General features: G+C 41.2%; 6 protein-coding genes and 2 long non-coding RNA genes across 12 annotated transcripts; 1 reads left to right on the top strand and 7 right to left on the bottom strand.

Moving 5' to 3' along the window:
* Window positions 1–59,523: 59,523 nt before the first annotated feature.
* sgk2a (serum/glucocorticoid regulated kinase 2a) lies at window positions 59,524–72,486 on the bottom strand. Its single transcript, XM_077515148.1, has 13 exons — window positions 72,384–72,486; window positions 71,238–71,303; window positions 69,705–69,760; window positions 69,251–69,308; window positions 68,060–68,143; window positions 63,096–63,227; window positions 62,904–63,016; window positions 62,769–62,805; window positions 62,581–62,667; window positions 60,990–61,085; window positions 60,758–60,913; window positions 60,564–60,653; window positions 59,524–60,490 (listed from the first exon to the last, which is right to left on the bottom strand). Exons 2-13 carry the CDS (start codon window positions 71,250–71,252, stop codon window positions 60,335–60,337), a joined length of 1,080 nt encoding a protein of 359 aa, XP_077371274.1. The 5' UTR covers window positions 71,253–71,303; window positions 72,384–72,486; the 3' UTR covers window positions 59,524–60,334.
* On the top strand, window positions 63,558–65,097 carry LOC144014850 (uncharacterized). 2 transcript variants are annotated; one of them, XR_013282599.1, is made up of 3 exons: window positions 63,558–63,886; window positions 64,585–64,828; window positions 64,929–65,097. It is a non-coding gene; the product is annotated as an uncharacterized LOC144014850 (long non-coding RNA). The 2 variants fall into 2 exon arrangements; XR_013282597.1 differs by lacking the exon at window positions 63,558–63,886 and having other exon boundaries at window positions 64,125–64,828.
* Window positions 72,487–74,842: 2,356 nt separating the features above from the next.
* Window positions 74,843–211,729, bottom strand: l3mbtl1 (L3MBTL histone methyl-lysine binding protein 1). Of its 3 annotated transcripts, XM_077515146.1 has the most exons (22): window positions 211,690–211,729; window positions 210,416–210,620; window positions 210,020–210,207; window positions 209,678–209,807; window positions 207,107–207,269; window positions 206,842–206,980; window positions 206,570–206,618; window positions 205,302–205,390; window positions 204,793–204,897; window positions 204,514–204,649; window positions 204,280–204,371; window positions 203,521–203,672; window positions 203,212–203,288; window positions 201,514–201,599; window positions 200,088–200,198; window positions 199,853–199,994; window positions 199,474–199,576; window positions 199,178–199,366; window positions 199,038–199,087; window positions 78,343–78,500; window positions 78,148–78,210; window positions 74,843–76,923 (listed from the first exon to the last, which is right to left on the bottom strand). In XM_077515146.1, the coding sequence occupies exons 2-22, from the start codon at window positions 210,588–210,590 to the stop codon at window positions 76,789–76,791; spliced, it is 2,532 nt and encodes an 843-aa protein (XP_077371272.1). In that variant the 5' UTR covers window positions 210,591–210,620; window positions 211,690–211,729; the 3' UTR covers window positions 74,843–76,788. The 3 variants fall into 3 exon arrangements, 2 of the variants coding, with proteins under 2 accessions (XP_077371272.1, XP_077371273.1); XR_013282596.1 differs by lacking the exons at window positions 74,843–76,923; window positions 78,148–78,210 and having other exon boundaries at window positions 78,411–78,500; window positions 199,172–199,366; XM_077515147.1 differs by lacking the exons at window positions 74,843–76,923; window positions 78,148–78,210; window positions 78,343–78,500 and adding an exon at window positions 198,196–198,282.
* A 209-nt stretch (window positions 211,730–211,938) lies between these two features.
* LOC144014847 (serine/arginine-rich splicing factor 6-like) lies at window positions 211,939–217,321 on the bottom strand. The gene is made up of 6 exons (XM_077515145.1): window positions 217,115–217,321; window positions 216,588–216,748; window positions 214,330–214,448; window positions 214,056–214,258; window positions 213,866–213,943; window positions 211,939–212,917 (listed from the first exon to the last, which is right to left on the bottom strand). The coding sequence occupies exons 1-6, from the start codon at window positions 217,219–217,221 to the stop codon at window positions 212,524–212,526; spliced, it is 1,062 nt and encodes a 353-aa protein (XP_077371271.1). The 5' UTR covers window positions 217,222–217,321; the 3' UTR covers window positions 211,939–212,523.
* A 585-nt stretch (window positions 217,322–217,906) lies between these two features.
* eif2s2 (eukaryotic translation initiation factor 2, subunit 2 beta) lies at window positions 217,907–227,213 on the bottom strand. The gene is made up of 9 exons (XM_077515138.1): window positions 227,060–227,213; window positions 225,498–225,678; window positions 225,278–225,378; window positions 225,036–225,165; window positions 224,377–224,477; window positions 220,010–220,158; window positions 219,869–219,925; window positions 219,669–219,754; window positions 217,907–218,364 (listed from the first exon to the last, which is right to left on the bottom strand). The coding sequence occupies exons 1-9, from the start codon at window positions 227,072–227,074 to the stop codon at window positions 218,189–218,191; spliced, it is 996 nt and encodes a 331-aa protein (XP_077371264.1). The 5' UTR covers window positions 227,075–227,213; the 3' UTR covers window positions 217,907–218,188.
* A 1,607-nt stretch (window positions 227,214–228,820) lies between these two features.
* On the bottom strand, window positions 228,821–251,949 carry LOC144014840 (charged multivesicular body protein 4c-like). The gene is made up of 5 exons (XM_077515142.1): window positions 251,617–251,949; window positions 249,045–249,222; window positions 243,252–243,366; window positions 242,888–243,011; window positions 228,821–229,893 (listed from the first exon to the last, which is right to left on the bottom strand). The coding sequence occupies exons 1-5, from the start codon at window positions 251,798–251,800 to the stop codon at window positions 229,826–229,828; spliced, it is 669 nt and encodes a 222-aa protein (XP_077371268.1). The 5' UTR covers window positions 251,801–251,949; the 3' UTR covers window positions 228,821–229,825.
* Window positions 251,950–253,812: 1,863 nt separating this feature from the next.
* Window positions 253,813–262,655, bottom strand: LOC144014838 (vesicle-associated membrane protein-associated protein B-like). 2 transcript variants are annotated; one of them, XM_077515140.1, is made up of 6 exons: window positions 262,286–262,655; window positions 261,297–261,449; window positions 259,065–259,168; window positions 258,054–258,134; window positions 254,831–254,962; window positions 253,813–254,704 (listed from the first exon to the last, which is right to left on the bottom strand). In XM_077515140.1, exons 1-6 carry the CDS (start codon window positions 262,341–262,343, stop codon window positions 254,534–254,536), a joined length of 699 nt encoding a protein of 232 aa, XP_077371266.1. In that variant the 5' UTR covers window positions 262,344–262,655; the 3' UTR covers window positions 253,813–254,533. The 2 variants fall into 2 exon arrangements, with proteins under 2 accessions (XP_077371266.1, XP_077371265.1); XM_077515139.1 differs by having other exon boundaries at window positions 254,831–255,007; window positions 262,286–262,654.
* A 9,185-nt stretch (window positions 262,656–271,840) lies between these two features.
* LOC144013188 (uncharacterized) lies at window positions 271,841–273,311 on the bottom strand. The gene is made up of 3 exons (XR_013282164.1): window positions 272,898–273,311; window positions 272,443–272,529; window positions 271,841–272,361 (listed from the first exon to the last, which is right to left on the bottom strand). It is a non-coding gene; the product is annotated as an uncharacterized LOC144013188 (long non-coding RNA).
* Between the last annotated feature and the right edge of the window lie 15,047 nt (window positions 273,312–288,358).

The following is a 288,358-nucleotide window of genomic DNA, read 5'->3' as shown; positions in this document are numbered from 1 at the left end:
CTTCATGTACGGCCTTAGTCACCTCACACACAAACTCATTTGGGACCACTTTTCCTCCTTTAGGAGTATTGTCCCATTTTTCTGCTCCTACAATTACCAATCTTCTCTCTTGGACGTATTTATCTATTTCATCATTTCCTCTCCAGTGAGCCCCCTCCTTGACGTGGGCTTTCTGGTGAACAACATCGATAGTCATATTCAACCTTAACTCGGCTATTTTCTTCCACAACTCAGCATGAGCAATTTCTTTACTCCTCGCTCCTTCAAACCCATTTTCTTCCCAAATGGATAAGTCCTCTTTGAGCGCCTGAGCACAATAGTGACTATCGGTTATAAGTCTTACTCGACTCACGTGTAATCTTACGGCCTCTAACAATCCTTCTAACACCGCTGTAGCCTCTCCTGCTTGGGCACTACCAGGAGTCTGACCTTTTCGGCGGCATACCTCTTTACCATTGTGTTTCAGGATGAAGCCCCAGTGGGCATTCTGGTCTTCACCCTTTTTAGAACCATCTGTGTATAAAACCCATTCATATGATTTCTCCTCACCATTTACAGTTTTCGCCTGTTTTTTAGATATGGATTTTGCTGGTCCTATCTCTAAATCGGGGTCTAGCAGGATATCTTCCCACCTCCCCCATCTCACATTAGTCGCTTTAGTACTTTCTAGTGTGTCTTTACGCAGGTAGCGATGTACTTGACTCTGCGTAACAACCTTTATGCCTTGTCCCTGGGCTAAGTCTTTTAATGTTCCCCAATATTTAGCAAGAACCGCTAATTCTCTCTCCTCCTGGGGAAACTTCTTCTCAACATTATTTATAGTATAAGTCCATAATGTTACCAAGCCGGCACCTTCATTACTAACACTTACCATTGCATTATCTTCATCACATTGAATCTCGGCAACTAACCTAACTTCCAAACTTCTCGGCTCAAGGCGTATAGCATTTTTTACTGCGTTTTTGAGCCCTTCTAAATTTTCTTGGTCTTTAGCCGACCACGGCCAATCTTTTGTTTTCTTTTCGTTAGGATTTTTACGCAATCGGGCGTAATGGGGTCTCGCAAATTTCTGATAATACGGAACATGATCTCGAACATAATTACACAATCCTAATACTTTCTGCAGCTCGTTCTCGGACGTTGGCGGCAAAATTTGTTCTATTTTTTCCCGATACGCTTGCGACAGCCCCAAGTCTTCAGACACTTGGAATCCCAGGTAATCTACCTGAAATCTGGCAAGCTGACACTTCTTAAGATTTAGCTTCAATCCTGCCGCCGTCACACGCTCGATTACGGCCTGCAGAGTTTCCAAATGTTCCTCCTCCGTGTCACTAGCAATGAACACATCATCAATGTATACTGTGACTGGGAGACCTTCCAAAACATGCAAGACAGCTGATTGAAATACGTTCGGAGAATTTTTATATCCCTGCGGCAAGCGCTGCCAAACGTATGCTTTTCCCTTATGCGTAAACGCTGTTTTCCCTTGTGATGCTTTGGCAATTCTCAGGGAAAAAAATCCATTTGCAAGGTCAATACATGATTTATACTTTTTTACTCTTAATGTTTTTAAAGACGCCTGGGGGTTTATGAGGCTCGCTCGGTTAGCCACCGTACGGCGGTTTAGAGCTTTAAAGTTAATGACCGGCCTCCAACCCCCTCCTACCGCTTCAGGTTTTTTAACAGCTTGAATTGGGCTATTGGTAATCGGGTTTAGCTCTTCACGAATAATACCAAGTGCTAATAATTCTTTTACAATTACCTCCATTTCGGCAACTGCTCCGGGGTTGAGGGGATATTGCCTTACGGGCGGATGTACTCCCCCACTTATAGTATGCATGTATTTTGCTCCTAAATCACCGCAATCATTTTTAAAATGTGCGATAGCGGCCTTGTCTAAAATTTCACCTAATTTCTTTTTCCCTTCCAATGTCAATACACTGTCTCGGATTTGTTGGGCTTTTACGGCTGGTACATCTACTGACTTATACCATTCTTGATCAGGTATTATTTTTGTAGGGCCTACTTTCACTAATTTTGATTTTAGTTTTTCCCATCTCTTTTTTGCAACTTGCTTTTGATTTTTGGGCTTTTCCATTTCCTCTGCATCTTTTAGTGTCAACAAATTGTGCGGTCCCAATACCCACACAATTCCCTTCCACATTCCTACCGGCATTTTGGCTATTGAACCATCAGCTACCATTACTTGCAGGTGTCCAATTTGTTTTAAGGCTCTACGGGTCATGGACACCTCAGCCCCTGTGTCTACTAAATAGGGTACTCCCTCCACCTTAGCATATAGGTTATCCCCTATTCTGTAAACCCCTTCCAGGGTGACCCGTGCCTTTGTCCCCATTATTTGCCAGGCCCCCCGGAGGCTGCAGCCTTGCGAGCCTCGAGGAAGGCCTTCCTTTCTTCTGGGTTCAGTTTGTCAAATTCTTCTTTGGGCATGTATGCCGGACCTGGTCTTCGCGCTGCTGGCTGTTGTCTTGGTTGGGGCCTCGTCTGCTGTCCTGGCTGAGTGGCCGGTCTCTGATTTCCACTCATTCTCTGTTGCTGAGGTCTCACATAGGGGACAGTCTGAACTGGTCGCTGAGCTCCCTGCTGGACTTGCTGTTCGTTCCCTCGGGTGCGACTAGCGATTGGTCCGGTTCTCCTCTTCTCAGCGTTATGCTTATTCAGGCGATCCCACTTCTTAACGGAGGCTTCAATTTTCAGCGTCGTGCTATTTGGAGCCATTTTCACAAAGACAGCTTCGTTCCCTTTGTCCTTAACAATCATCCGCAGCACTTTGATATACCTATTTGGCGATATAACTTCTTTAATTTTGTGCCACACGTTTAGCAGTGAAACGTCCCTTTTGAGTTGCTCCCTAGCTCTGTTAATATGGGCATCTTCATCTTCATCTTCGCCATCCACCCATCTTTCATAGACCTGTTGTGGTGTTTCGTTTGGTCCGACGGGGCTAGCGATGATGTATTGAAGCCATAGCTTCTTCGCTCCCTCTCCTCCTGGCGCGTCCCTAATCATGGGCCATGTCTCAACTAAATACTCTTTAGCTGTTTCTAACCTACCTTTTTGGCGAACCAACTCTTTTAAGGTCTTAAACTGTTGCACATCACCCTCTATGTCGTGTGGCTGATTTATTGGATTCGGTACTATTGTAGTTAATCCCAGTTGTGTCATATATTGGGACTGCTGGTTCAAGGAGGCTCTTGGGGCAGCTGGTACCGTTAAAGTAACCGCTGCTCCATCATTATCTGAATCTGAATTCAGGTCATCGTCGGCTCTCAGCTCACATTTTGCTTTATCATTTATTGCTTTTTTGAGCCGTCTCAACATAAAATCATGTGCCACCGCCACGTAACCATCCCTGAAATTCTTAGTCAGGTCTTGGTGAGCAAGTAACGTGGTGTATGGCGGGGCCTGTAAAATGTTAACAGCCTCGCGATAAGTTATTCGCATAGTTAGAGGCATTTTACTATCTAGCTTATTGAGCCAGGCCGGTGGGTAAGGGCGATTTACTTGCCCTGCCTCCGGTATATACGCTTTTCGCCCATCCTTTGTCTCGATCCATCCCAAACTAACATCCCTAGCTATCCTTTCTGAGGACCGGTACACATCAAACGTGGGTTGAGGATTTTTCTTTCTTCTATTCACTGGTCTTGTAACTATTTTTGGGTTCTGGCCGGGGTTGGCCGGGTCATCTTCTGACGAGGTTGAGTCTCGGTCTTCATCAGCGGGATTAGCGCCAATCGCGGTCGGAACAGGAGCTTGCTCTCCACCGTCTTCCTCTTCGCTCCCATCTTCTGGCAGGGGCACCGGCATCATGGGGGGTCGTCCCGGAAAGGGGTCCCGTGCTGTTCCAGGGGTAGACGTGACGGGGCTAAAGGTCACCGTTCCCCTTGGGGCTTTGCTTTTTCCCCTTCGGGGTTTGTCTGCTCGGTCCCGCTCGCTCTTCATCCTCTACCACCCGGGCAGCTCCTGACATCCCTCCACTTACCGGGGAAGGCACGGGAGTTGTTTTAACTGGGGATGGGGACTGGGGCGAGTCCCTGAGTTCTCCGGTTATCGATTGCTGGAGCTGGCGCCGTTCACGATCCATCTGCCTAGTACGGGTTAAAATTTCATCTGTCACTGATTTAACTCGCTCCTCTCTCTGCTTTTTTGATATTGCCACCACAAATTCTACTCCCGATGGTGTTGTCACGGGAGTCTTAGCTCTTAAGGTGAAGGCTGCCACAGCTATGGACTCAGCCTGTTGCCACTGCATTTTCCCAGTTTTAATCCAATTTACATCCATCACTATTCTCTCCGCTCCTTCGCCTAGCGCTTTGTCAACCCCTCTCTCCAATGCTTTTGCCATTTCGTCCGCATATTGTGACTGCTCGCTTTTAGGGTTCCACTCTGTCCCTGGCACGTGAATTATCATGCCATAGGGAGTGTTCCCGCCACTAGTTTTTGCCGCTATTATTGGCCGCTGATAATTTTTCTGTAATTCCTGTTTAACCTCTGATTCATATTCTTGTCCTGCTTCCTGCCTCAAAATGTGCCTAAGCGCTTTACTATGTGGTTTTAATGATCTATCTGTAATTATCACTATAGCATCCCCTTGTATTTGCCAGGGGCTCCCCACATAGTGACACAATACCACTCCATTCCCGATTGAAACCTTTTTGGTTTCCTCCGGCAGCCCCCCCAGGGGCGCCGTTCTTATCAGGAGAGTCATTCTTACAGTTATTCCTGAGCTTTCATTCTCCAATACTCCTGCGTCCTCCTCTACGGGGACACATGAGCCCGTATCGTAAAAGCCCTCTTCGCTAGCGGCTTCAGCAAACCGCTTCCTCGCCATCTGGAGCTCTTTCAACTCCGGTTGTTCCCAAAGGTTGAGGCTTAAAGCCTCAGTCCCCTTGGGATTTGCCAATTCCACCCTTATGTGCATTTTCTCGGCAAGGGATCTTATCGTCGGGTCCCACTGGACTCCGGTACTAACCACTTCCATCACATTATACACATCCAACAACACAGACCACCAGTGGACCCAAAGGCCCACCGTCCCAGAGGTGCATCCCTCTTGGGGGTGGTTTACCACTACTGTTGCTATGCCCATTATTTCGGGAAATTCGCTCACGAACATTCCCGTTTCCTTCACCGCCCTTTCCACCTCGACTGGGAGGTCTGTCGGACGGATCGAAGGGTTGTTTATCTCCAGGTGCCTTCTGGCTCCTGGTGGCCATCGATCTACACCTTCACCCAGTAGCATAACCACTACCGGTATATTCACTTGTTTTAGAGGACGGAATTCAGGCTTTAATCCTGCTCCCCTCTCCGTAGGGCTGGGGGGCTTTTCCCCTCCATTTTTCCCCGTCAATTTTTCCATTACTTCACTAGCGTGTTTTATAGCCCGCTTTGCTTTCTTAATGTAGGAGTGGAGCTATCTATTTCCGAAGCCTACCCGTGCGCTTTGGGTTTCAGGGACGTACTATAGCTCCTGGTTACTCAGCTCCGTACCCGTGTACGTTGCCTCTACTTCTATCGGGACTACCGCGTTCGGGTTTCCTACCTTAACTCGTAGGCGGATGTCCTCTCTTAAACGGTGGGGTGTACTGTCCTTCCAAATCGGTTGTAATCCTCTCCGCTTCCCTTTTCCGGGATCTGGCTATCTTCTTGTGCCAATGGACACTCCTGTCAAAACCGAAAAAGGCTCCTTCCACTAGAACATTAGTCTAGTGGAAACTCCTACCTTTTCTCCCTGGTTCTCGACGACTTTCTTCTTGTGCCAATGGACACTCCTGTCAGAACCGAAAAAGGCTGCCTCCACTAGAACATTAGTCTAGTGGAAACTCCTACCTTTTCTCCTTGGTTCTCGACGACTTTCTTCTTGTGCCAATGGACACTCCTGTCGGGAACCGAAAACTTAAAATTTCCGCAAAAATACAAGGAGGAAAGGCAGGGGATGGGGGATCAGGGTTATGCCTGTAGCAGCGGCAGCCTCGGTCAATGGGTCCGCTATCAAAGAAAAGGGACCATAAATATTCTCGGGCACCCCGCAATAACCAAGCAAAGAATATGGTAGATTTGCTATAAATGGGTATCTATAATGACAAGCCACTAACATGGGCAACCGCACCCAATATGGAAGGCCTAAATACCGTAGACCATAGTTTATCATCACACTACTAAAGGAGACTCCTTCTCCCCGAGCAGCTCTCCACCATTAACTCTAACTGTTCAAGCCCTCCTCCTCTTTGTGGGCGGGCTTGAACCACCCCTTGACTCAGCCCCTCCCTCAGGAATGCGCGGCGCAGCGCGCTCTACCAGGTACACTATCAGTACCTTCACAGCCGACCAAAGCAGCAGGTCGCTGTAAAAGCCCATTCACTTTAAATGGCTCTCTCACACTCAGCCTCTGTTTGAGTGTAAGTCTCCTGGGGGGGCCAGTCACCGTTCCTTTAACACAAAATAGTACAATCAACTTCAATTCAAAAATCACCCTAGATTTTCACAATTAAAGCAGTTCTTTTCCATGAAACATTTTCATCAAAGAGACTAATTTTGTGTTAGCTCAGGGTCGTCTGACATGACAATTTATCAGCGAGTTCGCCGTCAACTCCAAGCACGGTGCCCCCAGCTCAGAGTCGCGCTCACTCGGGTTCCTGTTCGGGCTTCGATCGACCCCGATTTTGACAAAAATGAGTCAATCGAGCCCCACGTATGGGCGCCACATGTCAACTTCCGCTTACCCGCAGGACTTAAATCGGGAAATATGTCCTGATCGACTCTCCAATCAAAGGGTCAGTAATTCCCCTTTTCCCTCACCGGCTCTAAGGCGTCAGCGTGAGGGGACGGGAATTAGTTAAGCCGATATATCAAAGTGGACTCACCTAGGTTTGTTCACTGTCTTCTTATCATGAGGCCAATCCGTTTTCATCCACCTATCAATCCTGAATGAGCAACCACACAGAACCCAGGAATAATAGACTGAACACCTCACTTACTTGGCAGCTCTACTTCTCTTAGTTGTTTGCATTTGTTATTGACCTAGTCATTTAATAATCCTTGTTAGGATCATACGGACTTGTTTCATATCAAGCAGGAGTATTTGACTTTATTAATACAAATGGAGACATTCATTAGATGTTATTAGAATGCACTTACCTCTTTCCAGACGTCCGTTGCTGCTGTCCGTCTCGAAGAAAAATAATAGGGTCTTATAAAACGACCTGGACTTATTAAACGTCCGAAATAAATAAAACAAAATGAAAATAAACAAATAAACAAATAAACCAATATTTATATTACAACGGTCTTATAAAACGACCTAGACTTATAAAATGTCCAAAAGAAATAAAACAAAAATAGAGATAAACAAATAAAACAAATAAACAAAATAATTCACAATCGGTTTTTAAATCCTTTTATTAGGTCTCATAAAAGGACCCCGGACTTATAAAATGTCCAAACAAAATAGAATAAAACCGAAAGAAACAAATAAAATAATTAAATCAAAAATTGTCTTTCAATTATTTTATTTCAAATAATAATATGAATATAAAACAGTTTTCAAATCCTTTAATAAACTCCCGCCAGACGCGGGACACAATTATAAATCACAAAAATCACAAATACAATAAACCTTAAAATTAATAAAATATAGAATAAAATAGGAAAAGGGAAATCAAACATAAATATTTAAACCTTTGATAAGAGCCTTCTAAGATTGATCACTTCTCAAAAGAGCTCAAGACCTGAATTTAAAATAAGACGTTTTTGGCTAAAAATTAAATTAAAGATATGGGAGTGTGTTAAATGGCTCCGTCCCTACACGCGATTAACCGTTCATAACTTCCTGCTAAACATCTTATTTAATAAAAGCATTTTACTTTACCCAATTTGGTGAGAAAAGTCCCGGTCGCGACTAACAGCCAAAGGTCCTTCGAATAAACCTAAGTCCTACCACGCCGCTGAACAGTCCTCCAGTGACACACTCCATACAGGTTCATCGCAGGGAGAAGTCGAAGAGCAGAGCCCCGATCCTCGCAATGGACGGATCTTTTATAACCTTGGTTGCGTGTCACTGTTTCCTCTTGGTGAACGTGTCCTTCCGCGCGTCTTGGGGGATTTCCAGTCTCTTGTAGTCTCTTCACATATCAATGCGCCGAGACGAGTTAGGACTTGTTCACAGTCTTCACACAGTTGAGTGACAGGCGCGCAACATTGGAGCTCAATCTTTGCATCAGTGCACACAGGAAACTGGTTGCTAAGCTACGCACACCACAGAGCGCAACCAGTTCCTGTTTTTCAAACAGGAAATTCGATGTGCTGCTAAAAGCCTCAGTTCTAACTCAACGGTCTTGGCTCTTATGTGATAGTTACAAACATCAAATCAATAACAATATATGATAATGTTTTAACATAACTAAGCAAGCATGAATAACATGTATATACATGACATGTTAATTCCCAAATTCTCTCAGGGAATCTCAACAGGTTAATTCTTTTTTATGTTACACATCTTGTATGACAATGCTGGGAGAAAACATTTGCATACAGGCAATCTTGACACTCAATGCAGTTACAGCAAACTTATCAGCGATAAAAGACAGTATCGCTTGTAATTAAAAGAAAAGAAAAGACAGCAAAGCTTCCTAGTGGCCTCAATGTGCTGTAAGCATTGATCCCTAATTCAGGCTAACAATTGTCGAATATAAATTGTGTGTGTGTATTATTACTAAATCAGGATACCTTTTATTTACTTTTAATTTAATTTGGCTTAAAGGACGACCGGTCCTTGCTAAGCAGGCGGCTCTGGTTGTACAGGTTTGGCGGCATCTGGTGGTTACTTTGAGGAACTACACCCAGAGGCCAAAGTTTGATTATCAGCCCTATAAACACCAATTCCTCGATCTTATGGACACCAATTGATCTCTAATTCTAGAATTGAGTTCAGTCCATAATTCGTTATCTAATATTACATGATATGGCACCACATCTGACCCACTCGATCCCACTCAATTCAACAAATGTCAACAAATTGTATGGTCCTAACACCCACACAATTCCCTTCCAAATCCCTACCGGCATTTTGGCAATCGAGCCATCAGCTACCATTACTTTTAGGTGTCCGATTCGTTTTAAGGCTCTACGGGTCATGGACACCTCGGCCCCTGTGTCTACTAAATAGGGCACTCCCTCCACCTTAGCATAAAGGTTATCCCCTATTCTGTAAACCCCTTCTAGGGTGACCCGTGCCTTTGTTTCCATTATTTCCCAGGCCCCCCGGAGGCTGCAGCCTTGCGAGCCTCGAGGAAGGCCTTCCTTTCTTCTGGGTTCAGTTTGTCAAATTCTTCTTTGGGCATATATGCTAGACCTGGTCTTCGCACTGCTGGCTGTTGTCTTGGTTGGGGCCTCGTCTGCTGTCCTGGCTGGGTGGCCTGTCTCTGATTCCAGTTCGTTCTCTGCTGCTGAGGTCTCACGTAGGGGACAGTCTGAACTGGTTGCTGAGCTCCCTGCTGGACCTGCTGTTCGCTCCCTCGGGTGCGACTAGCGACTGGTCCGGTTCTCCTTTTCTCAGCGTTATGCTTAGTTAGGCGATCCCACTTCTTAACGGAGGCTTCAATTTTCAGCGTCGTGCTATTTGGGGCCATTTTCACAAAGACAGCTTCGTTCCCTCTGTCCTTGACAATCATCCGCAGCACTTTGATATACCTATTTGGAGATATAACTTCCTTAATTTTGTGCCACACATTTAGCAGTGAAACGTCCCTTTTGAGTTGCTCTCTAGCCCTGCTAATATGGGCATCTTCATCCTCATCTTCGCCGTCCACCCATCTTTCGTAGACCTGTTGTGGTGTTTCGTTTGGTCCGACAGGGCTAGCGATGATGTACTGAAGCCATAGTTTCTTAGCACCATCTCCTCCTGGGGCGTCTCTAATCATAGGCCATGTCTCAACTAAATACTCTTTAGCTGTCTCTAGCCTACCTTTTTGGCGAACCAACTCCTTCAAGGTCTTAAATTGTTGCACCTCCCCCTCCATGTCATGTGGTTGGGGTACTGGGTTTGGTACTATTGTAGTTGATCCCAGCTGTGTCACATATTGGGACTGTTGGTTCAAAGAGGTTCTTGGGGCGGCTGGTACCGTTACAGTAACCGCTGCTCCATCGTTATCAGAACCTGAATTTAGGTCATCGTCGGCTCTCAGCTCACATTTTGCTTTATTATTTATTGCTTTTTTAAGCCTTCTCAACATAAAATCATGTGCCACCGCCACGTAGCCATCCCTGAAATTCTTAGTCAGGTCTTGGTGAATTAATAATGTGGTATATGGCGGAGCCTGTAAAATGTTAATAGCCTCGCGATAAATTATTCGCATAGTTAGAGGCATTTTACTATCTAGCTTATTGAGCCAGGCAGGTGGATAGGGGCGATCTACTTGCCCTGCCTCGGGTACGTAAGCTCTTCGCCCATCCTTTGTCTCGATCCATCCCAGGTTAAGATCTCTAGCTACCCTTGCTGAGGATTGGTACACGTCAAACGTAGGTTGAGGATTTTTCTTTCTTTTACTAACTGGTCTTGTAACTATTTTCGGGTTCTGGCCGGGGTTGCCCGGGTCATCTTCTGATGAGGTTGAGTCTTGGTCTTCGTCAGCGGGGTTAGCGCCAATCGCGGTCGAAACAGGAGCTTGCTCTTCATCGTCTTCCTCTTCGCTCCCATCTCCTGGCATCGCTAACGGTCCCATCGAGTTTACATTTCCCATATGCCTTTTTTGCGAAACCTGTGGCAGGGGCACCGGCGTTATGGGGGGTTGTCCCGGAAAGAGCTCCCGTGCTGTTCCAGGGGTAGACGTGACGGGGCTAAAGGTCACCGTTCCCCTTGGGGCCTTGTTTTTTCCCTTTGGGGTTTGTCTGCTCGGTCCCGCTTGCTCTTCGTCCTCCACCTCCCGGGCAGCTTCTGACTTCCTTCCACTTACCGGGAGAGGCACGGGAGATGTTTTAACTGGGGATGATGACTGGGGTGAGTCCCTGGGTTCTCCGTTTATTGATTGCTGGAGCTGGCGTCGTTCACGATCCATCTGTCTAGTACGGGTTAAAATCTCGTCTGTCACTGATTTAACTCGTTCCTCTCTCTGATTTTTTGATATTACTATCACAAATTCTACTCCCGATGGTGTTGTTACAGGAGTCTTAGCTCTTAGAGTGAACGCTGCTACTGCTATGGACTCAGCCTGTTGCCACTGCATCTTTCCAGTTTTAATCCAATTTACAGCCATCACTATTCTCTCCGCTCCTTCTCCTAACGCTTTGTCGACCCCCCTCTCCAATGCTTTTGCCATCTCGTCCGCATATTGTGACTGATCGATTTTGGGGTTCCACTCTGTCCCTGGCACGTGTATTATCATGCCGTAGGGAGTGTTCCCACCACTAGTTTTTGCCGCTATTATTGGCCGCTGATTATCTTTTTGTAATTCTTGTTTAACCTCTAATTCATATTCGTGTCCCGCTTCCTGCCTTAAAATGTTTCCAAGCGCTTTACTATGCGGTTTTAGTGATCTATCTGTTATTATCACTATAGCATCCCCCCGTATTTGCCAGGGGCTTCCCACATAGTGGCACAATATTACACCATTCCCGATTGAAACCTTTTTTGTTTCCTCCGGCAGCCCACCCAGGGGCGCCGTTCTTATCAGGGGAGTCATTTTTACAATTTTTCCTGGGCTTTCATTTTCTGATGCTCCTGCATCCTCCTCATGGACACATGAGCCCATATCAACAAAGCCCTCTTCACCAACGGCCTCAGCTGGCCTTTTCCGCATTTTTTGTAACTCTTTCTGCTTTTGATCAAATCCCGATTGCTCCCAGAGGTTGAAGCTTAATGCTTCAGCCCCCTTGGGATCTGCTAATTCCACCCTTATCTGCATTTTCTCAGCGATGGATTTAATCGTAGAGTCCCACTGGACTCCGGTGCTAGTTACTTCCACTACGTTATACACATCCAACAACACAGTCCACCAGTGGACCCAAAGGCCCACCGTCCCAGAGGTGCATCCCTCTTGGGGGTGGTTTACCACTACTGTTGCTATGCCCATTATTTCGGGAAATTCACTCACAAACACTCCTGTTTCCTTCACCGACCTTTCCACCTCAGCTGCGAGGTCGGTAGGACGGATTGAAGGGTTGTTTATTTCCAGGTGCCTTCTTGCTCCTGGTGGCCATCGATCTACACCTTCGCCCAGTAGCATAACCACTACTGGTATATCTGGTTGTTCTAGAGGATGGGGTGCAGGCATTAACCCTGCTACCCCCTCTGTAGGGCTGGGGGGCTTTCCCCTCCCATTTCTCCCTATTATTCTTTCCATTACTTCACTAGCGTGTTCTATAGCCCGCTTTGCTTTCTTATTGTAGGAGTGGAGCTATCTATTTCCGAAGCCTTCCCCGCGCGCTTTGGGTTCAGGGACGTACTTTAGCTCCTGGTTACTCAGCTCCGTACCTGTGTACGTTGCCTCTACTGCTATCGGGACTACCGCCTTCGGGTTTCCTACCTTTACTCGTCGGCGGATGTCCTCTCTCAAACGGTGGGGTGTGTTGTCCTTTCGGGTCGGTTGTAATCCTTCCCGCTTCTCTTCTCCGGGATCTGGATGTCTTCTTGTTCCAATGGACACGTCTGCTAAGAACCGAAAAAGGCTGCCTCCACTAGAACATTAGTCTAGTGGAAACACCTACCTTCTCTCCTTGGTTCTCGACAACTTTCTTCTTGTGCCAATGGACACTCCTGTCAGGAACCGAAAAAAGGCTGCTTCCACTAGAACATTAGTCTAGTGGAAACCCCTACCTTTTCTCCTTGGTTCTCGACAACTTTCTTCTTGTGCCAATGGACACTCCTGTCAGGAACCGAAAAAGGCTTCTTCCACTAGAACATTAGTCTAGTGGAAACCCCTACCTTTTCTCCTTGGTTCTCGACGACTTTCTTCTTGTGCCAATGGACACTCCTGTCGGGAACCGAAAAAGGCTGCTTCCACTAGAACATTAGTCTAGTGGAAACCCCTACCTTTTCTCCTTGGTACTCGACGACTTTCTTCTTGTGCCAATGGACACTCTTGTCGGGAACCGAAAACTTAAAATTTTTTCAAAAACTCCAGGAGAAAAGGCAAGAGACAGGGAATCAGGGTTAGGTTTGCAGCGTCAGCCTCTGACACTGAGTCCGCTATCCAAGAAAAGGGACTATAAATATTTTCAGGCACCCCGCAATAACTAAGCAAAGAGTATGGTAGTTTTGCTACAAATGGATACCTGAGATAACAAACCAATAAAATGGGCAACCGCACCCAATATGGAAAGCCTAAATAGCGCAAACCATAGTTTAACATCACAAGTCTAGAAGAGACTGCCTCTCTCCGAGCAGCCTCTCAACATGAACTCTAACTGTTCAAGCCCTCCTTCTTTTTGTGGACTGGCCTGAACCACCCCTTGACTCAGCCCCTCCCTCAGGAAAGCGCGGCGCAGCGCGCTCTGCCAAGTACACTATCAGTACCTTCACAGCTGACCAGAGCAGCAGGTTGCTGTTAAAGCCCATTCACTTTGAATGGCCTTCTCACACTCAACCTCTTTTAGAGTGCAAGTCTCCTGGGGGAGCCAGTCACCGTTTCTTTAACACAAAATAGTACAATCAACTTCAACTCAAAAATCACACTAGATTTTCACAATTAAAGAAGCTCTTTTCCATGAAACACTATTCATCAAAGAGACTATTTTGTGTTAGCTCAGGGTCGTATGACATGACAATTTATCAGCGAGTTCGCTATCAGCTCCAAGCACTGTGCCCTCCGCTCAGAGCCGCACTTACTCGGGTTCCGGTTTTGGGCCTCGATCGATCCCGATTTTGACAAAAATGAGTCAATCGAGCCCCACGTTGGGCGCCACATGTCAACTTCCGCTTACCCGCAGGACTTAAATCGGGAAATATGTCCTGATCGACTCTCCAACTAAAGGGTTAGAAATTCCCCTTTTTCCTCACCAGCTCTAAGGCGTCAGCGTGAGGAGACGGGAATTAAATAAGCCGATATATCAAAGTGGATTCACCTAGGTTTGTTCACTGTCTTCTTATCATGAGGCCAATCCGTTTTCATACACCTATCAATCCTGAGTGAGTAACCACACACACAGAGCCCAGGAATGCTAGCATGTACACCTCACTTATATTGGCAGCTCCACTTCTCTGAGTTGTTTGCATTTGTTATTGACCTAGTAATTTAATAATCCTTGTTAGAATCATACGGATTTGTTACATATCAAGCTGGAGTATTTGACTTTATTAATACAGATGGAAGCATTGGTTCGAGGTTATTCAAATGCACTTACCTTCTCCCAAACGTCCGTTACTGTTGTCCTCCTCGAAGAGGGGAAAAATTAATATTAATGCGGACTTATAAAATGTCCAAAATAAAATCAAAACAAATAATAAGGACTTATAAAACGTCCAAAATAAAAATAAAATAAAAAACAAATAAGGACTTATGAAACGTCCAAAATAAAAATAAAATCAAAAACAAATAACAAGGACTTATGAAACGTCCAAAATAAAAATAAAATCAAAAACAAATAAGGACTTATGAAACGTCCAAAATAAAAATAAAATCAAAAACAAATAAGGACTTATGAAACGTCCAAAATAAAAATAAAATCAAAAACAAATAATAAGGTCTTATAAAACGACCTCGGACTCATAAAACGTCCAAAAATAAATATAATAAAAATTAAAACAAACCAAACAAACTAATTAAATCACAATTAGTTTTTAAATCATTTTATTTGGACTTATAGAACGTCCAAAAAAATAAAATAAAACCAAAAATAAATAAAATAAAGATTAAAACAAAACAATAAAATGATTGATTCAAAAATTTTCTTTTAAACAATTTTATTGACAATAAAAGATAACCAATATAAATCATCAAAATCACATTTAATGATAAAACTTTAAATCAATCAAAATAAAATAAAATAAAAACAGAAAATTAAGAATAATATAACCCTTTTACAAGAGCTTTCTGAGATTGATCATTTCTCAAAAAAGCTTAAGACCTGATTGACAATAAGATGTTTTTGGCAAAAATAATTTTAAAGATATGAGAGTGTATTAAATGGCCCCTACCCTAACACGCGATTAGTCATTCATATCTTCCTATTATACATCATTATTGCTAAAAGATTTGTACATTACCAATCAGAGAAGAAGAATTCCAGTCACGGCTTAATCCCAGTCCTTCGTAAAAAATCCAAAGTCCCAGGCAGGCAGCTATAATCCTTCCTCGAGAATGCACTCTGTCCAGACCATCGCAGGGTGAAGAAAAAAGAGCCCCGATCGTAGCTGGTGACGGCTTTTTATCCCCTTCGGTCAGACCACCGACTTCTTCCGTGAATGTCCTTCCGCCTCCTCATATCAAGTCGTACTTGTTGGGACTCATTTCCAGTAATTTTCCACAGACGAGCCATGAAGATGAAGTCATACATTCTTTACAAATGTGTCATGGATACACAACGTTGAATGATGAGTCATGCATGAAAATATGTCAAGGTCTTCAGCTCTATTCGACAATGATGAACGTTAAAAAATAAATAAATAACATCATAGATATATTAATTAAGCAAGCATAAATAACATGTATATACATGACATGTTAAATCCCAAATTCTCTCACGGCACTTAACAGGTTAATTCTAGTTCTCTGTTGCACATCTTGTATATATCTTTGTTAAATCAAACAATACATACAGATAATCTTTTCAATGCAGTTCCAGCAATATTATCAGCGATAAAAGACAGTATCACTTATAAATAAAAGAAAAGAGAAAAAAAGAAAAGACAGCAAAACTTCATAGTTGGCTTTCAATGTGCTACAAACATTGATCCAAAAATCAGGTTAACAATTGTCGAATATAGATTGTGTTGTGTATTATCATTTAATTCAGGATATCATTTATTTACACTCAATTTGTATCTTATATGGAATTATCCGGGCAATGCTGAGTGGGTGGCTTAGTCGTACAGGTTTGGCGGCATCTGGTGGTTACTTTGAGGAACTACACCCAGAGGCCAAAGAATGATTTATCCCTACAGACACCAATTGGTCTCTAACTACGAATTGAGTCTAGTCCATAAATTTGTTATCTCATTTTACATGATATGGCTTTTCATCTGACCCTACTCAATCTACTCAATTCAACAGTTCACAACCCCCTTTCGTACGACGTTCGCATACCAAAAGCGACCCGTCTGGGCCTGCTCATCCGTTCCGACTTCCACGACTTCACTCTAACGGTGCCTGTGGTTGGACACATTCCATCTGACTTGTTCTTGACTGAAGACACCGGTGGCCGAAGACTCACCAGGCCATCTCAGCTTGTTACGGTCAACCCTGCCGGTCCCACCAACGATGAAGACATCGTCCGAGTGGACATGGGGACAGACCAACAACTGGTGATTTATGCCTTGAGCGCGTTGCCTCCAACGCCTTCTAGCATTCCCTCTGGAAACCCAGAGAAACCTCAACCAACCACGACTCCAAATGGGGACCTTCAACCGTACCCAGAGTTCGAGGAGCACCTCCAAGAAGTTCTGCACCGCGCCGACGCGCTCCGGTCCGAACAGGACCGCGAACGGTTGCGCACCGTGTTAATGAAATACACACCCTCTTTTGCCAAGGACTCCTTGGATTGCGGGTTGACGGCACTACATGTAGTCCGCATCCCGACTCAGTCCGGCGCTCCTCCAACTTTCGTGCGCCAGTACAAGATTCCGATAGCTTCTTACGAACCAGTACAGAAGACTATCGACGCCATGCTGGAAAAGGGCATCATTCGCCCCTGTAACAGCACCTATTCGGCTCCATTGTGGCCAGTCTTGAAGCCAAACGGCACATGGAGACCAACCATTGACTATCGCAAACTGAACCAACAGGTTCCTCTTTCGCGATGGCCCATGACACAACTTGAACAGGAACTTCCCAAGGTTCGAGATGCCAAATTCTTCACCACCATCGATGTGGCTTCGGGGTTCTGGACGATCCCAGTAGACCCCAGGGATCAATACAAGTTGGCATTCACCTTTGGCAACAAACAGTACACTTTCAACCGGTGTCCATTCGGCTACGCCAACTCGCCAGCCGAATTTAACATCTTCCTCAACAAGGCGTGCCATGACGCCGCCGCCAGGGGCAACCTCATTTATGTCGATGACATTATGATGAGGAGCTCCTCTTTGGATGACCACTTGATGGAAATCGACCACGTTCTTGGACAGCTGTTTTCTGCAGGCGCCAAACTGTCCCTCCTGAAAGGTCAGTGGTGTCGCACGAAGGTCAACTACGTGGGGATCTTGGTTGGGCCGAACGGGATTGAACCACAATCCAGCCGCATTCAAGGCCTTCTTGACATCAAAACCCCCACCGATGTGTCAAAATTGCGCAGCTTCCTTGGCGTGTGCAACTATTCGCGCCAGTTCATTGAACACTTTGCTGACATAGCACGCCCTCTTACTAACCTGCTGAAGAAAGACACGCCCTTCGATTGGGGTGACGAACAAAGCAACGCGATGAATATGCTAAAACAAAAGCTGGGCTCCGCCCCCTGTCTCGCGTACCCCGATAACAACAAGGAATTTTTCTTGGAAGCAGGATTCTCCGACCATTGTTTGAGTGCGGGTCTATACCAAATGTACGACCAGGTTAAACGCGTCGTGGCGTACGCCAGTAAAACGTTGAACGGCCCCGAGTTGAAATACTCCGACTGCGAAAAAGCCCTGCTTTCCACAGTATGGGCAATCAAACATTTCTCAAACTACATTGGATGCCAAAAAGTAACGATTGATACTAACCATCATCCGGTTACTTTTCTTAACAACCAACGCATTCGAGACGGCGTTGTAACGAACGCGCGCATTGCCGGCTGGCTTATGGCGTTACGATGTTCGAGTCCGGTACACGAAAAACTCAAAGTTACCGCTGGGTACCGATCTAGCGATTTGCCAGAACTGTGTGTCAACTTCCCCGACCCCGCCGACAGACGTCGCCGTGGCACCGATGCCGGAATTCACGCGTCACCGCTATTTTGAGGAACACGTCTGCAAAGACATGCCTACAGCTTACGTGGATGGCTGCTCTTACCACCACCAAACCCAGCTGCAGGCTGGGGTGGGCATCGCTTGGGTCGACGACACACCGTGCAAACCACTGCAATTCCAATTGGGCCCCCACTCTTCTCAATATGCGGAAATCGCTGGCATCCTGATTACACTCAAATTGGCAGTTGAACACGGTGTCACGGTGCTGGTTATCTGCACTGACTCAAACTATGCCCGCCTCGCCTTCACCTGTCATCGACCGGTGTGGCGTCGAAATGGTTTCCTTACGTCAGCGAAGAAACCCGTTAAACACCGCGACCTCATCTTGACATGCGACCATTTGGTTTCCTCCAATGATATGCATGTCTATTGGAAAAAGGTCCGGGGACACTCAAAAGTCCCAGGACCTGACAAACATTTTAACGACCTAACGGACACGTTAGCCAAACAAGGGGCCCTCAACGGGACTCCTTGGACATTTAATACAGCTTGGCTAACCACCCAGCCCACCCTGGAGGTCCACGTTCTCACGCACCGCCGCGCTGCGGCTGCCGCTGAGTCTCGCGACGCCCCCACACAAACCCCTACGGGGCCCGTGGCGTGCGTACCGCCCGTCCGAACCTCCGACTTGGTCGCCCAACAAGCCGGCGACCCCGCGCTTTTCAAAATAATTCAGCACCTTTCTGATCCTGTCGCCAACCCCGTGTCGCCTGACGCGTTGAGTGACGACAGCGACTTCAGAGACTTGCTCTCCGTGCTGCAAAGGCTGCGTCTCGTTAAGGGCCTTCTGGTTTATGACTCCGGGTCTCCACCTGCCCTGCGGTTGGTGGTTCCACGGAGCCAAAGGGGGGTCTTGCTAACATACGCCCACGACGCGCCTTATGCAGGCCACCGCGGATTCAAGGCCACTGTCACCGCACTACAACAGGTGGCATACTGGCCGCGCATGCATAATGATGTAGCAACCTACATCAAAGGATGCCTGGTTTGCTGCCAGTTTCAGCCAGCAAACCCAAGTCACCGAGCACCACTCCAACAGAAAGGAGTCAACTTCCCATGGTCTGATCTGCAAATTGATTGGGTGGGACCACTGGTCAGATCTCTGAGAGGGAACAAATACTTTCTTACAGTAGTTTGCGCGTTCACCAAGTGGGTAGAATGCCTGCCTGCTCCTAACGACACCGCACACACCACTGCATGCCTGCTGATGAACCACGTGTTCTCCCGCTTTGGGTTGCCCTCACGGGTTAACTCAGACAGGGGAACCCACTTCACAGCCGAGGTAATGCAACAACTTTGGCAAATGCTCGGAATCAAGGCCCAGTTGCATATTAGCCATCACCCGCAGTCATCAGGACAGGTGGAGCGGACTAATCGCACCGTGGTAAATTTGCTGAAAAGGTTTGTTGTTTCCAACCATCGGGACTGGGACACCCGACTCCCACTGATCCTCATGGCGATTCGAGCCACCCCTCACGAATCCACAGGGGTGGCCCCCTTTGAAATGATGACCGGACGGCGAATGACGCTCCCCCTGCACCTGATGTACCAGCCAGGAGAAACAAACCTAGCCACGGCATACACGGCCTCCCAGTACGTGGAGGACTTGCAAGCCCACCTCCGAGCCACGTTTGCATTTGCTCAACAACGGCTTAAGCAAAGTGCAGAAGGTCAGAAAACCTACTACGATAGGAAAGCCTCACGAACCGAGTTCGAAATAGGTGATCGAGTATGGTACTACTTGTTCGCGCAACCAAATGCTAATACTCCGCGTGCCCAGAGGGGCATCGCCCGGAAATTTCTTCCCCGGTGGTCAGGACCATACGAAATCGTCGACAAACTGTCACCCGTCGCCTATCAAATTAGGATGAATAAAGGACGTCAGGGGGACCAACTGAGGTGGGTCCACCGAAATCAGATCAAAAGTCACTGCGGTTTTGAACGTCTGGGAACGCGATCGAGCGAATCTCGGGACCAGCATACGCGCGAAACTGACAAAGGGGGGTCACCAGCTGACTCCGAGTCAGCGGCCCAACCGACACCCTCGACAGACGCGCCAAACTCCGTCGACCGACCTAGCTGAGTATCAGACGTGCAAAAGGGGGGTCAACACCCCGCTGCACCTACCGAACCCCTAAGTGATACCATACTGAGCGACGCTAATCCGCTTGTCTTTGTTGGTGACACGGAGCGAGAAGGTAGGACTCAGACGCAGAGTGTAAGTTGGCCAACAAGGCTGCAGCTTTAATCCAATTGAACCAAAAACACCTCTCAAGGAGGGAAAAAAGGCAGAACAGAAAGGGCTCCAAACTGGAGAAAAAACAAGGGCACTCAAAAACAGGGACAACTAAAGGCGCTCCGCTAGGGAGGAAAACAAGGGGCAAACTAAGGGCGCAAGACAAAGCAAGGCTAGACATCGAACAAGGACTGTGAAACAAGGACTGTGAGGACGCTTCCATGCACTGAGATGTGACACTTCGGCAACGGAGGGGAGAATGCAGGTGGCTTTTATGTCCGGGTTGATTGGGAGCAGGTGGAAACCATCATGGGCGTGGACCGGTGATTACTGTGCAGGGGAAAGGCAAGTGACCTGAGGTGAGAGGGTGGTTAATGACTTCAAAGTAAACCGGAAACCTGAGTGCAAAAATAAAAGCATGACCAGCGTGGCGGCGTGACAGTACCCCCCCCTCAACGGCCGGCTCCTGACGGCCCAGGCAAGTCAGGATGTTCCTCATGAAACTCATCTATGAGGGAGGGGTCCACGATGAAAAGGGAGGGCACCCACTGCCTCTCCTCCGGCCCGTATCCCTCCCAGTCCACCAGATACTGACGTCCCCGGCCCCGCTTTCTGACATCCAACAACTTCCTGACCTTGTAAACCGGGCCCCCCTCCACCATCTCCCGAGGGGGCGGTGCAGGCTCGGGCGGGACCAGGGAACTGTCCTGGACCGGCTTGACCTGGCTCACGTGGAAGGTGGGGTGGGTGCGGAGGGACCGAGGCAGGCGAAGGCGCACGGCGGCAGGACCTATGGACTTGGCAATGGGAAACGGACCCACAAATCTTGGGGCCAACTTTGGACATGGTACCTTGAGGTGTAGGTTCTTTGTGGACAGCCAGACTCTTTGACCTGGCTGGTACTGTGGCGCGGGCATCCTCTTCCGGTCAGCAGCTCTTTTCATTCTGTCGCCTTGACGTTGAAGGGCCAGTCGAGCTGCTGACCAGATTCGGCGACATCGGCGGGTCATGGCGAGGACCGAAGGAACTGAGGCTTCCTCCTCCAGGTCCGCGAAGTACGGCGGATCGTATCCGTGCACACATTTGAAAGGCGTGATTCCTGTGGCAGAAGTAGGTAAAGAGTTATGCGCCATTTCAACACAGACCAAGTTCTTGCTCCAGGAGGACGGATTTTGGGAGACCAAGCATCGTAGTCCGGTCTCCAGCTGTTGGTTGAGCCTCTCGGCCTGTCCATTGGCCTCTGGGTGGTAGCCTGAGGTCAAGTTCGCCTTAGCCCCTATGGCTCTGCAGAACTCCCTCCAAAAACGAGAAACAAACTGGGGACCGCGGTCCGACACTATGTGCCGCGGGAATCCATGGATCCTGAACACCTGGTCGATCATGACTTCGGCGGTTCTTTTGGCTGAGGGAAGCTTAGGTAATGGGATAAAGCGGGCCATCTTAGAAAAGCGGTCGACAACAGTGAGTATTGTGGTTTTACCATGCGAAGTGGGAAGTCCAGTCACAAAGTCCATAGAAATCTCCGCCCAGGGCCTTGAGGGGATCGGCAGTGGTTGGAGGAGACCCATCCGGGGTTGATTTGATGATTTATTCCGGGCGCAGACTGGGCAGGCCTTGACATAATCACGTACCGAGGTCTCCATTGAAGGCCACCAAAATCTCCGGGCGACGACGTACAGGGTCCTGCGAGTACCTGGGTGGCAAGAAAGACGAGAGGTGTGTGCCCAATTGATCACCTGTGCTCGTAGACCCTCCGGGACGTAGAGCCGTCGTGGTGGACACTCTTTTGGAGCGATCGTGTCTTGGAGAGCCTCCTTGACATCCTCTTCAACCTGCCAGGACATGGTTCCGACAATGCAGTCCCTAGGCAGGATGGGTTCAGGTTCGGCTGTTGTGGTTTCCGGGTCATGGATTCGGGACAGAGCATCTGCTTTGACGTTCTTGCTTCCGGGTCTGTAAGTTAGAGAAAACGAAAACCTGTTAAAAAACAATGACCTTCTGGCCTGTCGTGGGTTCAGTCTTTTGGCGTGACGTAGGTATTCCAGGTTGCGGTGGTCTGTCCAGATGATGAAGGGGTGTTCCGCGCCCTCCAGCCAGTGCCTCCATTCTTCCAAGGCGACCTTGACAGCCAGCAATTCTCGGTCTCCCACGCTGTAATTGCGCTCAGCCTTGGAGAGCTTTCTGGACAAAAATGCACAGGGGTGCACCTTCCCATCTTCCTGGCTCCTTTGGGATAGGACGGCCCCGATACCCAGATTGGAGGCATCCACCTCGACCACGAACTGGCGGGTAGGATCAGGAACTCTGAGTATCGGGGCCTCTGTGAATCTTTTCTTGAGTTCCTTGAAGGCAGTGTTGGCTTCCGGGGTCCAGGTGAAGCGTTGCTGTGGCGAGGTCAAGGCATGGAGTGGAGCAGCGATGGAGCTGAAGTTGCGGATGAAGCGACGGTAAAAGTTGGCGAAGCCTAGGAATTGTTGCACCTTTTTTCTGGATTCCGGTGTGGGCCAGTCCCGGACCGCGCTGACCTTCTCCAGCTCCATCTCGACTCTGCCCGGAGATACGATGAATCCCAGAAACGAGACGGTGTCCGCATGAAAAAGGCTCTTTTCAGCCTTTACAAAGAGCTTGTTTTCTAGCAAGCGTTTCAGGACCTGGGTGACATGGTGCTGGTGGGTTTTCAAATCCGGTGAGTAGATCAATATGTCGTCCAGATACACATACACGAACTGGTCGAGGAAGTCCTTGAGTACATCATTAATCATGGCCTGGAAAACCGCTGGTGCATTAGTGAGTCCAAAAGGCATTACTAAGTATTCGTAGTGACCTCGGGGAGTATTGAAGCCAGTCTTCCACTCATCCCCTGCACGAATACGGACAAGGTGATAAGCGTTGCGGAGATCCAGTTTGGTGAATATCTTGGCTTGCTGGAGCTGGTCGAATACTGAAGACATCAAGGGCAGGGGATAACGATTCTTGACTGTGATTTCATTCAGAGGACTGTAGTCAATGCAAGGGCGTAATGAGCCATCCTTCTTGCCCACAAAGAAAAATCCGGCTCCAGCTGGCGATGACGATGGCCGGATAAGTCCTGCTTTCAAGGAAGTGTCTATGTACTCGTTTAGGGCCTTGCGTTCGGGACCCGACACAGAGTACAATCTCCCCTTGGGGATGGTAGATCCAGGAATCAACTCGATCGCACAGTCATAGGATCGATGTGGGGGAAGTGACATGGCCTTGGTCTTGCTGAACACCTCCCTGAGCGGATGATAGCAGGAGGGAACGGTGTTCAGGTCCGGGTAATCCTGGTCATTCACGAGAGACACCTGTCGGATGGCAGCGGGAGGTGTCTCTGCCGCTGGCCGCTCCACCCCATGGTGGTCACAATCATCTCCCCAGTCCAGGACTCGCCCCGATCGCCAGTCGATGCGGGGGTTGTGCAACTGCAACCAGGGATGACCCAGGACCAGTGTGTGTGATGGGGACCGGAAGACATGGAAGCGAAGGAGTTCTCTGTGCTGCCCAATGTGGATCTCGAGTGGTTCTGTGACGTGCGTGATGAGGAATAGGTCTTTGCCATTGAGCGCCCTGGCCCTCATGTGGGTAGTAAGTGGTTCCGTGCCGGCCTGCAATTTCTTCACCAGACCCCAATCCATGAGGCTCTCGTCCGCTCCAGAGTCAATGAGAGCTAGTAGGTCTGTGGGAGTGGTATTGCAGGAAATCGTGACTTGCGTGAGTTTTCGGTTTTTGCCTTGCTGGTGAGTCGCGGTACTCACCGGAGAGCCTCTCTTGGTGGGACAAGCTACCACCAGATGGCCTTGTTCTCCACAGTAGTAGCATCGCCCCTCTTGACGACGTCGCTGGCGTTCGTGGTGAGACAATCGGGCGCGGTCCAGCTGCATCGGCTCCTCGACACTCTCGCTGGGCCTTCCCGCGGTGGGTGACTGGGGAAGAACACCTCGCGGAGGGCCTCTTGCTTCCGGATGCCGGAAGAATCCGGAACCGTGTCCTCGTTGATGTCTGCTGGTCTGCAAAAGATCTCGCCGTCGATGATCGGTGCGAATGGCCAATGAGATCAATGAGTCCAGATCGCCAGGTAAGTCTACGGGCAATAGGAGTTCTTGCATAGTTGTGGAAAGCCCCTTTAAAAAGTGGTCAAAAAGAGCTGTGTCATTCCAGCCACTCCTGGCCGCTAGAGATCGGAATCGGATTGCGTAGTCATTCACCGATTCTCTGCCCTGTCTGAGGTTACTAAGCTCTCGAGTCTTTTCCCGATCCATGTTAGTTGGATCGAACACGAGACGAAGTGCCCTGCTAAACCCGGCTGCGGTTGAGCAAGTCGGGGAGTGCCTTGCCCATTCCGTGGTGGCCCAGTCTCTGGCTCTTCCAGTCAGATGTGAAATCATGAAGGCCACACGGGAACGGTCAGTGGGGAAAGCCTGTGGCGAAAGTTCAAAATGTAAGTCGCATTCGGTTAGGAATGCCTGACATTGTCCTTGGTCTCCCGAGTATCGCTCCGGGGAAGCCAGTCTCAATCCAGCCCCGGTCAAGGCTGGAGTCGGGATCGGTGGTTCTGCTGTCTCTGGATTCGTGATGGCCGGCGTGGAGGGTCGCAGGTGGCTCATTAGCTCCTGCACCTGTCCAACGAGCTCTCCCATGCGGGTGGCCATCGCCTGCTGGACCTCCTCCGTCTGCGACAGGCGGACGGCCTGTCGTCGAAGTGCCGCCTCCAACTTCTCCGCTGGGTCCATGCTGGCCGAAGTGTACTGACACGGAGCGAGAAGGTAGGACTCAGACGCAGAGTGTAAGTTGGCCAACAAGGCTGCAGCTTTAATCCAATTGAACCAAAAACACCTCTCAAGGAGGGAAAAAAGGCAGAACAGAAAGGGCTCCAAACTGGAGAAAAAACAAGGGCACTCAAAAACAGGGACAACTAAAGGCGCTCCGCTAGGGAGGAAAACAAGGGGCAAACTAAGGGCGCAAGACAAAGCAAGGCTAGACATCGAACAAGGACTGTGAAACAAGGACTGTGAGGACGCTTCCATGCACTGAGATGTGACACTTCGGCAACGGAGGGGAGAATGCAGGTGGCTTTTATGTCCGGGTTGATTGGGAGCAGGTGGAAACCATCATGGGCGTGGACCGGTGATTACTGTGCAGGGAAAAGGCAAGTGACCTGAGGTGAGAGGGTGGTTAATGACTTCAAAGTAAACCGGAAACCTGAGTGCAAAAATAAAAGCATGACCAGCGTGGCGGCGTGACAGTTGGTTGCTAGAGGATGGTGTGATATGATGACGACCCTGATGTTGTGCATGACCGCTGTGGTGAGTTGGCCAGAAACGGTTGAACCCGGACTTGCAGCGAAATTGCCTTGATTGAATAACCAGGATTGCTTACGAATGATTGCGAGAAGTTAGCATACTGTGTTTTTCTACTTATTTGCAGACGCTTGGTGCAACACTTAAGGATACGGTCCTAGCTGTAACACCGGTAGCATTGTGCAGAACTAGACTAGACAACTATAAAACGATTTGCAACTTGAATTCAAAAGATTATGTACACTCAAGGTGTTATAATACTTATGAATGGTATGCTGCATGAAATCAGTTTTTGCTAGCTATAAAAAGCTCCCCCGTACTTAAGGCCTTCAAAAGCAGGTCAGAGTACTCTTTTTAAAGCGTTAGTGAGTCTAGCTAATCTAACTAAGCCCCTTTGCCTTCCTTCCCTTAGTCTAGCGCGACTGCCGAGGATACTCTGATTTTTTTTTTTTCATGACTTGTTCATGACTTCTTATCAATCACAAAAGGGTATTCTGGCGCCTCGCCCTTCCTGGAACGACTAGATGGAGCAACAACACCTCCAAGTGGTGAAACTTAGAACTATCCTTAGTGACAATTCACATAAGTAACCGCATTTTACACATTTATACCATGATAATTCTTGACAGACAACTGAACTACGAATGATTCATGTTATATCTTTGTGTAGGGGTGGGAATCTCTGACATGAGGCCGATTCGATATGTATCTCGATACACAGGTTGCGATTCGATTGAAAAACGATTATCTTTCAGAACAGAACGGTTCGATGCGGTTCGATTAAGTTTGGGAACGATACGATTTTCGATTCGATACGATTCATTTCAATATTCAAAACTTATAGTGACATTTGTTGCTTGTAAACATTAATCTTAAAACACCACAAATTTTTACCATATCTACAAATGTGTAAAAAAAACAACAACAACAAAAATGTCTTCTATATTTTTATATATTGAATCAATTGTTTAATTAGAGCGCAACAAAGGGCTGGGCGATATGACTGAAAAATGTATCAGGTTAAATACTTATTAGTCCTTATTGAGAGTTATAATTGTTTTTTGTTTTTTTTTAATTCAAAATAAGGATCAGGAAAAAAAGGCTGATAATTCAATTTGAAATATAAATATTTAACCTTTAAAAAGACACCAACACAATTAAACAGAATATGTGCACATTGTGAAGTATTTCAGAAACATAAATTTAAGACATGAAATAAACCTACCGTCCAGCCAAAAGAAATATGAAGCCACCTTATGGAACAATAAATCTATCAAACACATTTTAACCACTTAATATATCCAAAAATATTTCCAAAAGTGCCCTTCCCTTTTTATTAACAATTTTTGTTTTTAACAATATTTGTTTTTCTTTTGCCATCATATTCATTTTTGGTTCATGTATGACATCTTTTTGTTTTTTTAATCTGAGACAAGATGATGACCACGGAATCACTACTGTTTATGTTTTGTTTTTTTGGGCTGTCGTTCATTTTGCGTTTGATGACGTAATCACGGGCACGTCTCAGTTCTCCTATCTGCTGCTCATGCTAGTTGTAGACATTGACAGGGAGCCACAAACTGAGAAATGAGATACTTGCAGTGTGTTTTTAGCATAGCTGGTGTTTTGGCTGTGGGGCATACCTGTGTCGTTTGAATCCATGCATTGGATCGTCACGGGAGTTGTTCTTTTTGGCTCGCGCGCAGTACCAACGCCGGCCCGGGACATCCAAGTGCACCGAGAGGACTCGATAGCCATGGGAAATACCGAGATGTACGGCACCGGCTTCTGCTAACTGTTGCATGTTGTCACTCGCTGTGCGCGCGCGCGCGCCGTGTCGCGAGCACGGCGTTGACGGTAGGCTCCTCCCCAAGGTGCGTAACGTCTTTGCATTATGTTTACAACATCCGGGGAATGAAGCGTCTCTGAGCGCTACTTTGCTAGCTCTCTGTAAACAGGGAAGTAGCTTGAATAGTGATGCTACTGAAATGTAAACAAAACAAGTTGAGCACGGCGCAGAACTCTTGCTATTGTTATGAAAACCATAAAGCCTCACTCGCAACCGATTCACACCCACGCGATATCCGGTCCACAGCTTTACAAGCAATGTATCTAAGGATTCCCGGCGGATTTTGTATCGGTTGACAAGTCTGCAACCGATACGGTCGTTTAGCTCCCCTTGACGACCGATGGTTCGGTCGAATCGGTTTTTTGTCCCACCCCTATCTTTGTGTGTATGAACATCCTATTTCATTTGTACTCCATAAAGAATGAAAGGTAATCAATATCTCTCAGTTCAGTCAGATTAGACAAGTAGAAGTTACCTCACAAGTTAGTTTATGATGCATTAATTACGTTGTGTGTTAAACGGGTTGTGTGGGAAAACTGATTTGCCAGACTGACCAAATTTAATGCCAAATTATTAATCTCTTTAATAATTTTCCTCTTAAAGTCTGCTCGAGCGAACAGAAGGGTGTGCCATCACCTGCTGAAGCCCCACCCAGAGACTTTAAAAAGGACGAGCAGACCTCCGCTCCCTCTCTTGCCCTCTTCCTGCTCTCACAAGCCTCAACCAAAAAAAACTCCCTGGCACGACCCGCAAGTGTCCCAGGCTGCTCGAACTCTTTGTTCTAAGAAACTGGCCAACCACGTGGCTTTTTCTTTCCTGGCAGTAACCGCTGGCGAGAATCGGACCCTCGCTCCACGCCACGCCAAAGCAGGTTCAACTGCAACGCTGACTAAAGACTCTTTTGTTTTTTTGTGTTTTTTTTCCACCATCGGTGCTTGCCGCCCGGACTCCGCGGCCCCCGGGGTACATTTGCAACGTACCGCCGGACTCAAGGTTGCGCACCTCAGCCGCTCAGCACCTCACCTGCTATTCGGTGGCGCCCCGCCGCGGTGCTAGCTCACCTCCAACGGCTGGCCTTCCCCGTACGCAGGCGCGTAGCGGACCGAACTCCACCTGGAACCGGGCAGCCGTCCGGCAGAACCAACCTCGCCAAGTCGACCAACCAATCAAGGGACGAGCCGCGCAACTACGTCAGGCCCCTGGCGTGGCTCCCTTGCTCACCTGTGGAATAAACCCTTTTTTTTTCTTGCCTTTTTCAACGAACATTGACTATTTTTCCCCCTTGTCAAAAAGGCCGCCACTTCTGTTTGTTTCTACGCAACTCCAATTCTCGTAAGTGCGCTTGATTTCTACCTCGGCGTTTATCCACTATGTGCCACTTACGTTTGAAACATCACAAATCTGGCAGGTCAAATTTTCTCTTTTCCCTGTTTCTTTATTCATTCGCATTCCTTCCTTATTTTCATTCGCTTTATTTTATTTCTTTTCTTCTGACGGTAGAATAGTTAGATAGGCAGTATTTTGATTCTGTAGTGTAGCAATCGTGAATAAATGCATAAATGTTTTATGAACTGTATTCCGCCTAAGTCATCTGTGTTTCCGAGTGGATTATTATTCTTTTGTTAGTACAACGAACCACTGAATATCGAGTGTGGCGACTTTAGATTATCAATGACTGATGAAAGAAGGATTTTGGTCGTTGTTTGCTCCTGTTAACCCAAAGCAAAATCAACGTGGTGCCCCGGAGGTTATCGAGGTAAATACAATTTACCTCTGTAACGTCCAGATTATTAATTCGTCCAAAAGACGACCCAATTATCGCTACACTACTAATAATTTCAGAAAAGTGTTGTTGTCTAGCTATTACTAACTCTTGGTTAAAATGACAAAGACATTGTCTGTACAGGTCAAAATGAACTTGGAGTTTAGTTTTTCTCCACTTTCGCTCTGCTTTTCTGCATTTAGATTTCAAAGTCATTATGTTGGTAGTACACCTCCAAGGTGTTTTAGTTCGGGATGAAATGGTCTTAGTTTTAATAGGAGCAACAGCATCCAAAACATTTGAGATTTTTGAGGTGAATTCATCCAGAAGTTCATCAACGGTCTCTGCATTTACAGTTGGTGATGGAGCCATTAATTCCATAAACATGTTGCTTGTATTCTCATTTATGTACCTTTTTTTAATCGAGACAGTAGTTGTTTGAACTTCTGGGATTGTTTGTAATTCAAAAAACACACAGGAATGATCTGAAATAGCCAGATCTTTCACCTCAACAGATAAAATGTCAACACCTTTAGAGATGACGAGATCAAGAATGTGACCTTGATTGTGTGTTGGACCTTTTACATGTTGTGAGAGACCAAAAGTATCAAGTATATTCCAAAATTCTTTGGTATTTTTATCCAAGTTGTTGTCAACATGAATGTTAAAGTCTCCAGTTAAGATCAGATAATCATAGTCGGTACAAATTACTGACAGCATTTCTTCAAATTCCTCCATGAATCTGCCTTTTTGTTTTGGAGGTCTATAAATTATGACAATGACGATGTTTGGTTCACCTTTTACCAAAAGACTAAGATATTCAAATGAATTAAAGCTTCCCAATGAAATTTCTTTACACTGAAATAGAGATTTAAAAATGGCAGCAAGTCCACCACCTTTTTTGCCATTACGACATTTGTTCATGAAACTAAAATTTGTTGGTGTTGCCTCATTGAGAACCGTGTTGCAGGAACCTTCTGTTAGCCATGTTTCACTGAGGAGAAATAAGTCAAGATCATATGTCATAATAATGTCATGAATCAACAATGATTTGTTAACTAGTGATCTTGTATTTAGTAGCGCTAGTCTCACAGTGGCAATCGGAGACGCTGGTTTAGTCAGAGGTTCACAAGCTATACTGACTAGGTTTGTAGCTTCTGACTTATTTCTTCTCATTTCTTTTGCCAACTTTCTATTTCTTGTAATCACAGGAATGCTACAAGCTTCCTTGGGTCCTGACTTATTCTGGGAACACACGTTTTTTATATTGTATATGTAGTCTGGACCCAAAACATATCAGACCGAGCTGTAGTTGAGATTCTCCATAGCCAAAGATGGAGGTCGGCGGGTGGGGAGCTGTATGCTGAGGCTTAGTGGAGTCAGACGATTGGTGGATAGCTGAATGTGGCGTCTTGGGGGGAGCATGGGCGAACCGTCATCAGAAGGCAGCTGCCTGGAGAGACTTTTATTTAGCTGTATGGAGAGATTGACCAGATTGCTCAACCTGTTGGTGAGACTCGCTGGCGAGTCAGTCATCGGGTCATTCGGGGGCGGTGCACAGCGCGGGGGTGCATCTGGTAGTGAAACTGGTGGTGGTGGTCGTGGTGGTGTTTGGCAGGTGTCGTTCGGGAGCAGGGGAGCTGGATGTTCGGTGTTTGGAGTGTGGGCAGATGAGGACAAATCAATCTGTTCTGAAGGGCAGGGAGTGCAAGGTAGTGAGCCAGCCTCACCAGATCCTCTTCTTATCGGTTGTTGTGTTTCATGTCCTTTGTTTTGGGAACATAGCGTCCAGTGACGCACGCTATGGAAGATGTTGGCTGTCAGTAATCTGACGCCCTGCTTATTGAGATAAATCCCATTGCGTTGAAAAAGATGGCGACGTTCACAAAACATAGAAAAATTGTCAATAAAGTTCACTGAGTAAGAAGCACAGATGCTTTTCAGCCATCTCGAGAGTGACATAATCCGACTGAAACGCTCATCACCTGGTCGGACAGTAGGCAGAGGACCACTCAGAAAAACCTCTGCGTTTAGGCATATTATCTTGTGTAGAAGGGTAATAAAGTCTTGCTTCAGTATCTCCGACTGTTTTTTCAACACATCGAATGCTCCTGTGTGAATCACAATCGATCTCACAGTCGGGTAGTCAGTAGCAATCTTGTCGACTTTTTCAGAAATGTCCAGCACCATGTCATTAGCAAAACACAGAACTTTTGTGTTTTTTCTGCTGCACAGACGTTTAACACCAAACAAGGCTTTGTCGCCTATTATCAGTGTTTGTGTTTCAGTAGCTGAACGGATTTGCTGAGGAGGTCCGGTTTCATACATCTAAAGACATCTACGAACTTATATTTCATCTTACTGATAGCGCCACCTACTGGTGATTTTTTTTCTTACGATTTTTCTTCCAACGTTTTTTCCCAACCACGTTAACTGGACCAACCTCATATTTGCTCAGATGAGGCTTTCGGGCCTAATGATGTCACAACACGAAGTTTGTGAGTTTTCGCAAATCGCTGTGGGCGTGGCTAAGCGCTGTTCGCCAAGAAAACAACGCCAATTTTGAGGGTCTAATCATGCACAGAAACTCATGAACCTTGGCACACACGTCTGGCCTGGTAAAATGAGCAATATTTTATCATGTATTGTGCTATTTTTACAAAAATGACTCAATAGCGCCCCCTAGAAATTTTTAACGAAGCAGCCCCGGTTTTAGGTTTAAGCAAGATCTTTGGAAATTTTTAGGTGTATGAGGGAGCCCAAGACCTACAAAAATGTCTCTTGGACCCCTGTGCTAAAATGAACAGGAAGTGAGCGACGAATTTTTGAATGTCCCATTTTTGACGATTTTTGCACATTTACAGGGGGCATACTTTTGCCCACTTCTCCTACACGTTTCATCCAACTGAGTTAAGACTTGACCTGGACCATGTCAAGACCTGAGCCAACGACAGGGGGAAAAATCTTGACGTTTCGAAATACTATATGATGAGGGCGGGGCATCAAAATTTGTGTTTCACACTGAAAAAGGATATGCTTAATAACTCCCCGGTACATGCTCCAAAAAATCCCAAACTTGACATGTATGTTTATAGTCAAGGCCTGAAGCTGTCTATATGACAACATTCAGTTATATATGCAGCGCCACCTAGCCCTTGAGGCATGAAAAAAAATACCCCACATACGGTATCTTTACAAAAATTGTAAACTCATTCTCAGTTTGATAACTAAGTCATTTATGAATATTCTTTTACTTTCCACCACTCAAAATGTTCACTGGCATCAGACCGATCCAAACATATGTATTTTTTATTTAGTTTTATTTATTTTTGATAGCCTCTATGGACGTTAAAAGCAGTATCGTGAATGAAGGATATGCTTAATAACTCCCCGGTAGATGCTTCAAAAAAATCCCAAACTTGAAATGTATATTTATCGTCAAGGCCTGAAGGTATCTCTATGACAAATTTCAGTTATAAATACAGCGCCACCTAGTCCTTGAGGCATAAAAAAACAAAAAAACACTGACGGTATTTTGTACAAAATTTGTGAACTCATTGTAAGTATTATAACTAAGTCATTTATGAATATTCTTTTACTTTCCACTACTCAAGATGTTCAATGGTATCAGACCGATCCAAACATATGTACTTTTTTTATTTTGTTTTATTTATTTTTGATAGCCTCTATGGACAATAAAAGCAACCGTGCAATCAGTACGAGCGATGATGGGTATATATACTTTTGGAAAAAATACCAATCAGGTCAACTCATTCCCTAAAAACAAAAAAGGACGCTGATTTTTGCAGATCTTAACAATCTACCAAAACCCATTGAGCTTGACACACACATCAAACCTGGCAAAAAAAAATCCACATGTAAAGGTTTATCATGCCATGTTCAAAGAAATGTTGCTACTAATGTGCCAGTACCCCAATGTGCGAGTACCCCAACGTGCAAGTACCCAAACGTGCAAGTACCCCAACGTGGCCCGGGCTGCGAGGGCCCTTTATAGCTGCTCGCAGCTCTAGTTTGTTATTATTCTTTTCCGCAAACAATCACATTTTTGAGACACTAAACGTGAACAAAAACTCACTAAACTTTACACGCAGATCGGGCCTGGCGAAAAATTTTATATTTTAAAGTCGCCATACATGATAACAGAAAAATGGCTCTGTAGCGCCACCTACATAGCTTAAACGGATCCCTGTCCCGCTACGATTGTCCTACGGCGATAAAAATTGTGTGGCACCTGTAGCATATCCAGATGAACAAAAACCTCTTTGATATGTGTACCCTAAAATAGACAGGAAGTGAGATATGAGTATTTAAATGTCCAATTTTGGCCCATTTTTGCACATTTACAGGGGTCATACTTTTGCCCGCTTCTCCTACACGGTTAATCCGATTGACTTCAAACTTGGGATGTACCATCTCAAGACCTGGGACAACACCATGGTAAAAAAGCTAAAGTTTTTGACATACTATATGACGGCGGCAGGGCATCAAATTTAGAGTTTCAAAACTCTTACTAAACGTAGCATTGCCGGTTGTACGTTTAACCTAGAGCTACGAAAATTGGTACACATATGAAACAGACTATGACCTACAAAAAAGTCTCTTGGTGCCATATGCTAAACCCAACAGGAAGTCCGCCAGAGGCGGGGCATCAAATTCTGCGTTTGAAAATTCTTACTTAATGAAGCATTCCCGGCTGTACGTTTCACCTAGAATTACCAAAATTTGAAGACATATGTAACAGCCCTCAAGGTACAAAAAACTCTTTTTGAACCATATGCTACTAACAGGAAGTCCGCCATTTTGATTTAATTTGGAACGTGTTGCCATTTTTTTGGCCGTTTCATAGGGGTCTTATTTTAACGGACTCCTCCTACAGAGTTTCTCCAATCATATTCAAACTTGGTGTGATTCATCTTAAGATGTTGAAGATGAAAAGTTTTTGAAAGCTTTTTATTTCGTCGCACGCTGTTGTCGTGGCATGCACTTTTTGCAAAGGAAAAAAAATCCTTCTTAATGAATCATTCCCAGTTGGACGAAGCAGCTAGAGCTACGAAAATTTGTAGACATATGTAACAGCCCACGATGTACAAAAAAAGTCTCTTGGTGCCATGTGCTAAACCCAACAGGAAGTCCCGCAGGTGTCATGGTTTGGCTCTCAGGCCTCTGTTTGTTTTCTTTCCAGCACCCAAGTGATTGGTGGGCGTTTCCCTCCTTAATGACCGCACCTGTTCCTCGTGGACAATCAATGGACTTTAAAAGCCACTGCGCCACTACTGCCGACTGCCAGATTATTCATCTTGCTCACTGCTGTGCAGCCAAGTGTTTATTCTAGCGTTTTCATAGCCTTTCATAGTTTTTCACGTGTCTTGTATTACTACGTCGCCCTTTGTTGTACTTTGTAGAATGTTTGGATTTTAGTTTGCGTTCTCTCACCTAGACTTGTAGTGTTACCTTTTACGTGTGCGCTGTTGGCCACGTTTTCCTAAGTTGAACTTTCTATTTCGTGTTGTATGATGTTTGCTGTGAATGCTTGCTTTTTGTAAGCAAGTGTTTTTTGTTAATCACTATTTTTCTCCTTGCCTTTTGCAAGTGTTTTCAGTTGAGTTGTTTTTGTACTGGTTGTCTGACCAGCTTTTTCGGTTGTTTGTTTCCGCGCATCTCAGCGGAATAAATTCTTTATCATCCTTTCTCTGGTCTGCGTATTCTGGGATCCACTCTCGCCGGCCATCCCGGCCCCCCTTAACAGAATAATCAGGCCATGGATCCTGCAGGCCCGGAAGAGGTACGTCACCCTTTGGCCAGTCAAAGGAAGTTGGTGGGGCAGCATGACAAATCGCTGCGTGAGATGCAGGAGGCGATTTCCACGCTGGCCCGCCAATTTGGGGAGCTTTCGACCCGGGTCGGTCAAGCAGAAGCATACGCTTCTCCCCGAGCTAGCTCGACTCCTGACTTGGAGCAGGCGCTGCCTTCTAATGTTGCTATTAGCGAGCCTTCTCTGCCACATCCGTCACGTTACGGAGGGGAACCCGGTATGTGCAGTACCTTTTTGCACCACTGTTCCCTGATTTTTGACCAACAACCGCTTACGTATGCCCTTGATCGCTCCAAGGTAGCATTTGTTATGAGCCTTTTGACTGGCCAAGCAGCCTCTTGGAGTATGGCCGTGAGCAATAGGTCGCTTGCACATCGTAATGCATCATGGGAGTTTTTCCTTCGGGCGCCATATTGGGTGTCCGCCGGCTCACAAGGTACACTCGCGAGTTACACGGTAGAGCTTATCAACCTGATGTAATTTTCACGATTTACCGGAAGATCAAAAACAACGATACAGGCAGAAGGTGTCTCTGTGTGGCGGGATTGATCCTAATTACGTCCTGACCAAGGGTGATTTTTTTTTTGACGGAGAAAGCTTGCTGGCCAAATGTGACATCTCTGGACATCTTTCCCTACCTCGTGTTGACAACATGCTCCATAACACGCCAACAAATCCCTGGAGGCTTACAATTATTTTGTAAGCGGGTGGATACAGAGTGTAAACTTTAACATCGCATCAGAAGAAACGGTTGCTGTTGCACGTAAGTAAACCACATGGTGTTGGTAATTCTGCACACAAAAATGTTGATTTGTTCTCAGGCTTCCTGTTATTGTGTTTACATGCACAGCTGGCTTTACCTGATGTGGTTTTTCTAATAATTTTATAACAGGCAAATATGGCAGAGCGTATAAGAATAAAAAGTAACTGCACAGCCTCCCCGTGGCATAATTAAATTTAATGCTACCCTTTCACTAGTTACATGTTACTTAATCAACTTATTCTAAATGGTTAAGGTTAACCACTCTCGGAGGACGTATTTTTAGTTTCAGTTTCCAGTACAATAAAACGTGTTCATGGTAACTACTGAGCATACTGACAGATTTTCTTATGATCTCACGGTTAAGGAGGCTGTCACAACACCCAATTTCTGTCTGGTGCCAGATGGCAACAATTCCCATCACTTGTCACGACAACACCAATATTATTACCAGGTATGTATGGCTTTACTTTTTGTAGTTTCTTATTTAATTCTATGTTTCATATTTTCATTACAATGTTTGTAATATTTTCAGATTCAGGCACAGATGAGTTTAACTGGACGGACTTCTGCGACTTTGTGGTGTGGACAAAGTGTGATTGAGCGAGTCCACCCAGATCGCTCGTTTTGGCCAGTTGGAAAAGCCAAGAGTTTTTTTTTTCCCAAAATCCCCTCCTTACCTGAACTGCTCGGGAGAGCATTTACTAGATCAGCAGTGGACTTCCAGTGTTCCTGCTCAGCCGCTGTCACCTACCACTTGCTCATGTACTTCAAAGATACGGAATAAAGTAGTTTTTTGTGCTGCAGCAGATTGTAAAATCAAATGATATCACTTGAAGTGTGCCAATCTAGACTGCCAAAACGACAGTGGTTTTGTGACAAGTGTGAAACAAGGATTATTGGGAAAACTGTAACACAGTACTGGTACTTGTCTTACATTAAACAAATTTAAAAGAGAGCAACTTTTTCCTCTGTACATAGTATAATGAAAGTCATTGCGTACCCCATCAACATTACATCATACCGTCATCAGGATGGTAGGCACCTGTGCTAAAATAAATACATTAATTAACAGTTCGATTTTATCCCTGAAATTACTACATCTAATCATTATTCACTTCATTTTTTGAGCTTTTAGAAATAATAGAGATTTATGCCATTACTTTAAGAGGGACCATATTGCACATTGAGTCAAATCCTGTCATTTGTATTATGTATAGCTTTGTAAACAAACCCAACAATAGAATTTGTATAATCGCTGCCTTTATTAGCTCCAAACAAACAGTCGCATGTTGTCCTCCTCCAATGCTTTGATGCTCGGCTTCGTTTCCATCATGTCATTGGCAATCAAGTCGGTGTGGCATGAGATCCCTAAAGAAAAAAATAAAGAAAAAATCACAAAAAAATACGGTACCAGTAAAAGGTTTAATATAGTACAGTAGTATAGTTTTTTTGTCAGTGTAAAAGAAATGTACACATTTTGTTGCATTTTTTAATGTATGAACATTGCTACAGGCAAATACTTATTTCTATAAACACTTCCAAATGTCTCTAAAATATAAGGTGCGTGTACACACACAAACAAACACATACATTCACTCATGCATACAATATATCATGTAATGAATTCTGAGTGCCATACCAGAGTCAATGATGTCAGCAGTACTTGAGGGTACAGGTTACTGGAGCCATCTGGCTGCATAACTGCAACAAACTCTGCCACTTCCGAGTCGTCTTTTCTTTGCTTGTCTCTCCTGTGCACGTTCATATCTGAGACATAGATGTTGTAACTTGGGACCCAACTTTAATGTTGGAGCCCAGTCGGGATGATTGGACAGAAAAACGGGCGCAGGGCGACCTGTTAAAATAAACAAATATATAAACAAATAAAATATGGAAAGACTGGTTATTTTGCCGCAGTAGGGTGGCCGTGAATAAGTTCTTTAGCATGATGTGTAGGCTACCGGGGGTCTGTTTTCTTGCATCACCCCCGGGGGTCTGTTTTCTTGCATCAGCCCCTTCTGTCTCTTTTTTTTCCAAGTTTACATTTTGCCACCAAAAAACATGTTATCGGCATTAAAAGCCCAAGACTAATCAATCCAATTTCAGCAGTAAACACTTTGCACTGGCACTACTTGGGTGAAAATGTTCGATGTTAGCTTTCGGCTAACGTCCGCTAGCCAGCTTGTACTACCGAACTTGCTTGCTCATGAATCCAAAACATAAGCAACTTGCCCATATATGGGCGGTCGAAACGTTATTAATCCTCATGCATTAAATAAAGGTAAACAAGCTTACCGGAGGCCAGTTACTTGACTATGTGCAGGGGCGGCAATCAGGCGCAAATTATTCTATTGGATTTAGAATCCTGGCCGCAGAAAGCGGGTTTGACAATCGAGCGCTTTGTTGTATATTCCGGCGAGGACTTTCACCCATATTGAAGGACGAGTTGGCAGTTCGCGACGAAACCACAAACTTGGAAGAACTCATAGCCCTGAGTATTAGACTGGATAATCGTATCCGGGAAAGACGGCGAGAACGGGGCTGCGAGCAAAGCAGCCAACGCAGAGACATGTCTGGATCCGTGTGGGAGAGGACGTATGCAGGGGATTCCGACAACGAGCCCCGTGATTCCAGACCACATACCGTGACTGACGCCGTAGCGGACGAGCCCATGCAACTGGGGGGGTGGTCGACTTCACCCAGCAGAGCGGCTGCGCCGATCTCGGAGTGGGGCCTGCTACTACTGCGGTCAAGTGGGACACCCGCGTCGCCGGCTGTCCAGCCAGAGCTTCACGGGGGCAACAAGGAACAACGCTGCTCCGCTCTCTACAAGCCCCGGCTGATACCCCGGTCTCGTCATCTACACCACAGCGTGAGTGCATTCGGACGGGGGTAGAGAAGAGTATGGTGGGTTCTAGAACTGTCAGCCACACTAGGCTCGAACTTCCAGGGGAGGTAACGGGGCCAGGAAATGCTGTTACAGTTATAGAGCTTATTGACTCTGGGGCCGATGAGTGTTTCATGGATCCTGGTATTGTTGAACAGTTGGGTTGTCCCTTAGAACCCCTTAGGGAATGTAAAGAGGTGCTGCATCTTGACGAACGCCTCCTGGCCGCTATTGAAAGCGTTACGGCTCCGGTTGAGTTAAGGTTGTCAGGTAACCACGTGGAGCGTCTTCGTTTTTTTGTTATGCCGTCCCGTTCGGTACCCATTATTTTGGGACTTCCGTGGCTTAAGAAACATAATCCAGAGATCGACTGGTCCAAGCCGGCCTTGGAAAACTGGAGCGAATTCTGTCATGCTAACTGTCTAGTATCCGCCGACCGCGATAAACCTACCTCTCTGCCTATGCTTCCGGAGGCAATCTGCCTTGACAATGTACCGAGAGAATATCATGATCTTAGTAAGGTTTTCAGTAAGGACCGAGCCCAGTCGTTGCCACCCCATAGACCCTACGATTGCGCTATCGACTTGATTCCCAATGCGCCACTTCCTACCTCCAGATTGTACAGTGTTTCGCAACCGGAACAAGCGGCCTTGCATGACTATATATCTTCCTCCTTGGCCGCCGGCTTAATCCGTCCGTCGACTTCACCGGTAGGATCAGGGTTTTTCTTCGTCGAGAAGAAAGATAAGTCGTTACGGCCCTGTGTCGATTACAAGGGTCTCAATGACATTACTATAAAGAATAAATACCCCTTGCCCTTGGTTGATTCAGCGTTTGCGCCACTGCAAGCCGCCACAGTTTTTACAAAACTTGATCTTCGGAGTGCATACCACTTGGTTCGGATTCGGGAGGGGGATGAGTGGAAAACCGCTTTCAAGACCCAGCTGGGACATTTCGAATACTTAGTAATGCCGTTCGGACTAACTAACGCACCATCCGTGTTTCAGTGTTTAATTAACGACGTCTTACGAGATATGCTGGATCAGTTCTGTTTTGTTTATCTTGACGACATCCTGATTTTTTCACACGATCTCAAAGAGCATAGGTTTCACGTACGCAAAGTACTCCAGCGATTACTGGAGAACCGGTTGTATGTAAAAGCTGAGAAATGCAAATTTCACTTAGACTCGGTCCAGTTTCTGGGCTTCATAGTGGAGAGAGGACAACTTAGAGCAGACTCAGCTAAGATTCCAGCTGTGGTGGATTGGCCCTCTCCATCGTCTAGGAAACAGCTGCAAAGGTTCCTAGGGTTTGCTAATTTCTATAGGCGCTTTATCCGAAACTATAGTCAAAGGGCACAACCACTTACACGGCTTACATCTGATAAAGTCCCATTCCAGTGGACTCCGGAAGAGGAATTAGCTTTTTCTGAATTAAAACAATTGTTTTCTACTGCACCAGTGTTGAAGCATGCTAACCCAGAACTTCCTTTTGTGGTCGAGGTCGACGCATCCAGTTCAGGAGTGGGGGCGGTCCTTTCCCAACGCTCCCCGGATGACCAGAGGCTGCACCCCTGCGCGTTCTTCTCAAAGAGGCTTAGCCCTGCAGAGGTCAACTATGACGTTGGGAACCGCGAACTTCTGGCCATCGTACTGGCTCTACGGGAGTGGAGACACTGGCTGGAGGGAGCGAAGGAACAATTCATCATCTACACAGACCACAAGAACCTGGAATATATTCGTGCAGCCAAAAGAAAGAACCCACGGCAGGCAAGATGGGCTCTGTTTTTTACTCGTTTTGACTTTGTGCTGACTTATCGCAGAGGAACTCTGAATCAGAAGCCAGATGCCCTGTCACGCATCTATGACCACGCCACAGAAGCCATGGTTTCTGAACCTATTCTGCCCGAACGCTGCATCGTGGGAGCATTGCAATGGACTATCGAACGGAAAGTTACCGACGCACTGGCCGGTATCCAAGTACCGGAAGAGGTTCCTCCTGGGAAATTGTTTGTGCCCCCTCAGGTACGCCCGGATGTTCTACAATGGGGACATGAGTCCAACCTCGCGTGCCATCCTGGAGTCCACCGCACGCAATACCTGGTGGAACAACGGTTCTGGTGGCCAGAACTCAGTAAGGACGTCTCAGACTTTGTGAGGGCTTGTGTCGCATGTGCCTGTGGAAAGGCATCCCACCAAGCCCCTGCTGGGCTACTACGGCCCCTACCGGTACCCTCTCGCCCTTGGTCCCACATTGCCATGGACTTCATCACGGGGCTGCCGGTGTCAAAAGGTAACACTGTGATTCTGACCGTAACAGACAGATTTTCAAAGCTTGGCCATTTCGTGGCCTTATCAAAGTTGCCGTCTGCATTGGAGACGGCAAAACTGTTGATCAAGCACGTGGTTCGGCTCCATGGCATCCCCCTCGACTTGGTCTCTGACCGAGGACCACAGTTCGTGTCCCAAGTCTGGAAGCGGTTCTGCAGAGCATTGGGAGCCACCACGAGCCTGTCATCGGGCTACCACCCGCAAACCAACGGCCAAACGGAACGCCTGAACCAGGAACTGGAAGCGGCGCTTCGCTGTGTGTGCCTGCAGTCCCCCGCATCATGGTCATCACACCTAGCCTGGGTTGAGTACGCACACAACACGTTGGTCTCCTCAGCGACAGTTCGATCTCCATTCGAGGCTGCTTACGGTTACCAACCTCCGCTGTTTCCATCCCAAGAGGGACAAGTAAACCTCCCGTCCGTGCAAATGCACCTTCGCCGAGCCCACAGAGTCTGGCGGGAGACCAGAGCGGCCTTGTCCCGTACTGCTGCCATCTGGTACTGCGGGCCATCGCTGATCGGCGCCGCCGCCGAGCACCAACCTACGCCCCGGGAGACAAGGTATGGCTATCCACCCGAAACTTACGGCTAGCAGGCGGGGCCAAGAAGCTGGGGCAGCGGTACGTTGGCCCTTACGAGATTGTGACTGTGGTTAATCCCGTGGCCATGAAACTTCGTCTCCCGCCATCCATGAGGGTCCACCCAGTCTTCCATGTCTCCCAGCTCAAGCCTGCTGTCTCCAGTGACTTGGCTCCTGCTCCAGTGACTCCTCCGCCTCCACGACTGCTCGACGGTGACCCTATCTACACAGTCAGAGAAATCCTGGACTCCAGACCTCGCGACAGGGGTGTCCAGTATCTGGTCGACTGGGAGGGCTACGGGCCGGAGGAGCGGCAGTGGGTCCCCCGCTCCTGGATCTTGGATCCGTCCCTCCTGCGGGACTTCCACTCAGCTCACCCCTCGAAACCAGGTGGTCCGCCAGGGGGCGTCCGTTAAGGGGGGGGTACTGTCATGGTTTGGCTCTCAGGCCTCTGTTTGTTTTCTTTCCAGCACCCAAGTGATTGGTGGGCGTTTCCCTCCTTAATGACCGCACCTGTTCCTCGTGGACAATCAATGGACTTTAAAAGCCACTGCGCCACTACTGCTGACTGCCAGATTATTCATCTTGCTCACTGCTGTGCAGCCAAGTGTTTATTCTAGCGTTTTCATAGCCTTTCATAGTTTTTCACGTGTCTTGTATTACTACGTCGCCCTTTGTTGTACTTTGTCGAATGTTTGGATTTTAGTTTGCGTTCTCTCACCTAGACTTGTAGTGTTACCTTTTACGTGTGCGCTGTTGGCCACGTTTTCCTAAGTTGAACTTTCTATTTCGTGTTGTATGATGTTTGCTGTGAATCCTTGCTTTTTGTAAGCAAGTGTTTTTCGTTAATCACTATTTTTCTCCTTGCCTTTTGCAAGTGTTTTCGGTTGAGTTGTTTTTGTACTGGTTGTCTGACCAGCTTTTTCGGTTGTTTGTTTCCGCGCATCTCAGCGGAATAAATTCTTTATCATCCTTTCTCCGTCGCCGACCATTTCCCGCCGTGTCTCGCGTGACCGCGTGCGATCATGTGGCATTAAAAACAACGACAAACACACAGAAAGTCTGTGCTCAACAGAGAAGCAGAAAGAGAGGTGGACTTTTATTACCTTATTATTTTGTGGCTTTCTACCTCCAATATAAACCTCTCCTCGTCCATGTTCGCTGGTGTCTAAACCGTCAATGAGCACCTCGCACGTTAACTCCAGGCCCGTCTACGCCCACATCACGTTTTGCTAACATGCTTATGAAATAGGAGCTGGCGAGTGTTTTATCTTGAAAGGTAACCGGAAATTTATTTTGAAACTGCGTCGGTCTTCCTGTCCCGCTCGATGTGTTTTGTGCTAGCTTGCCATTTGACGGAGGCTTACCGCTGCGGCATCCGGCAAAAATAGAAAATAGGTCTATCCTTGCGGAAGGGCTGCGGCACGCCGCAGCTGAGACGCAGTCGACACGCAACGCACACGCAAGCGGTGGAAACGGCACCATTCGAATGAATGGAATCGAATTGCTTGCGTCGCCGGAACGCACCGCAACCGCACCGCAACCGCATCCGGTGTAAATCCCGGGAGAGATATTGGTACTCGTGGCGGCACCATTCTGGGCCATCCACCTGCAGCCATTTTATGATCAGGGACTAGAAATAGGAAATTATATGAATATAAAGATGCCATTAATTTTTTGCCATTTTTAAAATTACACTCATTAAAAATTAATCCAATAGTACATATTATATTGTTAATATAGTTCCTTTATATGCGTACGTGCGCGTTCCTAACGTGTCTGATCTCGCTTACCTGGCCAACTCTCCGTTACAAAGGGTTAAGGCCCCCCTTTTATCTCAAACCGTAGTAACACGGGATTTACAGAGATGACGGGGACGCTTCAAGCTGGCGTCGAAAAGGATTCGTTTAGGTTCTCACCGCCCCAGTTTTAGAGTGTCAGCCCCGGCTTCCATTAGACTACACCCTTAACGAGTAACCTTTGATGATTTAAGGATATAAAATCTAATCACACTCTTTTTACAGCGGCTCCTTTCCTTATGATCGGTTGCACTTAGAATGACCTAAATATGTTTTACTGTCCTTGTTAGAACCGTAAGGGCTTGTTTTATTTGTTTATGTAAGCCGAAATAACCTTTCAGGAATTTTTGGGAACGCAGCCGACATGTAGATGGAACTATTATCTATTCAATAAGGTATCTCTAAGTATGACTCAAATAGTGAGAGAAAAGTGTTAAAGCAGGAAGGTGAAGGTTGGGTTTAAAAAATCAATGATTAATGTGACCACACACATGAAAACCCTAAACCACATCTTGTCTTTCTTGATTTATTACTTGATCAGTGTTCAAACCAATAGCAAAGCAAAATTTGTACAATAATGAATATATGTTGATTAATGACAAAAATTAATGAGTCACATCATAAATTCAAACAGAACAGAATCACATGTACTCACAAATTTGTTGCTCCTTACTCCAGACCATCAATTGAAGAAACAAGAAAAAAGAAAAAGAAAAGAAAAATCAAAAACCAAAAAGAAGGGCAAAAGCTTTCAAAAAGAATTATTCCTTTCCTGGGTAGTCACGACAGGTAGCTATTCTGTGATGAACCACCTGGGCCTAATTATCTTTGAGCTAAACTAGTAGCTCAAAGAAAATAATTGAGGAAGTTTACCATTTTCTACCCCGGCTGTTTAATTTAATAAAACTGATCAAAACAAGGGGAACTATTATCTTCTAACAGCCAATCAAGACAATGTGTCTACCACAAATTACTCTTATTTTGATTGTTAGAATGACTTCCTCATTTAGCATATAGGGGTAAATGGGGCGCAGAGATGAAAATGCCCTTCTCGACAGAGAGAGAGCCTCGATCTTTTTTGCACGCGCAGTTTCGTTTCGTCCCCGCCAATTTATACCCTCGGGATGCTGAACATAGCATGACTAAGCACAGATGAGTGTGTTCCAGTCAGTCCGTACCAAAGTTTGAACTGCTGAGTTCTAAATGTCTGGTGCTTACTTCCTCTTCTCAGTTCCTCTTAAAACTGCGACCTTAACAGCTTTGCAAAACCCATTTGTTGACAAGGTCCAATTTTCTATGCAGACAAAACATTCATGACTTTAAAATAAACTGTACTTCCCATTTGTGAATAAAATCACTTCAAAGCTTTTTACTCATAATGCCCCACACCAATACTGATTAATATGCACATAAAACTCAAACCACACTCAAATAAAATACATGTTATGTCAAAACCACGTTTCTTGCAATCTCATGGCGACATGTCAAAAAGGCCTTTACTCCCGCACTCCATTTAAGTATGTGCTTTGACATGTGAGCGTGTTGTGTGTGCAAAGTGTGTGCAATTGTGTTACCGTAAATGGATATGTGTATATGTGTTTTATGCTGGCTGCTGGCTCACAAGTATATTTACCAATTATGGGGCATGTTTAAACGCTAATGAAGTTGACAACCACACCAAAGACATTTCAGACTAGTGTTGTGTGACATACCAGATTTGTGTGACATAGCGATTATCTCAAACAATCATTGCATCGTTGCATTCATTTGTTAATACATGGCACAGGTTCACATTATACATGTTAGTGACATCATCTATATTTTAACTTTTGGTGACATCCGCTCAGCCCTCAGCCCGTGTTACTCGTCACCCCCCACATGAGATATGAGATAGGGAACACACAACAGCTGAGAGACAGGTCCCGCACAGACATCAGGCATCACATTGAACCCCGGATGAACCGCTCACCGCACGCTCCTCATCAATCACCATGGGGCTGTGGTCAGCCCCCGAGATCCCCTCTCCCAGCTCGGAGAGATCGTAAACACGCACCAAGAGCCCGCTGCGACCATCAATACGGTAGCTGACAGGGCCGCCAGGCGAGGCGGGGGAGGAGGCGCAGAGATCAGAGTCAAAGAGGCGCCTCAACACCTCGGACGCCGAGGTATCCCCATCGAGCGGAAGGGGCGATGGCGTAGGGAGAAGTCCTAAGCCACTTAGTGTCTCAGGAGAAGGGGAGGATACGAGCAATTCTGTTGGAGCAGCACCCGCACCCCCAACCGGAGGCTCCCCAGCAGTTGGTTCGGGTGATGCAGGGGTGACCTCACCATCGTGAGGGTCGTCCGGAACGACCTGTTCCACCGCAACCGGCGGATCCCGTTGAACAGCCCTCGGCCGGGCTGCAGGCGCCAAGGGGAGAGGTCCACCTCTCCACGGATTCCAGTCAGCGCGTGAACGCCAAGACGAGATCAGCAGGCATGCGCCATCATCAAGGTGTGTTGTAATGCAACGGATGTCATCTCAGGATGCCGAGGCTCTCCTCGGGCCGACTGCAGTGTGCCGGAGGACTCAGAGACCACCGTATGGAAGTCGGATTGTGCCAAGTCACGTCGTATGTCAACTTCATTCTCGTTTTTAACAGCCCCTCGCAGAAGAACCAATTGGAGTGGGAAGAGAGGGGGAAACAGCCGTTTCCCATCATCACGTCCCCCACCAGCCAAGCATATTTCACGTGGATTGTTCCACACAGGATACATCGTGGAGTAGGGTTCTAAAACAAAAACCAAAATTACCACTCAAAATAAAATCATAACAGAACAAATGAGCAACAGCAGGTTAAATGTAGCCTTTTTTTTTTCTCTAGGCTATTTATTTAATCAACTTTCATCATCATTGTTTTCTGTACTGTTCAGTTGGTGAACCCCCGTTCTTCCAGATTGGTGGATCGTTACAGACACATCATGAGGGATTCTGGCTGGTTCAAGCGACCTCTCAGTTCTGGATGACAGTGAAGCAACAGAACGAGCCACCAGAATCGGCTCTCTGTTGACATTACTCTCTCCCTGGGGTGGAACGACAACAAAAAAAACAAAAAACGCTCCTATATAAGAAGGAGCAGCTTTTTGGCGCATGTTTTGGTCAGGAGGCAGGCTGTGGCCGCTGCTGTAAGCAAAAACAAACCAAGTAAAATCCACTTCCCTGATTTACATATAGCACGCCACAATCCTGAACCAATGGTTTCAAGACCTTGTTCCACAAAATCTAACGTGGAATCGATTACAACTCTTGTAGTTTGAACAAATACCAATTCAATTTTTTCATACCACGTGCAGTCATGAAGGTCGCTGCCGTGTCCACGTTGGAGCCAATGTTCAGCAGGGAAAAAACAAGTTCCGCTGTTATAAATTTTGTTTCCAATTCAATCAAAACCTAAAACTTGATTACCCTGGCAAAGCGACTTTCTAAATGCATGTCCCTCCCCAATTTGCAATAAAGCATCAGGTCGATCAGGCATGAATTTTGGATATTCAGTCTGGGTAAGCCCATAATCATTCACCCATTTAAGACAAGTTTGTTTGTCAGCTTGCATTCGTCTTTTCCATATTTTGGTATTCGATAATTTGACCCAAAGGCCTCCTTCAGGAGTACTAAAATTTGCATAAGGCCATTTATTTTTGCAAACCTCACCCCAATTTGGCACTGATCCACAATTTTCGCGGGCCAGCTGAATCAAACAGGATGTTTTTCTTTTTTTTTTTTTTTTTTTTTTTTCCCGGAATTGCAATTCATCATCCAAGGCCTGAGGCCAAAATATAAATATGGTGACCACAGCGACGTACCTGGATAAGTGTCCTGTTCTTTAGAATACACTGTGGCCAAATATTGACATTTAATCCAATAATTAAATGACACATTAAGGCAAGGCAGAACCCTTTTTTTTTTTTTTCCATTTCCCAGCTTCGAAAGCCCCACCAGGTCCTGGCAAGATCACGAGTGCGAAATTCTTTCCAAGCCTGCAAAACACCTTTTACAGTATTATTCACAAGTAACCCTGAACAATTATGCACCCATTTTGTTCCTATCAATTTGTGATTGATGATTCAGTGTGGCTGTGCTTCACTTACCTCTAAAAGAGGATTTCCCCAGCATTCCTCCACTGCTGTGGTTAAAAATCCACACCTTGCATTTTCCAAAATGCAATCTGCCAATCCGGCCATTATGCCTCTTGGCGAGCGGCGTGTAATTACCGCACCCTTGACTGAAGCTAGTTTGATAAAGGGCGGGATGTCGGCGATGTTTGTTGCCATTCTGATTCCCTGGTTATTTCCTGGCTTGAGCTGGATGTAGCTTTAAGCTGCTCCACGCCTTGAATTCCTTTTTTTTTTCAGTCGGACCGTGTTTCTGTCAGGAATCCAAAGTTCCAGCTTTTCCAGCTCTTTCCTTGTGGGGATGGGGCCAGAATGGCCTATAGCTTGGTGTACAGCCGCAGCCACCTCCCGCACGGACTCGTCTGGAACCACCTTTCCCTGTGGTGTTCTGCTCCAGTTTTCTGCTCCTACAACTATTAACCTTCTTTCTTAAACATATCGGTCCACTTCGTCATTTCCTTGCCAGTGGCTTCCTTCCCTAAGGTGTGCCTTTCGATGGACAACATCAATTTTTAATAAAAGTCTCATTTCAGCTATTTTCTTCCATAACTCACTGTGAGCTACCATTTTACCTTTCGCTCCCTCATAACCATTTTCTTCCCAGATGGCTAGATCTTTTTTTTGAGGGCTTGTGCATAATAAAAGCTATCGGTTATAACCTGCACATGACTTATGTGTCTTTTTATTACTTCCGACAGCCCTTCTAGCACTGCTGTTACTTCTCCTGCTTGTGCGCTTCCGGCAACTTTGCCGCGACTGCGACAAACCTCTCTCCCGTTCTGTTTGAGGATGAAGCCCCAGTGTGCTGCGGGCCAGCATACGCAGCTCTTCGAGGCTGCTGGCTATAAATGTCTCTTTGCTGGACAGGCTGGGGTGCCTTCGGGGTAGATTGACGCAGCTGGTCACCCTCACGCCGGTTGTCAGCCTCCTTTCTCCTTTCATTATAAGGCTTCGTCAGCCTGTCCCATTGTTTGATTGACCCTTCAATCTTAAGAACTGAACTTTCCGGTCCCATCTTAATAAACATGGCTTGGTTTGGTTTATCTGCTACAAGCATTCTCAGGACTTTAACGTACCTGTTTGGTGTTATAATTTGCTTCAATTTGTACCACACATTCATCAAGGTGACCCCTTTTTTGAGTTGTTCCTTGGCCCGGGTCACATAAGTCTCTTCATCTTCTTCGTCTTCATCAACCCATCGTTCATAAACTCCTTGTGCGGTTTCGTGGGACATCACTGGGTCGGAAATCACTAATTGCAACCACATCTTTTTGGCTATTTCTCCTCCCGGGGCATCCTTGATCATGGGCCAAGTAGCATACAAATACTCTTTCACTGTTTCTTTTGGGTCTTTATCTCGAACCATGGCCTTCAAAGCCTTGAAGGCTCGCATATTTCTTTCTTGATCATCTAACATTGCCAAATCATTTGGGGCCTGTGTTACTAACACAGGCTGTGCCGTGTTTTGCTGTTGCTGAGGAACAGTGACTGAGACAGGCAATGAGGAAGTTGCAGATCCTGCTTGAGCGCCAGCAGGCCCCACTCCGGCCCCGTCTTGATTTATGACATCATCCTGTTCTCTCAACTCTGTCTGAGCTTTGCAATAAGCCGCCTGTTTCACCAATTTAAGCAAAACATCATACAACACGGTCACAAAACCTTCTCTGAAATTTTTAGTCAACATTGTACAATTTATTAATGTACGATATGCAGGGCTCATCAACACATTAATTATCTCTCCATAACTCGTTTTCACAGTTAGGGATGCTTCTTCGCTGAGTTTGTCTAACCAAGCAGCAGGATAAGGATACTCTGTTTGACCTACTGACGGCACATACACACGCCTGTCATCCTTAGTCTGCAGGTAACCAAGCCGGATGTCCAGGGCTATCCTTTCTGAGGCCTTCAGAACACTTAGGACTGGCTGCTGTTTTTTGGTCCCCTTGCGGGTTGCTCCTCTTATTACTTTTGGCTGCTGAGCATGGTTAGGGCTGGTCGGGGGGCCAAATGACTCCAAGGACCCGAGGTCATCCCTCTCATCTTCAGGTGGCGCCCTCGGGCCGGTGTCACCTTCATCCTCACTCTCTTCTTCTCCGCTGGATGACGATGAGATCGGCGGAGCCATCACCTCAGCATCTCTGTTTGTTTTCTTCAACGCTTTCCTACCCATGACCTCTTTGGTAACAGGGGTCGGAGGAGGCAACTCCCTATATGAGTCATCCACTCCCTGCGGCGAGGAGGCCGCTAAGCCCGGGGCTGTCACAGCATCCTGCATGCTGTTTCTACCTGGTGATTTTTTTATCTCCGTTAATTTTTCCCTACCTTCTCCAGGTAGCGAGGGCCTCCAAGGCGTGGTGGGAAGGCCGCTGGGGCCGGGTTGTTCATCATCTGACACCATTTCCTTGGCCACATTCACTAATGAACCTGTGACAGAGGAAGGGTGGGGGCCAAAGGTTACATTATGCGTGCTCATACCTTGTTCCGTCGCCGGTGACCCGGCTCCTTCAGGAGATTTCATCAGGCGCCGCTTCTGACGCTGCGCTTCCTCCTTCAGTTGCAGCCTGGCCTCCTGCAAGGCTCGTGCGGTCCATCTCTCCATGGCCTCGGCCTCCCTCCTGTTATGCTGTTCTTGTGATATGGCCACCACAAACTCTGTATCTGGAAGCTGGGTGACAGGGGTCGCGATCTGCAGCCTAAAGGCCCCTAGGGCCACCGACTCGGCTATTGTCCACAACATTCTTCCTGATCTTATACCGTTTACATCAATCACGACTCGCGTAGCTTCCTGATCAATAGCTCCATTTATAGCCCTCTCCAAAAGTTTCATCACATTTTTTATATATACTCTTTGATCTAATTCCGGAGTCCATTTTTGCCCTGGGCAATGAACTATCATGTAAAAGTTAGAACTTCCTCCACTTGTTATTCTGTAATCCCTTGCATCAGATATTTCCTCAATTGGAGCTTGGCTCCGTATGTCTCTTCTCTCTCTTTCATAATCTATTCCAGCTGACGATTTTAAACTCGCCCTGAATCTACTATTGTACGGCCTGAGTTTTACATCAGTGAGAACAATAAGAGCGCTTCCACCAATCTCCCACACATTTCCATGGAATTGACATAGCATTATACCATTTCCCACATTCACTTTTTTGGTGGTTTCATCCGGCAAAGAAATTAGCGGAGGCTGCAGCCGAAGAGGACTCATTTTTTGAGTTAGTGCTTTATGTCTCACTTCCTCTCTAGCCTGCCACTCACTTTCTTTGTTGTCATATTCCGTGTCTGTATCTTCCATCGTAATTCCTTCAGGTGTGAGTTCATAATCTGAATCAATTTCACTTCCACTTTCCAGTATATTTCCCTGTTTTCGATATACTGCTATTTCGGTTATTTGATCCAATAGTGGTTGATACTCTTTTAAGCGGGGCATAGCTCTCGTTACACTAGGCTTTATCAACTTCCCTTCTATCTGGGCTGTTGCGGCGAGCATTTTTACCACCGGATCAAATTCTGGTTGGGTGCTGACCAATTGCACAACATTATATTCGCTGAATATTTCCACCCACCATCTTAGGCATATTTCACCTTTTTCTTTTGTCTGTCCAACACTTGGATGTTTAACTACAGCAGTTAGCAAATATCCCTGTCCTGTGAGTTCAGCATAAAAAATGCCTTTATCCTGAATAGTATCTTCTATCAACCCTCCGAGTTTATCTGGGGGGATAGACGGGTTTAGACAGTTAATTGCTTCTCTTCTTTCATGATGCCAATTTCCTATACCTTGCCCATGAAGAAAAAGCCGTGTTTGAATATGAGGTTGTCCATGAACTGACTGTTGCAGTGCCTCAGGCCCTTCTTGACCCGAGGGCACTAAATTTTCACTGGATTCGCTTGGCTTTTGCATTCTGCTGCCTTACGATTTTACAATAGTTGTAGGTCGAAGCTATTTTTTCAGTTGCCTCCCTCTTGCGCATAGAGGGTCAGGGACTTACTATAGCCTCTGGTTACTCAATGCCTCTGGTTACAGAGTCACTTCTTCTCTACTAACAAAAGGGCTATTACTTTAGCTAACTTTTATTAGTAACTACTAGTGGTGGGATATTTCAATTAGGTTTCATACCTATTTCAACATTCCCCTTGATCAGCCTTTTTGGCGTATTTCTGAGACCGCCTTGCCGTACTTTGGACCTGAGCAGTCAGCCCAAATAAACTGGTGTTATTTATATACCCTAAGGTTTTCAAACAACCAAACAAATTTTTATTTGTTACTTTAAGACTGATCTCCACTATTTTTAGACCTATTCCAGTTGTAGCCTACAGCACAATTTCCCTCTTGGATATTTATGTTGCAGGTGCTGTTCCAGGAAACTCTATTCCTCACAGCCACTGTTTATATGTCTAATTAAGCTTATCTGACACTAAATTTAGGTCCTTTCTGGGGTAGCGAGGTCCTGGGAAGTCAACCCCAGCTACTCCCCGTCCAGGTTCTTCCTACGGACATGAATCAATTAACTTTAATCAATCTCATGTCCCTGTTCGGGCGCCAAGTGTCTGATCTCGCTTACCTGGCCAACTCTCCGTTAAAAAGGGTTAAGGCCCCCCTTTTATCTCAAACCGTAGTAACACGGGATTTACAGAGATGACGGGGACGCTTCAAGCTGGCGTCGAAAAGGATTCGTTTAGGTTCTCACCGCCCCAGTTTTAGAGTGTCAGCCCCGGCTTCCATTAGACTACACCCTTAACGAGTAACCTTTGATGATTTAAGGATATAAAATCTAATCACACTCTTTTTACAGCGGCTCCTTTCCTTATGATCGGTTGCACTTAGAATGACCTAAATATGTTTTACTGTCCTTGTTAGAACCGTAAGGGCTTGTTTTATTTGTTTATGTAAGCCGAAATAACCTTTCAGGAATTTTTGGGAACGCAGCCGACATGTAGATGGAACTATTATCTATTCAATAAGGTATCTCTAAGTATGACTCAAATAGTGAGAGAAAAGTGTTAAAGCAGGAAGGTGAAGGTTGGGTTTAAAAAATCAATGATTAATGTGACCACACACATGAAAACCCTAAACCACATCTTGTCTTTCTTGATTTATTACTTGATCAGTGTTCAAACCAATAGCAAAGCAAAATTTGTACAATAATGAATATATGTTGATTAATGACAAAAATTAATGAGTCACATCATAAATTCAAACAGAACAGAATCACATGTACTCACAAATTTGTTGCTCCTTACTCCAGACCATCAATTGAAGAAACAAGAAAAAATAAAAAGAAAAGAAAAATCAAAAACCAAAAAGAAGGTCAAAATCTTTGAAAAAGAATTATTCCTTTGCTGGGTAGTCACGACAGGTAGCTATTCTGTGATGAACCACCTGGGCCTAATTATCTTTGAGCTAAACTAGTAGCTCAAAGAAAATAATTGAGGAAGTTTACCATTTACTACCCCGGCTGTTTAATTTAATAAAACTGATCAAAACAAGGGGAACTATTATCTTCTAACAGCCAATCAAGACAATGTGTCTACCACAAATTACTCTTATTTTGATTGTTAGAATTACTTCCTCATTTAGCATATAGGGGTAAATGGGGCGCAGAGACGAAAATGCCCTTCTCGACAGAGAGAGAGCCTCGATCTTTTTTGCACGCGCAGTTTCGTTTCGTCCCCGCCAATTTATACCCTCGGGATGCTGAACATAGCATGACTAAGCACAGATGAGTGTGTTCCAGTCAGTCCGTACCAAAGTTTGAACTGCTGAGTTCTAAATGTCTGGTGCTTACTTCCTCTTCTCAGTTCCTCTTAAAACTGCGACCTTAACAGCTTTGCAAAACCCATTTGTTGACAAGGTCCAATTTTCTATGCAGACAAAACATTCATGACTTTAAAATAAACTGTACTTCCCATTTGTGAATAAAATCCCTTCAAAGCTTTTTACTCATAATGCCCCACACCAATACTGATTAATATGCACATAAAACTCAAACCACACTCAAATAAAATACATGTTATGTCAAAACCACGTTTCTTGCAATCTCATGGCGACATGTCAAAAAGGCCTTTACTCCCGCACTCCATTTAAGTATGTGCTTTGACATGTGAGCGTGTTGTGTGTGCAAAGTGTGTGCAATTGTGTTACCGTAAATGGATATGTGTATATGTGTTTTATGCTGGCTGCTGGCTCACAAGTATATTTACCAATTATGGGGCATGTTTAAACGCTAATGAAGTTGACAACCACACCAAAGACATTTCAGACTAGTGTTGTGTGACATACCAGATTTGTGTGACATAGCGATTATCTCAAACAATCATTGCATCGTTGCATTCATTTGTTAATACATGGCACAGGTTCACATTATACATGTTAGTGACATCATCTATATTTTAACTTTTGGTGACATCCGCTCAGCCCTCAGCCCGTGTTACTCGTCACATGATACAATATTTAAAAAAAAAAAAACATATTATTGATGCATTTTTAAAGTAATTTATTGATGCATTTTAAAGTAACTAAGTAAATTTTAATCCTCTAAGATGAACATTTTACTTTTGACCTAATTAAATTATAGTGAGTCTGCATTGTTGCACTTAAGTAAGTCTGCGGTGTATGTGTTTTAAATGACCCCCCTGCCTCACCACCCTCAAAACCTATCCTATGATATTGGCCACACATTGTTCTAAAGACAATAAAAATACTGGAGACTAAACGAAAATTATAACAATGAGACTCACTAGGAATGTAATGGGGTCAAAAGTAAAACATTCGTCTTTAAAACCTGTAGAATTAAAATAGTTTCTTTATAATGCATCAAGAATCTAAGATTTTTTTTTCCAATGTTGTATCATGTTTTTACGAACGCGCACTATTGCGCAGACATATAAAGGTTCTTTTGTTTATTTTGTATTTTTTTCTAAAAATGCAACACGCACAACCACAGAAAACCTGAGTAAAACAGTACTGTCTTCCACTTTACGGAAACGTATTGCATTCACCTGGAGGAGAAAATTTCCGAGTGTTTTTTTTATTTTTTTTAGCCTTTTTTATTTTTTTTTTATTTTTTGCGGAATATACTACAATTATTCTGTTTTTCTGAATCATTTTCCGTTTTTCTGAATTATGTTTCCCCTCTTTTTAGGATCCCCCCCTCAAGTATTTCGATTTTTTTTTTCATTTCCTTAATATATATATTTTTTCTTGTTTTGTTTTTTTCCTTCTCCTCTGAGATTAGAGAATAGACCCATTAGTTTGTAAAGTTTAAACAAAGATGACATAATGATGACGCACGCGCATTGTTGGAACAGAAAGAATATTAACATGTACACAAGCCGACTAACTGTAAAGGATCGTGAGAATTACTTTAAAAAAATAACATTGTCAGATGGGAAGCAACTTTACAATTCTTATGGGATTACAGAGTGGGAGGAAAGTGTTACAAGGTTGGCCTTTCTTTATTGGAGTAACCTCGTGTCTACACTTCTACACCGTGAGCCTACCAGACTTTGGATGCTCGCAATATGTGATGTGTGGCCAATGTGTACAGATCTGGAGGAAATCATGGTGTTGTACCATGATTTCCTCCAGGAATTTCCATTTATCACGGATCCCATTGTAGTTATAATATATGGTTTATGACTTGCTTAATATACATGGTCATTTAACTCTTTGACTGCCAGGCGTTATAAAAACAAAATAAAAAAATCCACAGTGCCAGCCGCTTTTGAGCATTTTAACTCATCTTTCAAGGCAAAAAGAATATTGTTTGCCTTTACTACATATGCAATGTGGCTACGAAATGAAAGATCGCATTCCATTCATTGGAATTTTACTAATAATCATGAAACGTCTTTGGCAGTCAAAGAGTTTTAAAAGCAAATGGTGTAATACATTGGTAAACATTACTGTTACCAGTTTACACAAAATACACAAATAACTAGGGCTGGGTATTGCTGCCAACCTCACGATACGTATCACAATACAGGGGTCACGATACGTATCGCGATAAATATGTATCCCAATACTTGATCTTCAAGGCGATACGTATCGCGATATATTACATTAATTTACTTGCATTTTATAATAACAGTCATATATATACCTAAAGGATATGTTTGTTATGCTGACTGAAAAAAATATTTTTGTTGGCAGCTCTTCTGATTTACCACCAAGCGGCATGCCTGAGATCTAAATGTGCACGCACTACAGAGCAAGGAGCAGCTTTCACAGACACACTGGGAAAATTTATTAATAGGCATGAGCCGATATAAGCAAAACTATCAAAGTATTTAAATTACAGCTCTAAAATGTGCTTATTTGAAATATTTGGGGAAATAAAAACAGCATTTTTTCATGTAACACATTCTATTTCATTTTTTTTTTTTAAATATAGAAAAATTGGTACATTAAGACACATGCTATGTTCAGTTTATAGGTAAATAAATGTTGATATTCCTCCTCTGCTTTAATTTTTCTTAGCAAGACAGTGTCCAATCACTGGTGAGCTATTTTTGCATTAATTGAAGGCAATTAACTTCAAAGACGCTGTTGGTTTTTATTTTTTAGGTACAATGCAGCTGCAAAGGCAAACATTAACTGCCTATTTAAAGTAATGAGGCCCGCTTTCAAGTTTTTTCAAAGGAGACCCTTTCATGGCCTACGTCACGATGACGTCACGGTGTTTACTGGAGGCAAAAACAACTTGCCACTGGAGGCAACGGAAGTGCAGCTAGAAGTAAACAACGCTGGTTGTCTGTAGAAAATGTCGCCTTGTTGTGTTTTTGGTTGCCAAAACTGTAAAAGCACCAATAAAAACTTGAAATTCTATCGCATCCCAGCCTCTGCTAGTCAGAGTTATCGCAGACGGCTGTGGTTAAACGCGATTAGGCGAAAGGACTGGACTGAGGCTATCATCAACAATGCTTGTGTTTGCGGCGCACACATCATATCAAATTCAGCCTGGACAATGATATGAGCTAGACTTAGTTATGATTGAAATTACTTAAGTTAGTCATTATTTGTGGGATTCTTTTTACATGCACGGACTTACAAAAGGTCTGTGTTTACATGCTACATGCGCGAATGCTAACCGCTAGCTAACCAAACGTTAGCCGTATGTTTCAGTTTTGTCGAGGCGAAAGCCCCCACAATGTTTCCGATAACTTCTTGTAAAATTTTTGTCGGAGAGGTACATGCCTCGTATATCCTCGTCTTCTGTCCCTGTCGTTAACTTGACAGCACTTGCGACCGCACAACACAAAAGTCCTTGCTCAAGTTGTTATATTCTAAATTTTGAACATGTCCATTCAAGACGTAGTTAGTTGTACACATCTAATGAGTTATAGGCCTTCAGATTATTATTATTATTATTTATTTTTTTATTGAACATATAAACAGATGAACAGCAGAGATAAGAAAAAAAAACAAAAAAAACAACAACAATCAAAAGAGAAGAAAATCCCAATAAAACAATCATTCAATCAATCATAACTTACATGTTCAAAAGGGAGTAGGAAGAAGTTAGAAACTTATCTAGTCCTACCCCTTTTACTAAATATATTTAAACTTATTTCATTATTAATACAATTCTAATTTACTATTATTAAAATGAAATATATAAACCAAGTTATATATATACACAAGTGCACTTAAACATATTCACATTTGCCAAAAACATATATACATAAATTTCCTAAACATATACCATATACCTATCTAAATCATTTACACATACTCACATGTACAATTTTCATATTCTGGTCTGACATAGGTAATTTTTTTTAACTTTACTTTTAAACATTTTTTTAAACTCCAGCAGTGAGTCACAATTTTTCAGTTCAATTCCCAAATGATTCCACAAATTAACACCTTTTACAGATACACACCTTTGCTTAATATTTGTTCATGTTTTGGGTTTTTTGTACACACTTGTACCCCTTACATCATAAGGACTGTGTCTAATTTCAAATAAATTCTGAGTACTGTGGCAGAGTAAATTGTTATAAACTTTATACATTATTTGTGCTATTTTAAAATCCACCAAGTTATAAAATTTCATTGCATTTAATTTAATAAATATTGAATGTGTTGGTTCTGTATATTTTGATCGATTAATTATTAAAAAACGTCCATAGTTATCCCGACACACTAGTACCAGCCATTCTTAGCCGGTATCGGCAAAAGCTGGAGTTGGTTGGAGGGAAAGATCCATATCTACTTTCACCATCGGCCAAAGCAAAGCAAGTAACCCAAGTTCCCCCAAGTAACTTATCACAATATTTTAAATGATCTCATTGTGAAGAAGAGCGCCTACACATGGGAGGACTTTGATGCCATCAAGAGCCTGGATTCTTAGAACTATTTTGTGTCTGGATGGGTGAAGGATGTCGGCTGCGTTCAACACGACAATGTTTGTCTCGTAGCAGCAAAGGTATGTTCTATTTATCTTTTGGTTGACATGGGTTACTGGCGTAAAATGTTATTCATGAAATAGTTTGTGTCCGGATAAATTCGTCTTGCTGTATACAGTCCGTGGCGACTCCCGGAGGGGAAACATCCCATAAAAAAATGAATGTAGAGAGCTTGATTTTTCGGCGAGCGTTTTCGTTAAAAGGTGTGAAATATGTCAAGTGTCAATAAAAACGTCCCGAGTAGGACACTACATTACTGTAAATCATTGAAACCAGTCGTTTGGAGCCGCTAGCTACAAAAAATAAAAAAAGAAATAAATTTTAAAAAAAAAGAAGAAAAAAAAAGTTTGCTGGGGGAAAAGTGGAAATGGAATCCTAAGGTATGTTGTTTTTGGTTGAAACAGTAACATCTATCACTACTTTCATGATGGAAATTGTCATTCATTAAATCGTTTGTGTCCATTTGTGTCGTCTTGCTGTATCGAAGTCTTCGAGCTATCTTAGCTTGCTAGCTGCTAAAAAACAGACCACACGTCGTTTACTACACATTTCTCAGCAGAAATCAAGCCCGTTAAAGTGTTAATTGTAATAATCGTGTTAAATCGTTAACTTTTTGTTCAAAATGACTTGAGTACTTGTGCAAAAAAAAAAGGTATGATTGTTTCACTAAAGATAATATGGCTCATTCATCATGTCTACCTCGAATTTACAATCAGATGTTAATGTTATGACCAGCTGTATATGTAAGAGAAAAACTACTTTATTCTGAGCATATCCTTGTATTTTTTGTGGGTGCAAAGCAGTGCGTCGTAGTTTTGCTCACAGTTGCGCTGGCCAACGTGCTCGTCATTCACTCCTCACTGTCTTCCATCTGGTTTAGAATTGCTGCCAGCAGCCGAAAGCATGATCTCATCTCTGTTTGAGCTATTAGAGCATCCGTAGGCCGTGCACAAGCTCACCAAAGCATTGGTAGCTGATTTATCAACTGCTTGACCTATTTTCTAGCTCACACTGATTGTTTTCTAATTCACTCGCATTGACGCCCTGACCATCACCGCTAGGGGCGCACTTCAACGTGACGTCACACTGGAAGGGTCTATACGCTGTACGAGTTTCAACGGTTAACCGTCACTAATTGCCCTTGGTGCCAGTTGGCGCGGGTTCGCTCCTCCTCCTGGGAGACCCATGTGGCTTACATGAAGTAAGCTTGTGTGTGTGAGTGAGTGGTAATATAATTTAAAAAAGAAAGAAAGAAAAAAAACGAGTTTCAACGGTTTCAATAATAGCTAGCTAGTTGCAAGTGGTTATTTTGCCTTCCAGCTTCCCGAAAGCAAGGGGCGTTCCGAGGAGGGCTGTAACGTCACGTGCACAAGGTCTATTCAATTAAATATATGACATTCTTGGAAGATAAAAACAACATAATAACAACAACAACAACTTGTATGACAACAGTGGCAAAAGAAAATAATAACAAAATAATAATACCAATAATAAGAAAAGATGTATTTATTCCTTCCTGATAATATAAAGCACCACTAATCATGACAAGTGACATGAACATTATGTCAGGCTACTTGGCAGTACTGCAAAGCGCTAAATTACTGTGCAGTGTGCATGTCTCCAAGCTGTATCAATAAAACACATTCATCAACAACAATGTATCCTATAACACAAACCCACCTGTTCTTGCACTCTAAAGAAAATGGATTTTAAAAAAAATCTTTTGAGAAGCGAACCTTTTTTCCATTTAATTGTTGTAAGCAAATCTGAAAAGTGTTTTCTTCCTCTTGTGGCTTGACAACTACAGCTACATTCTGTTGTTCTCGTAGTAGTGCTTCAAAGTCAAAGGACAAATGACATGATGTAAGAGATGCTTAAAAAAAAAAAGTCACTGAAACTCTTTGTTGTCCCTGAATGTTATTTCCTCATACCAGAAAAACAACTGTATGCTTCTAACTATTTGGGAGTGCTCTTTATCTTTTCTCAATGTACAAACGTCCACAAAGGCAAGCATTGATGAGTGTGGTACAGACGAACAGTCCATGAAACACCCGCTGTTGAACTTATCACCATTGCACTTATTTGCTTAGTGTCCCACGAACAATAACAGCATTATCACGTTTAGATACGTTCACCACCTCTCCCTCATTGTATAAAATAAAACTGTATTCACTGTGGCTCTTTCAAGTACACTCGTTCTGTTACAAAATGGCCCCATTGTGAAATCCTAACGTTGCACAACGGTCAGCTACATTGTCCTATACCACATTGTTAGTTAGCCCTCCGACACATTGTGTTCGCTCAAAGAAAGCTGTCCTCGCTGGCCACGTAGGAGAAGCCGTTGAAGGCGTTGTTGGCGCTCGTGCTGGCATTGAATTCTGGCGTCCGACTCACCGAATTAGGAACCATTTCTCTGGTGAACTCTGGGTCGATATGCTGAGTGTCGGCAGGGCCTCTCTAAATGTGGGAAAGGACATTTGCGATGCTTCTTTTGAGTTAAAAAAGGGGAAAAAAAAGATCTTTCACTCACCACATTGGGGTTGTAAGGAGGAGTGATTCTCTTGTGGTAAATGTCATCCCAGTTGATTGACGAGAAAAAGGGGTGGTTCTTGATTTCTAACTATAGAACACCAAACATATAAATATCACATCAACTGTATTTAGAATTGCATGATTTCGGTCGGATATCTATTGTTTCCCCCATCCTAATTCAAAGATCCGTACAAAGTCGGCGATGGCCCCGAAGCGTCGATGCTGGTCCTTCTGCAGGAGACCCTCCAGTAGGGAGCACACGGCCTCAGACTTCCCTGGTGGAAGCAGCAGAGGCTTATGGAGAATCCCGTCGTACATTTCTCCAACGTCACGGCTGTAGAAAGGAGGCTACCGTGAAGGGAATGGGCAGATGTTATTATCTACGCCACAAGCACACACGTCGTGAACACACACATGCACTTACCAGACTGTAAATCATCTCATAGAGCACAGCTCCAAGACACCACCAGTCGACTGTCCTGTCATAAGGTTCCTTGCGAAGAACCTCTGGCGCTAAGTACTTTGGTGGCAAACATTCAAATTCAAACCAGACAAAAAAAAAGTAATTATGAAATACTTTTCAAAATCACCATCTTCATGGACAATTAATTAAAAACATCTATCAAAACTCTCAATTCTTGTAGGGCCTTGAAGACCTAGTTTTGTTATGTGTAGTTGCTTTGTGTAGGTAAACCACGTTTGATCTGGATCAAATCCAGATTGCACATTTGACACTAATTTGAATTTTACATGGAAAATCCAAACTAGGATACATCTGTAAAATGTTTTATCAGGTTTTGATACATTTTTACTTCTAGTTCTTCGGATAGTAAAGTGACAGTGTGTAATCTTTAATGCCATCTAGTGTTGAACTAATACATTCAATTAAAAAAAAAAAACTATTGACTTCAATAATATGCACAAAAAAAACAAACAAACATGTTCTATCACATTAACATACGTTTGTTTTTTAATACTATTTTAATAATCAAGTAATCGTTTGGAGCCATATTTTTTTATTTAAAAAATGTCCAAATCCTCTGATTTCAGCAAATCAAACGTAATTCTTCAATGATTTCTGTAGTCCTTCATGAAAAAGACTGATTATCTTCTGTGTTGAATCAAAATAAGACATTTGCAAACATCTGTTTTTATTTTGGAAAACAATGACCGAACTGGGAAAATAGTACATCAATCTCCGTTTGTTTTTTGTTTTTTTTAATCACAATACAATTACGAAGTACGAAATAAACACCAATGACTGGTTGTTAAACAGTAATCAGCGGGAAATGCTTTTGTAATACACTTTAATGCAAAATTAAAATGAATCCGATTACTCGATTGATTGAATAATCGATAGATTCTAAAAATATTCAATAGTGAAAGCACTACATTTTCACCGCATGTTTCATCATCTTTTTGACCTTTATTTGTTTTACTTCTTGTATTTCGTATTGAATTGTTTTTATCTGTGTGATTAATTTTCCCTGTGAAGCATTTTGTGACCTTTTTGACTGTGAAAGGTGCTATATAAATATAAGTAGTTGCTTACCGCCATCTTCCTGCTACAGCCCAAAGGACAACGTTGCAAACGTAGTTAGCCCTGGTGGTGCTTGTATCGAGTGTCGGACCTAATGGGTCGACCGCCGCTACCTTCCACAGCTGAGGCCTGCAGGTGGTCGTCCCGTGATTCGGGCTAGCGTTGCTCGTCACCTTCTGCTTTGGTTGCGCAAGCTTTTACTAGCTTTTTTTTTTTTTTTCCTTACTAGCTTCTACTAGCTGCGTTTATTAGCCACTCCAGCCTATGGCTCCGACTAACTCCTGCTAGCCGCTTTACTGGCTTCTCCCGCTAGCCGCTCTAGTTAGCTGCTCCGGCTAAATCTGGCTTCAAACCGGCTGCCAAGTCACGTCGCTCTGCGAGATGCTCATTCGCTTTGAGCCACCATGATATAGCGACATCTAGTGGTCAACTATTACACACGGTCACTTTAAGACTCTACATCTTTTCAACTCACTTCCGGTGTTCCACAGAAAGTTGAGGTGGTTCCTTCTGGCTCCAAACCTTCTTTGCACAAACCAAAATCTGTCAGGACCACATGGCCCTGCACAAAGCAAACGCAAACAGAGATCGTATACATACATATGTAGGACAACAATTGCCAGTCACAGACAGGAAGGAGAAAACGTGTTGATTGTTCTTCACCTGAGAATCTAACAGGATATTTTCTGGCTTCAGATCTCTGCCATGAACACACACAGACGATCACATTTGAAATGGATGATAGCAACAAGTAGGCAAAAGAACAACAACTAAACAGAGAGAGATAGAAAAACAGACCTGTAGACAATATTGAGGGAGTGCAGGTAGCCGATAGCGCTGGCCACCTCTGCGGTGTAGAACCTCGCTCTGGGCTCGGTGAAACATCTCTCACGCTGCAGGTGAAAGAAGAGCTGCACCAAGAGAGAGCAAGCACATCAGACGGCGCCGTTCAACACGCGATTTGTTTAGTTTTTGATTGCTTGCGCCTACTTCTCCACCATTCACATAGTCCAGGACGAAGTAGAGCTTCTCCGCCGTCTGGAAGGAGTAATGGAGCCGAACCAGGAACGGATGTTGCAGGCTTTTGAGCAGCACGTTTCGCTCTGCCATGATGTTTTTTTGCTGCGGAAGGAGATAAAAACAGGATATCCAAATTGAATATGACCTTCATTTTACCAAAATTGAACTGCTAAATCAGGAAACCGTGTGTGTTTGTTTCTGGAGTCATTCTGCAGATTAGATAAGACTGTTGTGTTTTTGTGCTGTTGCTTCCAAACAACGTTAAAGGTACACTCAGTATTATACAGTGGCATCTAGTGGTGAAACAATAAATCATTCGAAAAAAAAAAAAATTGTTTGTGTTAGTAGTATGTAAAAAGATATGTTGTATCGCATAAACGTACTTTTTTTTAAATATAACGGTTAGTCTTGAAATCGCAAATTATCTTACATGTCCGGGCCGCGGCTTCTAGTGTCCGCCATGTTTCGCCGCCATCTTTCTGCTACGGGTGCCGTCAAAGACAAATTTCAGCGCTCCATTTCTTAACGCGTTTTTGGAACGCACTTCCGGTTTGTATGGCGACCGCATGTCCACGAAGAAGAAGAGTTTCCGGTCCCCGAAGAGAGCATTATCAAGCATCACACTTACTTTGGGAATTTATTTTATTTCAGCGCGACAAAACAAGAGTTTATATTGTAGCCGCATTTGCCAGATGGAGAGAAATGAGGAACAGACTAGGTTTGGGACGTGCCGGTGCCTTCGACTGCTTTCTACTTGACCGGTAAGTAAGAGTACATTTGTGTTTACGTTTTGAGAGCGAGAGAAAAAGTATACACCGTACTAATTAATACGATGTTCGTACCTTTGTTTTACGATCACTGTAGCTGTTGATTAGCAACTCCGCACCACTCGAACGATTTTATGTAGCTACTTGCTTTGAAAAAAAAAAAAGATTTCCGCTGGCACGTTATATTTAGAGTAAATGCGCAAGTTATTGTGTAATATAATGTAACTGTGATTTCGGAGGTATATTTTCCCATAACTTCAATGGAGAATCTAAAGCATACTGTATTAGTGGAGGAGTTGAAAATTATTTTCGTTGTGGTTGGTGAAAATAGTGTTCTCGAAATTAATTTTCGGCAGGGAATAACTTTCTGGACTTAAATGCTGGCTGTACCGTAAGCACTGCTAGAGTCTGAACTCTCACTCAAGTGTGTACTGGTCCATTGTGTAATTGGGTGCACAAGAATTTACAGGCTGCCACGTTTTCCACGGAAATTCGACAAGCAAGCAGCCTTTGCATATTCTATGCAGTATGCAGTCAAGTTACTTTTATCTAGCTAATACAATGTTTTGGGCCCAAAAACTAAAGATCTTACCTCTATTTTGGGGGCTTTGTTGGAAAGTTGGTGACATATAGTAGTATCATCAATTATTCTATTTTATTTTATAATTTTGTTTTTGTTTGTGTCACACTAGATCAACAGCCAAACTTGAGGGGTTCCAGAACCATATTCTGATGTATACAAGCATTCATGCACCGTTTAAATACATCACCGACCTGCAAGAAAAAAAAATATCAAGGGGAGAGTCAGCAGCCAAATTGGAATGCCCCGAATGAGGACACTTGAATGGAGGACCCCAGAAGGCTTCGGTGTTGTACCACCAGTATCTCCACCTACCATATCTGAGCTGCAACAAACTGAAGTCAGCCGACGTCTTGGTATGTAATTTACATATGGACGGCATTGCACACTACATTAACTTTTTGTGTGAAGCAATACGGAATGGTCACATGTACAAGCACCACTTGTTTTACACAGGACCTGCTGACCAGGTGTCTGAAGCCATGGAGTGACTCCTCCCTCACTTTCCTCAGCAAGCCTTTGAAGAATATGATATCATCGTTGGTGGGAACATGCCCTCACTCCATAACATGTACTTGTGCAGTCAAGGAGCATGTAAAACTTAATAAAACCAGCAAACATTGAAGTGACTTCATTTTGACTGCAGTCTGTTCACACAATCAATGGACAAGCCTTCCTTAATTTTGCCCCAATAACATCATAGAGTAGGCGAAAAGTAGTGTTACAGATCATACTGTGTTCGGGAGAGTTTGAGGAATGTTGCAATGTTAATGGGGGGCAATGTCAGCACACACACAAAAAAAAAAACAACAACATCATGGTATTGAGTTAATCAGATATTTTAGCTGTGTACCACACATACCTGCTCTGTAACACGACTTTTGGCCCAAACCTGTATGTCTATTTTCCATATTTTGAAATGCACAGCGTATTGGTAAAATTCTGGAACAACTGCAATTCATGTAGCTCATTATATTCTAACAGCATTTTTTTTTTTTTTTTTAGTTAATATGTTCATTTCATGTAGACTTTTATTTTACTTTATTTTATTCATTCATTTTCATGTACTGTACCTTACATTCATTGGCCAATGAAGAATTCCTTGTCATTGCAAGCATTTATAATAATTCTCCAGGCTTTTGATGTTTTACATTTCTGGTCATGTAAAATAGTGTTAGGTTAGGTGTCGAATGAACACTGCATGTTGACGCCAAAGGAAATAGTATTTTCTTAGTTATTCAAAATGTACAAATTAACACACAACAACAATATACAAGTTATACAAACTACAACAACAAGTGTCAGACATGGACTAATTATATGCCAGGTAAAAAACCTTTGTATTGTCCTCAAGGATCTGGGAAAGTGTCACTTATTTGCTACAAGTCCACCAAGGTGCTGCAGTCTGGGATCCAGGTACAGGAAATCATGGTGGTGCTGATGTGTCAGCAATGTGTCAAAAAGTATTTCTTGGTGTCAGTCTATCAGCTGGACTTGGATATCTTCATGTTCCTCCATGGTCATTTCCTGTACGAGTCTCTGCAAGAAGGTAACAATTGTATGTCAGATGAGGTACCAAACAATGAACTGAAAGTCACTGAGCCAATGAAGTACATTATTACATGAGCAAGACTATTTGTGAAAGCCATGTAAATTCCTGCACATCGAAGTACAAGGAAGCTGTTGTATCTTCAATCAAAACTAATTAAGTTGCTTAGTGATATTTATTAGGTAAAATTGTTCAACATGGTGACAAATCGATATCTGAGTAAAGGGTTTCAAATGTTTTTGTAAGCAGCACTTTTCTGAGTGGTTAGTAGCAACAAGACACGGGGGGGTTACGAGTCTGAGTTGCAGATGTGTAGTTCAGTTAACACCATTATTTTTGCACGATATACTAAACATATCAGCAAACGATGTAATCTAAATACCACATATTCCAAGCAAAGGTATGTTTTGAGCCATTCACATGCATGCTCGAATGGAATTATTTTTCCATGATGACATAATTGTACGTTACGAGACACCGCGTTCTCTTCCCCGTTCTCTTCCTCGTCGTCTCCCTCGCCCCCTTTGAGATGGTCCACATGTCTATAAAACATAACATAACTGTGTGTTCTCTGTTGCATGGTTTAGTTGCACTAACAAATATGAACATAGATAGCCATTATCATTAGCTGACGTACAGTATTTCCAAACAATGCCGACAAAAATATTAATTCTGAAATTAAATGACTAAATCACAATTATTAGGGATCTGTACAGTATGTCTAACAAATGCAATTCACTTACGTCATCACTCGAGGGATACCAGAAGTTGTTTGCGTTCGGTTCCGGTGAAATTGGTGGTAGGCTGTTGAAGTAGGGTCTCTCTGGGACGCCGTAGTTCGTGTGCTTAAAATCATTGCATTATCTTGTTTGACCGATAGATGGCGGTCGTGAGCTACACACTGGGGCTTTAAGGACAAAACAGGAAGCTGTTCTGCTTCATTAGAGTTGGACTCCAGCATTTTTCGTCCTCTCTATTAGTTTGTACTGTGAGCTTCAGTACCCCATCAGACCCACCAGATGGCAGTGTTTTTCTCTCTTCAAATCTGAACTGTATGTTTAATGCAGAGTACATGGTCAATTTTGTAGAGTAAATTTGCCTCTAAACAGAGACTATTTGGTCCCACTCTAAACAGAATAAAATGTACACTTGGAAGAGAGTAAAATTTTCAGAGTAAATTTTACTCAAAGTATTTTTAGTGCATACGAGATAATTTGCCACCTATCTCATGAATAAAACGATTAAAGATTTTTCACTCAGAAATTCTAAGTGAATTTTGCAAGGAGAGATTTTGACCAGATTTTACTAGTTTATTTATTTAAAAAAAAAAAAAAAAAGTCACTCAAGGGTTGAGGAACCAACCTACAACTTAAGGTTGGAAGACAGCCAATCTACTCCCTGAAGCTTGTGAGTTTGTACCTCTACTCTTGTGTAACTTAAAAAATACATACATAAATAAATAAGTAAAATGTACTCAAAAAATGTCCTTCTAAAATTCACATAGAATTTCTAAGTGAAAAATCTTTACTAGGTTTGTGCCATGAAATAGGCCAATTCTCCACACAGTAAGAATACTTTGAGTAAAATTTACTCTGAATATTTTACTTCCTTCCAAGTGTTAATTTTACTCTATTTAGAGTGGGACCAAAAAGACTCTTTTTCGAGTAAAATTTACTCTACAAAATTTACCGTGTGTAGTTATTCACTTTGTGAAATGTATGATGAATATCTGATGTTTACTTTTCTGTTTGTTTTTTTTAATTCTCTGACTTGGGATTTCACAAAGGGCTAATAAAGATTTCAATCCAATTTTATATAGTAATACAAAAAAACAACAACAATACAAAGTACAGTATGACAAGCAATAATACGTTATTTTGGCGTCAGAATCAGACGCTGACTGAATTTCATAAAGGCCTTGTGAGTTTTTCACATCAAAATGATTCATACAATGGTATATCCAGCCCAGGCATTCCATGTTATCTGAGGAGGGCTCATTATTCTTTATGAATTCTTTATGTTTATAGTAGGCACTCACCTCCTTTTTCTTTAAGATTACTTTCTTCTGCAGCACTTTGACAGCATAGAACTGGTTGGTGGCTTTGAGCTTGGCGAGCAGGACCTGCATTGCAAGGTTTGTGTGTTATTTTTTTTGTTTAGTAAACACTTGACAGCGCCATGTGGACGCTCCGCGGCGACAGAAGCCCTCAGACATCTGGATGAACTGTGGAAACGCATGACACCAGCAAAATTCACTCACGTTCAGCCAGAAAGACAAGAAGGCAGTGTACAAGTGTGATCATTGCTGACAAATCCAAATAAAGTACACTTTATAAGCTAGTTTGGAGTTGTTACTAGTGACTTTAATTTTTGTATAGCCATCCATATAGCTATTTATTTATATAGACATGGTCTATTTCAGGTGATTTTTTAGGTGTAATAACAAACTAAACACTAAGAACTGGAAAAAAATAAAAATGAAATTAGTCACTAAGTGCATTTAGAGAGATGTAGTTTACTGTCACACCAAGTATTTGGTTTTATTTTCCCCAAAAAGGGAACAAATTAATAATCAAAACTGACTTCCTGCTCGAGGAACCATTTAAGGATACTTCATCTTTTAAATAATTGTCTGGTAACATTTCATGCGACTTTGCCAGTAGTGAGAGAGTCAAATGACCTTAAGTGGCGGCACAGTTAATGATTCATGAAAACATTGTATGCACAACGTCAAGCGCGACTTTTCCTTCTCTTACGTCACATTTGGGTACTGTACAACAACATGACCTCTGATAACTGCATCGGTGCAGCCATATCTAGTCCTCTACTGTACACGAATCATTGCAGGATTTGCAGTTATTATTAACAGAGACGTGGTACCGAAAGTATAGCAACTGTATTTGCAGTTGTGGGCACAGCTCTCACTGTAATGCAGTAGAAGCATGTGATTTGTCATACAGTAGTCAGTGACAAATGCGAATGAGAAAAATGAAAATATTTGAATATAAAAGAAGAAATAGTCAGCATGGTGATACACTGTAAGCACTGGTTTCACGTGATTACAAATGCTGTGATTAAAGTGTGAAAAGTTCTTGAATTTTGGGAAAAAAAAACAAAAAAACCCCAAGTATTTCTAAAGTAAAAGAAAGAAATCATGTTGAATGCACAAGTAGCTCCCAAGGGCAAAATGGGTTCATTTCTACACGAGGTAAATAAGTAATTATATCACCTTTCCAAAGGTCCCTTTGCCAATGACAGCCAAGAAGTCAAAGTCAGTGGGCTTGGCACTGCAACAAGACAAAGAGTTATCTATTAAAGGCTTGATAATGTTCTGTGCACTGAAAAAACAACTCGTAAGATTTACTTAAAAAAAGCGGAACAATTTTTACATTGTGTTTCATATTTCGTATATTTTGGGCAGGTTTATGTTGTACAGTTATGCTAGTGCGTTAATTGGCCCAAAGCTCAGTCAAGCTTAATTGGTTGAGTATTTTTGTTTTCTAGGTGTGTATACATTTTTAATATTAATTATTAAAAATATTTAATTTAAAATGTATTATAAGCTATTTGCAGTCCCACCGATTTACGTCTTGCAGATCCCATTTTGAGAGCCATTGCCCTTAAAGCATGCTAACAAATTAAATGAGAAGGATGACATGGACCAACCAGGCGGAGCGACTTACTGAGGGTTTGCTGAAGGACCCAAGTTGACTTCATCGTGGTGGGAGGAGGATGGCGACTGTAGTTGCAAGGCAACAATGGTCCAAGAATTAACAGGAAACAAAAAACAAAACAAAAACGAACAAAAAAAACAAAAAACTTAAAAGATGCTATATGAAAGCAAATGCTGAACTATTGAGCTTTTCTGTGCAATGTGGCTTGAATATATTTTTATTAATCACTTTGTAAGAATGAATTCCATTTTGTGAACTTACTATCACCGTCCTGAGAAAACTCACTCGAGTTGGAAGACGTGTCCTCTCCAGTGTTTTGTGGCCTAAATAGGATTCTAGCAAGTACCATAGTACCACCTCGCCGGTGTCCTAGCAAGCGTACTATCAGTGTTCTAGCTAATAGCCAGCACTTTAGCGAGCAGTCAATATATTAATCAATGTTCTCCTAACAAATGCCATAGCAGGTGTGCGACCCAGTGCCCAACCAGATTCTCCTGGGCTAGCCAGTGTCTTAAATAGCGTCCTTGTAATTATTTTAATCAATTTACTGCCCAATATTCTTGCCAATGCCACAGCTAGTGTTCTAGCCAATTTCCTAGCAACCAAACAACCCATTAGTTTCTTCGTCGGTGTTGTATGCAGTGTCCTTGCCAGTGTCCTAAGTAGGGTCCTTAATAAGGACTCCTTATGCTAGGGATCTGGCCCAGTTGCCTGAAAAGCACTCCCGTCGATGTACTAGCCAATCTATTAATCAATGTCCTAGCAAATGCCAAAGCAAGTGTGCTCGTCAGGGTCTAACCAGAGTCTCTTACTCCATTTCCTAGATAGCGTCCTTGCCTTTACCTTATTCAAAGTTGTAATTAATGCCTAAGTCCATGTCCTAGCTTGTGTCCTAAACAGAGTCTCCAAGTTAAATGTCATCGCCAACATCCAAGCAAGTATACTTGGCAGTGTCGCTGTCATTGTCCTGAAGGGTCTTGGTCATTATTTTTAAGATACACAGCCTAAAAACAGTCATAACCGAATAAGATTCATTTTCCCACTTAGTTTTAGGTGGCACACAAGAGTCCATCAGTTTGGACCTTGACCGAGCATGTACAGACGTTTTCTCATCCAGTTGTCCATGGGTCTATCTATGCATCGGTATAACCTCTGACCTCAATCACCAACCCAACACTGCATGGCATCCTGCTAAACCCGCTTGACCGCTTTTCCGTGGGCCTCCATTTGTAGATAATTCATTGAAGAGAACTACTGGTTTGTTTATTTGATTCGAATGACCCCTTGGAACTTGAGCTGCCAAGCAGATGAACGACTTGGAATTCAACCTCATATTTCAAGGAGTAAAAAGCCAGTGGCCAAATAAAATGGATTCATATTCTAAATCTCCTTTTTCTCTGTTACAGGCTCACATTGAAAACATTTTCTTTTTACAGTGTTTCCTGCTTTAACTATGCCAAAACATAAGTGAAGTGAAATAGCTGCATCAAGGTGAAAATAAAGTCATTTTCAACAAACACAAGGAGTAAAACTCAAACTCACATTACAGTGGGCCATGGCTCTTATCCATTCCACTCCCTGTGGGAACCCAACATCCGTTTGATCGACCTTACAAAAGAGACGAGATATGCATACTTCAAATCACGAATATGGTGATTCTCAACCACCAGTTTTACTTAATACTTGAACAATCTGTCACTGACAGTTACTTATAGTGACACGCAGAACAATTCAATTCCTTTTCATTTGTGGATCAGCCAGGTGTTGCCAATCATATTATTTCGGTACACATATTTTTTTTTTGTAACATTTTTGTTTTGTGAGACTGAAACACTACTCTAATGTTCTGTTGTGTGTTGTCAGCCGATGAAACGCTGAGCGCAGTGTGTGCCGAGCGGGTCCGGCTGGTTTGTAAGGTACAAGATGCTGGACCAGCAGAGACAAAATGAAGTATATATAGTGATACAGAGTGAGTGCGTGTGTGTTTACAAGCTAAATATTGGCTGATTCGTTTAGCGGTCACAACATACAGGAACAAAATTGCAAGTCACAGTCATCTTCCTATTGTAAAAGTGCCCTTACAAAATAAGACAGATAGAAAAGTCTACTTACCAAAGAATACATTACATATTACCATTAAAATAAGGAATTTGATATTTGTGATTTCCTCCTAGTCAACCAGCAAATAAAGTTAATGTGATAATGCTAATGATTTAAGATATTGCAAAAAAGTGAGTAAAAAATAAATATGATTAAATAAAAGTATCATACACTTATAAGATACAATGAGAATTATTCTTATTTTATGATTTGATCAAAAAACAAATGAAGACGAACAAAAACTGATTAACCACAATACAGTAATTATCTTATTATTATGGTCAATATTAATAATCATGGTGCTGAGGAATGCAGTATTAAAATAAGCAACACTTTAAGCCTGAAGGGTAGGTTTGTGACTTGTAATAAAAAAAAAAAAAAAAGACACTCTTTATAAAAAGGTTTGTTCGTTCTCCTAATCGCCAAGAAGCATAAATATCAGATCTGAAAAGCCAGCTATATATTATGTCTTCATCCCTACATCAATCAGCAATAATAGCTTAAAAGTTCAACAAACACACCTGAATAACAATGCATTGTCAATCAAAATGAACTATACTGTATGTGTAAGGTGTGCAGCATGCTCACCTCTGAGTGCAGGAAGATGATGACGGTATGAAAGGTGCTCACCAAAATACGTGCAGCGGCAGCTGCTTGCCCACGACTGACTGATCCCAAGTCTGTTGTACACCTCAAGAGAGTGAATGATTGATGGAAAGTTGTTCGCCATGGGAGGGGTGATTTGTGTGTCTCTGATTACATGGAGGCATTGCGGTCTAATTGTATTTTTCAAAGCACAGTATAGTGCTAGTTATGTGTTGTTGTTTTTTTCCTGTGTACTTCAGGTTCCCCCACATTCCAAAAACATGCATGTTAGGTTCTGTTGATTGAAGACTAGTCTAAATTGTCCATAGATATGAATGGTTTGGAAAAATTAGCGATTGGCTGGTGGTGACCTGCCCATGTATACAGTTACCAATCGGGGCTTACAATCGTAAATCAGACAGTTTCATTAGGTTTTAGACCTGGTTTATTTGTTTTTATTTTTATGCCCCCTACACCTAATAAAGTACGGAAGTGTTCACTTGAAAAAACAAAAACAAAAAAATCCTCCTGTGTTTCTGACAATTTTTTGTTTTGCTTTGTTTGAGTATTTTTTTTAGTGTTTTTCTGAATATTTTTTTTTCTGTTTTACAGAATATATTTTTCTGTCATAAAAAAAAAAAAAATCCGAAAAACAGGGAAAAAAATGATTCAGAAAAACAGAAAAAAAAATACTCAGAAAAACAGGGAGGGGGGAAATATTGTTCAGAAAAACAGAAAAAATAAATAAAAAAAACAGGAATTTTTTTTCCCAAAAAACAGAGCACCAACTTTTTTTTTTGTGCCGGGGTGGTCATATTTTATTTTTTTTTTAAACGGCACAAACCCCCACCTCTGCTCCGGCCTTACTGCCTACGAGCTGCATGTGTCTCATTTATAGTATACTGTATAGTTTATACAGTGGTCTGCTTGTGAGGTGGGAGTAACAAGATGGCCGCCTTGTGACTTCAATGGCTTGCACTGACGTGTATGGGCTATCCAGTCAAAAAAAATTACTCTGAAAAACAGAAGTTGGTGCTCTGTTTTTTGGAATATTTTTTTCTTCCTGTTTTTTGGATTTTTTTTTCTGTTTTTCTGAATAATTTTTTCCCTGTTTTTTGAAATATATATTTTTCAATGACAGAAAAAAAATATTCAGAAAAAAATACTCAAAAAACAAAGGTCCCCCCAAAAAATTGTCAGAAAAACAAGTTTGTTTTTTTTTCAAGTGAATGCAATACGCGTCCGTAAAAAAGCGCTTCATTTTAGTAGTTTTTTCAAATTAGTTTTAGTATTATAATTTTTAAAAATGTAGGCTAATCTCATACCGAAAACTGTAGACATGGTTCACCAGCAAGGTCATTTTAGTAAAAAAAAATAAAATAAAATTAAAAATTAAAAATAAAATCCAAAAAACAATTTGTTAACAAAATAAAATAAAAACGAAAATGCTTTTTAACAAAGGAAAACTAATTGAAACATTTTGTTTACAAAAGCCAAAAACGTCCTTTGTTTTAGTCTTTGGTAATTAATTTAATGCACCAGCCTTTGGGGATGAATTTAAATGTGATTTTAAGTAGATTTATTTTGATATTAACCGGAAAAGGACGTTTGAAAGTGTGTCACACAAAAGTGACATCATCTAACAGCAGCCAATAGAAAAGCATCTTCAGATGACGTCACTCCCATGGTGTCTTTTTTTTTTAAATGTTACGCAAAGTAATACATATAAAAACTAAAACTAATACTGAAACTAACTAAAACTACATTTAAAATGAAGCATTTGTTAAATACATAACTAAAACTAATAAAAACTAACAGAACAAACCTGAAAACTAAATAAAAGTAACTAAATTTAAAAAACAATACTCAAAATGAAATCAAAATGAACTAAAATGAAAAATTCCAAAACTATAATAATCCTGTTCACCAGACACTGAATCAAGCTTGAATTGTTGCATGGTTTAGGAAAGACTTGTCCATGGAGATATCACTATGTTTGTGTGTTGTGTGCAAAAACACTTCATAAAAATAGTAATAATAAAAAAAATCTAAAACTTCTCTTTCTCCGTAAAAAACTGATGAGTATAGAAAATGTGGAATTGTAGTATTATAGAAAGCTTTTTGTTGTTGTTGTAAAAATAACCCCCTAATCGCTAAAATCTACTTGACAACCTATTTTTAGTATGTCATACAATCAGTGATTGTAGACCATCTCACAACAGTCAAGGTTCGACCTACAAAAAAATTCTTGTATACTGCATGTTTACCATATGGCAGCTAAGCCTAATGGAGCGAGACGAGAGACGTACCACCACAATGTGTTGATGTCAATATGGTCAATAGGGGGATATGCTATAAGCAAAGCGCGTTTATAGTCAATATTGCAACAAACAGCAGTACATTTCACTCCATTATGTGAGTGTACATAGTAATTGTAAAAAAGAATTCACGAAAAAATAAAGTCAACTTCGGATATTTATTTGAATGACATTTGTGATTCAACATCATCTTAGCACACACGCACGCACACACATCAGAGAGAGACACACACAAAAGCCAAGAGCCCTTAAGACATTCCAGTGAAATTAACGCACAAAATCCAATCATGACAATGACACAAGTGTAAACCTGTCAAAGAACACATTATTAATGTAAACTTGTTCATAGTGATTTAAACACGCTAATCCCATTTGGGATTCACAGTTGTGCTCCAATGCCAATGCATTCACAAATAAAATTCCTTGCATCAAAAATAATGCAATAAAAGTTCTGTCATTTAGATTCAGAATATTCTCTTTTTTTTTTAAGCAGTATACTCAAGGTGGGACACATTTGAGCCACAAAACACAAAGGCAAAAAGAAAACCTGAAAAACACATCAGTCACAAACTTTCAGTTAGACCTCTTTCAACTATAAATACAGAAATAGTTTATTATTATTATTGCACAAAAAAGAAGCTTCCAGGAACTTCAATGGCCGGCCTAGTTTACTGCATTATATCTTAGTCACTTTTAATTTTTTACACTGCATTTAAACTTCACATGTTGCTCTTAACCAGAATTTCAATTCATTCTGAACAACAAAACTTATTTGCTACCCTGCCATGTAATTTTTGTTTTGAATTTGTGTTGCATCAGTATTGCTTTTCCCAATAATTCCTTTTTTTTAAATTTTATTTTATTTTTTTTTATATTTGCTATATCGGACAGAAAAGTTAGTAAATATATCCACGAGATTGCTAAAATGGCAACACTGATTGTGCTTTTGAAAATGGGGAACCCAAGACTTCACTAAATAATGATTGTGCGTTTTAGAAATTCAAGTTGTCTGCAGTTTTCCGCAGCTGAACAGTGGATGTCACGTTGCAATGAAATACATCTGGCAGAGGTTTTTTATTTAATAAAATTCCCACGCTGGACAAACTTTCAAGTGAAGAGATTTTTTTTTTAAATGGACGAATGTGAATCTTACAGCTGGAAATGAGTCCGAAAGAGTGCAAGTTGAAGAAAAGTATAATAAAGAAAATTTGAGAAAAAGGCATATCTGATGTAAACGTATTTAGTATTTTTTTAAAATAATATTTGTTTACCTGTGTAACGATTATTTTAATTGGACCGATTTCCCTTACACCTGGTTCAGTCAATGATATACAATTGTCCTAATTCTTTCTTTTCTTTTAACAATATAAAGACACTTTTTTTTCTGTAATGTCAACTATTAAAATTTTCCCAAATTATGTGTTCATCATTTTTGTTCACAAATTCTTCAGCAATTGCTACCAGATAAGAGGTTTATCATTTCTATCTTAGTACATGTGAAGAATTAAGACGTTGTACTTTTTCCAGTCATTGTACTTCTCAGATATGACATAAATGAATCGGCTAGCTGTTTTCACCAGATTGTATATGATAAAGGGTGTCAGCAGTTGCAGTAACGGATCAAACTGATTGGCTGTTACATAGCAAATCAGAAATGGCAGTGACAAAACGTCCATAATTAGCAGAGTGTAAATCTTGATATTATTTTCAAAATGTTAAAAAAAACAAAAACAAAATATCTAATAGAACTTGTTATAGCATTTTGTCACTTCTTTGAGTCATTTCCAGCGACATTACTGAGCAAGAACTCAATTTTTGGGAAAGTTAAGTTCAATGACGCAAGCCTTTCTTCAACTAAAATGTTATGATGTTCTCTCACTCACCCTGGTATCTATTTTGAATCCGTCACATTCTTCCTAAATTGTCCTTTACTTGTACGAACGGGTACGTCTCTCCACACCATCTGATGGGCACAGGACACGAAACACACAGAAAGGGCTCAGGCAAGGGGTCGTTGCCTTGCAGTATGAATTTGGCACGTGATGACTTGCACCCACGACCTCACTCTAACCCCGAGCGAGGAGGCCGAGTCATTTGAGAGCCTCGTCCGTGCTCTTGAACATGAGGATGGCATTGGAGATCTTGAGGGCGGGGCCGAGTTTGATGCTCATGATCTTCACGATGTCGGTCTGAGTCAGTAGTAGGAAGGCCTCGCCGTCAATCATCTGCCGTGGGAAGTGGCGCAAAACAAGTAGTTCAATGGGAAATCAACCCAAAACATTTGTTTCCTGTGATAACGTGAATGATCTCACACTAGTGTGAACACGGCATTCTGATTAATAGTGCGTTTGTGAAATATGAGTTAAGCAGCAAAATACACCGTTTTTTTTTGTTTTTTGTTTTTTAACCTATCTCAAGGAGCAGCCATTTTGCAACTTGCTGTCAACTGAAAACAAAATCACGGTTGCTCAGCTAATAACCAATGAAGGCTCAGCTTGGGAACGTCACATGACCAAACTCAGAAAACAGATAAGTTGGTCTATTTTAGTTGATGTACATGGTTAGTTTTAACTCATTCATGCGCAAAAATGTGTAAAAACGTTTTTAATATTTTGTCATTCACTCCCAAAAACGTGTTTACACGTTTTTTTGTTTTTTTTTGTTTTTTTATGCAAGAGTATACAGAAGGCTTTGATGCAGCTTCTGACATGAAGAGGTGGCTTAAAGCAATGGTAGTTATTAAAAACACGACCAACAGGTGGCAGCAGAGTATAAGAGATCAGCCAGGGCCATGTTGCAACAAACTCTGTTTGTCAGTGTTTTCACCAGGAATGTGAATATTGATTAAATTTGGCTATATTCTAATGTTAATGGCTGCAAAATGGAAACAGATACAAATATACTTTTTTCCTGATGAAAGAAGAGACTAATCTTTTTTTTTGTAGGTTCCATGTTTTGATACCAATAGAAAATATTCTGTGGACCTTGCAAAATCTGTCAAAAGGGGGTTTCTTCAATGAAAATGGCTGGGAGTAAATGAGTTAAAATAAATTGATCACAAGTTTCTTAATCACTCAGTACTTGAGTAGTTTTTCACTGAATACTTTCTGACTCTTAAGTGATTATTTGGAGGACTACTTTTTTATCTTTACTTCAATTTATATTACTCTGAAGTAACAGCACTCTTACATCAGAACAATTTTGTACTACTCTATCCACCCAAAAATCATTCACGAGCATCTTTTTTCACATTCCCTCTACGGGTGTGAAGTGTTCACTTACTTTGTGGTAATAGGGAGGGATGGACAGTGGCAAACATGCATTTGTTAAGTGACAAAAACAAAGTTAGATGCTACTTTTTGCACATTTTGGTATGAGTTCTGGGACATTCTGATTTAGAGGTTCCATTGTACTGTGATTCAGTCAGACACGTGATGTGGGCATCATACCTCTTCTTTAAAAAGACGGGCCTGATCCTCACAGCCAATTAAATTATGCACAAAGTTGAAGACCTGCAGTAGAAGACACCCAAAATATCACATTAGTTAGTTGAAATAGTAAATGGACTCAATTTATATAGAGCTTTCTACACCATATGGTACCGGTACGCAAAATAGACAAGAAATGAAAAATCACCAGCTCACCTCCTCCACACTCCAAGCCGCCACCTGACTAGCGGGAATGCCCAGGACACCAGGTAGCAGTTTACAGTGTTGCTCCCAGCACAGAGACAGAGTGCGGTCTGACTGACCGCTCAGAGCCGACACAAACAACGACGGATAGACGCACTCGGAAGACATGTCTGATGGCCAAAAAACAATATGTACTTTCATTATATGCTCCATATAGGTACAGATATCCAATTCATAATAATGAGCAATACTTCTTACATACCTTTCATGTATTGCAATATTGTAATGCAAAATGTATCTTACTGTAGTATATTGAATTTATGACCTGTGGTTATATTGAGTATATTGAGGTTATGACCGGTGACAAGACTGTCACAGTCCTTGTATGTTTTGTATAGTTAGGGCCCGAGCAGCTACTGCTGCGAGGTCCCTATTGTTTTCCGATCGGATTATTAGGGCCCGAGCAGCGGCGGCGGCAGTGCCGCTGCGAGGCCCTATTGTTTTTCAAGGAATTCTTATTAGGGCCCGAGCAGCGACCGCTGCGAGGTCCCTATTGTTCCTGAAGGAATTCTTATTATTAGGGCCCGAGCAGCGGCAGCGGCGGTGCCGCTGCGAGGCCCTATTGTTTTTGAAGGAATTCTTCTTATTAGGGCCCGAGCAGCGGTAGCGGCGGTGCCGCTGCGAGGCCCTATTGTTTTTGAAGGAATTCTTCTTATTAGGGCCCGAGCAGCGGCGGCACCGGCGGCGGTGCCGCTGCGAGGCCCTATTGTTTTTGAAGGAATTCTTCTTCTTATTATTCTTCCTTATTATTATTATTCTTATTAGGGCCCGAGCAGCGACAGCTGCGAGGTCCCTATTGTTCCTGAAGGTATTCTTATTATTATTAGGGCCCGAGCAGCGGCGGCGGCGGTGCCGCTTGCGAGGCCCTATTGTTTTTCAAGGAATTCTTATTAGGGCCCGAGCAGCGGCAGCGACGGTGCCGCTGCGAGGCCCTATTGTTTTTGAAGGAATTCTTATTATTAGGGCCTGAGCAGCTACCGCTGCAAGGTCCCTATTGTTTTTCGATCGGATTATTAGGGCCCGAGCAGCGACCGCTGCGAGGTCCCTATTGTTTTTGTAAAAATTATTAGGGCCCGAGCAGCGACCGCTGCGAGGTCCCTATTGTTTTTGTAAAAATTATTATTATTATTATTATTATTATTAGGGCCCGAGCAGCGACCGCTGCGAGGTCCCTATTGTTTTTGGAAAAATTATTATTATTATTAGGGCCCGAGCAGCTACAACTGCGAGGTCCCTATTGTTTTTCGATCGGATTATTATTATTATTATTATTATTATTCATCTTTTTCTCCGTAAACGATCACGATTTTGGGTACCTAAACATTTACGAAAACTCACCAAACTTTGCACACTCCTCAGGCCCGGCGAAAAATTTGATATTATGAAGTCGTCATAACAACACGACTCTATAGCGCCCCCTAGCATAGAAAAATAAAAACCAAGCCCGGCATGTTTGAGCTAGAGCAACGAAAATTGGCAGGCACGTGTAGCACCCCGAGACGCACAAAAAAGTCTATTGGGACCATGTAGCTAAAATGTACAGGAAGTGAGCTATGAATTTTTTAATGTCCAATTTTGGCCTATTTTGGCACATTCACTGTGGTCATGCTTTTTCCCCCTTTGCAAACATTTTTCATCCAATTGACTTCAAACTTGGCATTTATCATCTCAAGACCTGAGAGAACAACTGGGGAAAAAATCTTGCCTTTTCGAAATACTATATGACGGGGGCGGGGCATCAAATATTGCCTTTAAAATTTCATTTGTCCAGAAAGAGCAAATGCTTAATAACTCCCATGTTCAAGCTCCAAAAAATCTCAAACTTATCAGGCAACTTAATAGTCACGGCCTGAAAACATCTATATGATAAAATTCAGTTATCCATGTAGCGCCACCTAGTGGTAACAATAATTGTCATACTTTACGTTTTTAGCTACTGTGCTGAGCTCGTTGAAGGGATCCAGTTGAAAATTGGTCAGAAAAGCCTTAAGATGTTGATCATGCCCCACACCGAATATTGTAACTTTTCGCCAAAGGGCGTGGCCGCTACGGTGCCGCAAAGTCTGAAGATTTCTCGTGACAACAAAAGCTGCATTAACTTGACCGAGATGATGCTATCTTCTCAAAATTTTACACAATTGATGAGAGTCCAGCCCTAAAGACATCTACAAACTTATATTTCATCTTACTGATAGCGCCACCTACTGGCAATTTTTTTTCTCACGATTTTTCTTCAATGTTTTTCTCCAACCATGTTAACTGGACCTACCTCATATTTGCTCAGATGAGGGTGTCGGCCTTCATGCTGTCACAACATGAAGTTTGTGAGTTTTCGCGAATCGCTGTGGGCGTGGCTAAGCGCTGTTCGCCAAGAAAACAACGCCAATTTTGAGGGCCTAAACTGCCACAGAAACACACGAAACTTGGCACACACAGCTGGCCTGGCAAAATGAGCAATTTTTTATCGTCGATTGTGCTATTTTTACAAAAATGACTCAATAGCGCCCCCTAGAAATCTTTAACGAAACAGCCCCAGTTGTACGTTTAAGCAAGAGCTACAAATTTTTTTAGGTGTATTAGGAAGCCCAAGACCTACAAAAAAGTCACTTGGACCCATATGCTAAAATGAACAGGAAGTGAGCTACGAATTTTTGAATGTCCCATTTTTGACGATTTTTGCACATTTACAGGGGGCATACTTTTGCCCACTTCTCCTACACGTTTCATCCGACTGACTTCAGACTTGACCTGGACCATGTCAAGACCTGAGCCAACTACAGGCAGAAAAATCTTGACCTTTCGAAATACTATATGATGAAGGCGGGGCATCAAAATTTGTGTTTCGCACTGAAAAAGGATATGCTTAATAACTCCCCGGTACATGCTCCAAAAAATCCCAAACTTGACATGTATGTTTATCGTCAAGGCCTGAAGCTATCTCTATGACAACATTCAGTTATATATGCAGCGCCACCTAGCCCTTGAGGCATAAAAAAAAAAATACCCCACATACGGTATTTTGTACAAAAAATGTAAACTCATTCTAAGTGTGATAACTAAGTCATTTATGAATATTCTTTTAGTTTCCACCACTCAAAATGTTCACTGGCATCAGACTTATCCAAACATATATATATTTTTATTTATTTTTGATAGCCTCTGTGGACATTAAAAGCAATATCGTGAATGAAGGATATGCTTAATAACTCCCCGGTGCATGCTTCAAAAAATCCCAAACTTGACATGTATATTTATAGTCAAGGCGTGAAGGTATCTCTATGACAAAATTCAGTTATAAATACAGCGCCACCTAGCCCTTGAGGCATATATATATATATATATTAAAAAAATAATAATACCCCACATACGGTATTTTGTACAAAAAATGTACACTCATTCTAAGTGTGACAAATGTTGAGGGTTTCGGCCTTCATGATGTCACAACACGAAGTTTGTGAGTTTTCGCGAATTGCTGTGGGCGTGGCTAAGCGCTGTTCGCCAAGAAAACAACGCCAGTTTTGAGGGTCTAAACATGCACAGAAACTCATGAAACTTGGCACACACATCTGGCCTGGTAAAATGAGCAATATTTTATTGTTGATTGTGCTATTTTTACAAAAATTACTCAATAGCGCCCCCTAGAAATTTTTAACGAAGCAGCCCCGGTTGTACGTTTAAGCAAGAACGACGAATATTTTTAGGTGTATGAGGGAGCCCAAGACCTACAAAAAAGTCTCTTGGGCCTACATGCTAAAATGAACAGGAAGTGAGCTACGAATTTTTGAATGTCCCATTTTTGACGATATTTGCACATTTACAGGGGGCATACTTTTGCCCACTTCTACACGTTTCATCCGACTGACTTCAGACTTGACCTGGACCATGTCAAGACCTGAGCCAACGACAGGGGGGAAAATCTTGACTTTTCGAAATACTATATGATGAAGGCGGGGCATCAAACTTTGTGTTTCGAACTGAAAAAGGATATGCTTAATAACTTCCCAGTACATCCTCCAAAAATCCCAAACTTGACATGTATGCTCATAGTCAAGGCCTGAAGGTATCTCTATGACAACATTCAGTTATATATGCAGCGCCACCTAGCCCTTGAGGCAAAACAAAAAAATACCCCACATACGGTATTTTGTACAAAAAATGTAAACTCATTCTAAGTGTGATAACTAAGTCATTTATGAATATTCTTTTACTTTCCACCACTCAAAATTTTCACTAGCATCAGACCTATCCAAACATACGTATTTTTTATTTAGTTTTATTTATTTTTGATAGCCTCTATTGACGTTAAAAGCAGTAACGTGAATGAAGGATATGCTGAATAACTCCCCGGTACATGCTCCAAAAAATCCCACACTTAACATGTATATTTATAGTCAAGGCCTGAAGGTATCTCTATGACAAAATTCAGTGATAAATACTGCGCCACCTAGTCCTTGAGGCATTAAAAAAAAAAAAAAAAAAAAAAAAAAAAAAACGGTATTTTGAACAAAATTTGTGAACTCGTAAGTGTTATAACTAAGTCATTTATGAATATTCTTTTACTTTCCACTACTCAAGATGTTCACTGGTATCAGACCGATCCAAACAACAGTAGTTTTTTTATTCAGTTTCATTTTTTTTGATCGCCTCTATGGACAATAAAAGCAACATTGTGCAATGAGTACAAGCGATGATGGGTATACATACTTTTGCAAAAAAAAAACAGTCAGGTCAACTCATTCCCTAAAAATAAAAAATGAAGCTGATTTTTGCACATCTTGACAATCACCAAAACACATTGAGCTTGTCACACACATCACACCTGGCAAAAAAAAAATCACATGTAAAGGTTTGTCATGCCATGTTCAAAGAAATTTTGCTCATAATGTGCCAGTACCCCAACGTGCGAGTACCCCAACGTGCAAGTTCCCCAACGTGCAAGTACCCCAACGTGGCCCGGGCTGCGAGGGCCCTTTATAGCTGCTCGCAGCTCTAGTTATTATTATTATTATTATTATTATTATTCTTCTCCGTAAACGATCGCATTTTTGAGTACCTAAACATTCACGAAAACTCACCAAACTTTGCACACTCCTCAGGCCCGGCGAAAAATTTGATATTATGAAGTCGTCATAACAACGCGACTCTATAGCGCCCCCTAGCGTAGAAAAATAAAAACCAAGCCCGGCATGTTTGAGCTAAAGCAACGAAAATTGGCAGGCACCTGTAGCACCCCGAGACGCACAAAAAAGTCTATTGGGACCATGTAGCTAAAATGTACAGGAAGTGAGCTATGAATTTTTTAATGTCCAATTTTGGCCTATTTTGGCACATTCACTGTGGTCATGCTTTTTCCCCCTATGCAAACATTTTTCATCCCATTGACTTCAAACTTGGCATTTATCATCTCAAGACCTAAGAGAACAGCTGGGCAAAAAATCTTGCCTTTTCGAAATACTATATGACGGGGGCGGGGCATCAAATATTGCCTTTAAAATTTCATTTGTCCAGAAAGAGCAAATGCTGAATAACTCCCATGTACAAGCTCCAAAAAATCTCAAACTTCTCAGGCAACGTAATAGTCACGGCGTGAAAACATCTATATGACAAAATTCAGTTATACATATAGCGCCACCTAGTGGTTACAATAAATGTCATACTTTACATTTTTAGCTACTGTGCTGAGCTTGTTGAAGGGATCCATTTGAAAATTGGTCAGAAAAGCCTTAAGATGTTGATCATGCCCCACACCGAATATTATAACTTTTCGTCAAAGGGCGTGGCCGCTACGGTGACGCAAAATCTGAAGATTTTTCGTGAAAATAAAAGCTGCATTAACTTGACCGAGATGATCCTATCTTCTCAAAATTTCACACATTTGATGAGAGTCCAGCTCTAAAGACATCTACTAACTTACATTTCATCTAACTGATAGCGCCACCTAGTGGCAATTTTTTTTCTTACGAATTTTCTTCTACGTTTTTCTCCAAACACGTTAACTGGACCTACCTCATATTTGCTCAGAGGAGGGTTTCGGCCTTCATGATGTCACAACACGAAGTTTGTGAGTTTTCGCGAATTGCTGTAGGCGTGGCTAAGCGCTGTTCGCCAAGAAAACAACGCCAGTTTTGAGGGTCTAAACATGCACAGAAACTCCTGAAACTTGGCACACACATCTGGCCTGGTAAAATGAGCAATATTTTATTGTTGATTGTGCTATTTTTACAAAAATGACTCAATAGCGCCACCTTGAAATTTTTAACGAAGCAGCCCCGGTTGTACGTTTAAGCAAGAACGCCGAATATTTTTAAGTGTATGAGGGAGCCCAAGACCTACAAAAAAGTCTCTTGTACCCATATGCTAAAATGAACAGGAAGTGAGCTACGAATTTTTGAATGTCCCATTTTTGACGATTTTTGCACATTCACAGGGGGCAGACTTTTGCCCACTTCTCCTACACGTTTCATCCGACTGAGTTAAGACTTGGCCTGGACCATGTCAAGACCTGAGCCAACGACAGGGGGAAAAATTTTGACTTTTCGAAATACTATATGATGAGGGCGGGGCATCAAAATTTGTGTTTCACAATGAAAAAGGATATGCTTGATAACTCCCCGGTACATGCTCCAAAAAATCCCAAACTTGACATGTATGTTTATCGTCAAGGCCTGAAGTTATCTCTATGACAACATTCAGTTATAAATACAGCGCCACCTAGCCCTTGAGGCTTATATAAAAAAAAATAAAAATACCCCACATACGGTATTTTGTACAAAAAATGTACACTCATTCTAAGTGTGATAACTAAGTCATTTATGAATATTCTTTTAGTTTCCACCACTCAAATTGTTCACTGGCTTCACACCGATCCAAACGTATGTACGTTTCCATTTTGTTTTATTCATTTTTGATTGCCCCTTTGGACAATAAAAGTAACATTGTGCAATGAGTACAACGAGCGATGATGTGTATATACACTTTTACAAAAAAATACCAATCAGGGCAACTCATTGCCTAAAAATAAAAAAGGACGCTGATTTTTGCAGGTCTTAACAATCACCAAAACCCGTTGAGCTTGACACACACACTGGCAAAAAAATATTCTACATGTAAACGTTTATTATGCCATTTTCAAAGAAATTTTGCTTCCAATATGCCAGTACCCCAACGTGCCAGTACCCCAACGTGCAAGTACCCCAACGTGCAAGGACCCCAACGTGGCCCGGGCTGCGAGGGCCCTTTATAGCTGCTCGCAGCTCTAGTTATTAGGGCCCGAGCAGCGACCGCTGCGAGGTCCCTATTGTTTTTGTAAAAATTATTATTATTATTATTATTATTATTATTCTTTATTCTCCGCAAACGATCGCGATTTTGGGTACCTAAACATTCACGAAAACTCACTGAACTTTGCACACTCCTCAGGCCCGGCGAAAAATTTGATATTATGAAGTCGTCATAACAACGCGACTCTATAGTGCCCCCTAGCGTAGAAAAATAAAAACCAAGCCCGGCACGTTTGAGCTAGAGCAACGAAAATTGGCAGGCACGTGTAGCACCCCGAGATGCACAAAAAAGTCTATTGGGACCATGTAGCTAAAATGTACAGGAAGTGAGCTATGAATTTTTTAATGTCCAATTTTGGCCTATTTTGGCACATTCACTGTGGTCATGCTTTTTCCCCCTTTGCAAACATTTTTCATCCAATTGACTTCAAACTTGGCATTTATCATCTCAAGACCTGAGAGAACAGCTGGGCAAAACATCTTGCCTTTTCGAAATACTATATGACGGGGGCGGAGCATCAAATATTGCCTTTAAAATTTCATTTGTCCAGAAAGAGCAAATGCTTAATAACTCCCATGTTAAAGCTCCAAAAAATCTCAAACTTCTCAGGCAACGTAATAGTCACGGCCTGAAAACATCTAGATGATAAAATTCAGTTATACATATAGCGCCACCTAGTGGTTACAATAAATGTCATACTTTACGTTTTTAGCTACTGTGCTGAGCTTGTTGAAGGGATCCATTTGAAAATTGGTCAGAAAAGCCTTAAGATGTTGATCATGCCCCACACCGAATATTGTAACTTTTCGCCAAAGGGCGTGGCCGCTACGGTGCCGCAAAGTCGGAAGATTTTTCGTGAAAATAAAAGCTGCATTAACTTGACCGAGATGATCCTATCTTCTCAAAATTTCACACATTTGATGAGAGTCCAGCCCTAAAGACATCTACTGACTTATATTTCATCTAACTGATAGCGCCACCTAGTGGCAATTTTTTTTCTTACGAATTTTCTTCTACGTTTTTCTCCAAACACGTTAACTGGACCTACCTCATATTTGCTCAGATGAGGGTTTCGGCCTTCATGATGTCACAACACGAAGTTTGTGAGTTTTCGTGAATTGCTGTGGGTGTGGCTAAGCACTGTTCGCCAAGAAAACAACGCCAGTTTTGATGGTCTAAACATGCGCAGAAACTCATGAAACTTGGCACACACATCTGGCCTGGCAAAATGAGCAATATTTTATTGTTGATTGTGCTATTTTTACAAAAATGACTCAATAGCGCCCCCTAGGAATTTTTAATGAAGCAGCCCCGGTTGTACGTTTAAGCAAGATCTACGAAAATGTTTAGGTGTATGAGGGAGCCCAAGACCTACAAAAAAGTCTCTTGGACCCATATGCTAAAATGAACAGGAAGTGAGCTACGAATTTTTGAATGTCCCATTTTTGACGATTTTTGCACATTCACAGGGGCAGACTTTTGCCCACTTCTCCTACACATTTCATCTGACTGAGTTAAGACTTGACCTGGACCATGTCAAGACCTGAGCCAACGACAGGGGGAAAAATCTTGACTTTTCGAAATACTATATGATGAAGGCGGGGCATCAAAATTTGTGTTTCGCACTGAAAAAGGATATGCTTAATAACTCCCCGGTACATGCTCCAAAAAATCCCAAACTTGACATGTATGTTTATCGTCAAGGCCTGAAGCTATCTCTATGACAACATTCAGTTATATATGCAGCGTCACCTAGCCTTTGAGGCATAAAAAAAAAAATACCCCACATACGGTATTTTGTACAAAAAATGTAAACTCATTCTAAGTGTGATAACTAAGTCATTTATGAATATTCTTTTAGCTTCCACCACTCAAAATGTTCACTGGCATCAGACTTATCCAAACATATATATATTTTTATTTATTTTTGATAGCCTCTGTGGACATTAAAAGCAATATCGTGAATGAAGGATATGCATAATAACTCCACGGTACATGCTCCAAAAAAAATCCCACACTTGACATGTATGCTTATAATCAAGGCCTGAAGGTATCTCTATGACAACATTCAGTTATAAATACAGCGCCACCTAGCCCTTGAGGCATAATATATTTAAAAAAAAAAAAACACATACGGTATTTTGTACAAAAAATGTAAACTCATTCTAAGTGTGATAACTAAGTCATTTATGAATATTCTTTTAGTTTCCACCACTCAAATTGTTCACTGGCTTCACACCGATCCAAACGTATGTACGTTTCCATTTTGTTTTATTCATTTTTGATTGCCCCTTTGGACAATAAAAGTAACATTGTGCAATGAGTACAACGAGCGATGATGTATATATACACTTTTACAAAAAATACCAATCAGGGCAACTCATTGCCTAAAAATAAATAAGGACGCTGATTTTTGCAGGTCTTAACAATCACCAAAACCCGTTGAGCTTGACACACACTGGCAAAAAAAATATTCTACATGTAAACGTTTATTATGCCATTTTCAAAGAAATTTTGCTTCCAATATGCCAGTACCCCAACGTGCCAGTACCCTAACGTGCAAGTACCCCAACGTGCAAGGACCCCAACGTGGCCCGGGCTGCGAGGGCCCTTTATAGCTGCTCGCAGCTCTAGTTAGGGCCCGAGCAGCTACCGCTGCGAGGTCCCTATTGTTTTTCGATCGGATTATTATTATTATTAGGGCCCGAGCAGCGACCGCTGCGAGGTCCCTATTGTTTTTGTAAAAATTATTATTATTATTATTATTATTATTATTATTATTATTATTATTCTTTATTCTCCGCAAACAATCGCGATTTTGGGTACCTAAATATTCACGAAAACTCACCGAACTTTGCACACTCCTCAGGTCCGGCGAAAAATTTGATATTATGAAGTCGTTATAACAATGCGACTCTATAGCGCCCCCTAGCATAGAAAAATAAAAACCAAGCCCGGCACGTTTGAGCTAGAGCAACGAAAATTGGCAGGCACGTGTTGCACCCCGAGACGCACAAAAAAGTCTATTGAGACCATGTAGCTAAAATGTACAGGAAGTGAGCTATGAATTTTTTAATGTCCAATTTTGGCCTATTTTGGCACATTCACTGTGGTCATGCTTTTTCCCCCTATGCAAACATTTTTCATCCCATTGACTTCAAACTTGGTATTTATCATCTCAAGACCTAAGAGAACAGCTGGGCAAAAAGTCTTGCCTTTTCGAAATACTATATGACGGGGGCGGGGCATCAAATATTGCCTTTAAAATTTCATTTGTCCAGAAAGAGCAAATGCTGAATAACTCCCATGTACAAGCTCCAAAAAATCTCAAACTTCTCAGGCAACGTAATAGTCACGGCCTGAAAACATCTATATGACAAAATTCAGTTATACATATAGCGCCACCTCGTGGTTACAATAAATGTCATACTTTACGTTTTTAGCTACTGTGCTGAGCTCGTTGAAGGGATCCAGTTGAAAATTGGTCAGAAAAGCCTTAAGATGTTGATGATGCCCCACACCGAATATTGTAACTTTTCGCCAAAGGGCGTGGCCGCTACGGTGACGCAAAGTCTGAAGATTTTTCGTGACAATAAAAGCTGCATTAACTTGACCGAGATGATCCTATCTTCTCAAAATTTCACACATTTGATGAGAGTCCAGCTCTAAAGACATCTACTAACTTACATTTCATCTAACTGATAGCGCCACCGAGTGGCAATTTTTTTTCTTACGAATTTTCTTCTACGTTTTTCTCCAAACACGTTAACTGGACCTACCTCATATTTGCTCAGATGAGGGTTTCGGCCTTCATGATGTCACAACACGAAGTTTGTGAGTTTTCGCGAATTGCTGTGGGTGTGGCTAAGCGCTGTTCGCCAAGAAAACAACGCCAGTTTTGAGGGTCTAAACATGCACAGAAACTCATGAAACTTGGCACACACATCTGGCCTGGTAAAATGAGCCATATTTTATTGTTGATTGTGCTATTTTTACAAAAATGACTCAATAGCGCCCCCTAGAAGTTTTTAACGAAGCAGCCCCGGTTGTACGTTTAAGCAAGAACGACGAATATTTTTAGATGTATGAGGGAGCCCAAGTCCTACAAAAAAGTCTCTGGGACCCATATGCTAAAATGAACAGGAAGTGAGCTACGAATTTTTGAATGTCCCATTTTTGACAATTTTTGCACATTCACAGGGGGCAGACTTTTGCCCACTTCTCCTACACGTTTCATCTGACTGAGTTAAGACTTGACCTGGACCATGTCAAGACCTGAGCCAACGACAGGGGGAAAAATCTTGACCTTTCGAAATACTATATGATGAAGGCGGGGCATCAAAATTTGTGTTTCGCACTGAAAAAGGATATGCTTAATAACTCCCCGGTACATGCTCCAAAAAATCCCAAACTTGACATGTATGTTTATCGTCAAGGCCTGAAGCTATCTCTATGACAACATTCAGTTATATATGCAGCGCCACCTAGCCCTTGAGGCATAAAAAAAAATACCCCACATACGGTATTTTGTACAAAAAATGTAAACTCATTCTAAGTGTGATAACTAAGTCATTTATGAATATTCTTTTAGTTTCCACCACTCAAAATGTTCACTGGCATCAGACTTATCCAAACATATATATATTTTTATTTATTTTTGATAGCCTCTGTGGACATTAAAAGCAATATCGTGAATGAAGGATATGCTTAATAACTCCACGGTACATGCTCCAAAAAAAATCCCACACTTGACATGTATGCTTATAATCAAGGCCTGAAGGTATCTCGATGACAACATTCAGTTATAAATACAGCGCCACCTCGCCCTTGAGGCTTATATAAAAAAAAAAAAACCACATACGGTATTTTGTACAAAAAAATGTAAACTCATTCTAAGTGTGATGACTAAGTCATTTATGAATATTCTTTTAGTTTCCACCACTCAAATTGTTCACTGGCTTCACACCGATCCAAACGTATGTACGTTTCCATTTTGTTTTATTCATTTTTGATTGCCCCTTTGGACAATAAAAGTAACATTGTGCAATGAGTACAACGAGCGATGATGTATATATACACTTTTACAAAAAATACCAATCAGGGCAACTCATTGCCTAAAAATAAAAAAGGACGCTGATTTTTGCAGGTCTTAACAATCACCAAAACCCGTTGAGCTTGACACACACTGGCAAAAAAAATATTCTACATGTAAACGTTTATTCTGCCATTTTCAAAGAAATTTTACTTCCAATATGCCAGTACCCCAACGTGCCAGTACCCTAACGTGCAAGTACCCCAACGTGCAAGGACCCCAACGTGGCCCGGGCTGCGAGGGCCCTTTATAGCTGCTCGCAGCTCTAGTTATTAGGGCCCGAGCAGCTACCGCTGCGAGGTCCCTATTGTTTTTCGATCGGATTATTATTAGGGCCCGAGCAGCGACCGCTGCGAGGTCCCTATTGTTCCTGAAGGAATTCTTATTATTATTCTTCTTCTTCTTTTTCTTTGTTATTATTCTTTTCCGCAAACAACCACATTTTTGAGGCACTAAACATGAACGAAAACTCACCAAACTTTACACGGAGATCGGGCCTGGCGAAAAATTTGATATTTTAAAGTCGCCATACATGATACATGAAAAATGGCTCTGTAGCGCCACCTACATAGGTTTAACGGATCCCTGTCCCGCTACGATTGTCCTATGGCTACGAAAATTGTGTGGCACCTGTAGCACATCCAGATGAACAAAAACCTCTTTGATATGTGTACCCTAAAATAGACAGGAAGTGAGGTATGAGTATTTGAATGTCCAATTTTGGCCCATTTTTGCACATTTACAGGGGTCATACTTTTGCCCGCTTCTCCTACACGGTTAACCCGATTGACTTCAAACTTGGGCTGTACCATCTCAACACCTGGGACAACATCATGGTAAAAAATCTAAAGTTTTTGACATACTATATGACGGTGGCGGGGCATCAAATTTACAGTTTCAAAATTCTTACTTAACAAAGCATTGCCGTGGTACGTTTAATTGAGAGCCACGAAAATTGGTACACATATGTAACAGACTATGATCTACAAAAAACTCTTTTTGAACCATATGCTAAACCTAACAGGAAGTCCGCCAGAGGCGAGGCATCAAATTTTGTGTTTCAAAATTCTTATTTAATGAAGCATTCCCGGCTGTACATTTCACCTAGAGTTACCAACATTTGAAGACATATGTAACAGCCCTCAAGGTACAAAAAACTCTTTTTGAACCATATGCTAAACCGAACAGGAAGTCCGCCATTTTGATTTACTTTGGAACGTGTTGCCATTTTTTGGGCCATTTCATAGGGGTCTTATTTTAACGAACTCCTCCTACAGAGTTTATCCGATCATCTCCAAACTTGGTGTGATTCATCTTAAAATGTTGAAGATGAAAAGTTATTGAAAGCTTTTTATTTCGTCGCACGCTATTGCCGTGGCATGCACAGTTTGCAAAGGAAAAAATTCCCTCTTAATGAAGCATTCACAGTTGTACGAAGCAGCTCGAGCTACGAAAATTTGGAGACAAATTTAACAGCCCACAATGTACAAAAAAGTCTCTTGGTGCCATGTGCTAAACCCAACAGGAAGTCCCGTAAGGGCCGGTCATCACATTTTGAGGTAAAAAACTCCTCTTTAACGAAGCATTCCCGGTTGTACGTTTCACCTAGCGCTATGATAATTTAGAGGCATACATAAGAGCCCACGATGTACAAAATAGTCTCTTGGAACCATCTTCCAAAACAAACAGGAAGTCCGCCATTTTGATTTACGTTGGGATTTGTAGCCATTTTTTGTGGCCTTTTTTAGGGGTCATATTTTAACGAATTCCTCCTACAAAATTTATCCGACTGTCTTCAAACTTGGTGTGCTTCATCTTAAGATGTTTAAGATACAAAGTTATCGAAAGTTATTTATTTTGTCCCACACCGTTTCATGGCGATGCATTGTTTGCCAAGTAAAATGCTGCTTTTTTTTTGGGTCTAAACATGTGCAAAAACTCATGAAACTTTACACACACTTCAGGCTTGTCATAAGCATGAATATTTTAGAGATTTCTTATTAAATTTGCAATAAATGCTTCAATAGCGCCCTCTAGACATTTTTATGAAGTCTTTCCGATTATATGATTCAGCTAGATGTGTGAATATTGGCAGGCATGCCTAATATATTCAAAAAGTATTCTATATAGCCATGTGCCAATCCATTTTGATTTTATTTTGTTAATTGTGCATCATTTTTGGCCTTTCCATGAAACTTTACAAACACAAAGCATGGCAAAAACGTTTAAAATTTAGATGGTTTCCTATTTGACAGTACCCCAGCATGCCAGTACCCCGACGTGCAAATACCCCAACGTGGCCCGGGTTGCGAGGGCCCTTTATAGCTGCTCGCAGCTCTAGTTATTATTATTATTATTCTTCTTCTTTTTCTCCGTAAACGATCACGATTTTGGGTACCTAAACATTTACGAAAACTCACCAAACTTTGCACACTCCTCAGGCCCGGCGAAAAATTTGATATTATGAAGTCGTCATAACAACGCGACTCTATAGCGCCCCCTAGCATAGAAAAATAAAAACCAAGCCCGGCATGTTTGAGCTAGAGCAACGAAAATTGGCAGGCACGTGTAGCACCCCGAGACGCACAAAAAAGTCTATTGGGACCATGTAGCTAAAATGTACAGGAAGTGAGCTATGAATTTTTTTATGTCCAATTTTGGCCTATTTTGGCACATTCACTGTGGTCATGCTTTTTCCCCCTTTGCAAACATTTTTCATCCAATTGACTTCAAACTTGGCATTTATCATCTCAAGACCTGAGAGAACAACTGGGGAAAAAATCTTGCCTTTTCGAAATACTATATGACGGGGGCGGGGCATCAAATATTGCCTTTAAAATTTCATTTGTCCAGAAAGAGCAAATGCTTAATAACTCCCATGTTCAAGCTCCAAAAAATCTCAAACTTATCAGGCAACTTAATAGTCACGGCCTGAAAACATCTATATGATAAAATTCAGTTATCCATGTAGCGCCACCTAGTGGTAACAATAATTGTCAGACGTTACGTTTTTAGCTACTGTGCTGAGCTCGTTGAAGGGATCCAGTTGAAAATTGGTCAGAAAAGCCTTAAGATGTTGATCATGCCCCACACCGAATATTGTAACTTTTCGCCAAAGGGCGTGGCCGCTACGGTGACGCAAAGTCTGAAGATTTTTCGTGACAATAAAAGCTGCATGAACTTGACCGAGATGATCCTATCTTCTCAAAATTTCACACATTTGATGAGAGTCCAGCCCTAAAGACATCTACGAACTTATATTTCATCTAACTGATAGCGCCACCTAGTGGCAATTTTTTTTCTTACGAATTTTCTTGTACATTTTTCTCCAAACACGTTAACTGGACCAACCTCATATTTGCTCAGATGGGGGTTTCGGCCTTCATGATGTCACAACACGAAGTTTGTGAGTTTTCGCGAATCGCTGTGGGCGTGGCTAAGCACTGTTCGCCAAGAAAACAACGCTAGTTTTGATGGTCTAAACATGCGCAGAAACTCATGAAACTTGGCACACACATCTGGCCTGGCAAAATGAGCAATATTTTATCATGTATTGTCCTATTTTTACAAAAATGACTCAATAGCGCCCCCTAGAAATTTTTAACGAAGCAGCCCCGATTGTACGTTTAAGCAAGATCTACGAAAATTTTTAGGTGTATGAGGGAGTCCAAGACCTACAAAAAAGTCTCTTGGACCCATGTGCTAAAATGAACAGGAAGTGAGCTATGAATTTTTGAATGTCCCATTTTTGACGATTTTTGCACATTTTCAGGGGGCATACTTTTGCCCACTTCTCCTACACATTTCATCCGACTGACTTTAGACTAGACCTGGACCATGTCAAGACCTGAGCCAACTACAGGCAGAAAAATCTTGACTTTTGGAAATACTATATGATGAGGGCGGGGCATCAAATTTTGTGTTTCGCACTGAAAAAGGATATGCTTAATAACTCCCCGGTACATGCTCCAAAAAATCCCAAACTTGACATGTATGTTTATAGTCAAAGCCTGAAGGTATCTCTATGACAAAATTCAGTTATATATGCAGCGCCACCTAGCCCTTCAGGCGTGAAAAAAAAATACCCCACATACGGTATTTTGTACAAAAAATGTCAACTCATTCTAAGTGTGATAACTCCCATGTTCAAGCTCCAAAAAATCTCAAACTTCTCAGGCAACGTAATAGTCACGGCCTGAAAGCATCTATATGATAAAATTCAGTTATACATATAGCGCCACCTAGTGGTAACAATAAATGTCATACTTTACGTTTTTAGCTACTGTGCCGAGCTCGTTGAAGGGATCCAGTTGAAAATTGGTCAGAAAAGCCTTAAGATGTTGATCATGCCCCACACCGAATATTGTAACTTTTCGCCAAAGGGCGTGGCCGCTACGGTGACGCAAAGTCCGAAAATTTTTCGTGACAATAAAAGCTGCATGAACTTGACCGAGATGATCCTATCTTCTCAAAATTTCACACATTTGATGAGAGTCCAGCCCTTAAGACATCTACGAACTTATATTTCATCTTACTGATAGCGCCACCTAGTGGCAATTTTTTTTCTTACGAATTTTCTTGTACATTTTTCTCCAAACACGTTAACTGGACCAACCTCATATTTGCTCAGATGAGGGTTTCGGCCTTCATGATGTCACAACACGAAGTTTGTGAGTTTTCGCGAATCGCTGTGGGCGTGGCTAAGCACTGTTCGCCAAGAAAACAACGCCAGTTTTGAGGGTCTAAACATGCGCAGAAACTCATGAAACTTGGCACACACATCTGGCCTGGTAAAATGAACAATATTTTATTGTTGATTGTACTATTTTTACAAAAATGACTCAATAGCGCCCCCTAGAAATTTTTAACGAAGCAGCCCCGATTCTACGTTTAAGCAAGATCTACGAAAATTTTTACGTGTATGAGGGAGCCAAAGACCTACAAAAAAGTCTCTTGGACCCATATGCTAAAATGAACAGGAAGTGAGGTACGAATTTTTGAATGTCCCATTTTTGACGATTTTTGCACATTTTCAGGGGGCATACTTTTGCCCACTTCTCCTACATGTTTTATCCGACTGACTTATGACTTGACCTGGACCATGCCAAGACCTGAGCCAACAACAGACGGAAAAATCTTGACTTTTGGAAATACTATATGATGAGCGCGGGGCATCAAAATTTGTGTTTCGCACTGAAAAAGGATATGCTTAATAACTCCCCGATACATGCTCCAAAAAATCCCAAACTTGACATGTATGTTTATCGTCAAGGCCTGAAGGTATCTCTATGACAACATTCAGTTATATATGCAGCGCCACCTCGCCCTTGAGGCAAAACAAAAAAATACCCCACATACGGTATTTTGTACAAAAAATGTAAACTCATTCTAAGTGTGATAACTAAGTCATTTATGAATATTCTTTTACTTTCCACCACTCAAAATGTTCACTGGCATTAGACTTATCCAAACATGTACTTTTTTTTTATTTATTTTTGATAGCCTCTAATGGACATTAAAAGCAATATCGTGAATGAAGGATATGCTTAATAACTCCACGGTACATGCTCCAAAAAAATCCCACACTTGACATGTATGTTTAGAGTCAAGGCTTGAAGGTATCCCTATGACAACATTCCATTATATATACAGCGCCACCTAGCCCTAGAGGCATAAAAAAAAATACACCAACTTAACGGTATTTTTACAAAAAAAAAAAAAAATCCACATGTCAAGGTTTATCATGCCATTTTCAAAGAAATTCTGCTTCCAATGTGCCGTACCTAAACTTGCCAGTACCCCAACGTGCAAGTACCCCAACGTGGCCCGGGCTGCGAGGGCCCTTTATAGCTGCTCGCAGCTCTAGTTATTATTATTATTCTTCTTCTTCTTTATTCTCCGCAAACGATCGCATTTTTGACGACCTAAACATTCACGAAAACTCACCGAACTTTGCACACTCCTCAGGCCCGGCGAAAAATTTGATATTATTAAGTCGTCATAACAATGCGACTCGATAGCGCCCCCTAGCGTAGAAAAATAAAAACCAAGCCCGGCACGTTTGAGCTAGAGCAACAAAAATTGGCAGGCACGTGTAGCACCCCGAGACGCACAAAAAAGTCTATTGGGACCATGTAGCTAAAATGTACAGGAAGTGAGCTATGAATTTTTTTATGTCCAATTTTGGCCTATTTTGGCACATTCACTGTGGTCATGCTTTTTCCCCCTTTGCAAACATTTTTCATCCAATTGACTTCAAACTTGGCATTTATCATCTCAAGACCTGAGAGAACAACTGGGCAAAACATCTTGCCTTTTTGAAATACTATATGACGGGGGCGGGGCATCAAATATTGCCTTTAAAATTTCATTTGTCCAGAAAGAGCAAATGCTTAATAACTCCCATGTTCAAGCTCCAAAAAATCTCAAACTTCTCAGGCAACGTAATAGTCACGGCCTGAAAACATCTATATGATAAAATTCAGTTATACATATAGCGCCACCTAGTGGTTACAATAAATGTCATACTTTACGTTTTCAGCTACTGCGCTGAGCTTGTTGAAGGGATCCATTTGAAAATTGGTCAGAAAAGCCTTAAGATGTTGATCATGCCCCACACCGAATATTGTAACTTTTCGCCAAAGGGCGTGGCCGCTACGGTGACGCAAAGTCTGAAGATTTTTCGTGAAAATAAAAGCTGCATTAACTTGACCGAGATGATCCTATCTTCTCAAAATTTCACACATTTGATGAGAGTCCAGCCCTAAAGACATCTACTGACTTATATTTCATCTAACTGATAGCGCCACCTAGTGGCAATTTTTTTTCTTACGAATTTTCTTCTACGTTTTTCTCCAAACACGTTAACTGGACCTACCTCATATTTGCTCAGATGAGGGTTTCGGCCTTCATGATGTCACAACACGAAGTTTGTGAGTTTTCGCGAATTGCTGTGGGTGTGGCTAAGCGCTGTTCGCCAAGAAAATAACGCCAGTTTTGAGGGTCTAAACATGCACAGAAACTCATGAAACTTGGCACACACATCTGGCCTGGTAAAATTAGCAATATTTTATTGTTGATTGTGCTATTTTTACAAAAATGACTCAATAGCGCCCCCTAGAAGTTTTTAACGAAGCAGCCCCGGTTGTACGTTTAAGCAAGAACGACGAATATTTTTAGGTGTATGAGGGAGCCCAAGACCAACAAAAAAGTCTCTTGGACCCATATGCTAAAATGAACAGGAAGTGAGCTCCGAATTTTTGAATGTCCCATTTTTGACAATTTTTGCACATTCACAGGGGGCAGACTTTTGCCCACTTCTCCTACACGTTTCATCTGACTGAGTTAAGACTTGACCTGGACCATGTCAAGTCCTGAGCCAACGACAGGGGTAAAAATCTTGACCTTTCGAAATACTATATGATGAAGGCGGGGCATCAAAATTTGTGTTTCGCACTGAAAAAGGATATGCTTAATAACTCCCCGGTACATGCTCCAAAAAATCCCAAACTTGACATGTATGTTTATCGTCAAGGCCTGAAGCTATCTCTATGACAACATTCAGTTATATATGCAGCGCCACCTAGCCCTTGAGGCATAAAAAAAAAATACCCCACATACGGTATTTTGTACAAAAAATGTAAACTCATTCTGAGTGTGATAACTAAGTCATTTATGAATATTCTTTTAGTTTCCACCACTCAAAATGTTCACTGGCATCAGACTTATCCAAACATATATATTTTTTTATTTATTTTTGATAGCCTCTGTGGACATTAAAAGCAATATCGTGAATGAAGGATATGCTTAATAACTCCACGGTACATGCTCCAAAAAAAATCCCACACTTGACATGTATGCTTATAATCAAGGCCTGAAGGTATCTCGATGACAACATTCAGTTATAAATACAGCGCCACCTAGCCCTTGAGGCTTATATAAAAAAAAAACAACCCACATACGGTATTTTGTACAAAAAAATTTAAACTCATTCTAAGTGTGATGACTAAGTCATTTCTGAATATTCTTTTAGTTTCCACCACTCAAATTGTTCACTGGCTTCACACCGATCCAAACGTATGTACGTTTCCATTTTGTTTTATTCATTTTTGATTGCCCCTTTGGACAATAAAAGTAACATTGTGCAATGAGTACAACGAGCGATGATGTATATATACACTTTTACAAAAAATATCAATCAGGGCAACTCATTGCCTAAAAATAAAAAAGGACGCTGATTTTTGCAGGTCTTAACAATCACCAAAACCCGTTGAGCTTGACACACACTGGCAAAAAAAATATTCTACATGTAAACGTTTATTATGCCATTTTCAAAGAAATTTTGCTTCCAATATGCCAGTACCCCAACGTGCCAGTACCCCAACGTGCCAGTACCCTAACGTGCAAGTACCCCAACGTGCAAGGACTCCAACGTGGCCCGGGCTGCGAGGGCCCTTTATAGCTGCTCGCAGCTCTAGTTATTATTATTATTAGGGCCCGAGCAGCGACCGCTGCGAGGTCCCTATTGTTTTTGTAAAAATTATTATTATTATTATTATTATTATTATTATTATTATTATTATTATTATTATTCTTTATTCTCCGCAAACGATCGCGATTTTGGGTACCTAAACATTCACGAAAACTCACCGAACTTTGCACACTCCTCAGGCCCGGCGAAAAATTTGATATTATTAAGTCGTCATAACAATGCGACTCGATAGCGCCCCCTAGCGTAGAAAAATAAAAACCAAGCCCGGCACGTTTGAGCTAGAGCAACAAAAATTGGCAGGCACGTGTAGCACCCCGAGACGCACAAAAAAGTCTATTGGGACCATGTAGTTAAAATGTACAGGAAGTGAGCTATGAATTTTTTTATGTCCAATTTTGGCCTATTTTGGCACATTCACTGTGGTCATGCTTTTTCCCCCTTTGCAAACATTTTTCATCCAATTGACTTCAAACTTGGCATTTATCATCTCAAGACCTGAGAGAACAACTGTGCAAAACATCATGCCTTTTTGAAATACTATATGACGGGGACGGGGCATCAAATATTGCCTTTAAAATTTCATTTGTCCAGAAAGAGCAAATGCTTGATAACTCCCATGTTCAAGCTCCAAAAAATCTCAAACTTCTCAGGCAACGTAATAGTCACGGCCTGAAAACATCTATATGATAAAATTCAGTTATACATATAGCGCCACCTAGTGGTTACAATAAATGTCATACTTTACGTTTTTAGCTACTGTGCTGAGCTTGTTGAAGGGATCCATTTGAAAATTGGTCAGAAAAGCCTTAAGATGTTGATCATGCCCCACACCGAATATTGTAACTTTTCGCCAAAGGGCGTGGCCGCTACGGTGACGCAAAGTCTGAAGATTTTTCGTGAAAATAAAAGCTGCATTAACTTGACCGAGATGATCCTATCTTCTCAAAATTTCACACATTTGATGAGAGTCCAGCCCTAAAGACATCTACTGACTTATATTTCATCTAACTGATAGCGCCACCTAGTGGCAATTTTTTTTCTTACGAATTTTCTTCTACGTTTTTCTCCAAACACGTTAACTGGACCTACCTCATATTTGCTCAGATGAGGGTTTCGGCCTTCATGATGTCACAACACGAAGTTTGTGAGTTTTCGCGAATTGCTGTGGGTGTGGCTAAGCGCTGTTCGCCAAGAAAACAACGCCAGTTTTGAGGGTCTAAACATGCACAGAAACTCATGAAACTTGGCACACACATCTGGCCTGGTAAAATGAGCAATATTTTATTGTTGATTGTGCTATTTTTACAAAAATGACTCAATAGCGCCCCCTCGAAATCTTTAACGAAGCAGCCCCGGTTGTACGTTTAAGCAAGAACGACGAATATTTTTAGGTGTATGAGGGAGCCCAAGACCTACAAAAAAGTCTCTTGTACCCATATGCTAAAATGAACAGGAAGTGAGCTACGAATTTTTGAATGTCCCATTTTTGACGATTTTTGCACATTCACTGGGGGCAGACTTTTGCCCACTTCTCCTACACGTTTCATCCGACTGAGTTAAGACTTGGCCTGGACCATGTCAAGACCTGAGCCAAAGGCAAGGGGAAAAATTTTTACTTTTCGAAATACTATATGATGAGGGCGGGGCATCAAAATTTGTGTTTCGCAATGAAAAAGGATATGCTTGATAACTCCCCGGTACATGCTCCAAAAAATCCCAAACTTGACATGTATGTTTATCGTCAAGGCCTGAAGTTATCTCTATGACAACATTCAGTTATATATGCAGCGCCACGTAGCCCTTGAGGCATGAAAAAAAAATACCCCACATACGGTATTTTGTACAAAAAATGTACACTCATTCTAAGTGTGATAACTAAGTCATTTATGAATATTCTTTTAGTTTCCACCACTCAAATTGTTCACTGGCTTCACACCGATCCAAACGTATGTACGTTTCCATTTTGTTTTATTCATTTTTGATTGCCCCTTTGGACAATAAAAGTAACATTGTGCAATGAGTACAACGAGCGATGATGTGTATATACACTTTTACAAAAAAATACCAATCAGGGCAACTCATTGCCTAAAAATAAAAAAGGACGCTGATTTTTGCAGGTCTTAACAATCACCAAAACCCGTTGAGCTTGACACACACACTGGCAAAAAAATATTCTACATGTAAACGTTTATTATGCCATTTTCAAAGAAATTTTGCTTCCAATATGCCAGTACCCCAATGTGCCAGTACCCCAACGTGCAAGTACCCCAACGTGCAAGTACCCCAACGTGCAAGGACCCCAACGTGGCCCGGGCTGCGAGGGCCCTTTATAGCTGCTCGCAGCTCTAGTTATTAGGGCCCGAGCAGCGACCGCTGCGAGGTCCCTCTTGTTTTTGTAAGAATTATTATTATTCTTCTTCTTCTTCTTCTCCGTAAACGATCGCATTTTTGAGGGCCTAAATATTTACGAAAACTCACCAAACTTTGCAGTCTCTTCGGGCCCGGCGAAAAATTTGTTATTATGTAGTTGTCATAACAACGCGACTCTATAGCGCCACCTAGCGTAGAAAAATAAAAACCAATCCCGGCCCGTTTGAGCTAGAGCTACGAAAATTGGCAGGCACGTGTAGCACTACGAGACGCACAAAAAAGTCAGTGGAAGCCATTTCCTAAAATGTACAGGAAGTGAGCTATGAATTTTTTAATGTCCAATTTTGGCCTATTTTGGCACATTCACTGTGGTCATGCTTTTTCCCCCTATGCAAACATTTTTCATCCCATTGACTTTAAACTTGGCATTTATCATCTCAAGACTTAAGAGAAAAACTAGGCAAAAAATCTTGCGTTTTCGAAATACTATATGACGGGGGCGGGGCATCAAATATTGCCTTTAAAATTTCATTTGTCCAGAAAGAGCAAATGCTGAATAACTCCCATGTACAAGCTCCAAAAAATCTCAAACTTCTCAGGCAACGTAATAGTCACGGCCTGAAAACACCTATATGAAAAAATTCAGTTATACATATAGCGCCACCTAGTGGTTACAATAAATGTCATACTTTATGTTTTTAGCTACTGTGCTGAGCTCGTTGAAGGGATCCAGTTGAAAATTGGTCAGAAAAGCCTTAAGATGTTGATGATGCCCCACACCGAATATTGTAACTTTTCGCCAAAGGGCGTGGCCGCTACGGTGACGCAAAGTCTGAAGATTTTTCGTGACAATAAAAGCTGCATGAACTTGACCGAGATGATCCTATCTTCTCAAAATTTCACACATTTGATGAGAGTCCAGCCCTAAAGACATCTACGAACTTATATTTCATCTAACTGATAGCGCCACCTAGTGGCAATTTTTTTTCTTACGAATTTTCTTGTACATTTTTCTCCAAACACGTTAACTGGACCAACCTCATATTTGCTCAGATGGGGGTTTCGGCCTTCATGATGTCACAACACGAAGTTTGTGAGTTTTCGCGAATCGCTGTGGGCGTGGCTAAGCACTGTTCGCCAAGAAAACAACGCTAGTTTTGATGGTCTAAACATGCGCAGAAACTCATGAAACTTGGCACACACATCTGGCCTGGCAAAATGAGCAATATTTTATCATGTATTGTCCTATTTTTACAAAAATGACTCAATAGCGCCCCCTAGAAATCTTTAACGAAGCAGCCCCGATTGTACGTTTAAGCAAGATCTACGAAAATTTTTAGGTGTATGAGGGAGTCCAAGACCTACAAAAAAGTCTCTTGGACCCATGTGCTAAAATGAACAGGAAGTGAGCTATGAATTTTTGAATGTCCCATTTTTGACGATTTTTGCACATTTTCAGGGGGCATACTTTTGCCCACTTCTCCTACACATTTCATCCGACTGACTTTAGACTTGACCTGGACCATGTCAAGATCTGAGCCAACTACAGGCAGAAAAATCTTGACTTTTGGAAATACTATATGATGAGGGCGGGGCATCAAATTTTGTGTTTCGCACTGAAAAAGGATATGCTTAATAACTCCCCGTTACATGCTCCAAAAAATCCCAAACTTGACATGTATGTTTATAGTCAAAGCCTGAAGGTATCTCTATGACAAAATTCAGTTATATATGCAGCGCCACCTAGCCCTTCAGGCGTGAAAAAAAAATACCCCACATACGGTATTTTGTACAAAAAATGTCAACTCATTCTAAGTGTGATAACTCCCATGTTCAAGCTCCAAAAAATCTCAAACTTCTCAGGCAACGTAATAGTCACGGCCTGAAAGCATCTATATGATAAAATTCAGTTATACATATAGCGCCACCTAGTGGTAACAATAAATGTCATACTTTACGTTTTTAGCTACTGTGCCGAGCTCGTTGAAGGGATCCAGTTGAAAATTGGTCAGAAAAGCCTTAAGATGTTGATCATGCCCCACACCGAATATTGTAACTTTTCGCCAAAGGGCGTGGCCGCTACGGTGACGCAAAGTCCGAAAATTTTTCGTGACAATAAAAGCTGCATGAACTTGACCGAGATGATCCTATCTTCTCAAAATTTCACACATTTGATGAGAGTCCAGCCCTTAAGACATCTACGAACTTATATTTCATCTTACTGATAGCGCCACCTAGTGGCAATTTTTTTTCTTACGAATTTTCTTGTACATTTTTCTCCAAACACGTTAACTGGACCAACCTCATATTTGCTCAGATGAGGGTTTCGGCCTTCATGATGTCACAACACGAAGTTTGTGAGTTTTCGCGAATCGCTGTGGGCGTGGCTAAGCACTGTTCGCCAAGAAAACGCCAGTTTTGAGGGTCTAAACATGCGCAGAAACTCATGAAACTTGGCACACACATCTGGCCTGGTAAAATGAACAATATTTTATTGTTGATTGTACTATTTTTACAAAAATGACTCAATAGCGCCCCCTAGAAATTTTTAACGAAGCAGCCCCGATTCTACGTTTAAGCAAGATCTACGAAAATTTTTACGTGTATGAGGGAGCCAAAGACCTACAAAAAAGTCTCTTGGACCCATATGCTAAAATGAACAGGAAGTGAGGTACGAATTTTTGAATGTCCCATTTTTGACGATTTTTGCACATTTTCAGGGGGCATACTTTTGCCCACTTCTCCTACATGTTTTATCCGACTGACTTATGACTTGACCTGGACCATGTCAAGACCTGAGCCAACAACAGACGGAAAAATCTTGACTTTTGGAAATACTATATGATGAGCGCGGGGCATCAAAATTTGTGTTTCGCACTGAAAAAGGATATGCTTAATAACTCCCCGATACATGCTCCAAAAAATCCCAAACTTGACATGTATGTTTATCGTCAAGGCCTGAAGGTATCTCTATGACAACATTCAGTTATATATGCAGCGCCACCTCGCCCTTGAGGCAAAACAAAAAAATACCCCACATACGGTATTTTGTACAAAAAATGTAAACTCATTCTAAGTGTGATAACTAAGTCATTTATGAATATTCTTTTACTTTCCACCACTCAAAATGTTCACTGGCATTAGACTTATCCAAACATGTACTTTTTTATTTATTTTTGATAGCCTCTAATGGACATTAAAAGCAATATCGTGAATGAAGGATATGCTTAATAACTCCACGGTACATGCTCCAAAAAAATCCCACACTTGACATGTATGTTTAGAGTCAAGGCTTGAAGGTATCCCTATGACAACATTCCATTATATATACAGCGCCACCTAGCCCTAGAGGCATAAAAAAAAATACACCAACTTAACGGTATTTTTACAAAAAAAAAAAAAATCCACATGTCAAGGTTTATCATGCCATTTTCAAAGAAATTCTGCTTCCAATGTGCCGTACCTAAACTTGCCAGTACCCCAACGTGCCAGTACCCCAACGTGCAAGTACCCCAACGTGCAAGTACCCCAACGTGGCCCGGGCTGCGAGGGCCCTTTATAGCTGCTCGCAGCTCTAGTTATTATTATTCTTCTTCTTCTTTATTCTCCGCAAACAATCGCGATTTTGGGTACCTAAATATTCACGAAAACTCACCAAACTTTGCACACTCCTCAGGTCCGGCGAAAAATTTGATATTATGAAGTCGTTATAACAACGCGACTCTATAGCGCCCCCTAGCGTAGAAAAATACAAACCAAGCCCGACACGTTTGAGCTAGAGCAACGAAAATTGGCAGGCACGTGTAGCACCCCGAGACGCACAAAAAAGTCTATTGGGACCATGTAGCTAAAATGTACAGGAAGTGAGCTATGAATTTTTTAATGTCCAATTTTGGCCTATTTTGGCACATTCACTGTGGTCATGCTTTTTCCCCCTTTGCAAACATTTTTCATCCAATTGACTTCAAACTTGGCATTTATCATCTCAAGACCTAAGAGAACAGCTGGGCAAAACATCTTGCCTTTTCGAAATACTATACGACGGGGGCGGAGCATCAAATATTGCCTTTAAAATTTCATTTGTCCAGAAAGAGCAAATGCTTAATAACTCCCATGTTCAAGCTCCAAAAAATCTCAAACTTCTCAGGCAACGTAATAGTCACAGCCTGAAAACATCTATATGACAAAATTCAGTTATACATATAGCGCCACCTAGTGGTTACAATAAATGTCATACTTTACATTTTTAGCTACTGTGCTGAACTTGTTGAAGGGATCCATTTGAAAATTGGTCAGAAAAGCCTTAAGATGTTGATCATGCCCCACACCGAATATTGTAACTTTTCGTCAAAGGGCGTGGCCGCTACGGTGACGCAAAATCTGAAGATTTTTCGTGAAAATAAAAGCTGCATTAACTTGACCGAGATCATCCTATCTTCTCAAAATTTCACACATTTGATGAGAGTCCAGCTCTAAAGACATCTACTAACTTACATTTCATCTAACTGATAGCGCCACCTAGTGGCAATTTTTTTTCTTACGAATTTTCTTCTACGTTTTTCTCCAAACACGTTAACTGGACCTACCTCATATTTGCTCAGAGGAGGGTTTCGGCCTTCATGATGTCACAACACGAAGTTTGTGAGTTTTCGCGAATTGCTGTAGGCGTGGCTAAGCGCTGTTCGCCAAGAAAACAACGCCAGTTTTGAGGGTCTAAACATGCACAGAAACTCCTGAAACTTGGCACACACATCTGGCCTGGTAAAATGAGCAATATTTTATTGTTGATTGTGCTATTTTTACAAAAATGACTCAATAGCGCCCCCTTGAAATTTTTAACGAAGCAGCCCCGGTTGTACGTTTAAGCAAGAACGCCGAATATTTTTAAGTGTATGAGGGAGCCCAAGACCTACAAAAAAGTCTCTTGTACCCATATGCTAAAATGAACAGGAAGTGAGCTACGAATTTTTGAATGTCCCATTTTTGACGATTTTTGCACATTCACAGGGGGCAGACTTTTGCCCACTTCTCCTACACGTTTCATCCGACTGAGTTAAGACTTGGCCTGGACCATGTCAAGACCTGAGCCAACGACAGGGGGAAAAATTTTGACTTTTCGAAATACTATATGATGAGGGCGGGGCATCAAAATTTGTGTTTCACAATGAAAAAGGATATGCTTGATAACTCCCCGGTACATGCTCCAAAAAATCCCAAACTTGACATGTATGTTTATCGTCAAGGCCTGAAGTTATCTCTATGACAACATTCAGTTATATATGCAGCGCCACCTAGCCCTTGAGGCATGAAAAAAAAATACCCCACATACGGTATTTTGTACAAAAAATGTACACTCATTCTAAGTGTGATAACTAAGTCATTTATGAATATTTTTTTAGTTTCCACCACTCAAAATGTTCACTGGCATCAGACTTATCCAAACATATATATATTTGTATTTATTTTTGATAGCCTCTATGGACATTAAAAGCAATATCGTGAATGAAGGATATGCTTAATAACTCCACGGTACATGCTCCAAAAAAAAATCCCACACTTGACATGTATGCTTATAATCAAGGCCTGAAGGTATCTCTATGACAACATTCAGTTATAAATACAGCGCCACCTAGCCCTTGAGGCTTATATAAAAAAAAAAAAAAATACCCCACATACGGTATTTTGTACAAAAAATGTACACTCATTCTAAGTGTGATAACTAAGTCATTTATGAATATTCTTTTAGTTTCCACCACTCAAATTGTTCACTGGCTTCACACAATTCCAAACGTATGTACGTTTCCATTTTGTTTTATTCATTTTTGATTGCCCCTTTGGACAATAAAAGTAACATTGTGCAATGAGTACAACGAGCGATGATGTGTATATACACTTTTACAAAAAAATACCAATCAGGGCAACTCATTGCCTAAAAATAAAAAAGGACGCTGATTTTTGCAGGTCTTAACAATCACCAAAACCCGTTGAGCTTGACACACACACTGGCAAAAAAATATTCTACATGTAAACGTTTATTATGCCATTTTCAAAGAAATTTTGCTTCCAATATGCCAGTACCCCAACGTGCCAGTACCCCAACGTGCAAGTACCCCAACGTGCAAGGACCCCAACGTGGCCCGGGCTGCGAGGGCCCTTTATAGCTGCTCGCAGCTCTAGTTATTATTATTCTTCTTCTTCTTTATTCTCCGCAAACAATCGCGATTTTGGGTACCTAAACATTCACGAAAAATCACCGAACTTTGTACACTCCTCGGGCCCGGCGAAAAATTTGATATTATTAAGTCGTCATAACAATGCGACTCGATAGCGCCCCCTAGCGTAGAAAAATAAAAACCAAGCCCGGCACGTTTGAGCTAGAGCCACAAAAATTGGCAGGCACGTGTAGCACCCCGAGACGCACAAAAAAGTCTATTGGGACCATGTAGCTAAAATGTACAGGAAGTGAGCTATGAATTTTTTAATGTCCAATTTTGGCCTATTTTGGCACATTCACTGTGGTCATGCTTTTTCCCCCTTTGCAAACATTTTTCATCCAATTGACTTCAAACTTGGCATTTATCATCTCAAGACCTGAGAGAACAACTGGGCAAAACATCTTGCCTTTTTGAAATACTATATGACGGGGGCGGGGCATCAAATATTGCCTTTAAAATTTCATTTGTCCAGAAAGAGCAAATGCTTAATAACTCCCATGTTCAAGCTCCAAAAAATCTCAAACTTCTCAGGCAACGTAATAGTCACGGCCTGAAAACATCTATATGATAAAATTCAGTTATACATATAGCGCCACCTAGTGGTTACAATAAATGTCATACTTTACGTTTTTAGCTACTGTGCTGAGCTTGTTGAAGGGATCCATTTGAAAATTGGTCAGAAAAGCCTTAAGATGTTGATCATGCCCCACACCGAATATTGTAACTTTTCGCCAAAGGGCGTGGCCGCTACGGTGACGCAAAATCTGAAGATTTTTCGTGAAAATAAAAGCTGCATTAACTTGACCGAGATGATCCTATCTTCTCAAAATTTCACACATTTGATGAGAGTCCAGCCCAAAAGACATCTATGAACTTATATTTCATCTTACTGATAGCGCCACCTAGTGGCAATTTTTTTTCTTACGAATTTTCTTCTACGTTTTTCTCCAAACACGTTAACTGGACCAACCTCATATTTGCTCAGATGAGGGTTTCGGCCTTCATGATGTCACAACACGAAGTTTGTGAGTTTTCGCGAATTGCTGTGGGCGTGGCTAAGCGCTGTTCGCCAAGAAAACAACGCCAGTTTTGAGGGTCTAAACATGCACAGAAACTCCTGAAACTTGGCACACACATCTGGCCTGGTAAAATGAGCAATATTTTATTGTTGATTGTGCTATTTTTACAAAAATGACTCAATAGCGCCCCCTCGAAATTTTTAACGAAGCAGCCCCGGTTGTACGTTTAAGCAAGAACGACGAATATTTTTAGGTGTATGAGGGAGCCCAAGACCTACAAAAAAGACTTGTACCCATATGCTAAAATGAACAGGAAGTGAGCTACGAATTTTTGAATGTCCCATTTTTGACGATTTTTGCACATTCACAGGGGGCAGACTTTTGCCCACTTCTCCTACACGTTTCATCCGACTGAGTTAAGACTTGGCCTGGACCATGTCAAGACCTGAGCCAACGACAGGGGGAAAAATTTTGACTTTTCGAAATACTATATGATGAGGGCGGGGCATCAAAATTTGTGTTTCGCAATGAAAAAAGGATATGCTTGATAACTCCCCGGTACATGCTCCAAAAAATCCCAAACTTGACATGTATGTTTATCGTCAAGGCCTGAAGTTATCTCTATGACAACATTCAGTTATATATGCAGCGCCACCTAGCCCTTGAGGCATGAAAAAAAATACCCCACATACGGTATTTTGTACAAAAAATGTAAACTCATTCTAAGTGTGATAACGAAGTCATTTATGAATATTCTTTTAGTTTCCACCACTCAAAATGTTCACTGGCATCAGACTTATCCAAACATATATATATTTAGGGCCCGAGCAGCGACCGCTGCGAGGTCCCTATTGTTTTTGTAAAAATTATTATTATTATTAGGGCCCGAGCAGCGACCGCTGCGAGGTCCCTATTGTTTTTGTAAAAATTATTATTATTATTATTATTATTATTATTATTATTAGGGCCCGAGCAGCGACCGCTGCGAGGTCCCTATTGTTTTTGTAAAAATTATTGTTATTAGGGCCCGAGCAGCGACCGCTGCGAGGTCCCTATTGTTTTTCGTTCGAATTATTATTATTATTATTATTATTATTATTATTATTATTATTATTCTTCTCCGTAAACGATCGCATTTTTGAGTACCTAAACATTCACGAAAACTCACCAAACTTTGCACACTCCTCAGGCCCGGCGAAAAATTTTATATTATGAAGTCGTCATAACAACGCGACTCTATAGCGCCCCCTAGCGTAGAAAAATAAAAACCAAGCCTGGCACGTTTGAGCTAGAGCAACGAAAATTGGCAGGCACGTGTAGCACCCCGAGACGCACAAAAAAGTCTATTGGGACCATGTAGCTAAAATATACAGGAAATGAGCTATGAATTTTTTTATGTCCAATTTTGGCCTATTTTGGCACATTCACTGTGGTCATGCTTTTTCCCCCTCTGCAAACATTTTTCATCCAATTCACATCAAACTTGGCATTTATCATCTCAAGACCTGAGAGAACAACTGGGCAAAAAGTCTTGCCTTTTCGAAATACTATATGATGGGGGCGGGGCATCAAATATTGTCTTTAAAATTTCATTTGTCCAGAAAGAGCAAATGCTTAATAACTCCCATGTTCAAGCTCCAAAAAATCTCAAACTTCTCAGGCAACGTAATAGTCACGGACTGAAAACATCTATATGATAAAATTCAGTTATACATTTAGCGCCACCTAGTGGTAACAATAAATGTCATACTTTACGTTTTTAGCTACTGCGCTGAGCTCGTTGAAGGGATCCAGTTGAAAGTTGGTCAGAAAAGCCTTAAGATGTTGATCATGCCCCACACCGAATATTGTAACTTTTCACCAAAGGGCGTGGCCGCTACGGTGACGCAAAGTCTGAAGATTTTTCGTGACAATAAAAGCTGCATGAACTTGACCGAGATGATCCTATCTTCTCAAAATTTCACACATTTGATGAGAGTCCAGCCCTAAAGACATCTACAAACTTATATTTCATCTTACTGATAGCGCCACCTAGTGGCATATTTTTTTTCTTACGAATTTTCTTGTACATTTTTCTTTAAACACGTTAACTGGACCTACCTCATATTTGCTCAGGTGAGGGTTTCGGCCTTCATGATGTCACAACACGAAGTTTGTGAGTTTTCGCGAATTGCTGTGGGCGTGGCTAAGCACTGTTCGCCAAGAAAACAACGCCAGTTTTGAGGGTCTAAACATGCTCAGAAACTCCTGAAACTTGGCACACACATCTGGCCTGGTAAAATGAGTAATATTTTATTGTTGATTGTGCTATTTTTACAAAAATGACTCAATAGCGCCCCCTCGAAATTTTTAACGAAGCAGCCCCGGTTGTACGTTTAAGCAAGAACGACGAATATTTTTAGGTGTATGAGGGAGCCCAAGACCTACAAAAAAGTCTCTTGTAACCATATGCTAAAATGAACAGGAAGTGAGCTACGAATTTTTGAATGTCCCATTTTTGACGATTTTTGCACATTCACAGGGGGCAGACTTTTGCCCACTTCTCCTACACGTTTCATCTGACTGAGTTAAGACTTGACCTGGACCATGTCAAGACCTGAGCCAACGACAGGGGGAAAAATCTTGACCTTTCGAAATACTATATGATGAAGGCGGGGCATCAAAATTTGTGTTTCGCACTGAAAAAGGATATGCTTAACTCCCCGGTACATGCTCCAAAAAATCCCAAACTTGACATGTATGTTTATCGTCAAGGCCTGAAGCTATCTCTATGACAACATTCAGTTATATATGCAGCGCCACCTAGCCCTTGAGGCATAAAAAAAAAATACCCCACATACGGTATTTTGTTCAAAAAATGTAAACTCATTCTAAGTGTGATAACTAAGTCATTTATGAATATTCTTTTAGTTTCCACCACTCAAAATGTTCACTGGCATCAGACTTATCCAAACATATATATATTTTTATTTATTTTTGATAGCCTCTGTGGACATTAAAAGCAATATCGTGAATGAAGGATATGCTTAATAACTCCACGGTACATGCTCCAAAAAAAATCCCACACTTGACATGTATGCTTATAATCAAGGCCTGAAGGTATCTCTATGACAACATTCAGTTATAAATACAGCGCCACCTAGCCCTTGAGGCTTATATATATAAAAAAATAAAAATACCCCACATACGGTATTTTGTACAAAAAATGTACACTCATTCTAAGTGTGATGACTAAGTCATTTCTGAATATTCTTTTAGTTTCCACCACTCAAATTGTTCACTGGCTTCACACCGATCCAAACGTATGTACGTTTCCATTTTGTTTTATTCATTTTTGATTGCCCCTTTGGACAATAAAAGTAACATTGTGCAATGAGTACAACGAGCGATGATGTATATATACACTTTTACAAAAAATACCAATCAGGGCAACTCATTGCCTAAAAATAAAAAAGGACGCTGATTTTTGCAGGTCTTAACAATCACCAAAACCCGTTGAGCTTGACACACACTGGCAAAAAAAATATTCTACATGTAAACGTTTATTATGCCATTTTCAAAGAAATTTTGCTTCCAATATGCCAGTACCCCAACGTGCCAGTACCCTAACGTGCAAGTACCCCAACGTGCAAGGACTCCAACTTGGCCCGGGCTGCGAGGGCCCTTTATAGCTGCTCGCAGCTCTAGTTATTATTATTAGGGCCCGAGCAGCGACCGCTGCGAGGTCCCTATTGTTCCTGAAGGAATTCTTATTCTTCTTCTTCTTCTTCTTCTTTTTCTTTGTTATTATTCTTTTCCGCAAACAACCACATTTTTGAGGCACTAAACATGAACGAAAACTCACCAAACTTTACACGCAGATCGGGCCTGGCGAAAAATTTTATATTTTAAAGTCGCCATACATGATAACAGAAAAATGGCTCTGTAGCGCCACCTACATAGGTTTAACGGATCCCTGTCCCGCTACGATTGTCCTATAGCTACGAAAATTGTGTGGCACCTGTAGCACATCCAGATGAACAAAAACCTCTTTGATATGTGTACCCTAAAATAGACAGGAAGTGAGGTATGAGTATTTGAATGTCCAATTTTGGCCCATTTTTGCACATTTATAGGGGTCATACTTTTGCCCGCTTCTCCTACACGGTTAACCCGATTGACTTCAAACTTGGGCAGTACCATCTCAACACCTGGGACAACATCATGGTAAAAACTCTAAAGTTTTTGACATACTATATGACGGTGGCGGGGCATCAAATTTACAGTTTCAAAATTCTTACTTAACAAAGCATTGCCGGTGGTACGTTTAATTGAGAGCCACGAAAATTGGTACACATATGTAACAGACTATGATCTACAAAAAAGCCTGTTGGTGCCATATGCTAAACCTAACAGGAAGTCTGCCAGAGGCGAGGCATCAAATTTTGTGTTTCAAAATTATTATTTAATGAAGCATTCCCGGCTGTACATTTCACCTAGAGTTACCAACATTTGAAGACATATGTAACAGCCCTCAAGGTACAAAAAAGTATTTTTGAACCATATGCTAAACCGAACAGGAAGTCCGCCATTTTGATTTACTTTGGAACGTGTTGCCATTTTTTGGGCCATTTCATAGGGGTCTTATTTTAACGAACTCCTCCTACAGAGTTTATCCGATCATCTCCAAACTTGGTGTGATTCATCTTAAAATGTTGAAAATGAAAAGTTATTGAAAGCTTTTTATTTCGTAGCACGCTGTTGCCGTGGCATGCACAGTTTGCAAAGGGAAAAATTCCCTCTTAATGAAGCATTCCCAGTTGTACGAAGCAGCTAGAGCTACGAAAATTTGGAGACAAATTTAACAGCCCACGATGTACAAAAAAGTCTCTTGGTGCCATGTGCTAAACCCAACAGGAAGTCCCGTAGGGGCCGGTCATCACATTTTGAGCTAAAAAACTCCTCTTTAACAAAGCATTCCCGGTTGTACGTTTCACCTAGCGCTATGATAATTTAGAGGCATACATAAGAGCCCACGATGTACAAAAAAGTCTCTTGGAACCATCTGCTAAACCAAACAGGAAGTCCGCCATTTTGATTTACGTTGGGATTTGTGGCCATTTTTTGTAGCCATTTTTTGTAGCCATTTTTTGTGGCCTTTTTTAGGGGTCATATTTTAACGAACTCCTCCTACAAAATTTATCCGACTGTCTTCAAACTTGGTGTGCTTCATCTTAAGATGTTTAAGATACAAAGTTATCGAAAGTTATTTATTTTGTCGCACGCCGTTTCATGGCGATGCATTGTTTGCCAAGTAAAATGCTGCTTTTTTTTTTTTGGTCTAAACATGTGCAAAAACTCATGAAACTTTACACACACATCAGGCTTGTCATAAGCATGAATATTTTAGAGATTTCTTATTAAATTTGCAATAAATGCTTCAATAGCGCCCTCTATACATTTTTATGAAGTCTTTCCGATTATATGATTCAGCTAGATGTGTGAATATTGGCAGGCATGCCTAATATATTCAAAAAGTATTCTATATAGCCATGTGCCAATCCATTTTGATTTTATTTTGTTAATTGTGCATCATTTTTGGCCTTTCCATGAAACTTTACAAACACAAAGCATGGCAAAAACGTTTAAAATTTAGATGGTTTCCTATTTGACAGTACCCCAACATGCCAGTACCATCCATCCATCCATTTTCTTGACCGCTTATTCCTCACAAGGGTCGCGGGGGCTGCTGGCGCCTATCTCAGCTGGCTCTGGGCAGTAGGCAGGGGACACCCTGGACTGGTTGCCAACCAATACATGCCAGTACCCCGACGTGCAAATAACCCAACGTGGCCCGGGTTGCGAGGGCCCTTTATAGCTGCTCGCAGCTCTAGTTCTTCTTCTTCTTCTTCTTCTTCTTTATTCTCCGCAAACGATCCCGATTTTGGGTACCTAAACATTCACGAAAACTCACCGAACTTTGCACACTCCTCAGGCCCGGCGAAAAATTTTATATTATGAAGTCGTCATAACAACGCGACTCTATAGCGCCCCCTAGCGTAGAAAAATAAAAACCAAGCCCGGCACGTTTGAGCTAGAGCAACGAAAATTGGCAGGCACGTGTAGCACCCCGAGACGCACAAAAAAGTCTATTGGGACCATGTAGCTAAAATGTACAGGAAGTGAGCTATGAATTTTTTAATGTCCAATTTTGGCCTATTTTGGCACATTCACTGTGATCATGCTTTTTCCCCCTTTGCAAACATTTTTCATCCAATTGACTTCAAACTTGGCATTTATCATCTCAAGACCTGAGAGAACAACTGGGCAAAACATCTTGCCTTTTTTAAATACTATATGACGGGGGCGGGGCATCAAATATTTCCTTTAAAATTTCATTTGTCCAGAAAGAGCAAATGCTTAATAACTCCCATTTTCAAGCTCCAAAAAATCTCAAACTTCTCAGGCAACGTAATAGTCACGGCCTGAAAACATCTATATGATAAAATTCAGTTATACATATAGCGCCACCTAGTGGTTACAATAAATGTCATACTTTACGTTTTTAGCTACTGTGCTGAGGTTGTTGAAGGGATCCATTTGAAAATTGGTCAGAAAAGCCTTAAGATGTTGATCATGCCCCACACCGAATATTGTAACTTTTCGCCAAAGGGCGTGGCCGCTACGGTGACGCAAAGTCTGAAGATTTTTCGTGAAAATAAAACCTGCATTAACTTGACCGAGATGATCCTATCTTCTCAAAATTTCACACATTTGATGAGAGTCCAGCCCTAAAGACATCTACTGACTTATATTTCATCTAACTGATAGCGCCACCTAGTGGCAATTTTTTTTCTTACGAATTTTCTTCTACGTTTTTCTCCAAACACGTTAACTGGACCTACCTCATATTTGCTCAGATGAGGGTTTCGGCCTTCATGATGTCACAACACGAAGTTTGTGAGTTTTCGCGAATTGCTGTGGGTGTGGCTAAGCGCTGTTCGCCAAGAAAACAACGCCAGTTTTGAGGGTCTAAACATGCACAGAAACTCATGAAACTTGGCACACACATCTGGCCTGGTAAAATGAGCAATATTTTATTGTTGATTGTGCTATTTTTACAAAAATGACTCAATAGCGCCCCCTAGAAGTTTTTAACGAAGCAGCCCCGGTTGTACGTTTAAGCAAGAACGACGAATATTTTTAGGTGTATGAGGGAGCCCAAGACCTACAAAAAAGTCTCTTGGACCCATATGCTAAAATGAACAGGAAGTGAGCTACGAATTTTTGAATGTCCCATTTTTGACAATTTTTGCACATTCACAGGGGGCAGACTTTTGCCCACTTCTCCTACACGTTTCATCTGACTGAGTTAAGACTTGACCTGGACCATGTCAAGACCTGAGCCAACGACAGGGGGAAAAATCTTGACTTTTCGAAATACTATATGATGAAGGCGGGGCATCAAAATTTGTGTTTCGCACTGAAAAAGGATATGCTTAATAACTCCCCGGTACATGCTCCAAAAAATCCCAAACTTGACATGTATGTTTATCGTCAAGGCCTGAAGCTATCTCTATGACAACATTCAGTTATATATGCAGCGCCACCTAGCCCTTGAGGCTTATAAAAAAAAAATACCCCACATACGGTATTTTGTACAAAAAATGTAAACTCATTATAAGTGTGATAACTAAGTCATTTATGAATATTCTTTTAGTTTCCACCACTCAAAATGTTCACTGGCATCAGACTTATCCAAACATATATATATTTTTATTTATTTTTGATAGCCTCTGTGGACATTAAAAGCAATATCGTGAATGAAGGATATGCATAATAACTCCACGGTACATGCTCCAAAAAAAATCCCACACTTGACATGTATGCTTATAATCAAGGCCTGAAGGTATCTCTATGACAACATTCAGTTATAAATACAGCGCCACCTAGCCCTTGAGGCATAATATATAAAAAAAAAAACACATACGTTATTTTGTACAAAAAATGTAAACTCATTCTAAGTGTGATAACTAAGTCATTTATGAATATTCTTTTAGTTTCCACCACTCAAATTGTTAACTGGCTTCACACCGATCCAAACGTATGTACGTTTCCATTTTGTTTTATTCATTTTTGATTGCCCCTTTGGACAATAAAAGTAACATTGTGCAATGAGTACAACGAGCGATGATGTATATATACACTTTTACAAAAAATACCAATCAGGGCAACTCGTTGCCTAAAAATAAATAAGGACGCTGATTTTTGCAGGTCTTAACAATCACCAAAACCCGTTGAGCTTGACACACACTGGCAAAAAAAATATTCTACATGTAAACGTTTATTATGCCATTTTCAAAGAAATTTTGCTTCCAATATGCCAGTACCCCAACGTGCCAGTACCCTAACGTGCAAGTACCCCAACGTGCAAGGACCCCAACGTGCAAGGACCCCAACGTGGCCCGGGCTGCGAGGGCCCTTTATAGCTGCTCGCAGCTCTAGTTAGGGCCCGAGCAGCGACCGCTGCGAGGTCCCTATTGTTTTTCGTTCGAATTATTAGGGCCCGAGCAGCGGCGGCGGCGGTGCCGCTGCGAGGCCCTATTGTTTTTGTAGGAATTCTTCTTATTAGGGCCCGAGCAGCGACCGCTGCGAGGTCCCTATTGTTCCTGAAGGAATTCTTATTATTAGGGCCCGAGCAGCGGCGGCGGCGGTGCCGCTGCGAGGCCCTATTGTTTTTGTAGGAATTCTTCTTATTATTATTCTTATTATTATTATTCTTATTATTATTCTTCTCCGCAAACAATCGCATTTTTGAGACGCTAAACGTGAACGAAAACTCACCAAACTTTACACGCACATCAGGCCTGGCGAAAAATTTGATATTTTAAAGTCGCCATACATGATAACAGAAAAATGGCTCCATAGCGCCACCTACATAGGTTAAACGGATCCCTGTCCCGCTACGATTGTCCTATGGCGACGAAAATTGTGTGGCACCCGTAGCACATCCAGATGAACAAAAACCTCTTTGATGTGTGTACCCTAAAATAGACAGAAAGTGAGGTATGATCATCTGACTGTCCAATTTTGGCCCAGTTTTGCACATTTACAGGGGTCATACTTTTGCCCGCTTCTCCTACACAGTTAACCCGATTAACTTCAAACTTGGGATGGACCATCTCAACACCTGGGACAACATCATTGTAAAAAATCTAAAGTTTTTGATATACTATATGACGTCGGCGACGCATCAAATTTAGAGTTTAAAAATTCTTACTTCATGAAGCATTGCCGGTTGTACGTTTAATCTAGAGCTACGAAAATTTGTACACATATGTAACAGGCTATGACCTACAAAAAACTCTTTTTGAACCATATGCTAAACCTCACAGGAAGTCCGCCATTTTGATTTATTTTGGAACGTGTTGCCATTTTTTTGGCCATTTCATTGGGGTCTTATTTTAACGAACTCCTCCTACAGTGTTTATCTGATCATCTTCAAACTTGGTGTGATTCATCTTAAGATGTTGAAGATGAAAAGTTATTGAAAGCTTTGTATTTCGTCGCACGCTGTTGTCATGGCATGCACTGTTTGCAAAGGAAAAAAAATATCCTTAAAGAAGCATTGCCAGTTGTACGAAGCAGCTAGAGCTACGAAAATTTGTAGACATATGTAACAGCCCAAGATGTACAAAAAAGTCTCTTGGTGCCCTGTGCTAAACCCAACAGGAAGTCCCCCAGGGGCCGGGCATCACATTTTAAGCTAAAAAACTCCTCTTTAACAAAGCATACCCGGCTGTACGTTTCACCTAGAGTTACCAAAATTTGTAGAGGTATATAACAGCCCTCGAGGTACAAAAAACTCTTTTTGAACCATATGCTAAACCTAACAGGATGTCCGCCATTTTTATTTACTTTGGAATGTGTTGCCATTTTTTGGGCCATTTCATAGGGGTCATATTTTAACGAACTCCTCCTACAGAGTTTATCCGATCATCTTCAAACTTGGTGTGACTCATCTTAAGATGTTGAGGATGAAAAGTTATTGAAAGCTCTTTATTTCGTCGCACGCTGTTGTCGTGGCATGCACTTTTTGCAAAGGAAAAAAATCCCTCTTAATGAAGCATTCCCAGTTGTACGAAGTAGCTAGAGCTACAAAAAATTGTAGACATATGTAACAGCCCACAGTGTACAAAAAAGTCTCTTGGTGCCATGTGCTAAACCCAACAGGAAGTCCCCCAGGGGCCGGGCATCACATTTTGAGCTAGAAAACTCCTCTTTAACGAAGCATTCCCGGTTGTACGTTTCACCTAGCGCGATGATAATTTGCAGGCATACATAAGAGCCCACGATGTACAAAAAAGTCTCTTGGAACCATGTGATAAACCAAACAGGAAGTCTGCCATTTTGATTTACGATGGGATTTGTTGCCATTTTTTGTGGCCTTTTTCAGTTGTCATATTTTAACGAACTCCTCGTACAAAGTTCATCCGACCGTCTTCAAACTTGGTGTGTTTCATCTTAAGATGTTTAAGATGCAAAGTTATCAAAAGTTTTTTATTTTGTCGCACGCTGCTGCTATAGCGATGCAGTTTGCCAAGTGAAGTGCTGCTTTGTTTTTTTATCTATACATGTGTGAAAACTTATGAAACTTTGCAAACACATCAGACTTGTCATGAACATGAATTTTTAGAGATTTATTGTGCAATTTGCAATAAATAGCGCCCTCTAGACATTTTTATGAAGTATTTCCGATTGTATGATTCTGCTAGATTTGTGAAAATTAGGACAGACCCCTATCAGCCTAATACCTATAAAAAAGTATTATGTAGCCATTTGCCAAACCAAAGAGGAAGTCCGCTATTTTGATTTTATTTTGGGAATTATACATCATTTTTGGCCTCTTTCATTAAACTTTGCACAGACAAGGCATGGAAAAAACTAACATTTTAAATGGTCCTTGTTCCATGTAACAGTACCCCAACGTGCCAGTACCCTGACGTGCAAGTAACCCAATGTTGTGCTCAATAGCGCCCTCTATGCATTTTTATGGAGCATTTCCAATTGTATGATTCAAGCGATACACAACTAAAGATGACTTGACCTAGATTTGTGAAAACTGGGAGGCATACCTATTAGCTTAAGACCTACAAAAAGTATTCTGTAGCCGTATGCTAAACCTAAAAGGAAGTCCGCCATTTTGAATTTATTTTGGGAATTGCACACCATATTTTGCGTTTTGATTAAACTTTGCACATACAAGGCTTGTCAAAAACATTTTAGATGGTCCTTGTCCTATTTGACAGTACCCCAACGTGCCAGTACCCCGACGTGCAAGTACCCCAACGTGGTCCGGGTTGCGAGGGCCCTTTATAGCTGCTCGCAGCTCTAGTTCTTCTTCTTCTTCTTCTTCTTTTTCTTTGTTATTATTCTTTTCCGCAAACAACCACATTTTTGAGGCACTAAACATGAACGAAAACTCACCAAACTTTACACGCAGATCGGGTCTGGCGAAAAATTTGATATTTTAAAGTCGCCATACATGATAACAGAAAAATGGCTCTGTAGCGCCACCTACATAGGTTAAACGGATCCCTGTCCCGCTACGATTGTCCTATGGCTACGAAAATTGTGTGGCACCTGTAGCACATCCAGATGAACAAAAACCTCTTTGATATGTGTACCCTAAAATAGACAGGAAGTGAGGTATGAGTATTTGAATGTCCAATTTTGGCCCATTTTTGCACATTTACAGGGGTCATACTTTTGCCCGCTTCTCCTACACGGTTAACCCGATTGACTTCAAACTTGGGCTGTACCATCTCAACACCTGGGACAACATCATGGTAAAAAATCTAAAGTTTTTGACATACTATATGACGGTGGCGGGGCATCAAATTTACAGTTTCAAAATTCTTACTTAACGAAGCATTGCCGGTGGTACGTTTAATCTAGAGCTACGAAAATTGGTACACATATGTAACAGACTATGATCTACAAAAAAGCCTGTTGGTGCCATATGCTAAACCTAACAGGAAGTCCGCCAGAGGCGAGGCATCAAATTTTGTGTTTCAAAATTCTTACTTAATGAAGCATTCCCGGCTGTACATTTCACCTAGAGTTACCAAAATTTTAAGACATATGTAACAGCCCTCAAGGTACAAAAAACTCTTTTTGAACCATATGCTAAACCGAACAGGAAGTCCGCCATTTTGATTTACTTTGGAACGTGTTGCCATTTTTTGGGCCATTTCATAGGGGTCTTATTTTAACGAACTCCTCCTACAGAGTTTATCCGATCATCTCCAAACTTTGTGTGATTCATCTTAAGATGTTGAAGATGAAAAGTTATTGAAAGCTTTTTATTTCGTCGCACGCTGTTGCCGTAGCATGCACAGTTTGCAAAGGAAAAAATTCCTTCTTAATGAAGCATTCCCAGTTGTACGAAGCAGCTAGAGCTACGAAAATTTGGAGACACATGTAACAGCCCACGATGTACAAAAAAGTCTCTTGGTGCCATGTGCTAAACCCAACAGGAAGTCCCGTAGGGGCCGGGCATCACATTTTGAGCTAAAAAAAATCTTTAACGAAGCATTCCCGGTTGTACGTTTCACCTAGCGCTATGATAATTTAGAGGCATACATAAGAGCCCACGATGTACAAAAAAGTCTCTTGGAACCATCTGCTAAACCAAACAGGAAGTCCGCCATTTTGATTTACGTTGGGATTTGTAGCCATTTTTTGTGGCCTTTTTTCGGGGTCATATTTTAACGGACTCCTCCTACAAAATTTATCCGACTGTCTTTAAACTTGGTGTGCTTCATCTTAAGATGTTTAAGATGCAAAGTTATCGAAAGTTATTTATTTTGTCGCACGCCATTGTCATGGTGATGCATTGTTTGCCAAGTAAAATAATGCTTTTTTTTTGGGTCTAAACATGTGCAAAAACTCATGAAACTTTACACAAACATCAGGCTTGTCATAAGCATGAATATTTTAGAGATTTCTTATTCAATTTGCAATACATGGTTCAATAGCGTCCGGTCTCCTCCCACATTCCAAAGACATGCATGGCAGGTTAATTGGGCGCTCCGAATTGTCCCTAGGTGTGCGTGTGAGTGTGGATGGTTGTTCGTCTCTGTGTGCCCTGCGATTGGTTGGCAACCAGTCCAGGGTGTCCCCCGCCTACTGCCCAGAGCCCGCTGAGATAGGCGCCAGCAGCCCCCGCGACCCTTGTGAGGAATAAGCGGTCAAGAAAATGGATGGATGGATGGATGGTTCAATAGCGCCCTCTAGACATTTTTATGAAGCTTTTGCAAATGTTTTGTATTTTATGATTCAGCTAGATTTGTAAAAATTGGGATACCTATCAGCCTAAGACTTACAAAAAGGTTTCTAAAGCCATATGCTGAATCAAACAGGAAGTCTGCCATTTGGATTTACTTTGGTATTTGTAGCCATTTTTTGGGGCCTTTTATAGGGGTCATATTTTCAACAGAACTTATCAGATCGTCTTCATTCTTTGGCGTGTTTCATCTTAAGATATTTAAGATGAAAAGTTATTGAATCTTTTTATTTTGTCACACGCCTTTGCTCTAGCCATGCATTGTTTGTGAAGAAAAATGCTTCTTTGAGAGTCTAAATATGGGCGAAAACACACAAAACTTTGCACACACACCAGACCTGTCTGGAACATGAATATTTTATTTAGATATTTGTTGTGCAATTGTAATAAATGGCTCAATAGCGCCCTTTAGACATTTTTATGAAGTCTTTCCGTTTATATGATTCAGCTAGATGTGTGAATATTGGCAGGCATGCCGAATATATTCAAAAAGTATTCTATATAGCCATGTGCCAATCCATTTTGATTTTTGTTTTTTTGTTTTTTTTTTTGTTTTTTTTTGTTAATTGTGCATCATTTTTGGCCTTTCCATGAACCTTTACAAACACAAAGCATGGCAAAAACGTTTACAATTTAGATAGTTTCCTATTTGACAGTACCCCAACATGCCAGTACCCCGACGTGCAAATACCCCAACGTGGCCCGGGTTGCGAGGGCCCTTTATAGCTGCTCGCAGCTCTAGTTATTCTTCTTTTTCTTCTCCGCAAACAATCGCATTTTTGAGACACTAAACGTGAACGAAAACTCACCAAACTTTACACGCACATCAGGCCTGGCGAAAAATTTGATATTTTAAAGTCGCCATACATGATAACAGAAAAATGGCTCTGTAGCGCCACCTACATAGGTTTAACGGATCCCTGTCCCGCTACGATTGTCCTATGGCTACGAAAATTGTGTGGCACCTGTAGCACATCCAGATGAACAAAAACCTCTTTGATATGTGTACCCTAAAATAGACAGGAAGTGAGGTATGAGTATTTGAATGTCCAATTTTGGCCCATTTTTGCACATTTACAGGGGTCATACTTTTGCCCGCTTCTCCTACACGGTTAACCCGATTGACTTCAAACTTGGGCTGTACCATCTCAACACCTGGGACAACATCATGGTAAAAAATCTAAAGTTTTTGACATACTATATGACGGTGGCGGGGCATCAAATTTACAGTTTCAAAATTCTTACTTAACTAAGCATTGCCGGTGGTACGTTTAATTGAGAGCCACGAAAATTGGTACACATATGTAACAGACTATGATCTACAAAAAAGCCTGTTGGTGCCATATGCTAAACCTAACAGGAAGTCCGCCAGAGGCGAGGCATCAAATTTTGTGTTTCAAAATTCTTATTTAATGAAGCATTCCCGGCTGTACATTTCACCTAGAGTTACCAACATTTGAAGACATATGTAACAGCCCTCAAGGTACAAAAAACTCTTTTTGAACCATATGCTAAACCGAACAGGAAGTCCGCCATTTTGATTTACTTTGGAACGTGTTGCCATTTTTTGGGCCATTTCATAGGGGTCTTATTTTAACGAACTCCTCCTACAGAGTTTATCCGATCATCTCCAAACTTGGTGTGATTCATCTTAAAATGTTGAAGATGAAAAGTTATTGAAAGCTTTTTATTTCGTCGCACGCTGTTGCCGTGGCATGCACAGATTGCGAAGGAAAAAATTCCCTCTTAATGAAGCATTCCCAGTTGTACGAAGCAGCTAGAGCTACGAAAATTTGGAGACAAATTTAACAGCCCACGTTGTACAAAAAAGTCTCTTGGTGCCATGTGCTAAACCCAACAGGAAGTCCCGTAGGGGCCGGTCATCACATTTTGAGGTAAAAAACTCCTCTTTAACGAAGCATTCCCGGTTGTACGTTTCACCTAGCGCTATGATAATTTAGAGGCATACATAAGAGCCCACGATGTACAAAAAAGTCTCTTGGAACCATCTGCTAAACCAAACAGGAAGTCCGCCATTTTGATTTACGTTGGGATTTGTAGCCATTTTTTGTGGCCTTTTTTAGGGGTCATATTTTAACGAACTCCTCCTACAAAATTTATCCGACTGTCTTCAAACTTGGTGTTCTTCATCTTAAGATGTTTAAGATACAAAGTTATCGGAAGTTATTTATTTTGTCGCACGCCGTTTCATGGCGATGGATTGTTTGCCAAGTAAAATGCTGCTTTTTTTTTTTGGTCTAAACATGTGCAAAAACTCATGAAACTTTACACACACATCAGGCTTGTCATAAGCATGAATATTTTAGAGATTTCTTATTAAATTTGCAATAAATGCTTCAATAGCGCCCTCTAGACATTTTTATGAAGTCTTTCCGATTATATGATTCAGCTAGATGTGTGAATATTGGCAGGCATGCCTAATATATTCAAAAAGTATTCTATATAGCCATGTGCCAATCCATTTTGATTTTATTTGTTAATTGTGCATCATTTTTGGCCTTTCCATGAAACTTTACAAACACAAAGCATGGCAAAAATGTTTAAAATTTAGATGGTTTCCTATTTGACAGTACCCCAACATGCCAGTACCCCGACGTGCAAATACCCCAACGTGGCCCGGGTTGCGAGGGCCCTTTATAGCTGCTCGCAGCTCTAGTTATTATTATTAGGGCCCGAGCAGCGACCGCTGCGAGGTCCCTATTGTTTTTGTAAAAATTATTATTATTATTATTATTATTATTATTATTATTATTAGGGCCCGAGCAGCTACCGCTGCGAGGTCCCTATTGTTTTTCGATCGGATTATTATTATTATTATTATTCTTCTTCTTCTTCTTCTTCTTCTTCTTCTCCGTAAACGATCACGATTTTGGGTACCTAAACATTTCCGAAAACTCACCAAACTTTGCACACTCCTCAGGCCCGGCGAAAAATTTGATATTATGAAGTCGTCATAACAACGCGACTCTATAGCGCCCCCTAGCATAGAAAAATAAAAACCAAGCCCGGCATGTTTGAACTAGAGCAACGAAAATTGGCAGGCACGTGTAGCACCCCGAGACGCACAAAAAAGTCTATTGGGACCATGTAGCTAAAATGTACAGGAAGTGAGCTATGAATTTTTTAATGTCCAATTTTGGCCTATTTTGGCACATTCACTGTGGTCATGCTTTTGACCCCTTTGCAAACATTTTTCATCCAATTGACTTCAAACTTGGCATTTATCATCTCAAGACCTGAGAGAACAACTGGGGAAAAAATCTTGCCTTTTCGAAATACTATATGACGGGGGCGGGGCATCAAATATTGCCTTTAAAATTTCATTTGTCCAGAAAGAGCAAATGCTTAATAACTCCCATGTTCAAGCTCCAAAAAATCTCAAACTTATCAGGCAACTTAATAGTCACGGCCTGAAAACATCTATATGATAAAATTCAGTTATCCATGTAGCGCCACCTAGTGGTAACAATAATTGTCATACTTTACGTTTTTAGCTACTGTGCTGAGCTCGTTGAAGGGATCCAGTTGAAAATTGGTCAGAAAAGCCTTAAGATGTTGATCATGCCCCACACCGAATATTGTAACTTTTCGCCAAAGGGCGTGGCCGCTACGGTGCCGCAAAGTCTGAAGATTTCTCGTGACAACAAAAGCTGCATTAACTTGACCGAGATGATGCTATCTTCTCAAAATTTTACACAATTGATGAGAGTCCAGCCCTAAAGACATCTACAAACTTATATTTCATCTTACTGATAGCGCCACCTACTGGCAATTTTTTTTCTCACGATTTTTCTTCAATGTTTTTCTCCAACCATGTTAACTGGACCTACCTCATATTTGCTCAGATGAGGGTGTCGGCCTTCATGCTGTCACAACATGAAGTTTGTGAGTTTTCGCGAATCGCTGTGGGCGTGGCTAAGCGCTGTTCGCCAAGAAAACAACGCCAATTTTGAGGGCCTAAACTGCCACAGAAACACACGAAACTTGGCACACACAGCTGGCCTGGCAAAATGAGCAATTTTTTATCGTCGATTGTGCTATTTTTACAAAAATGACTCAATAGCGCCCCCTAGAAATCTTTAACGAAACAGCCCCAGTTGTACGTTTAAGCAAGAGCTACAAAATTTTTTAGGTGTATTAGGAAGCCCAAGACCTACAAAAAAGTCACTTGGACCCATATGCTAAAATGAACAGGAAGTGAGCTACGAATTTTTGAATGTCCCATTTTTGACGATTTTTGCACATTTACAGGGGGCATACTTTTGCCCACTTCTCCTACACGTTTCATCCGACTGACTTCAGACTTGACCTGGACCATGTCAAGACCTGAGCCAACGACAGGGGGAAAAATCTTGACTTTTCGAAATACTATATGATGAAGGCGGGGCATCAAAATTTGTGTTTCGCACTGAAAAAGGATATGCTTAATAACTCCCCGGTACATGCTCCAAAAAATCCCAAACTTGACATGTATGTTTATCATCAAGGCCTGAAAGTATCTCTATGACAACATTCAGTTATATATGCAGCGCCACCTAGCCCTTGAGGCATAAAAAAAAAATACCCCACATACGGTATTTTGTACAAAAAATGTAAACTCATTCTAAGTGTGATAACTAAGTCATTTATGAATATTCTTTTAGTTTCCACCACTCAAAATGTTCACTGGCATCAGACTTATCCAAACATATATATATTTTTATTTATTTTTGATAGCCTCTGTGGACATTAAAAGCAATATCGTGAATGAAGGATATGCTTAATAACTCCACGGTACATGCTCCAAAAAAAAATCCCACACTTGACATGTATGCTTATAATCAAGGCTTGAAGGTATCTCGATGACAACATTCAGTTATAAATACAGCGCCACCTAGCCCTTGAGGCTTATATAAAAAAAAAAACCCACATACGGTATTTTGTACAAAAAAATGTAAACTCATTCTAAGTGTGATGACTAAGTCATTTATGAATATTCTTTTAGTTTCCACCACTCAAATTGTTCACTGGCTTCACACCGATCCAAACGTATGTACGTTTCCATTTTGTTTTATTCATTTTTGATTGCCCCTTTGGACAATAAAAGTAACATTGTGCAATGAGTACAACGAGCGATGATGTATATATACACTTTTACAAAAAATACCAATCAGGGCAACTCATTGCCTAAAAATAAAAAAGGACGCTGATTTTTGCAGGTCTTAACAATCACCAAAACCCGTTGAGCTTGACACACACTGGCAAAAAAAATATTCTACATGTAAACGTTTATTATGCCATTTTCAAAGAAATTTTGCTTCCAATATGCCAGTACCCCAACGTGCCAGTACCCCAACGTGCCAGTACCCCAACGTGCCAGTACCCTAACGTGCAAGTACCCCAACGTGCAAGGACTCCAACGTGGCCCGGGCTGCGAGGGCCCTTTATAGCTGCTCGCAGCTCTAGTTGAGCAGCTACCGCTGCGAGGTCCCTATTGTTTTTCGATCGGATTATTATTATTATTATTCTTCTTCTTCTTCTTCTTCTTCTTCTTCTTCTTCTCCGTAAACGATCACGATTTTGGGTACCTAAACATTTACGAAAACTCACCAAACTTTGCACACTCCTCAGGCCCGGCGAAAAATTTGATATTATGAAGTCGTCATAACAACGCGACTCTATAGCGCCCCCTAGCATAGAAAAATAAAAACCAAGCCCGGCACGTTTGAGCTAGAGCAACGAAAATTGGCAGGCACGTGTAGCACCCCGAGACGCACAAAAAAGTCTATTGGGACCATGTAGCTAAAATGTACAGGAAGTGAGCTATGAATTTTTTAATGTCCAATTTTGGCCTATTTTGGCACATTCACTGTGGTCATGCTTTTTCCCCCTTTGCAAACATTTTTCATCCAATTGACTTCAAACTTGGCATTTATCATCTCAAGACCTGAGAGAACAACTGGGGAAAAAATCTTGCCTTTTCGAAATACTATATGACGGGGGCGGGGCATCAAATATTGCCTTTAAAATTTCATTTGTCCAGAAAGAGCAAATGCTTAATAACTCCCATGTTCAAGCTCCAAAAAATCTCAAACTTATCAGGCAACTTAATAGTCACGGCCTGAAAACATCTATATGATAAAATTCAGTTATCCATGTAGCGCCACCTAGTGGTAACAATAATTGTCATACTTTACGTTTTTAGCTACTGTGCTGAGCTCGTTGAAGGGATCCAGTTGAAAATTGGTCAGAAAAGCCTTAAGATGTTGATCATGCCCCACACCGAATATTGTAACTTTTCGCCAAAGGGCGTGGCCGCTACGGTGCCGCAAAGTCTGAAGATTTCTCGTGACAACAAAAGCTGCATTAACTTGACCGAGATGATGCTATCTTCTCAAAATTTTACACAATTGATGAGAGTCCAGCCCTAAAGACATCTACAAACTTATATTTCATCTTACTGATAGCGCCACCTACTGGCAATTTTTTTTCTTACGATTTTTCTTCAATGTTTTTCTCCAACCATGTTAACTGGACCTACCTCATATTTGCTCAGATGAGGGTGTCGGCCTTCATGCTGTCACAACACGAAGTTTGTGAGTTTTCGCGAGTCGCTGTGGGCGTGGCTAAGCACTGTTCGCCAAGAAAACAACGCCAGTTTTGAGGGTCTAAACATGCGCAGAAACTCATGAAACTTGGCACACACATCTGGCCTGGTAAAATGAACAATATTTTATTGTTGATTGTGCTATTTTTACAAAAATGACTCAATAGCGCCCCCTAGAAATTTTTAACGAAGCAGCCCCGATTGTACGTTTAAGCAAGATCTACGAAAATTTTTACGTGTATGAGGGAGCCAAAGACCTACAAAAAAGACTCTTGGACCCATATGCTAAAATGAACAGGAAGTGAGCTACGAATTTTTGAATGTCCCATTTTTTACGATTTTTGCACATTTTCAGAGGGCATACTTTTGCCCACTTCTCCTACACGTTTTATCCGACTGACTTATGACTTGACCTGGACCATGCCAAGACCTGAGCCAACAACAGACGGAAAAATCTTGACTTTTGGAAATACTATATGATGAGGGCGGGGCATCAAAATTTGTGTTTCGCACTGAAAAAGGATATGCTTAATAACTCCCCGATACATGCTCCAAAAAATCCCAAACTTGACATGTATGTTTATCGTCAAGGCCTGAAGGTATCTCTATGACAACATTCAGTTATATATGCAGCGCCACCTAGCCCTTGAGGCATGAAAAAAAAATACCCCACTTACGGTATTTTGTACAAAAAATGTAAACTCATTCTAAGTGTGATAACTAAGTCATTTAGGAATATTCTTTTACCTTCCACCACTCAAAATATTCACTGGCATCAGACCTAACCAAACATACATATTTTTGTTATTTAGTTTTATGTATTTTTGATAGCCTCTATGGACATTAAAAGCAATATGGTGAATGAAGGCTATGCTTAATAACTCCCAGGTACATGCTCCAAAAAATCCCATATTTGAAATGTATATTTAGAGTCAAGGCCTGAAGGTATCTCTATGACAAAATTCAGTTATAAATACAGCGCCACCTAGTCCTTGAGGCATAAAAAAAAATGCCTCACTTACGGTATTTTTGCAAAAATTGTAAACTCATTGTAAGTGTGATAACTAAGTCATTTATGAATATTCTTTTACTTTCCACCACTCAATATGTTCACTGGTATCAGACCGATCCAAACATACGTATTTTTTATTTAGTTTTATTTATTTTTTTATCGCCTCTATGGACAATAAAAGCAACATTGTGCAATGAGTACGAGCGATGATGTGTGTATATATACTTTTACGAAAAATACCAATCAGAGCAACTCATTGCCTAAAAATAAAAAAAAGACGCTGATTTTTGCAGATCTTAACAATCACCAAAACCCATTGAGCTTGACACACTCATCACACCTGGCAAAAAAAAAAAAAAAAAAGTCCACATGTTTATCATGCCATTTTCAAAGAAATTCTGCTTCCAATGTGCCAGTACCCCAATGTGCAAGTTCCCCAACGTGGCCCGGGCTGCGAGGGCCCTTTATAGCTGCTCGCAGCTCTAGTTATTATTATTCTTCTTCTTCTTCTTCTTTATTCTCCGCAAACAATCGCGATTTTGGGGACCTAAATATTCACGAAAACTCACCGAACTTTGCACACTCCTCAGGTCCGGCGAAAAATTTGATATTATGAAGTCGTTATAACAACGCGACTCTATAGCGCCCCCTAGCATAGAAAAATAAAAACCAAGCCCGGCACGTTTGAGCTAGAGCAACGAAAATTGGCAGGCACGTGTAGCACCCCGAGACGCACAAAAAAGTCTATTGGGACCATGTAGCTAAAATGTACAGGAAGTGAGCTATGAATTTTTTAATGTCCAATTTTGGCCTATTTTGGCACATTCACTGTGTTCATGCTTTTTCCCCCTAAGCAAACATTTTTCATCCCATTGACTTCAAACTTGGTATTTATCATCTCAAGACCTAATAGAACAGCTGGGCAAAAAGTCTTGCCTTTTCGAAATACTATATGACGGGGGCGGGGCATCAAATATTGCCTTTAAAATTTCATTTGTCCAGAAAGAGCAAATGCTGAATAACTCCCATGTACAAGCTCCAAAAAATCTCAAACTTCTCAGGCAACGTAATAGTCACGGCCTGAAAACATCTATATGACAAAATTCAGTTATACATATAGCGCCACCTAGTGGTTACAATAAATGTCATACTTTACGTTTTTAGCTACTGTGCTGAGCTCGTTGAAGGGATCCAGTTGAAAATTGGTCAGAAAAGCCTTAAGATGTTGATGATGCCCCACACCGAATATTGTAACTTTTCGCCAAAGGGCGTGGCCGCTACGGTGACGCAAAGTCTGAAGATTTTTCGTGACAATAAAAGCTGCATTAACTTGACCGAGATGATCCTATCTTCTCAAAATTTCACACATTTGATGAGAGTCCAGCTCTAAAGACATCTACTAACTTACATTTCATCTAACTGATAGCGCCACCTAGTGGCAATTTTTTTTCTTACGAATTTTCTTCTACATTTTTCCCCAAACATGTTAACGGGACCTACCTCATATTTGCTCAGATGAGGGTTTCGGCCTTCATGATGTCACAACACGAAGTTTGTGAGTTTTCGCGAATTGCTGTGGGCGTGGCTAAGCGCTGTTCGCCAAGAAAACAACGCCAGTTTTGAGGGTCTAAACATGCACAGAAACTCCTGAAACTTGGCACACACATCTGGCCTGGTAAAATGAGCAATATTTTATTGTTGATTGTGCTATTTTTACAAAAATGACTCAATAGCGCCCCCTCGTAATTTTTAACGAAGCAGCCCCGGTTGTACGTTTAAGCAAGAACGACGAATATTTTCAGGTGTATGAGGGAGCCCAAGACCTACAAAAAAGTCTCTTGTACCCATATGCTAAAATGAACAGGAAGTGAGCTACGAATTTTTGAATGTCCCATTTTTGACGATTTTTGCACATTCACAGGGGGCAGACTTTTGCCCACCTCTCCTACACGTTTCATCCGACTGAGTTAAGACTTGGCCTGGACCATGTCAAGACCTGAGCCAACGACAGGTGGAAAAATTTTGACTTTTTGAAATACTATATGATGAGGGCGGGGCATCAAAATTTGTGTTTCGCAATGAAAAAGGATATGCTTGATAACTCCCCGGTACATGCTCCAAAAAATCCCAAACTTGACATGTATGTTTATCGTCAAGGCCTGAAGTTATCTCTATGACAACATTCAGTTATATATGCAGCGCCACCTAGCCCTTGAGGCATGAAAAAAAAATACCCCACATACGGTATTTTGTACAAAAAATGTAAACTCATTCTAAGTGTGATAACGAAGTCATTTATGAATATTCTTTTAGTTTCCACCACTCAAAATGTTCACTGGCATCAGACTTATCCAAACATATATATATTTTTATTTATTTTTGATAGCCTCTATGGACATTAAAAGCAATATCGTGAATGAAGGATATGCTTAATAACTCCACGGTACATGCTCCAAAAAAAATCCCACACTTGACATGTATGCTTATAATCAAGGCCTGAAGGTATCTCTATGACAACATTCAGTTATAAATACAGCGCCACCTAGCCGTTGAGGCTTATATAAAAAAAATTAAAAAAATACCCCACATACGGTATTTTGTACAAAAAATGTACACTCATTCTAAGTGTGATAACTAAGTCATTTATGAATATTCTTTTAGTTTCCACCACTCAAATTGTTCACTGGCTTCACACCGATCCAAACGTATGTACGTTTCCATTTTGTTTTATTCATTTTTGATTGCCCCTTTGGACAATAAAAGTAAACATTGTGCAATGAGTACAACGAGAAATTGATGTGTATATACACTTTTACAAAAAAATACCAATCAGGGCAACTCATTGCCTAAAAATAAATAAGGACGCTGATTTTTGCAGGTCTTAACAATCACCAAAATCCGTTGAGCTTGACAGACACTGGCAAAAAAAATATTCTACATGTAAACGTTTATTATGCCATTTTCAAAGAAATTTTGCTTCCAATATGCCAGTACCCCAACGTGCCAGTACCCCAATGTGCAAGTACCCCAACGTGCAAGGACCCCAACGTGGCCCGGGCTGCGAGGGCCCTTTATAGCTGCTCGCAGCTCTAGTTCTTCTTCTTCTTCTTCTTCTTCTTCTCCGTAAACGATCGCATTTTTGAGTACCTAAACATTCACGAAAACTCACCAAACTTTGCACACTCCTCAGGCCCGGCGAAAAATTTGATATTATGAAGTCGTCATAACAACGCGACTCTATATCGCCCCCTAGCGTAGAAAAATAAAAACCAAGCCTGGCACGTTTGAGCTAGAGCAACGAAAATTGGCAGGCACGTGTAGCACCCCGAGACGCACAAAAAAGTCTATTGGGACCATGTAGCTAAAATGTACAGGAAATGAGCTATGAATTTTTTTATGTCCAATTTTGGCCTATTTTGGCACATTCACTGTGGTCATGCTTTTTCCCCCTCTGCAAACATTTTTCATCCAATTCACATCAAACTTGGCATTTATCATCTCAAGACCTGAGAGAACAACTGGGTAAAAAGTCTTGCCTTTTCGAAATACTATATGATGGGGGCGGGGCATCAAATATTGTCTTTAAAATTTCATTTGTCCAGAAAGAGCAAATGCTTAATAACTCCCATGTTCAAGCTCCAAAAAATCTCAAACTTCTCAGGCAACGTAATAGTCACGGCCTGAAAACATCTATATGATAAAATTCAGTTATACATATAGCGCCACCTAGTGGTGACAATAAATGTCATACTTTACGTTTTTAGCTACTGCGCTGAGCTCGTTGAAGGGATCCAGTTGAAAGTTGGTCAGAAAAGCCTTAAGATGTTGATCATGCCCAACACCGAATATTGTAACTTTTCGCCAAAGGGCGTGGCCGCTACGGTGCCGCAAAGTCTGAAGATTTTTCGTGACAATAAAAGCTGCATGAACTTGACCGAGATGATCCTATCTTCTCAAAATTTCACACATTTGATGAGAGTCCAGCCCTAAAGACATCTACGAACTTATATTTCATCTTACTGATAGCGCCACCTAGTGGCAATTTTTTTTCTTACGAATTTTCTTGTACATTTTTTCTCCAAACACGTTAACTGGACCTACCTCATATTTGCTCAGATGAGGGTTTCGGCCTTCATGATGTCACAACACGAAGTTTGTGAGTTTTCGCGAATCGCTGTGGGCGTGGCTAAGCACTGTTCGCCAAGAAAACAACGCCAGTTTTGAGGGTCTAAACATGCGCAGAAACTCATGAAACTTGGCACACACATCTGGCCTGGTAAAATGAACAATATTTTATTGTTGATTGTGCTATTTTTACAAAAATGACTCAATAGCGCCCCCTAGAAATTTTTAACGAAGCAGCCCCGATTGTACGTTTAAGCAAGATCTACGAAAATTTTTACGTGTATGAGGGAGCCAAAGACCTACAAAAAAGACTCTTGGACCCATATGCTAAAATGAACAGGAAGTGAGCTACGAATTTTTGAATGTCCCATTTTTTACGATTTTTTCACATTTTCAGAGGGCATACTTTTGCCCACTTCTCCTACACGTTTTATCCGACTGACTTATGACTTGACCTGGACCATGCCAAGACCTGAGCCAACAACAGACGGAAAAATCTTGACTTTTGGAAATACTATATGATGAGGGCGGGGCATCAAAATTTGTGTTTCGCACTGAAAAAGGATATGCTTAATAACTCCCCGATACATGCTCCAAAAAATCCCAAACTTGACATGTATGTTTATCGTCAAGGCCTGAAGGTATCTCTATGACAACATTCAGTTATATATGCAGCGCCACCTAGCCCTTGAGGCATGAAAAAAAAATACCCCACATACGGTATTTTGTACAAAAAATGTAAACTCATTCTAAGTGTGATAACTAAGTCATTTAGGAATATTCTTTTACTTTCCACCACTCAAAATGTTCACTGGCATTAGACTTATCCAAACATGTACTTTTTTATTTATTTTTGATAGCCTCTATGGACATTAAAAGCAATATCGTGAATGAAGGCTATGCTTAATAACTCCCAGGTACATGCTCCAAAAAATCCCATATTTGAAATGTATATTTAGAGTCAAGGCCTGAAGGTATCTCTATGACAAAATTCAGTTATAAATACAGCGCCACCTAGTCCTTGAGGCATAAAAAAAAATGCCTCACTTACGGTATTTTTGCAAAAATTGTAAACTCATTGTAAGTGTGATAACTAAGTCATTTATGAATATTCTTTTACTTTCCACCACTCAATATGTTCACTGGTATCAGACCGATCCAAACATACGTATTTTTTATTTAGTTTTATTTATTTTTTTTATCGCCTCTATGGACAATAAAAGCAACATTGTGCAATGAGTACGAGCGATGATGTGTGTATATATACTTTTACGAAAAATACCAATCAGAGCAACTCATTGCCTAAAAATAAAAAAAAGACGCTGATTTTTGCAGATCTTAACAATCACCAAAACCCATTGAGCTTGACACACTCATCACACCTGGCAAAAAAAAAAAAAAAGTCCACATGTTTATCATGCCATTTTCAAAGAAATTCTGCTTCCAATGTGCCAGTACCCCAATGTGCAAGTTCCCCAACGTGCAAGTACCCCAACGTGGCCCGGGCTGCGAGGGCCCTTTATAGCTGCTCGCAGCTCTAGTTATTATTATTCTTCTTCTTCTTCTTTATTCTCCGCAAACGATCGCGATTTTGGGTACCTAAACATTCACGAAAACTCACCGAACTTTGCACACTCCTCAGGCCCGGCGAAAAATTTGATATTATGAAGTCGTCATAACAACGCAACTCTATAGCGCCCCCTAGCGTAGAAAAATAAAAACCAAGCCCGGCACGTTTGAGCTAGAGCAACGAAAATTGGCAGGCACGTGTAGCACCCCGAGATGCACAAAAAGGTCTATTGGGACCATGTAGCTAAAATGTACAGGAAGTGAGCTATGAATTTTTTAATGTCCAATTTTGGCCTATTTTGGCACATTCACTGTGGTCATGCTTTTTCCCCCTCTGCAAACATTTTTCATCCAATTAACTTCAAACTTGGCATTTATCATCTCAAGATGTGAGAGAACAACTGGGCAAAAAGTCTTGCCTTTTCGAAATACTATATGATGGGGGCGGGGCATCAAATATTGCCTTTAAAATTTCATTTGTCCAGAAAGAGCAAATGCTTAATAACTCCCATGTTCAAGCTCCCAAAAATCTCAAACTTCTCAGGCAATGTAATAGTCACGGCCTGAAAACATCTATATGATAAAATTCAGTTATACATATAGCGCCACCTAGTGGTAACAATAAATGTCATACTTTACGTTTTTAGCTACTGCGCTGAGCTCGTTGAAGGGATCCAGTTGAAAATTGGTCAGAAAAGCCTTAAGATGTTGATCATGCCCCACACCGAATATCGTAACTTTTCGCCAAAGGGTGTGGCCGCTATGGTGCCGCAAAATCTAAAGATTTTTCGTGACAATAAAAGCTGCATTAACTTGACCGAGATGATCCTATCTTCTCAAAATTTCACACATTTGATGAGAGTCCAGCCCTTAAGACATCTACGTACTTATATTTCATCTTACTGATAGCGCCACCTACTGGCAATTTTTTTTCTTACGATTTTTCTTCAATGTTTTTCTCCAACCCCATTAACTGCACCTACCTCATATTTGCTCAGATGAGGGTTTCGGTCTTCATGATGTCACAATACGAAGTTTGTGAGTTTTCGCGAATCGCTGTGGGCGTGGCTAAGCGCTGTTCGCCAAGAAAACAACACCAATTTTGAGGGCCTAAACTGGCACAAAAACTCCTGAAACTTGGCACACACATCTGGCCTGGTAAAATGAGCAATATTTTATTGTTGATTGTGCTATTTTTACAAAAATGACTCAATAGCGCCCCCTCGAAATCTTTAACGAAGCAGCCCCGGTTGTACGTTTAAGCAAGAACGACGAATATTTTTAGGTGTATGAGGGAGCCCAAGACCTACAAAAAACTCTCTTGTACCCATATGCTAAAATGAACAGGAAGTGAGCTACGAATTTTTGAATGTCCCATTTTTGACGATTTTTGCACATTCACAGGGGGCAGACTTTTGCCCACTTCTCCTACACGTTTCATCCGACTGAGTTAAGACTTGGCCTGGACCATGTCAAGATCTGAGCCAACGACAGGGGGAAAAATTTGGACTTTTCGAAATACTATATGATGAGGGCGGGGCATCAAAATTTGTGTTTCGCAATGTAAAAGGATATGCTTGATAACTCCCCGGGACATGCTCCAAAAAATCCCAAACTTGACATGTATGTTTATCGTCAAGGCCTGAAGTTATCTCTATGACAACATTCAGTTATATATGCAGCGCCACCTAGCCCTTGAGGCATGAAAAAAAAATACCCCACATACGGTATTTTGTACAAAAAATGTACACTCATTCTAAGTGTGATAACTAAGTCATTTATGAATATTCTTTTAGTTTCCACGACTCAAACTGTTCACTGGCTTCACACCGATCCAAACGCATGTACGTTTCAATTTTGTTTTATTCATTTTTGATTGCCCCTTTGGACAATAAAAGTAACATTGTGCAATGAGTACAACGAGCGATGATGTGTATATACACTTTTACAAAAAAATACCAATCAGGGCAACTCATTGCCTAAAAATAAAAAAGGACGCTGATTTTTGCAGGTCTTAACAATCACCAAAACCCGTTGAGCTTGACACACACACTGGCAAAAAAATATTCTACATGTAAACGTTTATTATGCCATTTTCAAAGAAATTTTGCTTCCAATATGCCAGTACCCCAATGTGCCAGTACCCCAACGTGCAAGTACCCCAACGTGCAAGGAGCCCAATGTGGCCCGGGCTGCGAGGGCCCTTTATAGCTGCTCGCAGCTCTAGTTATTATTATTCTTCTTTTTCTCCGTAAACGATCACGATTTTGGGTACCTAAACATTTACGAAAACTCACCAAACTTTGCACACTCCTCAGGCCCGGCGAAAAATGTGATATTATGAAGTCGTCATAACAACGCGACTCTATAGCGCCCCCTAGCATAGAAAAATAAAAACCAAGCCCGGCATGTTTGAGCTAGAGCAACGAAAATTGGCAGGCACGTGTAGCACCCCGAGACGCACAAAAAAGTCTATTGGGACCATGTAGCTAAAATGTACAGGAAGTGAGCTATGAATTTTTTAATGTCCAATTTTGGCCTATTTTGGCACATTCACTGTGGTCATGCTTTTTCCCCCTTTGCAAACATTTTTCATCCAATTGACTTCAAACTTGGCATTTATCATCTCAAGACCTGAGAGAACAGCTGGGGAAAAAATCTTGCCTTTTCGAAATACTATATGACGGGGGCGGGGCATCAAATATTGCCTTTAAAATTTCATTTGTCCAGAAAGAGCAAATGCTTAATAACTCCCATGTTCAAGCTCCAAAAAATCTCAAACTTATCAGGCAACTTAATAGTCACGGCCTGAAAACATCTATATGATAAAATTCAGTTATCCATGTAGCGCCACCTAGTGGTAACAATAATTGTCATACTTTACGTTTTTAGCTACTGTGCTGAGCTCGTTGAAGGGATCCAGTTGGAAATTGGTCAGAAAAGCCTTAAGATGTTGATCATGCCTCACACCGAATATTGTAACTTTTCGCCAAAGGGCGTGGCCGCTACGGTGCCGCAAAGTCTGAAGATTTCTCGTGACAACAAAAGCTGCATTAACTTGACCGAGATGATGCTATCTTCTCAAAATTGTACACAATTGATGAGAGTCCAGCCCTAAAGACATCTACAAACTTATATTTCATCTTACTGATAGCGCCACCTACTGGCAATTTTTTTTCTTACGATTTTTCTTCAATGTTTTTCTCCAACCATGTTAACTGGACCTACCTCATATTTGCTCAGATGAGGGTGTCGGCCTTCATGCTGTCACAACACGAAGTTTGTGAGTTTTCGCGAGTCGCTGTGGGCGTGGCTCAGCGCTGTTCGCCAAGAAAACAACGGCAATTTTGAGGGCCTAAACTGGCACAGAAACACACGAAACTTGGCACACACAGCTGGCCTGGCAAAATGAGCAATTTTTTATCGGCGATTGTGCTATTTTTACAAAAATGACTCAATAGCGCCCCCTAGAAATCTTTAATGAAACAGCCCCAGTTGTACGTTTAAGCAAGAACGACAAATATTTTTAGGTGTATGAGGGAGCCCAAGACCTACAAAAAAGTCTCTTGTACCCATATGCTAAAATGAACAGGAAGTGAGCTACGAATTTTTGAATGTCCCATTTTTGACGATTTTTGCACATTCACAGGGGGCAGACTTTTGCCCACTTCTCCTACACGTTTCATCCGACTGAGTTAAGACTTGGCCTGGACCATGTCAAGACCTGAGCCAACGACAGGGGGAAAAATTTTGACTTTTCAAAATACTATATGATGAGGGCGGGGCATCAAAATTTGTGTTTCGCAATGAAAAAGGATATGCTTGATAACTCCCCGGTACATGCTCCAAAAAATCCCAAACTTGACATGTATGTTTATCGTCAAGGCCTGAAGTTATCTCTATGACAACATTCAGTTATATATGCAGCGCCACCTAGCCCTTGAGGCATAAAAAAAAAATACCCCACATACGGTATTTTGTACAAAAAATGTAAACTCATTCTAAGTGTGATAACTAAGTCATTTATGAATATTCTTTTAGTTTCCACCACTCAAAATGTTCACTGGCATCAGACTTATCCAAACATATATATATTTTTATTTATTTTTGATAGCCTTTATGGACATTAAAAGCAATATCGTGAATGAAGGATATGCTTAATAACTCCACGGTACATGCTCCAAAAAAAATCCCACACTTGACATGTATGCTTATAATCAAGGCCTGAAGGTATCTCTATGACAACATTCAGTTATAAATACAGCGCCACCTAGCCCTTGAGGCTTATATAAAAAAAAAAAAATACCCCACATACGGTATTTTGTACAAAAAATGTACACTCATTCTAAGTGTGATAACTAAGTCATTTATGAATATTCTTTTAGTTTCCACCACTCAAATTGTTCACTGGCTTCACACCGATCCAAACGTATGTACGTTTCCATTTTGTTTTATTCATTTTTGATTGCCCCGTTGGACAATAAAAGTAACATTGTGCAATGAGTACAACGAGCGATGATGTGTATATACACTTTTACAAAAAAATACCAATCAGGGCAACTCATTGCCTAAAAATAAAAAAGGACGCTGATATTTGCAGGTCTTAACAATCACCAAAACCCGTTGAGCTTGACACACACACTGGCAAAAAAATATTCTACATGTAAACGTTTATTATGCCATTTTCAAAGAAATTTTGCTTCCAATATGCCAGTACCCCAACGTGCAAGTACCCCAACGTGCAAGTACCCCAACGTGGCCCGGGCTGCGAGGGCCCTTTATAGCTGCTCGCAGCTCTAGTTAGGGCCCGAGCAGCTACCGCTGCGAGGTCCCTATTGTTTTTCGATCGGATTATTATTATTATTAGGGCCCGAGCAGCGACCGCTGCGAGGTCCCTATTGTTTTTGTAAAAATTAGTATTATTATTCTTCTTCTTCTTCTTCTTCTTCTTCTTCTTCTTCTTCTTTATTCTCCGCAAACAATCGCGATTTTGGGTACCTAAACATTCACGAAAACTCACCAAACTTTGCACACTCCTCAGGCCCGGCGAAAAATTTGATATTATTAAGTCGTCATAACAATGCGACTCGATAGCGCCCCCTAGCGTAGAAAAATAAAAACCAAGCCCGGCACGTTTGAGCTAGAGCAACAAAAATTGGCAGGCACGTGTAGCACCCCGAGACGCACAAAAAAGTCTATTGGGACCATGTAGCTAAAATGTACAGGAAGTGAGCTATGAATTTTTTTATGTCCAATTTTGGCCTATTTTGGCACATTCACTGTGGTCATGCTTTTTCCCCCTTTGCAAACATTTTTCATCCAATTGACTTCAAACTTGGCATTTATCATCTCAAGACCTGAGAGAACAACTGGGCAAAACATCTTGCCTTTTTGAAATACTATATGACGGGGGCGGGGCATCAAATATTGCCTTTAAAATTTCATTTGTCCAGAAAGAGCAAATGCTTAATAACTCCCATGTTCAAGCTCCAAAAAATCTCAAACTTCTCAGGCAACGTAATAGTCACGGCCTGAAAACATCTATATGATAAAATTCAGTTATACATATAGCGCCACCTAGTGGTTACAATAAATGTCATACTTTACGTTTTTAGCTACTGTGCTGAGCTTGTTGAAGGGATCCATTTGAAAATTGGTCAGAAAAGCCTTAAGATGTTGATCATGCCCCACACCGAATATTGTAACTTTTCGCAAAAGGGCGTAGCCGCTACGGTGACGCAAAGTCTGAAGATTTTTCGTGAAAATAAAAGCTGCATTAACTTGACCGAGATGATCCTATCTTCTCAAAATTTCACACATTTGATGAGAGTCCAGCCCTAAAGACATCTACTGACTTATATTTCATCTAACTGATAGCGCCACCTAGTGGCAATTTTTTTTCTTACGAATTTTCTTCTACGTTTTTCTCCAAACATGTTAACTGGACCTACCTCATATTTGCTCAGATGAGGGTTTCGGCCTTCATGATGTCACAACACGAAGTTTGTGAGTTTTCGCGAATTGCTGTGGGTGTGGCTAAGCGCTGTTCGCCAAGAAAATAACGCCAGTTTTGAGGGTCTAAACATGCACAGAAACTCATGAAACTTGGCACACACATCTGGCCTGGTAAAATGAGCAATATTTTATTGTTGATTGTGCTATTTTTACAAAAATGACTCAATAGCGCCCCCTAGAAGTTTTTAACGAAGCAGCCCCGGTTGTACGTTTAAGCAAGAACGACGAATATTTTTAGGTGTATGAGGGAGCCCAAGACCTACAAAAAAGTCTCTTGTACCCATATGCTAAAATGAACAGGAAGTGAGCTACGAATTTTTGAATGTCCCATTTTTGACGATTTTTGCACATTCACAGGGGGCAGACTTTTGCCCACTTCTCCTACACATTTCATCCGACTGAGTTAAGACTTGGCCTGGACCATGTCAAATCCTGAGCCAACGACAGGGGGAAAATTTTTGACTTTTCGAAATACTATATGATGAGGGCGGGGCATCAAAATTTGTGTTAAGCAATGTAAAAGGATATGCTTGATAACTCCCCGGGACATGCTCCAAAAAATCCCAAACTTGACATGTATGTTTATCGTCAAGGCCTGAAGCTATCTCTATGACAACATTCAGTTATATATGCAGCGCTACCTAGCCCTTGAGGCATGAAAAAAAAATACCCCACATACGGTATTTTGTACAAAAAATGTAAACTCATTCTAAGTGTGATAACGAAGTCATTTATGAATATTCTTTTAGTTTCCACCACTCAAAATGTTCACTGGCATCAGACTTATCCAAACATATATATATTTTTTTTTATTTTTGATAGCCTCTATGGACATTAAAAGCAATATCGTGAATGAAGGATATGCTTAATAACTCCACGGTACATGCTCCAAAAAAAATCCCACACTTGACATGTATGCTTATAATCAAGGCCTGAAGGTATCTCTATGACAACATTCAGTTATAAATACAGCGCCACCTAGCCCTTGAGGCTTATATATAAAAAAATAAAAATACCCCACATACGGTATTTTGTACAAAAAATGTACACTCATTCTAAGTGTGATAACTAAGTCATTTATGAATATTCTTTTAGTTTCCACCACTCAAATTGTTCACTGGCTTCACACCGATCCAAACGTATGTACGTTTCCATTTTGTTTTATTCATTTTTGATTGCCCCTTTGGACAATAAAAGTAACATTGTGCAATGAGTACAACGAGTGATGATGTGTATATACACTTTTACAAAAAATACCAATCAGGGCAACTCATTGCCTAAAAATAAAAAAGGACGCTGATTTTTGCAGGTCTTAACAATGACTAAAACCCGTTGAGCTTGACACACACACTGGCAAAAAAATATTCTACATGTAAACGTTTATTATGCCATTTTCAAAGAAATTTTGCTTCCAATATGCCAGTACCCCAACGTGCCAGTACCCCAACGTGCAAGTACCCCAACGTGGCCCGGGCTGCGAGGGCCCTTTATAGCTGCTCGCAGCTCTAGTTATTATTAGGGCCCGAGCAGCGACCGCTGCGAGGTCCCTATTGTTTTTGTAAAAATTATTATTATTATTAGGGCCCGAGCAGCGACCGCTGCGAGGTCCCTATTGTTTTTCGTTCGAATTATTATTATTATTATTATTCTTCTTCTTCTTCTTCTTCTTCTCCGTAAACGATCGCATTTTTGAGTACCTAAACATTCACGAAAACTCACCAAACTTTGCACACTCCTCAGGCCCGGCGAAAAATTTGATATTATGAAGTCGTCATAACAACGCGACTCTATAGCGCCCCCTAGCGTAGAAAAATAAAAACCAAGCCTGGCACGTTTGAGCTAGAGCAACGAAAATTGGCAGGCACGTGTAACACCCCGAGACGCACAAAAAAGTCTATTGGGACCATGTAGCTAAAATGTACAGGAAATGAGCTATGAATTTTTTTATGTCCAATTTTGGCCTATTTTGGCACATTCACTGTGGTCATGCTTTTTCCCCCTCTGCAAACATTTTTCATCCAATTCACATCAAACTTGGCATTTATCATCTCAAGACCTGAGAGAACAACTGGGCAAAAAGTCTTGCCTTTTCGAAATACTATATGATGGGGGCGGGGCATCAAATATTGCCTTTAAAATTTCATTTGTCCAGAAAGAGCAAATGCTTAATAACTCCCATGTTCAAGCTCCAAAAAATCTCAAACTTCTCAGGCAACGTAATAGTCACGGCCTGAAAACATCTATATGATAAAATTCAGTTATACATATAGCGCCACCTAGTGGTGACAATAAATGTCATACTTTACGTTTTTAGCTACTGCGCTGAGCTCGTTGAAGGGATCCAGTTGAAAGTTGGTCAGAAAAGCCTTAAGATGTTGATCATGCCCAACACCGAATATTGTAACTTTTCGCCAAAGGGCGTGGCCGCTACGGTGCCGCAAAGTCTGAAGATTTTTCGTGACAATAAAAGCTGCATGAACTTGACCGAGATGATCCTATCTTCTCAAAATTTCACACATTTGATGAGAGTCCAGCCCTAAAGACATCTACGAACTTATATTTCATCTTACTGATAGCGCCACCTAGTGGCAATTTTTTTTCTTACGAATTTTCTTGTACATCTTTTCTCCAAACACGTTAACTGGACCAACCTCATATTTGCTCAGATGAGGGTTTCGGCCTTCATGATGTCACAACACGAAGTTTGTGAGTTTTCGCGAATCGCTGTGGGCGTGGCTAAGCACTGTTCGCCAAGAAAACAATGCCAGTTTTGAGGGTCTAAACATGCGCAGAAACTCATGAAACTTGGCACACACATCTGGCCTGGTAAAATGAACAATATTTTATTGTTGATTGTGCTATTTTTACAAAAATGACTCAATAGCGCCCCCTAGAAATTTTTAACGAAGCAGCCCCGATTGTACGTTTAAGCAAGATCTACGAAAATTTTTAGGTGTATGAGGGAGCCAAAGACCTACAAAAAAGTCTCTTGGACCCATATGCTAAAATGAACAGGAAGTGAGCTACGAATTTTTGAATGTCCCATTTTTTACGATTTTTGCACATTTTCAGAGGGCATACTTTTGCCCACTTCTCCTACACGTTTTATCCGACTGACTTATGACTTGACCTGGACCATGCCAAGACCTGAGCCAACAACAGACGGAAAAATCTTGACTTTTGAAAATACTATATGATGAGGGCGGGGCATCAAAATTTGTGTTTCGCACTGAAAAAGGATATGCTTAATAACTCCCCGATACATGCTCCAAAAAATCCCACACTTGACATGTATGCTTATAATCAAGGCCTGAAGGTATCTCTATGACAACATTCAGTTATAAATACAGCGCCACCTAGCCGTTGAGGCTTATATAAAAAAAATTAAAAAAATACCCCACATACGGTATTTTGTACAAAAAATGTACACTCATTCTAAGTGTGATAACTAAGTCATTTATGAATATTCTTTTAGTTTCCACCACTCAAATTGTTCACTGGCTTCACACCGATCCAAACGTATGTACGTTTCCATTTTGTTTTATTCATTTTTGATTGCCCCTTTGGACAATAAAAGTAAACATTGTGCAATGAGTACAACGAGCGATGATGTGTATATACACTTTTACAAAAAAATACCAATCAGGGCAACTCATTGCCTAAAAATAAATAAGGACGCTGATTTTTGCAGGTCTTAACAATCACCAAAATCCGTTGAGCTTGACAGATACTGGAAAAAAAAATATTCTACATGTAAACGTTTATTATGCCATTTTCAAAGAAATTTTGCTTCCAATATGCCAGTACCCCAACGTGCCAGTACCCCAACGTGCAAGTACCCCAACGTGCAAGGACCCCAACGTGGCCCGGGCTGCGAGGGCCCTTTATAGCTGCTCGCAGCTCTAGTTAGGGCCCGAGCAGCGACCGCTGCGAGGTCCCTATTGTTTTTCGTTCGAATTATTATTATTATTATTATTATTATTCTTCTTCTTCTTCTTCTTCTTCTTCTCCGTAAACGATCGCGATTTTGGGTACCTAAACATTTACGAAAACTCACCAAACTTTGCACACTCCTCAGGCCCGGCGAAAAATTTGATATTATGAAGTCGTCATAACAACGTGACTCTATAGCGCCCCCTAGCATAGAAAAATATAAACCAAGCCCGGTATGTTTGAGCTAGAGCAACGAAAATTGGCAGGCACGTGTAGCACCCCGAGACGCACAAAAAAGTCTATTGGGACCATGTAGCTAAAATGTACAGGAAGTGAGCTATGAATTTTTTAATGTCCAATTTTGGCCTATTTTGGCACATTCACTGTGGTCATGCTTTTTCCCCCTTTTTGATACATTTTTCATCCAATTGACTTCAAACTTGGCATTTATCATCTCAAGACCTGAGAGAAGAGCTGGGCAAAACATCTTGCCTTTTCGAAATACTATATGACGGGGGCGGAGCATCAAATCTTGCCTTTAAAATTTCATTTGTCCAGAAAGAGCAAATGCTTAATAACTCCCATGTTCAAGCTCCAAAAAATCTCAAACTTATCAGGCAACGTAATAGTCACGGCCTGAAAACATCTTTATGATAAAATTCAGTTATACATATAGCGCCACCTAGTGGTTACAATAAATGTCATACTTTACGTTTTTAGCTACTGCGCTGAGCTCGTTGAAGGGATCCAGTTGAAAATTGGTCAGAAAAGCCTTAAGATGTTGATCATGCCCCACACTGAATATTGTAACTTTTCGCCAAAGGGCGTGGCCGCTACGGTGACGCAAAGTCTGAAGATTTTTCTTGAAAATAAAAGCTGCATTAACTTGACCGAGATGATCCTATCTTCTCAAAATTTCACACATTTGATGAGAGTCCAGCCCTAAAGACATCTACTGACTTATATTTCATCTAACTGATAGCGCCACCTTGTGGCAATTTTTTTTCTTACGAATTTTCTTCTACGTTTTTCTCCAAACACGTTAACTGGACCTACCTCATATTTGCTCAGATGAGGGATTCGACCTTCATGATGTCACAACACGAAGTTTGTGAGTTTTCGCGAATTGTTGTGGGTGTGGCTCAGCGCTGTTCGCCAAGAAAACAACGCCAGTTTTGAGGGTCTAAACATGCACAGAAACTCATGAAACTTGGCACACACATCTGGCCTGGTAAAATAAGCAATATTTTATTGTTGATTGTGCTATTTTTACAAAAATGACTCAATAGCGCCCCCTCGAAATTTTTAACGAAGCAGCCCCGGTTGTACGTTTAAGCAAGAACGACGAATATTTTTAGGTGTATGAGGGAGCCCAAGACCTACAAAAAAGTCTCTTGGACCCATATGCTAAAATGAACAGGAAGTGAGCTACAAATTTTTGAATGTCCCATTTTTGACGATTTTTGCACATTCACAGGGGGCAGACTTTTGCCCACTTCTCCTACACGTTTCATCTGACTGAGTTAAGACTTGACCTGGACCATGTCAAGACCTGAGCCAACGACAGGGGGAAAAATCTTGACCTTTCGAAATACTATATGATGAAGGCGGGGCATCAAAATTTGTGTTTCGCACTGAAAAAGGATATGCTTAATAACTCCCCGGTACATGCTCCAAAAAATCCCAAACTTGACATGTATGTTTATCGTCAAGGCCTGAAGCTATCTCTATGACAACATTCAGTTATATATGCAGCGCCACCTAGCCCTTGAGGCATGAAAAAAAAATACCCCACATACGGTATTTTGTACAAAAAATGTAAACTCATTCTAAGTGTGATAACTAAGTCATTTATGAATATTCTTTTAGTTTCCACCACTCAAAATGTTCATTGGCATCAGACTTATCCAAACATATATATATTTTTGTTTATTTTTGATAGCCTCTATGGACATTAAAAGCAATATCGTGAATGAAGGATATGCTTAATAACTCCACGGTACATGCTCCAAAAAAAATCCCACACTTGACATGTATGCTTATAATCAAGGCTTGAAGGTATCTCTATGACAACATTCAGTTATAAATACAGCGCCACCTAGCCCTTGAGGCTTATATTAAAAAAAAGACAAATACCCCACATACGGTATTTTGTACAAAAAATGTACACTCATTCTAAGTGTGATAACTAAGTCATTTATGAATATTCTTTTAGTTTCCACCACTCAAATTGTTCACTGGCTTCACACCGATCCAAACGTATGTACGTTTACATTTAGTTTTATTCATTTTTGATTGCCCCTTTGGACAATAAAAGTAACATTGTGCAATGAGTACAATGAGCGATGATGTGTATATACACTTTTACAAAAAATACCAATCAGGGCAACTCATTGCCTAAAAATAAAAAAGGACGCTGATTTTTGCAGGTCTTAAGAATCACCAAAACCCGTTGAGCTTGACACACACACTGGCAAAAAAATATTCTACATGTAAACGTTTATTATGCCATTTTCAAAGAAATTTTGCTTCCAATATGCCAGTACCCCAACGTGCCAGTACCCCAACGTGCAAGTACCCCAACGTGCAAGGACCCCAACGTGGCCCGGGCTGCGAGGGCCCTTTATAGCTGCTCGCAGCTCTAGTTATTATTATTCTTTATTCTCCGCAAACGATCGCGATTTTGGGTACCTAAACATTCACGAAAACTCACCGAACTTTGCACACTCCTCAGGCCCGGCGAAAAATTTGATATTATTAAGTCGTCCTAACAATGCGACTCGATAGCGCCCCCTAGCGTAGAAAAATAAAAACCAAGCCCGGCACGTTTGAGCTAGAGCAACAAAAATTGGCAGGCACGTGTAGCACCCCGAGACGCACAAAAAAGTCTATTGGGACCATGTAGTTAAAATGTACAGGAAGTGAGCTATGAATTTTTTTATGTCCAATTTTGGCCTATTTTGGCACATTCACTGTGGTCATGCTTTTTCCCCCTTTGCAAACATTTTTCATCCAATTGACTTCAAACTTGGCATTTATCATCTCAAGACCTGAGAGAACAACTGGGCAAAACATCTTGCCTTTTTGAAATACTATATGACGGGGGCGGGGCATCAAATATTGCCTTTAAAATTTCATTTGTCCAGAAAGAGCAAATGCTTAATAACTCCCATGTTCAAGCTCCAAAAAATCTCAAACTTCTCAGGCAACGTAATAGTCACGGCCTGAAAACATCTATATGATAAAATTCAGTTATACATATAGCGCCACCTAGTGGTTACAATAAATGTCATACTTTACGTTTTTAGCTACTGTGCTGAGCTTGTTGAAGGGATCCATTTGAAAATTGGTCAGAAAAGCCTTAAGATGTTGATCATGCCCCACACCGAATATTGTAACTTTTCGCCAAAGGGCGTGGCCGCTACGGTGACGCAAAGTCTGAAGATTTTTCGTGAAAATAAAAGCTGCATTAACTTGACCGAGATGATCCTATCTTCTCAAAATTTCACACATTTGATGAGAGTCCAGCCCTAAAGACATCTACTGACTTATATTTCATCTAACTGATAGCGCCACCTAGTGGCAATTTTTTTTCTTACGAATTTTCTTCTACGTTTTTCTCCAAACACGTTAACTGGACCTACCTCATATTTGCTCAGATGAGGGTTTCGGCCTTCATGATGTCACAACACGAAGTTTGTGAGTTTTCGCGAATTGCTGTGGGTGTGGCTAAGCGCTGTTCACCAAGAAAACAACGCCAGTTTTGAGGGTCTAAACATGCACAGAAACTCATGAAACTTGGCACACACATCTGGCCTGGTAAAATGAGCAATATTTTATTGTTGATTGTGCTATTTTTACAAAAATGACTCAATAGCGCCCCCTCGAAATCTTTAACGAAGCAGCCCCGGTTGTACGTTTAAGCAAGAACGACGAATATTTTTAGGTGTATGAGGGAGCCCAAGACCTACAAAAAAGTCTCTTGTACCCATATGCTAAAATGAACAGGAAGTGAGCTACGAATTTTTGAATGTCCCATTTTTGACGATTTTTGCACATTCACAGGGGGCAGACTTTTGCCCACTTCTCCTACACGTTTCATCCGACTGAGTTAAGACTTGGCCTGGACCATGTCAAGACCTGAGCCAACGACAAGGGGAAAAATTTTGACTTTTCGAAATACTATATGATGAGGGCGGGGCATCAAAATTTGTGTTTCGCAATGAAAAAGGATATGCTTGATAACTCCCCGGTACATGCTCCAAAAAATCCCAAACTTGACATGTATGTTTATCGTCAAGGCCTGAAGTTATCTCTATGACAACATTCAGTTATATATGCAGCGCCACGTAGCCCTTGAGGCATGAAAAAAAAATACCCCACATACGGTATTTTGTACAAAAAATGTACACTCATTCTAAGTGTGATAACTAAGTCATTTATGAATATTCTTTTAGTTTCCACCACTCAAATTGTTCACTGGCTTCACACCGATCCAAACGTATGTACGTTTCCATTTTGTTTTATTCATTTTTGATTGCCCCTTTGGACAATAAAAGTAACATTGTGCAATGAGTACAACGAGCGATGATGTGTATATACACTTTTACAAAAAAATACCAATCAGGGCAACTCATTGCCTAAAAATAAAAAAGGACGCTGATTTTTGCAGGTCTTAACAATCACCAAAACCCGTTGAGCTTGACACACACACTGGCAAAAAAATATTCTACATGTAAACGTTTATTATGCCATTTTCAAAGAAATTTTGCTTCCAATATGCCAGTACCCCAATGTGCCAGTACCCCAACGTGCAAGTACCCCAACGTGCAAGGACCCCAACGTGGCCCGGGCTGCGAGGGCCCTTTATAGCTGCTCGCAGCTCTAGTTAGGGCCCGAGCAGCTACCGCTGCGAGGTCCCTATTGTTTTTCGATCGGATTATTATTATTATTCTTCTTCTTCTTCTCCGTAAACGATCACGATTTTGGGTACCTAAACATTTACGAAAACTCACCAAACTTTGCACACTCCTCAGGCCCGGCGAAAAATTTGATATTATGAAGTCGTCATAACAACGCGACTCTATAGCGCCCCCTAGCATAGAAAAATAAAAACCAAGCCCGGCATGTTTGAGCTAGAGCAACGAAAATTGGCAGGCACGTGTAGCACCCCGAGACGCACAAAAAAGTCTATTGGGACCATGTAGCTAAAATGTACAGGAAATGAGCTATGAATTTTTTAATGTCCAATTTTGGCCTATTTTGGCACATTCACTGTGGTCATGCTTTTTCCCCCTTTGCAAACATTTTTCATCCAATTGACTTCAAACTTGGCATTTATCATCTCAAGACCTGAGAGAACAACTGGGCAAAACATCTTGCCTTTTTGAAATACTATATGACGGGGGCGGGGCATCAAATATTGCCTTTAAAATTTCATTTGTCCAGAAAGAGCAAATGCTTAATAACTCCCATGTTCAAGCTCCAAAAAATCTCAAACTTCTCAGGCAACGTAATAGTCACGGCCTGAAAACATCTATATGATAAAATTCAGTTATACATATAGCGCCACCTAGTGGTTACAATAAATGTCATACTTTACGTTTTTAGCTACTGTGCTGAGCTCGTTGAAGGGATCCAGTTGAAAATTGGTCAGAAAAGCCTTAAGATGTTGATCATGCCCCACACCGAATATTGTAACTTTTCGCCAAAGGGCGTGGCCGCTACGGTGCCGCAAAGTCTGAAGATTTCTCGTGACAACAAAAGCTGCATTAACTTGACCGAGATGATGCTATCTTCTCAAAATTTTACACAATTGATGAGAGTCCAGCCCTAAAGACATCTACAAACTTATATTTCATCTTACTGATAGCGCCACCTACTGGCAATTTTTTTTCTTACGATTTTTCTTCAATGTTTTTCTCCAACCATGTTAACTGGACCTACCTCATATTTGCTCAGATGAGGGTGTCGGCCTTCATGCTGTCACAACACGAAGTTTGTGAGTTTTCGCGAGTCGCTGTGGGCGTGGCTAAGCGCTGTTCGCCAAGAAAACAACGCCAATTTTGAGGGCCTAAACTGGCACAGAAACACACGAAACTTGGCACACACAGCTGGCCTGGCAAAATGAGCAATTTTTTATCGGCGATTGTGCTATTTTTACAAAAATGACTCAATAGCGCCCCCTAGAAATCTTTAACGAAACAGCCCCAGTTGTACGTTTAAGCAAGAACGACGAATATTTTTAGGTGTATGAGGGAGCCCAAGACCTACAAAAAAGTCTCTTGTACCCATATGCTAAAATGAACAGGAAGTGAGCTACGAATTTTTGAATGTCCCATTTTTGACGATTTTTGCACATTCACAGGGGGCAGACTTTTGCCCACTTCTCCTACACGTTTCATCCGACTGAGTTAAGACTTGGCCTGGACCATGTCAAGACCTGAGCCAACGACAGGGGGAAAAATTTTGACTTTTCAAAATACTATATGATGAGGGCGGGGCATCAAAATTTGTGTTTCGCAATGAAAAAGGATATGCTTGATAACTCCCCGGTACATGCTCCAAAAAATCCCAAACTTGACATGTATGTTTATCGTCAAGGCCTGAAGTTATCTCTATGACAACATTCAGTTATATATGCAGCGCCACCTAGCCCTTGAGGCATAAAAAAAAATACCCCACATACGGTATTTTGTACAAAAAATGTAAACTCATTCTAAGTGTGATAACTAAGTCATTTATGAATATTCTTTTAGTTTCCACCACTCAAAATGTTCACTGGCATCAGACTTATCCAAACATATATATATTTTTATTTATTTTTGATAGCCTCTGTGGACATTAAAAGCAATATCGTGAATGAAGGATATGCTTAATAACTCCACGGTACATGCTCCAAAAAAAATCCCACACTTGACATGTATGCTTATAATCAAGGCCTGAAGGTATCTCTATGACAACATTCAGTTATAAATACAGCGCCACCTAGCCGTTGAGGCTTATATAAAAAAAATTAAAAAAATACCCCACATACGGTATTTTGTACAAAAAATGTACACTCATTCTAAGTGTGATAACTAAGTCATTTATGAATATTCTTTTAGTTTCCACCACTCAAATTGTTCACTGGCTTCACACCGATCCAAACGTATGTACGTTTCCATTTTGTTTTATTCATTTTTGATTGCCCCTTTGGACAATAAAAGTAAACATTGTGCAATGAGTACAACGAGAGATGATGTGTATATACACTTTTACAAAAAAATACCAATCAGGGCAACTCATTGCCTAAAAATAAATAAGGACGCTGATTTTTGCAGGTCTTAACAATCACCAAAATCCGTTGAGCTTGACAGACACTGGCAAAAAAAATATTCTACATGTAAACGTTTATTATGCCATTTTCAAAGAAATTTTGCTTCCAATATGCCAGTACCCCAACGTGCCAGTACCCCAACGTGCAAGTACCCCAACGTGCAAGGACCCCAACGTGGCCCGGGCTGCGAGGGCCCTTTATAGCTGCTCGCAGCTCTAGTTATTATTATTATTCTTTATTCTCCGCAAACGATCACGATTTTGGGTACCTAAACATTCACGAAAACTCACCAAACTTTGCACACTCCTCAGGCCTGGCGAAAAATTTGATATTATGAAGTCGTCATAACAACGCGACTCTATAGCGCCCCCTAGCATAGAAAAATAAAAACCAAGCCCGGCACGTTTGAGCTAGAGCAACAAAAATTGGCAGGCACGTGTAGCACCCCGAGACGCACAAAAAAGTCTATTGGGACCATGTAGCTAGAATGTACAGGAAATGAGCTATGAATTTTTTTATGTCCAATTTTGGCCTATTTTGGCACATTCACTGTGGTCATGCTTTTTCCCCCTTTGCAAACATTTTTCATCCAATTGACTTCAAACTTGGCATTTATCATCTCAAGACCTGAGAGAACAACTGGGCAAAAAGTCTTGCCTTTTCGAAATACTATATGATGGGGGCGGGGCATCAAATATTGCCTTTAAAATTTCATTTGTCCAGAAAGAGCAAATGCTTAATAACTCCCATGTTCAAGCTCCAAAAAATCTCAAACTTCTCAGGCAATGTAATAGTCACGGCCTGAAAACATCTATATGATAAAATTCAGTTATACATATAGCGCCACCTAGTGGTTACAATAAATGTCATACTTTACGTTTTTAGCTACTGTGCTGAGCTCGTTGAAGGGATCCAGTTGAAAATTGGTCAGAAAAGCCTTAAGATGTTGATGATGCCCCACACCGAATATTGTAACTTTTCGCCAAAGGGCGTGGCCGCTACGGTGACGCAAAGTCTGAAGATTTTTCGTGAAAATAAAAGCTGCATTAACTTGACCGAGATGATCCTATCTTCTCAAAATTTCACACATTTGATGAGAGTCCAGCCCTAAAGACATCTATGAACTTATATTTCATCTTACTGTAGCGCCACCTAGTGGCAATTTTTTTTCTTACGAATTTTCTTCTACGTTTTTCTCCAAACACGTTAACTGGACCTACCTCATATTTGCTCAGATGAGGGTTTCGGCCTTCATGATGTCACAACATGAAGTTTGTGAGTTTTCGCGAATTGCTGTGGGCGTGGCTAAGCGCTGTTCGCCAAGAAAACGCCAGTTTTGAGGGTCTAAACATGCACAGAAACTCCTGAAACTTGGCACACACATCTGGCCTGGTAAAATGAGCAATATTTTATTGTTGATTGTGCTATTTTTACAAAAATGACTCAATAGCGCCCCCTCGAAATTTTTAACGAAGCAGCCCCGGTTGTACGTTTAAGCAAGAATGACGAATATTTTTAGGTGTATGAGGGAGCCCAAGACCTACAAAAAAGTCTCTTGTACCCATATGCTAAAATGAACAGGAAGTGAGCTACGAATTTTTGAATGTCCCATTTTTGACGATTTTTGCACATTCACAGGGGGCAGACTTTTGCCCACTTCTCCTACACGTTTCATCCGACTGAGTTAAGACTTGGCCTGGACCATGTCAAGACCTGAGCCAACGACAGGGGGAAAAATTTTGACTTTTCGAAATACTATATGATGAGGGCGGGGCATCAAAATTTGTGTTTCGCAATGAAAAAGGATATGCTTGATAACTCCCCGGTACATGCTCCAAAAAATCCCAAACTTGACATGTATGTTTATCGTCAAGGCCTGAAGTTATCTCTATGACAACATTCAGTTATATATGCAGCGCCACCTAGCCCTTGAGGCATGAAAAAAAAATACCCCACATACGGTATTTTGTACAAAAAATGTAAACTCATTCTAAGTGTGATAACGAAGTCAATTCTGAATATTCTTTTAGTTTCCACCACTCAAAATGTTCACTGGCATCAGACTTATCCAAACATATATATATTTTTATTTATTTTTGACAGCCTCTATGGACATTAAAAGCAATATCGTGAATGAAGGATATGCTTAATAACTCCACGGTACATGCTCCAAAAAAAATCCCACACTTGACATGTATGCTTATAACCAAGGCCTGAAGGTATCTCTATGACAACATTCAGTTATAAATACAGCGCCACCTAGCCCTTGAGGCTTATATAAAAAAAATAAAAAATACCCCACATACGGTATTTTGTACAAAAAATGTACACTCATTCTAAGTGTGATAACTAAGTCATTTATGAATATTCTTTTAGTTTCCACCACTCAAATTGTTCACTGGCTTGACACCGATCCAAACGTATGTAAGTTTCCATTTAGTTTTATTCATTTTTGATTGCCCCTTTGGACAATAAAAGTAACATTGTGCAATGATTACAATGAGCGATGATGTGTATATACACTTTTACAAAAAAATACCAATCAGGGCAACTCATTGCCTAAAAATAAAAAAGGACGCTGATTTTTGCAGGTCTTAACAATCACCAAAACCCGTTGAGCTTGACACACACACTGGCAAAAAAATATTCTACATGTAAACGTTTATTATGCCATTTTCAAAGAAATTTTGCTTCCAATATGCCAGTACCTCAATGTGCCAGTACCCCAACATGCAAGTACCACAACGTGCAAGGACCCCAACGTGGCCCGGGCTGCGAGGGCCCTTTATAGCTGCTCGCAGCTCTAGTTATTCTTCTTCTTCTTCTTCTTCTTCTTCTCCGTAAACGATCACGATTTTGGGTACCTAAACATTTACGAAAACTCACCAAACTTTGCACACTCCTCAGGCCCGGCGAAAAATTTGATATTATGAAGTCGTCATAACAACGCGACTCTATAGCGCCCCCTAGCATAGAAAAATAAAAACCAAGCCCGGCACGTTTGAGCTAGAGCAACGAAAATTGGCAGGCACGTGTAGCACCCCGAGACGCACAAAAAGGTCTATTGGGACCATGTAGCTAAAATGTACAGGAAGTGAGCTATGAATTTTTTAATGTCCAATTTTGGCCTATTTTGGCACATTCACTGTGGTCATGCTTTTTCCCCCTTTGCAAACATTTTTCATCCAATTGACTTCAAACTTGGCATTTATCATCTCAAGACCTGAGAGAACAACTGGGGAAAAAATCTTGCCTTTTCGAAATACTATATGACGGGGGCGGGGCATCAAATATTGCCTTTAAAATTTCATTTGTCCAGAAAGAGCAAATGCTTAATAACTCCCATGTTCAAGCTCCAAAAAATCTCAAACTTATCAGGCAACTTAATAGTCACGGCCTGAAAACATCTATATGATAAAATTCAGTTATCCATGTAGCGCCACCTAGTGGTAACAATAATTGTCATACTTTACGTTTTTAGCTACTGTGCTGAGCTCGTTGAAGGGATCCAGTTGAAAATTGGTCAGAAAAGCCTTAAGATGTTGATCATGCCCCACACCGAATATTGTAACTTTTCGCCAAAGGGCGTGGCCGCTACGGTGCCGCAAAGTCTGAAGATTTCTCGTGACAACAAAAGCTGCATTAACTTGACCGAGATGATGCTATCTTCTCAAAATTTTACACAATTGATGAGAGTCCAGCCCTAAAGACATCTACAAATTTATATTTCATCTTACTGATAGCGCCACCTACTGGCAATTTTTTTTCTTACGATTTTTCTTCAATGTTTTTCTCCAACCATGTTAACTGGACCTACCTCATATTTGCTCAGATGAGGGTGTCGGCCTTCATGCTGTCACAACACGAAGTTTGTGAGTTTTCGCGAGTCGCTGTGGGCGTGGCTAAGCACTGTTCGCCAAGAAAACAACGCCAGTTTTGAGGGTCTAAACATGCGCAGAAACTCATGAAACTTGGCACACACATCTGGCCTGGTAAAATGAACAATATTTTATTGTTGATTGTGCTATTTTTACAAAAATGACTCAATAGCGCACCCTAGAAATTTTTAACGAAGCAGCCCCGATTGTACGTTTAAGCAAGATCTACGAAAATTTTTACGTGTATGAGGGAGCCAAAGACCTACAAAAAAGACTCTTGGACCCATATGCTAAAATGAACAGGAAGTGAGCTACGAATTTTTGAATGTCCCATTTTTTACGATTTTTGCACATTTTCAGAGGGCATACTTTTGCCCACTTCTCCTACACGTTTTATCCGACTGACTTATGACTTGACCTGGACCATGCCAAGACCTGAGCCAACAACAGACGGAAAAATCTTGACTTTTGGAAATACTATATGATGAGGGCGGGGCATCAAAATTTGTGTTTCGCACTGAAAAAGGATATGCTTAATAACTCCCCGATACATGCTCCAAAAAATCCCAAACTTGACATGTATGTTTATCGTCAAGGCCTGAAGGTATCTCTATGACAACATTCAGTTATATATGCAGCGCCACCTCGCCCTTGAGGCATGAAAAAAAAATACCCCACTTACGGTATTTTGTACAAAAAATGTAAACTCATTCTAAGTGTGATAACTAAGTCATTTAGGAATATTCTTTTACCTTCCACCACTCAAAATATTCACTGGCATCAGACCTAACCAAACATACATATTTTTGTTATTTAGTTTTATGTATTTTTGATAGCCTCTATGGACATTAAAAGCAATATGGTGAATGAAGGCTATGCTTAATAACTCCCAGGTACATGCTCCAAAACATCCCATATTTGAAATGTATATTTAGAGTCAAGGCCTGAAGGTATCTCTATGACAAAATTCAGTTATAAATACAGCGCCACCTAGTCCTTGAGGCATAAAAAAAAATGCCTCACTTACGGTATTTTTGCAAAAATTGTAAACTCATTGTAAGTGTGATAACTAAGTCATTTATGAATATTCTTTTACTTTCCACCACTCAATATGTTCACTGGTATCAGACCGATCCAAACATACGTATTTTTTATTTAGTTTTATTTATTTTTTTTATCGCCTCTATGGACAATAAAAGCAACATTGTGCAATGAGTACGAGCGATGATGTGTGTATATATACTTTTACGAAAAATACCAATCAGAGCAACTCATTGCCTAAAAATAAAAAAAAGACGCTGATTTTTGCAGATCTTAACAATCACCAAAACCCATTGAGCTTGACACACTCATCACACCTGGCAAAAAAAAAAAAAAAGTCCACATGTTTATCATGCCATTTTCAAAGAAATTCTGCTTCCAATGTGCCAGTACCCCAATGTGCAAGTTCCCCAACGTGCAAGTACCCCAACGTGGCCCGGGCTGCGAGGGCCCTTTATAGCTGCTCGCAGCTCTAGTTCTTCTTCTTCTTCTTCTTTATTCTCCGCAAACGATCGCGATTTTGGGTACCTAAACATTCACGAAAACTCACCGAACTTTGCACACTCCTCAGGCCCGCCGAAAAATTTGATATTATTAAGTCGTCATAACAATGCGACTCGATAGCGCCACCTAGCGTAGAAAAATAAAAACCAAGCCCGGCACGTTTGAGCTGGAGCAACAAAAATTGGCAGGCACGTGTAGCACCCCGAGACGCACAAAAAAGTCTATTGGGACCATGTAGCTAAAATGTACAGGAAGTGAGCTATGAATTTTTTTATGTCCAATTTTGGCCTATTTTGGCACATTCACTGTGGTCATGCTTTTTCCCCCTTTGCAAACATTTTTCATCCAATTGACTTCAAACTTGGCATTTATCATCTCAAGACCTGAGAGAACAACTGGGCAAAACATCTTGCCTTTTTGAAATACTATATGACGGGGGCGGGGCATCAAATATTGCCTTTAAAATTTCATTTGTCCAGAAAGAGCAAATGCTTAATAACTCCCATGTTCAAGCTCCAAAAAATCTCAAACTTCTCAGGCAACGTAATAGTCACGGCCTGAAAACATCTATATGATAAAATTCAGTTATACATATAGCGCCACCTAGTGGTTACAATAAATGTCATACTTTACGTTTTTAGCTACTGTGCTGAGCTCGTTGAAGGGATCCAGTTGAAAATTGGTCAGAAAAGCCTTAAGATGTTGATCATGCCCCACACCGAATATTGTAACTTTTCGCCAAAGGGCGTGGCCGCTACGGTGACGCAAAGTCTGAAGATTTTTTGTGAAAATAAAAGCTGCATTAACTTGACCGAGATGATCCTATCTTCTCAAAATTTCACACATTTGATGAGAGTCCAGCCCTAAAGACATCTACTGACTTATATTTCATCTAACTGATAGCGCCACCTAGTGGCAATTTTTTTTCTTACGAATTTTCTTCTACGTTTTTCTCCAAACACGTTAACTGGACCTACCTCATATTTGCTCAGATGAGGGTTTCGGCCTTCATGATGTCACAACACGAAGTTTGTGAGTTTTCGCGAATTGCTGTAGGTGTGGCTAAGCGCTGTTCGCCAAGAAAACAACGCCAGTTTTGAGGGTCTAAACATGCACAGAAACTCATGAAACTTGGCACACACATCTGGCCTGGTAAAATGAGCCATATTTTATTGTTGATTGTGCTATTTTTACAAAAATGACTCAATAGCGCCCCCTAGAAGTTTTTAACAAAGCAGCCCCGGTTGTACGTTGAAGCAAGAACGACGAATATTTTTAGGTGTATGAGGGAGCCCAAGTCCTACAAAAAAAGTCTCTTGGACCCATATGCTAAAATGAACAGGAAGTGAGCTACGAATTTTTGAATGTCCCATTTTTGACAATTTTTGCACATTCACAGGGGGCAGACTTTTGCCCACTTCTCCTACACGTTTCATCTGACTGAGTTAAGACTTGACCTGGACCATGTCAAGACCTGAGCCAACGACAGGGGGAAAAATCTTGACCTTTCGAAATACTATATGATGAAGGCGGGGCATCAAAATTTGTGTTTCGCACTGAAAAAGGATATGCTTAATAACTCCCCGGTACATGCTCCAAAAAATCCCAAACTTGACATGTATGTTTATCGTCAAGGCCTGAAGCTATCTCTATGACAACATTCAGTTATATATGCAGCGCCACCTAGCCCTTGAGGCATAAAATAAAAATACCCCACATACGGTATTTTGTACAAAAAATGTAAACTCATTCTAAGTGTGATAACTAAGTCATTTATGAATATTCTTTTAGTTTCCACCACTCAAAATGTTCACTGGCATCAGACTTATCCAAACATATATATATTTTTATTTATTTTTGATAGCCTCTGTGGACATTAAAAGCAATATCGTGAATGAAGGATATGCTTAATAACTCCACGGTACATGCTCCAAAAAAAATCCCACACTTGACATGTATGCTTATAATCAAGGCCTGAAGGTATCTCGATGACAACATTCAGTTATAAATACAGCGCCACCTAGCCCTTGAGGCTTATATAAAAAAAAAAACCCACATACGGTATTTTGTACAAAAAAATGTAAACTCATTCTAAGTGTGATGACTAAGTCATTTATGAATATTCTTTTAGTTTCCACCACTCAAATTATTCACTGGCTTCACACCGATCCAAACGTATGACGTTTCCATTTTGTTTTATTCATTTTTGATTGCCCCTTTGGACAATAAAAGTAACATTGTGCAATGAGTACAACAAGCGATGATGTATATATACACTTTTACAAAAAATACCAATCAGGGCAACTCATTGCCTAAAAATAAAAAAGGACGCTGATTTTTGCAGGTCTTAACAATCACCAAAACCCGTTGAGCTTGACACACACTGGCAAAAAAAATATTCTACATGTAAACGTTTATTATGCCATTTTCAAAGAAATTTTGCTTCCAATATGCCAGTACCCCAACGTGCCAGTACCCCAACGTGCCAGTACCCTAACGTGCAAGTACCCCAACGTGCAAGGACTCCAACGTGGCCCGGGCTGCGAGGGCCCTTTATAGCTGCTCGCAGCTCTAGTTGTGTGAAGGCTGGAGGCCTTCACACATATGTTATTCTACACCATTCCCGTTATTGTGTGAAGGCTGGAGGCCTTCACACATATGTTATTCTACACCATTCCCGTTATTCTTATTATTATTATTCTTATTATTCTTATATTTTATTCCTCGCACTTTTTTGTCCAGCTTCTACTTCCACATTTTTCACCCGATTCACTCCGTTCCAATTTCAAACGATTCCAAATATTCGCGCCTAGAGCGCTTCCATTTTTCTTATTCCCACGATTCACGTGTTACCCGCAATTCCCGATTTCGTACCCGATTTTTCCCCATGTATTCTTAATGGGAGATTCAAAATTTCACATTTCCTTCCACAGTTTTCATCCGATTCACTTCGTTCCAACTTCAATATGTTCCATCATGAGCTTTTCAGTTCCAAAATTCACGCCTTACCCACAATTCACGATTTCGTACCCGAATATTTCCTACATTCTACATTTTTCATTTACTTCCACATTATTCATCCGATTGACTTCGTTCCAACTTCAATATATTCCAGCAATTCAAGCAATGAGCTCTTCCAGCTTTTCAGTTCCAAAATTCACGCCTTACCCACAATTCCCGATTTCGTACCCGCATATTACCCACATTCTACATTTTCCATTTACTTCCACATTATTCATCCAATTGACGTTGTTCCAGCTTCAATATATTCCACAATTTCAAGCCATTAGCTCTTCCAGGTTTTCAGTTCCAAAATTCACGCCTTGCCCACAATTCCCGATTTCGTACCCGAATATTTCCCACATTCTACATTTTCCATTTACTTACACATTATTCATCCGATTGACGTCGTTCCAGCTTCAATATAGTCCAGCAATTCAAGCCATGAGTTCTTCCAGCTTTTCAGTTCCAAAATTCACACCTTGCCCACAATTCCGGAATTCGTACCCGAATATTTCCCACATTCTATATTTCACATTTACTTCCACATTATCCATCCGACTGACTTCGTTCCAACTTCAATATATTCCAGCAATTCAAGCCATGAGCTCTTCCAGCTTTTCAGTTCCAAAATTCATGCCTTACCCACAATTCACGATTTCGTACCCGAATTTTTCCCAAATTCTACATTTCACATTTACTTCCACATTTTTCATCCGATTGACGTCGTTTCAACTTCAATATATTCCACCAATTCAAGCCATGAGCTCTTCCACTTTTCAGTTCCAAAATTCACGCCTTACCCACAATTCCCAATTTCGTACCCAAATATTTCCCACATTCTACATTTTCCATTTATTTCCACATTATTTATCCGATTGACTTTGTTCCAACTTCAATATATTCCACCATTTCACGTCATGAGCTCTTCCATCTTACCACCTAACTTACCACGTATGGCGGCCATTTTCCAACTTACCATGCACGGCGGCCATTTTAGACAAATGATATGCCCAGGTTTCTCGCCAACCTGGCCTCCCAAGGCGGTGGCCATTTTGGCCAATTGATTAGGTATGCGTGTGATTCTTGCCAGGATATTCCCCGACCTGAACAGGAAGTGACCAATATCAACAGGAAGTGACCTCATATCAACAGGAAGTGACTTAATTTCAACAGGAAGTGACTTAATTTCAACAGGAAGTGACCTAAAATCAACAGGAAGTGACCTGATTTTAACAGGAAATGACCCGATTTCAACAGGAAGTGACCTGATTTTAACAGGAAGTGACTTCATGTCAACAGGAAGTGACTTAAAATCAACAGGAAGTGACCCGATTTCAACAGGAAGTGACTTAATTTCAACAGGAAGTGACCTAAAATCAACAGGAAGTGACCTGTTTTTAACAGGAAGTGACCCGATATCAACAGGAAGTGACCCAATTTTGACAGGAAGTGACCTGATATCAACAGGAAGTGACCCAATTTCAACAGGAAGTGACCCAATTTCAACAGGAAGTGACCCAATTTTGACAAGAAGTGACCTGATATCAACAGGAAGTGACCCAATTTCAACAGGAAGTGACCCGATTTCAACAGGAAGTGACCCGATTTCAACAGGAAGTGGCCTGAAATCAACAGGAAGTGAGCCTGCTAGTGCTAAGTTAGCATGCTAATGCTAGCTAATGCTAATTCTAGCTGAACATGCTAATGCTATTGCTAGCTTAGCATGCTAATGCTAATGTTAGCTCAGCATGCTAATGCTAATGTTAGCTTAGCATGTGAATGCTAATGTTAGCTTAGCATGCTAATGCTAATGTTAGCTTAGCATGTTAATGCTAAGTTAGCATGCTAATGCTAATGTTAGCTTAGCATGTTAATGCTAAGTTAGCATGCTAATGCTAATGTTAGCTTAGCATGCTAGTGCTAATGCTAAGTTAGCATGCTAATGCTAATGTTAGCATGCTAATGCTAATGTTAGCTTAGCATGCTAATGCTAATGTTAGCTTAGCATGCTAATGCTAATGTTAGCATGTTAATGCTAATGTTAGCTTAGCATGCCAATACTAATGTTAGCTTAGAATGCTAATGCTAAGTTAGCATGCTAATGCTAATGTTAGCTTAGCATGTTAATGCTAAGTTAGCATATTAATGCTAATGTTAACTTAGCATGCTAATGCTAGCTTAGTATACTAATGCAAATGTGACCTGATTTCAACAGAGTGACTATTACTCCATTGCTTAAGTTTGCCACTCCTTACACCATTGCGACTCGATTCTACCCTCCTTACTTCATTGCTTACTTAATTCTTCTCACTTTACTCCATTGCTTACCCGATTACTTGCTACTTCGTCCATTTCTTACTTGATTTCTTCCTTGTTTTCTTGTTTCTTGCTGATTTATTTTTACTTTTGTGGTATTTGTCTTCCTTCAACTGCTTCTAGATTTCTGGATGAATTTAAACCATTCCAACTTCAGCATGTTAAGCTCATTCCATGTCATTCAGTATCATTCAACATCATTCAATATCATTCAATATCATTCAATATCTTTCAATATCTTTCAATATCATTCATCATCATTCAACATTATTCCAAATCATTCCACAGGTATTCATTCAGCTCTCCAGCCTTCACACGCCATTTCCCCAGAAATGGCATTTCTAGTTATTATTATATTTTATTCCTCGCACTTTTTTGTCCGGTTTCTTCTTCCACATTTTTCACCCGATTCACTCCGTTCCAATTTCAAACGATTCCAAATATTCGCGCCTAGATTCCTAGATAGCGCTTCCATTTTTCTTATTCCCACGATTCACGTGTTACCCGCAATTCCCGATTCCGTACCCGATTTTTCCCCATGTATTCTTAATGGGAGATTCAAAATTTCACATTTCCTTCCACATTTTTCATCCGATTCACTTCGTTCCAACTTCAATATGTTCCATAATGAGCTTTTCAGTTCCAAAATTCACGCCTTGCCCACAATTCCCGATTTCGTACCCGAATATTTCCCACATTCTACATTTTCCATTTACTTCCACATTATTCATCCAATTGACGTCGTTCCAGCTTCAATATATTCCAGCATTTCAAGCCATTAGCTCTTCCAGCTTTTCAGTTCCAAAATTCACGCCTTGCCCACAATTCCTGATTTCGTACCCGAATATTTCCCACATTCTACATTTTCCATTTACTTCCACATTATTCATCCGATTGACGTCGTTTCAACTTCAATATATTCCACCACTTCAAGCCATGAGCTCTTCCAGCTTTTCAGTTCCAAAATTTACGCCTGACCCACAATTCCCGATTTCGTACCCGAATATTTCCCACATTCTACATTTTCCATTTACTTACACATTATTCATCCGATTGACGTCGTTCCAGCTTCAATATATTCCAGCATTTCAAGCCATTAGCTCTTCCAGCTTTTCAGTTCCAAAATTCACGCCTTGCCCACAATTCCCGATTTCGTACCCGAATATTTCCCACATTCTACATTTTCCATTTACTTACACATTATTCATCCGATTGACGTCGTTCCAGCTTCAATATATTCCAGCAATTCAAGCCATGAGCTCTTCCAGCTTTTCAGTTCCAAAATTCACACCTTGCCCACAATTCCGGATTTCGTACCCGAATATTTCCCACATTCTATATTTCACATTTACTTCCACATTAGTCATCCGATTGACTTCGTTCCAACTTCAATATATTCCAGCAATTCAAGCCATGAGCTCTTCCAGCTTTTCAGTTCCAAAATTCATGCCTTACCCACAATTCCCGATTGCGTACCCGAATATTTCCCACATTCTACATTTCACATTTACTTCGACATTTTTCAACCGATTGACGTGGTTTCAACTTCAATATATTCCACCAATTCAAGCCATGAGCTCTTCCAGCTTTTCAGTTCCAAAATTCACGCCTTACCCACAATTCCCAATTTCGTACCCAAATATTTCCCACATTCTAAATTTTCCATTTACTTCCACATTATTTATCCGATTGACTTCGTGCCAACTTCAATATATTCCACCATTTCACGTCATGAGCTCTTCCATCTTACCACCTACCACGTATGGCGGCCATTTTCCAACTTACCATGCACGGCGGCCATTTTAGACAAATGATATGCCCAGGTTTCTCGCCAACCTGGCCTCCCAAGGCGGTGGCCATTTTGGCCAATTGATTAGGTATGCGTGTGATTCTTGCCAGGATATTCCCCGACCTGAACAGGAAGTGACCAATATCAACAGGAAGTGACCTCATATCAACAGGAAGTGACTTAATTTCAACAGGAAGTGACTTAATTTCAACAGGAAGTGACCTAAAATCAACAGGAAGTGACCTGATTTTAACAGGAAATGACCCGATTTCAACAGGAAGTGACCTGATTTTAACAGGAAGTGACCTCATATCAACAGGAAGTGACCTAAAATCAACAGGAAGTGACCTGATTTTAACAGGAAATGACCCGATTTCAACAGGAAGTGACCTGATTTTAACAGGAAGTGACTTAATTTCAACAGGAAGTGACCTAAAATCAACAGGAAGTGACCTGATTTTAACAGGAAGTTACCCGATTTCAACAGGAAGTGACCCGATTTTAACAGGAAGTGACCTGATATCAACAGGAAGTGACCTAAAATCAACAGGAAGTGACCCGATTTCAACAGGAAGTGAGCCGATTTCAACAGGAAGTGACCCGATTTCAACAGGAAGTGGCCTGAAATCAACAGGAAGTGAGCATGCTAGTGCTAAGTTAGCATGCTAATGCTAGCTAATGCTAACGCTAGCTGAACATGGTAATGCTATTGCTAGCTTAGCATGTTAATGCTAATGTTAGCTCAGCATGCTAATGCTAAGTTAGCATGCTAATGCTAATGTTAGCTTAGCATGCTAATGCTAATGTTAGCTGAGCATGTTAATGCTAATGTTAGCTTAGCATGCTAACGCTAAGCTAGCATGCTAATGCTGATGTTAGCTTAGCATGCTAATGCTAATGTTAGCTTAGCATGCTAATGCTAATATTAGCTTAGCATGCTAATGCTAAGCTAGCATGCTAATGTAAATGTTAGCTTAGCATGCCAATGCTAATGCTAATGTTAGCATGTTAATGCTAATGTTAGCTTAGCATGCTAATGCTAAGTTAGCATATTAATGCTAATGTTAGCTTAGCATGCTAATGTTAGCTTCACATGCTCATGCTAATGTTAACTTAGCATGCTAATGTTAATGTTAGCATGCTAATGCTAATGTTAGCTTAGCATGCTAATGTTAATGTTAGCTTAGAATGCTAATGCTCATGTTATCTTAGCATGCGAATGCTAATATTAGCTGAGCATGTTAATGCTAATGTTAGCTTAGCATGCTAATGCTAATGTTAGCTTAACATACTAATGCTAATGCTACGTTAGCATGCTAATAATAATGTTAGCTTAGCATGCTAATGCTAACTTAACATGCTAATGATAATATTAGCTTAGCATGCTAATGCTAAGTTTGCATGCTAATGCTAATGTTAGCATGCTAATGCTAATGTTAGTTTAGCATGCTCATGCTAATGTTAGCTTAGCATGCTAATGCTAATGTGAGCATGCTAACTTGATTTCTTCCTTGTTTTCTTGTTTCTTGCTGATTTATTTGTACTTTTGTGGTATTTATCTTCCTTCAACTGCTTCTAGATTTCTGGATGATTTTAAACCATTCCAACTTCAGCATGTTAAGCTCATTCCATGTCATTCAGTATCATTCAACATCATTCAACACCATTCAATATCATTCAATATATTTCAATATCATTCATCATCATTCAACATTATTCCAAATCATTCCACAGGTATTCATTCAGCTCTCCAGCCTTCACACGCCATTTCCCCAGAAATGGCATTTCTAGTTCTTATTAGGGCCCGAGCAGCGACCGCTGCGAGGTCCCTATTGTTTTTGTAAAAATTATTATTATTAGGGCCCGAGCAGCGACCGCTGCGAGGTCCCTATTGTTTTTGTAAAAATTATTATTATTAGGGCCCGAGCAGCGACCGCTGCGAGGTCCCTATTGTTTTTGTAAAAATTATTATTATTATTATTATTATTATTATTATTATTCTTCTTTATTCTCCGCAAACGATCGCGATTTTGGGTACCTAAACATTCACGAAAACTCACCGAACTTTGCAGACTCCTCAGGCCCGGCGAAAAATTTGATATTATTAAGTCGTCATAACAATGCGACTCGATAGCGCCCCCTAGCGTAGAAAAATAAAAACCAAGCCCGGCACGTTTGAGCTAGAGCAACAAAAATTGGCAGGCACGTGTAGCACCCCGAGACGCACAAAAAAGTCTATTGGGACCATGTAGCTAAAATGTACAGGAAGTGAGCTATGAATTTTTTTATGTCCAATTTTGGCCTATTTTGGCACATTCACTGTGGTCATGCTTTTTCCCCCTTTGCAAACATTTTTCATCCAATTGACTTCAAACTTGGCATTTATCATCTCAAGACCTGAGAGAACAACTGGGCAAAATATCTTGCTTTTTTGAAATACTATATGACGGGGGCGGGGCATCAAATATTGCCTTTAAAATTTCATTTGTCCAGAAAGAGCAAATGCTTAATAACTCCCATGTTCAAGCTCCAAAAAATCTCAAACTTCTCAGGCAATGTAATAGTCACGGCCTGAAAACATCTATATGATAAAATTCAGTTATACATATAGCGCCACCTAGTGGTAACAATAAATGTCATACTTTACGTTTTTAGCTACTGTGCTGAGCTCGTTGAAGGGATCCATTTGAAAATTGGTCAGAAAAGCCTTAAGATGTTGATCATGCCCCACACCGAATATTGTAACTTTTCGCCAAAGGGCGTGGCCGCTACGGTGACGCAAAGTCTGAAGATCTTTCGTGAAAATAAAAGCTGCATTAACTTGACCGAGATGATCCTATCTTCTCAAAATTTCACACATTTGATGAGAGTCCAGCCCTAAAGACATCTACTGACTTATATTTCATCTAACTGATAGCGCCACCTAGTGGCAATTTTTTTTCTTACGAATTTTCTTCTACGTTTTTCTCCAAACACGTTAACTGGACCTACCTCATATTTGCTCAGATGAGGGTTTCGGCCTTCATGATGTCACAACACGAAGTTTGTGAGTTTTCGCGAATTGCTGTGGGTGTGGCTAAGCGCTGTTCGCCAAGAAAACAACGCCAGTTTTGAGGGTCTAAACATGCACAGAAACTCCTGAAACTTGGCACACACATCTGGCCTGGTAAAATGAGCAATATTTTATTGTTGATTGTGCTATTTTTACAAAAATGACTCAATAGCGCCCCCTAGAAATTTTTAACGAAGCAGCCCCGGTTGTACGTTTAAGCAAGAACGACGAATATTTTTAGGTGTATGAGGGAGCCCAAGACCTACAAAAAAGTCTCTCGGACCCTTATGCTAAAATGAACAGGAAATGAGCTACGAATTTTTGAATGTCCCATTTTTGACAATTTTTGCACATTCACAGGGGGCAGACTTTTGCCCACTTCTCCTACACGTTTCATCTGACTGAGTTAAGACTTGACCTGGACCATGTCAAGACCTGAGCCAACGACAGGGGGAAAAATCTTGACCTTTCGAAATACTATATGATGAAGGCGGTGCATCAAAATTTGTGTTTCGCAATGAAAAAGGATATGCTTGATAACTCCCCGGTACATGCTCCAAAAAATCCCAAACTTGACATGTATGTTTATCGTCAAGGCCTGAAGTTATCTCTATGACAACATTCAGTTATATATGCAGCGCCACCTAGCCCTTGAGGCATGAAAAAAAAATACCCCACATACGGTATTTTGTACAAAAAATGTACACTCATTCTAAGTGTGATAACGAAGTCATTTATGAATATTCTTTTAGTTTCCACCACTCAAAATGTTCACTGGCATCAGACTTATCCAAACATATATATATTTTTATTTATTTTTGATAGCCTCTATGGACATTAAAAGCAATATCGTGAATGAAGGATATGCTTAATAACTCCACGGTACATGCTCCAAAAAAAATCCCACACTTGACATGTATGCTTATAATCAAGGCCTGAAGGTATCTCTATGACAACATTCAGTTATAAATACAGCGCCACCTAGCCGTTGAGGCCTATATAAAAAAAATTAAAAAATACCCCACATACGGTATTTTGTACAAAAAATGTACACTCATTCTAAGTGTGATAACTAAGTCATTTATGAATATTCTTTTAGTTTCCACCACTCAAATTGTTCACTGGCTTCACACGATCCAAACGTATGTACGTTTCCATTTTGTTTTATTCATTTTTGATTGCCCCTTTGGACAATAAAAGTAAACATTGTGCAATGAGTACAACGAGCGATGATGTGTATATACACTTTTACAAAAAAATACCAATCAGGGCAACTCATTGCCTAAAAATAAATAAGAACGCTGATTTTTGCAGGTCTTAACAATCACCAAAATCCGTTGAGCTTGACAGACACTGGCAAAAAAAATATTCTACATGTAAACGTTTATTATGCCATTTTCAAAGAAATTTTGCTTCCAATATGCCAGTACCCCAACGTGCCAGTACCCCAACGTGCAAGTACCCCAACGTGCAAGGACCCCAACGTGGCCCGGGCTGCGAGGGCCCTTTATAGCTGCTCGCAGCTCTAGTTATTATTATTAGGGCCCGAGCAGCTACCGCTGCGAGGTCCCTATTGTTTTTCGATCGGATTATTATTATTATTATTATTATTCTTCTTCTTCTTCTTCTTCTTCTTCTTCTCCGTAAACGATCACGATTTTGGGTACCTAAACATTTACGAAAACTCACCAAACTTTGCACACTCCTCAGGCCCGGCGAAAAATTTGATATTATGAAGTCGTCATAACAACGCGACTCTATAGCGCCCCCTAGCATAGAAAAATAAAAACCAAGCCCGGCATGTTTGAGCTAGAGCAACGAAAATTGGCAGGCACGTGTAGCACCCCGAGACGCACAAAAAAGTCTATTGGGACCATGTAGCTAAAATGTACAGGAAGTGAGCTATGAATTTTTTAATGTCCAATTTTGGCCTATTTTGGCACATTCACTGTGGTCATGCTTTTTCCCCCTTTGCAAACATTTTTCATCCAATTGACTTCAAACTTGGCATTTATCATCTCAAGACCTGAGAGAACAACTGGGCAAAACATCTTGCCTTTTCGAAATACTATATGACGGGGGCGGGGCATCAAATATTGCCTTTAAAATTTCATTTGTCCAGAAAGAGCAAATGCTTAATAACTCCCATGTTCAAGCTCCAAAAAATCTCAAACTTATCAGGCAACTTAATAGTCACGGCCTGAAAACATCTATATGATAAAATTCAGTTATCCATGTAGCGCCACCTAGTGGTAACAATAATTGTCATACTTTACGTTTTTAGCTACTGTGCTGAGCTCGTTGAAGGGATCCATTTGAAAATTGGTCAGAAAAGCCTTAAGATGTTGATCATGCCCCACACCGAATATTGTAACTTTTCGCCAAAGGGCGTGGCCGCTACGGTGACGCAAAGTCTGAAGATTTTTCGTGAAAATAAAAGCTGCATTAACTTGACCGAGATGATCCTATCTTCTCAAAATTTCACACATTTGATGAGAGTCCAGCCCTAAAGACATCTACTGACTTATATTTCATCTAACTGATAGCGCCACCTAGTGGCAATTTTTTTTCTTACGAATTTTCTTCTACGTTTTTCTCCAAACACGTTAACTGGACCTACCTCATATTTGCTCAGATGAGGGTTTCGGCCTTCATGATGTCACAACACGAAGTTTGTGAGTTTTCGCGAATTGCTGTGGGTGTGGCTAAGCGCTGTTCGCCAAGAAAATAACGCCAGTTTTGAGGGTCTAAACATGCACAGAAACTCATGAAACTTGGCACACACATCTGGCCTGGTAAAATGAGCAATATTTTATTGTTGATTGTGCTATTTTTACAAAAATGACTCAATAGCGCCCCCTAGAAGTTTTTAACGAAGCAGCCCCGGTTGTACGTTTAAGCAAGAACGACGAATATTTTTAGGTGTATGAGGGAGCCCAAGACCTACAAAAAAGTCTCTTGGACCCATATGCTAAAATGAACAGGAAGTGAGCTACGAATTTTTGAATGTCCCATTTTTGACAATTTTTGCACATTCACAGGGGGCAGACTTTTGCCCACTTCTCCTACACGTTTCATCTGACTGAGTTAAGACTTGACCTGGACCATGTCAAGTCCTGAGCCAACGACAGGGGGAAAAATCTTGACCTTTCGAAATACTATATGATGAAGGCGGGGCATCAAAATTTGTGTTTCGCACTGAAAAAGGATATGCTTAATAACTTCCCGGTACATGCTCCAAAAAATCCCAAACTTGACATGTATGTTTATCGTCAAGGCCTGAAGCTATCTCTATGACAACATTCAGTTATATATGCAGCGCCACCTAGCCCTTGAGGCATAAAAAAAAAATACCCCACATACGGTATTTTGTACAAAAAATGTCAACTCATTCTGAGTGTGATAACTAAGTCATTTATGAATATTCTTTTAGTTTCCACCACTCAAAATGTTCACTGGCATCAGACTTATCCAAACATATATATATTTTTATTTATTTTTGATAGCCTCTGTGGACATTAAAAGCAATATCGTGAATGAAGGATATGCTTAATAACTCCACGGTACATGCTCCAAAAAAAATCCCACACTTGACATGTATGCTTATAATCAAGGCCTGAAGGTATCTCGATGACAACATTCAGTTATAAATACAGCGCCACCTAGCCCTTGAGGCTTATATAAAAAAAACAACAACCCATATACGGTATTTTGTACAAAAAATGTAAACTCATTCTAAGTGTGATGACTAAGTCATTTATGAATATTCTTTTAGTTTCCACCACTCAAATTGTTCACTGGCTTCACACCGATCCAAACGTATGTACGTTTCCATTTTGTTTTATTCATTTTTGATTGCCCCTTTGGACAATAAAAGTAACATTGTGCAATGAGTACAACGAGCGATGATGTATATATACACTTTTACAAAAAATACCAATCAGGGCAACTCATTGCCTAAAAATAAAAAAGGACGCTGATTTTTGCAGGTCTTAACAATCCCCAAAACCCGTTGAGCTTGACACACACTGGCAAAAAAAATATTCTACATGTAAACGTTTATTATGCCATTTTCAAAGAAATTTTGCTTCCAATATGCCAGTACCCCAACGTGCCAGTACCCTAACGTGCAAGTACCCCAACGTGCAAGGACTCCAACGTGGCCCGGGCTGCGAGGGCCCTTTATAGCTGCTCGCAGCTCTAGTTATTATTATTCTTCTTCTTCTTCTTTATTCTCCGCAAACGATCGCGATTTTGGGTACCTAAGCATTCACGAAAACTCACCGAACTTTGCACACTCTTCAGGCCCGGCGAAAAATTTGATATTATTAAGTCGTCATAACAATGCGACTCGATAGCGCCCCCTAGCGTAGAAAAATAAAAACCAAGCCCGGCACGTTTGAGCTAGAGCAACAAAAATTGGCAGGCACGTGTAGCACCCCGAGACGCACAAAAAAGTCTATTGGGACCATGTAGCTAAAATGTACAGGAAATGAGCTATGAATTTTTTAATGTCCAATTTTGGCCTATTTTGGCACATTCACTGTGGTCATGCTTTTTCCCCCTTTGCAAACATTTTTCATCCAATTGACTTCAAACTTGGCATTTATCATCTCAAGACCTGAGAGAACAACTGGGCAAAACATCTTGCCTTTTTGAAATACTATATGACGGGGGCGGGGCATCAAATATTGCCTTTAAAATTTCATTTGTCGAGAAAGAGCAAATGCTTAATAACTCCCATGTTCAAGCTCCAAAAAATCTCAAACTTCTCAGGCAACGTAATAGTCACGGCCTGAAAACATCTATATGATAAAATTCAGTTATACATATAGCGCCACCTAGTGGTTACAATAAATGTCATACTTTACGTTTTTAGCTACTGTGCTGAGCTTGTTGAAAGGATCCATTTGAAAATTGGTCAGAAAAGCCTTAAGATGTTGATCATGCCCCACACCGAATATTGTAACTTTTCGCCAAAGGGCGTGGCCGCTACGGTGACGCAAAGTCTGAAGATTTTTCGTGAAAATAAAAGCTGCATTAACTTGACCGAGATGATCCTATCTTCTCAAAATTTCACACATTTGATGAGAGTCCAGCCCTAAAGACATCTACTGACCTATATTTCATCTAACTGATAGCGCCACCTAGTGGCAATTTTTTTTCTTACGAATTTTCTTCTACGTTTTTCTCCAAACACGTTAACTGGACCTACCTCATATTTGCTCAGATGAGGGTTTCGGCCTTCATGATGTCACAACACGAAGTTTGTGAGTTTTCGCGAATTGCTGTGGGTGTGGCTAAGCGCTGTTCGCCAAGAAAACAACGCCAGTTTTGAGGGTCTAAACATGCACAGAAACTCATGAAACTTGGCACACACATCTGGCCTGGTAAAATGAGCCATATTTTATTGTTGATTGTGCTACTTTTTACAAAAATGACTCAATAGCGCCCCCTAGAAGTTTTTAACAAAGCAGCCCCGGTTGTACGTTTAAGCAAGAACGACAAATATTTTTAGGTGTATGAGGGAGCCCAAGTCCTACAAAAAAGTCTCTTGGACCCATATGCTAAAATGAACAGGAAGTGAGCTATGAATTTTTGAATGTCCCATTTTTTACGATTTTTGCACATTCACAGGGGGCAGACATTTGCCCACTTCTCCTACACGTTTCATCCGACTGAGTTAAGACTTGGCCTGGACCATGTCAAGACCTGAGCCAACGACAGGGGGAAAAATTTTGACTTTTCGAAATACTATATGATGAGGGCGGGGCATCAAATTTTGTGTTTCGCAATGAAAAAGGATATGCTTGATAACTCCCCGGTACATGCTCCAAAAAATCCCAAACTTGACATGTATGTTTATCGTCAAGGCCTGAAGTTATCTCTGTGACAACATTCAGTTATATATGCAGCGCCACCTAGCCCTTGAGGAATAAAAAAAAAATACCCCACATACGGTATTTTGTACAAAAAATGTACACTCATTCTAAGTGTGATAACAAAGTCATTTCTGAATATTCTTTTAGTTTCCACCACTCAAAATGTTCACTGGCATCAGACTTATCCAAACATATATATATATTTATTTATTTTTGATAGCCTCTATGTACATTAAAAGCAATATCGTGAATGAAGGATATGCTTAATAACTCCACGGTACATGCTCCAAAAAAAATCCCACACTTGACATGTATGCTTATAATCAAGGCCTGAAGGTATCTCTATGACAACATTCAGTTATAAATACAGCGCCACCTAGCCCTAGAGGCTTATATAAAAAAAAAATAAAAATACCCCACATACGGTATTTTGTACAAAAAATGTACACTCATTCTAAGTGTGATAACTAAGTCATTTATGAATATTCTTTTAGTTTCCACCACTCAAATTGTTCACTGGCTTGACACCGATCCAAACGTATGTACGTTTCCATTTTGTTTTATTCATTTTTGATTGCCCCTTTGGACAATAAAAGTAACATTGTGCAATGAGTACAACGAGCGATGATGTGTATATACACTTTTACAAAAAAAATACCAATCAGGGCAACTCATTGCCTAAAAATAAAAAAGGACGCAGATTTTTGCAGGTCTTAACAATCACCAAAACCCGTTGAGCTTGACACACACACTGGCAAAAAAATATTCTACATGTAAACGTTTATTATGCCATTTTCAAAGAAATTTTGCTTCCAATATGCCAGTACCCCAATGTGCCAGTACCCCAACATGCAAGTACCACAACGTGCAAGGACCCCAACGTGGCCCGGGCTGCGAGGGCCCTTTATAGCTGCTCGCAGCTCTAGTTAGGGCCCGAGCAGCTACCGCTGCGAGGTCCCTATTGTTTTTCGATCGGATTATTATTATTATTATTATTATTATTATTATTCTTCTTCTTCTTCTTCTCCGTAAACGATCACGATTTTGGGTACCTAAACATTCACGAAAACTCACCGAACTTTGCACACTCCTCAGGTCCGGCGAAAAATTTGATATTATGAAGTCGTCATAACAACGCGACTCTATAGCGCCCCCTAGCATAGAAAAATAAAAACCAAGCCCGGCACGTTTGAGCTAGAGCAACGAAAATTGGTAGGCACGTGTAGCACCCCGAGACGCACAAAAAAGTCTATTGGGACCATGTAGCTAAAATGTACAGGAAGTGAGCTATGAATTTTTTAATGTCCAATTTTGGCCTATTTTGGCACATTCACTGTGGTCATGCTTTTTCCCCCTATGCAAACATTTTTCATCCCATTGACTTCAAACTTGGCATTTATCATCTCAAGACCTAAGAGAACAGCTGGGCAAAAAGTCTTGCCTTTTTGAAATACTATATGACGGGGGCGGGGCATCAAATATTGCCTTTAAAATTTCATTTGTCCGGAAAGAGCAAATGCTTAATAACTCCCATGTACAAGCTCCAAAAAATCTCAAACTTCTCAGGCAACGTAATAGTCACGGCCTGAAAACATCTATATGACAAAATTCAGTTCTACATATAGCGCCACCTAGTGGTTACAATAAATGTCATACTTTACGTTTTTAGCTACTGTGCTGAGCTCGTTGAAGGGATCCAGTTGAAAATTGGTCAGAAAAGCCTTAAGATGTTGATGATGCCCCACACCGAATATTGTAACTTTTCGCCAAAGGGCGTGGCCGCTACGGTGACGCAAAGTCTGAAGATTTTTCGTGACAATAAAAGCTGCATTAACTTGACCGAGATGATCCTATCTTCTCAAAATTTCACACATTTGATGAGAGTCCAGCCCTAAAGACATCTACTAACTTACATTTCATCTTACTGATAGCGCCACCTAGTGGCAATTTTTTTTCTTACGAATTTTCTTCTACGTTTTTCTCCAAACACGTTAACTGGACCTACCTCATATTTGCTCAGATGAGGGTTTCGGCCTTCATGATGTCACAACACGAAGTTTGTGAGTTTTCGCGAATTGCTGTGGGCGTGGCTAAGCGCTGTTCGCCAAGAAAACAACGCCAGTTTTGAGGGTCTAAACATGCACAGAAACTCCTGAAACTTGGCACACACATCTGGCCTGGTAAAATGAGCAATTTTTTATCGGCGATTGTGCTATTTTTAAAAAAATGACTCAATAGCGCCCCCTCGAAATTTTTAACGAAGCAGCCCCGGTTGTACGTTTAAGAAAGAACGACGAATATTTTTAGGTGTATAAGGGAGCCCAAGACCTACAAAAAAGTCTCTTGTACCCATATGCTAAAATGAACAGGAAGTGAGCTACGAATTTTTGAATGTCCCATTTTTGACGATTTTTGCACATTCACAGGGGGCAGACTTTTGCCCACTTCTCCTATACGTTTCAGCCGACTGAGTTAAGACTTAGCCTGGACCATGTCAAGACCTGAGCCAACGACAGGGGGAAAAATTTTGACTTTTCGAAATACTATATGATGAGGGCGGGGCATCAAAATTTGTGTTTCGCAATGAAAAATGATATGCTTGATAACTCCCCGGTACATGCTCCAAAAAATCCCAAACTTGACATGTATGTTTATCGTCAAGGCCTGAAGTTATCTCTATGACAACATTCAGTTATATATGCAGCGCCACCTAGCCCTTGAGGCATGAAAAAAAAATACCACACATACGGTATTTTGTACAAAAAATGGAAACTCATTCTAAGTGTGATAACTAAGTCATTTATGAATATTCTTTTAGTTTCCACCACTCAAAATGTTCACTGGCATCAGACTTATCCAAACATATATATAGTTTTATTTATTTTTGATAGCCTCTATGGACATTAAAAGCAATATCGTGAATGAAGGATATGCTTAATAACTCCACGGTACATGCTCCAAAAAAAATCCCACACTTGACATGTATGCTTATAATCAAGGCCTGAAGGTATCTCTATGACAACATTCAGTTATAAATACAGCGCCACCTAGCCCTTGAGGCTTATATAAAAAAAAATAAAAAATACCCCACATACGGTATTTTGTACAAAAAATGTACAATCATTCTAAGTGTGATAACTAAGTCATTTATGAATATTCTTTTAGTTTCCACCACTCAAATTGTTCACTGGCTTCACACCGATCCAAACGTATGTACGTTTCCATTTTGTTTTATTCATTTTTGATTGCCCCTTTGGACAATAAAAGTAACATTGTGCAATGAGTACAACGAGCGATGATGTGTATATACACTTTTACAAAAAAATACCAATCAGGGCAACTCATTGCCTAAAAATAAAAAAGGACGCTGATTTTTGCAGGTCTTAACAATCACCAAAACCCGTTGAGCTTGACACACACACTGACAAAAAAATATTCTACATGTAAACGTTTATTATGCCATTTTCAAAGAAATTTTGCTTCCAATATGCCAGTACCCCAACGTGCCAGTACCCCAACGTGCAAGTACCCCAACGTGCAAGGACCCCAATGTGGCCCGGGCTGCGAGGGCCCTTTATAGCTGCTCGCAGCTCTAGTTCTTCTTCTTCTTCTTCTTCTTCTTCTTCTTTATTCTCCGCAAACGATCGCGATTTTGGGTACCTAAACATTCACGAAAACTCACCGAACTTTGCACACTCCTCAGGCCCGGCGAAAAATTTGATATTATGAAGTCGTCATAACAACGCAACTCTATAGCGCCCCCTAGCGTAGAAAAATAAAAACCAAGCCCGGCACGTTTGAGCTAGAGCAACGAAAATTGGCAGGCACGTGGAGCACCCCTAGATGCACAAAAAAGTCTATTGGGACCATGTAGCTAAAATGTACAGGAAGTGAGCTATGAATTTTTTAATGTCCAATTTTGGCCTATTTTGGCACATTCACTGTGGTCATGCTTTTTCCCCCTTTGCAAACATTTTTCATCCAATTGACTTCAAACTTGGCATTTATCATCTCAAGACCTGAGAGAACAACTGGGCAAAACATCTTGCCTTTTTGAAATACTATATGACGGGGGCGGGGCATCAAATATTGCCTTTAAAATTTCATTTGTCCAGAAAGAGCAAATGCTTAATAACTCCCATGTTCAAGCTCCAAAAAATCTCAAACTTCTCAGGCAACGTAATAGTCACGGCCTGAAAACATCTATATGATAAAATTCAGTTATACATATATCGCCACCTAGTGGTTACAATAAATGTCATACTTTACGTTTTTAGCTACTGTGCTGAGCTTGTTGAAGGGATCCATTTGAAAATTGGTCAGAAAAGCCTTAAGATGTTGATCATGCCCCACACCGAATATTGTAACTTTTCGCCAAAGGGCGTGGCCGCTACGGTGACGCAAAGTCTGAAGATTTTTCGTGAAAATAAAAGCTGCATTAACTTGACCGAGATGATCCTATCTTCTCAAAATTTCACACATTTGATGAGAGTCCAGCCCTAAAGACATCTACTGACTTATATTTCATCTAACTGATAGCGCCACCTAGTGGCAATTTTTTTTCTTACGAATTTTCTTCTACGTTTTTCTCCAAACACGTTAACTGGACCTACCTCATATTTGCTCAGATGAGGGTTTCGGCCTTCATGATGTCACAACACGAAGTTTGTGAGTTTTCGCGAATTGCTGTGGGTGTGGCTAAGCGCTGTTCGCCAAGAAAACAACGCCAGTTTTGAGGGTCTAAACATGCACAGAAACTCATGAAACTTGGCACACACATCTGGCCTGGTAAAATGAGCAATATTTTATTGTTGATTGTGCTATTTTTACAAAAATGACTCAATAGCGCCCCCGAGAAGTTTTTAACGAAGCAGCCCCGGTTGTACGTTTAAGCAAGAACGACGAATATTTTTAGGTGTATGAGGGAGCCCAAGACCTACAAAAAAGTCTCTTGGACCCATATGCTAAAATGAACAGGAAGTTAGCTACGAATTTTTGAATGTCCCATTTTTGACTATTTTTGCACATTCACAGGGGGCAGACTTTTGCCCACTTCTCCTACACGTTTCATCTGACTGAGTTAAGACTTGACCTGGACCATGTCAAGACCTGAGCCAACGACAGGGGGAAAAATCTTGACCTTTCGAAATACTATATGATGAAGGCGGGGCATCAAAATTTGTGTTTCGCACTGAAAAAGGATATGCTTAATAACTCCCCGGTACATGCACCAAAAAATCCCAAACTTGACATGTATGTTTATCGTCAAGGCCTGAAGCTATCTCTATGACAACATTCAGTTATATATGCAGCGCCACCTAGCCCTTGAGGCTTATATAAAAAAAAAATACCCCACATACGGTATTTTGTACAAAAAATGTAAACTCATTCTAAGTGTGATAACTAAGTCATTTATGAATATTCTTTTAGTTTCCACCACTCAAAATGTTCACTGGCATCAGACTTATCCAAACATATATATATATATTTTTTATTTTTGATAGCCTCTGTGGACATTAAAAGCAATATCGTGAATGAAGGATATGCTTAATAACTCCACGGTACATGCTCCAAAAAAAATCCCACACTTGACATGTATGCTTATAATCAAGGCCTGAAGGTATCTCGATGACAACATTCAGTTATAAATACAGCGCCACCTAGCCCTTGAGGCTTATATAAAAAAAAAGAAACCCACATACGGTATTTTGTACAAAAAATGTAAACTCATTCTAAGTGTGATGACTAAGTCATTTATGAATATTCTTTTAGTTTCCACCACTCAAATTGTTCACTGGCTTCACACCGATCCAAACGTATGTACGTTTCCATTTTGTTTTATTCATTTTTGATTGCCCCTTTGGACAATAAAAGTAACATTGTGCAATGAGTACAACGAGCGATGATGTATATATACACTTTTACAAAAAATACCAATCAGGGCAACTCATTGCCTAAAAATAGAAAAGGCCGCAGATTTTTGCAGGTCTTAACAATCCCCAAAACCCGTTGAGCTTGACACACACTGGCAAAAAAAATATTCTACATGTAAACGTTTATTATGCCATTTTCAAAGAAATTTTGCTTCCAATATGCCAGTACCCCAACGTGCCAGTACCCTAACGTGCAAGTACCCCAACGTGCAAGGACTCCAACGTGGCCCGGGCTGCGAGGGCCCTTTATAGCTGCTCGCAGCTCTAGTTATTATTATTATTATTATTATTATTATTATTAGGGCCCGAGCAGCTACCGCTGCGAGGTCCCTATTGTTTTTCGATCGGATTATTATTATTATTATTATTATTATTATTAGGGCCCGAGCAGCGACCGCTGCGAGGTCCCTATTGTTTTTGTAAAAATTATTATTATTATTATTATTATTATTATTATTATTATTATTATTATTCTTCTTCTTCTTCTTTATTCTCCGCAAACAATCGCGATTTTGGGTACCTAAATATTCACGAAAACTCACCAAACTTTGCACACTCCTCAGGTCCGGCGAAAAATTTGATATTATGAAGTCGTTATAACAACGCGGCTCTATAGCGCCCCCTAGCGTAGAAAAATAAAAACCAAGCCCGACACGTTTGAGCTAGAGCAACGAAAATTGGCAGGCACGTGGAGCACCCCGAGACGCACAAAAAAGTCTATTGGGACCATGTAGCTAAAATGTACAGGAAGTGAGCTATGAATTTTTTAATGTCCAATTTTGGCCTATTTTGGCACATTCACTGTGGTCATGCTTTTTCCCCCTTTGCAAACATTTTTCATCCAATTGACTTCAAACTTGGCATTTATCATCTCAAGACCTAAGAGAACAGCTGGGCAAAACATCTTGCCTTTTCGAAATACTATACGACGGGGGCGGAGCATCAAATATTGCCTTTAAAATTTCATTTGTCCAGAAAGAGCAAATGCTTAATAACTCCCATGTTGAAGCTCCAAAAAATCTCAAACTTCTCAGGCAACGTAATAGTCACAGCCTGAAAACATCTATATGACAAAATTCAGTTATACATATAGCGCCACCTAGTGGTTACAATAAATGTCATACTTTACGTTTTTAGCTACTGTGCTGAGCTTGTTGAAGGGATCCATTTGAAAATTGGTCAGAAAAGCCTTAAGATGTTGATCATGCCCCACACCGAATATTGTAACTTTTCATCAAAGGGCGTGGCCGCTACGGTGACGCAAAATCTGAAGATTTTTCGTGAAAATAAAAGCTGCATTAACTTGACCGAGATGATCCTATCTTCTCAAAATTTCACACATTTGATGAGAGTCCAGCTCTAAAGACATCTACTAACTTACATTTCATCTAACTGATAGCGCCACCTAGTGGCAATTTTTCTTCTTACGAATTTTCTTCTACGTTTTTCTCCAAACACGTTAACTGGACCTACCTCATATTTGCTCAGAGGAGGGTTTCGGCCTTCATGATGTCACAACACGAAGTTTGTGAGTTTTCGCGAATTGCTGTAGGCGTGGCTAAGCGCTGTTCGCCAAGAAAACAACGCCAGTTTTGAGGGTCTAAACATGCACAGAAACTCCTGAAACTTGGCACACACATCTGGCCTGGTAAAATGAGCAATATTTTATTGTTGATTGTGCTATTTTTACAAAAATGACTCAATAGCGCCCCCTCGAAATTTTTAACGAAGCAGCCCCGGTTGTACGTTTAAGCAAAAACGCCGAATATTTTTAGGTGTATGAGGGAGCCCAAGACCTACAAAAACGTCTCTTGTACCCATATGCTAAAATGAACAGGAAGTGAGCTACGAATTTTTGAATGTCCCACTTTTGACGATTTTTGCACATTCACAGGGGGCAGACTTTTGCCCACTTCTCCTACACGTTTCATCCGACTGAGTTAAGACTTGGCCTGGACCATGTCAAGACCTGAGCCAACGACAGGGGGAAAAATTTTGACTTTTCGAAATACTATATGATGAGGGCGGGGCATCAAAATTTGTGTTTCACAATGAAAAAGGATATGCTTGATAACTCCCCGGTACATGCTCCAAAAAATCCCAAACTTGACATGTATGTTTATCGTCAAGGCCTGAAGTTATCTCTATGACAACATTCAGTTATATATGCAGCGCCACCTAGCCCTTGAGGCATGAAAAAAAAATACCCCACATACGGTATTTTGTACAAAAAATGTACACTCATTCTAAGTGTGATAACTAAGTCATTTATGAATATTTTTTTAGTTTCCACCACTCAAAATGTTCACTGGCATCAGACTTATCCAAACATATATATATTTTTATTTATTTTTGATAGCCTCTATGGACATTAAAAGCAATATCGTGAATGAAGGATATGCTTAATAACTCCACGGTACATGCTCCAAAAAAAAATCCCACACTTGACATGTATGCTTATAATCAAGGCCTGAAGGTATCTCTATGACAACATTCAGTTATAAATACAGCGCCACCTAGCCCTTGAGGCTTATATAAAAAAAAATAAAAATACCCCACATACGGTATTTTGTACAAAAAATGTACACTCATTCTAAGTGTGATAACTAAGTCATTTATGAATATTCTTTTAGTTTCCACCACTCAAAATGTTCACTGGCATCAGACTTATCCAAACATACATATTTTTGTTATTTAGTTTTATGTATTTTTGATAGCCTCTATGGACATTAAAAGCAATATCGTGAATGAAGGCTATGCTTAATAAATCCACGGTACATGCTCAAAAAAAAAATCCCACACTTGACATGTATGCTTATAATCAAGGCCTGAAGGTATCTCTATGACAACATTCAGTTATAAATACAGCGCCACCTAGCCCTTGAGGCTTATATAAAAAAAAAAAAAAAATACCCCACATACGGTATTTTGTACAAAAAATGTACACTCATTCTAAGTGTGATAACTAAGTCATTTATGAATATTCTTTTAGTTTCCACCACTCAAATTGTTCACTGGCTTCACACCGATCCAAACGTATGTACGTTTCCATTTCGTTTTATTCATTTTTGATTGCCCCTTTGGACAATAAAAGTAACATTGTGCAATGAGTACAACGAGCGATGATGTGTATATACACTTTTACAAAAAAATACCAATCAGGGCAACTCATTGCCTAATAATAAAAAAGGACGCTGATTTTTGCAGGTCTTAACAATCACCAAAACCCGTTGAGCTTGATACACACACTGGCAAAAAAATATTCTACATGTAAACGTTTATTATGCCATTTTCAAAGAAATTTTGCTTCCAATATGCCAGTACCCGAATGTGCCAGTACCCCAACGTGCAAGTACCCCAACGTGCAAGGACCCCAACGTGGCCCGGGCTGCGAGGGCCCTTTATAGCTGCTCGCAGCTCTAGTTCTTCTTCTTCTTCTTCTTCTCCGTAAACGATCACGATTTTGGGTACCTAAACATTTACGAAAACTCACCAAACTTTGCACACTCCTCAGGCCCGGCGAAAAATTTGATATTATGAAGTCGTCATAACAACGCGACTCTATAGCGCCCCCTAGCATAGAAAAATAAAAACCAAGCCCGGCACGTTTGAGCTAGAGCAACGAAAATTGGCAGGCACGTGTAGCACCCCGAGACGCACAAAAAAGTCTATTGGGACCATGTAGCTAAAATGTACAGGAAGTGAGCTATGAATTTTTTAATGTCCAATTTTGGCCTATTTTGGCACATTCACTGTGGTCATGCTTTTTCCCCCTTTGCAAACATTTTTCATCCAATTGACTTCAAACTTGGCATTTATCATCTCAAGACCTGAGAGAACAACTGGGGAAAAAATCTTGCCTTTTCGAAATACTATATGACGGGGGCGGGGCATCAAATATTGCCTTTAAAATTTCATTTGTCCAGAAAGAGCAAATGCTGAATAACTCCCATGTACAAGCTCCAAAAAATCTCAAACTTCTCAGGCAACGTAATAGTCACGGCCTGAAAACATCTATATGACAAAATTCAGTTATACATATAGCGCCACCTAGTGGTTACAATAAATGTCATACTTTACGTTTTTAGCTACTGTGCTGAGCTCGTTGAAGGGATCCAGTTGAAATTTGGTCAGAAAAGCCTTAAGATGTTGATGATGCCCCACACCGAATATTGTAACTTTTCGCCAAAGGGCGTGGCCGCTACGGTGACGCAAAGTCTGAAGATTTTTCGTGACAATAAAAGCTGCATTAACTTGACCGAGATGATCCTATCTTCTCAAAATTTCACACATTTGATGAGAGTCCAGCTCTAAAGACATCTACTAACTTACATTTCATCTAACTGATAGCACCACCTAGTGGCAATTTTTTTTCTTACGAATTTTCTTGTACATTTTTCTCCAAACACGTTAACTGGACCAACCTCATATTTGCTCAGATGGGGGTTTCGGCCTTCATGATGTCACAACACGAAGTTTGTGAGTTTTCGCGAATCGCTGTGGGCGTGGCTAAGCACTGTTCGCCAAGAAAACAACGCTAGTTTTGATGGTCTAAACATGCGCAGAAACTCATGAAACTTGGCACACACATCTGGCCTGGCAAAATGAGCAATATTTTATCATGTATTGTCCTATTTTTACAAAAATGACTCAATAGCGCCCCCTAGAAATTTTTAACGAAGCAGCCCCGATTGTACGTTTAAGCAAGATCTACGAAAATTTTTAGGTGTATGAGGGAGTCCAAGACCTACAAAAAAGTCTCTTGGACCCATGTGCTAAAATGAACAGGAAGTGAGCTATGAATTTTTGAATGTCCCATTTTTGACGATTTTTGCATATTTTCAGGGGGCATACTTTTGCCCACTTCTCCTACACATTTCATCCGACTGACTTTAGACTTGACCTGGACCATGTCAAGACCTGAGCCAACTACAGGCAGAAAAATCTTGACTTTTGGAAATACTATATGATGAGGGCGGGGCATCAAATTTTGTGTTTCGCACTGAAAAAGGATATGCTTAATAACTCCCCGGTACATGCTCCAAAAAATCCCAAACTTGACATGTATGTTTATAGTCAAAGCCTGAAGGTATCTCTATGACAAAATTCAGTTATATATGCAGCGCCACCTAGCCCTTCAGGCGTGAAAAAAAAATACCCCACATACGGTATTTTGTACAAAAAATGTCAACTCATTCTAAGTGTGATAACTCCCATGTTCAAGCTCCAAAAAATCTCAAACTTCTCAGGCAACGTAATAGTCACGGCCTGAAAGCATCTATATGATAAAATTCAGTTATACATATAGCGCCACCTAGTGGTAACAATAAATGTCATACTTTACGTTTTTAGCTACTGTGCCGAGCTCGTTGAAGGGATCCAGTTGAAAATTGGTCAGAAAAGCCTTAAGATGTTGATCATGCCCCACACCGAATTTTGTAACTTTTCGCCAAAGGGCGTGGCCGCTACGGTGACGCAAAGTCCGAAAATTTTTCGTGACAATAAAAGCTGCATGAACTTGACCGAGATGATCCTATCTTCTCAAAATTTCACACATTTGATGAGAGTCCAGCCCTTAAGACATCTACGAACTTATATTTCATCTTACTGATAGCGCCACCTAGTGGCAATTTTTTTTCTTACGAATTTTCTTGTACATTTTTCTCCAAACACGTTAACTGGACCAACCTCATATTTGCTCAGATGAGGGTTTCGGCCTTCATGATGTCACAACACGAAGTTTGTGAGTTTTCGCGAATCGCTGTGGGCGTGGCTAAGCACTGTTCGCCAAGAAAACAACGCCAGTTTTGAGGGTCTAAACATGCGCAGAAACTCATGAAACTTGGCACACACATCTGGCCTGGTAAAATGAACAATATTTTATTGTTGATTGTACTATTTTTACAAAAATGACTCAATAGCGCCCCCTAGAAATTTTTAACGAAGCAGCCCCGATTCTACGTTTAAGCAAGATCTACGAAAATTTTTACGTGTATGACGGAGCCAAAGACCTACAAAAAAGTCTCTTGGACCCATATGCTAAAATGAACAGGAAGTGAGGTACGAATTTTTGAATGTCCCATTTTTGACGATTTTTGCACATTTTCAGGGGGCATACTTTTGCCCACTTCTCCTACATGTTTATCCAATGACTTGACCTGGACCATGCCAAGACCTGAGCCAACAACAGACGGAAAAATCTTGACTTTTGGAAATACTATATGATGAGCGCGGGGCATCAAAATTTGTGTTTCGCACTGAAAAAGGATATGCTTAATAACTCCCCGATACATGCTCCAAAAAATCCCAAACTTGACATGTATGTTTATCGTCAAGGCCTGAAGGTATCTCTATGACAACATTCAGTTATATATGCAGCGCCACCTCGCCCTTGAGGCATGAAAAAAAAATACCCCACATACGGTATTTTGTACAAAAAATGTAAACTCATTCTAAGTGTGATAACTAAGTCATTTATGAATATTCTTTTACTTTCCACCACTCAAAATGTTCACTGGCATTAGACTTATCCAAACATGTACTTTTTTATTTATTTTTGATAGCCTCTAATGGACATTAAAAGCAATATCGTGAATGAAGGATATGCTTAATAACTCCACGGTACATGCTCCAAAAAAATCCCACACTTGACATGTATGTTTAGAGTCAAGGCTTGAAGGTATCCCTATGACAACATTCCATTATATATACAGCGCCACCTAGCCCTAGAGGCATAAAAAAAAATACACCAACTTAACGGTATTTTTACAAAAAAAAAAAAAATCCACATGTCAAGGTTTATCATGCCATTTTCAAAGAAATTCTGCTTCCAATGTGCCTTACCTAAACTTGCCAGTACCCCAACGTGCCAGTACCCCAACGTGCAAGTACCCCAACGTGCAAGTACCCCAACGTGGCCCGGGCTGCGAGGGCCCTTTATAGCTGCTCGCAGCTCTAGTTATTATTATTCTTCTTCTTTATTCTCCGCAAACAATCGCGATTTTGGGTACCTAAATATTCACGAAAACTCACCGAACTTTGCACACTCCTCAGGTCCGGCGAAAAATTTGATATTATGAAGTCGTTATAACAATGCGACTCGATAGCGCCCCCTAGCGTAGAAAAATAAAAACCAAGCCCGGCACGTTTGAGCTAGAGCAACAAAAATTGGCAGGCACGTGTAGTACCCCGAGACGCACAAAAAAGTCTCTTGGGACCATGTAGCTAAAATGTACAGGAAGTGAGCTATGAATTTTTTTATGTCCAATTTTGGCCTATTTTGGCACATTCACTGTGGTCATGCTTTTTCCCCCTTTGCAAACATTTTTCATCCAATTAACTTCAAACTTGGCATTTATCATCTCAAGACCTGAGAGAACAACTGGGCAAAACATCTTGCCTTTTTGAAATACTATATGACGGGGGCGGGGCATCAAATATTGCCTTTAAAATTTCATTTGTCGAGAAAGAGCAAATGCTTAATAACTCCCATGTTCAAGCTCCAAAAAATCTCAAACTTCTCAGGCAACGTAATAGTCACGGCCTGAAAACATCTATATGATAAAATTCAGTTATACATATAGCGCCACCTAGTGGTTACAATAAATGTCATACTTTACGTTTTTAGCTACTGTGCTGAGCTTGTTGAAGGGATCCATTTGAAAATTGGTCAGAAAAGCCTTAAGATGTTGATCATGCCCCACACCGAATATTGTAACTTTTCGCCAAAGGGCGTGGCCGCTACGGTGACGCAAAGTCTGAAGATTTTTCGTGAAAATAAAAGCTGCATTAACTTGACCGAGATGATCCTATTTTCTCAAAATTTCACACATTTGATGAGAGTCCAGCCCTAAAGACATCTACTGACTTATATTTCATCTAACTGATAGCGCCACCTCGTGGCAATTTTTTTTCTTACGAATTTTCTTCTACGTTTTTCTCCAAACACGTTAACTGGACCTACCTCATATTTGCTCAGATGAGGGTTTCGGCCTTCATGATGTCACAACACGAAGTTTGTGAGTTTTCGCGAATTGCTGTGGGTGTGGCTAAGCGCTGTTCGCCAAGAAAACAACGCCAGTTTTGAGGGTCTAAACATGCACAGAAACTCATGAAACTTGGCACACACATCTGGCCTGGTAAAATGAGCCATATTTTATTGTTGATTGTGCAATTTTTTTACAAAAATGACTCAATAGCGCCCCCTAGAAGTTTTTAACAAAGCAGCCCCGGTTGTACGTTTAAGCAAGAACGACGAATATTTTTAGGTGTATGAGGGAGCCCAAGACCTACAAAAAAGTCTCTTGGACCCATATGCTAAAATGAACAGGAAGTGAGCTACGAATTTTTGAATGTCCCATTTTTGACAATTTTTGCACATTCACAGGGGGCAGAATTTTGCCCACTTCTCCTACACGTTTCATCTGACTGAGTTAAGACTTGACCTGGACCATGTCAAGTCCTGAGCCAACGACAGGGGGAAAAATCTTGACCTTTCGAAATACTATATGATGAAGGCGGGGCATCAAAATTTGTGTTTCGCACTGAAAAAGGATATGCTTAATAACTCCCCGGTACATGCTCCAAAAAATCCCAAACTTGACATGTATGTTTATCGTCAAGGCCTGAAGCTATCTCTATGACAACATTCAGTTATATATGCAGCGCCACCTAGCCCTTAAGGCATAAAAAAAAAAATACCCCACATACGGTATTTTGTACAAAAAATGTAAACTCATTCTGAGTGTGATAACTAAGTCATTTATGAATATTCTTTTAGTTTCCACCACTCAAAATGTTCACTGGCATCAGACTTATCCAAACATATATATATTTTTATTTATTTTTGATAGCCTCTGTGGACATTAAAAGCAATATCGTGAATGAAGGATATGCTTAATAACTCCACGGTACATGCTCCCAAAAAAAATCCCACACTTGACATGTATGCTTATAATCAAGGCCTGAAGGTATCTCGATGACAACATTCAGTTATAAATACAGCGCCACCTAGCCCTTGAGGCTTATATAAAAAAAAAAACCCACATACGGTATTTTGTACAAAAAAATTTAAACTCATTCTAAGTGTGATGACTAAGTCATTTCTGAATATTCTTTTAGTTTCCACCACTCAAATTGTTCACTGGCTTCACACCGATCCAAACGTATGTACGTTTCCATTTTGTTTTATTCATTTTTGATTGCCCCTTTGGACAATAAAAGTAACATTGTGCAATGAGTACAACGAGCGATGATGTATATATACACTTTTACAAAAAATATCAATCAGGGCAACTCATTGCCTAAAAATAAAAAAGGACGCTGATTTTTGCAGGTCTTAACAATCACCAAAACCCGTTGAGCTTGACACACACTGGCAAAAAAAATATTCTACATGTAAACGTTTATTATGCCATTTTCAAAGAAATTTTGCTTCCAATATGCCAGTACCCCAACGTGCCAGTACCCCAACGTGCCAGTACCCTAACGTGCAAGTACCCCAACGTGCAAGGACTCCAACGTGGCCCGGGCTGCGAGGGCCCTTTATAGCTGCTCGCAGCTCTAGTTATTATTATATTTTATTCCTCGCACTTTTTTGTCCAGTTTCTTCTTCCACATTCTTCACCCGATTCACTCCGTTCCAATTTCAAACGATTCCAAATATTCGCGCCTAGAGCGCTTCCATTTTTCTTATTCCCACGATTCACGTGTTACCCGCAATTCCCGATTTCGTACCCGATTTTTCCCCATGTATTCTTAATGGGAGATTCAAAATTTCACATTTCCTTCCACATTTTTCATCCGATTCACTTCGTTCCAACTTCAATATGTTCCATCATGAGCTTTTCAGTTCCAAAATTCACGCCTTACCCACAATTCACGATTTCGTACCCGAATATTTCCCACATTCTACATTTTTCATTTACTTCCACATTATTCATCCGATTGACTTCGTTCCAACTTCAATATATTCCAGCAATTCAAGCCATGAGTTATTCCAGCTTTTCAGTTCCAAAATTCACGCCTTGCCCACAATTCCCGATTTCGTACCCGAATATTTCCCACATTCTACATTTTCCATTTACTTCCACATTATTCATCCAATTGACGTCGTTCCAGCTTCAATATATTCCAGCATTTCAAGCCATTAGCTCTTCCAGCTTTTCAGTTCCAAAATTCACGCCTTGCCCACAATTCCTGATTTCGTACCCGAATATTTCCCACATTCTACATTTTCCATTTACTTACACATTATTCATCCGATTGACATCGTTTCAACTTCAATATATTCCACCACTTCAAGCCATGAGCTCTTCCAGCTTTTCAGTTCCAAAATTCACGCCTTGCCCACAATTCCCGATTTCGTACCCGAATATTTCCCACATTCTACATTTTCCATTTACTTACACATTATTCATCCGATTGACGTCGTTCCAGCTTCAATATATTCCAGCAATTCAAGCCATGAGCTCTTCCAGCTTTTCAGTTCCAAAATTCACACCTTGCCCACAATTCCGGATTTCGTACCCGAATATTTCCCACATTCTATATTTCACATTTACTTCCACATTAGTCATCCGATTGACTTCGTTCCAACTTCAATATATTCCAGCAATTCAAGCCATGAGCTCTTCCAGCTTTTCAGTTCCAAAATTCACGCCTTGCCCACAATTCCCGATTTCGTACCCGAATATTTCCCACATTCTACATTTTCCATTTACTTACACATTATTCATCCGATTGACGTCGTTCCAGCTTCAATATATTCCAGCAATTCAAGCCATGAGCTCTTCCAGCTTTTCAGTTCCAAAATTCACACCTTGCCCACAATTCCGGATTTCGTACCCGAATATTTCCCACATTCTATATTTCACATTTACTTCCACATTAGTCATCCGATTGACTTCGTTCCAACTTCAATATATTCCAGCAATTCAAGCCATGAGCTCTTCCAGCTTTTCAGTTCCAAAATTCATGCCTTACCCACAATTCCCGATTGCGTACCCGAATATTTCCCACATTCTACATTTCACATTTACTTCGACATTTTTCATCCGATTGACTTCGTTCCAACTTCAATATATTCCAGCAATTCAAGCCATGAGCTCTTCCAGCTTTTCAGTTCCAAAATTCACGCCTTACCCACAATTCCCGATTTTGTACCCGCACATTACCCACATTCTACATTTTCTTCCACATTATTCATCCGATTGACGTTGTTCGGGCTTCAATATATTCCAGCAATTCAAGCCATGAGCTCTTCCAGCTTTTCAGTTCCAAAATTCACACCTTGCCCACAATTCCGGATTTCGTACCCGAATATTTCCCACATTCTATATTTCACATTTCCTTCCACATTATTCATCCGATTGACTTCGTTCCAACTTCAATATATTCCAGCAATTCAAGCCATGAGCTCTTCCAGCTTTTCAGTTCCAAAATTCATGCCTTACCCACAATTCCCGATTGCGTACCCGAATATTTCCCACATTCTACATTTCACATTTACTTCGACATTTTTCATCCGATTGACGTTGTTTCAACTTCAATATATTCCACCAATTCAAGCCATGAGCTCTTCCAGCTTTTCAGTTCCAAAATTCCCGCCTTACCCACAATTCCCAATTTCGTACCCAAATATTTCCCACATTCTACATTTTCCATTTACTTCCACATTATTTATCCGATTGACTTCGTTCCAACTTCAATATATTCCACCATTTCACGTCATGAGCTCTTCCATCTTACCACCTAACTTACCACGTATGGCGGCCATTTTCCAACTTACCATGCACGGCGGCCATTTTAGACAAATGATATGCCCAGGTTTCTCGCCAACCTGGCCTCCCAAGGCGGTGGCCATTTTGGCCAATTGATTAGGTATGCGTGTGATTCTTGCCAGGATATTCCCCGACCTGAACAGGAAGTGACCAATATCAACAGGAAGTGACCTCATATCAACAGGAAGTGACCTCATATCAACAGGAAGTGACTTAATCTCAACAGGAAGTGACTTAATTTCAACAGGAAGTGACTTAATTTCAACAGGAAGTGACCTAAAATCAACAGGAAGTGACCTGATTTTAACAGGAAATGACCCGATTTCAACAGGAAGTGACCTGATTTTAACAGGAAGTGACCTCATATCAACAGGAAGTGACTTAAAATCAACAGGAAGTGACCCGATTTCAACAGGAAGTGACTTAATTTCAACAGGAAGTGGCCTAAAATCAACAGGAAGTGACCCGATTTCAACAGGAAGTGACCCAATTTTGACAGGAAGTGACCTGATATCAACAGGAAGTGACCCAATTTCAATAGGAAGTGACCCAATTTTGACAGGAAGTGACCTGATATCAACAGGAAGTGACCCAATTTCAACAGGAAGTGACCCGATTTCAACAGGAAGTGACCCAATTTTGACAGGAAGTGACCTGATATCAACAGGAAGTGACCCAATTCCAACAGGAAGTGACCCAATTTTGACAGGAAGTGACCTGATATCAACAGGAAGTGACCCGATTTCAACAGGAAGTGACCCGATTTCAACAGGAAGTGACCCAATTTTGACAGGAAGTGACCTGATATCAACAGGAAGTGACCCAATTTCAACAGGAAGTGACCCAATTTTGACAGGAAGTGACCTGATATCAACAGGAAGTGACCCAATTTCAACAGGAAGTGACCCGATTTCAACAGGAAGTGACCCAATTTTGACAGGAAGTGACCTGATATCAACAGGAAGTGACCCAATTCCAACAGGAAGTGACCCAATTCCAACAGGAAGTGACCCAATTTTGACAGGAAGTGACCTGATATCAACAGGAAGTGACCCGATTTCAACAGGAAGTGACCCAATTTCAACAGGAAGTGACCCGATTTCAACAGGAAGTGACCCAATTTTGACAGGAAGTGACCTGATATCAACAGGAAGTGACCCAATTTCAACAGGAAGTGACCCAATTTTGATAGGAAGTGACCTGATATCAACAGGAAGTGACCCAATTTCAACAGGAAGTGACCCGATTTCAACAGGAAGTGACCCGATTTCAACAGGAAGTGGCCTGAAATCAACAGGAAGTGAGCATGCTAGTGCTAAGTTAGCATGCTAATGTTAGCTAATGCTAATTCTAGCTGAACATGCTAATGCTATTGCTAGCTTAGCATGCTAATGCTAATGTTAGCTCAGCATGCTAATGCTAATGTTAGCTTAGCATGTGAATGCTAATGTTAGCTTAGCATGCTAATGCTAATGTTAGCTTAGCATGCTAATGCTAAGTTAGCATGCTAATGCTAATGTTAGCTTAGCATGCTAATGCTAATGTTAGCTTAGCATGCTAATGCTAAGTTAGCATGCTAATGCTAATGTTAGCTTGCTAATGCTAATGTTAGCTTAGCATGCTAATGCTAATGTTAGCATGCTAATGCTAATGTTAGCATGCTAATGCTAAGTTAGCATATTAATGCTAATGTTAACTTAGCATGCTAATGCTAGCTTAGTATACTAATGCAAATGTGACCTGATTTCAACAGAGTGACTATTACTCCATTGCTTAAGTTTGCCACTCCTTACACCATTGCGACTCGATTCTACCCTCCTTACTTCATTGCTTACTTAATTCTTCTCACTTTACTCCATTGCTTACCCGATTACTTGCTACTTCGTCCATTTCTTACTTGATTTCTTCCTTGTTTTCTTGTTTCTTGCTGATTTATTTTTACTTTTGTGGTATTTGTATTCCTTCAACTGCTTCTAGATTTTTGGATGAATTTAAACCATTCCAACTTCAGCATGTTAAGCTCATTCCATGTCATTCAGTATCATTCAACATCATTCAATATCATTCAATATCATTCAATATCTTTCAATATCTTTTAATATCATTCATCATCATTCAACATTATTCCAAATCATTCCACAGGTATTCATTCAGCTCTCCAGCCTTCACACGCCATTTCCCCAGAAATGGCATTTCTAGTTATTATTATATTTTATTCCTCGCACTTTTTTGTCCAGTTTCTACTTCCACATTTTTCACCCGATTCACTCCATTCCAATTTCAAACGATTCCAAATATTCGCGCCTACAGCGCTTCCATTTTTCTTATTCCCACGATTCACGTGTTACCCGCAATTCCCGATTTCGTACCCGATTTTTCCCCATGTATTCTTAATGGGAGATTCAAAATTTCACATTTCCTTCCACATTTTTGATCCGATTCACTTCGTTCCAACTTCAATATGTTCCATCATGAGCTCTTCCAGCTTTTCAGTTCCAGAATTCACGCCTTACCCACAATTCACGATTTCGTACCCGAATATTTCCCACATTCTACATTTTTCATTTACTTCCACATTATTCATCCGATGTTCCAACTTCAAGATATTCCAGCAATTCAAGCCATGAGCTCTTCCAGCTTTTCAGTTCCAAAATTCACGCCTTACCCACAATTCCCGATTTCGTACCCGAATATTTCCCACATTCTACATTTTCCATTTACTTACACATTATTCATCCGATTGACGTCGTTCCAGCTTCAATATATTCCAGCAATTCAAGCCATGAGCTCTTCCAGCTTTTCAGTTCCAAAATTCACACCTTGCCCACAATTCCGGATTTCGTACCCGAATATTTCCCACATTCTACATTTCACATTTACTTCCACATTATTCATCCGATTGACTTCGTTCCAACTTCAATATATTCCAGCAATTCAAGCCATGAGCTCTTCCAGCTTTTCAGTTCCAAAATTCATGCCTTACCCACAATTCCCGATTTCGTACCCGAATATTTCCCACATTCTACATTTCACATTTACTTCGACATTTTTCATCCGATTGACGTCATTTCAACTTCAATCTATTCCACCAATTCAAGCCATGAGCTCTTCCAGCTTTTCAGTTCCAAAATTCACACCTTGCCCACAATTCTCGATTTCGTACCCGAATATTTCCCACATTCTACATTTTCCATTTACTTCCACATTATTTATCCGATTGACTTCGTTCCAACTTCAATATATTCCACCATTTCACGTCATGAGCTCTTCCATCTTACCACCGAACTTACCACGCATGGCGGCCATTTTCCAAATTACCATGAATGGCGGCCATTTTGGATAAATGATTAGATATGCCCAGGATTCTCGCCAACCTGGACCCACAGGCCGGCGGCCATCTTGGCCAATGGATTAGGGACGCCTTGGATTTCCGCCACGTCGTCCACCGGTGGCGGCGGCCATCTTGGCCAATTGATTAGGGACGCCTAGGATTTCCGCCACGTCGTCCACCGAGGGCGGCGGCCATCTTGGCCAATTGATTAGGGACGCCTAGGATTTCCGCCATTTCGACCAAATTTCAATAGGAAGTGACCTAAAATCAACAGGAAGTGACCTGATTTTAACAGGAAGTGACCCGATTTCAACAGGAAGTGACCTGATTTTAACAGGAAGTGACCTCATATCAACAGGAAGTTACCTTAAATCAACAGGAAGTGACCTCATATCAACAGGAAGTGACCTAAAATCAACAGGAAGTGACCCCATATCAACAGGAAGTGACCTAAAATCAACAGGAAGTGACCCGATTTCAACAGGAAGTGACCCGATTTCAACAGGAAGTGGCCTGAAATCAACAGGAAGTGACCTGATTTTAACAGGAAGTGACCTCATATCAACAGGAAGTGACCCGATTTCAACAGGAAGTGACCCAATTTCAACAGGAAGTGGCCTGAAATCAACAGGAAGTGACCTGATTTTAACAGGAAGTGATCCGATTTCAACAGGAAGTGACCTGATTTTAACAGGAAGTGACCTCATATAAACAGGAAGTGACCTCATATCAACAGGAAGTGACCTAAAATCAACAGGAAGCTTAGCATGCTAATGCTAGCTTAGTATACTAATGCAAATGTGACCTGATTTCAACAGAGTGACTATTACTCCATTGCTTAAGTTTGCCACTCCTTACACTATTGCGACTCGATTCTACCCTCATTACTTCATTGCTTACTTAATTCTTCTCACTTTACTCCATTGCTTACCCGATTACTTGCTACTTCCTCCATTTCTTACTTGATTTCTTCCTTGTTTTCTTGTTTCTTGCTGATTTATTTTTACTTTTGTGGTATTTATCTTCCTTCAACTGCTTCTAGATTGAATTTAAACCATTCCAACTTCAGCATGTTAAGCTCATTCCATGTCATTCAGTATCATTCAACATCATTCAACACCATTCAATATCATTCAATATCTTTCAATATCATTCATCATCATTCAACATTATTCCAAATCATTCCACAGGTATTCATTCAGCTCTCCAGCCTTCACACGCCATTTCCCCAGAAATGGCATTTCTAGTTGTGTTTGAAATTCAGAAATTATTACCCATTTTATATAAATTCTACTACTACTACTACTACTACTACTACTACTACTACTACTACCACTAATTGTGTGAAGGCTACATATGCTACATATGCTATTCTACACCATTCCCGTTATTCTTATTATTATATTTTATTCCTCGCACTTTTTTGTCCAGTTTCTTCTTCTACACATGGCCGGCGGCCATCTTGGCCAATGGATTAGGGACGCCTAGGATTTCCGCCACGTCGTCCACCGGGGCGGCGGCCATCTTGGCCAATCGATTCGGGAAGCCTAGGATTTCCGCCACGTCGTCCGCCGGTGGCGGCGGCCATCTTGGCCAATTGATTAGGGACGCCGAGGATTTCCTCCATTTCGACCTAATTTCAATAGGAAGTGACCTAAAATCAACAGGAAGTGACCTGATTTTAACAGGAAGTGACCCGATTTCAACAGGGTGACCTGATTTTAACAGGAAGTGACCTGATTTTAACAGGAAGTGACTTCATATCAACAGAAAGTGACCTCATATCAACAGGAAGTGACCTAAAATCAACAGGAAGTGACCCGATTTCAACAGGAAGTGACCCGATTTCAATAGGAAGTGGCCTGAAATCAACAGGAAGTGAGCATGCTAATGCTAGCTAATGCTAACGCTAGCTGAACATGCTAATGCTATTGCTAGCTTAGCATGCTAATGCTAATGTTAGCTTAGCATGCTAATGTTAAGTTAGCATGCTAATGCTAATGTTAGCTTAGCATGTGAATACTAATGTTAGCTTAGCATGCTAATGCTAATGTTAGCTTAACATGCTAATGCTGTTAGCTGAGCATGTTAATGCTAATGTTAGCTTAGCATGCTAATGCTAAGCTAGCATGCTAATGCTAATGTTAGCTTAGCATGTTAATGCTAATGTTAGCTTAGAATGCTAATGCTAGGCTAGCATGCTAATGCTAATGTTAGCTTAGCATGCTAATGCTAGCTTCGCATGCTCATGCTAAGTTAGCATGCTAATGCTAATGTTAGCTTAGCATGCTAATGCTAAGTTAGCATGTTACTGCTAATGTTAGCTTAGCATGCTAATGCTAATGCTAAGTTTGCATGCTAATGCTAATGTTAGCATACAAATGCTAATGCTAAGTTAGCATGCTAATGCTAATGCTAAGTTAGCATGCTAATGTTAGCATGCTAATGCTAATGTAAGCTTAACATGCGTATTCTAATGTTAGCTTGCTAATGCTAATGTTAGCTTAGCATGCTAATGTTAGCTTAAAATGCTAATGCTAATGCTAAGTTAGCATTCTAATGCTAATGCTAGCTTAGCATGCTTATGCTAAGTTAGCCTATTAATGCTAGCATGCTAACATAATTGATAATGTTAACTTAGCATGCTAACGCTAGCTTAGCAAGCCAATGCTCATGCTAGATTAGAACGCTAATACTATTTTAGCATGCTATTGCTAATGTTAGCTTAGCATGCTAATGCTAGCTTAGTATACTAATGCAAATGTTACCAGATTTCAATAGAGTTACTATTACTCCATTGCTTAAGTTTGCCACTCCTTACACCATTGCGACTCGATTCTACCCTCCTTACTTCATTGCTTACTTAATTCTTCTCACTTTACTCCATTGCTTACCCGATTACTTGCTACTTCCTCCATTTCTTACTTGATTTCTTCCTTGTTTTCTTGTTTCTTGCTGATTTATTTTTACTTTTGTGGTATTTGTCTTCCTTCAACTGCTTCTAGATTTCTGGATGAATTCAAACCATTCCAACTTCAGCATGTTAAGTTCATTCCATGTCATTCAGTATCATTCAACATCAGTCAACACCATTCAATATCATTCAATATCTTTCAATATCATTCATCATCATTCAAAATTATTCCAAATCATTTCACAGGTATTCATTCAGCTCTCCAGCCTTCACACGCCATTTCCCCAGAAATGGCATTTCTAGTTAAGTATAAAAATTATCCAGATGTAAGACTGGCTAATACACACTACTGTATTCAAACTTGGGATGTAACGATAAGGGCAATATCGTGATATTAAAACTGCCACAATATCATCGTCGTCATGTTTACATTATTAGTGCAATTTAATTTTCATTAGGGCTGTTTTGGCCTTCTATGTTTAAAATCGATGCTAATTGTCAAATGAAGGGGAACGTAATATGCTTGTGAAGCAATAAATGTGTGCTTGTATTAGCAAATAAGTGCCTCAATATTGTTATTAGAGATTGCAGGTTGTCTATAGGCATTGCTGTTGTGTACAAAAGCACAATATTGTGCTTTTTTTAGTATGAGTTTGTTTTTTGTTTTTCCAATATTGTGATCTTTTTAAAATATCGCCAACCCCCAGCAATCCCCCTCACCCCCCACCCCCAACCCCACATACACACACCCAATATCGTGATAATAATCGTATCATGACCTTCATATTGTGATAATATCGTATCATTATGTTTGGATATCGTTCCATCCCTAATATAAACTATAACTTACTCTGATAGTCTCTCTGCTGATTCTTCCTATATTTGGGTGGACGGCCAATCCTGGGGGAAAAAAAAGTAAAAAAAACAAACAAACAAACTAAAAACAATAGTAAAAGTTCACACAAAACTCCCACACACACGCACCTTTACCTGCCACGATAATGTGTCTTCTTGGTTCTCTGGCCAAAAAAGACGCTCCTCTTACTCTCAGAGTCCGACAGTTCCATCTTGAGCCTGCCTTGGTTGCGCTCAGCTAATGGGCAGCCCGAAACACAGTGATGAGCCGTGAAGCGACCGGTCACGTGACCTGAACCGTCACAACCTGGAGTTGGACACTTCCTGTTTCAAAGCGAGGCCTCCGTTTGGTGAAAGTCTCGTTTTCGACATTATAAACTGTACATTATGAATACCTGCATCTTTAAAATGAATCCAGAGAGTGAACTCACCTGTTGTGGAAGTTGTACTTGTTGGTTCTGGTGTGGCTGATGGGCTTACAGGGAACAGAATGAGGGTAAGTGGACTGGGCCAGAGTGGGAGGCTCCCTCTGACCTAAGTGGATAGATATGATACACAGACATGCAGTATACACAACAAGACTGTGACTGACTTTTTTAATGTATATTTAAAACATCTTTCTGGCTCATCTTTTAGGCATCATGACACAACTGCATGTTATTATCACAAACAGATAAACTAGCATGTGATTCCTCAAATATCGTGGCATTTCTACTCACAACCACTAGAGGGGATATTTGCATGGTATCTACTGTACTCAAGCCTGTGACGTATTAACCTTATTTAATTTCTTCCAACATGCAGAGTTACCGTGCGTCTGCTGTGTTTTGACGTCCTGCGGTGGGGGTTTGAGTGGGTGACCGGTGGCCTCACACCAGCCTGCTGGGTGTATGTCAGGGTGGTCCGAGTCCATCCACTCGTCATAGACGTGACTCCATCCATCATAGTGGATCTGATGGAAGGAGAAACATGGGAGCGACTACCATGCCACAATGCCTTGCAAAGCTCTCAAATGCGGACACACACAAACACACAAACAAAATACCTTGATACGGTGGGTCTCAACTTCTTCCACCGTTGCCACTCTGATGAGACCAGGACTCCTCTTGTCCACAGCCTCCAATTTCATTTGAGGCTGGAAGTTGTGGGCTGGGCGCTGCATGTTTACAAGAAGATAGCACTGTTGATCATCTGCTTCAGTCTCACAGTTGATTCTGACTACATTAGGACATGAAAAAACTCGAAAGCATCGGACTTTTCTGACAGTGGATGTGCATACAATTGTTGCTACCCCTCTGTTCATGAAAAATAAATAAATCAATTTTTATATATATATATATATATATATATATATATATATATATATATATATATATATATATATATATATATACATATTATATATATATATATATATATATATATATATATATATATATATATATATATATATATATATATATATATATACATATATATATATATATATATATATATATATATATATATATATATATATATATATATATATATACATATATATAAACCATAAATAAAATTAAAAATCAATCATATAAAAACCCTCTGCATTCACAATTATTTATTTCATGCTGCAGATGCTCTGTTAGGTCGAAATGTTATTCAAATGAGGGGGTGGTCCTGAGCTCGTCGTAGGTTGGGCTCTATTATATAGTTGTTTTTATTTCCTTTTATATTTATTTTTTTTGTATTTAATTTTTGAATTGAAATTTTTTTAGATCAGTTTTTAATTTCACTTTTATTCATTTATTTATTTGTTTAGTCATTTATTTATTTTTAATTTTGGCAGTTTTTGAAGGTATCTTCAAACATGTAATCAGTCCGACCCATTCAAAGGGTGACAAGGATGTTTGGTGGCATGGTGTGTACCACACTAGACATGGACCAGAGATTTTGGAGGAGCGAGTTGTCTCTGAAGAAGAACATTATCGACAAGCTCTGATCGTTGCTCCTCTCTCTCTATCTTTATATAATGTACAAAGACACACTATTTACTGCATACTAAATACAGTGGAAAAAAAACAACAACAGAGAATCTGTTGCGGGACGGCTGATTACCCAGAACATTATCATGACAACAATTAACTTGGCTTAACTTTGTTACATATAAACATATAATAATAATAATAATAATAATAATAATAATAATAATAATAATAATAATAATAATAATAATAATAATAATAATTCATTCATTCCTAGCATCCATCAATCCATTTTCTAGATCGTGGTACTTTTTAATTGTTGCAGGTGATTTTGTGTGAGAGGCTGGACTGTTTGCCAGTAATTTGTACTGTACTGTAATTTGGACAACATTAATACAACAAACAAAAAAATACTAAAACAACCGGGGTGGGGGAGGAGGGCAATATATCAGCTGTACGCTATCTTGAAGATGAGTTTTAAGGAATTTGAACGTGACATATTCTCACCATTTTAAATGAGTCGGCTGTAACTGCCTTAGAGCAGGTCTCATGCAGGTAGCTGGACCAAGAGAACGCTCCTTGGGCAGGATAATCTGAAACAAAAAATATGCACATTCCAATTTCCTTTGATATCACATGAAAAAAAAAAAAAAAAAACTCACTTAAGTTCTATATGTGGGTCTGTGTCTACTTTAAATGCATAGATCACCAGACAAGTGTTGTGTTAATGTTCTATTTTTTATTGAATTAAAATAGTAAAGTGTACATTAAAGCAGCTATATGGAAGATTTAAAATTTCAAATCGCTACTGCCACCTGTGGCCGAAAACAAACTGCACGCTCATACACGCTGCACGCACTCGTACGTGCACGACCTCAATACTGAAGACTGGGCTCTTCATATCCAATTAAAATATGTTTTCAGAGGTAAGAAGTTTTATAATGTTATACAAAGCTGGCTACTTCACGGAATGAGACTCTCGATCCCCACTAAACAATTGATGTCCACGGGACGTGCAGATCATATTGCTTTAGTCGGTCAAAGTCCAGTCCTGTGCTGTACTCCAAAATGATGTGCAAATTACGTTAATTGGACCTCATTCCGATGTTAATATGCAGTTACATATTGTAGTCACCCCGCTCGACGGACGTCAACCTGATTCTAGTCATTATTAGTGTATGTCGCCCCCAGGCTAGCGTCATTGTGCATTAGCCGAAAGGTGGGCTGTCATTTATGGAAATTGACGATTGTGAAAAACATATAGACCCATTCACTACTTAGTGTGATACAGCCGTGAATGTTATCGCCATTCAGTAGTACCGTTCACATTCCGTTAGCATAATGTAGCTACAATAGGCTGTTTTCACGGAGGAATATAAGGCAACATTTAGCCTGATTGAAACGCCGCGGAATGGAACGTCTGTTCTTCATAAAGTCATTCTGTTCTATTACATTCAACTTTGCCGCCCCTTTCACGCTAAATGTTGCCGTCCACCTCACTTTCACCCCAATAGTTACGGCCGAGAAGTGATCGATCTTGAGGTTACTGCTATTTGAAAACAACACATTTTCTTCTAAATGTCAAGACACTCGCTTCTTACCTTTTGGAGTAGAAAGAAAGCCAGCTGTGAATCACTTTTCTAATCCAAGTCCGATCTCAACTCTCTCCACCGCTGAAATGTCAAACCAATGTTCACTCTCGTTCTTGCCCGGCATTGGTCACTATCAAGTTTAGATTATTTTTTTTTCCGTGGCACTTGACATTGTTTTCATTTTTTTTTTTTTTTAAGCAGCCTTCCGCGGAGTAACAGCGGGTGTCTGGGGCAGCGAAAATCTGTACTAGTTCCGTCTTCGCGACTACAGGAAACAACTAACGAGAACGTGCATTACGTCACATCCCGCAGACAGAGGGCGGGAAATTCGAAGGATTCGGACCGGACACTTCGTAAATAATATTGGCCAGAGGCTTGTAGGAGTACCCATTGTGAACAGCTAAGATGTTGATCTACTAATTAGAATATGTTTCAGTCATAAATGGTCAAATAAAAAGGCTATTGTTAAGATATTTTTGGGGGAAATCCTCCATATAGTAGCTTTAATGCCTGTATGTGGTATGCTTAATACATTGCACGCCATGTTGTTAGCTGTTTTCAGAAAACAACAACACAGAGCAGATACATACAATTAGTGAAATGATGTTCTCACCTTGTGGTGGTGTTAAGCTCAGATTTCTCTCCTGGCACCAACCAATAGGATGGATGTATGGACTGGTGGCATCACACCTGCATAATGTAACAACATAGTTAACAACCAGTGTGACAAAACTGCAAATGAAAGGAAAACCTAGGGGAGGCACACAGGATAATATCAATCATCATCAAGATGGCAACAAGACTCACTTAAAGTGATGCCTTGCAAATTGCAATAATTGAGTATCTAACCGTGTTCGGTGAAAGTGTAAACACAAGTGAAAACATTGCACTTAGGCACTGTATGTGGATTTTTGAGTCTCACCAGTAGTCGTATGTGTCGTCCCAATTGTCAAAGTGCACCAGGAAGCGGTCGTCCACCGCGTCGGTGATGGTTGCTACGCAGATGAGGGAAGGGTTCATGCGATCAACAGCCTCAAGTTTCATCCCTATCTCGAAGTCACACTTTTTGTCAATCTATTAAATGGCAGGCATGAAAGAATATTAACAGTAAGTCGAAGAAACAAAACAATTTCTAAATGTGTTTTCTAATTATTAAACTGCTGCACACGAATTGCTACATAAGTTGTCATGTAATCAATACAGGGAGTCCTCGAGTTATGTAGGAGTTCCGTTCCTACGCTAGCGATGTAACCCAAATTTCGACTTGTCAAATTTCCCCATTAAAGTTAATATTTACATCAAATACATTTAAATTAAAAAAATATGATGCTGTCCGACTGTCTGACTGAAGCCCAAGTCTTTGCCGATGTTCATCTGTGTCTCTCGTTTCTGTGATCTTTTTATGATGTCTAGCTTCGTTTCCATGGTAATTGCTTTTCTTTTGGCTGGACCAACATTGATAGAATATGTAGCTTTCTTCTTTGGGGGCATGATGTGAAAAAAGGAGGGCGAAAAAAGCCAAAGATACTCCCACAAGTGCACAAGCGCTAGCACTGGCCAAGGGCTAAATAGCGGACGAGGGGAAAACACTGCAGGCGCCAAAATGGCGGACCCGTTGTAAAGCAAACGAAACTTGAGTCGAGTGTGCCTTAACTCGAGTACTCCCCGTAGTAGAAATTACCCTTCCAGGGCTGGCAAACAGTTCTTTGGGGGCCACTTGTGCTTTAGTCATTCTTAAGTAGTTGGTCCATGTAAACTCTTCTTCTTTGCAACCTGAGGAAGTGTTGATGACAGACATTAACGGAATAGAACTGTGGGAGTGCTGTCTGAATAAAAGCTCATTAAGCCTGCTGTTCTAATAGTCGATAATTCTATTTGTCTCTTTGGTTGTGGTTCGAGTATCGTTACCGCTTACCTTTGGGAGTGTGCAGTTTGTGTCCTGTGCTCTCGCACCAGCCCGCAGGGTGCACATCGGGTGAGTTGGCATTCACCCAGAAGTCATGGCAGTCGGAATAGCCATCAAAATGGAGGCGCAGACGGTAACCACACACCTGCATGATGACATAGTCAAAAAGCCCCATTGACCACCAAGCACTACGGGGCATTTGCACGGGTTTCACAACATACTCAACTTTACTTGACCTAACATGGCAATGTTGGCCATGAAGATTGGTGTTGTCAAAATGTGTCTTACCTCGGCCACAGTAAGAACAAAGTACATGGATGGGTGTTGCGGATCGATGCCCTCCAGCTTCATCCCCTGTTTGAAGCCATTCTTTACTGCGGGTGCTCTCTGAGTCTGGAGAAAGAGAAAATGTTGCTCAGAGATGAATATACAAAGGTGCTTTATTAGTCACATGCACATCTATGTATGTATTTAAACCATCTCTGTGGAGCAGTGACAAGCAGCCATATAGCACCTGGTGACACAAAACCAGATGTCATGACATTACAATGACTCAGGAAACTGGAAAACCCACGCTGGCATAGGGAGAACATTCACCTCCACTTAGAAAGATCTGAAAGTCAGCCCATACCACTTTCAATGGCATGCTACCATACAAACAAACAATTAAGATGAATCCCTGAAGGTGATTAATGATTGCAATGATGAAATTCACCTGCAGCATTAGTGTTTGTTTTTTTGTTTTTTTTTATTCAAAGTAAAAATATGATGTTAATATGAACAACGTGTAAAGGTACCTCTTGGAAAAGCTTGTCTGGTGCAGCGATAGTTTTGGTTTCTTCTAGATACTGAGTCCACGTCCACTGCTCCATCTTCATGTCTCCCCCTTCAAATCACAGTGGCCAAATTATGGAATGTTCAATGCAGGACACCATGATAAATCATGCGATACTTGAATTATGTAAAGGACTGATTAAGAGCAAATTTTTGTTACCTAAGGTCTACATTACATCATGTTTGAGCTAATTGTGGCATGCTTGCCAAATGAATATTATGTAGCAATAAACCTTGTGACTTCATTGGTAGCTTTGAAGTTTTTTTTTTCTCCTACTTTTAGCACGAGATGATGTCACATCAACACAGATGTCTAAATATGGTCGTCTTCTCACTGTTCAGCACTCCGGGTACAGTCAACCAAAGAAGTTGATGACCCCCCACTCACCTTACTGATCCAACCACAAGTTTCATGCATCCTATTTTAGCTATGAATAATTATTCATACTAATTTGTAGCATTCTGAGCATGTTAAGTGGGAGTTTTAACTCATTCAAATCCCAGCCCTTTTCACTTTTCCCCTTCGCGCCCGGCTGTTTTACTGGATTTGGACTGATTTCGCAAGACCCACAGAATATTGTGTTCTATTGCTATAAAAACATGGACCCTACCAAAAGAAAGATTAGAGTCTCTTCTTTCATCAGGAAAAAAAAGTATATTTCTATCCGTTTCCGTTTTGCAGCAATTAGCATTAGAATATAGCTAAGTTTCATCATTATTCACAAATCTATGGGGGGAATTAGCTTGTTTTAACATGGTTGATCTCTTATACTCTGCTGCCACCTGCTGGCCGTTTTTGTAATAACTCTACCATTGGTTCAAACGTTCTCTGCAGTGGAGAGGCTGGATCAAAGCCTTTTGTATGCTCTAGCATAAAAAACAAAACAAAAAACAAACAAACGCATAAATACGTCTTTGGGACACTTAGAACATTTAAAATACAATGTATGTAACTGTATATGTTTTTGGGAGCAAATGAGTTAATATTTATTGCACATTTTATTCTAATAAAATATTATTTGTCAGGTATATGATTAATAATTAATTTTGAAAACTAATGAAACAAACCACACAGAAGCTCTCGAATGTGAAGTAGACGCGCAAACCACTACATCACCGTGATGTCCTATTGATAGATAGTTGAACACGAATTAACAAACATAACCTCTCTGGTGGAGTTAACAATGGGGTCATGAACTAAACAAAAGCATAAAATGGTAATCAATCTCACCTCCTCTGATGTATCTCCTATCTGCTTTCAGATCTTCCATTTTGTCCTCCTAAAAAAAAGAAAGTTATGAAGCTGTTCGAACACTGGTTTCTATAAATGGAAAAAATTGTACACACCCTTCAAGTTGTCTAAGAGCAAGTTAAAGTTACTATGCAGGCAATAGATCCTTTCTTCCTTTTATGTTTCCTTACAAGTTTTACCAACGTGAGACATAGCATACCAGAGTTACTTAAAGAAGACTACATTACACTGAGGACTTGAGAACCTCCCACCATGCCATCCATGTCGGAGTCTTCATCAGAGGGGCCCAGATATTCCTTTCTCTTCCTCTTCCTCATGGGCTTCAGCTGATCAACGTTTAAAGAGGAGACCCTTGCACCAGCTGGGACCTTGTCCACTCCAACACGCCTCCTGAGGGAGCACGGAAGGAGGGAGAGTGAGTGAGTGAGTGAGTGAGTGAGTGAGTGAGTGAGTGAGTGAGTGAGTGAGTGAGTGAGTGAGTGAGTGAGTGAGTGAGTAGGAGGAGCAGCAACGTACTTATCTACCATGGGTTCTCTCCGTAGTTCCTCGGTGTAAATCCTTTGAGCTCTGGGATCATGATTCTGCAGGCCCAGTCCCAGCTGGACCTCTGGTTTGACCTGATGTAACCTCTCTGGTTCCACCCCTGCGCCGCTCACTGAGACCGGAGGAGCTGCTACATCTGAATAATAGCAGACCTGTGATATACCTTGAACAGTTGGGGGGGGGGTATCTATAATCTATATGTATTGTATACTTTACTTATAGCGGAAGCCATGTCAACCAGAAAACAGGTGAGCCATGACGGTCGTCACCTAAGCCCTTGGGCACTCTGATGTCATTTGCAGTTAACAGCAAATGGTAGTACAAGGCGAAATGGCAACCCCCAAGTGTTGGATAAAAATTGAGGGTGACAATATATCGATATCGTGATGAATTGTGATACTTTGTCTCCCGATAGATTATAGATACGCCTAAGTATCGCGATATTACAGCCACTATAACGGCTCCATTGTTCATTACTTATTGAGCAATTACTTGGCGGGACACTAGGGGGAGCGCCTCATAAGAGTGGCGAGCAAATCTTCAGGCGAAGAAGACTCATCTTTTACTTGTGTAAGACATTTATCTGTCCAGCATATGACGTAGTTTTGCATACGTTTCTATGAAAAACGTGTATTATATCTTCAGTTTTAATGTTTTAAAACATATTTTATGCTTCGACTTTTTGAAGCACACAATTTCTGAGGAATATTAATATTGATTTAAGTGGATTTAATAGTTAAGTAATTTTATTTATTTACTTTTGCAATGTTACACGAAAAATTGTGTCACAGTTTATAAAATGAAACAATTGACTATGTAACTGACTGACATGTTGCATGACAACAGTGTTTAAGAAAGACAAAAATCTGTTCAGAGAAAGTGGTCTCTATTAAGAAGACATTTGTATTTTTTTTTTTTTTTAAGTACATTAAAGTACTCACTGTGAGGAAGACACCAGTTCTAATATTATGTTTCAGTGATGGTACAAAAAGAAACTATTTTCTCATTGAAAAACATCAGTTTATGTATTGAGTAGTTTTATCGTAGATTACCGTGGATTTATTACCTGACCAATATATCGCTAATCGCGGAAACGTCATATCGTAAGATAATCGTTATCGTGAGCCTTGGATCGCACATCATATCGTATCGTGAGGTATCCTGAGGTTCCCACCCCTAATCAGAATACTTTGTTTAGACTAGTGGGTGCATATAGAATATATTATTGTAAAGAAAATCTTAGACTTGACTTCCCCTTTAACATTCGAGAACTTTATGTACTGCGGAATCTCTGAATTTAAATTAATATTTCTTATTGGTCAAAAACAAGCAGTAAGGTAGAGTAAATACAGGAATACAAACAAGTGGACAAAATTGTTGGTACCCTCTAGTAAACAAATACAAAACCCACGATGCAATAATTTGAAACTAACAAGGATATTAAATTAAAAAAAAAAAATAATCCCAGAAAAAGTACAAATGGCAATCAGGCATTTCTTTTATTTTGGAGCCCAACCGAATTAAGATAAATAAATAAATCAATTAATTAAACCAGCCGGAACAAAAATGATGGTACCCTTAATTAACCTACAGAGAGTGATTTGCTGTTACACAACCTTTTAAGGCCGTCACTGCAATCAAATGAGTTCTGTAACTCTCAATGAGATATACTGTATGCAACTGTCGAAAGTAATTTGGCTTTAGATCAAGATAGCACATTTTCAGAATACCATGAAAGTTGTCTCTGTAGTCTTTTGGCAAGTTCTAATTATTGCAGTGACCATTCTGGGTTTTTCTTTCTTTATACGAACAACATAAGGGTAGCAATAATGTTGTCCACGTTTGTACTGCATACATAACCTTTTTTTTTTTTGTCACAGCATTGAATTATGCAGGTGTACCTAATGAAATGACTGATGAGTTTTGTACTAGCTAGTACACTGTCAATGTCACATGGGAGACATCAGCTTTGTCAAAGTCAATTCGGGCTGACATAACAGCAGGTTGCCACATATAGATCAGACAAGAGCATGAAAAACAGGAACAATACAAAGTGATGTTGCATTTATGGTGAGCTAGAAATGAAAAAAACTTTTCATGCAGAAAATCACATAATGCAGTCGAGCCTATTGGATGTATTCATTATTCATCTATTTACTATTCATTGATCAAATAAAATGATTGCTCTATTGCTCTGGTCATCTGCCTGGTCAATAGTTAAAAATATAGTTGAGCTGTATTTTTTTTTTTTTGGGGGGGGGGGTGAGTATATTATTTATTTATTTTTTATTTGATTTTTTCCCCCCAGTTTTTCCAATTATTTATTTCTGTTTTTCTGAGCAAATTTCCCTGCTTTTTTTTGTTAAATAAATAAATAAATACATAAAAAATACACACACAAATATATTAAAACAGGAGTTTTTTGTTTTTTTTTCCCAAGTGAATGCAACATGCTTCCGAAATGAACAAATGAATGATGTAAAGATGTTGATTTCTATCTCTCCCAAAGGTGCAAAGAGCAAACTTGCGGTTGTAATGGTTTACCTTGCTTGTCCAGTGGGGAGCCTTCTGCATTGATCAATCTACTAGAAGTCCCTGCTGCAGGTTCATTGGTGGTGCTGGTGGTTCCTGGAGTGATCAATGTACTCAGGGCTCCTACATCACTGACACAAAACTAAACAACCACAAAAACTGCTTTAATACATCCATTATGTTATTTATTGAAAATTATTTCTTTTGCCAGCATTTTAATGATTATAAACTTACACTAAATTACAGTGAAAACAAATGAGGCGCCACATCAACATACAACTCAAATAAAAATAAATAATAATAAAATAAAATAAATAAGCTGTCACAAATGAATAACAAGTTCTCTCAGTACACCTTGAGGTTACTCCCGGGCAGGATGGCCATCCCTTCCTTCCACTCGAGGACGTGGACGATGCTACAAGCCCCCGCCACCTGCGCTGTCAAAGTGGGCTTGACTGTCTCAGGGGCCCTGCCTGCTTTACTTGGATCACTCACTGCCATAGTTGGTGCCAGCTCCACTTTTTGATGGCCCGGAGCTGGAACTGTAAAAGAGTGCAAACAGTGACCGTTTTGCATCAGTGGCGTCTTAACACGTCAGATTAGAACATACTGCAGTGCAATCATGTGTTTCAGTCAATATTTAAAGACTACTTAAATCATTGACTTTTTGTCCATGTTAATTTCAATTGTATAAAGTAGATTGTATGTCCATCTTAGGTTGCACAAATGACAGTATCACAGTGGCATCACCTGGTAGGAGCAGAGCTGTGGTGGTGTGCGTCTGAGGCCGAGGTTGTTTGGCCACACTATCCACCCCGCATAGGAGGATGGCTTCACCTGGCGAAGGGGAGGGTAGGTTGGTCGGGGCCACGGGGGTACAGTCTGGCTCTTTGGGCGGACACTCCATGCTGACTTTGGCACTCATAGTGGTGGCCCTGTGCTTTACTCTGGAGTGCTGCAACACAACATGCGACAGTACTGTCATTTTTATTATTACCTTCCTTCCCTGATTAAGCGGGAGAAAGTTCTATCTGAAGTTGACCAGCATCCAGTTTGCACTGTGTAGAAAATAAGCAAATGTTGCCTCGATTGATTACAGCATCTTCGAATGTGAAATTCAAGCTCTATAAACCAGAAAATACCTAAGAATTTTTGGATTGTTCTGGAAAACCTTCAGAAAGGTGGTGACAATTCAATTTGACGTTTGACTAAATTGACACTGTAACCTCATCTAATTTGTAACATAGTGACAGTATCTATCAACGTGGTTAGTTTGCAGGCATTCCTGTTCTTAATCTTAAATTAAAAGCAATGATACTATATTGACCTCGACTGTAATTAATGCATCACAATTAAGCCATGGCACAGTATCAGTAAATTAAAAATAAAAATGAGCAGACACCTCGGACCCCTGCTCTCGCCAACCCTTCATATGTAAAGTCACTACAGTATTTACGAGTGTTATTTTGTACAATGAAGACACACTGTATGACTTTAAAACAGCTATCACCTCCAATAAAATAAACTATAGTGACACATCAACATATACATATTAATGTGCCAGTTTTCACATTTCATTTAAAATGGCGGAGGTTGGGTAAGGCTTAAAGCAAAAAAACGGTATCGAAAACCTTAAAACGACTTTTTTTCTTCTTCTTTTTTTAACGAACGTGGAGACGTATTCCGGTTAGTTTTTTTTTTTTTTTTTCTCAACGTAGTCATAGCATCAAGCGCTGGTGTGTCCAACAGAAACAAAGCGGTTTGCACTATTTTTCAACTAATTAAATCAATTACGACAATTACACCGGTGTCATTTTCTTAAATTTATGCTAAAAGCTTGGTGGGTGATGGTGCCCATAATAAAGCTAAAACGTCTCTCCGCTTGAGGAAAACACAAACGGCAAACGTGTTTACATTGGATCAATTACCATCACGACAGCACCTCACAGATCCGCACGAGATCCCTAAATATTGAGCTAATTCGCGTCTTTGGGTCAATTTTAGAAGTGAAAATTTGGGCTTACCAGCTCTGCTCTCCTGCGGCCCCCGGGCTCTCACTGCGCATGCGCGGACGCATGAAGCAGTCGACGCTCGAGCGGAACCACACCGCTTTGTGACGGTCCAAACTGGATTCATTTACTGCTTATGAAGTCACCTAAACAGCATATGCCTTTTAATCTCTTATCAAGCGATATTAATTTGGTGTTTTTTTTATTATACATAATTAGCAGAATTTGAGTCATATCGACAAAACAGCTTCACAGACCAACGCGTGAGTTAAAGACCTTTAATAAACATACTATCATAGCAAAAAGAAATACTTGAGTGGCTAGTATAAAGGGAAAAAATGCACAAGAATATTTCCATATATCAGGAGTTTAAGACCACAAGTAGACCTTCCATACTGCTGTATTTGAGTTCAGTGGCAACAACACAGTTTTGTGTTCAACATTTCTATGGGGAGGGGGGGGGGGGGACAAACAAACTGAAATTTCACACATAAGTACTGTAATTGTACTGTGTAATTCTGACAAGAGAACTCTGTGTACATGGGCTTTGCCAAGTCAATTGAAGTTCTAATGAAAAATTACCATTTTCCATGAAAATAATACATTTTGGGGAGGAAATCAATGCATACAACCCAGAAGAAAAAAAAATCACAAAGTTGTTTGTACATCTATTTGGAAGCCATCTGGATGTGTAGGGCCCAGCAAATGATGCAGTGACTTTCTTACTGCAGCTAGACCAAAAACAATGATTTTAAAGACCAATGTGGACAATCCGGGAAGCGGAAACCAGAATGTCAACACTGCTTTGCTATGTACAGAAAAGGACTGGCACTCGATGTGAATTCTGCCCTAATCCTGAGAAGCCGATCTAGACCGCGAACGAGATCTTGAACGGGAGGCAGAGCGCCCTTCTCTGAATGGGGAACGGCGGTCGTCCTCACGTGGGGAAGGGGAGCGGGATGTGGATTTGGGCTCACGCTCATCATTCCCGTTCTCAACAGGGGAGGCCGAGCGACTGTGCGACTTCTTGTCAGCCTTCTCCTTGGACGGGGAACGGGATTCCCGCTCAGACTTCGCCTTGGAACAACTCTTTGAGCGGGACTTTGATTTGTGCTCCGGGGATCGGGACAGGGATTTGGACTTGGATTGCGAACGAGACTTGCGATTGCGAGAGCGCGACTTGCTCTCGCCTGACTTGGAGCGAGACTTCCTTGGAGATTTCTTGTTGCTGGGCGAACCGGACCTGCATGGAGAAAATATGCAAAGAAGTGGGATGAGTGAACAGAAACTTTCTGAAGATCACAACTGTACTTGCTTTCTTCACTACATAAAGTTTGAATACAATGGAACATAGGAGTGTGACGATATATCAATATCGCGATATATCGTAATACCTTGCCTCCGATAGATTATCGATACGCCTACATAAGTTTCGCGATATTTGTAGTTAATATACAGCCACTATAATGGCTCCATTGTTCATTACTTAGTGGGCCACTAGGGGGAGCGCCTCAAGAGTGGCGGGGAAATATATGTAAATCTTCAGGCAAAGAATAGCTTACTTTTACTTGTTTAAGACAATTATTCGTCCAGCAACTGACTCCGTTTCGCATACGTTTCTATGCAAAATGTGTATTGTAGCTTCAATTTTAACATTTTAAAACATATTTTATGCTTCGATTTTTTGAAGCACACAATTTCTGAGGGATATTAATATTGATTTAATATGCAAGTAATTTTATGCATTTACTTTTACAACGTTACACAAAAAAATTGTGCCATAGTTTATAAAATGAAACAATTGACTATGTAACTGACTGAAATGTTACATAACAGTGTTAAAGAAGACACAAATTTGTTCACAGAACTAAGAAAACATGTATTTTTTTTTTAAATACACTAAAGTACTCACTGTGAAGAAGACACCAGTTTTAATATTGTGTTTCAGTGATGGTACAAAAAGCAACTATCTTCTCATTGAAAAAACATCAGTTTGTGTTTTGAGTCGTTTTATCGTAGACTATTGTGGATTTATTACCTGACCAATATATCGATAATCACGATATCGTCATATAATCATTATCGTGAGCCTTGTATCGCGAGGTACCCAGCCACAAAAGTTATACAAATATGGAATTTGCTGGATTTGAGGGCAACATTTATGCATGTTAAATGCACCACTATTTCTCACCTCGATTTGGATCTGGAGCGACTTCTGGAACTTCTGCTCCTACGGCTCCTGCTGCGGGAGCGACGACGGCTTCGAGATCTGCAACAACACATTATCAACATTCTAATACATCAATCCATTTTTGGAATATTAAAAAAGAAAAAAAAAAGAAAAAAAAGAATAACAATTGTGTGAGAAGCAGTAGTCCCACCTTGAACGGCTGCCAGAGTAGGACCTTTGCCTGCGAGGCCGGTCCGGCACCAGGCGGATCTTTCTGCCATTAATGTCTGTCCCGTCCAACTTGTCTATCGCGCGCTTCATATCCGACTGGCTGCGGAACTCAATCACTCCCTCGTTGGCGCGCTCCTTGTGGGCGTCGGCATAAGTGACCTCACCTGCCTGACGCATAAAATCCTGGAGAAGACTGAAGAATGAGGCCAGCAGCACGAACGAAAGCAGGTGCAAAGCGACGGTCAAAGTCGTACCTTGAGGTCCTGCCAACTGCAGCGGCTGGACAGGTTTTCCACAATCAGACGATACTCGGTACGAACCGGGGGCCCGTACTTGTCCCTGCCTGTGCGGCTCCGACTGCCGTAACCGCTACCTTTAAAAACAACAGCACGTGGACATAGTCAAAACCACCACCGTGGCTTCCAATATTAAAATGGATAAGGTAGCCCGATACGAGGATAATTTAAGTGTGCATTTAATGAAACAAGGTCACTCTGGTGCCATAACTTAATCACAAAGCTTCAGAGCTACTGCATGAACTTTTACAGAGTTGTAATTTTTGTGCATTTGGCGATTGGGCTCTGCTGCAAACACTGCAGCTTTGCCCGGCAATACAAAGCCTTTTTCTTACTCCGGTTTACGGCATTTTGGCTTAGCGGCATAAAACAAACAAAAAAAAAAAAAAAAAAAAAAAAGGACAGTGATGTTCTTTCAATACCTCCAAACCCTGTAACAGACAAGACAGGAGGCATCCATATGGGAGGTTCTTGAAATTATAAAATTTAGTTCAGAACAAGGCTACGTTTCCCGCTTTACTCACAATATTTGTACGATTGCAAGTGGATTACTAGAGCCGCTCCGCATGTGTTTGCTGTCAACATAGAAACCAATGGCAATCCTCACCATCGCCCCTGGTCTATTGGCAAAAGGCTGATGTCATCATGGCTTCCGGTTAGGTCAGCCAAGGATCAAGGGGGGGCAAAGGTCACACACACATTGTAAAGGTGAAAGCCAAGGCCAAACGGGACAGGCAGTCATCTTAGCCAGTCATCTTTAGCCTCAATGGACTCTCAGCCTCAGCCCGCAACTGGACTCTTTCAAATTGAAACATCAAGGACTTTGTTAATGTTGAATATAAAAATAGATAAGATATAGAAGTTAAAAATAAACACATCACATGAAAATATTAGTCTACTACAGATGATTCAATTAAAAATTTATCTTGGTGTGGCTTCAGTGACTGATTGCGAGATACACAAATTTGGAAAGCAAATCCACACACACAAAACTGGAATCGTGAACTGGTGTAATTAAGATGTTATAAAAGTTCCTCTCATGGGCCACAATATAGCTGCTATGATCTAATTAAAAGTCTCTGCTCTCTTGGGTGTGTCTGGCAAATTGTTCTCCCTCCCAAACAAATAATGACACAAAACAAGTGTAACAAAAAGTGGTGTGAACTTGACAGGGAGGTGCAACAACTCACAAGTTCTTTCACTTTAGATGCAATGCGGTGCAACAACTCAAGTTCTTTCACTTAAGGTGCAATGCAAAAACATTAAAGTAAATAAAATCCACTGTGCATACGGCTGAGCACCACACAAGATGACAAATGAGATGAACAAACTTAAACTATAGTTCTGTACGGACATGAAAATACAATGGAACCTCAAAAATCCAATATCCAAAATGCCCGATGTGGTTTTGTTTTGACAAAAGCAATACATAGAAACGGCATAAAATACCAGGCTACATCCTAATTTCTTTGAAATTGAATAACTCTTTACATGTGAATAGAGGGGCAATGATTAATCAATAAGCAACCTTTTTTTGACAATTAAACATTTAGAGATTTTGTCAAACTGAAAATTGGCCTCAGAACTTCCTCCTCAACAGTAAATATTCTGCAGTACTCTATTAAATCAGACTGCTTATTCACAATAAGATATTTGCAAACATCTTCAAACAGCTACTTTTACTTTAGAAAACAATAACATTTTTACCACAAGTTATTTATAATTTATACTTGTGCATTTTTTGTACTGCCAATTTGAAATTATGTCCTGATTTTAATAAATAAAGGGACGCACAAATAGTTTCCCCAATTAAAAAGAGTTTGTTTTTTAAAACGACAACTGATTGACAGAATCATATTAAAATAATAGTTTGTTGCAGCTCTACATGCAAATGGGCAAGATGACAACTTTAACCTTGTGTTTCACCCCCGTGTGTGACGTTTGAGGTTCCACTGTACCAATCAGACAAAAATTACTAATTGGACGTTCATTTGTCACTCAAGCACAATCTACCACTCTCATTTCATTCCTTAGTAAGCTTGCACATATGCTCAAAATGAGAGAACGGTTTTTATTAAGTACATTATAAACGAGGCCTTCTGTGAAGTCTACGTTAGCAAGCACCAGAAAAAAATAGAGAAATACTGTGTGCAGTCCACATTCACACCTCCCTCCGAGAAGGGGTCGAGGGAGTATTATTGTAAGACTACACTTACCGCGCGGATCACCCCAGTGACCCCCGCCGTAGCTATCACGGTCCCGCCGAGGCCCGCGGGCATGCTCGACGATCACCCTCTCGCCGCACAAATCCTTTCCGTTCAGCTCGTACACGGCATCGTCGGCATCTCGGTTGTCCTCGAACTCCACGAAACCGTAACTGTTAAGAAAGTACGGAAATACGTGACGACAACGAATCACAACAATAAAACTTCAAGTGCGTTCGCTGGGTGCGTTCATGCGCTAAGCTAACGTTAGCATTGTAGCGAATCCGACCGCCATATTGGCCATGCGGCGTTTAACTAAAACATTATATTCAAAGTTACCAAAACTAGCTTCCCGGGTTAAATATTATACGGATATCCCAAAACACGTATTTAAATTGAATAATATATTTAAAAAATTATGCAAATATTGTCAAGCGCGTGCGTGAATCCAAAGCGCCCAGACGCTGACAAAAACAGCACACCTCGGACATTTTGGTTGACGTTGAAACAAGCTAGACTAGAGCCAGGAAGAATCTCACCCATTTTTTAAATCAACTTCCAAGAGCTTGCCAAAGCTGCCGAAAAACCGCTGGATGTCTTTTTCGCGTACATGGTAACCAAGTCGTCCTATGTAAACGCGAGGCATATCGAATTGATCTAAACTTTGTGCAGACGTTCTTTACCGCTTCTTGTAGCTACACTCACTGGGGGAGGGAAAAAAAACTGCGGAAAAAAAATGGGGTCGATGACGTAAGATTCTTTTCGTCAGGCCGCTGAGCCCAGGACAAGCCAATCAGAGATGAGCAAATGACGGAACACTTCCGTCATTAAAACTTCACATTAAAAGGCTATTTCTTGGAACTCGAACCACACACATATCACATCAAGTGGCAGTCTTGTTGCTATGGCAAGCGGATTCAACATTTTGTCATCAACATCAACTATCTGAAATTGACACTAATAAACGTCCTTTTGACTATTCGTAACATTCCAGTGCCTTGTCAAAATCAAAACTCATATATGCAACGTCATTAACCTGATGTATATTTGCCATTTATGTGCATGGGGTTTGTCTAAAAAAAATCCAGTGACCAATATCGACAACGGAATTCACATAGCAGATATCTGCAAATGAATCATAGATATCTGTAATGACAAACCTTAAACCCCATAAATGACAAAAGTGATGGACACTAGGCTAGTAGGCGGTTATGTTTTCACCTTATCACTTTTATATACACATATGACATTACCTGCCTCAACCGAGACCATAATTTGAATCTCAACTGCTGCATGCTGCTGCTGAGAGGACAGAACAGGGAACATTCAACTTTTGATAAATCAGATTTTATTGCAGGAATCAACAATTACAGCAAAAATGTAGAGGGTCAAAATAATCCAAATGCAGTCAAAAATGTAGATGGCAGAAATCTGGCCTCTCGCCCACTCGGGGGCAGTACACTGTAATCAAACCCAATCCACCTGCACTTTAATGCATTAAGTCCTTTTCCATAATGGAGGAAGCTTCCTGCCGCAGCCTTTGACCCTTCTGACGAGGAGAGAGGGAAAGCCAGGAGAAGCATAGAGAAGGCAATCCCATTCACGGTGGCCTTTCAGTTGGCTTTGGCGCGGAGCTGCGCCCTCTTGCCCGTCACGGCCTGGAAACCGGTCTTGATGCTCGCGACGGAGCAGCGCGAGTGGCACGTCTCGCACTGCAGGAAATAGAGGCGGGTGTCTTTCTGCAGGATGGTTTCGGGGGAGCGGCACGTGTGACACGTCACATACTCCTCTGTGGCGTGGGGGAAACACAAATTGAGATGAGTGCGGTGTATTTCAACCAGGCATCATTACATTGTGTTCAACAGACAAACGGGACCTGCTAATTATTTAATATTTGGAAAAGGGGAGCCATAGTTGAGCTGCAATGTTTATTTATTTATTCAATTTTTAACAACGGAATAAAAGAAATTAGTACACTCACGCATATAAGCTGTTGTAGACTATAGCGCTCACCCAAATATTCACAAGCTAATCAGTCCATGGACAGATGCTACCATACTAAAGAACAAGTTATGTTCCAGAAGGCTAGTTGCATTTTCTATTGTTAAGCTTGTTGCAAGATGCCCAACTTCACTATGTCGATGCAGGCTTTGTTCGCAAGGCCGTAAAAAAATGATTAATAATTATTTTTAAATTATTATTATTTGTACATTTGCAAATTTTTTAAATTTTAAAATAATTAATTTAATAAATTGCTCCATCCAAAACAAACTTGCATAATTAGTGTTCCAAAGAATTTTATTTGTCTTAATATTAATATTTAATTAATTAATTAATTAATATTTTTTATTTGTTTTTTACTTTAAACATTTTTTTTGTTTCGTTTGTACTATAAAATAAATGATCATCCTGCTGCACAGTGCACATGCTACACTCCAATTTCAAGTTTTTGCCAACATAAATAAATAAATATATATTATTATAAATTCTGTTTGGTCAAAACGGAACTTACATAATTATAGTGTTTGTTTTGTTTAATTAGTCTTAATATTTTTACACATTTTCTTGTTTTGGACCAAAAAATAATCGTTTGAGTAATCAGGATTTCAATTATTGCCAAAATAACCGTGATTATTATTTTTTCCTTAATCGAACAGCCCTAAGAAATGTTACAAAAATCTAGCGGGCAAGTGAAACCGTGTTACTAAACAGATGATGTGGGGATGGCACATCATGGATTTGGTGGAATTATTGTCAACAAACTTTTAGCTAACACTGTGTATTATTTTTATTTTTTTTTATGTCCGCACGTATGATTGCGCATGTTCTCATTAAGGTGGTTTAGGTCCATTCTTATACGTAACAACTTCTAGTATTTTCCCATGTACAAAAGGATGAGAGCTCTGCCTTGTACGGAAACTATTTAGTTTATTTCTTCTACTCCTTAACAGGAAGAGGACATACATTTACTTAAGGTTAAAGAAGCCATGTAGAGAACCCAAGTACTGATACAAGTTGTCAACATGTTTATAACCCAAAAAATAAATAAATAAATAATTAGTCTTGTCACAGTGTTGTGACAACTTTACTTACTGATATATCTCCTCAAGACGTTTTCTATCTGTTTCTGTTGAAATCTTCCTTTGATTACAAGCTGGTTATTACCGTCAATAGAACCGCTGAAATGACACAAACATCAAACTTTGTAAAACACAGAAAAAAAAAGTAGGATGCTTGTGTTTGACATGCTCAAACTAACAAGTGAAATAAACACCGCAAATGTCAACACTGACCTTGTTCCAAGCTCAGCCAATAGGAAGGCAAGGAGATGTTTGGGCTGACGATGCAACCTGTGGTAAACGCACATTTGAGAAGTTTGCACAAGACGAAACATGGGCAGGTAGGCGTAAGATTTCGACTCAATGGAGGCTCACAGTTTGCAGATATCTGTGAAGTTGACAAAGGAGGTCTTTTTGGTCCCCACTCGCACCACCTGGGGGGGCTTCATGACAAACTTCCTCTTCTCTCCCGCCACCATGTCGGGGTTCTTTTCCCTCATGATGTTGAAAACTCTGTTCAGGAGCTGTTGCACAACAACAATATTTTTTTTTACAGGTGTGTGACAAAGTCAATTCACTTTATACAACAGGGTTCCCCCCCAGCACTATATCGGCCTGGCAGTTCGCCATGCTTTTCTTGATTTAACGTGTTTATTGTGTTACTATTTGTTCAATAAGGCAATTCAAAGTGCACTGACGGTTGTGTCAGTTCTTAACCACTTGTAGGGGCATGATTGTACCTTCTCACTAGCACTTGTAGGCTAGCAAACAAACAATACCTTGTGTTTGAGATCGTGAAGGCGCTGTTATGTTTTTCAGGAGACACTTTGTTTTCTTCTTCTTTAAGTGTAAAATGATTCCAAATTTCAGACATTTTCTGCCAACTTTCACAGCGAGTGGTGCGTGAGACTGCAGTGACCATGTGAAAAAAATGAATTTTTTAAATTTTGCTTGTCAAGAGGGAAAATAGTGCAATAACAACTAGATGGTAACGAGACTATTCGTCCCACTAAATCAGGGGTGTCCAAACTTTTTCATTTGAGGGCCACATCCAGAAAACCAGAAGGACGCAAGGGCCACATAATGTTATGAAGAGAAATTGTGTTTAGTCCTAAAAATTGTACAAATAATTTATTTGTGCGTTTGCATATTTAGAAAAATGCACCGGTATATAAACCAATTTATTTGTAATATGGCAGTAGGGTTATTGTAGTTTTGGAATTTTTCATTTTAGTTATTATTTAGTTTTAAGTTTTGTTTTTTTAAATTTAGTTAGTTTTAATTAGTTTTCAGGGTGGTTCTGTTAGTTTTTGTTTTATTAATTTTAGTTCTTTAATAAATGCTTAGTTTTAGTTTAGTTAGTTTCAGTATTAATTTTAGTTTTGTGTTTTTTAATGTGTAGTACTTGTGCGCAATATTATTTATTTTGTTTTATTTTAGTTAGTTTTGTAAACATAAAATGTAGTTTCAGTTAGTTTTCTTTTTTTAAAAAGCATCTTCGTTTTTATTTTATTTTGTTAACGAAATTGTTTTTTTTATTTTAGTTTTTTCATTAGTTTTAGTTAACTAAAATAAACTTTAATAGCACCTGTGATTTTCGATACCCTCCCTTCCAACTTTGACCATCTCCAAACATTTTAGTTTTTATTTGAACTGAGTCAAATGCCATTTTTAGCATATGTCCCGAGCCACTAAAAAATGGACGGCGGGCCGCAAATGGCCCCAGGGCCGTAGTTTGGACAACCCTGCACTAAATAATAATGAAAAAGGCTTCACTTATTTCATTTTTATGTCAATGTTGAGGCTGATAATTTAGCTGGTGTTGGTCTGACACTAGCACAATGGCATTTGTATCATTACCATGATAATGTATACTACAACATCAAGCGTTAACTAGACTAAGTGCAATTTCTGGAGAAATTGCGTGGGAATGCTGAACGCTAATAGGTGAATGCATGTGGAATGCTGATGAATTAAATCGAGATAATATATTATGACCTCCTGATTACTGGACAATGCACTTTACCAACTATGCCACCAAGTAGTATCAGAAAACTGGTCATGATGGTACGTTATATGTACGGCAGTGGGCGTGGAAAGTGATACTTAGAAAAAAGTTCAATGTCTGTCCCATTGAAAATGAATGGGGAAAAGTCGATATTAAACGCTAAATTTAACAAATACTGTAAGTAATGTGGAATCAGACGATATATATCCTGGGAGGCGAGAATTTTTGAAGCTAGTTGAAATTTGAACAGTGTAAATTGGAAGTATTATGTGGGAGTTGTTACGCGGCAAAAAAAGTGTGGAGAAAAAAAATCACAATAACATATGTGGGAATGCTTCACCATTTCCACAATTACTTGAGTGATTTGTTTTTGCATCTAATTATCAACAGTTCTTATGATTTATTTTTTCCACTTCCATGACCACAAAGAATGTTCAAATGGTACTTTGATGGCAACAGTTTTACATTGTTCTTTGGGGGGGCGGAATATGAAGAAATTGTTGTGTGATCAGTGTTCAACTTTAGAGGTTCCAATGTAAACCTATTCAGAACAAGTGTGTAAATAAACATCAATTGTCTCTACCAGTGTTCTGTCATGATGACAGCGGGCAACATTTTCAGTAAAAATAAGAAAAAATAAATACATCTTTGGTAGAGATAGACCGATATGCTTTTTTCAGGGCCGATACCGATTCCGATTATCGGTAGTCAAGGAGGCAGATAACCGATATTTGAAGCCGATATTCATTTGCAGTAAAAGTTAAAATGTTGGCACCAAATTTTTGAATAATGCAAACCCTAACCCTTCTTTACAATGGATTCTCACACTGCACTTTTCATTTTACATCCTTCTATCTGCAATAAGACGTTGGTGGCGGGGGGAGTTAAATGTGGGGGCCAATGTGACATTACCTTTTATAGCATTTGGGATACTTGTAGTTTTATTCTATAAATGTTATATTTTTATATTTTGAAGTAATAGGAGGAACCCTGTCATTCAAAATGTGCATCAGCTGTGGCATTACTTATTACTACAGCAAAAAATAAATAAAAAAAATTCCATGAGAAAAACTATTCATCCCTGAACACCATACAGTTCTTGTAGACCTTATTATAATTATTGTTATTGTTTACCATATAGACAGTTTTGATAAGCTGAGGATCTTAAATCGGGAACAGCAATATCATGCTACTCCTCTCTACAAGAGAACTGTCAAAAGACACTTCATCATGTAGTTTAGTGCCACTTAGGATGCCCCAATCAACGCAGAAAAAGGTAGAGTAAAATAACTTGGTTATAATAATAGTAAGAATAACTTGGTTAAACAGACATTGTTGCGGTGGACCGCTGCCACTTTCTGCTGTTTAATGTGTTTTACACTTATAGACACGTGTGTGTATATGGGCCCACTATTCTCTCACTACTGTACTGTACTGTACTGTATCACTTAATGGCACAGATGTACTTGTCTAAATAATAACTGGGCTGCAACATTGCTAATTCACATTAACAAGCACTGTCTTAGCTGTCCACATGAATAGTTACTAACACACGAGAAAGTTATACAACACACCAAACATGAGCTCATTATTCAAAGTATGAGGCACGTAACGAAATTACATCACTGAACATTAATTGCAGCCGACTACGGCCGTAGATGTTACATATTAGTGGCATCCATTGAGAGCATAATGTCCCAACTCACAGCAGACATGACGTGAAAAGAGAGACAAAACAAGCAAATAAGCACACTATACTTTAGTGCACTTCTCTACTAATGCCAAACATACGGAAGAGAACACGTTCGTGTAGTTAAACGGTGTTTGAGACACTTAATTAGTTACGGAGCGGACTTTAACGAGGTGCACAACAAGCTGTCAATCAAATCGACGTCGAAGCTTAAGGCACACAATGCAAACCAGTGCGACAAATAAACACAATATAAAGTAACTAAACGCTATTTAGTGTCACTGTGGCATCTCACTGCATAATAACCGCTATGCAACAAGTAGTGGACGTGACCCAGAATGCAATGTGTGCGTCACGAGAGGTAAATATAATGACATTACTCTACTCTTAACATGGAACTAGACAATATAATAATGACAACTGTTAATATTTGGAACCTTTCTAACAAACATTATTTACTTAATTAAGTGAAAATGTGTGTGATTCCCTCCCCGAGTAGTTCAAGTAGCAAATTAGCTACTGGGTGTTAGCCTACATGCTAAGCTGAACACACCACTGTTAGCTAGCGGGGATTCAATGCAAGGCAATGCAGCTCCATTCATATAGTGCATTTAATACACAACATAATTCAATGTGTTTAGCTTATCATGGTGAAACGATCGGCGGAGTCTCTTCTCTTTTAACTTACCTTCGAAGCATGTGTCTCGCGTTGTGTCCGTGGGTGCGTGTGTGACCGGCTACTGTGATACACGGCATACACTACTGATTGGTTCTGGCTCTTGCACGGCTAACCAATCAAATGCTGCTATGGGCGTTACATTGCTGGAGTTGGACTCCATAACAGACAGAGACGCTCTGGGCTGCATTCGAAGCGAAAAGACGGAGTTTTAAATGGATCGCTCATATCGGCCGTCAGATTAATAAAACAGACCGATACCGATATGTACCAATTTGTCAAATATCGGCCCGACCGATTATCGGTCTATCTCTAATCTTTGGCAGGCTTTCTTTTACGTCTTAGTGCATTCATGTATGTACTGTTACCTCATCATACGTGTAGTCTCTTTCCGAGCCAGCCCAGGCTGGTCCTGTGGTGGAGCTGAATGAAATGCCATCATTGTTTTTCCCCTCATCATCTTCCAGTGCTGGATCACATGCAAACACAATTCCATCAATACAAACTAATATATAATGCATACAGACAATACTGTAATTACTGCTACACATTTTATTCAAAGAGCGCCATTTAAGGTACTCGGGATGCTTTACGTGTAAATTGAAGGGATCGAGATAAATAAAAAAATCAAATCAAGGGAAAATCTATAAAGACAACAATAACAAAGTGTAAATTACATCTAGCAAAACTATTTCCATGTAATTTTGGGTTATCATTACCGACCAGCTCCAACATTAAGGCAATAATGGTGACAGGAACAACCGAAATGTAAAATCGTAGATAGCGCTCTTGTATTAGATGCATTTAATTTGTGTGAGTGGTCATAATTTATTGGCTGGTTGTATACAAATATTTTTCGGTACTAATTTATAAGTCAGACATGCCTGAAATGCGCTCACACATTACATTTATTGTTGTTAGTTGCCCTCTTATGCATGCATTTTAGTAATAAATGCAAGAATGTGATTTGGATGGATCTGTGGCCTTGCTGATTTGCATCATTGTCTTAAAATGCTAAACTAATTACCCTCATCCTTTTCAAGAGGTTCTCCTTCATCAAAATCAACTTTTTTGGCCTTCTTCTTTTTGGCAGGAAGCATCAGGTCCAGGTTGTCCTCGTCGAGAACATCACTCTGTTCTCCCTCAATTTTAAGCTCCTGGTTTGAACGACCAAGAAAAAAAATTGCTTAAACTCGGGAAAAAAAGATGCACTTGCAACACGCATGACAAATCATATTAAAAAGTTGCAAAAAAAAAAAAGTTGCTTACTTTCATCCCCTCCTCAATGTCATTGTCGAACACCTTTTTGGGTTTCTTTTTCTTTTTCTTCTGGTTGAAGAAGTTCAGGTCATTCAAATCGTCAGACGTTTCTGGGAAATAGGAATGTAACTATCGTTATTCCGGATTCAAGCCATGAGACTCCAGGGTTGGTGTGATAGTACGTTTTATAGTTAAAACCCAGTAGCACACGTATACACGAAATTCTAACCTTTCTTTCTGCTGTCATCTTCGTCCATGTCCAGGTCCTTATCCTCGCCAGCCTCCGGTTCTGCTTCCTTCACCTCCACCTCCTTCACTTCTTCTCCTCCCACTCCGTCTCCTTCCTCATCAAGCATGAAGGGCTTCTTCTTCTTCTTCTTTTTCTTGGTCATATTGGGATCGAAGATCATCTGAAGGAGACAAGTAGGAATCAGAATTAATGACAATTTTTGCTGCAATATTTGTTGCAATTTTATTCTTGTGTTATTACACTATTAAGGCCTGGACAATTTAATCAGGCTATATTAGCACTTTTAAAATTGTATATTTTTTTAATTTTTTATTTTTATCCCCCACAAATTACAATACGAGACAAAAATAGTCCCAATCACTTCCCACTCCCCCCCCCCAAAAAAAGACCTGTCTTTTCTCTCTTTTGTAAAGTTCAACAAATACAACATATTGTAAAACAAAAACAGTCAAATGTTCTGCCTGTAATTTCATATTGTTACCGTACTAAAGTGTTAAGGGACCAAAAAGAAGTTAAAATTCATTATATATCTGGTGTCGGGTCAAAACCGTGTACCTCCAAAACAGTCACGCTCAACGATTAACATTACATCATCAGAGACCAAGCCATTTACAACACTTTTGAATGGTCAATTTGTTAAATAACACTGACCGATAACATAGATTTTTTAATTTTTTTTAAATGTGAATTTTATCAAATTATTACTGGATGTTTCGGCCAGACGCCAGCGGTATTTATATTAATTGTAATCTTATTTTGTTATTATATTTTTTTCTTATTTTTGTTTCAAATGTTACAAGGGAATACTTATAAAATCTAAATTTCATTGAGGTTAAAGTTCATTTTAGCAAATTTGCACAGTTCATATATTATTCACAACTACATCACAAATTTACAGCTGTATTTTCACATTGCATTAGGACTTCGTTCACCTAATGTTACGTCACTTCCCTCCAGCAATTTCAACTTTGCTATCGTAATTACGACTATACTGTCGTGGGTCTCCAAATTTAATCTCACGGTATTTTCATTTACAGTATTTTTTATATGCAACTAAATGCACAACAACCTCACATCAGATATCGACGCGTCTGTTACTTTCAAATATTTACATTTATTAATTAATTTATTTGAAAGCAGCAAAGCCGGCAGTTCGACAAAAGAAAAACATCGATATTGTTGTTCAAGATGTGGAACACTAAGGCAAATGCTAATGCTAGCTAACCTCGCTCATTTCCATTCAGTTTCAGTTATCCAGCAGCGGTGACAAGTCCTCTGGATAAACCATCGTGAAAGGTAGCTTATAGCACAGTGATGGGGTGTGTGATATAACAACAAAGTCGAGATCACCGATTTGTTTTTTGCGTCTGTTCTCGCGCCGTTGTTAGCTAGGCACCGGCCATGTGAGATCTACTAGTGACGGGGAGAGGTGCCGAGGCCCAAAGTCATCCTCATCTCCTGTCTGATCCCTCAACTCACATAGTTCAGCCTAAAATGTCTACAAAATCAAGTGTGTGAAGGACAAGTAAGGGTTGACCTACCTCGTCTCCGGACATGTTTACGAAGGGACCGGAGGCTAAACCCTGGCTACTTTTCGCTTCTCGTTCGGTTCTACACCGCAGGTATCTTGCGTCAGCGCTGGTGGTGGAGCGCGCATGCGTCAGCGTGACATGACGTCACTTGGATGCGACGTAGCTGTTTAGTGGCGAAAATATTTACATAAATATGATCGAAATTGGTTCGTACCTATTTTGTTTGTATTTGAAAGTTTGGAATATATATATATATATATATATATATATATATATATATATATATATATATATATATATATATATATATATATATATATATATAAATAAACCTAAATATTATCCAGTCAACCATTATATGACCAAATTCAAAAAGGACATTGACACAAGTTGCTCTTTTTGTGGAAACCACCCAGAGATAATTAAACTTTTCTTCTAGATATGTGCAAACACTCGGCCGTAGCTGAAATGGGAAAATATGTACTATATATATTAGGGGTGTTAAAAAAAAATCGATTCGGCGATATATCGCGATACTACATCGCGCGATTCTCGAATCGATTCAATAATCGGCAGAATCGATTTTTTTTTTCCGATTTTTTTTTTTTTTTTATTTTTTTTTTAGGATTCACACCTTGAGCATGGAAGAATGTTATATGAACGGCACATTAAGCCTTAATATTTTTATTTTAATGCTGTTCAAATGTGAAACAGATTGCAAACTGTTTGTGTACAGTGGCTCACGGTTATAAGCCTCAAGTTTTAGATAAATATATTCATACAAATCTTACAGTGTACATGTACAAATTTACTGATAGTATTTTCTAAATTTGAATGGAAAAAAATCGCAACAATCGACTTATAAATTCGTATCGGGATTAATCGGTATCGAATCGTGACCATTCGTATCGGGATTAATCGGTATCGAATCGAATCGTGACCTGTGAATCGTGATACGAATCGAATCGTCAGGTACTAGGCAATTCACACCCCTAATATATATATATATATATTAGGAAATACGCTAATGAAGATAGTTTTTTTAAATTAGTAATTTGTTAATACTTAGGGCATATTTTTTTTTTTTATTCATAAATGCAAGTATGGAAATAAAAAACCCGACTTCACACAATTTCACATTGATACTAGCACCTATATTAGACTTATAATATTCTCATATTAGAAAGGCTCTGAAACCTGCCAATAGTTGCTTCTTAAAAAAAGAAAAAAAAAAAAGTTATTTGAATGTATATGAAGCCCCTGGTATTATAGTGTTGTTTCTTTTGTTGTACACTAGTATACTGTATACTAATATCATTTCAATTTATTTCTGGTATACTGTTCCATACTTATTCTTTGAGTCAATAAAGCTGTTTAAATAAAAAAAAAAAAATAAAAATAAAAAAAAGAACAGCTTTTACTATAAATATCGACCACAACACAAACTATCATTGATGTTAAATTTCCAAGTGGCTGTCAGCATATCAGTAATTGTCAGTCATTTCACTTTCATTCAAGATTTCACAGAAATTAATTCTCAGCAATATGATTACAAGACTGCAATTGGTGGGCAACCAATTCAGGGTGTACCCTGCCTACTGCCCGAAGCCGGCAGGATAGGCTCCAGCACCCCGCAATCCTTGTGAGGAGTGAGCGGTTAAGAAAATGGATTGATGGGTGATTACAAGATTGTCCGCAGGTCAGTTGGGCCACAATCTAAATACAAGTAAAAACAAAAAAAAAATAAAAAAAAGAGAGAGATCACACAAATACAAGAATTGTCTTTTAATGAATTTGCAAATAATATTCTTATCTGGATAAATAAAAGATTGAAATGCATCCATGCCTGCCCAGCTGTAATTCTAGTGCGTTTCCCCGACAATGTAAAAAAAAAAATCTACATCATGAATTTGAAACTGTAAAACACTTTTGAACTCCAAAACAAAATGTAACCAATGTTAAAGACACAATAGAGTGACAATCTTTCCATCCCCTTGTGGATACAGTTGAAATGTGACCATAGTTGCTATTAGTATCAATCTAACATAACATTTGAAACATAGACCTTAATAGTGAGAAGACCCGAATCAGGGTGAACGTGTTGAAATGCTCTGAACTTGTTCCTCTTCTTGTCATGCCTATTGTGTTTGCTGGCAACTCACATTTTGTTGCATGCTTTCCTTAACTGAATTGGGCTCTCAACGACAGCAGAAACTTTCAGAGTAGAAAAAGAGACACATGTCCAATATTTACAGCAAATAGCTAAGCACTGGTGAGCACGTGTGATTTTTTTAGGATGGGGGCAGAGGTGTTTTAAGACAAAACACACAGATTGGGATGGAACATGGGGTTTGAAATAAACAGAGAACCGATCACAACGTCACCCTGCAGCATCTCTTTTTTTTTTTTTTTTTTTTTTATATACCCAAGCTATGAAAAGGAAAAGTGTGCAGACAGTTTATGGAAGTCATGCCACACTGACATGAACTCTCAGCGCCAGTTCTCATAAAATAATAGTGACTTTGCTGGATGAGAGACACCCACCATTGGCAAGCCTCTAAGTGAGCACACGTCAGAAATTCTAAGACTTGGGTAAGAAAGACTACAACATTTCATCTTTTTTTGAGGGGCGGGAAAAGGGGAGGAGTGTTAAATTGAGTTCAGGCGATTTCTTCCAACACAAACACACAACATCTTATCAGTCCATTCGTGCCTTCTTTCTTCTTTTCAGCTCCGTCTGTGATGCAGGTAAGCAAGATGCGTCGCGTGATGCATTTATATGGCTTCCATCCCCCAGCGCTTCAGGTCGCCCATATCGTCTTCGTCCTCGTCTTTCTTTGTCGCTTGGGGAAGAGAAAAATAGAAGATTCTCAAATGAACAACAAAAATACATCTAAGGAACAGAAACTAAATGGAAAATGCAAGGTGGTAGATAATGACAATGATTATTACAATATTGTGGCTTGTCTGTTGAATGTGACATTTCAATCCAGTCTGAGACCTTTTGCTAGCAGAAAAAATAATAATATTCATATTGGTGCCTCTGTGCTATTTTTAAAGAGATATTTGACTATTGAGCCATTTTTAGCAGTAAAAAGTTAATATTTAGTCCAGAATGAATTTGATAACTTCATTATTTTTCATGTACATTTAATACCTTTAAAAAGCAATTTTCTACTTGTTGTCGACTGATGATGAGATCACCTGTGCTGAGGAAGTAGGTAATGATCAATCATGGCTCAGTTGACTGACCAGACCCAGAAAACAGGTAAGCCATGATTGGCTGTCACCTACTTCCTCAGGACAGGCGATGTCATCATCAGTCGACAGCAAGTAGAAAAACGAAAGTTACGAATGTAACTACGGTTCTATGAGTCCCGAACGACCGCCAGGTGGCGGTGCTGTAACCAGCACGGAATTCCCCTTGTCGTGACAGCATCATCGAGTAAGAATTACAAAAATGCTCGTACTTGGTTCCGGCTGACGTCGCACCGTATATAAAAGGGAACGTCGCCAGAACACATCCTCTAGAACCTTTCTCGCGCAAACCAACACGAGGGTTCTGAGTGACAAGCAATGCTGGCGGTCGTTCGGGACTCAGAGAACCGTAGTTACATTCGTAACTTTCCTTCTATTTCGTCCCTCCTGACCGCCAGGTGGCGGTGCTGTAACCAGCACGGAACGCCGAATACCAGCGATGTCATGAAGACCCTGCAAAATGTACCTCACAACGGGGCCTCAGCAGGACCACGAACCACGTCCAGTGGATGAGGAGAGGTGACATCCAAGCTGTAGAACCTTGAGAACGTGCAGGGCGACGACTAGGGGTGGGACAAAAAACCGATTCAACCGGATATCGGTTCGTAAATGCGAACAACATGACCGTATCGACAGCACACTACTGTATCGATCCAAAATCCGCCAGGAACTAGTAGATGCACCGATTGTCATGCTCTGAACCGGCTATCGCGAAGCTAGAAATCGGTTGCCATGCAGAGTAGCGGTGGAGGTGAAGGTGGGGGTTGAGGAAGAAGACACGGAGAAGGAGACTCCCCCCCCCCCCCCCCCCCCCCCCCCCTGACAGAATCAACGGCGACAACGAAGAAGGAGACAGCGACAACGAAGAAGAAGGCGACTCGCGCGTGCGCAGTAATAGCTCTGTAACAAGTTAGCAACGTGTTTGAAAACCAACATTAAGCAATATGGATACGAGTACTGCGGCTATTGCCGGTGCGAGCGCCAATTTAACTACGGATTCAGAGAGAACGATTTTCAACGCATCGGGGAAACAAACATCTAATGTATGGAGCATTTTTGGATTTTACAAAAGAGGCGGAAAACTTGATAAAAGCTATGCCATTTGCAAATTGTGCCGAGCAGCGCTGAAGTACACTGGATCAACAACTAATCTGGACAACCATGCGACAAGGAAGCACCGTGACGAGTATGGTGAGCTAAAATCAAGGAACAAACAGCAGCATTCTAACGATGCACCGCAAGTAACGGGTAGTATCCAGAGGTATTTCGGGAAACTCGGCTACAATTCGACACGAGCTAAGGAAATCACGAATGCAATAACCCGTTTCATTGCTAAGGGATTATGTCCTTACAGTGTAGTTGAGTGTGATGGATTTCAGGATTTGCTGCATACCCTAGAGCCGAGATATACATTACCAACCCGAAAGCATTTCAGCAACACATGTATACCAGCTTTGTATGCGCAAGTGAAGAGCCAAGTGGAAGAAGAACTGGCGAGAGCAGAGCGAGTGGCATTAACAACCGATGCGTGGACGTCATGTGCAATGGAGTCATATATAACGATTACAGCCCACCACATCAACTCAGATTGGCAATTAAAGTGTCATGTATTACAAACTAGGGTGTTCAAAGGATCTCACACTGGGAAAAATATAGGTGCTCTTCTGAAACAGGCATGCACTGATTGGAACCTTGTTGATAAGCATCCAGCCCTAATTACCGACAATGCCAGCAATATGGTATTAGCTGGGGAGGAAGCAGAGATGAGCCCTCACCTCATGTGCTTTGCACACACCATCAACCTTGCATCACAAAAAAGCACTCAAATTTACTCAGGCTGCAATGTTGCACATTTATTACCTACCTCTAATACCTATTGTTGAAAAAAAAAACATTATAGTCAGGCTGAAATGTCGCACTTCTGTTACCTACAGTAACTAATACCTATTGTGTTCAAAACACTAGGCTACGCTCAGGTTGAAATGATAGACTTTGTTTCCATTGTTTATTCTGAATCTATTTTGGTTTTTGATCCATTCCAACAGTGATGTAACTCAGAACATATTTTTTTTTGCCTCTGTCTAAAAATAAATACATTTGACATTTTGTTATTTCCTTCAGTACCACAAAGAAACATTGCTCAGTGATAACTGCTCTTTTACATATTTGAAAACACTGTGAGAATGTTATTCCATAGGATTGGGTTCTTAATATTTGTCTACGTTAACAAATTTAACTATATTGTATGCATTATTTGAAATATCGAACCGGATATCGAATCGAATCGTATCGCTTCCAAACTGAACCGAATCGTATCGAACCGTTCTGCCTTTACATATATCGTTTTTTGTATCGAATCGTAACCCATGTATCTAGATACGCATCGAATCGGCTTTATGCCAGAGATTCCCACCCCTAGCGACGACCACGAGGCAGCCGCACAGATGTCCTCCAAGGGCACGCCTCTCATGGCAGCCCACGACGTAGACACACCCCTGGTGGAGTGGCTGCGAACCGCCATCGGAAGGGAGCGACCAGCGACTCTATACGAATGTCGAATCACATCTGTGATCCATTGAGAGAGGCATTGTTTGGAAATAGCGGCCCCCTTTGTTGGGCCGCCGTAAGACACATACAGTTGGGTGGATGTACGTCCGCATGTCGTAGCCTCCAAATAAGAACGGAGTGCCTTCACAGGACAGGACAGCAGAGGCCTGGAGCGGCCTCTCCGTCCGTTGAGGTCGGAGGAAAACGCGCAAGGCGAATAGGGCGATTGGCATGGGAGCCCGACAAAACCTTGGGCACAAAAGCCGCATGTGGCCACAATGTGCCAACGCAGGCATTCTGGACTAACAGAAAGAGCGTGGAGATCCCCCCACCCGCTTAGCGGAAGCGATCACAAGTAGAATTGCCGTCTTACGAGACAACCACCGCAACTCCACCTCGGCCAGCGGCTCAAAGGGGGATTTGCACAGTGTGTCGAGAACCAAGCAAAGGTCCCAGGCAGTGACCCGAGGCGGGGTCCGCGAACGAAGGCGAAGGGCTCCCTTAAGGAAGGAAGACACAAGACCATGGCAACCCACTGATTTGCCATCAAGCGTAACATAGCGAGCCGAAATCGCCGCCACGTAGACTTTGATAGTAGAAGGGGAGCGCCCCGTGTCAAACACAGATTGAAGGAACTCCAAAACAGCCTGAATAGGGCACGTCACGAGGTCCAATCCGCTGTTGGCACACCACTCATTAAACAACTTCCACCTGTTAGCATACAGCAAACGAGTGGAAGGGGCCCTGGCATTCAGGATCGTGTGCCTGACAGACGCCGAGCACGCCGTCAACCCTGAGTCACGCCCTCCAGCGGCCAGACACACAGCCTGAGCCGACGAGAATCGGGATGCCAAATCTGCCCCCCTTGCTGGGACAGAAGATCCAGCCGAGCGGGCAGGGGCCACGGGTCGGATGAGCAAAGACGGCTGAGAAGAGGAAACCACGTCTGGGCCGGCCAAAAGGTGGCCACCAGCAACATTGTGTGACCCTCCTGAAGGACCCTTTGAAGAGTCAGGTGAACGAGGGGAAGAGGAGGAAAAGCATACAGGAGACCTCTCGGCCAAGGGTGTGCAAACGCATCCTGGCCTAGTGGGCTGCTCCTCTCCCTCAGAGAAAACCAGAGGGGGCAGTGAGTGGACTCCTCGGAGGCAAAAAGGTCGACTGCCGCTCTGCCGAAGCACCTCCAAATGTCGTCGACCACTTCTGGGTGGAGACACCACTCTCCCTGAGGCGGACGTTGGCGGGACAAATCGTCCGCCGACTGGTTGGCAATGCCTGGGAGAAACACCGCCCGCAGCCTGGCAAGGCGGGGAGCAGCCCACTTGAGAAGACGTTGTGCGGCCCGAAGTAACTGGGCTGACCTCGTTCCTCCCCGATGATTGATGTGATATACAGTGGAGGTGTTGTCTGACCGCACCAGAACGTGTCTCCCCGCCACATCTGGCAAAAAGTGGATGAGGGCCAGATGCACCGCTTGCAGTTCCAGCACATTGATGTGAAGCGAGCTGTCCGCAGCAGACCACTGACCCTGCGCAGTTCTGTGTAGCCAAACTGCACCCCACCCACTCAAACTGGCATCGGTGGTGACCACTTCGCGGCGTGTTGGTACCACTCTCAGCGGAACTCCCGCAGCCAGAACTGACCTGCGCCGCCACGGCGCTAGAGCAACGACAAACCGCCTGGCCACATGAAGACGCGTTTGACGGTCCCGCAGGGGATTGAGGCGGAAACTGTTCAGCCACCGTTGTAATGGCCGCAGAGACAGCAGGCCCAGCGGCACCAGGGCCGTCAGGGATGTCAATTTTCCCAGCAGCCGCAGAAACTGGACGTACGGCAGCTGCACGTTGGCCCGGAAGAGAGAGACGAGGCGCAGCACATCATCCACCCTCTGAGGGGAAGGCCGAGCTGTCATGGAGGTGGTGTCTAACAACATCCCTATGAACAAAGTCCTCTGGGACGGAACTAGGGGTGTTAAAGAAACTCGATTCGGCAATATATCGCGATACTACAGCACGCAATACTCGAATCGATTCAATAGGCAGCCGAATCGATTTTTTAACATCCATTTTTGATGGAAAAATATTCAACAAAACGTCTAAATTTCACATCTTAAGCATGGAAGAATGTTATATTAATGGAACATTAAGCCTTAATATTTTATTTCAACGCTGTTCAAACATGAAACATGTTACAACCTGTTTGTTAAATACAGTGGCTTACAGTTATAAGACTGAAGTTTCAGATCAATAAATAATATATTTTCATACAAATCTTACAGTGTACATGTACAAGTTTACTGAATGGTATTTTCTAAATTTGAGTAAAAAAAATCGCAACAATCGACTTGTGAATTCATATCGGGATTAATCGGCATTGAATCGAATCGTGACCTATGAATCGTGATACGGATCGAATCGTTAGGTACTAGGCAATTCACACCCCTAGACGGAACAAGAGAGGACTTCTCCAGGTTGTCCTTGAGGCCGAGATCTGCCACATGTTCCAGAAGCACGCTGGTATCTCGGAGTGCTTGAGCCCTGGACGGTGCGCATATCAGCCAGTCGTCCAGATAGGGGAGCACTTTCATCCCCCGCGACTGCAGGGGTACAAGGGCTGCCTTCACCACCCGCGTGAACACCCTGGGAGAGAGTGATAGACCGAATGGGAGCACTCTGAACTGCCCTGTAGGCAAAGCAGAGGAACTTCCTGTGCTGGTGGGCCACAGGGACGTGGAAATAAGCATCCTTCAGGTCAATTGAGGTGAACCATTCTCCCCGGGCGACCGTCCTCAACACGGCCGACGTAGTGAGCATGCGGAAAGGTAGCACCTTGAGATAACGGTTCAGCCCCCTCAGATCCAGGATAGGGCGGAATCCGCCTGTCTTTTTTTGGGATGAGGAAGTAGGGGGAGTAGAATCCCTCTGGATGAGCCAAGGGATCCACTGCCTCGATAGCGGACTTGGCTAGGAGGGCCTCTAGCTCCTGATCCAGAGTCAGTGCCCTCACCGGGTTGCTGATGACCGTCTCTCTGACCCGGTTGGAGAGAGGGGGCCGGCGTCGGAATTGAATCCTGTACCCATGAGTTAAGGTTGAAACCACCCATGTGTCCGAGGCGAGGGCAGCCCAGCAACTGAGCTGCCGACAGGAAAAGTAACCGACTGCCGGCCCCACGGGCTCAGTGCCTTGCACTCCCGGATTTCGGATTCCGGGAGGGATGGTGTACAGTGCGTGCAGCCCGGGGACGACTGGGTTGGCCTCGCTCAGAGGGACGGTCCCCATGGGCATCCGTCCCCTGTCTCCGCGAGGGCCGACGAGCCCCGGAACCCCCTGGATGACGAAAAGTCTGTCCAGCCTGCGGCAAAGCACAGCCGCCGTGCACCAAGGGCTTGCGGGGACAAACGGCCTGGTAAGGCTAGCAAACTTCTGCTTCGAGTCATTGGCACGCACCGTACGTTCAAGTACTCCTGTCACGGCCGAGCTGAAAAGCTGGCCCGGAACCACCGGGAGGCGTCGCAGTTCCCTCCGGGAGGTCTCCCGCAAGGGAGACTGAGCCAGCCAGATCTGTCGGCGTGCCTGGGTGAGCAAAGACATACACCGGCCCTGTTCCCTAGCAAGGAGAGACAAATCTCTCAAAGCCATACTACAAAACGCTGAGACCTCCTCCACTTCGCCGGCCGCGTTCGCGGCCGAAAGAGCCAGCAGGAGATGAGCCTGTGCATTGGCCAGGCGCGCTACAAATGCCGCTGTGTTATATGATCTGGTTACCAGTTCATCCGTCAGGCGCCAATGACTGTCAGGGCACCTGGCATCCTCTCTCAAGGCTTCCTCCGCAGAGACGATCAGTGAAGCAACAGAATACTCCACCTTAGGCATATGTCCCAGCCCGATAGGAGCAGGGAACCGCATATTAGTCAGCACACGTCCATCCGCAGGAAGCCGGGGGAAAACACTCGGGTTAAGCCAGCAGGCCTGAAGATCAGTCAAGAACAGACGAGATTCAGGGACCCAAAAGGCCTCTGAGTGGTCCATGGGAGAGAGGCCACATTCGGCAGGAGGCTGAGAAAACACCGACGTTTCCAACCCAAGACGTTTGAAGGCGCTGAGCATAACCTTCCGCGCCACGTCCACGCCAGCTGAAAACTGCTCTGACGGAGGAGATGTCGAGGCCACGGACACAGAGTCTCCCACATCACCTTCGTCCTCAGCCTCTTGGAAACAGGCTGCAGAGGCCGCAATGGAGATTGCATCATCGTCGACCTCGTGCGCCGGGGGGAACAAGTGGGGGCTGCCTCGGGCACGTCCACCTCAGCAATCCCCACCCCCGCTGTGGCTTGTGAAGTGGAAAGGAATTGGCCACTCCACTGAGCCTGCATCGCCCTCATAGTCGTCTCCAAGCGCCTCATTTGAGCAGCCAACTGCGACTCAGACCTGCTTTTCTTACCTGCAAGGGTATGCGCAGGAGAAACCGACCTGCGTTTAGCCCGGGCTCCGTGGGGGAGGGTTAAACTCCAGTACCGACGCTGGCCTCCCCAGCTCGGCTACCGAGGTCTGCTGCGGCAGTACATCAGTCGACGTAGTGGCCCCAGGGGGGCGGGCCGCTGCCACGTCAGCCCTTGAGCGACGGTCGAGGCAGCAATCCGTGAGGCCTTCTTCCGGCAGGAAGGAGCCTCCGCAGTGTTTACAGCTGGTGGCATCTTCCATAGCAGCTTGCAATCGCCGCGCAATCAATGAGTGCGCGCCGAAATGCTGCTACCTTCGTCTGGGATAGGAGGCTAGCCGCCCCGTCACCAACGGAATCAAACGGAGCTCCGCGCAACAACGGCGGCAGACACCGTGAGGAGGGAGCGACGACACGCGATGGAAGTGTCCCGTACGCGCTCGATGTGCCGAAGCTGCAACGAAATGGCGGATCGGCCTCGCGATAAGGGCGCACACACAGCGAGCAGCTCTATGTGGCGTCATAAACAGTCGGCGTGTAACAGCACCCTAGCTAGCTAGCAACATCAAAGCAGCTGGTGCTTCTGGCAAGAGTTGTGTCAGCCTGAAATCACACACTCCAACCGAACACAAAACAAGCTAGGAGAGGATACTATTAGCCGTACCCGCACCAGCAAGTCATACCAAAGCAATCCAAACGGCTTTCGTTACAGATGACAATCGAACTCATGCGCACCGGCCTGAAGCTGTCACAGCCGAGGGGTGGCAAAAGTGGCTCTCATAATGATGGCAGGAGCGATCCAGTCTATCCGTAACCACCGCGAAAGAAAAAATGCACTGAACCGTCGCAGCCAAGGGGGGCGAGACACACTCGCAGCCCCGATCCACTAGATCACAGGCTACTCGCGACGGCACGGAGCGTATAACGCTGTGCGAGAAAGGTTAAAGAGGATGTGTTCTGGCGACGTTCCCTTTTATATACAGTGCGACGTCAGCCGGAACCAAGTACGAGCATTTTTGTAATTCTTACTCGATGACGCCGTCGCAACAAGGGGAATTCCGTGCGGGTTACAGCACCACCATCTGGCGTTCGGGAGGGACGAAATAGAATCACTTTTTAAAGGTATTAATTGTACATGAAAAAATAATGAAGTTACCACATTAATCATAAGGGATGTAACGATATTCAAACATCAGGATACGATATTATCACGATATGAAGGTTACGATACGATAATTATCACGATATTGTGGTGGGGTCGGCGATATTTAAAAAAGATCACAAGATTGTAAAAAAAATAAAAATAAAAAAAATAAATAAATAAAAGGGCGCATACTAAAAAAAGCACAATATTGTGCTTTTGTACATAACAGCAATGCACATAAACCACCTACAATCTCTAATAACAATATTGAGGCACTTACTTGCTAATGCAAGCACACATTGATCGCTTCACAAGCAAATTAGGTTCCCCTTCATCTGACAATTAACATAGATTTTAAACATAGAAGGCCAAAACATCCCCAACGAAAATTAAATTGTACTAATAAACTAGCCATTAGAGGGTGCTAGAACAGCACAAATGGAAATCAACCTGATTTTTTTCAACAGATGTGCTCTTTTTAAATATTGTGAACATGACGACGACGATATTGTGGCATTTTTAATATCACGGTAATCATGATATTGCCCTAATCGTTACATCCGTTTTAATTATAGACAAAATATTAACTTTTTACTGCTGAAAATGGCTCAATAAGTCAAGTATCCCTTTATTAAAAACAAATTTTTCCACTTGCTGTCGACTGAAGATGACATCACCTGTGCTGAGGAAGTAGGTAACGACCAATCATGGCTCACCTGTTTTCTGGGTTTGGTTAGCAAACTGAGGCATGGTTATTACTTACTTCCTCAGCAAGTGGAAACAATAGTATTTAAAGAGATACTTGACTCATTTAGCAATTTTCAGGAGTAAAACGTTAATATTTCGTCTATAAATAATGTGGTAACTTCATTATTTTTCATGTACAATTAGTACCTATTAAAATGTAATATTTCTACTTGATGTCGACTGATGATGACATCACCTATGCTGAGGAAGTAGGTAACGACCAATCATGGCTCAGTTTGCTAACCAAATGCAGAAAACAGGTGAGCCATGATTGGTCGTTACCAACTTCCTCAACACAGGTGATGACATCTTCAGTCGACAGCAAGAACAATTAAAAACTAGAGCTGCAAGCAGCTATAAAGGGCCCTCATTGGGTAGCCCCATTGTACATCGTGGGCTCTTATGTATGCCTCCAAATTATCATAGCTCTAGGTGAAACGTACAACCGGGAATGCTTCGTTAAAGAGGAGGGGTTTTTTTTTTTTTAGCACAAAATGTGATGCCCGGCCCCGGGGGGACTTCCTGTTGGGTTGAGTACATGTCACCAAGAGACTTTTTTTTGTACATCGTGGGCTGTTACATATGTCTCCAAATTTTCGTAGCTCTAGCTGCTTCGTACAACTGGGAATGCTTCATTAAGAAGGATTTTTTTTCCTTTGCAAAAAAGTGCATGCCACGACAACAGCGTGCGACGAAATAAAAAGCTTTCAATAAATTTTCATCGTCAACATCTTAAGATGAATCACACCAAGTTTGAAGATGATCGGATAAACTCTATAAGAGGAGTTCGTTAAAATAAGACCCCTATGAAATGGCCAAAAAAATGGCAACACGTTTCAAAGTAAATCAAAATGGCGGACTTCCTGTTGGGGTTAGCATATGTTTCAAAAAGGGTTTTTTGTACCTCGAGGCCTGTTACATATGTCTTCAAATTTTGGTAACTCTAGGTAAAACGTACAACCGGGAATGCTTCGTTAAAGAGGAGTTTTTTAGCTCAAAATGTGATGCCCAGAGTTTCTTTGAAAATGGCATAATAAACCTTTACATGTGGATTTTTCTTTTGCCAGGTGTGATGAGTGTGTCAAGCTCAATGGGTTTTGGTGAATGTTAAGATCTGCAAAAATCAGTGTACTTTTTTATTTTTAGGGAATGATTTGCCCTGATTTGTATTTTTTGTAAAAGTATATATACACATCATCGCTCGTACTCATTGCACAATGTTGCTGTTATTGTCCATAGAGGCTATCAAAAATAAATAAAACTAAATAAAAAAGTACTTATGTTTGGATCGGTCTGATGCCAGTGAACATTTTGAGTGGTGGAAAGTAAAAGAATATTCATAAATGACTTATTTATCACACTTAGAATGAGTTTACAATTTTTGTAAAAATACCGTAAGTGGGGTATTTTTTTTTTCATGCCTCAAGGGCTAGGTGGCGCTGCATATATAACTGAATGTTGTCATAGAGATAGCTTCAGGCCTTGACTATAAACATACATGTCAAGTTTGGGATTTTTTGGAGCATGTACTGGGGAGTTATTAAGCATATCTTTTTCATTGCAAAATACAAATTTTGATGCCCCGCCCTCATCATATAGTATTTCGAAAAGTCAGGATTTTTCCCCCTGTCGTTGGCTCAGGTCTTGACATGGTCCAGGTCAAGTCTGAAGTCAGTCGGGTGAAACGTGTAGGAGAAGTGGGCAAAAGTATGCCCCCTGTAAATGTGCTAAAATCGTAAAAAATGGGACATTCAAATATTCGTAGCTCACTTCCTGTTCATTTTAGCACATGGGTCCAAGAGACTTTTTTGTAGGTCTTGGGCTCCCTCATACACCTAAAAATATTCATAGATCTTGCTTAAACGTACAAGCGGGGCTGCTTCGTTAAAAATTTCTAGGGGGCGTTATTGAGTCATTTTTGGAAAAATAGCACATTCTATGATAAAATATTGCTCATTTTGCCAGGCCAGATGTGTGTGCCAAGTTTCATGTGTTTCTGTGCCTCAAAAGTGGCGTTGTTTTCTTGGCGAACAGTGCTTAGCCACGCCCACAGCGATTCACGAAAACTCACAAACTTCATGTTGTGACATCATGAAGGCGGAAACCCTCATCTGAGCAAATATGAGGTTGGTCCAGTTAACGTGGTTGGAAAAAAACGTTGAAGAAAAATCGTAAGAAAAAAAATCGCCAGTAGGTGGCGCTATAAGTAAGATTAAATATAAGTTTGTAGATGAGTTAAGGGCTGGACTCTCATCAAATGTGTGAAATTTTGAGAAGATAGGATCATCTCGGTCAAGTTAAAGCAGCTTTTATTGTCACGAAAAATCTTCAGACTTTGCGGCACCGTAGCGGCCACGCCCTTTGGCGAAAAGTTACAATATTTGGTGTGGGCATGATCAACATGTTAAGACTTTTCTGACCAATTTTTAATTGGATCCCTTCAACGAGCTTGGCACAGTAGCTAAAAACGTAAAGTATGACATTTATTGTCACCACGAGGTGGCGCCATATGTATAACAGAATTTTATTAAATAGATGTTTTCAGGCCGTGACTATTAAGTTGCATGAGAAGTTTGAGATTTTTTGGAGCTTGTACATGGGAGTTATTCAGCATTTTGTCTTTCTGGACAAACTAAATTTTAAAGGCAATTTTTGATGCCCCGCCCCCGTCATATAGTATTTCGAAAAGTCAAGATTTTTTGCCCAGTTGTTGACTCAGGTCTTGAGATGATACATGCCAAGTTTGAAGTCAATTGGATGAAAAATGTTTGCAAAGGGGGTAAAAGTATGACCACAGTGAATGTGCCAAAATGGGCCAAAATTGGACATTCAAAAATTCATAGCTCACTTCCTGTACATTTTAGGAAATGGCTTCCACTGACTTTTTTGTGCGTCTCGGGGTGCTACGCGTGCCTGCAAATTTTCGTAGCTCTGGGTCAAACGGGCCGGGATTGGTTTTTATTTTTCTACGCTAGGTGGCGCTATAGTCGCGTTGTTATGACAACTTCATAATATCAAATTTTTCGCCGGACCCGAAGAGATTGCAAAGTTTGGTGAGTTTTCGTAAATGTTTAGGCCCTCAAAAATGCGATCGTTTGCGGAGAATAAAGAATAAAGAATAAAGAAGAAGAATAAAGAAGAAGAAGAAGAAGAAGAAGAAGAAGAAGAAGAAGAAGAAGAAGAAGAAGAAGAAGAAGAAGAATTCTTACAAAAACAAGAGGGCCCTAATAATAATAATAATAATAATAATAATAATAATTTTTACAAAACAATAGGGACCTCGCAGCGGTCGATGCTCGGGCCCTAATAATAATAATTCGAACGAAAAACAATAGGGACCTCGCAGCGATCGCTGCTCGGGCCCTAATAATTTTTACAAAAACAATAGGGACCTCGCAGCGGTCGCTGCTCGGGCCCTAATAATAATAATAATAATAATTTTTACAAAAACAATAGGGACCTCGCAGCGGTCGCTGCTCGGGCCCTAATTACTTTTTAAAGGTATTAATTGTACATGAATAATAATAAGTTATCAAATTCATTCTGGACAAATATTAACTTTTCGCTGCTGAAAATGGCTCGATGAGTCAAGTATCCCTTTAAAATGGTTTTAGCTCGAACACTTGAAAATGTTTGTTGATCTCAAAGGGTATCTTTCTTTGTCACAGTTCAATAAAAACAAGCTCATTTGAATAGGCCTCACCAGGTCTGGAAGGTAATGAAGTAGAAGGCACGCTGGGAAGGTTGATCTCCTCCGGTCCGACGTCCAGCAGATTTTTATCCAGCTCTTCTTGTTCCAGCTCCTCTAGCTCAGCAAGAAGTTCATCCTGATGAAGACAACGAGCGACACTAAATATTAGCAACACCAATCAGTATTTTTTCAGCTGTATGTAGGCTTCAAGTAACAACAACGCAGATTTTTATCCCTCAATGGGCATAATTAGGATATGTGTCGTCAAATCATCTGACTTATTGAAAGAGTGCATTTATTGTTTCCCTGAATAGGTCCCATTCAAAGTGTCATTAAAGCACGAATGCGAGGCCCTCCGACACTCAGCGCTTCCCACCTCATCCAGATCTTCCCCAAAGCCAACAGGTTTCGAGATGGCGTCGGAAATTTCTTGAGCCAACTCCTGCTGCTCGGTTATGTCCTGCATCAGGTCGTCCACCTTGTCAATGTCCCTGAAACGAGGACGAGTGGAAACCTATGTGAACTCACGACAGACATGTTAACATTTTTGTTGTTATTACTGTTTGACAATCAGGTTGGGACATACAGTTTCCACCTCTGAGTATAAGCATATATAGTAGGTTTGGAAACGTTACTCAGTAATGTTAAGCAAATGGATAAGTCTTATTTGTCGTGTTGTTGACTTTAGCAACTTTCAAGTTATAATTATAAAATAGAAAGAAAAAAAAACACTGGAACTTAATCGGTATTGAGAGCCCATTTGAAACCTGAAACACTCACATCTAAGTAATTGAAATGAATGGAAACACAATTAATCCATTCAGCATCAAAACTGAAGTTGTACTACTTTTTTTTTTTTTTTAATAGTTTGTGGTTAAAAAATAACTAACTAACTAACTAACTAACTAACTAACTAACTAAATAAATAAATAAATAAATATGACTTCCCCTTAAATTATGGAGTGGAAACAGGGGAGGAGGACTACAGCTCCTCCATTGAAAAAGAGTCTTCTTCCAAAATAACATGAGGAAATTCTGATTTGATTTGTTTTTGAGCAGATCAAAACAAAAATCTATGGCCATCTAAATAATGGCCTGCATAATTGAGAGAGTACAGTATAGTTCCACAATGATTACATACCAACAACAGTAAGAAAGTGCCAGTTGACCGAGCAATTAATGATCAGCCCTGCCCTCCTTGTACTGTGAGATTTTCTGATTCACATGATTTTTAATTATGTCTTTTCTGATTCATTTGTTGTATTTTGGCAAGTCAACCCAGGGAAATTTGTCTGTTTAAAAAAAATAAAAAAAAAAAAAAAAATGAAAATAAAAAATAACATAAAATGCTGTGTCACATTATGATTTAATATTAATTTGCTACAATAATTTTTTGATCATTTTACTTATTTTTGATTGCCTCGCTCAAGCAATCACCAGTGAACACTTCTAAGGAAAACAACAGAGATTCCATACATGTGCCTACTTTACCTGGCGTGCTGCAGAAACTGCAGGTTACACAAGATAAGAGCACATATCTTTCCCAGTCATCTATGGGCAAGTGCTTCTTACTGCTCCCTTATTAAACCGTTTCCCTTTTCAATTCTGACTGCGTAGCACTTTTATTTACTGGTTTTGCGAAAGTTTAATGGGTCGATGCGACTTGCATACTTCCTCATTCATTTCTTCCGCCTTGTGACAACATACGTGGACAGCCATTTAGATGTGATTACACCAACATTAACTATTCACTGTATTAAGTAAAGAGACGCTACATTTCAATATCAACATACACACTGGTCCCATAACACTAGGGATGTAACGACACTGGCAATATCATGATATCGCGATATTAAAACAGCCACAATATATCGTCGTTGTCATGCCACGATATTAAAAGCAGCACATCTTTTAAAAAAAGTCAGGTTGATTTCCATTTGTGCAGTTCTAGGACCCTCTAGTGGTTATTTTTTTTTAGTGCCGTTTAATTTTCACAATGCATGTTTTGGCCCTTATATGTTTCAAATCCATGCTAATGGTCAGATGCAGGGGAATGTAATATGCTTGTGATCCGAGTCAATATGCGGAGGAATTCAATGTGTGTGTGCATTGGCAAGTAAGTAATATGTTTTAATATATTATAATTATATATTTTTATAATATTTGTCATTGCTGTAATGTCCAAAAGCACAATATTGTGTGTTTGTTTTGGGTTTTTTTTAGTATGAAATAATGTTTTTATTTTAATTTTTTTTAACAATATTGTGACCTTTTTTTAATATCGCTAACCTGCACACAAAATCGCGATAATTATCATATCATGACCTTCATATCGTGATATTGTATCGTGATGTTTGGATATCATTACAACCCTACATAACACAACAACAAAGATATTAATTATGAGAATAACTCAATACTTTGTCCTTCAGTATTTCATTAACGCTACAAAAAGAAAACTCAGCAAAAATCTGGAGAGAATTACCTTATTAACTGTAGGAATATTTGTTCTCTTCTACTGAACTGCCACTCGACTGCTTTCCCATGATGATACACTCATATGCCCTACAACAGTGGTGTCCAAACTACGGCCCAGGGGCCATCTGCGGCCCGTCGTCCATTTTTCAGTGGCCCGCGACATATGCTAAAAATGGCATTTGACTCAGTTCAAATAAAATAAACAAAACAAAAATGTTTGGAGATGGTCAAAGCAAGAAGGGAGGGTATCGAAAAACAGATGCCATTAAAGGTTATTTTAGTTAACTAAAACTAATGAAAAAACGAAAATTCAAAAAACAATATTGTTACTGAAATAAAATAAAAACGACAATGCTTTTTAAAAAACAAAAACTAACTGAAAATTAATTTTATGTTTACAAAACTAACTAAAACGAACTTTAATTATAGCAAACGTCCGTTTTAGTCTTTGGTAATTAATTTAATGCATGAGTCTTTGGGGATGACTTTAAATTTGATTTTTAATAGATTTATATTGATATAAATCGGAATAATGATGTTTGAAAGTATGTCACACAGAAGTGACATCATCTAGCAGCAGCCAATAGAAAAGCACCTTCAGATGACGTTGCTCCCATGGTGTTTTTTAAATATTGCACACAAGTAATGCACTTTTTTTTCTTTTTTCTTTTTTTAACTAATACGAATACTGAAAAGAACAAACGAAACTAAAACTAAGCATTTTTTTAAGAACTAAACTAATAAAAACTAACAGAACCACCCTGAAAACTAAAATGAAAAATTCCAGAACTATAATAACCCTACTGCCATATTACAAATAAATTGGTTTATATACTAGAGATAGACCGATATGCTTTTTTCAGGGCCGATACCGATTCCGATTATCGGTAGTCAAGGAGGCAGATAACCGATATTTGAAGCCGATATTCATTTGCAGTAAAAGTTAAAATGTTGGCACCAAATTTTTGAATAATGCAAACCCTAACCCTTCTTTACAATGGATTCTCACACTGCACTTTTCATTTTACATCCTTCTATCTGCAATAAGACGTTGGTGGCGGGGGGAGTTAAATGTGGGGGCCAATGTGACATTACCTTTTATAGCATTTGGGATACTTGTAGTTTTATTCTATAAATGTTATATTTTTATATTTTGAAGTAATAGGAGGAACCCTGTCATTCAAAATGTGCATCAGCTGTGGCATTACTTATTACTACAGCAAAAAATAAATAAAAAAAATTCCATGAGAAAAACTATTCATCCCTGAACACCATACAGTTCTTGTAGACCTTATTATAATTATTGTTATTGTTACCATATAGACAGTTTTGATAAGCTGAGGATCTTAAATCGGGAACAGCAATATCATGCTACTCCTCTCTACAAGAGAACTGTCAAAAGACACTTCATCATGTAGTTTAGTGCCACTTAGGATGCCCCAATCAACGCAGAAAAAGGTAGAGTAAAATAACTTGGTTATAATAATAGTAAGAATAACTTGGTTAAACAGACATTGTTGCGGTGGACCGCTGCCACTTTCTGCTGTTTAATGTGTTTTACACTTATAGACACGTGTGTGTATATGGGCCCACTATTCTCTCACTACTGTACTGTACTGTACTGTATCACTTAATGGCACAGATGTACTTGTCTAAATAATAACTGGGCTGCAACATTGCTAATTCACATTAACAAGCACTGTCTTAGCTGTCCACATGAATAGTTACTAACACACGAGAAAGTTATACAACACACCAAACATGAGCTCATTATTCAAAGTATGAGGCACGTAACGAAATTACATCACTGAACATTAATTGCAGCCGACTACGGCCGTAGATGTTACATATTAGTGGCATCCATTGAGAGCATAATGTCCCAACTCACAGCAGACATGACGTGAAAAGAGAGACAAAACAAGCAAATAAGCACACTATACTTTAGTGCACTTCTCTACTAATGCCAAACATACGGAAGAGAACACGTTCGTGTAGTTAAACGGTGTTTGAGACACTTAATTAGTTACGGAGCGGACTTTAACGAGGTGCACAACGAGCTGTCAATCAAATCGACTTCGAAGCTTAAGGCACACAATGGCAAACCAGTGCGACAAATAAACACAATATAAAGTAACTAAACGCTATTTAGTGTCACTGTGGCATCTCACTGCATAATAACCGCTATGCAACAAGTAGTGGACGTGACCACAGAATGCAATGTGTGCGTCACGAGAGGTAAATATAATGACATTACTCTACTCTTAACATGGAACTAGACAATATAATAATGACAACTGTTAATATTTGGAACCTTTCTAACAAACATTATTTACTTAATTAAGTGAAAATGTGTGTGATTCCCTCCCCGAGTAGTTCAAGTAGCGAATTAGCTACTGGGTGTTAGCCTACATGCTAAGCTGAACACACCACTGTTAGCTAGCGGGGATTCAATGCAAGGCACTGCAGCTCCATTCATATAGTGCATTTAATACACAACATAATTCAATGTGGTTAGCTTATCATGGTGAAACGATCGGCGGAGTCTCTTCTCTTTTAACTTTCCTTCGAAGCATGTGTCTGTCGCGTTGTGTCCGTGGGTGCGTGTGTGACCGGCTACTGTGATACAGGCATACACTACTGATTGGTTCTGGCTCTTGCACGGCTAACCAATCAAATGCTGCTATGGGCGTTACATTGCTGGAGTTGGACTCCATAACAGACAGAGACGCTCTGGGCTGCATTCGAAGCGAAAAGACGGAGTTTTAAATGGATCGCTCATATCGGCCGTCAGATTAATAAAACAGACCGATACCGATATGTACCAATATGTCAAATATCGGCCTATCTCTATTATATACTGTAGCAATTTTCTAAATACCGGTATGCAAAAGCACAAATAAATTATTTGTATAATTTTTAGGACTAAACAGAATTTCTCGTCATAACATTATGTGGCCCTTGCGTCCTTCTGATTTTCTGTATGTAGCCCTCAAATGAAAAAGTTTGGACACCCCTGCCCTACAAGAATCAGAAGGCTGCACTTATTTTAGTTTGTTGCAATTGGCAGTTTATTGCTTATTCTTTCAGCCACAGGCTTCCGTTTGGCCAGCCCAGTTCCACAACAACGTAGTTCAGCTTTCATTGGTGGACTATTCTTTTTGTTTTTTTCCTTTTTAAATTTGTGTTTGCCTAATAAAATGCATGGAAACAAGAATTGGACCTAGATCTCCGCCACGGTTGAACAGCATGCTAACAAGGCCATTTCCTGGTTCATACAGGGTGACATAAGATGACTGGAAGGGTTGTAGCTCACCATGTGACTGACAAGTTTTGGCCGTGAGTAATCAGATAAGTTATCATTCAATTTTGAGGCCATGGACAATTTTTTGAATTACCATGGCTAATTCAAACTACATTTTCCAGCCACTACGTACATGTGCTGATGATGTCAATTTAGTGCATTCACTGTCTGTCACTTTCTGTTTATGTGGCGAATTCCTGTTTCCATACTCAAAGGAGGAACTGCGCCGTAGTCTTTAGGTGCACAATCCATCTGCACTCAAACGCTTCAAATCATGAAAACTGTAAAATTAAGTCTATTGACCGCAGAGTTCTAAAAGCAGCACCCACTAAACAATTAAAAAAAAAAAAATCTTCACTGTGAAATCCATCCATATGTGCGCTCGCTTACATGTTTTCATGCGCAGACTTCATGGCCTTGGCAGCAAAGCCCATGTTCTTCAGAACTTCAGTGTTGGTGTTGGCGTTCTCCAGAGCTTCTCTCTGGAACTCAATGGTGGACAACGTGCCATCGATCTGGCCCAGCTGTTTCTCGTAGCGCTTCTTTCTTTTCAAAGCCTGCAGAGCCGCTACAGAAAGGAGAGGGGATGAGAATAATGCATCAGCGTTAAAACGTGACTACAAAATAGAACTCTGTGACAGATGCACAAAAGTGGCTTTGTCGTTAAAATAAAAAAAATAATAAAAAAAAATTAAAAAAAAAAGGAAGAAGAAAAAAAACATCACTGACAAGTGTGTAATGATCAATACAATATGCAACTAGATAGTGCTTCTTCATGTTGAAGCAGCTGGATGTTGTCAAGATTGGAAAAAAAAACTCAAATGGATATTGAAAATATTCATATTTAAAGAGGAGAACCTCAAAAGCCTAAACGGGGGTACACTTTCGAAGATGGTGAGCACTTGCTCGAGAGTAGTGGTCCAAAATACTAATTCTATTAATCGATTGCAGTGATTAGCTCAAAAGGTTTTGCAATTAAATATTAAGTGAGGGTACCATATTTCTTGTACAGGCTTTTTTCATGAGTTTTTTTTTTTTTTTTAAATAAATCGTTGGACCCCCCAAAAAAACAAAAGAAAAAAACATTTAATTTGCATTAATCATTTTCAGTACATTTTTATTTATTCATATTTTTTGCAGATTCAGTTTATTTTATTATTTATTTATTATTGTGGGCTTTTCTGTCATTAACAAAGGGGGAACCAACAATTTTGTCTACATCACGTATGACTAGGGGTGTTAAAAAAAAATCGATTCGGCAATATATCGCGATACTACAGCACGCAATACTCGAATCGATTCAATAGGCAGCCGAATCGATTTTTTTAACATCCATTTTTGATGGAAAAATATTCAACAAAACGTCTAACTTTCACACCTTAAGCAGGAAAGAATGTTATATTAATGGAACATTTAGCCTTAAGATTTTATTTCAATGCTGTTCAAACGTGAAAAATGTTGTTAAATCTGTTTGTTAAATACAGTGGCTCACAGTTATAAGACTGAAGTTTCAGATCAATAAATAATACATTTTCATACAAATCTTACAGTGTACATGTATAAGTTAACTGAATGGTATTTTCTAAATTTGAGTAAAGATATCTCAACAATCGACTTGTAAATTCATATCGGGATTAATCGGTATCTAATCGAATCGTGACCTATGAATCGTGATACGGATCGAATCGTCAGGTACTAGGCAATTCACACCTCTACGTATGACAGTACTGTATGTATTCCATATTCCATTTTCATTATACAGTCAGGGGTCTTCAAGGGCAATTTTACTTCTAGAGCATAATTCATAAACAAAGCGACTCAATGTGCTTTACACAAAAACACAAGAAAAAAGTAAAGAAATAAGAGTAGCTTTCAAAAATAATAGTAAAAAACAAAAACAAAAATGATCTAAAAATGTTTAGAAGACCTTAATCAAAGATAGAGTGAAAAAAAAGCAAGGTTTTTAACATGGATTTAAAAGCATTTACAGTCGTGATGACTTGACTTCTGTTGACAGCTTATTCCAATTGCGTGCAGCATAAAAGCAAAATGCAGCTTCACCATGTTTACTTTGAACGCTGAGTTAAACTAATAACATTTAATATCATTAGGGTCTCCGGTGAGCTGGAGGCTGGAGCCTATCCCAAATGACTTTGGAGTTTGGACAAGTAGTGAGGTATACCCTGGACAACTTCCCAGCCAATTATAGGCCTCATAGACCTAACATACATGTTTTTGTAATGTGGGAGGAGGTTGGGTATCAGCAGAAACAAACACAATCAAGGACAAAAACGTGCAAACTCACCAAAGGAAGTCCTAAGTCCTAAGCAGAACTTCAGAATGCTGAGGCAAGCTTGCAACTACTCAACCAATTTATCACCTCATAACAAAAAGTGACGCTAATACATTTTAATGCCATATGAAGCCTTGTTTTGATACTAATGGATTCGTATCCATTCGTATCTCAGTCTAATAACTATAAATACGAGTCGGTAATGACCCATTTTGACTGCATGTGTGTATCACTTATTTGACTATTCTAATCAGAGTTGAACTTTGATTACTTTATGATTTGTCATTTTACTTTGGACACAATTACCTAACACATAATTTGTCTTTTTATCTTGTACTATAGCCTATATTTTCAGTCTTCTGTAATGTCTGTCACTCCACTAGTTTGAACTTTAAAGACTACCACGCGTGTGTATGTTCGTTTAATACAGACATCAGCAGTGAAAGTGTAAAAATTCGTTACATAAAACTAGCGTAGACTGTGATCGGCCTGAATGTTCATTCCTCCGGCCCGAGATTAATTCGCTAGGTGAGGCTGCCAGCAGCCTACGACGGCCGCTATAAATGTTAGCCAAATCGGCTAACACGCTAACTCAGAGGGACGATTAAAGGCAGGCTAATTAAAACAGAGAGGAGATGCTGGTGAAAGAAAAGAGAGCGGATGGCTTACCTCTTTTGTTTTTCGTGCCGTTTTTCTTGGCAGTTTGCAGCTCTTGTTCAATCTTTTTTTCCAAATATTCCTGCTTCTTGGTTAGCATATCCTCGGTTTCACGGAGTTTCTGGATCGCTTCCTGAGGACTCGGTCCCTTAGTCCCTTTGCCTCCCCCGCCAAATATCTTACCGAACATCGACATGTCTACACACTAATACAGTATTAAAATATATTTACATACAAGTAAATAATCCGTTGATTGGGCTTTGCTACCTTGATGCTTGACTACTCTTGACACTTCGCCCTGCCTAGTGTTGTTTCTCTATTTCCGGGACAGGCCGGGTGACGTCATGATCCAATATACCGACACTCAATAATTGCTGGCGATCTGTCGCCATCTGTCGGACGTATGGAATACGGAAAATTTAACACAACGTGCTATTTTTTCCCAGAATTGTAGGAAACCTTAACCACGCACGTGCACGCACACGACCATCCAGTGTTCCGAAATTGGGACAGTGGTCTCTAAATGGACTAGATAGACATATACAAGGTTCAGAGTTGTCTCCACTTGTTGATCAGGAGAAGTATGTTCAAGTGGTGCAGGACATTTATGAGGACTGTAAGACAGTGGTGGCGGCACGGTGGACGAGTGGTTAGCATGTCCGCCTCCCAGTTCTGAGGACTCCGGTTCGAGTCCAGGCTCCGGCCTTCCTGGGTGGAGTTTGCATGTTCTCCCCGTGCCCGCGTGGGTCTTCTCCGGGTACTCCGGTCTAGTCCCACATTCCAAAGACATGCATGGCAGGTTAATTGGGCGCTCCGAATTGTCCCTCGGTGAGCTTGTGCGTATGGATGGTTGTTCGTCTCTGTGTGCCCTGCGATTGGCTGGCAACCAGTCTGGGTGTCCCCCGCCTACTGCTCAGAGCCAGCTGAGATAGGCGCCAGCTCCCCCCGCGACCCTTGTGAGGAATAAGCGGTCAAGAAAATGGATGGATGGATGTAAGACAGTGTGCTGTAGGTGTGACGAAGGAGTTCAAGGTGAAGGTGGGACTACATCAGGGATCAGCTCTGAGTCCTTTCTTGTTCGCTATGGTAATGGACAGGATGACAGACGAGGTTAGACAGGAATCCCCATGGACTATGATGTTTGCAGATGACATAGTGATCTGTAGTGAGAGCAGGGAACAGGTGGAGGAGAAGCTAGAAGCGTGGAGGTTTGCCCTGGAAAGGAGGGGAATGAAGGTTAGCCGTAGCAAGACGGAGTATCTGTGCGTGAATGAGAGGGACCCAAGTGGAAGAGTGAGGTTACAGGGAGAAGAAACCAAGAAGGTGGAGGAGTTTAAGTATTTAGGGTCAACAGTCCAGAGCAATGGAGAGTGTGGAATAGAAGTGAAGAAGCGTGTGCAGGCAGGCTGGAGCGGGTGGAGAAAAGTGTCAGGTGTGATGTGTGATAGAAGAGTTTCAGCTAAAATGAAAGGAAAGGTTTATAAAACTGTGGTGAGACCAGCGATGTTGTTTGGTCTGGAGACAGTGCCACTGAGGAAAAGACAGGAGGCAGAGCTGGAGGTGGCAGAGATGAAGATGCTGAGATTCTCTTTGGGAGTGAACAGGTTGGATAGGATCAGGATGAGTACATCAGAGGGACAGCACATGTTAGAGGCTTTGGAGACAAAGTCAGCGAGGCCAGACTGAGATCGTTTGGACATGTCCAGAGGAGAGATAGTGAGTATATTGGCAGAAGGATGCTGAGTTTCCAAATACCAGGCAGCCGATCGAGAAGAAGACCAAAGAGGAGGTTTATGGATGTAGTTAACGAGGACATGAAGGTAGTTGGTGTGAGAGCAGAGGATGCAGAGGACAGGGTTAGATGGAGGCAACTGATTCGCTGTGGCGACCCTTGAAGGGAAAAGCCGAACGATGATAAAAACACTGGATGCCCGAAGAGGACGTAAGAAAATGGTCTGTCCTCCCAAAAGCGGACATTTGGTCACCCTAATGATGTAGCCATTAAATATCTGACACAATTTGTTTGCATGGTATTTGTTTAAGCTGTCACCAATTGTTCCAAAGGGTTCATATATTCTTTCTGTTAATGAATTCTGTGTACACATACATAACATGCACATTTTAATCATCATTTGTAACCGAATTATTTGAAAATGTGATACTAACACAGATGCAGGTGGGCAAACATGAACCAGTGACAGTTTGAACTGTAGTTGCATACAAGTGTTTATTGAAAACATCCACATTGGTTTTGCATGAAGTTCACGACTCTAATGAGTTAGCGGCTACGCTCTTTCCGCACACAAGTGGAAGGCCATTGCTGGCAAAGTGCAGTCTGGGGAAGAAAAACCAAATACAGCTTTGAATCACATGACTAAAGGAGATTCTCTTTATGGTTCCGATAGCTGAGACTGGACAAAACCCCCGATAACTAAATCTGACGTGTTCTTTTAAGCAAGCATCCGCCCGCTCACCCTCAACACAAATTTACATCCATAAAGTTGAAGTCCAGAATATAAATGTTAACTTCACTAGTGTTCAATCTCTGTGTGGATTATTAGCAATCAGAGGATGTGTTTGTTTTAAGTGACATCAGTTGGGAATCAATGGAAGCCTTGAGCCACATCACCACGAATTGTTACCTGTGCAAGCTCTTAAGGATCGATGGACGGAGCCACTGGATTGAAGGTGGTGATTATTTCTCACGCGCACACACAAAAAGAGAAAAGGTTTAAGAACACATTCAAATGTTTCATTTTCACCCTGCCATGACAACCCAGAACAATATTGCCTTGAAGGTTAAAAATAAGAACAAGAGAGAAAATGTAAAGCCAAGAAGACCTCTTCGTGTTGCCGTCAATTACACGTGTCCTTCCAGCTAACCGGCCGTCCGTCTGCCCGTCCCTCATGGTGTTGTCCGTCTGTGTGTCTACAGGGCCAGTTTGCCGATGATGACTCCGATGACGAAGAAGAGGACGCACAGCGCCAGCGTGCGGGTGCTCAGACCTTCCTCCCTCGTGGCCAAGGACGCCATGACGGAGGAGGGGGAGGAGTCTGCCACAGTCGCCGTCAATTTTCTCTTCCGCAGCCCGTCGTTCTCCTGCCAAAGAAGGGTGAAGCACACACACAAACCAATGGAATAGTTGTGCACCTAAGCGCACTAACAACTTGTCTCTGTCGATTTATCATGTCAACATGATCCCTATTTGTATTTAGCATGTCTCACCCTGATCTGTTTGTTCTCTTCCCGTAGTCTCTGCGTGTCTGCTTGAAGCCGCTTATACTCTTCCATGATCTTCTTCACCTCGCCGTTGTCCAGCGAGGCGCTGGATGACTTTGGCGGTGTGGCGTGCTCCGTCTTAATAGAAGAGGATTGCACAGAGTAGTAGCTGGCGTGCTCATGCTGTAGAGGGGGGGGCGAGGGGGGAGATGTGCAGACAGGGGGATGAATGTGCAAACAAAAAACACACAAAAAAAACAACTAGAGCTGCGAGCAGCTATAAAGGGCCCTCGCAGCCCGGGCCACGTTGGGGTACTGGCACCTTGGAAGCAGAATTTCTTTGAAAATGGCATGATAAACCATTACACGTGGATTTATTTTATTTATTTTTTTGCCAGGTGTGATGAGTGTGTCAAGCTCAATGGGTTTTGGTGATTGTTAAGAACTGCAAAAATCAGCGTCTTTTTTTTTTAAATTTTATTTTAAGGCAATGAGTTGCCCTGATTGGTATTTTTTGCAAAAGTACATTTACACATCATCGCTCATACTCATTGCACAATGTTGCTTTTATTGTCCATAGAGGTGATGAAAAAAATATGAAACTAAATAAAAAAGTAAATATGTTTGGTTAGGTCTGATGCCAGTGAACATTTTGAGTGGTGGAAAGTAAAAGAATATTCATAAATGACTTAGTTATCACACTTAGAATGTGTTTACAATTTTTGCAAAAATACCGTAAGTGGGGCATTTTTTTTTTTTTATGCCTCAAGGACTAGGTGGCGCTGTATTTATAACTGAATTTTGTCATAGAGATACCTTCAGGCCTTGACTATAAATATACATTTCAAGTATGGGATTTTTTGGAGCATGTACCTGGGAGTTATTAAGCATATCCTTCATTCACGATATTGCTTTTAATGTCCAGAGAGGCTATCAAAAATAAATAAAACAAAATAACAAAAATATGTATGTTTGGGTAAGTCTGATGCCAGTGAACATTTTGAGTGGTGGAAAGTAAAAGAATATTCATAAATGACTTAGTTATCACATTTAGAATGAGTTTATATTTTTTGTAAAAAATACCTTAAGTGGGGTATTATTTTTTTTTATGCCTCAAGGGCTAGGTGGCGCTGCATATATAACTAAATGTTGTCATAGAGATACCTTCAGGCTTAAATATAAACATACATGTCAAGTTTGGGATTTTTTTGAGCATGTACCGGGGAGTTATTAAGCATATCCTTTTTCATTTGGAAACCTGTTTACAATTTTTGTAAAAATACCGTAAGTGGGGTATTTTTTTTGTTATGCCTCAAGGGCTAGGTGGCGCTGCATATATAACTGAATATTGTCATAGAGATACCTTCAGGCCTTGACTATAAACATACATGTCAAGTTTGGGATTTTTTGGAGCATGTACTGGCGAGTTATTAAGCATATCCTTTTTCATTGCAAAATACAAATTTTGATGCCCCGCCCTCATCATATAGTATTTCGAAAAGTCAGGATTTTCCCCCCTGTCGTTAGCTCAGGTCTTGACATGGTCCAGGTCAAGTCTGAAGTCAGTCGGGTGAAACGTGTAGGAGAAGTGGGCAAAAGTATGCCCCCTGTAAATGTGCTAAAATCGTAAAAAATGGGACATTCAAAAATTCGTAGCTCACTTCCTGTTCATTTTAGCACATGGGTCCAAGAGACTTTTTTTGTAGGTCTTGGGCTCCCTCATACACCTAAAAATATTCATAGATCTTGCTTAAACGTACAAGCGGGGCTGCTTCGTTAAAAACTTCTAGGGGGCGCTATTGAGTAATTTTTGGAAAAATAGCACATTCTACGATAAAATATTGCTCATTTTGCCAGGCCAGATGTGTGTGCCAAGTTTCATGTGTTTCTGTGCCTCAAAAGTGGCGTTGTTTTCTTGTCGAACAGTGCTTAGCCACGCCCACAGCGATTCACGAAAACTCACAAACTTCATGTTGTGACATCATGAAGGTGGAAACCCTCATATGAACAAATATGAGGTAGGTCCAGTTAACGTTGTTGGAGAAAAACATTGAAGAAAAATCGTAAGAAAAAAAATTGCCAGGAGGTGGCGCTATCAGTAAGATGAAATATAAGTTCGTAGATGTCTTTAGGGCTGGACTCTCATCAATTGTGTGAAATTTTGAGAAGATGGGATTATCTGGGTCAAGTTAAAGCAGCTTTTATTGCCACGAAAAATTACCAGACTTTGCGGCACCGTAACGGCCACGCCCTTTGGCGAAAAGTTACAATATTCAGTGTGGGGCATGATCAACATCTTAAGGCTTTTCTGACCATTTTTCACCTGGATCCCTTCAAAGAGCTTGGCACAGTAGCTAAAAACGTAAAGTATGACATTTATTGTCACAACTAGGTGGCGCTATATGTATAACTGAATTTTATCACATAAATGTTTTCAGGCTGTGACTATTAAGTTGCATGAGAAGTTTGAGATTTTTTGGAGCTTGTACATGGGAGTTAAGCATTTTGTCTTTCTGGACAAATGAAATTTTAAAGGCAAATTTTGATGCCCCGCCCCCGTCATATAGTATTTCGAAAAGTCAATTTTTTTGCCCAGTTGTTGTCTCAGGTCTCGAGATGATACATGGCAAGTTTGAAGTCAATTGGATGAAAAATGTTTGCAAAGGGGGAAAAAGCATGACCACAGTGAATGTGCCAAAATGGGCCAAAATTGGACATTCAAAAATTCATAGCTCACTTCCTGTACATTTTAGGAAATGGCTTCCACTGACTTTTTTGTGCGTCTCGGGGTGCTACACGTGCCTGTCAATTTTCGTAGCTCTAGGTCGAACGGGCCGGGATTGGTTTTTATTTTTCTACGCTAGGTGGCGCTATAGAGTCACGTTGTTATGACAACTTCATAATATCACATTTTTCGCCGGGCCCGAAGAGATTGCAAAGTTTGGTGAGTTTTCGTAAATGTTTAGGCCCTCAAAAATGCGATCGTTTACGGAGAAGAAGAAGAAGAAGCGGAAGAATAATAATTCTTACAAAAACAAGAGGGACCTCGCAGCGGTCGCTGCTCGGGCCCTAACAAAAAAACAAACAAAAAAAACCAACAAATAAATAATGCTGGTAATGGATGATACAGTTGTGAGTTGCTAATGGTGATGGCATGATATGCTCAAAGTGCTTGTTGCAAATCAGAAGGTTGATGCGTAGGCAACATGTGATACTAGATGACACCTACCGCTTTGTCATTTTCAAGAGGCATTTCAAAGGCACATCTCAACTTTGAATCCATCAGTTCCTCGGGCTTGGCATCCTGCCACTGTGAATGGCATCGTCACAAAACAGAGCGACAACTATAAACCATGAGAGATTAGTTAACATCTTTCACGATAAAGTTCAAGTGAACTCATAAACACCTTCGTTACATACAAGCAGCAACAAGGTCGATATTCAATGAGTTTACAATTTTTATCAGTGACAATTCATCATCATTCATCATTTGCTAACTGATATTTTTTGGGTTTAAAAGTGTTAATACTTAGTGGTTAACTTGTTTTGATAAAACATGTTACTTTAACTCATTTGCTCCCAAAAACATAGAAATACGTTCTATTTTAAATATTACGAGTGTCCCAAAGATGTATTTATACACTTTGATGCAGCCTCTGAACTGAAGAGAACGGTTGAACCAATGGTAGTTATGACAAAAACAGCCAGCAGGTGGCAGCAGAGTATAAGAGATCAACCAGGGCCATGTTGCAACAAACCGTTTTCCCCAGTTTTAAACAGATTTGTGAATAATGATGAAACTTAGCTATATTCTAATGCTAATTGCTGCAAAACGGAAACAGATAGAAATATACTTTTTATTCTTGATGAAAGAAGAGACTCTAATCTTTCTTTTGGCAGGTTCCATGCTTTTATAGCAATAAAAAATATTCTGTGGGCCTTGCAAAAATCAGTCAAAATCCAGTAAAACAGCCGGGAGCAAAGGGGGTTGCTTCAGTGAAAACGGTTGGGAGTGAATGAGTTAAATCGCCTGCCAAATTTTGTGAGGTCAACAGGTTGATCCCAGAGCACATCATTTCTATCTTCCACTATTTCCTATATGAGACAGTGTTTTCAGATTCAAATGAAGAAGGAATCAATCAAAATCCCAAAACGGATTGTGCTCAACCTTAGAAGTTCCACTCAATTAGTTGCAAGTGGAATCAAGCTTAATTAGCTGGTACCCCGTGCGGATACTCACAACGCTTTCCATGTCAGTCATGCCGTAGGGAACCAGCATGGACAACACCATGAATTTGTGTTTACTCTTCTCATTGGGGTCGTAGTCGAATGGCTGCAGCATAACTGTATAGAGCAAGGAACATGAATTTGATTTACTCATAGAATTAAATAATCATTCTTGAAATAAAGGGGGTGGATTATTTTTATGTGGGCTGCAATTGTCTGGTTCCCAAACAAGGTACCCAATATCACGCCCAAAGTCAACTGGAGTACACAAATATCCATTTATATTTATTGTGACATATGGACTATGGGCTAAAAGACTGTGGAGAGAAGCTAGAGTACCTGGAAAAAAGCCACGGGAATAATATGACAGAGCCCAGATTCAAATCCTGAACCTAAAAACAGTGAGGCAGTTGTGCTACCCACCTCTCCCTTTGTCGCCTAACATTGCACATGGATCTAAATTATTTAATGATAGCAGTAAACAGTGGTAACCACTGTACATCATATGGCTTACATTTAATGAAATTTGCAGCCTGACCAAATTTTAAGGAAAAATATAATCAATATAACTGTCCTCAAGCTTTTCACTGTGATTTTATTTATTTATTTTTTTTGAAAGAAAACGTCATGAATGTACACATCATTGTTCTGCTTTAAACTAATTCACTGTTTGTTTTGCAAGCTATCAGCACTCATCACTACTTCCTTTAAGCCAGCATCAAGGGCTCAACTGTGCATCTTGCCTTTTGCATTGGCGCACTGCAAAACTTTCTCTCAAAAACTGGCTGTGGGAGAGAAAATTAAAAAAAAAGTCAAAGCAGGAGTGTTGAAGTGCAGGTGCATCTCTGTAAATTACAATACTGTGGAAATATTTAGATCAATGTAAAAAGCGAAAATTATACTACTGCCCAAAGCCGACTGGGATAGGCTCCAGCACCCCCGCGACACTTGAGGAGTAAGCAGTTAAGACAATGGATGGATGGATGGATGAAATATTTCACTACTTATCACAATTTAAAGAAATGAAAATTACATCAGAACCCATCCTGATATTATGTTACAAATAGTGTTGTTCAGATACCGATACTGGTATCGGCCGATACTGCATTAAAACAGTGGTATCGGTATCGGTGACTATTCACAAGTAACATGCCGATACAATTAATTCCAACACGAATATAGGATTTTGGATGCAGCCTCTTGTGTCTTGCTGGTGCACGACATTCACTGATATGCGACATGCTCTCTGCATGCCGATCTAAGATATCCTATTGGCCCTTGAATGCTCTGAACCAATGGCAGGACAGCTTTTTCATGTTGAGGAAAAAAACCCTCAAGTATCGGTATCGGATGATACTGCAAAGCTGGGTATCGGTATCGGGGGCCAAAAAACGATATTGGAACAACACTAGTTACAAATAACATGTATGAATTGGCCTCCAGAAAATTATTGACCGGTTTAATCTTTGCAATATTTAAGTTTCACCTTTTGAATTCAACTTGTTCAATTAATAAACTTTTTACCATATTCTAATTTACAAAAATGCACCTGTACTATTCCAGGTGCAGGTCCAGTGTAACCAAGAGTTCCAGTGCAATGTCAGTGAGCAATGTCATGTAACGGTATATAATTGAGAAAAAAAAAAGAAAGAAATGTTGGTACTTTTAATTTTTAAGCAATGTTTAGCAATGTTAGTAGTTTTAGTTTCATAGGTTACTATATCCCTTTTTGTTCATATTTCTGTTGATTTGAAAGGACTCTCGGCCAAGTAATGAAGGCTTTCATGACTGTGTCAAGTCAAGTCAAGTCAAGTTTATTATATAGCCCTTAATCACACAAGCGTCTCAAAGGGCTTCACATGCCCACAGTTGACAAATATTAATAACCCCTGATCGAACCACAAGAGGGCAAGGAAAAACTCGGAAAAAAAAACCGTCAGGGAAAAATAAGAAACCCTGACAAGGGACCGCAAATGTGGTAATCCCTCTTCCTAGGATGATAAGGCTGCCGAATGGAAAACAATTTACATAGATTGTGATAGTAAACAATATTAACTAGAATATTGTAAAGTCAATTTAAGAAGTTGAAGCACTGCAAGAAGACTGTTTTGTCAATTTTTTTCCCGTTATTGTTAACTTAACTCAATCACACGCAGTTTGTTCTGCTTTGAAATAACAGAGGGAATTAATTAAACTACAGACATCAGATTGATGCAGGATATCTGGCAGGACTGTGAATGCTGACCAGAAACATTGATGGAGGTTCCAGCATCGATGATGCCACTGTTTGGGCGAACACAGTAACGGCGAGGTGCGGTTGTCTTGACTTTGAAACACACATCTGTATCTGTGGGGTTGGTAAGCTTCAGAGTGGCAGTGACGACATCTGTGAAGGGTCCTGGAGATGGTCGGGACACACACACACACACACACACACACACACACACACACACACACACACACACACACACACACACACACACACACACACACACACACGGAGTGTGCCAAAAGACAAACAAAAACACAAAAACAACATCAAGTGCACACACACAAACAAAAAAAAACATCCACAACCACACAAAAAGATACACACCACATGAGAAAGAGAAATCGTCAGATCTCCTAAAAGCATTAGGGGAAATTGCGCTATTCTTTGATTTAATTAGAAAAATCAGTGTGATTTTTTTTAGGACAGTATTTGTAAATCAATATTACAATCAGAGAAAACCCTCCCATTTAACATTCAATAGCACCCAAACACCCTCTTGGTGTGCTTTTTAAGTACAGTATATTAAGTATATGAACAAATCTCACATTAGGTGGCTTACAATAACGTGGATCTAACTCCTGAGATTTAAAGCTCAGCATTGTATAAAGCACTGGAAAGACTCATGCCTGAAAGCGAGGTGTTAGTATCGTAGCAGAAAACGGACATCAAAAAGAGTGAAAATTATCAAGGCTGAGCCTGGTGAGTAAAAGAATGTTATGGACGGCCGGCCTGCTCTGACGTCGCAATGACAGCTATCTAGCAGTTACGCTAGCCAACAGGGATGCTAAGCTGCTAGCCTGTGAACATAATCGTTGCCATTTCAAGTACACCGTGCACGCTATAAATGCGCAACTAGATGACAACTGACGAGGAGAAACAAGGCGTACAGAAAGAGTAAAAGAGCAACGCAAGGGCAGTGTAAAACGACTGTTTAGTCACCGGACCTTCCCTGGTGGCGTTACCTCGGAATTTCAGCTCATGTTGCGGCTCCAGCACCAGGACTTGTTTTGGTCTGGCCATGTCCCAGAGCTTCTTCCTTGTCGGGGCTGCGACGACAACAATTTGGATTACAGGTAGCCGGGAGAGGAGAGGCGAGGCTGCAGCTGGTTGGCTCCGGTAGAAACAATACTGACGTGCGAGGCGAGAAGGGGGAGGACTGCAACTACGACTCGAGTAATGTCAGAGAATCACTCGGTAAAACCAAACTGACTGACTGCCACCGACAGCTGCTGGAAGCTAATTTGCTAACTTGGCTAGTAGCGGAAAGCAATTCTATCTGATTGCAGCTCGCAGAACACCCCGCCCCTTCAGCGGAACACTCCTCCCCCGTCAGGCTACGGTTAGTCTTAAAGGACAAAGGGTACAATAGCGACTTAATAGGGGAAAACAGAGTGTATTAATGGCCTTGACAAACGAAACATTATTGCACAAAGTTATAAACCATCACAAAAATAGCACATTTGAAACCGACTATGTAGGACCCGTAAATAGTATTTTAAATGAGTTTTATTGTGATATACATACACAAACCGTTTTGTTTTGTTTTTAAATGCAAGGAATAGTATCAGGTTTATCAAAAAATGCTCTTGTGTAAATTTATAAAACGTTTCGTAACCTGGAGCTACCTTTTTAAGAAATAAATATGTTCATACTCTAAATGACCATATTATGAACCACATGAATCACATTCTCATACTCTATCAATATAAACTCAAGTCATTTAAAATTTGATATTACAAAAATATCACTTCAAAAAGCCTCTTGATCTTTTTTTTTCTGGCCAGTAGAACATATCAGGATTATATCGATTAAAGTAATTAAATATACATTCCCTTAGATCATCATAAAGTGTAAAGTACAAAAGAAATTGACCTCAGTTTCCACATATTCAAACCATACATTTCACATATTCTATCATCTTCTGGTAGCTATATTAGTAAATCGACCAGTTTCAACGACAAGGGTGAGAATACCAGACCTTAGTTGAGCAACCAATGATATTTGATTTCTAGACACTCGAGATAGAACATATTCTTCAGGAATAAACCTGTCCTTGAATTGCATATATGTTCTCAGTTTAGGCTTTAATGAAACACCTTGAGACCAGGTTTCTTCAAACTTAAAGATAAGCTTATATTTAATGGAATGGACATTACAGCACAGGTTATTCCTATATTACATATCAACTTCCTCAAAAACTGCGATTGGCTGGCAACCAGTCCAGGGTGTACCCCGCCTACTGCCCAAAACCAGCTGAGGTAGGCTGCAGCACCCCCCGCGACCCTTGTGAGGAATAAGCAGTCAAGAAAATAGATGGATGGAACTTCCTCAAAAATTTAAATTTTTATTGACCAAAGAGACTGATGTAATTTGCTCCACTTAAATACCTTCTGATTAGTTAGTCTTACCCTCTACTATAATAACCAGTCGATTCCATAGCCGTAACTAGGGACGTTCTATACCACTTTTTTTTCAGACCGATACCAATACTCAGACCCTCAGTACTCACCGATATCGATACCAACTGCCGATACCAGTAGTACATTTTGACAAAAAAAAAGAAAGAAAAAAAATCACTAAAAGATATTTTTAAACAAATATATTTCTTTTAATTTTGACAAAAAAACAGGACTGTCACTCTTCAATAGTCTTGACGCTCAAAATAAAACACAAAAATGCTCTTTTAGTTTAAGATTCACAATTTTGAAGTATTTCCAAACCAGTGACGTTTTGGTGAAAAACTGCTGCAAGCTAGCGCCAGTTACAGGCAAGGAGGACTCACTTAACGTCTTCCCCCTCTGCCATCGGTCGCTTGTACTCGTCTGCGTCACGAGTACTCGAGTACTTGAAAAAAGGCTGGTCTCGGCCCGATACCGATACCTGGTATCGGTACTCGCCCATCCCAAGCCGTAATATTTCACACTTCTGTTGGACAGAGACCCAGGGACCATATCTCCTTGAATCACTCCAGTCGGAGAAAATCTATGCATGTACACCTTAAAAACATGATCTAATCACTCTATTTGGAATAGCATAATTTAAAATTGGTGAGACACATACAATAAAGTATATATCAAGCTCCTTACATACTTGAACTATGTTAACTACCAATCTCAGAGCTCTTCCAACTGAGTCAGCAAGGGTCCCTGTTCCAACGTTAAAAGTAATAAATTCATCAAGAAAAAAAAGCCTATTTATACACATCAACTTCCTTTATCTCTGTAGCTAGATAGTTCAAGAATAAAGCAAAAAGGGTTGGTGAAAGTACATCACTTTGCTTAACTTGCTTAACTCCAAAAGGTGTATCAAACCCATCTGTATAAATATTAATTTCAACACAAGCTTTTGGATTTGTGTACAAAGTCTGAATTGCTAGACAAGATCTTCCATGAGTTTAAATATGATATATTGATGTTGTTTTTGCAAAACGTACTTTATCATTTTTACAACATTGCTCTACATATTTTTTGTGACACCTATGTAAGCATTATGTAATGTACATACTTTTGTAACTTCAAATAACCACTCCCAAAAAATAATATAAATCACATTTATTAAGTGGCAGAAATCGCTGCAGCATCTGTGAGGGTTGTAATCAGAGATGAAACCAATGAGGTCTCCTCGCTTTTTCATCCCCAGAAGCCTTTGTATTCTTGAAAGATTGTATTGCATTGGATGCAGGGGGTGAGATTATAGGGGATCCTGTACATCTCTCGGAATTTGGATGAAAATGCACTCCAGTTGACACCTAATGACCAAAAGAAAAACAAAACAAGAATGAGATGGATCGAGATCAGGGGTGCCTGGAGAGCCCTTATCCAGCCTGTTTTCCATGTTTCCCTCCTCCAACGCAGCTGAATCCAATCATCAGCAAGCTATGCAGAAGCCTGATAACGATCCTGATCATGAATCAGGTGTGTGTTGGTGGAGAGAAACATGGAAAACAGGCTGGATAGGGGCTCGAGGACTGGGCTTGCATACACCTGATCTAGTTTATATATATATATATATATATATATATATATATATATATATATATATATATATATATATATATATATATATATATATATATATATATATATATATTGTTTTTAATCCACCCATCCATTATCTTAATGCTTCTCATCAAGAGGCGTCCCCCCTACCCTCAACTTACTGTCTAGCCACTGAAAGTGTGCTACCCTATGGAATGATTCCTCTCTGGTCATCACCCAGAAATGGGTGCAGGTCAGGGCCAGGACACGGATTGCTCCTTCACCATCATTCAGGACAGCAAGAATGAAGATTGAGTGTAAAATCTCCTAAGGTAGCTGTGAAGAATAAACTAAAAATTAGGCTGTTCTTCATAATCAGTATGATCATCATCATCCCCCTCTTCCAACAAGGGTAGTGCAATTAAGAATTCTTTGTCAACATGTTATGTAGCAATCACAATTTCTGTTCCTTTCATATTGAATGTCATAGCCACGATTCACTGATTAAGATACAATCTCAAAGTCTACACTCTGTGTAGTGAGTGTTATAAGTTTATAACTGTTCTTCACCTCCAAAATTTTTAAATAAATACTTAAATAAATATTGTTGCATGCCTGCCGGATAGAAGTGACCACTCCCTCTGGAAGGCTTGACTTTGGTCGTTGAAAGGTGACATTCCTCTTTAAATTCAAGGGAATGGGACACATTATAGATATGCTTTTTACATGTACAACAATGACAATTTGCATAACTTAATTAGGGTCTTTAAAGTCAATCTATCTTTCTTACCATGGCAATCTCATCAAATTTCATTTTTCTGGAAAGGTGAAAAATGGGGTCCAAGACCCACTGGCTAGCTCCATGCCTTCCTTCGTATAATGTGCAAATCTGCGACCATAACTGCAAAGATGAAATTAATACATTTTCAAAACATGCTGTCCGTCCCATACTTTTGCTAGATATTCAAAGCTTATTATACCAACACCTTTCAATCTCCATATTCTCTAATAATAATTTGCACCACCACCTCCGCAGCCCTCAGGCATGATGTCATGCTGAAAAAACAAGACAAGAGTGTATTCATTTGATTATACTGGACTCCAAACTAAAACATACAGTACCTCCATAACAAATAGCTGTCTTCTCATGAGTTTGCAGATGTGCCACAATATATGCAAACTCTCTCCTTTTGGTGAAAATGCTGCATTTGGAACGGTATGAGCCTTCAAAAACGGGTGCTGGAAGATGCCAATCTTTATAGACAGTTCAATCAGCACTTTTGTTTTGTTACAAATTAATCCTAAATCACAGTTTTTTTTTCTTTCCCGATGGCAGAGTGACTGTTCTGCCTTTTTGCCTCTTAGAAATATATTAAAGGTTAAAATCTTCTGTCATCCCGTCTGTAAAATTGACAAATATTATAGGCCTATTCCCACAACATACCAACATAAATTAAAATAATAATACAAATTGTAGGCCTACTTATATACAGATTTCTTAACGTTCATGTCACCACTGATTAAAACTACGTTATTATTTAAATTCCACTGTTAAATTTAGGTTATCATATTGTACAGTACACTTATCTTGTTCCTAATAAAATGACAATGGGAAACCACGGATTTACGGAGCAGCGAGGGTGACAGGGAAGAAAAACATTGCGTTCCTCCACTTCATTTTCTGTGAGGGAACGAACGCAATGTTTTTAGCGTCCTATGTGCTACATTCATTCAATAAAATAAATATCAACTTACTTCCTGCTCGCGACTCGACATTTTTCAAACTTTGTTTGGTACTGGTTCGATGTACTTGATTGATTGTAAATTGAAAGTATAGGTCGCTTGCACATGTCGTCACTTCCGCCTCGGATTTCTCGTAGTCGCCATGCTGGGTGGCCTCCATTTACGTAGCGATTCGGTCTAACACGTATCTATCACGTTTGTTTTCTGCGTTTAAAATGGTACATTGTTGCTGCATCGTTGGCTGTTCGAACAAAGCCAAGGGGGAAAATGGTCGGTCTTTTTTCCGAATTCCGAAAATAATTAGGAACCAGGGCCTGGAGACAGAGGAGTGCGGACTCCGGAGGGAAGTCGTTACTTTGGGCTCGTGTGTGCAGCGATCACTTTGTGAGCGGTAAGCTTGTTTACCTTTATTTAATGCATCCATCCATCCATCCATCTTCTTCCGCTTATCCGGGGTCGGGTCGCGGGGGCAGCAGCTTCAGGAGGGAAACCCAGACTTCCCTCTCCCCAGCCACTTCAACCAGCTCCTCCGGCGGGATCCCGAGGCGTTCCCAGGCCAACCGAGAGACATAGTCTCTCCAGCGTGTCCTGGGTCGTCCCCGGGGTCTCCCGCCAGTGGGACATGCCCGGAACACCTCCCCAGGGAGGCGTCCAGGAGGCATCCGAACCAGATGCCCGAGCCACCTCAGCTGGCTCCTCTCAACGCGGAGGAGCAGCGGCTCGACTCTGAGTCCCTCCCGGATGACCGAGCTTCTCACCCTATCTCTAAGGGAGAGCCCGGACACCCTGCGGAGGAAACTCATTTCGGCCGCTTGTATCCGGGATCTTGTTCTTTCGGTCACGACCCACAGCTCGTGACCATAGGTGAGGGTTGGAACGTAGATCGACCGGTAAATCGAGAGCTTTGCCTTTTGGCTCAGCTCTTTCTTCACCACGACGGACCGATACAGAGTCCGCATCACTGCAGACGCTGCACCGATCCGCCTGTCGATCTCCCGCTCCATCCTACCCTCACTCGTGAACAAGACCCCAAGATACTTGAACTCCTCCACTTGGGGCAGGATCTCATCCCCGACCTGAAGACGACACTCCACCCTTTTCCGACTGAGGACCATGGTCTCGGATTTGGAGGTGCTGATCCTCATCCCAGCCGCTTCACACTCGGCTGCGAACCGCTCCAGTGAGAGCTGAAGGCCCCGGCCTGATGAAGCCAACAGCACCACATCATCTGCAAAGAGCAGAGATGCAATGTTGAGGCCACCAAACCGGAACCCCTCCAAGCCTCGGCTGCGCCTAGAAATTCTGTCCATAAAAGTTATGAACAGAATCGGTGACAAAGGGCAACCTTGGCGGAGTCCAACCCTCACCGGAAACGAATCCGACTTACTGCCGGCAATGCGGACCAAACTCTGGCAACGGTCGTACAGGGACCGAACAGCCCGTATCAAGGGGCCCGGCACCCCGTACTCCCGAAGCACCCCCCACAGAACTCCCCGAGGGACACGGTCGAACGCCTTCTCCAAATCCACAAAACACATGTGGACTGGTTGAGCGAACTCCCACGCACCCTCGAGGATCCTGCGGAGGGTGTAGAGCTGGTCCACTGTTCCACGGCCAGGACGAAAACCACACTGCTCCTCCTGAATCCGAGATTCGACCTCCCGACGGACCCTCCTCTCCAGCACCCCTGAATAGACCTTACCAGGAAGGCTGAGTCTTGGGCTTTTAATGCCGATAACATGTTTTTTGGTGGCAAAATGTAAACTTGGAAAAAAAAGAGACAGAAGGGGCTGATGCAAGAAAACAGACCCCCGGGGGTGATGCAAGAAAACAGACCCCCGGTAGCCTACACATCATGCTAAAGAACTTATTCACGGCCACCCTACTGCGGTAAAATAACCAGTCTTTCCATATTTTATTTGTTTATATATTTGTTTATTTTAACAGGTCGCCCTGCGCCCGTTTTTCTGTCCAATCATCCCGACTGGGCTCCAACATTAAAGTTGGGTCCCAAGTTACAACATCTATGTCTCAGCCCAGTCGGTGCCAAGATATGAACGTGCACAGGAGAGACAAGCAAAGAAAAGACGACTCGAAGTGGCAGAGATTGTTGCAGTTATGCAGCCAGATGGCTCCAGTAACCTGTACCCTCAAGTACTGCTGACATCATTGACTCTGGTATGCCACTCAGAATTCATTACATGATATATTGTATGCATGAGTGAATGTATGTGTTTGTTTGTGTGTGTACACGCACCTTATATTTTAGAGACATTTGGAAGTGTTTATAGAAATAAGTATTTGCCTGTAGCAATGTTCATACATTAAAAAATGCAACAAAATGTGTACATTTCTTTTACACTGACAAAAAAACTATACTACTTTACTATATTAAACCTATTACTGGTACCGTATTTTTTTGTGATTTTTTCTTTATTTTTTTCTTTAGGGATCTCATGCCACACCGACTTGATTGCCAATGACATGATGGAAACGAAGGCGAGCATCAAAGCATTGGAGGAGGACAACATGCGACTGTTTGTTTGGCGCTAATAAAGGCAGCGTTTATACAAATTCTATTGTTGGGTTTGTTTACAAAGCTATACATAATACAAATGACAGGATTTGACTCAATGTGCAATATGGTCCCTCTTAAAGTAATGGCATAAATCTGGAAACACCGTCTTCACCCTTCAACTCCCCTCCAATTTTAATGCACCTCACGTCCAAGGGGAGGGGTGAGTTGGGGCGGGGAGCCATCAGAGGGGATGGACTGCAGTGCCTGGCAGCGCTGTGGTCCCCCCCATTTGTGTCCCTGCCCCACCACTTTGTCCCTCCATTCCCTTTTTTAATGCACCACACATATACATATTCATTTTTTTGGGGGGGATACGGGTGTGTCGGAGTAGGGGAAATTTTTTCCCTCTACTCCGACTCACCTGCTCCCAATTTTAATGCACCACACGCACACACTTGTATATACACTGGGTGGGGCCACATTCACGGTGTAAGGGTAGAGCTCGCCAGTCGGCGAGCTGGCGGACTCAGTAACAGGGTTAGGTGTCACTAGTACTCTGGCGTGACGACCGGGGCCTCTCCCCACCGGGCTCGGTGTTCTGGTGTTCCGCCTTCTCCCCTGGTGCTTCCTCCTCTGCTTCCCCCCTCCCGCCGCTGTGCAAATCTCGCGCGGCTGGAGGTGGGGTGGGCACATCTTCCCTCTCTGCGCTGCTGCCCGGTGCCGGTTTCCGGGGGGGGGTGGGGGGTTCTCGCGGGGGGCCGGGTTCGCGGGGGGGGGGGGGGGGGGTGGCGGCCGTCGGGGGGGTGCGGCTTGTTTGGGGGGGGGGGGGGGGTGGAGGTATGGGTGGGTGGGGGGTTGGGTGCTGGGGGTCGGGGTGTGTTCGGGGGTTTGGGGGTCGGGGGTGGTGGGGCCTGGGTCGTGGTGGATGGCGGGTTTGGGTGGGGTGCGGGGGGGTCGTGGGGGGATGGGGGCTGGGGACCGGTGGGGCGCTGTGGGGGCCCGCTGGGCCTCGTTCTGCGGCCTTGGGCTCGGGGGTGTGGGCCGGGGCTGGGGCGGGGGTGTTCCGGGTGTCTGGGTCGGCTCGCCGACCGGTGTCCGCTCGGGTGGCTTGGGGGTGGCCTTGGTGCTGCCGCGGCCTGGGGATTCCGGGGGGGGGGGGGGGGTGCTCGCTTTGCTGGACCGCGGTTGACGGCTTCTTTCTTTGGTGGTGGTCCTTATGCATGCCAGATCCGTCGCACCAGCATCTACTGAAACTCAACAGAAGTACCCTCTCCCTCCCACAGCCCCTTGAATCAGTTGGTGCTGGTGTCTGTGGTTCTCACTTTGCTTTATCTATCCTTCCCTCCTTCCTCTCTTTAGTTTTTCCTCTGGTCACTTGAGATCTTAATTTATTAGAAGTATGAGGTTTCTGGGGTTGGCATAAGACTCTGGTTTTGTAACCACGCAGGAGGGGTCTTGTTGGTGCTGGACTTCACTTTGATGGATTGGATGTACTGGCTTCTATGGATCTCACTCTGCCTTATCGATCCTTCCCTCCTTCCTCTCTTTAGTTTTTCCTCTGGTCTCTTGAGATCTCGCTAAATTTGCTGGAATTTAGAGGCTTCCGGGGTTGGCGTAAGACTTTGATTTTGTAATCATGAGGAAGGCAGGAAGTGTTTGGTCGGTGCTGGATTTCACTTTGATTTACCTTTCTTTTCTCTTTATTTCTTTTTTTTTCTGACCTTTTCTCTGGTCTCCTGACCATTTAAACCTCACGACTCTGGCAAGATTCTGAAGTACCTGGTTAAGGCGAAGGGTAATGGGATATTTATAAGGTTTTAGGTGAATGAATGAGTATAAATTTATACGTATTTGCACGCACGCACACGCACGCACGCAAACGCACGCAAACGCACACACGCAAACGCACGCACGCAAACGCACGCACACATACACAAAAAAAAAAAAAAAAAAAAAAAAAAGCGCAATGATGACAAGACGTTGAATCGGTAAGACTACCGAATGAACAATTCTGAGCTCTTTTTAAAAAGAAAAAAAAAAAAAAAGAAAAACAGAAAAAAAAAAAAAAAGGCAGCGTTTATACAAATTCTATTGTTGGGTTTGTTTACAAAGCTATACATAATACAAATGACAGGATTTGACTCAATGTGCAATATGGTCCCTCTTAAAGTAATGGCATAAATCTCTATTATTTCTAAAAGCACAAAAAATGAAGTGAATAATGATTAGATGTAGTAATTTCAGGGTTAAAAATGGAACTGTTAATTAATGTAGTTTATTTTAGCACAGGTGCCTACCATCCTGAGATGACGGTATGATGTAATGTTGATGGGGTACGCAATGACTTTCATTATGCTATGTACAGAGGAAAAAGTTGCTCTCTTTTAAATTTGTTTAATGTAAGACAAGTACCAGTACTGTGTTACAGTTTTCCCAATAATCCTTGTTTCACACTTGTCACAAAACCACTGTCCTTTTGGCAGTCTAGATTGGCACACTTCAAGTGATATCATTTGATTTTACAATCTGCTGCAGCACAAAAAACTACTTTATTCCGCATCTTTGAAGTACATGAGCAAGTGGTAGGTGACAGCGGCTGAGCAGGAACACTGGAAGTCCACTGCTGATCTAGTAAATGCTCTCCCGAGCAGTTCAGGTAAGGAGGGGATTTTGGGAAAAAAAAACTCTGGCTTTTCCAACTGGCCAAAACGAGCGATCTGGGTGGACTCGCTCAATCACACTTTGTCCACACCACAAAGTCGCAGAAGTCCCGTCCAGTTAAACTCATCTGTGCCTGAATCTGAAAATATTACAAACATTGTAATTAAAATATGAAACATAGAATTAAATAAGAAACTACAAAAAGTAAAGCAATACATACCTGGTAATAATATTGGTGTTGTCGTGACAAGTGATGGGAATTGTTGCCATCCGGCACCAGACAGAAATTGGGTGTTGTGACAGCCTCCTTAACCGTGAGATCATAAGAAAAGCTGTCAGTATGCTCAGTAGTTACCATGAACACGTTTTATTGTACTGGAAACTGAAACTAAAAATACGTCCTCTGAGAGTGGTTAACCTTAACCATTTAGAATAAGTTGATTAAGTAACATGTAACTAGTGAAAGGGTAGCATTAAATTTAATTAAGCCACGGGGAGCTGTGCATAGTTACTTTTTATTCTTATACGCTCTGCCATATTTGCCTGTTATAAAATTGTTAGAAAAACCACATCAGGTAAACCTAGCTGTGCATGTAAACACAATGATAACAGGAAGCCTGAGAACAAATCAACATTTTTGTGTGCAGAATTACCAACACCATGTGGTTTACTTACGTGCAACAGCAACCGTTTCTTCTGATGCGATGTTAAAGTTTACACTCTGTATCCACCCGCTTACAAAATAATTGTAAGCCTCCAGGGATTTGTTGGCGTGTTATGGAGCATGTTGTCAACACGAGGTAGGGAAAGATGTCCAGAGATGTCACATTTGGCCAGCAAGCTTTCTCCGTCAAAAAAAAAATCACCCTTGGTCAGGACGTAATTAGGATCAATCCCGCCACACAGAGACACCTTCTGCCTGTATCGTTGTTTTTGATCTTTCGGTAAATCGTGAAAATACTGCGAAAATTACATCAGGTTGATAAGCTCTACCGTGTAACTCGCGAGTGTACCTTGTGAACCGGCGGACACCCAATATGGCGCCCGAAGGAAAAACTCCCATGATGCATTACGATGTGCAAGCGACCTATTGAATAAAGGAACTCCGGTCTCCTCCCACATTCCAAAGACATGCATGGCAGGTTAATTGGGCGCTCCGAATTGTCCCTAGGTGTGCTTGTGTGCGTGGATGGTTGTTCGTCTCTGTGTGCCCTGCGACTGGCTGGCAACCAGTCCAGGCTGTCCAGACCCCTCTCGCGGGAAGGAGGGACGTTGCGGTCAAAGAGAGGTTGGCGAAGGGGCGGGGCCTCGAATATATAAAGTTTAGTGTATATTGTAGATTCTCACTGAAGGGATCAAAACTATGACAACTAAAGAACACGTGGAGTTATGTACTTAACAAAAAAGGTGAAAATAATAAAATACATAAATAACCACCCTTTTCTGATTTTTTTTTTTGTTGCACATTCTCTCGATGAGCTTCAAAAGGTAGTCACCTGAAAGGGTTTTTCAACAGTCTGTAAGGAGTTCTCATAGGTAAGAATGCCAAGAGTATGCATAAAACAAAACGTAACTACAGCAAAAGATTGCCATTTCGAAGGATCTATAATACAGGTTTTCAGTTATTTCACTTATTTTTGTTAAAGGGGCTGTCTGCTGGATTCACTCAGGAAAATGCACTTTTTAAATACAGGATGTACACACTTTAACTTTCTCTCAGTCTAAAAATCTGTGTTTTTGTTCATCTTTTGTGGTAATTTCGTCCTAAATCCCCACCTCCCCTGCCTGTATTTTGCCATTTTGTGTTTGTTTTGTAAACAGCGGGACGTTTCCGTGGAAAGACAGTATTTACAACCCTCCAGCCAATCGCAGAGCGGGGGTGGCGTGTTGCAAACGGGGCCGGGCGAACGTGTCAGCTGCGTGACGTCACTCCCGCGGCAATTTGAAAGCACGCACGGATTTTTTTTCCCACTCACTCACTAATAGAAGCTTACGTGTGTGAATTTTTGTGTTGTCATTATTATATGTGTGTGTGGTGGGGGGAGGGGGGGGGGGGGGGGCAAAACAATTTCTAATGCGCATACAGTATTGTGCCAGGATGTGTCCCATTAAGTCCCATTATAAATCTGACAAGGCGAGGTAAGGTAGGACTCAGACGCAGGAGTAAGGTAGGCCACCAAGGCAACAGGTTTATTTCCGGCCAACAGCTGTCAATGGGGAGTCAAAAAAGTGGAGAACTAAAAGCGCTCCACTAGGGAGGAAAAAACAGGCAAAAGGTACTGGGGACAACAAAAAGCGCTCCGCTCGGGAGGAAAAAGGGCACAAGGCAAAAGGGGTAACTGAAGGCGCTCCACTGGGGAGGAAAAAGCACAAAAACAAGGCAAAAAGACAAGGCAACGTGAACAAGGTCATGAGGACTGTGGGACGCTTCCATGCACTGAACTGAGACCCCGGGTTTTCACCGGATGCGGTTGCGGTGCGGTGCGTCTTGACTGCGTGCTCCGGACGGGTCAATTTTTTTGTCAATCCACACCGGCTCCGCACAGCTGCGGTCCGGCAGCTCCGTCGCCACCCACTTCCCAACGTGTCTCGCGGGACCGCGCGCACGCGATCATGTGGCATTTCACAACGACAAACATACAGAAAGTCTGTGCTCAACAGAGAAGCAGAAAGAGAGGTGGACTTCTTTTGATTTAACCTTTTCTTCTTCTTCTGCTATGAGATTCCATGCAGCATCCTTTTTTTGGTTGTCCTTATAAAAAGGATGTGCCGTGTCATGTATTATTTTGTGGTTTTCCACCTCCAATATAAACCTCTCCTCGTCCATGTTCGCTGGTGTCTAAACCGTGAATGAGCACAGGGCCCGGCGACGCCCACGTCACGTTTTGCTGAAAAGCTTGCGAAATAGGAGCTGGCGAGTGTTTTATTCTGAAAGGTAACCGGAAATTTATTTTGAAACTGCGTCGGTCTTCCTGTCCCGCTCGATGTGTTTTGTGCTAGCTTGCCATTTGCCGGAGGCCTACCGCTGCGGCGTCCGGCATAAATAGAAAATAGGTCTATCCTTGCGGAAGGCCTGCGACACGCCGCAGCTGAGACGCAGTCGACACGCAACGCACCCGGAAGCGGTGTAAACTGCACCATTCGAATGAATGGAATCTAATTGCTTGCGTCGCCGGACCGCACCGCAACCGCACCGCAACCGCACCCCAACTGCATCCGGTGAAAACCCGGGGTGACACTTCGGCACTGAGGGGAGAATGCAGCTGGCTTTTATTGTGAGTCTTGATTGGTGGCAGGTGTTAGTAATCATGGGCGGGGACCGGTAATTATGGAGCGGCAGGAAGGGAAAGTGACCTGGGGTGAGAGGAGAGTTAGGATTTTCACAATAACACGGGAAACATGGACACAAGAATAAAAGCCTGGACCGTCACGCCGGTGGCGGCGTGACAAAAATCACATTTTTTCACGTTTTTTAATGCACTGTACACCTGGTATTTTTTTGTGAATTTCCTCCAGCACAAGACTTAATCTTTTCAGCGGAGTGTCAACAACCGCCAGAATGTAATGAATGTGTGTTGAAAGTCATAAAAGCCAAAATTACACTAGGTGGTGCCACAGTACTATTTATCATTTTTCTTGAACTGAGCTCAATGCAAAGTCCCCTTTACTTGCACAAAATACAAGTTTGCACGGTGATTATTGATGAACAGGCTAGTGTGTGAGTGTGTGTGTGTGTGTGTGTGTGTGTGTAGGTGTGTGTGTGTGTGTGTGTGTGTGTGTGTGTGTGTGTGTGTGTACTCACATATATGAGGTGCCGTCTGGGCCTTAATTCAGGATTAGCTCTCACACGTATAACTGAAAAGCTCTTATGAACACCACTGAAATGTTTGCTGCTTATACACACTAGTCAAATGTGTTCATACGTACTAGTGAAATACGCTCATAAACACCACTGAAATTCACATAAACAGTACTGAAACGTTTTTGCTCACACACACCGGTGAAATCCGTTCATAAATACAACTGAATTGCTCTTATAAACAGTACTGAAATGCATCCACACATACATGTGAAACATTCTCATAAACATAACTGAATTTCTCTTATAAACAGTACTGAAATGCATCCACACATACATGTGAAACATTCTCGTAAACATAACTGAATTGCTCTTATAAACAGTACTGAAATGCATCCACACATACATGTGAAACATTCTCATAAACATAACTGAATTTCTCTTATAAACAGTACTGAAATGCATCCACACATACATGTGAAACATTCTCATAAACATAACTGAATTGCGTTCATAAACAGTACTCAAATGTATCCACGCATACATGTGAAACGTTCTCACACACAAAACTGAATTACGTTAACAAACAGTACTCAAATGCATCCACGGGGACGGGGATGCATTTGAAAAAGATCGAGATGTTTGTATTATTATTATTCTAATAAAGAAGTTCTTTATTACTTCTTTATTAGAATAATAATACAATACAATAATAATAAAGAAGTTAGAAAAAAAAAACATCTCGATCTTTTTCTAACTTCTTTATTAAAATAATACAATAATAATAAAGTTAGAAAAAGAAAAAAAACCCATCTCGATTTCAATCCCAATTACCCACAACTCACCCCAATATTTTACGTCATGGCCACGGACTTAAAATATATATCCGTTCATCGTCAGGTTTAAAGTTACGCAAATGATTAACTTATAAAATTGTGACTGGAGTCATTTGTCAGCACTGAACACCGTGCCTTAGGCATTACTGACACCTAGAGGTCAAAATGGCGCACAGCACATATCGGACATACATATAATTAGACGCAGGACTTCAAATTTCAGAACTAATCTTCTGTTTCTGTCACTCCTTGTTTATTTTAATTTGAATAATGTTGTATTTGGGCCACTGCGTAACTTGATTGTAAAAATATAGTCAGATTATCTAGCCAGCTATAGCCATCAGCTATATATATATATATATATATATATATATATATATATATATATATATATATATATATATATATATATATATATATATACATATATATATATATATTAGTGCTGTCAAACGATTAAATTTTTTAATCTGATTAATCACACTTTTAAATTTTGATTAATCACGATTAATCAGCTAAATTACTCACGTATTTGCGTAGTATAAAATAAATACAAAATACCGTAATATTTTGACATTAACGCATTTTATGATATGAATGTCATTTACAAACATTGATTAAATGCATGTACGCAATTGCATGCATGCGTGTATTGCTCAAAACGTAACAGCATCATAACAATTGGGTGCAATTCAGCAATTAATTAAACGCAAATTACTTTTGTTTTATCTAAAGTCCCGTCGGTGTGTTTTTGAAAGCGAAATTTACCACCGAGCACACCAACTGGAGTCACCCGCTCATTTTGGAACAACAGCACTGTAAAAAATTTTTTACTGTGAATTTACAGTAAATTATTGGATAAGTTTTGCATTACTTTCACAGTAAGGATTACAGCAATTTATTGTGAATTTACTTACAACAATTTACTGTAATTTCACAACTGTGATATTACAATGCATTGCTGTAAAAGCACAACTATATACTGTAACTTCACAGCTTCAGTGGCAAAGCAACTACTGTGATTTTACAGTACATTGCTGGGGAATTACAATATTTTGCTGTACATCATTACAACAAGGCCCTGTACTTTTACAGTGGGTACTGTAAAAGTAATGCACAAATTTACAGGAATTTACTGTGAAAGTAATGCAGATGAAGTTCCCATTTACTGTGAATTTACAATTATTTTACAACTGAAATAAACTATTTCGTAGGAAATGCCGTGCATTGACCTAATCACTGACCTGTGCAGCCTTCAATGTAACCATCCGCGGTTACGTTCAAGGCTCAAGTGCGGTCAAAAAAAAAAAAAAAGCGCAATTAATGTGTTAATACGTGATTAATGCAACATTTTTCTGTGATTAATTAATATATTAACGCTTTAACTTTGACAGCCCTAATATATATATTGTGGTGATGAGAACATAATCCACCCACGGAACGTTGGGACGAAGGAGGAGTTGGATGGGATGAAAGGAGGAAAGGATGAAAGGATAAAAGAACAAAATGTTGGTAGGTCTGTGAGCCTCGCGCAGAGTGAGTTGTTGCTGTTAAACGCTGAGAAGCTGATGTCAATAAATCGCCGGTCTTTGGCTCCGGACTTCAACACTCTGCCTCCGACTCCCGTCACTACTCGCTACATTGGTGACCCCGACATCCGCCTCGTTGACGTTTCCGAGGCTGAGAATTTGATCGAATTGAGCGACATGGCGAACTCCGCTGGTCTCAAGTTACCGGCGTTTTGGGAGTCGGCCGCAGCGACGTGGTTTGTACAAGCTGAAGGTCAGTTTGCCATCCGGGGAATTACGGACGATTTCACGCGCTACTACCACGTCGTGTCCGCGCTCGGGAGCTCCACGGCGGCCAGAGCCGTGAGTTTTATCACCTCTCCCCCGGCACGGGATATGTACGCGGGGCTCAAAGCGTACCTCCTTAAGACCTTCGAGCTGTCACGGGCTCGCCGCCTTTTCGCCATCCAGGGCCTGGGGGACAGTAAGCTGTCCGAGCTAATGGAAAAAATGCTGAACCTGCTTGGCGCGGAGGAGCTGAACTTTTTGTTTATTGAACTGTTTCTGCGCCACATGCCTCTTCATGTCCAGACAGCGCTAGCGAACACTACCATCTCCGAGCCACGTGCTCTGGCGGAGGAAGCTGACCGTTTTTTCCTGGCCACCCAGCGTCACAACCACGAGGTCTTGGCTTCTGCGCGCGCCTTCCCAGTCCCGGCAGCCGCAACGGCACCTCATAAGGCACGCGCTGCCGTGGATGGCCGATCAGCTTATGCTATTTTCACGCACGTTTTGGAACCAAGGCGAAGAGGTGCCGCGCCTCTTGCTCCTTTGTTGCGTCGGAAAACGGCAACGCCTCCACTCAGTTGCAGCTGTGAGTGGGGGCGCACAGTGCCGGCTGCTGTTTATCATGGACACCCTCTCCAGACTCAAATTCCTTTGTGACTCCGGCGCCCGCAGAAGCGTGTTGCCTGCCTCGGCTGAAGATGCCGCCGGGGGCACTCACGGCCCGCACCTGTCAGCGGCCAACGATGCACCTATACGGACCTACGGCACTAAGAAAGTGGATGTATGTTTTGGGGAGCGCCGATTCACTTGGGACTTTGTCACTGCGGACATTTCTTTTCCCCTTCTTGGTGCGGACTTTTTGTGTGCCCACAGTCTACTGGTGGATGTTAAAAATGGCCGCCTGTTGGACGCTGTGACGTTTTCCACTGTTGCTTGTGGGTGTGATGTGGAGACGTTTGAGGGCCTCGCCAGCCCGCTCTCAGATGACGACGTGTTCACGCGGCTTCTTGGAGAATTCCCCAGCCTGACCACGCCTACATTTGCAGCCACTTCTACCAAGCATGGGGTCGAGCACCACATTGAGACCGTAGGCCCGCCGGTTCACGCTAAGGCCCGACGCCTCAACCCTGATAGATTGGCCACAGCTAAGTCCGAATTTGCCAACATGGAACGCCTTGGCATAATTCGTTGTTCGGACAGCCCGTGGGCCTCGCCTCTCCACATGGTTCCAAAGTCGGACAGCGGCTGGCGACCGTGTGGAGACTATCGCCGCCTCAATGATGCCACGACGCACGATCGCTATCCGGTCCCGCACATACAGGACTTCTCTGCCCACCTGGCAGGTGCGAAGGTGTTTTCCAAGGTGGACTTGGTACGGGGCTATCACCAAGTTCCAGTACACCCCGCCGATGTGCCTAAGACTGCTGTGATAACACCTTTCAGACTTTTAGAGTTTCTCAGGATGCCATTCGGCCTTAAAAACGCGGCCCAGTCTTTTCAGCGTCTCATGGACTCTGTTCTCCGGGACATGCCGTTCCTCTTCGTCTACTTGGATGACATCCTAGAGGCCAGCTCCTCCATCGGAGAACACGTTTCACACCTCCGGCAGCTTTTCTCCAAGCTCAGCCAGGCTGGACTGATTATTAACCGAGCTAAATGTGTCTTTGGTGTGCCCTCCATCCAATTCCTCGGCCACCTAATCAACGAGGACGGCGCCACCCCGCTCCCGGCAAAAGTGGAAGCTGTTGCCGCTTTTCCTCAACCCCAGACGGCCCAGGGTCTCCGCGAGTTCCTCGGGATGGTGACTTTTTACCACAGGTTCATCCGCTACACTGCCCATGTGATGCACCCGCTTTACGACGCACTTAAGGGTGTGACTCCTAACCGTGCGGTCGACTGGACCGATGTGAGAGTCAAGGCTTTTGAAGAGACGAAAGCCGCGCTGTCCCAAGCGGCCTTGTTGGCCCACCCGCGCCCGGATGTCCCGATCGCCCTCACTACTGACGCATCTGATTTTGCCGTTGGGGCCGTTTTGGAGCAGCGTGTTGAAGGTGCGTGGCAGCCACTCGCCTTTTTCAGCCGCCGGTTGGTCCCTCGGGAGCGCAAGTACAGCACGTTCGACAGGGAGCTCCTTGCTGTCTGGCTGGCGATCCGCCACTTCCGCTTCATCCTGGAGGGCCGTGAGTTCACGGTCTTGGTCGATCACAAGCCGCTCACCTTCTCCATGTCGAAGTTGTCCGCGCGGCAACAGCGTCAGCTGTCGTTCATATCTGAATACACCACGGACATCCGACATATCGCTGGCAAGGACAACGTGTCTGTCCAGGGCAACCGTCAACACGGTACAGCTGGGCCTCGACTTTTCCCGGATGGCGGCTGACCAGGCTTCCGATCGTGGCACCCAGTCGCTTCGGGGCTCCGACACCGGGTTGCGAGTTGAAAGGGTGGCGGTCGACGACTCCGGGGTCGAGCTGTGGTGCGACGTCTCCATGGGCTGGCCTAGACCGCTGGTGCCCTCTGGTTGGCAGAGGGCCGCCTTCGACATGGTGCACGGTCTCTCACATCCGGGCAGGAAGGCATCGGCGAGGTTGGTGGCTCAGAAGTTCATCTGGTTTGGTTTGAAGTAAGATGTACGGGCCTGGGTCGATTCATGCGTGGCTTGTCAGCGAGCCAAGGTCCACCGTCACACCAAGGTGCCTTTGGAGACTTTTGTTGTCCCTGCGAGGAAGTTTGACCATGTCAACGTCGACATCGTAGGTCCGCTTCCTCCTTCCCAGGGCTTCACCTACCTCCTGACGATGATGGACAGGACGACCCGCTGGCCGGAGGCTGTTCCCCTCACCTCCATATCGATCAGTGACGTGGCCCGGGCGTTTATCGGGACCTGGGTTGCTCGGTTTGAACCGCCGGCGGATCTCTCGTCCAACAGGGGTGCGCAGTTCACGTCAGAGGTTTGGAACTCTGTTGCTGAGAGCCTCGGGGTCAAGCTACACCGCACCTCCGCTTATCACCCTCAGGCTAACGGGCTGTGTGAACGGTTCCATCGTTCGATGAAAGCCGCTTTGCGCGCTGGACTTTCTGACGGTAATTGGGTCGACAAGCTACCCTGGATCATGCTGGGCCTTCGTACTGCACCTAAGGAGGACCTGCAGTGTTCGTCGGCTGAGATGGTCTATGGACAGGTGCTAAGAGTGCCAGGAGATTTCATTCCGGACGCCTCGACGCCTTGGACCGCACCCAGGCCTGGGCCGCCGGTGGATGCTGCTGGTGCGTTCCAGCCCGTGCCCACATCGCAGCATGGCACCCCTGTGGCCCGGGTGCCCCCCAACTTGCAGTCGGCCGAGTTTGTTTTCATCCGACACGATGCACACCGCGGTCCCTTGAGTCCCCCCTACGACGGACCGTTTAGGGTCCTGCAGCATGGTGCCAACACTATGATCGTGGATGTTGGGGGTCGTTCCGAAACTGTTTCTGTTGACAGGCTGAAGCCGGCTCATGTTGACCCTTGGACTTGCCCCGCGCCGCCCGCCGCGGCCGCCCCCCTAGGCTGCAACCGGGAGACCGTGCGGGGTCCCTTCCAGTTGTTCCTGCATCCCCGCCAGTTGGTGCGCGGGACGGTTCTGATGTTCTGTGCCCCTCCCGCCCGCGCTCCCTGGGTACTTTACCCGCAGGGGTCGGGCAGTTTTGCCGCCCCGTCATCCGGAGTTTGATTATGGGTGAATTCTGGGGGGGCTTGTGTGGTGATGAGAACATAATTCACCCACGGAACGTTGGGACGAAGGAGGAGTTGGATGGGATGAAAGGATGAAAGGATAAAAGAACAAAATGTTGGTAGGTCTGTGAGCCTCGCGCAGAGTGAGTTGTTGCTGTTAAACGCTGAGAAGCTGATGTCAATAAATCGCCGGTCTTTGGCCCCGGACTTCAACACTCTGCCTCCGACTCCCGTCACTACTCGCTACAATATATATATATATATATATATATATATATATATATATATATATATATATATATATATATATATATATATATATATATTGTAACAACTATGGCCTATGGCCCAGTCAACCCTCTAATTATAAGTTTGCTTCTTCTAAAGCAAATTCTCTGCAGTTGCATAAATATTCCACTGCCCAGACAGGATCTAAGCTTGGTTAGCTCTGCAGGTGGTCACCCAACCACCAACAAAGCTCTTTTGAAGCCGCTGACCAGGTGACAAAGGAATTTATGCGTCTGCCGAAGGAGTGTATTCAAGCCCGTCTTCTCGGAGCCCGAGAAACGCCTTCAATGAATTGGAATATACAAACGACTGATCAAAGGAATGTTTATGAAGTTTCTTATCAACCAGGGGGGACTCCCTGGCGTCACCCCTCCAGGGGGGGGGGGGGCACTTCTGGAACGTCTAGATGGAGCAACAGCACCGTCAAGTGGTGAAACTTGGAACTATCCTTAGTGACAATTCATACAAGTAACCGCATTTTTACACATTTATACCATGATAATTCTTGACAGATAACTGAACTACGAATGATTCATGTTATATCTTTGTGTGTATGAACGTCCTATTTCATTTGTACTCCATAAGGAATGGAAGGTAATCAATATCTTTCAGTTGAGTCAGATTAGGCTCAAGTCGAAATTACCTCACAAGTTGGTTTATGATGCATTAATTACGATGTGTTAAACGGGTTGTGTGGGGAAACTGATTTGCCAGACTGACCAAATTTAATGCCAAATTATTAATCCCTTTAATAATTTTTTTTTTTAAGTCTGCGTGAGCGAACAGAAAGGGTGTGCCACCCCTTACTGAAGCCCCGCCCATAGACTTTAAAAGACTTCGCTCCTCCAACATCCTCTTCCCGATCGCTCTTTACCTGCAAGTTTCCCAGCCTGCTCCAGCTCTTTGTTCCAAGAAACTTGCCAACCACGTGGCCTTTTTTTTCTGGCAGCAACCGTGCCGAGAGCAGACACTCGCTCCACGCCACGCCAAAGCAGGTGCAAACTACAACGCTGACCCCAAAGACTCTTTTACTCCTTTTTTTCCTTGTTTTTTTTCTTCACCATCGGTGATTGCCCGCCAGCGGCGACCATCGCGGCCCCGGGGTACACTTGCAACGTACCGCCGGACTCAAGGTCGTGCACCTAAGCCGCCCCGCATCTCACCTGCTAGTCGGTGGTGCCCCGCCGTGGTGTCAGCTCACCTCCAACGGCTGGCCTTCCCCGTACGCAGGCGCGTAGCGGACCGAGCTCCAACACCTGGAGTCGGACAGCTGTCGGGCAGAACCAACCTCGCCAGAGAATCAACCTCGCCAAGTCGCCGACCAATCAAGGGACGAGCCGCGCAACTACGTCAGCCCCCGAGCGGCTCCCTTGCTCACCCATGTGGAATACCCCCTTTTGATTTTCTTTCCTTTTGGAACGAACATTGACTATTTTTCCCCCTTTTTCACAAGACCTTTTTGCTCGTTCGACGCAAACGATTCTCGTAAGTGTGCGTTTGATTTCTAACTCGGCGTATCCACTGTGTGCAACTTACGTTTGAAACATATCACAGATCTGGCAGGTCAAATTTCTCTTTTACCCGTTTCCTTATTCATTCGCATTCCTTCCTTATTTCCATTCGCTTTATTTTATTTCTTTTCTTCTGGCGGTAGAATAGTTAGATAGGCAGTGTTTTGATTCTGTAGTGTAGCAATCGTGAATAAATGTTTTATTAACTCTATTCCGCCTAAGTCATCTGTGTTTCCGAGTGGATTATTATTCTTTTGTTAGTACAACGAACCACTGAATATCGAGTGTGGCGACTTTAGATTATAAATGACTGATGAAGGAAGGATTTTGGTCGTTGTTTGCTCCTGTTAACCCAAAGCAAAACCAATGTGGTGCCCCAGAGGTTATCGAGGTAAATATAATTTACCTCTGTAACGTCCAGATTATTAATTCGTCCAAAAGACGACCCAATTATCGCTACAATATATATATATATATATATATATATATATTCTTGTCAGAAAGCTTTTCAGTAATATGTAAGGAAATTTTCACTAGTATGTATACGAGAATTAATTTCATATAGGCGTCTGAAAGACTTTCAGTTGTGTGAGTAAGCGTGTTTCAGCTGTGTTTATGAGCGTACTTTTCGACACGTGTACATGGATTTCAGTAGGTTGTGTGAGAGGAATATATATTAAACGCAGCGGAAGTCATTTCTTTTCGTTTTTCCAAGTAAAACACATGGGCTGGCCAAAAAGCATTAAGTAACCCTAACTTAAGCCGCAGCGTAACTTGGTGACATGTTGTATAGCAAATGCACATAACGATCCATCTATTTGTCATTTACTTATTGATTACTGTATTGCCTCACAATAACATTTTGTTACTATGATAGCTTTTAATTTGAAAGTTTCCGTTCCATCAATATGATATGACGTTTCGTTCGGCCAATAAGAAGCTGTGTGATAGTCAGGTGTCATGTGATGTAGGCGATGTATCAGCCCCCCCCCCCCCCCCCAGTCCCCGTCCCCGTGGATGCATTTGAGTACTGTTTGTGAACGTAATTCAGTTATGTGTGTGAGAACGTTTCATATCTATGCGTGGATGAATTTCAGTACTGTTTGTGAACGTAATTCAGTTATGTGTGTGAGAACGTTCCACATGTATGCGTGGATGCATTTGAGTACTGTTTATGAACGCAATTCAGTTATGTTTATGAGAATGTTTCACATGTATGTGTGGATGCATTTCAGTATTGTTTATAAGAGCAATTCAGTTGTGTTTATGAGAATGTTTCACATGTGTGGATGCATTTCAGTACTGTTTATAAGAGCAATTGAGTTGTATTTATGAACGGATTTCACCAGTGTGTGTGAGCAAAAACGTTTCAGTACTGTTTATGTGAATTTCAGTGGTGTTTATGAGCGTATTTCACTAGTACGCATGAATACATTTGACTAGTGTGTATAAGCAGCAAACATTTCAGTGGTGTTCATAGAGTTTTTCAGTTATACGTGTGAGAGCTAATCCTGAATTATGGCCCAGACGGCACCTCATACACATACACTTCTGTTCACACGTTGGGGTGCGTGTGCGCGCGTGTGCTCGCGCACGCACGATGCGTGTTCTATTAGACAACATGACGGTGTTTTACTAAAATACGAGTACTTACTGTTTGTACAAGTAAAATAATTTTGTTTGCACACGTGCATGTGTGTCTGCGCGTGCGTGCACGCGCAAAAGTTTGATTCTCTACCTGCCTTTATGTGTAACAGAATGGTTTGCTTGTATGCTTTTATTTTGGTAAAGGAAATGAATGTGCCAAATTGACAATAAAGTAACTTGGTGCCACTTTTGTGGATATCTATATGCGCGGTCTCTTGCAGACAGCGGCTTTGCATGCACTTCAAAGGCCTCTGAATGTATTTGATGTGAGACTGCAGTGAGAATAAAATCAAAAAGCAAGTGTTTACTGACTCTGAACTCTTATTGGTAGAATGTTTGATTTTTTCCTACTCCAATTGGTTGAGGGAATGTTCAAGTTTGTACACAACTCTTTATAAAGGGTTCAGCGGCTCAGAGGCCAGTTTACTCCCTGTGACTAACTTAAGCAACGATGGCAAGGAGAAACATATCAGTTGAGGAGGCAGTAAGAATGGTGTTAGAGGAGGAATATCTGACCGACTCAGCAGAGAGTGACAAGGAGGCTTGGAGTCTGATTTTTCATTCAACTTGACATCTGATAATGATGATGATGAAGAGGATAAGGAGGTTGATGAGGAGGAGGTTGCAGCACAAACAGTGGAGGAGCAAGAGGAGAATCAGGTCAGCACACAATGGCTTGACAAAGACAAAAAAAATAGTGTGGTCGCCTATAAATGAAGTTTCTTGACACTTCATGCTGCCAGGCTGCAGAGGCCCCAGTGGTGGCCACAGCGCAAACTCCGAAACGTGGGCTATGTGGCCTTTGCGAGAAACGAGTTCAGGTGTCAAACACGTGCAACAAATGTGGCATTTTCTTTTGCCAAAAGCATGCCCAAAAACTATGCTCAAATTGTTTAAAAAAAAATAATTCAATGGTTCTTGTTTGTTGTTAGAGTTCAGTAGTTTTTTGGTGTGGGTTTGAGTTATATAAAGTCTGTCAATTCTAAATTATTCTAGTTGTTGTGACTTGTTGACTTTTTTCTGATACCACTGAATATTTTTGAGTGGTCGAAAGTAAAAAAAAATATTCATAAATGACTGAGTTATCACAATTCTATGGAGCACCAGCGATTGGCTCGATTACTGCGAGAGGGGTAAACATTTCAAAATTGCCATTGTAAAAAAAAATGAGTGTTCCAAAAACATTTTGATGTTAGGATTCATTAACATATAAAAGGCTCTAAGGACATGATATCAAATGTTCCAACTTGGATTTGTTTTTATATATTACATAGATCATAGTTATTTTCGTTCATAGCACACTATTGCTTTTATTGTCCATAGAGGGTATCCTAAATAAATAAATAAAAACTATATGTGTATCGATAGGTCTGATGCCACTGAACATTTTGAGTGGTCAAAAGTAAAAAAATATTCATAAATGACTGAGTTATTACAATTCTTGGGGGCGCCAACGATTGGCTCGATTACTGAGAGAGGGGTAAACGTTTCGAAATTGCCATTGTAAAAAAAAAAAAAAATGAGTGTTCCAAAAACATTTTGATGTTAGGATTCATTAACATATTCAAGGCTCTAATGACATGATATCAAATATTCCAACTTGGATTTGTTTTTATATATTACATACATCATAGTTATTTTCGTTCATAGCACACTATTGCTTTTATTGTCCATAGAGGGCATTCAAAATACATAAATATAAACTTTATATGTATCGATAGGTCTGATGCGACTAAACATTTTGAGTGGTGGCAGTAAAAAAAAATATTCATAAATGACTGAGTTATCACAATTCTTGGGGGCGCCAGCGATTGGCACGATTACTGCGAGAAGGGTAAAAGTCTTGAAATTGCCATTGTAAAAAAAAAATTGAGCGTTCCAAAAAAATTGATGTTAGGATTCATTAACATATTCAAGGCTCTCATGACATGATATCAAATATTCCAACTTGGATTTGTTTTTATATATTACATACATCATCATTATTTTCGTTCATAGCACACTATTGCTTTTATTGTCCATAGAGGGCATCCAAAATCAATCAATAAATAAAAACTATATATGTATCGATAGGTCTGACCCCACTGAACATTTTGAGTGGTCGGCAGTAAAAAAAAAAAATTCATAAATGACTGAGTTATCACAATTCTTGGGGGCGCCAACCCTAACCCTACTGCGAGAAGCGTAAAAATGATATCATTGCACGAGGGATAAGAAAGTGAGTGCGAATACAATATAATACACCCATCCATTTTCTTAACCGCTTGCTCCTTACAAGGGTTGCGGTGTATAATATAATATAAATATATATATGTGAGTTTATCATACCTGGTTTGTGGCCGCGTCACTTCACTTCCTTTAAAAGATGTTTTTAGGTGTTGTTTACATGCAAAAGTAATGAACTTCCAGAAACTGTCTCTAGGTTTAGTAAATTAAAATGTCCGCTCTCAAATTGTATATCGATGTATGGCTGGATTTGATTGTACCTTTTCGTGTCCGCTTTTGTCCAATAGAAAACCATGAAAATTTTCAATTCCTTGTTATTTT

The sequence above is a fragment of the Festucalex cinctus genome, chromosome 2 (assembly GCF_051991245.1).
Source record: "Festucalex cinctus isolate MCC-2025b chromosome 2, RoL_Fcin_1.0, whole genome shotgun sequence".
Taxonomy (NCBI): Eukaryota; Metazoa; Chordata; class Actinopteri; order Syngnathiformes; family Syngnathidae; genus Festucalex; species Festucalex cinctus.
The sequence above is the reverse complement of the archived record's forward strand: the minus strand, read 5'-3'. Positions and strand labels throughout refer to the sequence as shown.

What these genes read in the sequence shown, in the direction of transcription:
- sgk2a (XM_077515148.1), bottom strand. An exon ending in TAATCTTAAAGAAAAAGGAG is followed by an intron (nt 63,228 to 68,059) that starts GTGAGTGCCTAC and finishes CTCCTTCCGCAG; the next exon opens with CAAAAAAACATCATGGCAGA. An exon ending in TCCCTCAATATTGTCTACAG is followed by an intron (nt 62,806 to 62,903) that starts GTCTGTTTTTCT and finishes TGTTCATGGCAG; the next exon opens with AGATCTGAAGCCAGAAAATA.
- l3mbtl1 (XM_077515146.1), bottom strand. Translation starts at nt 210,590, where the DNA reads ATGAGTGCCAAAGTCAGCATGGAGTGTCCGCCCAAAGAGCCAGACTGT. An exon ending in TGCCCGGGAGTAACCTCAAG is followed by an intron (nt 209,808 to 210,019) that starts GTGTACTGAGAG and finishes GTGGTTGTTTAG; the next exon opens with TTTTGTGTCAGTGATGTAGG. An exon ending in TGTTTGCCAGCCCTGGAAGG is followed by an intron (nt 203,673 to 204,279) that starts GTAATTTCTACT and finishes GCCATTTAATAG; the next exon opens with ATTGACAAAAAGTGTGACTT.
- LOC144014847 (XM_077515145.1), bottom strand. Translation starts at nt 217,221, where the DNA reads ATGCCTCGCGTTTACATAGGACGACTTGGTTACCATGTACGCGAAAAA. An exon ending in GCAGTTGGCAGGACCTCAAG is followed by an intron (nt 214,259 to 214,329) that starts GTACGACTTTGA and finishes AGTCTTCTCCAG; the next exon opens with GATTTTATGCGTCAGGCAGG. An exon ending in TACTCTGGCAGCCGTTCAAG is followed by an intron (nt 213,944 to 214,055) that starts GTGGGACTACTG and finishes GTGTTGTTGCAG; the next exon opens with ATCTCGAAGCCGTCGTCGCT.
- eif2s2 (XM_077515138.1), bottom strand. An exon ending in GAGACTACACGTATGATGAG is followed by an intron (nt 220,159 to 224,376) that starts GTAACAGTACAT and finishes GTTGTGCAACAG; the next exon opens with CTCCTGAACAGAGTTTTCAA. An exon ending in TTGGCTGAGCTTGGAACAAG is followed by an intron (nt 219,755 to 219,868) that starts GTCAGTGTTGAC and finishes GTGTCATTTCAG; the next exon opens with CGGTTCTATTGACGGTAATA.
- LOC144014840 (XM_077515142.1), bottom strand. Translation starts at nt 251,800, where the DNA reads ATGTCGATGTTCGGTAAGATATTTGGCGGGGGAGGCAAAGGGACTAAG. An exon ending in AAGTCTGCGCATGAAAACAT is followed by an intron (nt 243,367 to 249,044) that starts GTAAGCGAGCGC and finishes TCCTCGTTTCAG; the next exon opens with GGACATTGACAAGGTGGACG. An exon ending in TTGGGGAAGATCTGGATGAG is followed by an intron (nt 243,012 to 243,251) that starts GTGGGAAGCGCT and finishes TGTCTTCATCAG; the next exon opens with GATGAACTTCTTGCTGAGCT.
- LOC144014838 (XM_077515139.1), bottom strand. Translation starts at nt 262,343, where the DNA reads ATGGCCAGACCAAAACAAGTCCTGGTGCTGGAGCCGCAACATGAGCTG. An exon ending in ACATGAGCTGAAATTCCGAG is followed by an intron (nt 261,450 to 262,285) that starts GTAACGCCACCA and finishes GACCATCTCCAG; the next exon opens with GACCCTTCACAGATGTCGTC. An exon ending in AAGAGAACAAACAGATCAGG is followed by an intron (nt 254,705 to 254,830) that starts GTGAGACATGCT and finishes CTTCTTTGGCAG; the next exon opens with GAGAACGACGGGCTGCGGAA.